The 288,358-nt window shown below is 44.6% G+C and overlaps 2 protein-coding genes across 6 annotated transcripts; one reads left to right on the forward strand and one right to left on the reverse strand.

Moving 5' to 3' along the window:
- The first annotated feature begins 9,849 nt into the window (after positions 1 to 9,849).
- elmo3 (engulfment and cell motility 3) lies at positions 9,850 to 171,564 on the forward strand. Of its 2 annotated transcripts, none has more exons than XM_073069708.1 (21): positions 9,850 to 10,068; positions 42,509 to 42,614; positions 49,947 to 49,987; positions 53,030 to 53,102; positions 81,776 to 81,826; positions 88,161 to 88,330; positions 94,811 to 94,910; positions 96,713 to 96,864; positions 102,862 to 102,940; positions 105,363 to 105,413; positions 108,681 to 108,803; positions 114,671 to 114,802; positions 117,500 to 117,604; positions 118,059 to 118,167; positions 122,171 to 122,307; positions 142,316 to 142,479; positions 143,611 to 143,723; positions 150,091 to 150,195; positions 151,739 to 151,821; positions 154,944 to 155,024; positions 167,519 to 171,564. In XM_073069708.1, exons 2-21 carry the CDS (start codon positions 42,537 to 42,539, stop codon positions 167,729 to 167,731), a joined length of 2,160 nt encoding a protein of 719 aa, XP_072925809.1. In that variant the 5' UTR covers positions 9,850 to 10,068; positions 42,509 to 42,536; the 3' UTR covers positions 167,732 to 171,564. The 2 variants fall into 2 exon arrangements, with proteins under 2 accessions (XP_072925809.1, XP_072925810.1); XM_073069709.1 differs by lacking the exon at positions 9,850 to 10,068 and adding an exon at positions 10,842 to 11,002.
- Positions 171,565 to 176,045: 4,481 nt separating this feature from the next.
- fbxl9 (F-box and leucine rich repeat protein) lies at positions 176,046 to 228,158 on the reverse strand. 4 transcript variants are annotated; one of them, XM_073069711.1, is made up of 8 exons: positions 228,112 to 228,158; positions 222,859 to 223,072; positions 216,981 to 217,082; positions 210,860 to 211,843; positions 203,528 to 203,743; positions 201,770 to 201,979; positions 185,830 to 186,047; positions 176,046 to 176,974 (listed from the first exon to the last, which is right to left on the reverse strand). In XM_073069711.1, the coding sequence occupies exons 2-8, from the start codon at positions 222,889 to 222,891 to the stop codon at positions 176,809 to 176,811; spliced, it is 1,929 nt and encodes a 642-aa protein (XP_072925812.1). In that variant the 5' UTR covers positions 222,892 to 223,072; positions 228,112 to 228,158; the 3' UTR covers positions 176,046 to 176,808. The 4 variants fall into 4 exon arrangements, with proteins under 4 accessions (XP_072925812.1, XP_072925813.1, XP_072925814.1 ...); XM_073069712.1 differs by lacking the exon at positions 228,112 to 228,158 and adding an exon at positions 227,941 to 228,024; XM_073069713.1 differs by lacking the exon at positions 222,859 to 223,072 and having other exon boundaries at positions 228,112 to 228,134.
- Positions 228,159 to 288,358: the final 60,200 nt, after the last annotated feature.

Below are 288,358 nucleotides of genomic sequence, written 5' to 3' on the forward strand. Positions count from 1 at the left end.
AGCTGGCTGGGTACAATCGATAGTCAATCATAAATTTTTTTGACATAATTGACAAATTAATCCAACTGTCCAGAATCTGAAAGTTGAGTCCTGATGGTCAGAATCCCAAGGCTGCTATTTCACTGGGGGAGTCGAAGTTTAAAGTTAGTAATTTGGCGAGAAAACTGGAGGCCAGAGATGGCTTGACCTGGTGTAGGGGACAGTGTTTGTGTATGGGGTGTGTGGGTGGTAGAGAAACAGGGCTTGCTTTGCTGTTGTTGTTTTGTGTTCTGCTGAGCATGGTGGGCATGCTACATTGGGGCCTAAATGTGTGGCAACACTTTTGAGCTGCCTCCAGCACATGGTTAAGTAGTGTTGGCTATTAAAGCATTTCACTGTGTGATTCAATGTTCACGTGACAAAGAAATGAATCTGAATCTGAGCTTCCAGAGGTGAAAACTCACGTCTGACCACTGCTCCCTGGCCTTTAGCATTATCATGGAAAAGGATAGAATCAGAGAGGACAGAAAAACTTTTAATTGGTGAAGGGCAAATTATGAAGCTAAAAGACTAGAACTTGCAGGTGTGAATTGGGATGATGTTTTTGCAGGGATATGTACTACGGACATGTGGTTGATGTTTAGGGACCTCTTGCAGGATGTTAGGGATAAATTTGTTCTGTTGAGGAAGATAAAAATTAGTAGGGTGAAGGAACCATGGGTGACAAGTGAGGTGGAAAATCTAGTCAGGTGGAAGAAGGCAGCATACATGAGGTTAAGGAAGGAAGGATCAGATGGGGCTATTGAGGAATATAGGGTAACAAGAAAGGAGCTTAAGAAGGGGGGCATGAGAAGGCGTTGGCGATTAGGGCGAGTAAGGAAAATCCCAAGGCATTCTTCAATTACGTGAAGAACAAAAGGATGACAGGAGTGATGGTAGGACAGATTAGAGATAAAGGTGGGAAGATGTGCCTGGAGGCTGTGGAAGTGAGCAAGGTCCTCAATGAATACTTCCCTTCGGTATTCACCAATGAGAGGGAACTTGATGACGATGAAGACAATATGAGTGAGGTTGAAGTTCTGGAGCATGTTGATATTAAGGGAGAAGAGGTGTTGGAGTTGTTAAAATACATTAGGATGGATAAGTCCCCGGGACCTGACGGAATATTCCCCAGGCTGCTCCACCAGGTGAGGGAAGAGATTGCTGAGCCTCTGGCTAGGATCTTTATGTCCTCGTTGTCCACGGGAATGATACCAGAGGATTGGAGGGAGGCGAATGTTGTTCTCTTGTTCAAAAAAGGTGGTAGGGATAGTCTGGGTAATTATAGACCAGTGAACCTTATGTCTGTGGTGGGAAAGCTGTTGGAAAAGATTCTTAGAGATAGGATCTACGGTCATTTAGAGAATCATGGTCTGATCAGGGACAGTCATCATGGCTTTGTGAAAGGCAGATTGTGTCTACCAAGCCTGATAGAGTTCTTTGAGGAGGTGACCAGGCATATAGATGAGGGTAGTACAGTGAATGTGATCTACATGGATTTTAGTAAGGCATTTGACAAGGTTCCACATGGTAGGCTTATTCAGAAAGTCAGAAGGCATGGGATCCAGGGAAGATTGGCCAGGTGGATTCAGAAAGCAGCGGGTCGTGGTGGAGGGAGTACATTCAGATTGGAGGGTTGTGACTTGTGGTGTCCCACAAGGATCGGTTCTTGGACCTCTACTTTTTGTGATTTTTATTAACGACCTGGATGTGGGAGTAGAAGGGTGGGTTGGCAAGTTTGCAGATGACCTAAAGGTTGGTGGTGTTGTGGATAGTGTAGAGGATTGTCAAAGATTGCAGAGAGACATTAATAGGATACAGAAGTGGGCTGAGAAGTGGCAGATGGAGTTCAACCCAGAGAAGTGTGAGGTGGTACACTTTGGAAGGACAAACTCCAAGGCAGAGTACAAAGTAAATGGCAGGATACTTGGTAGTGTGGAGGAGCAGAGGGATCTGGGGGGTACATGTCCACAGATCCCTGAAAGTTGCTTCACAGGTAGATACGATAGTTAAGAAAGCTTATGGGGTGTTAGCTTTCATAAATCAAGGGATAGAGTTTAAGAGTCGTGAGGTAATGATGTAGCTCTATAAAGCTCTGGTTAGGCCATACTTAGAGTACTGTGTCCAGTTCTGGTCACCTCACTGTAGGAAGGATGTGGAAGCATTGGAAAGGGTACAGAGGAGATTTACCAGGATGCTGCCTGGTTTTGAGAGTATGGATTATGATCAGAGATTAAGAGAGCTAGGGCTTTAATCTTTGGAGAGAAGGAGGATGAGAGGAGACATGATAGAGGTATACAAGATATTAAGAGGAATAGATAGAATGGACAGCCAGGGCACCACTGCTCAATACAGGAGGACATGGCTTTAAGTTAAGGTAAGGGGTGGGAAGTTCAAGGGGGATATTAGAGGAAGGTTTTTTACTCAGAGAGTGGTTGGTGCGCGGAATGCACTGCCTGAGTCAGTGGTGGAAGCAGATACAGTATACACCAAGAGACTACAAGACAGGTATATGAGGAATTTAAGGTGGGGAGTTATATGGGAGGCAGGACTTAAGGCCTGTACTGTGCTGTACTATTCTATGTTCTCTGCTCTAAAGCAGGCAGACTGAGGAGAAGATTAGTCACTTCACTTGTCAGGTGAACCCCCCCCCCCCCCCAAAGTAGTCATTGAAACACCTTGCATTTAAGGTATCAATATCGAAGCTAGCAAGGGCAAACATTATATATAACCATATAACAATTACAACATGGAAACAGGCCATCTCAGCCCTTCTAGTCCGTGCCAAACGCTTACTCTCACCTAGTCCCACCGACCTGCACTCAGCCCATAACCGTCCATTCCTTTCCTGTCCATATACCTATCCAATTTTACTTTAAATTACAATATCAAACCTGCCTCTACCACTTCTACTGGAAACTCGTTCCACACAGCTACCACTCTCTGAGTAAAGAAGTTCCCCTCGTGTTACCCCTAAACTTTTGCCCCCTAACTCTCAACTCATGTCCTCTTGTTTGAATCTTCCCTACTCTGAGTGGAAAAAGCCTATCAAATGTCAACTCTATCTATCCCCCTCATAATTTTAAATACCTCTATCAAGTCTCCCCTCAACCTTCTACACTCCAAAGAATAAAGACCTAACTTGTTCAACCTTTCTCTGTAACTTAGGTGCTGAACCCCAGGTAACATTCTAGTAAATCTCCTCTGTACTCTCTCTATTTTGTTGACATCTTTCCTATAATTCAGTGACCAGAACTGTACACAATACTCCAAATTTGGCCTTACCAATGCCTTCTACAATTTTAACATTACATCCCAACTCCTTTTCTTTCTTTTTACAATATTTTTATTCAGAAGAAAAAAAAAGATTTACAGAGTGCAACACATAGATACATCTCAACATAACTTGTGTACATTCATATATTGTAATAAAATTGATCAAAATGTTATAGCATAACACATAAAGGTATACCACTCTAATCAAAAATTTAAAGATAGGTCATACATCATAAAAGAATTTTTTTTATATATAAAAAAAAGTCAATCCCCTACCAACTACCAAAGAAAAAAGCTGATGGATGACAATGGATAATTAGGAAAAAAAAACATATTCACTTAAGAAGAGAAGATAAAAATATACGTAAAAGTCTGTGCACTGTTAAACTTTATAAATTGGAAAAGTAATTTAGGAAAGGTCCCCAAATATCATAAAAAGATTGTTTCGAATTTAAGACTGAGCAGCGGATCTTTTCCAAATTTAAATACGACATAACATCACGTAGCCATTGAAGATGTGTAGGAGGGGTAGACTCCTTCCATTTAAGCGAGATTGCTCTTCTTGCTAAAAGGGAGGTAAAAACTAAAACCTGTAGGTTAGAAATATTTAAAGTTACATCTTCATTTGCAATAATACCAAACAAGGCAGTAAGGGGATTTGGGTCAAATTGGACCCTAAAAGGTTGAGAGAAGGTATGAAATACTTCCCGCCAAAACTTTTCAATTGTAGGGCAAAACCAAAACATATGAATTAAAGAGGCATCAGCAGAGTTGCATTTATTACAAAGTGGAGAAACATTCGGGTAAAAACTGGACAGCTTCTGTTTAGAAATGTAAGCTCTATGAACCACTTTAAATTGTAGAAGAGAATGACGAGCACAGAAAGATGATTTATTAACCCGTTTAAGAATTTTATTCTATCTATCATCAGAAATCTGACAATTTAGGTCATCCTCCCAAGCTTTTTTTATTTTATCTAAAAAGTCTTGTCTAGAATCAATCAGCAAGTTACAGATACTGGTAATAGAACCATTAACAAAAGGTTTTAAATTTAAAAGATCGTCCAGTAAATTTTTATCAGGACCTATAGGAAAAACATCCCAACTCCTATACTCAATGTTCTGATTTTTAAAGGCCAGCATACCAAAAGCTTTCTTCACCACCCTATCCACGTGAGATTCCACCTTCAGGGAACTATGCAGCATTATTCCTAGATCACTCTGTTCTACTGCATTCTTCAATGCCCTACCATTTACTATGTATGTCCTATTTGGATTATTCCTACCAAAATGTAGCACCTCACACTTATCAGCATTAAACTCCATCTGCCATCTTTCAGCCCACTCTTCTAACTGGCCTAAATCTCTCTGCAAGATTTGAAAACCTACTTCATTATCCACAACGCCACCTATCTTCGTATGATCTGCATCCTTATTAATCCAATTTACCACCCCATCATCCAGATCATTAATGTACATGACAAACAATATTGGACTCAGTACAGATCCCTGAAGCAGACCACTAGTCTCTGGCCTCCAACCTGACAAACAGTTATCCACCACTACTCTCTGGCATCTCCCATCCAGCCACTGTTGAATCCATTTTACTACTTCAATATTAACACCCAAAGATTGAACCTTCCTAACTAACCTTCCGTGCGGAACCTTGTCAAAGGCTTTACTGAAGTCCATATAGACAACATCCACTACTTTACCCTCATCAACTTTCCTCGTAACCTCTTCAAAAAATTCAATTAGATTTGTCAAACATGACCTTCCACACACAAATCCATGTTGACTATTCCTAATCAGACCCTGTCTATCCAGATAATTTTATATACCATCTCTAAGAATACTTTCCATTAATTTACCCACCACTGACGTCAAACTTACAGGCCTATAATTGCTAGGTTTACTCTTAGAACCCTTTTTAAACAATGGAACAACATGAGCAATACACCAATCCTCCGGCACCAGCCCTGTTTCTAATGACATTTGAAATATTTCTGTCAGTGCCCCTGCTATTTCTACACTAACTTCCCTCAAGGTCCTAGGGAATATCTTGTCAGGACCTGGAGATTTATTCACTTTTATACTCCTTAAAAGTGCCAGCACTTCCTCCTCTTTAATCATCTATAACTTCCCTACTTATTTCCCTTACCTTACACAATTCAATATCCTTCTCCTTAGTGAATACTAAAGAAAAGAAATCGTTCAAAATCTCCCCCATCTCTCTTGGACACATAACTGTCCACTCTGATTCTCTAAGGGACCAATTTTATCCCTCACTATCCTTTTGCTATTAATATAACTGTAGAAACCCTTTGGATTTATTTTCACCTTACTTGCCAAAGCAACCTCGTATCTTCTTTTAGCTTTTCTAGTTTCTTTCTTAAGATTCTTTTTACGTTCTTTATATTCCTCGAACACCTCATTTACTCCACGCTGCCTATATTTATTGTAGATCTCTCTCTTTTTCCGAACCAAGTTTCCAATATCCTTTTAAAATCATGGCTCTCTCAAACTTTTAACTTTTCCTTTCAACCTAACAGGAACATAACGATTCTGTACCCTCAAGATTTCACCTTTAAATGACCTCCATTTCTCTATTACATCCTTCCCATAAAACAACTTGTTCCAATGCACTCCTTCTAAATCCTTTCATATCTTCTCAAAGTTAGCCTTTCTCCAATCAAAAATCTCAACCCTGGGTCCAGTCGTATCTTTCTCCATAATTATATTGAAACTAATGGCATTGTGATCACTGGACCTGAAGAGCTCCCCGACACATACCTCTGTCACCTGACCTATCTCATTCCCTAACAGGAGTTCCAACACTGCCCCTTCTCTATCATCTTAAATCATAGCACTGCGTTGTCCACTCTTAATCTTGGGTCAGGCAAGAGGTTGTGATCTCAGAAGTTAACCCTTTGCTGCAGCTCGTGGAGAAGGTTCCTCACAGCTCCAGTAAGCCAGGTTCAATCATGACCTCTGGTGTGTCTGTGCTGTCCGTATGAAGTCTGCGTGATCCAGAGTCATCTACATCCCAAAGACATACAGGTTAGTAGATAAAGTGGCCTCTAAAGTTGCCCCTGGTAGGAACTAGGGGTGGGGCCCAAGGGGATTATTAGGGATCAGGACTGCTCTGCAAACAAGATTAGATTGATGGGCCAAATTGTCCCTTAATTTGTATGGATATTTGTAAATTTGGAGAACATTACAACAGAGTCCCTGTGGCCCACAATATTGTGCCAATCTTTTAATCTGCTCCGAGATCAATCTAATCCTTCTCTCCTACATAGCCTTCTATTTTTCTATCATCCATGTGCCTATCAAAGAGTATCTTAAGTGCCCTTAATTTATCTCCCTCCATCATCACCCTTGGCAGGATGTTCCACACACTCATTACTCAGTATAAAAAAGACATTTACCTCTGACATCCTCGCTTATGCTCTCCTTAAATTGCCTTAAAATTATGTTCCTTTATATTAGCCATTCCTGCCCTGGTCATCCATGACCATCTTGTGCACCTCTATCAAATCACCTATCATCCTCCTTCACTCCAAAGAGAAAAGCCCTAGCTCACTCAGCCTATCCTTATAAGACATGCTCTGTAAATCCAGGTAGAATCCTACTAAATCTCCTCTGCACCCTCTCTAAAGCTTCCATGTCCTTTCTAAAATGAGGTGACCACAACGGAACACAATATTCCAAGTGTGGTCTAAACAGAGTTTTATAGAGCTGCAACATTACCTCACGGTTCTTGAAATCATTCCACAATTAATGAAGGCCAACACATCATACGCATTCTGAACAACCCTGTCAACTTGCTTGGCAACTCTAAGGGATCTACATAGACCCCACAATCTCTCTGATCCTCCACACTGCTAAGAATCCTGCCATTAACTCTGTATTCTACCTTCAAATTAACCTTCGAAAGTGAGTCACCACACTACTACAGATTGAAATCCATCTGCCACTTCTCAGCCCAGCTCTGCGTTCTATCAATGTCCCATAGTAACCTGTGACAACTTTCTACAGTATCCACATCATAGCCAACTTTCATGTCATCTGCAAACTTGCATACCCAACCTTTCACTCATTTATAAAAATCACAATGACCAGGAGTCCCAGAGCAGATCCCTGTGGAACATCACTAGTCACAATCTCCAAATAGAATGTGTTTCAACTACTACCACCCTCTGCCTTCTGAGAGCAAACCATTTCTGACTCAGTTTTAGCAGTTAATGAAAAGCAATTCAACATTGACTCAGTCCCTTCCTCCACAGTTGCTGCCTGACTTGTTGAGTATTTTCTGCTTTTAGTTCATGAAAATGTCTTAGCATCCAAGAGTAAGCTGCTTTTGAAGTTCAGTCTTTGCTGTAATGCAGGTACTGTAACTAGGAACAATAGATACAATTGTTCTCCTGAAAGTTGGAGACATGGGAATTAACTTTTGAAAGAAATATTTATTTGTGTTTGAAAGGAAGTGATTCCACTGGATTGCCCCAACTTCTGAGAAATTCCTTAAGAAATAACATTTGAATATTAGCTTTCACTTCTAGCTACATGTTGTGACATTTTACACATTCCTATTTAGTTCCATGGTGTCAGCATGTGCACTGTAGGGAGGAAGGAAATATTTCTCTGCAGAAATCTGAGCAGATTAGAAAATGCAAGTATTGAATTTTGAAAGTTCAGCCACAAAGTTCCCTAAAACCTGATAGAGTTCTCTTGGGTGTACTGTGCAGAGTATTCTGACTAGTTGCATTCCTGTCTGATATGAAGGTGCCAAAGTGCAGAATCAAAAGAGGCTTTCAAGATGGGTGCAAGACTTACCACCATCAATCCCACTTCGATCTGCAGTGCCTCAAGAAGTCAGTCTCCATCATGAAGGAGCCTCATCATCCAGGACATGCCCTCTTCTCATTATCACCAGGGTGGAAGTAGAGGAACCGGAAGTCCTGCACTGAGTGTTTTAGGATCAGTTTTTTCCCCTCTGCCATCAGATTTCTAAATGGTCCACAACCCACGAACACTAGCTTTCTGGTTCTTTTTATTGTAACTTGTTATAGTAATTTGTTAAGCCTGCACTGTACTGCTAAACTAAACAATATTTTTGTGACTTATGCCAGTGACAATAAACCTGATTCTGAAAATTGGCTGAATGAGAAGGTAGAATACCAGGAGGAATCCAACAAATGTGCACATACAGGGGTTCTATTCCTTAACCTTGCTATTAATGTCCCATGGGAGGAAGATGGTCCCGAGGTTTCTCGGGGATGGGTTTCCCAATCTGCTGTGCATCCAGTGCCTTCTTTCTGATAATCGGTTGTCCAAAGTGAAGCACAGTACTAACATCTAGTTGGGATTTTCTCATGAATCTCACTGCAATTCAATGCTATTTGTCCTCCTGTGTTTGTCACATCCCAACTGGGTCACATTCTCTCCCCCCTCCCCCGCAAGGCCTTCAGCGTGTGCCTGTAGGTAGAATCAGTTCAGTTATCCACGCTAGTTCAGGAGCCTGATGGTTGTAGGGTAATAACTGCTGGCGTGGGACCCAAGTACCTCTTATTTGATGGCAACAGTAAGAAGAGAGCATGGCCTGGAATGTGGGAGTTCTTGATGATGATGAATGGTGATGGGTGTTATCAAAATCTGACACCGCCCCATATAAGGAGACACAAGGAAAGATCAAAAATCTACCTGGCTATCATGAGTGGTGAAGATCATGCAATGTGGGTGACAGGGAACATTTGATTATGATAGGGAATAAAGAGGTGATGGGAACATACAACATGCATGTTGGGGAAACAATAGATTTCAGTAAAGTTCAAAGTAATCTTTATTATCTAAGTACAGTACACATTTCTCATCGTACACAACCCTGAGATTCTTTTTCCTGTGGGTATGCTCAGCAAATCGACAATAATAACTGTAACAGGATCAATGAAAGATCAACCAGAGTGCAGAAGACAAATTGTGCAAATGCAAATATAAATAAATAGCAATAAATAAAGAGAACATGAGATAAAAAAAGTCCTTAAAGTGAGATCGCAATGATGGGGCGAGTGAAGTGATCCCCTTTTGTTCAAGAGCCTGATGATCGAGGGGTAGTAACTGTTCTTGAACCTGGTAATGCGAGTCCTGAGGCTCTTGTCTCTTCGAGTTGATGGCATCAGTGAGATGAGAGTACGACCTGAGCGTTGGGGATCTCTGATGATGGATGCTGCTTTCTTGCGACAGCGTTTCATGTAGATGTGCTCAATGCTCAACTGGGCCAAACCCACCACTTTTTGTGGGATTTCCCATTCAAAGGTATCGGTGTTTCCATACCAGGCCGTGATTCTCCACTACTTGTCAAAGTTCTAAATGTCGTGCGGAGTCGGGAACATCAAGACGTGTGATGCGGAACATACTGTACGGGTACTGGGACATACACGATGGGCGAGAGCAGAGTTGTTGAAAATGAGGCGGACCAATCAACTCCAGTGAAGACCAGAAAGAGTGTCAGCATCGGTGGAAACTGCGGACTCAGCTTTAAGCTGAACGTGGTCAGCCCACGGAGCGGACTGTCGGCCCGGGCTGGTGAGACTGCCCGCCAGCCTCCGTGCAGCCGGTAGGAGGAGCTGGCGGGTGTTCATTTCTAACCCGGAAGCCGAGTCCCGGTCCCAGAGGACACGGTCCCCGCAACATCTGGGCTCCCAACGCCCGGGCTGTCTCCAAACTCTCTGTGGGATCCCGTTTTCTCCCGGTCCCCAAGGACTTCGCTCCGGTAAGAGGCGCTTTCCCGCCGGGATGGGAAGCTGGGCGAGGTGGATGAGTGGGTGTCGGAGGGGACAGACACGGCCTGGAGCTGGCTGGAGAGAGAGGGAGAGGCGGCCGGAGCGGGAGCCAGGATCCGGCGCTTAGCTCCTGTCACCCACCCCAGACCAATGGAAGTCAGAGGGAGACAGATACTGTCTGGCTGTGTAACAGAGCTGGGACACAGTACAAAGGCGGGGCACTTGTATATTGGACAATAATCTTAAAATCAGAACTCTGCACTATCCCTTGCGGCCTCTGCAACTTTTTGAAACTTTTCGAATACTTGAAACTTTTCTGTCTCCAGGAATGGTTCTCTTTCCGACCTGTGGCGGATTGACGAATTTGTAGTAGGGCTTCTTTGGCTGTGTTCTTATTGTGTTAATGCAGCTGAACCTGTCTGAGTGGGTGGGCTGGGATCGGACTGTGCCTGCAAGACCACCCGTCTCCTGGATCCCTGATCCCGGGGTGGGCAGTGAGCGGGACTCGAGAGGGTTGTAAGCTGCTTTGTCTTTGCAGTTTAACGGGTTTGGGAGCTGTTGAACCCACACGTCTCTTCGAAATGTGCCTCTGGACGGCTAACTCCCTCCTGACCTGTTCATTCTCTGTCCCGTCCCCTTTCTCCTTCCTCCCTTCCCCCACTCCCTCTCACCCTTCCTCTGCACTTCCCATTTTCTCCGCCCTTCTTTCACCCCCCATCCTCCCCTGTTCCCACTTCTCCCTCCTCTCCTCCCCCACCTCCGCTCGATCCTTCACCTCCCTTTTACCCCCCCTCCCCTTACCTGCAACACATGAGTTGGAAAGCGACAGGAGGCCGGGCTTGCCGGCTTCAGCCGGGGGTTCCCCTCCGTTTTACAGACTCTCGGGTAGATGCTGCCGTGGAAACGGGTACCTTGAAAATAAGGGTGAGTTTGGTGAAAATGAGGAAGTGGGAGCTAATGAAATCTGAGTGTGTGGGAAGTGGCTGGTTTCAGAGGGAGTCCTGCTTCTCTTCACAACTTGATCAAGTACAGTGATGAGGAATGAGTCATGGAGCCCAGTGCAGACTGTAATCTTCCTTTACCATCCAGAAACAGGCCTTTTGGATCAACTGGTCCATTCTGACCTAAGCTAATTATATTTGCCTGCGGCTGGTCCTTCTAAACGATTCTCATCCATGTACCTGGCCAGTGTCCTTTACATGGTGTTATTATACTTGCTGAGGCCACTTCCTCTGGCAGCTGGCTCCAACCTGCCTCTTCAGCGGGATAGGATACACCGTTGTAGATAGAGTGAATGCATCCAGGCATTTTTCCCCACAGGTTAGGTGAGACGAGAATGAGGGGCTGTGGTGAAAGGTGAAATATTGGAAAGGCATCTGAAGGAAACTTCTTCATTCAGAGGATGATGCAAGTGTGGAAGCGGTAGATGCAAGGTCAATTGTAACTTCTAAGAGAAGTGCCAACATGGATAACTGGGGTCTGGTGCAGGTAGAAAATCAGCTCCCTGCAGACTAGATGGGCCAATGGGCCTGTAATACTCTATGATCCTATCTCTCCTGATAACTTGCAGCAGTGTCCCAGTGAACCCAGGGAAAGGAAAGTGATCTGCAGACAGTCCAGAGCAGTACCAAGGGAGCTCAGCACCGTTGTAGGTGCTCTGTTTCAGTTGCATGTATTCAACAAATACATCAGATGCCACAGTTCTGAAATGGCATTGGTTAATGTTATCCTTCCTTTGGCTGCAAAGGGAAGGTTTAATTGGCCACTATTGTGTTCCCGTGTGCGAGTAGGCTGCAAAGTTGTTGACAGATGTTCAAAGTTGGTGCACTGTATAAAAACATTTCTGCTCAGTCTCAACAAATACTGCATAGCAACAAGCCCTTCGGACATCTAGTCTACGCTGAACTATTATTTTGCCTAGTCCCATCGACCTGCACCTGAACCACAGCCCTTGATAACCCTCTCATCCACGTACTTACCCAAATTTCTCTTAAATGTTGAAATGAAACCCACATCCACCACTTCCGCTGGCAGATCATTCCACACTCTCACCACCCTCTGAGTGAAGAAGTTCACCCTCACGTTCCCCATAAATATCTCACCTTTCATCCTTAAGCCATGACTTCGGGCTCTAGTCTACCATGATAGCTCCCATGACCCAGAGAGAGATGAGAAATAAGGGTCAAGACTGAGAGAGCCTTGATCAGTTGTTGCCCTGAAGGGTCAGTATTGTGATTCAGGTTCAGTGAGGTATGAATCTGGTACTTCAAAGCCCTGTATATGCCCTAAAGCAAGGCTTCTCTGTCCCGACTCAACCACAGCTCGAATTACAGTCCCGGTAGTGTATAAAAGGCTGAGTTCAGGATCCACCCAGGGTTGATATGAACATCACCGTGATGATATGATGATGTGATGATATGCTCACTCCGGTTGTTCTTGAGGCATTGCAGGTTGGCCACAGACTGCCTGTCTGCCGGCTGCAGAATTGGGTCATACATATCACCTGTAAACTAGTAGGCACATTGTGAGACAGTGGACTCCCCCAGCAGAACTGTCTTCCCTGTCCTTAGTTTCAGGACAGTAACCAAACAGAGCTTTTATTTAAATATTGCCTTTCACAACTTCACAAATTCCCAATGCATTGTGGTAGCTAGTTTGTGTGCAGAAAGATTATGATGGGCGAGAAACCTTCCGTTTAGAGACAGTGAAACAATAGTTGGCCAGGAAAGTGCATTTCTTCAAATGTAGCTGTGGGATCGATTACAAGATTAACTTTATTTGTCGCAAGCGCATCAAAACGTGCAGTGAAATGTGTCATTTTCCATCAAATCAAATCAGTGACGACTGTGCTGCGAAGCCCACAAGTGTCGCTGTGCCTCCAGTCCCAGTGTAGCAATCCCACAATTTTCTAACCCCAACTCGTACATCTTTGGAATGTGGGAGGCAACCGGAGCACCCAGAGAAAACCAACCTGTGTAATTCTATATAGGTGGTATTTGCTGAACATTAACCTTGAGTGGGTGAAGAGGTGCTTTCTTTGACTAGTGAGGCCCCTACTTCTGCTCTGGTGTTGATGCTGGTGACAAGTGGAGAAGTGTTCAATTTTGTGTTCAATATTGTGTTCAATTCTGGTCACCTCATTATGAGCTATGGAGAGGGTGCAGAGGAGATTTACCAGACTGTTGCCTGGTTTGGAGAACAAGTCATATGAAGCAAGGTTAGCAGAGCTGGGACTTTTCTCTTTGGAGTGTAGAAGAATGAGAGGGGACTTGATAGAGGTCTACAAGATTATGAGAGGCATAGATAGGGTGGATAGTCAGTACCTGTTTCCCAGGGCACCAAAAGCAAACACCAGAGGGCATATGTACAAAATTAAGGGAGGGAAATTTAGGGGAGACATCAGGGATAAGTTTTTTTACACAGAGGGTTGTGGGTGCCTGGAATGACTTGCCAGGGATGATGGTGGAGGCTAAAACATTTGGGGTATTTTAAGAGCCTCTTGGACAGGCACATGGATGAAAGAAAAATGGAGGGTTATAGGGTAGTGTGGGTTTAGTACTTTTTTTAAGGATTATATGGGTCGGCACAACATGGAGGGCTGAAGGGCTTGTACTGTGTTGTAGTGTTCTATGGTTCTAAGTGGCTTGATTTGTAGTGGAGTTACAAAGTGGTGGTTTCCCACAGCATTGTTCTCCTCTCCCCAGTGAGGCATTGGCTAAGTGTCCCATTTGTATGAATTGGAGCACTGGCTGCAGTTCTGGTTTGCAGGGTAGGACCTATTAGGTGATTCACCTCTTCTTAAAGCTCATATCCTCCAATCCTGTTAGCAACCTGGTAAATCTCTCCCAAGGAAGGATATGAAGGCTTTGGACAGGGTGCAGAGAGGAGATTTACCAGGTTGCTGACTGGATTGGAAGGTATGAGCTATAATGAGAGGTTAGACAAACCTGCATTTTTTTCCCTTTGGTGATTTGGAGAGACTTGATAGAAGTTTATAAAGTTATGAGAGGCAGAGATAAGGTGGACAGTCAGTCTTCTCCTCAGGGTGGAAATATCAAGTAAGGTTAGAGGGGGAAGTTTAAAGAAGGTGATTAAGGGTGAAAGGTGAACTATTTAAGGGAAACAACTTCACTCAGGATAGGAAGTGTGAAATGAGCTGCCATCGAAAGTGATGGATGGGAGTTCAATTTCAACATTAAAGAGAAGTTTGGATAAATCTGGAGAAGTCTGTTCACCTCACTACAGGAAGGATGTGGAAGCCATAGAAAGGGTGCAGAGGAGATTTACAAGGATGTTGCTTGGATTGGGGAGCATGCCTTATGAGAATAGGTTGAGTGAACTCGGCCTTTTCTCCTTGGAGTGACGGAGGATGAGAGGTGGCCTGATAGAGGTGTATAAGATGATGAGAGGCATTGATTGTGCGGATAGTCAGAGGCTTTTTCCAAGGGCTGAAATGACTGTCACAAGAGGACACAGGTTTAAGGTTCTGGGGAGTAGGTACAGAGCAGATGTCAGGGGTAAGTTTTTTACTCAGAGAGTGGTGAGTGCGTGGAATGGGCTGCTGGCAACGGTGGTGGAGGCGGATACGATAGGGTCTTTTAAGAGACTTTTGGATAGGTACGAGCTTAGAAAAATAGAGGGTTATAGGTAAACCTAGTAATTTCTAAGGTAGGGACATGTTCGGCACAACTTTGTGGGCCGAAGGGCCTGTACTGTGCTGTAGGTTTTCTATGTTTCTAAATACATGGGTGGGAGGGGTATGGAGCGCTATGGTCCAAGTGCAGATGGGACCGGGCAGAGTAATAATATGGCTCACACTAGATGGGCCGAAGGGCCTATTTTTATGGTGTGGCGCATGTACAAGCAAAAGTGATTTAATTTAATGTGGCATCACGTTCGACAGCTACATCGTGGGCCAAAGGGTCTGTACCTGTGTTGTACTGTGCGTGGTCCTCTGGAAGTTACTTAAATCTTGAAGATGACAAAAGTATTCCAAAGATTACGTTGGTTTTTACAAATATTAGATTTAGGTTTATTTATCACATGTGCATTGACATAGAGAGTGAAATGTGTTGTTTATGGTAAACGACCATCACAGCCAAGGATGTGCTGGGGGCTGCTCACAAGGGTCGGCACACGTTCTGGCACCAACAGAGCTGGCTGAACAACAGAGCATACTGAGCAGCCACTCATCCATCCACACAGTCTGCTAACCCCAGGAGAGATTGCCTTGTGGGTTCGCCGACAACTCACCCTGACTTCCTCAATAGACTTGTAGAGATTTGCGAATTGGGGCTTAACTTTTTGACTTTTAATCAACTGCCAGTCTCCGAACCGGACCTATACCACTATCCATTCCACTCTGTGTAACTGCCCCACTCTGTAGGGGTATTCCACTCGCCTACCACACTCTGTGTAAAGGACATTGGGAGAAATTCAGAGATTGTCCAGGAACAAAACCATTCAGCCATTTCATAGGATCTTACTCTGTGGAGGATGAATAGCATATTTTCTTGCTTATCACATTCCTTCTCTCAATCATTAACTTGTAAAGTGGTAAAGTACAATCTTAAGATGAAGCAATACATGTAGAACACCAATGGTATTCTGAAGCAATGGTGGATTGGATCACTGCCTTGATCAGGCAGTTATTGGCTTCATCAGGGGAGCAATTGCATCCTGAATCCTTCCTGTGTTGAAATGACTCATTGTAATTTGTGCTGGTCTGATTCATTGTTTTGTTATTTCTCACAACTGGAGGCCTCTGAACCTCCTGGTTTTTCTTCCTCCTTTGAAGCATTTCCCAATCACTGCCTCTTCCTGGCTAGCCTCTTTTTTTTAATACATGAGATTCTGCAGAGCAGTACACACAAAATGCTGGAGAAACTCGGCAGGTCAGACAACATCTATGGAAGGGAATAACCAGTTAACGATTCAGTCTGATTCCTGAATAGCTGCTGTCTGAGCTGCTGATTTCCTCTGGGGAGAGGGAATAGATTTAAAATGAGAGGGAGAAGATTTAAAAGGAAGTTGAGTGGTAATATTTGGAGAGGAAAGGTTCGGAGTGACATGTGCTAAATGCAGGGGAATGGGACCAGCTCGAGTAGAGATCCTGCTTGGTATGGAGTCATTGGTCTGGAGGGCCTACTCCTCTGCGTTTATCACTGTATGCAGTCACTTTTTGAAATGTGCCTGCTACAGACACCATAACCCTTCAGAATTTCCTATAGTTTGGCACTAAGCTCGCTGAGTGCTGCTTTCTGTGCTCCTTTCGACAGACCAGGGCCTAGTTCTCATGATCCCTTTCAATCACCAGAGACCTGGTTCTATTTGTCCTTTCAAAACCATCTGATCTGTTCAGTGCCAACCCTTTAAAACAGTCTGATTCGTTCTTCCCTAAAGCATCTCAGGTTGCCTGGAATACTCCCGTTGTAACTGGGTAACGTCCTTAACAATAGTGCATCAAAACTGAATTCATACAGAAACGTGTGGTAGTCCCAAAAATCTTCACCTCCCGCAGCACATAAGTCCCGAGAGTGCCAGATAAAGATTAAAAGATTAACTTTACTTGTCGCATGTATATTGAAACATACAGTGAAATGTATTGTTTGCATTGAATCAAATCAGCCAAGATTCTGCTGGGCAAGTGTCACCATGCTTCTGGTGCCAAGGTAGTGTGCCTACAACTCCCTGACCCTAAATTGTATGTCTTTGGAATGTGGGAGGACACCGGAGCTCCTGGAGGAAACCCACGTGGTCACAGGGAGAACATGCAAGCTCCTCATAGAAAGTGGCTGGAGTTAAATCGCGACTGGTAGTCAGCATTGTAAAGCGACGTGCTAACCACTACACTATCGCACCACCCCAGGTTAATGGAGACTTCGTGTAAGTTGTTTTACGTTGTCAATGCTGAGATTACTACTGGTCAGGACTCTGGCGTCTGCACTGCTTAGTGAACTGTTTTGTGCCCACTTGCAAGAGCAGGTGGAGCCTCGGTTGTTATTTGACTTGGGTGGGAACATCTTGTGAAGTGGCAGAAGGGTTGCATCTCCTTAAAGGTGGCTGCACAAGGTTACAGTATAGTAAAGGTGTGCAGCATACTTGTCTTAAACAAGAAAATCCAAGCAACACACACAAAATGCTGGAGGAACTCAGCAGGCCAGGCAGCATCTATGGAAAAGATATTTTGGGCCGAGACCCTTCCGCAAAACTGGAGAAAAATCCTCCTTATCTTTATTTCTCCAGCCCTGCGGAAGGGTCTTGGCCTGAAACATTGACTGTACATTTTTCCATTGACGCTGCCTGGCCTGCTGAGTTCCTCCAGCACTTTGTGAGCATTTTTGTCTTATTAGTTGAGGCATTCAGTTCAAGAGTCATGGAGTTAGTTGTAGATTTATAACCACATCTGGAGTACTGTATTTGGTTCTCATCGCTCCATTGTAGATATAGTGTGGATCTTGAGAGAGGGTGCGGCAGATCAAACTTGAAGGCAGATTACACGGTTAATGGCAGGATTCTTACCAGTGTAGTTAATGATTACATTGTGTAACATCTTTAAAAATAGCGCATTAGAACTGTGTTCAACAGAAATGTCCAGTGGACTGGAAAGCCTTTACGTCCTGTTACGCACCAGCAGCAGTAGATATGAAATTGAGTCAGGTTTCTATAAATGAACAACAAAATTTATTAACCTCTGCTCGAAAAACATTGAAAAGTAAACAAACGACTAACTTAAACAGAAGTTAACAGTGTTATGCATCTATAGTTATCAAACAGTTGAACTTAGAGATAATTCTTAACAATTCTTATTCAAGCACAGTCTTAAAGTGGTAGTTTAATAAGTCCATATGATTCATGAAGTAAGGGAGAGGAGAAGCTTCCTGAACCAGCTTTGGATCGATGCTCGAAGAAAGCCGAAACTGCTGATGCAGATCCCAGCCGCTAAATGCCTTTTCCAAAGAGATCCCGAAGAATAAGATTTCTTGAAGTAACTGACCTTTCGCTGGAGGTGGTCACCACACACCCGAGACCATGCAGGGGTTAACCAAAAGTGCTTGCCACACTTCACGTCAGTCACTTCGATACACACAGAACCATTCTTTGGGTTCACACGAAGCTGGTATTTCTTCATTCTCTCATGCTCATGAGAAACTCACAGGACAAGTAACACTTCCACGACATGGTAGCATAGTAGTTAGCACAACACTTTACAGTACCAGTGACCTGGGTTCATTTCCCATCGCTGCCTGTAAGGAGTTGGTATGTTTTCCCCGTGACTGTGTGAGTTTCCTTTGGGTGCTCCGGTTTCCTCCCACAGTCGAAAGACGTACTGGTTGTTAGGTTAATTGGTCATTGTAAATTGTCCTGTGATTAGGCTGGGGTAAAATCTGGGGCTTGCTGACCAGCACGCTTGAAGGGCCAGAAGGGCCTATTCCGTGCTGTATCTCAATAAATATTAAAATTTTAATAAATATTAAAAGTTCGTGTATTCTTTTATGTTTTATAAGTTCATTTGGCCCATTGATCTAGGCCAGTTACCAGAGAAGCAATCCAATCAGTCTGATTTTTCCCCTCCCCCCCCCCATTTCCCTGCTCCCCTGCAGCTGATTTTCCCTCAAAGTAACTTCTCTTTGCCATAAATCTACAGTGAGGAGTACTTCACAGTGGCCAATTAACCCCCCAATCCTGATGCCTTTGAGATGTGTGAGGAAGCAGGAGGAGCCGAGGATATCCACAAGGCCACAGAGAGAGCATGCAAACTCTGCACAGACAGCACCAGATATTGGGATTGAACTGGGGCTTCTGGAGAGTTGAGGCAGCAGCACCACCATTCTTTCCTCAGTTGATGTTGTTCCCGTTTCTTGAATATCAAATAATCAAGGTAAAGAAGTGAGATTTTGAGATTTTTTTCCCACGGTGTATTTTAGTTCTTGTTTTAATGCGGCACTTGGTGACTCTGAGTTTGAAGAGAAATTAGCAGGCAGTTCTGCTTTCTCTTATTTATGTACTTCCTCAGGGTGTGGGAGATCTGCTTTTCTGGCCTTCACCATTTGGTCCTAAACTTCTGAAATAGTCCAGTTGTGGGAAGTGCTCAGTTGAGATTCGTTCTCAAATCGGCCTGAGAAGTAACCTTGTCCCCTCCCTCCAGTCCAGAAGGCATCCCAAGCGTATTAGGATATCATAGAACTCTACAACACAGGAACAGGCCCTTCAGCCAATCTAGTCCATGCCAGCCTCGTCCCAAATACCTGCACCCAGACCTCAACCCTCCAAACAGTTGTGCAAGTTTCCAAGCTACTCTTAAGTGTTACAGTTTTTATAATTGATATTTAAAACTGAAGTTGAAATGTTCTTGATTAGTCAGGGCTTCAATAGGTTACGGTGAGAAGGCAGCAGAATGAGGTTGAGAGGGATCATAAATTAGCCATGATGAAATGTCAGAGTCGACTTGATGGGCCAAATGGCCTGACTTTGATTTTGATCTGAGCCCATGTTCAAGTTTGTCATTCATGTATATAACTAAATGAAACAAAGTTCCTCTGGGATCAAGGTGTACATGTGTTACCTGCATTATAAAAAAGAATATATTAACAGGTAATAAAAGATGCTGTAAATGGAGAAGCTGACCTACAGTGCTTATACAGCGTGTAGTTAAATATACACTAGTGTTACTGGCACTGTCAGAAGTAATGTGTACTGGGCGGTAGCAGTGTGTTCAGAAGTCTCACAGCCTGGGGGAAGGGGAAGATGCCGTTACCCAGCCTAACAGCCCTTGTTCTTGTACTGTGGTACCTTCTGCCTGATGGTAGGAGGTCAAAGAGATGGATCCTTGACAACGCTGAGGGCTCTGTGAAAGCAGCTCTTAAACATGGAACATAGAACAGTAGAGCACAGGAACAGGCCCTCCAGCCCACAATGTTGTGCTGAACCAATTAAATTAGTAATCAAGTGGCCAACCAAACTCTCTTCATGCACACTGTCCATATCCTTCCATTTCCCTCATATTCGTATGTCTGTCTGAATGTCCTTTGAGCTTTCGCCTCTTGCATTAAGTGCATCTGCTGGATGGTGGGGAGAGCGACTCTGATGTTTCTCTCAGCAGTTCTCATAATCTGTTGTAAGGTCTTGTGGACAGTTCCTATACCAGACAGTGATACTGGTCAGGACACTCTTGACAGTGTTCCGGCAGAAGGGGGTGGGGAGCCTCATTTTCCTCAGTCTCCTCAGGAAGTGGAGGTGCTGCTGTGCTTTCTCGACTCCAAGAAACTTGGTTCCCCTGACCCGGTCCATGGAGAAGCTGTTGACATGCAGTCAGGAGTGGTCCGCCTGTACCTTCCTGAAGTCCACAATAATCTCTTTAGTCTTGTACGTGTTGAGACTCTAGTCATTGTGTTTGCACCAGTCCACAAGCTGCTCTACCTCCTCCCTGTATGTTACTGATGAGGCCAACTCCCTCAGTGAACTTAGTGATGTGGTTAAAACCGAACCAAACAGTAGTCCTGCGTCAGCAGTGTGAACAGCGACGAGCTGAGAACACAGTCCTAATGGAGCTCCCCTAGAGCTCCTGACGGGCTGAGAACACAGCCCTGATGGAGCTCCCCTAGAGCTCCTGACGGGCTGAGAACACAGCCCTGATGGAGCTCCCCTAGAGCTCCTGACGGGCTGAGAACACAGCCCTGATGGAGCTCCCCTAGAGCTCCTGACGGGCTGAGAACACAGCCCTGATGGAGCTCCCCTAGAGCTCCTGACGGGCTGACAACACAGTCCTAATGGAGCTCCCCTAGAGCTCCTGACGGGCTGAGAACACAGCCCTGATGGAGCTCCCCTAGAGCGCCTGACGGGCTGAGAACACAGCCCTGATGGAGCTCCCCTAGAGCTCCTGACGGGCTGAGAACACAGCCCTGATGGAGCTCCCCTAGAGCTCCTGACGGGCTGAGAACACAGCCCTGATGGAGCTCCCCTAGAGCTCCTGACGGGCTGACAACACAGCCCTAATGAAGCTCCCCTAGAGCTCCTGACGGGCTGAGAACACAGCCCTGATGGAGCTCCCCTAGAGCTCCTGACGGGCTGAGAACACAGTCCTAATGGAGCTCCCCTAGAGCTCCTGACGGGCTGACAACACAGTCCTAATGGAGCTCCCCTAGACGTCCCTCCGTTCTACAACACTCCCCAAGGCCCGACCATTCGCTGTGTAAATCCTACCCCAGTTTGACTTGACTTCCCAAAGTGCAATACCTCACACTTGCTCAATTTGAAAGCTATTTGCCTTTTTTTGGCCCACTTATCCAGCTGCTCAAGGTCTTCCTATAAATCTTGATAAACTTCTATTGTAGAATCATTGCAATCTGTAAATTATATTGGAATCACACTGGCCACCTCAGCTCCGTCATCAGTCATTACCTTTCATTCAGCTCCTGTGGCACTTATTAAAGCCAAAGTAAATTTATTCTCAAAGGACCTGTGTAGCAGCATATGCTACCCTGAGCGCAAACACGAAAGAGGAAATCTGCAGATGCTGGAAACTCAAGCAACACACACAAAATGCTGGTGGAACGCAGCAGGCCAGGCAGCATCTATAGGAAGAAGTACAGTCAACGTTTCGGGCTGAAACGAAGGGTCTCAACCCAAAACGTCGACTGTACTTCCTATAGATGCTGCCTGGCCTGCTGCGTTCCACCTGCATTTTGTGTGTGTTCCCATGCTACCTTGAGATTCTTTTTCTTGTGGCATTCACAGGAAAATACAGAAATATAATAGAGTTTGTATAAAAAATTATATATAAAGAAAGACTGACAAACAACCAATGTGCAGGAATCAAGTCTCTCAGTCTCACTGAGACAACAGCCTGCTGTACTTCCAGTAGGTTTTATCTCCTCTTTCTAGAATGCTTGTTTCACCTCAGTCCTTTCTCCCCTCCCTGCTTGTCCCCCTATGTAACTCATCTTTGCATTCCTCTATTTCTGCCTTATGGACACTCTGTCTTGTTTCCTCCCAGTATTTCTTTGTTGCTCTGAACCTCCCATTGCGAGTCATACAGGCGAACAGCTGGGCGCAGGCTCTTTGGTCCGACGACTCCATGTTGGCCATTACGCATCCATTTACAACCAACCCCATTCCATTGCCCTTACATTCCTGAAACCTCACCCCAGATTTTGCCACTTATCCACACGCCAGAGGAAGTATACAGTGGTCGATCAAACCACGTCTTTGCAGGAAAGAGGCGGTAATGGGGAGAATGTGCAGATACCCACATAGACAACATGACGTCAGGATTGAATGTGCATCACTGGGTGGGGGTGTGTGTGTGTGAGATAGTTGAGCTGTGCCACACACTCTGCCCCTCCATCAACAATAACAAGACCTCAAAGGTGTGAGTCCAACTGGCCCTTCTAGCTTCACATCCGCACCCTTGCATTGGTTATGTCATCCATTGAAGGCCTTGACCCTTCACCCAGATACCCTTAAAGTGAGAAGGGGGAAGAGACACACACAAACATGGACAGCAGACTTTCAGACGATCTCTTCTCCCCCCCTCCCCCATGTTCCTCATTAAAATTCTGTCCCTTTCTCAGGGGTTTAAGCAGGCTGAGGTAGAAATTGGGTTGAGCATCTGGTATCAATGCAGACACTTGTTTTGATGACTCAGTTGGTTGTGGCCAAATTAACTTTGAGGGCAAAGCTATGTGTGAGCAGTCTCTGCAGCTTCCGTTCTTTAGCGAGCATGCCAGTTGTGGCTCACTGTGTTCCTGAGGTAGTAAAATAGCTTTCTCTGTGCCATCAGTGGGGTGGCTGGAGTTTTGATAATCAGGCCAAAATAAAAGTTATCTCTCTCTTGGCAGCTTATACAATTGCAATGACTAATACTGGTCAGTACTGGTCTGCTTTGTTCCCCCGTGTCCAGGTATTCTCCTGTTTTCTTCCTCGTGTACACGTCTGCAATCCCTGTCAGTGTCTATGCCACACTGATGGCAGAGAATGAGGATCCTAGAGTGATACAGTGCAGAAACAGGCTCATCCATGTGACAAAGTTGTTTACCCGAGCTAATCCCCTATGCCTGCATTTGGCCCATATCCCTCGAAGCTCATCCTCTCCATCCATGACAGCAAATGTCTGTGTTATCTGTGCTCCTCATGATTTTATAAACTTCTCCAAGGTCAGCCCTCAGCCTCCTGCACTCTAGGGCAAGCAGCCAGTTTCCAGTCTTTGCTCATAACTCAAGCTCTCCAATCCTAGTAATGTGGTCATGAATCTTTCCATCCTAACTATAGGATGGCATCGTATCTAAACAATACTCCAACTATGGTATCCCCAGTGACTTGTACTTGTGCTGTGGCTGCTGAAGGAAGGCATGCATGTTTTCAAGCTGTTCTACCTCCTGCTTGATGGGAGGAGAGAGAATGTCAGGAATGGCGGGATCTTCGATTATGTTAGCTACTTAAACAAGGCACTGAGAATTGTAGACAGAGTCCTTGGAGGGGAGGCTGGTTTCCATGACGTGCTGAGCTGCGTCCACAACTCTCTGCAGTTTCTTACAGTTATGTTCAGAGCAGTTGCAGTAACAAGACATGATGCATCCATGTAGGAATAAAAATCCATGTACCAATAAAAAATGGTCAGGGTCAAAAGGGAAAAGCCGAATTTCTTTCGTCTCCTGAGGAATAAGAGGCACTGGTGAGTTTTCTTGGTGATGGCATCAACGTGATTGGATCAGGACAGGCTATTGGTGGTGTTCTCTCCTAGGAATTGGAAGCTCTCGACCCTCATCACCGTTGATATAAACGGGGTGTGTGCAGACACCGTAGTAAATGAGTTTTGTTTTGCTGACATTGTTTTCTTCATTTCAGATTTCAGCATCTTCCCTATCAGTAATATTAAGCCAACTGGACTGTATTTTCCTATTTTCTCTCTTCCCCCTCTTTAATAGTCATCTTTCCTACCCTCCTGTACACAGGAACAATTCCAAAATCCATAGCTCCCTGGGAGATGATACAAAAGCATTCAGGATTTCCTAAGCCAGGTCTTTCAAAAAGTCTAGGATGTTGATCTTAATACCATGGGATTAAAACAAAACTGGAGGGAAGCATCTGTGGAGAAAAGGGGGTGACTTTTGGCTTAGGTGGGGATTCTGACTGCATCAGAATAGGGTCAATGGATTGTTCAGTGTTGCAGCTCCCAGTTCCTTTCACACTAGTTTTTGACTAATACCTCATTCCTCTAGTTCATTATTCTCACGTGATCCTTGATTCTTTCATACATCCAGCACGATGTGAACATCTTTCCTGTGAAGACAGATCCTAAGTAACTGTTTTATTCTTCCACTGTTTCCCATGATAATTTCTTCTCTCTGTCTGCAGGGACCCACACATCCTGACTAGTCTAATCTTTTTGATGTACCTACTCAATTCGAGTTGAGTTTATTATCATGTACCATGAGAACCTTCTAGCAATAATCATATTCCATCTTGCCTCTTTATCAGTACAAATTCAGATCCATTTGTTTATCACATGTACATTGAAACATACAGTGAAATGCATTGGTGGATTTGCAGACATCGGGCTTCAGCTACAGAGACTTGCAGACTCAGGCGTCCGTAGAGTTCCAGACTTCCGAGTGACCTTTGGGCTTCAGTGATGACGAGTGCGGTTACTGATTCAGGATTCCAAATTTTTGGCCTTGCTGACTCGCTGGTCACCAGTCCTTGTGCCTCCTGTCTGCATGGAATGAGTTCTACTGCTCCCAATCTTTAGTCCTGCTGCTGTTTCTGCCAATTTTATAAGCAATGCTATTCTGGCAACCCAGCTAGGCTAACTCAAAGATAAATCACTTGCTCGCTTCAGTTTATGCCTTCAATGATGATTTTTGCGGTAACTTGCACATTATTTCTTCACGTTGACATGTAGCCATGGTAACAGCACCAGTTGTAAGATCGGGGTTCAATTCCCACCACTGCCTGTAAGGTGCTTGTACGTTCTCCCTGTAACTGTGTGGGTTTCCTCTGGGTGCTTTGATTTCTTCCCACATGTACAAGTTAGGGTAATTAAATTGAAAGCATGCTTTGTTGGCACCAGAAGTATGGCAACACTTGCTGGCTGCCCCAGCACATCCTCGTCGATTTGATTTGACACAAGTGATACATTTCACTGTATGTTTTGATGTACATGTGATAAATAAAGCTTATCTTCAATTTTATTTTATAATCAAGGTCTAACCCAGTTGTTTAAGGACAAGTATAGACTGATCTGCAATATCACATCAGGAATTCAAATGTGAACACCTCTGTGGCTGCAGACAAAGTGGTTGATCTCGGCTCTTCCTGCTCCTATTCCTCAGTCAACCTCTCATTGCTATGGATGGAATTCCCACTTGCTTCACAAAGGCAACAGATTATACCAGTGCCTAAGAAGAATAATGTGAAGAATAATGACTATCACCTGGTAGCACTCACATCTACAGTGATGAAATACTTTGAGAGTGCACTGCAGATGCTGTGGTCAAATCAAGACGTACAAAAAAGCTGGATGAACTCAGCAGGCCGGACAGCATCCGTTGAAAGAAGCAGTCAACGTTTCGGGTTGAAGGGTCTCAACCCGAAATGTTGACTGCTTCTTTCAACAGATGCTGCCCGACCTGCTGAGTTCATCCAGCTTTTTTGTACGTCATGCTTTGAAAGTTGGTCATGATTAGACTGAACTTCTGCCTCAGCAAGAACCTGGACCCATCACAGTTTGCCTGTCACTACAATAGTCAATGACAGATATAATCTCAATGGCTCTTCACACGGCCTTAGACCACCTGGACAATACCAACACCTATGCCAGGATACTGTTGATCGACTATAGCTCAGTATTTAACAGTATTGGTTAGTAAATTTGTTGATGACACAGAGGTTGGGGTTTTGTGGATAGTGTGAGGGCTGTCGGAGGTTACAGCAGGACATTGAAAGCTGCAAAACTGGTCTGAGAAATGGCAAATGGAGTTCAACCCAGATAACTGTGAGGATCAGAGGAATCTTGGGGTCTGAGCCCATAGGACACTCAAAGCTGCTACGCAGGTTGACTCTGTGGTTAGGAAGGCCTTCATCAAGCATAGAATTAAGTTTAGGAGCCAAGATGTAATGCTGCAGCTATATGGGACCCTGATCAGACCCCACTTAGAATACTGTGCTCAGTTTGGATCGCCTCACTACAGGAAGGATGTGGAAACTATAGAAAGGGTGCAGAGGAGATTTACAAGAATGTTGCCTGGATTGGGGAGTATGCCTTTTGAGAATAGGTTGAGTGAACTTGGCCTTTTCTCCTTGGAGTGACAGAGAATGAGAGGTGACCTGATAGAGGTGTATAAGATGATGAGAGACATTGATCATGTGGATAGTCAGGGGCTTTTTCCCAGGGCTGAAATGGCTAACACAGGAGGGCACAGTTTTAGGATGCTTGGAAATAGGTACAGAGGGGATGTTTTGGGTTAGTTTTTTACATAGATCGTGGTGAGTGCTTGAAATGGGCTGCCGGCAGCGGTACTAGAGGCAGATACAATAGGGTCTTTTAAGAGACTCCTGGACAGGTACATGGAGCTTAGAAAAATAGAGGGCTCTGGGTAATTTCTAAAATACGTTCATGTTTGGCACAGCATTGTGGACTGAAGGGCCTGTATTTTACTGTAGGGTTTCTATGTTACCATCATTCCTACAATCCTGATTGAGAAGTTACAGAACCTGGGCTTCTGCAGTTGGATCCTAGTCTTCTTAACCAGAAGACTACAGTGTGTGCGGATCGGTGATAACATCTCCTTGCTGACTATCAACACTGGTGCACCTCGGGTGTGTGCTTAGCCCACTACTCTACTCTCTCTATAGGCATAGCTCAAATATCATCTGTAAATTTGTTGACGATACAACCATTGTTGGTAGAATCTGAGGTGGTGATGAGAGGGCATACAGGAGTGAGATATGCCAACTAGTGGAGTTGTGTCACAGCAACAACCTGGCACTCAATGTCAGTAAGACAAGAGAGCTGATTGTGGACTTCAGGAAGGGTAAGACAAAGGAACACATACCAATCCCCATAGAGGGATCAGAAATGGAGAGGGTGAGCAGTTTCAAATTCCTGGGTGTCAAGATCTCTGAGGATCTAACCTGGTCCCAACATATCGATGCAGTTATAAAGAAGGCAAGACAATGACTATCTTTCATTAGGAGTTTGAAGAGATTTTGTATGTCAACAAATACACTCAAAAACTTCTATAGATGTACCGTGGAGAGCATTCTGACAGAAAGAAGCTGCAGAAGGTTGTAGAATTAGTTAGCTCCATCTTGGGTACTAACCTACAAAGTACCCAGGACATCTTCAAGGAACGGTGTCTAAGAGAGGCAGTGTCCATTATTAAGGACCTCCAACACCCAGGGCATGCCCTTTTCTCATTGTTACCATCAGGTAGGAGGTACAGAAGCCTGAAGGCACACACTCAGTGATTCAGGAACAGCTTCTTCTCCTCTGCCATCCGATTTCTAAATGGACATTAGAACTTTTGAACACTACCTCACTTTTTAAATATATATTTCTGTTTCTTGCATGATATACTGTAATTGATTTATTATTATTTTTATTTTGTTTTTTCTTCTATATTATGTATTGCATTGTACTGCTGCTGCAAAGTTAACAAATTTCACGTCACATGCCGGTGATAATAAAGCTGATTCTGAACATCACTCACCTGTTTGTCCATAGCTCTTTCTGGGCACTTGCTGCACTTCAGTCCAGTGTCATACTTGCATCAGGGATTATGTGTCACATGTGGCATTTGGTTTGCAAGAACTCTGGGTGGTGAAAAGTGTAACGTGAACACAAGTCATGATGTTTCCTGGCTTTATTTCTCTCCCTCATTAACTTTTTTGAGGAATGGAAGCACATCACAAGTCTGTTTTATTTTGTGGGATTAGCAGCTTGGGTGTAGGGGTGATGGAGCTTGCTGTCAGGGACGATTCAGGGTTGCTAATCGTAAACACTGATCCTGTGAATGCTGGAATACACAAAAATGCAGAGGAACTCAGCTGGTCAGGCAGGGTCTATGGTGAGGAATAAACAAAGCCTGATGAAGGGACTCGGCCTAAAATGACTATTTATTCCCATTCATAGATGCTACCTGACCTGCTGGATTCCTCTAGCACTTTGTGTGTGTGTGTGTGTGTGTGTTGCTTAAGATTCAGGGCCTGTGTGGACAGCCCCCCCCCCCCCACCCCCAGTTAGAGCAGATTGGTAGCTGTATCAGCCAGCTGTGTTGTTCCTCACGAAGGGTCTCGGCCCAAAACGTCGACAGCGCTTCTCCCTATAGATGCTGCCTGGCCTGCTGTGTTCCACTAGCATTTTGTGTGTGTTGTTGTTTGAATTTCCAGCATCTGCAGATTTCCTCGTGTTGTTCCTCATCTACCTCACCCACTAATTGCACACCACGCATTCATCAATGTCTCTTTTTAAATAAATTTGTCAATAGTATTTAACCTTCTGACAATTTGAAATGCTCACTTCTCTCTGTTCCCTCCCCCTGCCCCTCCTTTCCTCTGTACATGCCCCACATTCTCCTCTTCACTACACCCCCCTCCCTTCATCCCAGACTTACTTCCCCCATGCTGCCTTCCCACACTTGCTCCTTTTCCCACTTCCACTCCAACCATTCTGTTACCCTCCCTGACCCTCGCACCCCCAATCCCTTCCCACTTCTTGTTTCCCTCCTAATTCTTCAAACTTTAATTTGCATTCACTCTTTGTCTTGTTATTTTATGTTCTCGCTATTTACTTGTATTCACATTTGCACTGTTTGTTGTTTTTTGCACTCTGGTTGATCTTTCATTGATCCTGTTATAGTTTCTATTCTATAGATTTGCTGAGTGTGCACACAGAAAAATGAATCTCAGAACTGTATATGGTGCACTTGATGTACTTTGATAATAAAACTTATTTTGATCTTTAAACTTCTTTTAATTCTTCCCCTCCCCCAACTCCCCAAGTTTTCTCCCCCTCCACCCTCCCCTTCCTCCCTCTCCTTTGGGTGTCTTTCTGTGTGTCACTCATACACTCTTCCTCTCTCCCTTTCCCTCTCTGTCTCTCCCTCTAATCATTTGTAATTAGACCTCCCTCCCACCCTCTGCCCACCATCCATAGTCGCTGGTAAACACCTTGTGAAGCGTGCTGGCTTTTCTGATGGGTTAACTATCAGAATGTATTGCTCTGGGTGGAGGTAGGAATGATTTGTCGGAATAGGATTAGACTTGTCTGTTCGTGGCACTCCCTTTACATTCCTGATTTATCTCAAACAGCAACCTCTGGCAGAGTCTCCCGCCAACTGTTCCTCGGTGTACTATCCCACAGGCCCTTTGACCCCAATCTCTGGTTTACAGACATCACCAGAATAAGCCGGGATGAGGGGAGCTGAGTGAAAACTACTGAACCTGTAGATGTCTATGTTTGCATGGATTAAAAGGTGCCCACAGCCCATCCTTCTCCTAACCAACAACTTTTCGCTCAGTTCCCTACATATATATCACCATCTACCGTGTATCATAGAGCACAGAAAAGGCCATTCATCCCATCTAATCTATGCTAAGATGTTATTCTGTCTAGTCCCATCAACCTGCACTTGGACCATCACCTCTATATCCCTCTCATCCATCTACTTATCCAAACTTCTCTTAAATGTTGTAATCAAATTCACATGCACCACTTCAGCTAGCAGCTCTTTCCACATTTGGTCCACCCTCCCTTCCATGACCTCTATACTTCTGTCTGCCTCAATAAAGCAGTTAGCATAATCAAAGACTCCACGCACCCCAGAGATTCTCTCTTGTCCCCTCCTCCTTCAGCCTAAGAGCGTGTACCACCAGGCTCAGGAGTAGCTTCTACCCCACTGTTAAATGGTTCCCTAGTATGATTAGTACGACTCTTGACCTCACAATCTGCCTCATTATGAGTTTGCACCATATTCTTCACCTGCACTGTACTTTCTCTGTAATTGTTACACTTTATTCTTAATTACTATTGCTTTACCTTGTTCTACCTCAATGCACTGTGTAATTACCTGATCTGTGTGAACAGAGTGCAAGAGCAGAGTGCACTGTAGTTCAGTTTTTGTGACAATAATGAACCAATTCTAATTCCAATCAAAGTGGGAGGTGAGAGCTCTGCTGCTCCAAGCAGAGGATATCTGATGCTAGTTCTTCATCTGTTCCTTCTCTGGAATGCTTCCATCTGCTCCTTGGCATTCCATGTTAGGACACGGAGAGAGACTTCCTGATTACCATTCCGGTGCTGGTGGCAGGTTGGCATAAGGACAAAGAAATAGGAGCAGGAGGAGGCCACTTGACCCCATCAAGTACTGCCCCACCATTCAACATGATCTCTGTTGGTCACCATTCCTCTTCTGTGCCAGTTCCTCATTACCCTCCATTCCTCAATCTTTCAAATATTATCAACCTTCACTTTAAACATGGAGTTGGACAGCACAAAAATAGGCCCTTCGGTCCACCACACCTCTGCTGACCATCATGCCCGTTTATATCTATTCCACCCACTTATCTGCATTAATTACGTGTCCCTCTTTGCGATGCTCATTCAAGTACCTGTGTCCGGGTCTCACCTGACTGTTGTTACTGTTCCTGCCTCCACCACATCATCTGGCAGTAGATTCCAGGTATCAATTACCTTTGGTATGAAAACATTTACCCCTCAGATCTCCTCTAATCATCCTCCCTCTTGTCTTACAACTACACCCTCCAGCTTAAGATACCTCTACCATGATAAGAATGGGGTGTCCAGGGAGGGGTAGCACCTTTGATGAAGCGTTGGTTGTGTCCGTTCTGGGGCAGGCCACTTATCTTTGTCCCTACCGGACACTCAATTCTCACCTGTGACAATGGCCACATACTGCTTTGACAGGTGGCCTGAGCCAGGTGAGGGTAGCCTATGGGCCTCGTAGTGAGACTGGGACAGCATCCAAAGTCAGCTCTGGTGAACTGGGCAGATGAGATCAACAGTGAGATCCAATGGTCAAGGAGGTGGTTCTACAACACTTCATGGAGAATGAAGGGCATGGCGAGGCACAGAAGAAGTCATGGCCATCGACTACAACCAGGGAACCCCCTAGCTGTGATGACAACTTGTACCACTGGACCTGGACTTCCGAGATCGAGAGAGTGGAACTGCCCCAGAGCATCAGCTTTTCCGCATGTTTCCTGTCATAGTCGATATGACTGACAAGCAGTCACCATGGGAAACAGATGCTGATTACCTACCCTATCTTGCAATGTTATACACATCTCTCATGCCTCCTTTGGTTCAGAGCACACAGACCCACCCTATCCGATCTCTTCTGATCAAGCTTTCCAATTCAGTTTGAATCCTTTCTGTGCCCTCTCCAGCTTAGCTTTCTATAATGTGGTGACCAGAACTGCATACAATGCAATGTGGCCCACAGAACATTCTGGAACAGGGCAAGTTCATAGGGTTGTTAAGAAGGCGTATGGTGTGTGTGGGGGTGGTGGTGGTCTGAGTTCAAGAGCCATGAGGTAATGTTGCAACACTGGTGGGACCACATTTGGAATATCGGGTTTGGTTCTGGTTGCCTCGTTATAGAGAGGGAGCAGATTTACCAAGATACTGGCTGAATTAGAGCGCATGTCTTAGAGGATAGGTTGAGCGAACTAAGGCTTTTCTCTTTGGAGCAATGGAGGATGAGAGGTAACTTGATGGAGGTGTACAGGATGATAAGCAACATAGATTGAGTGGATAACCAGAGGTTTTTTCCCCAAGGGGAAATGCCTGATAAGAGGGGGCATAATTTTAAAGAGATTGGATGGAAGTACAGGGGGATGCAGAGAGTAAGTTTTTTACACAAGGAGTTGTGTGAGTATGTGGAATGCACTGCCGGGGTGGTGGCAGAGACTGATAGATTAGGAGCAACTAGATAGGCACATGGATGATAGAAGAATGGAGGGTGATGTATGAGGGAAAAATTAGATTGATCTTGGGTTAGGTTATAAACTTGGCATGGCATTGTGGGCCAAAGGGCCTGTGCTGTGCTGTAATTCTATTCAAACTTTTATACTCAATGCATCAGCCAATAAAGGCAAGTGCACTCCTCAGTTTTAAGTGGCCAGCTCCTTATGCTTTATAATTATGTCTCCTTGTTTGTAACACTCTCCCTAGTAAGAACATCTCAACATCTACCTTGTCCTGACCTCTTAGAATAACCTCCACCTTACCTCCTCCCAATCATCTTCGGTGATGACATCCCATTTGCTTAGTTACCTGCTTTTTCTGGGGAGAATGGTGAAAATGGGTGTTGAGAGATTTCATGGAACAAGGGCTGCACCTTGATATTCTGTTGATATAGAATTATAGAAAACCTACAGCACACAGTGCTGTGCTGAACATGTACTTACTAGAAATTATCTAGGGTTACCCATAGACCTCTATTTTTCCAAGCTCCATGTACCTATCCAAGAGTCTCTTAAAAGACCCTTTTGTATCCGCCTCCACAAGCGTTGCCAGCAGCCCATTCCATGCACTCACCATTCTCTGCGTAAAAAAGAAAAACTTACCCCCGACATCTCTTCTGTACCTACTTTCAAGCACCTTAAAACTGTGCCCTCTCGTGTTAGCCATTTCAGCCCTGGGAAAAAGCCTCTGACTATCCACATGATCAATGCCTCTCATCATCTTATACATCTCTATCAGGTCACCTCTCATCCTCCATCGCTCCAAGGAGAAAAAGTCAAGTTCACTCAACCTATTCTCATAAGGCATGCTCCCCAATTCAGGCAACATCATGGCAATCTCCTGTACATCCTTTCTATAGTTTCCACATCCTTCCTGTAGTGAGGTGACCAGAACTGAGCACAGTACTCCATGTGGAGTCTGGCCAGGGTCCAATATAGCTGCAACATTACCTCTCGACTCTTAAATTCAATCCCACGATTGATGAAGGCTAATGCACCAAAGTTATAAGAGCAGAATTAAGCCATTTGGCCCATCGATTCTGTTCTGCCATTCAATCATGGCTGATTTTGTTTCTCTTGATCCCATTCTCTTGCCTTTTTCCCATAACCCTCAAACCCTTTACCAATGTAGGACTTATTAATGGCTGCTTTAAATACACCCAGTAACCTTGCCTCCACAACCCTCCATGACAATGAATTTCCAATTCACCACTCTCTGGCTGAAGAAATTTCTGCTCATCTCAGTTCTAAAGGGACTTCCCTATATTCTGAGCCTGTGCCCTTGGATCCTAGACTCCCCTACTAATGGACACATCTCCACATCCACTCTATCTAGGCCGTTCAGTATTCTGTAGGTTTCTATAAAACATAGAACAGTACAGCACAGGAATAGGCCCTTCGGCCCACAATGTTGTGCTGAACCAATTAAATTAGTAATCAAATGGCCAACCAAACTAATCTCGTCTGCCTTCACAATGTCCATATCCATTCCATTTTCCTTTCACATATATGTGCCTATCTAAACATCCCTTAAAAGTTCCTAATGTATCTGCCTCTGCCACTACCCCAGGCAGTGCATTCCAGGCACCCACCACTCCGTGTAAACAAATGCCCCTCATATCTTCTTCGAAATTACCCCTCTCACCTTAGATGCATGCCCTCTAGTATTAGACATTTTAACCCTTGGGGGAAAAAACATATTGTCTGTCTACTCTATCTATGCCTCTCATAACCTTATAAACCTCTACCAGATCTCCCCTCAGCCTCCAACACTCCAGAGAAGACTATCCAAATTTGTCCAACCTCTCATTACAACACGTGCCCTATAATCCAGGTAACATCCTGGTAAATCTCTTCTGTGCCCTCTCCAAGGTCTGAACATCCATCCTATAACAGGCTGACCAGAACTGGATGTAATACTTCAGGTGCAGCCTACCTAGAGTTTTATAAAGGTGCAACATAATTTCATGACTTTTGAACTCAATGCCTTGACTAAATAGGCAAGCGTGTCATATGTCTTAACTACTCCATCAACCTGTGTGGCCATTTTCAGGGAACTGTGAACTTGGACCCCAAGATCCCTCTACTCATCAACACTGTTAAGGATCTTGCCTTTAATAGTGTACTGTCACTTTGCATCTGACCTACCAAGGTGCAGCACTTCACAGTTGTCTCGGTTAAACTCTGTCTGCCATTTCTCTAACCATAGTTACAACTGATTTATATTCCACTGTATTCTTTGCCATTCTTCTGCACTTTCCACAGCACCACCAATCTTCGTATCATCAGCAAAAATATTAACCCACCCATCTACATTTTTCTCCAGGTTATTTATACACACAAACAGCAGAGGTCCCAGTATAGATTCCTGTAGAACATCATTAATGCCAGACCTCTGGTTAGAATAATTTCCTTCAACCACTACCTTCTGTCTCCCTTGGGCAAGCCATTTCTAAATCGAAATAGCCCATTCACTATGCATCCCGTGCATCTTAATCTTTTGGATGAGTCTCTCACAAGGAACCTTGTCAAACACGTTACTAAAATCTATGTAGACAATGGCATAGCACTACCTTCAATCACCGTGCCAAAAAACTCAATCAAGTTGGTAAGACATGACTTGCCCTGCACAAAGCCATGCGGGCTCTCCCTAATTAGGCCATGGTTTTCCAAATGCTCATAAATCCTATGTCTGTGAATTATCTCCATTAACTTCCTTACCACTGACATGAGTCACTGGTCTTTAGTTTCCAGATTATCCCTGGTTCTCTTCTTGAATAATAGAACATTAGTTAATAGTCAGTCCTTTGGGACTTCACCTGTGGCTGGAGAGGACCCAAAGATGTTGATCAAGGCTCCAGCCATCTCTTTTATACTTCTCTCAATAATCTGGGGTATATCCCATCAGGCCCTGGGGGACTTGTCCACCTTAGTGCTCTTAAAGAGTCCCAACACTACCTCCTCCTTTACTTTGAAATGCCCTGGCCTATTCATATGCTCAGCACTGATCTCCCAATCCTCTATATGCTTCTCCTTGGTAAACATTGACGTGAGCTACTCATCAAGTACCTCACCCACATCCTCTGCATTCAAGCAAATGTTCCTCCCTTTATCCTTGAGTGGTCCCACCCTCTCCCTAGTTATCTTGTTCGTGTATGTACAGAAAGCCTTGGGATTCTCTTTAATACTACTTGCCAAGGACTTTTAATGGGCCCTCTGGATTTTCCTAACTTCCTTCTTGAGTTCTTTTCTGGGTTCTTTTTAATCCTCAGGCATCTGTTCGATTCTAGCTTCCAAAGCTTTACATATTTTTCCTTTTTCTTCTTCACTAAATTCATCACCTTTCTGGATATCCAAGGTTCTCTTACCTTGCCATCTTTTCCTTCCTTCTGACCAGAACATACCCGTCCTGTAGTCTGTGCAGTTGCTCCCAATTAATTCTCCCTCATTTTTGCCTAACGCTCTCATAATTTGCTCTGTTCCCATTTAATACACTATCACAAGGTCATGCTTAAGCTTATCTATAACTATCATAAAACTTAAGGAGTTGTGGTCACAGTTCACCCACTGAAAGGTCAGTCACCTGGCCTAGCTCATTATTCAACACCAGGTTCAGTATTGCCCCTCCTCTTGTTGATTTAAGAAACCCTCCTGGATGCAGCTAACAAGTTCTGCCCTATATAAACCTCTAGCACTAAGAAAGTCCCTGTTTATATTAGGAAAGTTGAAGTTCCCCATGACAACAACTGTTTTGTTTTTGCTCCTTTCCTTAATCTGCCTGCGTACCTATTCCTCAGTACCTGGTAGTTATTGGGTGGACTGTAGTACAATCCCATCAGATGATTGCACCCTTCCTATTTTTGAGTTCTATCCATATAAATTCAGGGGACGAACTCTACCTTATGTCCTCCCTGGATGCACTCTTTCTCAGTAAGATCCCTCCTCATTCTTCTGAACTCCATTGAGTACAGAATCAGAGACATCGAACACTTGTCATGTTAAATCTTTCATTTCCAGGATCATCCTTGTAAGCCTTATCTGGACCCTCTCCAGAGCCAACACATCTTTCTTTAGATACCGGTTCCAAAATTGCTCACACTATTGGCCAATAAAGCCTCAGTGGTACCCACAGGGAGCTCAGCATCTATGGAAATGGATAAACAGTCGATGTCTTGGGCCGAGATCCCTTCAAGCCTCAGCAGTACTATATATCCTTACTTTTATGTTCTAGTCCTCTCAAAATGAATGCCAACATCATATTTTCCTTCCTTACCACTAACTTGATCTGCAAGTTAAATTAAAGGGAATCCTGAACTAGGATCTCAAGTCCCTTTGCACCTACAATTTATGAATTCTTTCCCCAGTTAGAAAATAACCTTTATTCTTTCTACCACAGTGCATAGTCTCTCAAATCTCTGTGCTGTATTCCACCTGCCACTTATTTGCACACGCTCCCATCCCGTCCAAGTCCTTCTGCAGACTCACTGCTTGTGCGACACTATGATGCTTTCCTGGTATCATCTGCAAATTGGCCTCAAGTGTCTGAGTATGAAATGATGTGACAGCTTTCGGTACACAACAGAGGTGTGAGTAAGATGCTGCAGAGTCAAGACTTTGAGGTTTTTGATAATGAGTTGCATTGCAATTATTGGAAACCTCAAACACTTAAAGGTAGCCAGTTTATAGGAGATAGAACATTGCGGCATAGAACAGTCACTTCAGCCCATGATGTTGTGCCATCCTTTTAACCTAATCTAAGATCAATCTAACCCTTCTCTCTGACATAATTCTTCATTTTGTTTTTCATCCATATGCCTATCTAAGAGCTTCTTAAATGCCCTTAATGTACCTACCTCTACCAGCACTCCAACATGTTCCATGCACCCAACACTGTGTGTGTGTGTTTGTTTTATTTATATATACACACACACACACACACACACACACACATATATATATATATATACATAAAAAATACACACACACACACACAAACTTGTCTCTGGCTGTCCACTCAATCTATGCCTCTTATCAACTTGTATACCTCTATCCATTCACCTCTCATCCTCCTTCCTCTAAAGAGAGAAGCCCTAGCTCGCTCAACCCATAAGACATGCTCTCGAATTCAGGCAGCATCCTGGTAAATCTCCTCTGCACCCTCTCAAAATCTTCCACATCCTTCCTATAATGAGGTGACCCGAATTGAACAGAATATTCCAAGTGTAGTCTGAACAGGGCTTATGGAGCTGCAATATTACCTCTTGAACTCAATCCCCGACTAGTGTGGTCAACACATGATGTGACAATGAGCTGCATTTTTCAACAAACTTTATCACAAAATGCATTTTGGGATATTGGAGCAAGGTCTTTCAAAATAGTAAAGGGAACGGTGTCTAGTGGTTGAATTAGTCTACCATGAGTCCCTGGCACTCATGCTGAAACAGTTCCAGATGCGGCCACAACACTGAGTAAGCTGTTCACTGAGACATGGAGCCAAGGTCCAGTGACCTGCAGGAGGTTTGGAAGGCTGCCAAAAAGCAAGTTATTTTCGTTGGTGCTACTGATGCAGGGATTGGTGCAGAAGAAAGGAAGTTGTACTAATTCTTTGTAAAAGACTGTAAAGTTTTTGCCAGTTTTAGTGAGGGCATCAAGGCTTTGGAGTGGGTACTGGCAATATTACTGAATGAAGGATTTCTGTAGAGCAAATGAAAATCTGAGGTTGTCGTTATTATCGAGGAAGTTAATGGGAGAGTTGCTTAAAGTCAGGAAGGTTCTGATGAACTTAGAAGAACTTAGGAGGGTCAGGGCATTGATTTTCCAGGCTTTTGAGGATGAGACAAAGGAACAAGTTTTTCCACACTGCAAGAGATATGGAAGTGGGATCAAAGCAGGTTTTGAACTGGGGACTGGGAAACTGTTTGCAGGAAACATATTTTCATGACCATTGGTAAACAAAAGTTCATACCATCTCAAAACTTTCTTCCCCCCAGGTGGCTAGTCTGATCAACCAATGTAGCTTTTTTTTATTATCAAAGTATATGTCACCATATGCTACTGATGCACCATCAATAACTCTCTGAGACGTGAGGCCAGATATCGGCTTCACCATGCTACATCCTGGAGACTGAGGGGCAGGGCTCAGGCCCCAATCGCCTTTATATACCGGGGTCTGTGGGAGGGGCCACAGGAGCAGTCAGCAGGGGGGGCGTGTCCAGACAGGTATATGTAGTTCACCACAGCTACCTTGAAATTCATTTTCTTACAAGCAGTTACAGGAAAATGAAGCAATACAATAGAATTTCTGAAAAACTATAAATGACAAGGACTGACAAACAACCACTGTGCAAAAGAAGACAAATGGTCCAAATAATAAATAAAAGTAAATAAATAATTGTGGAAACATGACTTGTAGAGTCTGTGAAAATGTTGAGGTGTGTAAATTTATCTACCCTCCTCTATCTATAACCCCCATCACTGCACTGTAAACACTTTAAACCACTTTTTATAATGTTGCTTACATTGTATAAAGAATAAAGTATTGAGTATTTATGCATATTTTATTCCATATCTATACCTCAACCCCATACTTGTTGTTTTGTTGCATGTCGTGTCCTGACTAACAGACAGCAGTATATTCCTAAGTCAAGGACACCTCTTTTACCCTTATTAGAGAAACAAGGAGAGAGAGGCTGTGGTGTGTCGAATTACTGGGTGAATGAGTAGTCTTTGGAGTACTGAGAGTCTCTGTCCTTATTGATGCTTTGCTTGAGTGCTCGGTCGGGGTGCCTGTGCGTTTTTGTTGGTGGTGGGGGGGTCATTTCTTTGCTGTTGCTTATGCATAGAAGGGGGAGCTGGGGGTAGGGCTTTGGGGGTTCTAACATTTACCTGTCATTCATTCTTTGGGGCACTCTGTTTTCGTGGATGTTTGCGAAGAAAAAAGAATTTCAGGATGTATATTGTATACATTTCTCTGACATTAAATTGAACCTATTTAAATGTATATGGCAAATAAAGTTGCTGCTTGGGAAGACAATGAAGTAGGACTAATGGGAATAGAGGCGTGAGTGGACTTCTTCTGTGGTGACTCTGACTGAGGGCTATTCACTCTCAACCGACTTCACTACTGACCAAACATAATTTCCCATTTCACCATATCCTTTCACCATGCATCCTTTCTCTCAAGGGACCAAATCTCATTTACAAACCTGTCTCCACAGCAACACTCTCCACTGCCCAGGCCTCTTCGATAGAGAGCTTTTGCCCCTCTCATGTCTTCTTACTGCTCAGTCTCAGTGGTGCATCTCATTTTCCCTGTCATTTTAGCCACAGTGGATTGTCTTCCTGGGTCATTCAAAGGGGGTTTGGTTGACTCTCCCCTTTTCCACAGAGAATATCATATATTTCCTCATCTTCCAGTTCTTACTTCCAAAACACCAGAACTGGTCTGAGTGATGTGGGTGACTGGGCAGTGAGCAGAATTGGTTATAGCATTGACTCACTCCCAACACTTTAATATATAATATCCCATATAGCACTGAGGGAACAATTCAAGGTCATTGAGGTGCACAACATGGAAAGAGGCCATTCGGGCCACTGAGGGCATGCTGACCATTGTTCCCATCCCAACTGATTTGTGCTGACCTCCGTTCCCATCCCATCTGGTCCATTCCAAGCACTGTTCCCATCCCAACTAGTCCGTGATGACCACCATTCCCATCCCAACTGGTCCATTGTGACCACTATTCCTGTCTAAACTTGCCTGCATTTGGTCCATATCACTCCAAGCATTTCCTATCCAAGTGTTATGATTGTATCTGCCTCAGCCACTTTCTCTGAGACCATTTCCGTTTACTGACTACCCTCCCAACCTACTCAATCTGTCTCCATAATTAATTCCCACAAGTCCAAGCAACATCCTCATCAATCTCCCCTGCACTCACCTTTTAAAGTTTCAAAGTACATTTATTATCAGCATATGTATCCAGTACATAACCTGCAATGTGTGCTTTTCACAGACATTCATGAAATAAACAAGCCCCGTAGAATGATAGAAACATCGAAGCTGTAAAGTCCCCCACTCCCTTCCCAGAAGCAGCAGCAGAAAGCATCGAGGAGTCTAAGCACCGAAGCACCAGAGTCTGTTGAACCAAAGCTCATCAAACTATAGTCCATTAGCTCTTTGGTATCTCAGTCAGGCTCTCTCTTTCCTGCGAGGGGGAGAGAGAGAGAGAGGTCACTCCTGCAACAATGAGAGTGGAGATCAGCAGCTGATTGCATTCTCTGTTTTATGCCCATCAACTCCCGTTTAATTTTTGAGCCACTTGTATGAATTAAGGGGCAATTTGCAGTTCTCAGTGCTGATGTGGGAGGAAACCAGAGTGCACAGTTGAAACCCACCCAGTCACAGAGAGAACGTACAGACTCTGTACAGACAGCACCTGAGGTCAGGATCGAATGTGTGTGACCCTGTAGTAATGAAGAAAGTGAAAAATTCCATAGAACCATAGAACATTACAGCACAGAAACAGGCCTTTTGGCCCTTCTTGGCTGTGCCGAACCATTTTTCTGCCTAGTCCCACTGACCTGCACCTGGGCCATATCCCTCCAAACCCCTCTCATCCATATACCTGTCCAAGTTTTTCTTAAATGTCAAAAGTGAGCCCACATTCACCACTCATTCCACACTCCCACCACTCTCTGCGTGAAGAAGCACCCCCATGTTCCCTTTAAACTTTCCCCCTTGACCCTTAACCCATGACCTCTGTTTTTTTCCTCCCCTGGCCTCAGTGGAAAAAGCCTGCTTGGATTCAATCTATCTATACCCATCATAATTTTATACACCTCTATCAAATCGCCCCTCATTCTCCTACGCTCCAGGGAATAAAGTCCTAACCTATTCAACCTTTCTCTGTAACTCAGTTTCTCAAGTCCCGTCAACATCCTTGTAAACCTTCTCTGCACTGTTTCAACCTTATTAATATCCTCCCTGTAATTAGGTGACCAAAACTGCACACAATACTCTAAATTCGGTCTCACCAATGTCTTATACAACCTCACCATTACATTCCAACTCTTATACTCAATACTTTGATTTATAAAGGCCAATGTACCAAAAGCTTTCTTTTCAACCCTATCTACTTGTGAAGCCACTTTTAGGGAATTATGTATCTGTACTCCCAGATCCCTCTGTTCTACTGCACTGCTCAGTGTCCTACCATTTACCTTGTATGTTCTACCTTGGTTTGACCTTCTGAAGTGCAATACCTCACACTTGTCTGCATTAAACTCCATCTGCCATTTTTCAGCCCATTCCTCCAACTGGTCCAAATCCCTCTGCAAGCTTTGAAAACCTTCCTCACTGTCCACTACACCTCCAGTCTTTGTATCATCAGCAAATTTGCTGATCCAATTTGCCACATTATCATCCAGATCATTGATATAGATGACAAATAACAATGGACCCAGCACTGATCCCTGTGGCACACCACTAGTCACAGGCCTCCACTCAGAGTAGCAATCCTCCACTATCACTCTCTGGCTTCTTCCATTGAGCCAATGTCTAATCCAGTTTACTACCTCTCCATGTATACCTAGTGACTGAATCTTCCTAACTAACCTCCCATGTGGGACCTTGTCAAAGGCCTTACAGAAGTCCATGTATACAATATCCACTGTCTTCCCTTCATCCACTTTCCTGGTAACTTCCTTGAAAAACTCTAATAGATCAGTTAAACATGACCTACCATGCACAAAGCCATGCTGACTTTTTCTAATAAGTCCCTGTCTATCCAAGTACTTGTAGATCCTATCTCTTAGTATTCCTTCCAATAACTTACCTACTACCGATGTCAAACTTACTGGCCTATAATTTCCCAGCTTACTTTTTGAGCCTTTTTTAAACAACGGAACTACATGAGCTATCCTCCAATCCTCTGGCACCTGACCCGTGGATATCGACATTTTAAATATTTCTGCCAGGGCCCCTGCAATTTCAACACTAGTCTCCTTCAAGGACCAAGGGAATACCCTGTCAGGTCCTGGAGATTTATCTACTCTGATTTGCCTCAAGACAGCAAGCACCTCCTCCTCTTTAATCTGTATAAGTTCCATGACCTCCCTACTTGTTTGCCTTGTTTCTATAGACTCCATTCCAATTTCCTTAGTAAATACAGATGCAAAAAACCCATTTAATATCTCTCCCATTTGGATTTTAGTGGACCAAAGGAAAGATTGAAGAGATAAACATAGGTGTCCCATTTTTCTTAGTTTTCTGTCTCAGGTTGTCATTGTTTCCATCATATTTCCTTGGGAACCACTTTGGACTCTGGCATCCATGGTTTTCTCCACAGTTGTCCGAATGTGTAGCTGTTGGAGGAAGGAGGGAATGTCCTTTGTTGTGAATTATTGTCTCCTTGCTCCTATTTTGTTTATGTTCTTCTTCAGTAAGGTGATTCTACAGACCAAAGCCAAGATGCCCCCTCCCAAAGATATTGTGAAGATTGCTGTGCAGATGCCCGGGGCTTACCCTCAGCTCATAGACCTTGACCAGGTAAGGTACTCAGTTGGAGTGTTTCACCCATGGTGGAAAATTTCCACATTTCTCCTCGGTTTCCTATGGCAGGAGGAGGAGGACAGCTCGAGTAGCTGGGCAACCTGTAGTCAAAGTCAGGTTTATTGTCATCTGCACAAGTACATGTATGGACAGGTAGAATGTAAAACTAACTTCCAGCAGCATCCTAGAGAATAGCGCTGGACGCACAACATTCACAAGGAAAACATAAATTTTCCATAATTTTTACAAGAAAGAACACAAGTAGAACCAAAAAATAAAATCTATTGCAGTGCAAAGTAGTCATAATGTTGTAATACTAGGTTGTGCAAGTTGGTTCAAGAGCTAACTGGCTGAAAGGAACTAGCTGCCTTTGAACTTGGTGGTGCAGGACTTCAGGCTGAGCTATAGTGTCAGGCTGGGTATATATAAAGCAGATGTTGATAGGTTCCTGATTAGTAAGGGCATCAAAGATTACGGGGAGAATTAGGTTGAGAGGGATAATATATCAGCCTTGATGGAATGGCGATACAGAGTAAATGGACCAAATGACCTAATTCTGCTCCCATGTCTTATGGTTCACAAACGAGGCTATTGTGAGGGGCAGGAGACTGGTCTAAATGGATACTATTGTCCACTGTCTTCTGAGCTGTACAACTGAATCTGAGTGTAAGGATGAAGTCACTCAGTCTTTAATTATGTCGCCTGGTGCTTAAAGCTTCTTAACAATCTACACAAAGCCAGATATTGTACTTTTCAAGACTGCAATCAATAAGACCCATGGATTACCAGTTAGACACTGAGCTGTACACAGCCATCCCAGAATTCACTATCTTCAAACCTCTTTCAATAAGGAAGCTTTAAATAATCTAAATCATCTGGGTTCAAATTTAAATTCAAGTGAAAAGTATTGAGTTTTTTAAATTTCTGGTTGTCTGGGAGTTCTTTTTGGATTGACCAGAATCCTTCTCGGGGTGTTTGTAGTTCTGATGTCTTGGGTGGGCCTACCCTGAAGATGCTCATGAGCTCAGAGATACCTAGAGTCTTGGATCTGACCACCTTTCCAGCTTTGCAAACATTGTAACATAATACAATTTTGCAAAACGATTCCTGAAACTTCAACCAAAGGAAATTTGAAAGTAAGCAAGCAAGTTCATAGCCAAAGTCGAGGTTATTGTCATCTGCGCAAGAACGTGTGTGCACAGGTGCAATGAAAATCTTGTGTAGCAGCATCACAGACCCATAGCATCAGATAATCAGCATTCACAAGAAAAGTATAACTTTAAACATAGATTATACACAACTTTGTCAAGAAAGGACACAAGTAGAACAAAAAGCAAAGTCTGTTGTCGATCAAAGTGTTCACAGTGCTGCTATATTAATGTACCTTTTGGGGTTTTTCCAGCTGGTTCAAGAACCAGGTGGTTGAAGGGAAGAAGCTGTTCTTGTACCTAGTGATGTGGGACTTTAGGCCTCTGTACCTCCTGCCCAATGGGAGCTGTGAGAAGATGGCATGGCCTGGATTCTGGGGATCTTTGATGATGGGTGTTACCTTCCTCAGTCAATGCCTCCTGTAGATGCTACCAATGGAGGGGTGGGACATATCCACCATATACTCTCTGTAGCTACGTGCATTCCTGTACATTTGAATTGCCTTACCAGACCATGTTGCAACTTGTCAAGGTTTCTTTTCTTTCTTTTTAAATCTTTTTATTAATTTTAAACAAGCATAAATGAAACATGAATACAGAGAGTTTGAGAGTACATAATTAATAGGTTAAGTATACATTCAAATAGATGATAATTCATATATAATAACCTCCCAAACTCATAGTAATTACGAAAAAAGGAGTAAATAAGAAAAAAAAATCCCCAAGAAAGAAAAGAAAAAAAAACCTAACCAACACAGGCCATTCCATTATGTCAAATATACACAGTAGCGTCAATAACACCATACCTCCATCCAAATAATTAAGGATAATAGAAGCAGGGTTTAGGAAAAGTCAGTTTAACTCATATGAAAATGTTGAATAAATGGTCTCCAAGTTTCTTCAAATTTAACTGAAGGATCAAAGACAACACTTCTAATTTTTTCTAAGCTCACCTGTCAAGGTTTCAACAGTACATCTGTAGATGTTAGAGTGTTTGATGACAAGATAAACCTCCTTAACCTCTAGGAAAGTGACAATGCTGATATACCTTCGTATAAATACTGCCCCTTTCAAGAGTTATCATTCACCAAGAAATAACAGAACTTACACCAGCATAAACTTAAAATGGAAGTATATTTACAAATATTTCAACTTTAACAAACAGTTAACAGAAGGGCCCATTACAGTTAAATTAGTCAATAATGTGCACATATACACTGGCGCTCATTGCTGGGTAGTAGGGTGCTTTGCATTAATTACTCACGGCGCAGAGACCATGTTTGGCATGAAAAACACCAGCCACATTTCGAACTTGCCTTGAAGTCCATTACGAATTGACTGGCTAACTCAGAAGTATTGGCACTTCCTTCATGGAACCATTCATCTACACAAAGAGTTTCTTACAACGGTGTCACTCCTTCGGGTGGGGTTCCACGGGCATTTTCCATTGTGCTCCTCTCTACACCTCACTTTTCCCCCAATTCCGGCAAAAGAGACTGCCCAAAAACCCACGTTCTCCTAGAAATTGGATGCCACCAAGCTCTCTCAAATGTTCCATGGCATCCCATTGGACAGAATGTTATCAGGACAAACCCGATTGGCTGAAACAACATACCTAAGCTAATCAAATGTCTCATTATCTTAACAGAAACAAAATAATGGACTATAAAATTTAATTAATAGAATGCACTGCATTTTACAAGAAGTCTGCAGAAAATAAAATAGCCATCAGCTTAACTGTAATAACACAATAAAACATTATCTTAACCAGGGTATTAGACTTGCATCCTTAGTTTTTCTGCGAGGTTAGGGAGATGTACTGTTGGAAGGATCTTGACTGGCTGCATTTTGTTCTGGTACAATGATTTTAATGCACAGGAATGTAAGAAGTTGTAGAGAGTAGTGGGTTCTGCCAGTGCACTATGCTCACATCCCTCCCCATCATCAATAGTATCTACAGGAAGCACTGCCTCAAGAGGCCCCACCATCCTTGCCATGCCATCTTCTCACAGGTCCCATCAGGCAGGAGGTACAGAAACCTGACGTCCCTCAATGCCAGGTTCAAGAATGATTGCTTCCAGTAGACCATACAGCTCCTGCATCAACAAGCACAGCCCTAATCACAATATAAATATCACAACAATATGACTACTGTCCTGATGAAGGGTCTCGGCCCGAAACGTCGACAGTGCTTCCCCTATAGATACTGCCTGGTCTGCTGCGTTCCACTAGCATTGTGTATGTGTTGGTTGTGTTAATATGACTACTTTCATCACTTTGCACTAAACTGGACATTTTTGTTCTATGTTCAATCGTGTGTATAACACTGGACAACAATTTTTTTCAAAAGTGTTGCTTCCTTGGTGTGGTTTTTTTTGTTTATGATAGACCACTTGAAGCTGAACATAAATATAATTTCAGACTACTTGTATCACAGGAATCTGGAGAAACAAGAAATGAACTTTTATTGAATATCACGTGTTTCATTGCATAATGATGTTGATACTTTGCAATAGTTCAACTAAGCTAAAATGTTTCGTTGATGATTTCCATTTGTACTCAGTGTCAGAGGCTTCTTGCTTAAATGTCCAACAATAATCAGTCAGCATTGATGGATTCCAGTTGCCCTGATACGGTTTCTCCATGACCACAATGTCCTGGTGAAACTTTTCATCATGCTTGTCATTGACAGTGCCAAGATTTAGAAAAGTAGAAACATAGACAGCCTAGAGCACAATACAGGCCCTTTGGCCCACAAAGCTGCGCCAAATATGTCCTTACTTTAGAAATTATCTAGGGTTACCAATAGCCCTCAATTTTTCCATAGCTCCACATACCTATCCAGGAGTCTCTTAGAAGACCCTATCATATTCGCCTCCACCACCATCGTTGGCAGCCCATTCCATGCATTCACCACCCTCTGCGTTTTTTTTAAAAAAAACCTTACCCCTTTCATCTCCTCTGTACTTCCTTTGTAGGGAAGAGGTCTAAATGGGAATGCAGAAAATGAATCTTCAGTGACATGTTGCACTTGATGATTTTATATGATTGAAACATGTTGTCAAGCAGCTGCATGTAATTTGGTGCTCTGTAGTTGCCAAAAAAAATTTCAGTGACATCCTTGATTACCTTCCATGTGATTTTCTCCAGTCCAACGAGAAGTTTTTTAAGTTGCCTGTCATTAGTAACCTGTTCGATTTGTGGACCAACACCCTTCCTTAATCTTGAGGCAACACAAGTGAATCTGCAGATGCCGGGCCGAAACATCGTCACTACCTCCTCCCATAGATGCTGTCTGGCCTGCTGAGTTCTGCCAGCATTTTGTGTTTTTATTTTTCCTTAATCTTGACATCAGTTATTTCTACTGGAATTATGCATTGAAATAACAATTATACGTGATTTCAAAATATAGAGTATGATGGGGAAATTTCATGGTGATTTTCATTATCAGCAGCCCAAAATCCATAAGATACACCCAGAAGTATTCAGGAAGCAAAATATTTGTTGTTCAGTGTAATTTATGGATCCTGATGAAGATTTTCAGCCTGAAACATCGACTGTTTAATCCTCTGCACAGATGCTGCCTGACCTGCTGAGTTCTTCAGCATTTTGTATGTGTTTCTCTGGATTTCCAGCATCTGCAGAATGTCTTGTGTATGTGTTTCAAGTGAATGCTGCTTATATGATGTCTTGTGCCTGTAAGGTATCTTTACATTTGATAATAAACTTGGCTTTATAGTGCTGTTCTGTGAAAGTGGTCTCACCACAAGAGTGACCTCTCAGTTCAGCCTCAAGCAACATGAAAAAGAGCAGCAAAGCAGAATTGGGCACAGGGTAGTTCCCCCAGTTTTTGTTACTATGTTTCGATGGAAGTTGTTCATTGTGTTTGGAGTCTAAAGGCTTGACAGTATTCCCCACGGCTCTTTCATGCTGTGTGTGTGTGCTGAGTTGGGGATTAGATCTGAGTTTCACAGGAATGTGAACCTTGATCTTTTCCTAAAGAAGAGGTTTGCAGGATACCAGTCTGAGAAGGTTGGGCCTCTTCCCTATTTTCCACAATTGTATTCCAGTGGCAATATTTCACAGGAGCTCAAAGGGATTTGTTATGTCACCAAAGACTCTAGCAAATTTCTATAGATGTACCAGGGAGAGTTTTCTGACTGGCTGCCTCACTGTTAGATATGGAGGGGTCAATCCACAGGATATGAAAAAACTGTGAAGGGTTACAAACTCAGCTAGCTCCAGCATGGGCACGAGCCTCCCCACCATAGGGCACATCTTCAAAAGGTGGTGCCTCAAAAAATCAGGGTCCATGATTAAGGATCTCCACCATCTGGGACATGCCCTCTTCTCACTGCTACCATCAGCTTCTTGCCCTCCGCAATCAAATTCCTGATCAGTCCATGAACACTACCTCAATATTTTGCTGTCATTCTGCTCTACTTATTTATCATTTTTAAATTTCTTATTGTAACTTTTCGGTAACTTTTTATGTTTCACACTGTACTGCTGTCACAAAACAACAAATGTCATGGCATATGTCAGCGATGATAAATGGTTCTGATTCTGAACCAGCCGAACCTCAGCTGGAGGTGTCAGCTGGGCTGAGCTCTGATGGCTTTTAAGCTCAATACCCAGGATATTGGATCTGAGTTTGTACCACTGCAAAGTCAAGTTGAAGTTCATTGTCAGAGGCACGTAAACTCAGAGTATAAATGCTATGAAAGTTTACACAACAGTGGCACAGTACAGTAAAAATGCAAGTTAACATAGACTTAAGTTAACATAAATTATACATGACTTAAATTAACATACACTACACACAATGTAATTCAGTAAATTGGTTTGTTATTGTCACATGTACAATGAAAAATGTTGTTTTGCATGTCATCCACACAGATCATTGTCAAATCAGTGCACTGAGGTCATACAGAGAAAAGCAATAACGGAACTCAGAATGAAGTGTTATGGAGACAGAGAGTGCAGTGCAGTGAGACAGTAGGGTGCAAGGCATAATAAGGTAGATAGTGAGATCAAGAGGCATATTGAGGGACTGTTCAATAGTCTTTAAACAGTGGGATAGAAGCTGTCCTTGAATCTGCTGGTATGTGTTTTCAATTTTCTGCATAAGATGAGGAGGGAGGGGAGAATATCTGCAGTGGGCGGAGGTTTTGATGGTGGCTGCTCTGCCAAAGCCGCAGGAAGTGCAGACAGAGTCCATGCAGGGGAGGCTGGTTCATGTGATCTGTGTGCACAGCTCTTTGCAGTTTGTGCAGAGCGATTGCCAAACCGAGCCTTGGTGTATCCGGGGAGGATGCTCCATATGCTGCGGCAACATGTCAAACAAGTCATGCTAGATTACTTACACTATAAAAACAGTGCGGGGTGGGGGGGGGTGTCCCTGATGATGGACCTTGAGGTGTGGGTCCTGTACTTGTTGAGGTGGCAGCATCGACAAGAGGGCATGGCCCTAATGGTTGGGGGAGAGTCCGTGATGATGCATCTTGCCTTCCTGCGACGTATCCTCTTGTAGACATCCTCAATAGTGGGAAGAGCTGTACCTGTGATAGAACTGGCCACGTCCATTATTCCTGTAGCCTTTTGTATTCCTCTGCACTGGGCATTCCTTACCAAGCCAGTCAGAGTGCTCTCCACTGTCCATCTCCACTGTCCATCTGTAGACCTTTGTTAGTCTTCGATGACATTCTGAACTCCTTAAGCTTGTAAGAAAGTAGAGATATTGGTGCACCTTCATGGCTGTATCTATGTGCTGAGCCAAGGTTGGGTCCTCTTGAGATGTTGTCCGTCAGGAGCTTGAAGCTGCTCACGTACTCCTCCTGAAGCAGATTCTTCAATGAGGACTGGCGCATATTCATGTTCTTGAAGTCCGCAATCAGTCCCTTGGTTTTGCTGACACTGAGTACAGGCATGTGAATAGGAGTCAGTTACTGCAAGTGGGGTGTATGAAAGAGGAGGTGGAGGCCTGCGGACAAAGTCTGTGAAGGGTGTTGGACTGTGAGCAAATAAAAGTAAAGGAAGTTGAGGCAAATTGAAGGAGTTCAAATACAGAGAAACATTTCCCTGCGACACAATTTTGTATGACTTGTGTGTTCTATCGTGTTCTTGCGTGTTCTATCTTGATGCTGACTAACAATTTTACTTTTCTCTTTGATCCCAACAGAAAAAGCCTCTATCAACAGTACTGAAGGAAGTCTGTGATGTGTAAGTACCTGCTGCCAGTGTTTTGAGTTCTGGGGAATATATAGCTAGCGGCACAGGATGCTAAAATAGGAATCTTTCAGTCAAAGACTATAAGACATGAGAGCAGAATTAGGCCATTCAGCCCATCGAGTCTGCTCTGCTGTTCCATCATGGTTAATCCTGGATCCTGGAAACCTCCTGAACCAGTGAGGTTGACGGACTAGTGATTATATTCCCTTTAGATGCTGTTTGTTCCTATCTAGAGATGCTGTCTGACCTGCTGAGTTCCTGCAGCATTTTTTGTGCGTTGCTATACATGTCCAGCATTAACAGAATCTTTAGTGTTTTGGATAATATTTCCAAGTCCAGGAAATATTACCAGCAGGTTCAGGAGTTGTTATCCTCCAACCATCGGGCTCCTGGACCAGCATGGATAACTTCTCTCACCTCAACACTGAATTATCCACAACCTATAGGCTCACGGTCAAGGCCTCTACATCTCCTGTTCTCAGTATTAATTATTTTTGTACTTGCACCGATTGCTTTTCTTTTGCTCATTGGTTGATTGTCTTTTCGTGTAGTTTTTACTTGATTCTATTGTATTTCTTTGTTCTACTGTGAACACCTTCAAGAAAGTTAATCTCAAGATAGTGTATGGTGACCTTAATATTGACTTGACTTTAAACTTCAGTCAGAATAGGTGTCTGACATGGAGCTGACCCTGTGATGATGACCCTTGTAAATGAAGCCCTTTTCCTTTCAGATGATAGAGGTTGCGGGTTTGGGAGGTGCTGTTGGGATAGCCCAGGTGTGTACATTTTGTAAGGGGTGCCCACTGCAGCTGTGTACAGGTGGTGTAGGGGGATGTACATTTAGTGTGGTGAATGGTGTGCCAATCAAGCTGGCTGCTTAATTAGTGCTGAGTTTCCTGAGAGTAATGGAACTCCATTTACTTAAGCAGTGCAGAGTATTCCAGAATTCTCCTGGCTGTGCCTCGTAGATGGTGGGAAGGATTTGCAGTGTCAAGAGTCCTTTACCTGCTCTTGTATCCATTGTGGTTTCCACTGATATTTTAGATCGGCTACTGGATGAGCAGATGGTAAAACCTTTGTAGTCCAGAAAAGAGGTGGCTCAGTAAGGGAGAGTTAAAGGCAGCAACTACATGGGAAATATCATCTCCAAGCCACTCAGCTGTTTGATTTGGAGATGCTTGACCCATTCCTTCAAAGTCAATGGGACTTTCTCAGATACTTGTGTGAAGGAACTTTGCTTGCCACCTATCAGCCCCAAAGGTTGTCATGCAGGCATGGGCTGCTTTGTTCACTGATGCAAATGGGATTGAGCATAGTGCAGTCCCCTGTGGGCATCCCTAACCCTGTCCGTACAATGCAGTGGAGCTTGTTGAGGAAGCAGCTGCTGGTTGGGGAGATCGGACTGCCCTGAGGACCCCTGCCTGTGAAGGCCTGGGCTGGAATGACTGCTTCCCCCCACCCCACCAACAACCACAACACCATCTTCTGCATGAGTAAACTCCCCCCTCAATTTCCACTGTCTCCACTTTAATGGGGCTGCTTGATGCCCCCTTTAGTGAAATATTTCCTTGATGCTGAAGGAAATTGCTCACACTGTATCTCGGCATTTTATTTCCACTAGCCATGTTTGAATCAAAATGCAGAGCTGGGTATTTCCGGTGAAATCTGAGCTGGATGTTGCTGAGTAGGTGATTGGAGATCAGCGACTAATCAGTAATGACAGGGAGATTTCCCATTTCTGATGTCAACAGTAGATTGATAGATACAGCAGTGTACTTTTACAGTAAGTACTGAGGAAATGCTCTGTCCCTTTGAATATTCTTTTTCCTATAACATTGAAAGCAGCCATTCATCTCATTGAGTCTATGATGGGAATATTTGCCTGTGAGCCATTCCCTCTCGTATACCTCATCATCTCCCCCAGTTAAACCTGAGGAGCCAATTAACCCACCAGCCTGCATGACTTTGGTTTATAGGAGGCAACCTACACAGTCACAGCAAACTCCACATAGACAGCATCGAGGCTCGGGTCACTGGAGGTTTGAGGCAGTGGCTTTGACAGATAGCAGCAGTCAGACCATGCTGTCACCAACACCAGTGCGAGGGCTACACCCAGTCTCTTCCTCACACCAAAGAGCAGGGTGGAGGGCCATGGAGCCATCATTCAGCTCCAGGCTTTGCTGAGCAGCACCACACAGGTGACCCCAACGACAAGCACACATTGAGCACGGTTCCCCTGAACTGATTTGCCTTCCTGTTCTGAGGGGAGGCAGTTTCCAGGTGAGTCTGAGGCAGTGAACACCATGGGCAACCTGGGCACCGTGTTGCTTTGGAAACATTGAAGTGTATGATAGCAACATTTGGAGCCACATTTGCTTGTACCTCTGCCCCTAGTCATCTGAATCGCCCAAACAATCCAGACTACCTGTCTCACCGAGCTCCCCCGGACTCTTTCCTGCAAACTCACTCCCTCCCCACTGTCCTGACAAACTCTCCCTCCTTCCCGTGGCTGTCCCATTAATCTCCTCCCTCCCCTACCTTCGCCATCAGTCCCATTAGCCTCCCACACCCCCCACCACCTGTCCCACCAGCCACTCTACCTGCTGCCTCTCCAATCAACCTACTCTCGGCTGCCCATCCCATCAACCTCAACATACTCCTCCTCCATGTGTGTCCCGTCAATACCCCCAATTGACCATGTGCCCCATCAACCTCTCGCCACCCCACCTCCGCCACACTCAGCCCTCTGACCCAGCCACGTTTGCACTGAGCAGCGTCAGCACTGAATAGCCTGTCTACATGGGACCTGCTTGGAGAGCTGGCTGAGGTCTGGGGCACTATCACTCTCTCCGCCATCCTGAACACTCTTTACTGACCCGCACTGGCCAAACACACATCGGGAAAACAGCCTGTGTTTGAGTTATCATTGATAATCCGCCCAGCCGTTAATAACCAGTTCACTGCAACCAACTGGTAGGTGAGGTTTGAAGGGATGAAATGTAATGCCGATTTCTTTGTCCGTCACGTCAAGGTGGAACAAGAATAATCCGGAGCAGTTCGCACTGCAGTACACGGATGGGATACAGAGCTACATCACAGAAACGGTGAGGGGCGATGGGTGAGACGGGAGGGGGGTTCAGATACATCACAGAAACGGTGAGGGGCGATGGGTGAGACGGCAGAGGGGTTCAGATACATCACAGAAACGGTGAGGGGCAATGGGAGAGACAGGAGGGGGGTTCAGATACATCACAGAAACAGTGAGGGGCGATGGGTGAGACGGGAGGTGGGGTTCAGATACATCACAGAAACGGTGAGGGGCACAGGGTGGGACGGGAGGTGGGGTTCAGATACATCACAGAAACGGTGAGGGGCGATGGGTGAGACGGGAGGGGGGGTTCAGATACATCACAGAAACGGTGAGGGGCGATGGGTGAGACGGGAGGGGGGTTCAGATACATCACAGAAACGGTGAGGGGCGATGGGTGAGACGGGAGGGGGGTTCAGATACTTAACAGAAACGGTGAGGGGCACTGGGTGAGACGGGAGGGGGGTTCAGATACATCACAGAAACGGTGAGGGTCACTGGGTGAGACGGGAGGTGGGGTTCAGATACATCACAGAAACGGTGAGGGGCACTGGGTGGGACGGGAGGTGGGGTTCAGATACATCACAGAAACGGTGAGGGGCGATGGGTGAGACGGGAGGGGGGTTCAGATACATCACAGAAACGGTGAGGGGCGATGGGTGAGACGGGAGGGGGGTTCAGATACTTAACAGAAACGGTGAGGGGCACTGGGTGAGACGGGAGGGGGGTTCAGATACATCACAGAAACGGTGAGGGTCACTGGGTGAGACGGGAAGGAGGTTCAGATACATCACAGAAACGGTGAGGGGCGATGGGTGAGATGGGAGGGGGGTTCAGATACATCACAGAAACGGTGAGGGGCACTGGGTGAGACGGGAGGGGGGATAACAGATGCATCACCGAAACGGTGAGGGGCGATGGGTGAGACAGGAGGGGGGGTTCAGATACATCACAGGAACAGTGAGGGGCATTGGGTGAGATGGGAGTGGGGTTCAGATACATCACAGAAACAGTGAGGGTTATTGGGTGAGATGGGAGGGTGGTTCAGATACATCACAGAAACAGTGAAGGGCATTGGGTGAGACGGGAGGGGGGTTCAGATACATCACAGAAACAGTGAGGGTTATTGGGTGAGATGGGAGGGTGGTTCAGATACATCACAGAAACAGTGAGGGGCGCTGGGTGAGACGGGAGGGGGGTTCAGATACATCACAGAAACGGTGAGGGGCGATGGGTGAGACGGGAGGGGGGTTCAGATACATCACAGAAACGGGGAGGGGCGATGAGTGAGACGGGAGGGGGGTTCAGATACATCACAGAAACAGTGAGGGGCGCTGGGTGAGACGGGAGGGGGGTTCAGATACATCACAGAAACGGTGAGGGGCGATGGGTGAGACGGGAGGGGGGTTCAGATACATCACAGAAACAGTGAGGGTTATTGGGTGAGATGGGAGGGTGGTTCAGATACATCACAGAAACAGTGAGGGTTATTGGGTGAGATGGGAGGGTGGTTCAGATACATCACAGAAACAGTGAGGGGCACTGGGTGAGACGGGAGGGGGGTTCAGATACATCACAGAAACGGTGAGGGGCGATGGGTGAGACGGGAGGGGGGTTCAGATACATCACAGAAACGGGAGGGGGCGATCAGTGAGACGGGAGGGGGGTTCAGATACATCACAGAAACAGTGAGGGGCGCTGGGTGAGACGGGAGGGGGGTTCAGATACATCACAGAAACGGTGAGGGGCGATGGGTGAGACGGGAGGGGGGTTCAGATACATCACAGAAACGGTGAGGGGCGATGGGTGAGACGGGAGGGGGGTTCAGATACATCACAGAAACGGTGAGGGGCGCTGGGTGAGACGGGAGGGGGGTTCAGATACATCACAGAAACGGTGAGGTGCGATGGGTGAGGCGGGAGGGGGGTACAGATACATCACAGAAACGGTGAGGGGCGATGAGTGAGACGGGAGGGGGGTTCAGATACATCACAGAAACGGTGAGGGGCGATGGGTGAGACGGGAGGGGGGTTCAGATACATCACAGAAACGGTGAGGGGCGATGGGTGAGACGGTAGGGGGATTCAGATACATCACAGAAACGGTGAGGGGCGATGGGTGAGACGGGAGGGGGTTTCAGATACATCACAGAAACGGTGAGGGGTGATGGGTGAGACGGGAGGGGGTTTCAGATACATCCAAGAAACGGTGAGGGGCGATGGGTGAGACGGGAGGGTTCATATACATCACAGAAACGGTAAGGGGCGATGGGTGAGACGGGAGGGGGTTTCAGATACATCACAGAAACGGTGAGGGGCGATGAGTGAGACGGGAGGGTTCATATACATCACAGAAACGGTAAGGGGCGATGGGTGAGACGGGAGGGGGTTTCAGATACATCACAGAAACGGTGAGGGGCGATGAGTGAGACGGGAGGGGGTTTCAGATACATCACAGAAACGGTGAGGGGCGATGGGTGAGACGGGAGGGGGTTTCAGATACATCACAGAAACGGTGAGGGGCACTGGGTGAGACGGGAGGGGGGTTCAGATACATCACAGAAACGTTGAGGGGCACTGGGTGAGACGGGAAGGAGGTTCAGATACATCATAGAAACGGTGAGGGGCGATGGGTGAGATGAGAGGGGGGTTCAGATACATCACAGAAACGGTGAGGGGCGATGGGTGAGATGGGAGGGGGGTTCAGATACATCACAGAAACGGTGAGGGGCAATGGGTGAGACGGGAGGGTTCATATACATCACAGAAACGGTAAGGGGCGATGGGTGAGACGGGAGGGGGTTTCAGATACATCACAGAAACGGTGAGGGGCGATGGGTGAGACGGGAGGGGGTTTCAGATACATCACAGAAACGGTGAGGGGCGATGGGTGAGACGGGAGGGGGGTTCAGATACATCACAGAAACGGTGAGGGGCAATGGGTGAGACGGGAGGGTTCATATACATCACAGAAACGGTAAGGGGCGATGGGTGAGACGGGAGGGGGTTTCAGATACATCCAAGAAACGGTGAGGGGCGTTGAGTGAGACGGGAGGAGGTTTCAGATACATCACAGAAACGGTGAGGGGCGATGGGTGAGACGGGAGGGGGGTTCAGATACATCACAGAAACGGTGAGGGGCAATGGGTGAGACGGGAGGGTTCATATACATCACAGAAACGGTAAGGGGCGATGGGTGAGATGGGAGGGGGTTAATATACATCACAGAAATGGTAAGGGGCGATGGGTGAGACGGGAGGGTTCATATACATCACAGAAACGGTAAGGGGCGATGGGTGAGACGGGAGGGTTCATATACATCACAGAAACGGTAAGGGGAGATGGGTGAGACGGGAGGGTTCATATACATCACAGAAACGGTAAGGGGCGATGGGTGAGACGGGAGGGGGGTTCAGATACATCACAGAAACGGTGAGGGGCAATGGGTGAGACGGGAGGTTTCATATACATCACAGAAACGGAAAGGGGCGATGGGTGAGACGGGAGGGTTCATATACATCACAGAAACGGTAAGGGGCGATGGGTGAGACGGGAGGGGGGTTCATATACATCACAGAAACGGTGAGGGGCGATGGGTGAGATGGGAGGGTTCATATACATCACAGAAACGGTAAGGGGCAATGGGTGAGACGGGAGGGGGGTTCAGATACATCACAGAAACGGTGAGGGTCACTGGGTGAGACGGGAAGGAGGTTCAGATACATCACAGAAACGGTGAGGGGCGATGGGTGAGATGGGAGGGGGGTTCAGATACATCACAGAAACGGTGAGGGGTGATGGGTGAGACGGGAGGGGGGTTCAGATACATCACAGAAACGGTGAGGGGCGATGGGTGAGACGGGAGGGGGTTTCAGATACATCACAGAAACGGTGAGGGGTGATGGGTGAGACGGGAGGGGGGTTCAGATACATCACAGAAACGGTGAGGGGCAATGGGTGAGACGGGAGGGGGGTTCAGATACATCACAGAAACGGTGAGGGGCAATGGGTGAGACGGGAGGGTTCATATACATCACAGAAACGGTAAGGGGCGATGGGTGAGATGGGAGGGGGTTCATATACATCACAGAAACGGTGAGGGGCGATGGGTGAGATGGGAGGGTTCATATACATCACAGAAACGGTAAGGGGCAATGGGTGAGACGGGAGGGGGGTTCAGATACATCACAGAAACAGTGAGGGCATTGGGTGAGATGGGAGGGGGGGTTCAGATACATCACAGAAACGGTGAGAGGCGCTGGGTGAGATGGGAGGGGGGGTTCAGATACATCACAGAAACGGTGAGGGGCGATGGATGAGACGGGAGAGGGGTTCAGATACATCACAGAAACAGTGAGGGGCGATGGGTGAGACGGGAGGGGGGATAACAGATGCATCACCGAAACGGTGAGGGGCGATGGGTGAGACGGGAGGGGGGTTCAGATACATCATAGAAACGGTGAGGGGCAATGGGTGAGACAGGAGGGGGGTTCAGATACATCACAGAAACAGTGAGGGGCGCTGGGTGAGACGGGAGGGGGGTTCAGATTCATCACAGAAACGGTGAGGGGCGATGGGTGAGACGGGAGGGGGGTTCAGATACATCACAGAAACGGTGAGGGGAGCTGGGTGAGACGGGAGGGGGGTTCAGATACATCACAGAAACGGTGAGGGGCGATGGGTGAGACGGGAGTGGGGTTCAGATACATCACAGAAACGGTGAGGGGCGATGAGTGAGACGGGAGGGGGGTTCAGATACATCACAGAAACGGTGAGGGGCGATGGGTGAGACGGGAGGGGGGTTCAGATACATCACAGAAACGGAGAGGGGCGAAGAGTGAGACGGGAGGGGGGTTCAGATACATCACAGAAAAGTTGAGGGGCGATGGGTGAGACGGGAGGGGGGTTCAGATACATCACAGAAACGGTGAGGGGCGATGGGTGAGACGGTAGGGGGGTTCAGATACATCACAGAAACTGTGAGGGGCGATGAGTGAGACGGGGGGGTTCAGATACATCACAGAAACGGGGAGAGGCGATGAATGAGACGGGAGGGGGGTTCAGATACATCACAGAAACGGTGAGGGGCGATGGGTGAGATGGGAGGGGGTTTCAGATACATCACAGAAACGGTGAGGGGCGATGGGTGAGACGGGAGGGGGGTTCAGATACATCACAGAAACGGTGAGGGGCGATGAGTGAGACGGGAGGGGGGTTCAGATACATCACAGAAACAGTGAGGGGCGAAGGGTGAGACGGGAGGGGGGTTCAGATACATCACAGAAACGGGGAGGGGCGATGAGTGAGACGGGAGGGGGGTTCAGATACATCACAGAAACAGTGAGGGGCGCTGGGTGAGACGGGAGGGGGGTTCAGATACATCACAGAAACGGTGAGGGGCGATGGGTGAGACGGGAGGGGGGTTCAGATACATCACAGAAACAGTGAGGGTTATTGGGTGAGATGGGAGGGTGGTTCAGATACATCACAGAAACAGTGAGGGTTATTGGGTGAGATGGGAGGGTGGTTCAGATACATCACAGAAACAGTGAGGGGCGCTGGGTGAGACGGGAGGGGGGTTCAGATACCTCACAGAAACGGTGAGGGGCGATGGGTGAGACGGGAGGGGGGTTCAGATACATCACAGAAACGGGGAGGGGCGATGAGTGAGACGGGAGGGGGGTTCAGATACATCACAGAAACAGTGAGGGGCACTGGGTGAGATGGGAGGTGGGGTTCAGATACATTACAGAAATGGTGAGGGGCACTGGGTGAGACGGGAGGGGGGTTCAGATACATCACAGAAACGGTGAGGGGCACTGGGTGAGACGGGAAGGAGGTTCAGATACATCACAGAAACGGTGAGGGGCGATGGGTGAGATGGGAGGGGGGTTCAGATACATCACAGAAACGGTGAGGGGCGATGGGTGAGATGGGAGAGGGGTTCAGATACATCACAGAAACGGTGAGGGGCGATGGGTGAGACGGGAGGGGGTTTCAGATACATCACAGAAACGGTGAGGGGTGATGGGTGAGACGGGAGGGGGGTTCAGATACATCACAGAAACGGTGAGGGGCAATGGGTGAGACGGGAGGGTTCATATACATCACAGAAACGGTAAGGGGCGATGGGTGAGACGGGAGGGGGTTTCAGATACATCACAGAAACGGTGAGGGGCGATGAGTGAGACGGGAGGGGGTTTCAGATACATCACAGAAACGGTGAGGGGCGATGGGTGAGACGGGAGGGGGTTTCAGATACATCACAGAAACGGTGAGGGGCGATGGGTGAGACGGGAGGGGGGTTCAGATACATCACAGAAACGTTGAGGGGCAATGGGTGAGACGGGAGGGTTCATATACATCACAGAAACGGTAAGGGGCGATGGGTGAGACGGGAGGAGGTTTCAGATACATCCAAGAAACGGTGAGGGGCGATGAGTGAGACGGGAGGAGGTTTCAGATACATCACAGAAACGGTGAGGGGCGATGGGTGAGACGGGAGGGGGGTTCAGATACATCACAGAAACGGTGAGGGGCAATGGGTGAGACGGGAGGGTTCATATACATCACAGAAACGGTAAGGGGCGATGGGTGAGACGGGAGGGGGTTCATATACATCACAGAAACGGTAAGGGGCGATGGGTGAGACGGGAGGGGGTTCATATACATCACAGAAACGGTAAGGGGCGATGGGTGAGACGGGAGGGTTCATATACATCACAGAAACGGTAAGGGGCGATGGGTGAGACGGGAGGGTTCATATACATCACAGAAACGGTAAGGGGCGATGGGTGAGACGGGAGGGTTCATATACATCACAGAAACGGTAAGGGGCGATGGGTGAGACGGGAGGGGGGTTCAGATACATCACAGAAACGGTGAGGGGCAATGGGTGAGACGGGAGGGTTCATATACATCACAGAAACGGTAAGGGGCGATGGGTGAAACAGGAGGGTTCATATACATCACAGAAACGGTAAGGGGCGATGGGTGAGACGGGAGGGGGGTTCATATACATCACAGAAACGGTGAGGGGCGATGGGTGAGATGGGAGGGTTCATATACATCACAGAAACGGTAAGGGGCGATGGGTGAGACGGTAGGGGGGTTCAGATACATCACAGAAACTGTGAGGGGCGATGAGTGAGACGGGGGGGTTCAGATACATCACAGAAACGGGGAGAGGCGATGAATGAGACGGGAGGGGGGTTCAGATACATCACAGAAACGGTGAGGGGCGATGGGTGAGATGGGAGGGGGTTTCAGATACATCACAGAAACGGTGAGGGGCGATGGGTGAGACGGGAGGGGGGTTCAGATACATCACAGAAACGGTGAGGGGCAATGAGTGAGACGGGAGGGGGGTTCAGATACATCACAGAAACAGTGAGGGGCGATGGGTGAGACGGGAGGGGGGTTCAGATACATCACAGAAACGGGGAGGGGCGATGAGTGAGACGGGAGGGGGGTTCAGATACATCACAGAAACAGTGAGGGGCGCTGGGTGAGACGGGAGGGGGGTTCAGATACATCACAGAAACGGTGAGGGGCGATGGGTGAGACGGGAGGGGGGTTCAGATACATCACAGAAACAGTGAGGGTTATTGGGTGAGATGGGAGGGTGGTTCAGATACATCACAGAAACAGTGAGGGTTATTGGGTGAGATGGGAGGGTGGTTCAGATACATCACAGAAACAGTGAGGGGCGCTGGGTGAGACGGGAGGGGATGTCAGATACATCACAGAAACGGTGAGGGGCGATGGGTGAGACGGGAGGGGGGTTCAGATACATCACAGAAACGGGTAGGGGCGATGAGTGAGACGGGAGGGGAGTTCAGATACATCACAGAAACAGTGAGGGGCGCTGGGTGAGACGGGAGGGGGGTTCAGATACATCACAGAAACGGTGAGGGGCGATGGGTGAGACGGGAGGGGGGTTCAGATACATCACAGAAACGGTGAGGGGCGATGGGTGAGACGGGAGGGGGGTTCAGATACATCACAGAAACGGTGAGGGGCGCTGGGTGAGACGTGAGGGGGGTTCAGATACATCACAGAAACGGTGAGGTGCGATGGGTGAGACGGGAGGGGGGTACAGATACATCACAGAAACGGTGAGGGGCGATGAGTGAGACGGGAGGGGGGTTCAGATACATCACAGAAACGGTGAGGGGCGATGGGTGAGACGGGAGGGGGGTTCAGATACATCACAGAAACGGTGAGGGGCGATGGGTGAGACGGTAGGGGGGTTCAGATACATCACAGAAACGGTGAGGGGCGATGGGTGAGACGGGAGGGGGGTTCAGATACATCACAGAAACGGTGAGGGGCGATGGGTGAGACGGTAGGGGGGTTCAGATACATCACAGAAACGGTGAGGGGCGATGAGTGAGATGGGGGGGTTCAGATACATCACAGAAACGGTGAGGGGCGATGAGTGAGACGGGAGGGGGGTTCAGATACATCACAGAAATGGTGAGGGGCGATGGGTGAGACGGGAGGGGGGTTCAGATACTTAACAGAAACGGTGAGGGGCACTGGGTGAGATGGGAGGTGGGGTTCAGATACATTACAGAAATGGTGAGGGGCACTGGGTGAGACGGGAGGGGGGTTCAGATACATCACAGAAACGGTGAGGGGCACTGGGTGAGACGGGAAGGAGGTTCAGATACATCACAGAAACGGTGAGGGGCGATGGGTGAGATGGGAGGGGGGTTCAGATACATCACAGAAACGGTGAGGGGCGATGGGTGAGATGGGAGGGGGGTTCAGATACATCACAGAAACGGTGAGGGGCGATGGGTGAGACGGGAGGGGGTTTCAGATACATCACAGAAACGGTGAGGGGTGATGGGTGAGACGGGAGGGGGTTCAGATACATCACAGAAACGGTGAGGGGCAATGGGTGAGACGGGAGGGTTCATATACATCACAGAAACGGTAAGGGGCTATGGGTGAGACGGGAGGGGGTTTCAGATACATCACAGAAACGGTGAGGGGCGATGAGTGAGACGGGAGGGGGTTTCAGATACATCACAGAAACGGTGAGGGGCGATGGGTGAGACGGGAGGGGGTTTCAGATACATCACAGAAACGGTGAGGGGCGATGGGTGAGACGGGAGGGGGGTTCAGATACATCACAGAAACGTTGAGGGGCAATGGGTGAGACGGGAGGGTTCATATACATCACAGAAACGGTAAGGGGCGATGGGTGAGACGGGAGGGGGTTTCAGATACATCCAAGAAACGGTGAGGGGCGATGAGTGAGACGGGAGGAGGTTTCAGATACATCACAGAAACGGTGAGGGGCGATGGGTGAGATGGGAGGGGGGTTCAGGTACATCACAGAAACGGTGAGGGGCAATGGGTGAGACGGGAGGGTTCATATACATCACAGAAACGGTAAGGGGCGATGGGTGAGACGGGAGGGGGTTCATATACATCACCGAAACGGTAAGGGGCGATGGGTGAGACGGGAGGGTTCATATACATCACAGAAACGGTAAGGGGCGATGGGTGAGACGGGAGGGTTCATATACATCACAGAAACGGTAAGGGGCGATGGGTGAGACGGGAGGGTTCATATACATCACAGAAACGGTAAGGGGCGATGGGTGAGACGGGAGGGGGGTTCAGATACATCACAGAAACGGTGAGGGGCAATGGGTGAGACGGGAGGGTTCATATACATCACAGAAACGGTAAGGGGCGATGGGTGAAACGGGAGGGTTCATATACATCACAGAAACGGTAAGGGGCGATGGGTGAGACGGGAGGGGGGTTCATATACATCACAGAAACGGTTAGGGGCGATGGGTGAGATGGGAGGGTTCATATACATCACAAAAACGGTAAGGGGCAATGGGTGAGACGGGAGGGGGGTTCAGATACATCACAGAAACGGTGAGGGTCACTGGGTGAGACGGGAAGGAGGTTCAGATACATCACAGAAACGGTGAGGGGCGATGGGTGAGATGGGAGTGGGGTTCAGATACATCACAGAAACGGTGAGGGGCGATGGGTGAGATGGGAGGGGGGTTCAGATACATCACAGAAACGGTGAGGGGCGATGGGTGAGACGGGAGGGGGTTTCAGATACATCACAGAAACGGTGAGGGGTGATGGGTGAGACGGGAGGGGGGTTCAGATACATCACAGAAACGGTGAGGGGCAATGGGTGAGACGGGAGGGTTCATATACATCACAGAAACGGTAAGGGGCGATGGGTGAAACAGGAGGGTTCATATACATCACAGAAACGGTAAGGGGCGATGGGTGAGACGGGAGGGGGGTTCATATACATCACAGAAACGGTGAGGGGCGATGGGTGAGATGGGAGGGTTCATATACATCACAGAAACGGTAAGGGGCGATGGGTGAGACGGTAGGGGGGTTCAGATACATCACAGAAACTGTGAGGGGCGATGAGTGAGACGGGGGGGTTCAGATACATCACAGAAACGGGGAGAGGCGATGAATGAGACGGGAGGGGGGTTCAGATACATCACAGAAACGGTGAGGGGCGATGGGTGAGATGGGAGGGGGTTTCAGATACATCACAGAAACGGTGAGGGGCGATGGGTGAGACGGGAGGGGGGTTCAGATACATCACAGAAACGGTGAGGGGCAATGAGTGAGACGGGAGGGGGGTTCAGATACATCACAGAAACAGTGAGGGGCGATGGGTGAGACGGGAGGGGGGTTCAGATACATCACAGAAACGGGGAGGGGCGATGAGTGAGACGGGAGGGGGGTTCAGATACATCACAGAAACAGTGAGGGGCGCTGGGTGAGACGGGAGGGGGGTTCAGATACATCACAGAAACGGTGAGGGGCGATGGGTGAGACGGGAGGGGGGTTCAGATACATCACAGAAACAGTGAGGGTTATTGGGTGAGATGGGAGGGTGGTTCAGATACATCACAGAAACAGTGAGGGTTATTGGGTGAGATGGGAGGGTGGTTCAGATACATCACAGAAACAGTGAGGGGCGCTGGGTGAGACGGGAGGGGATGTCAGATACATCACAGAAACGGTGAGGGGCGATGGGTGAGACGGGAGGGGGGTTCAGATACATCACAGAAACGGGTAGGGGCGATGAGTGAGACGGGAGGGGAGTTCAGATACATCACAGAAACAGTGAGGGGCGCTGGGTGAGACGGGAGGGGGGTTCAGATACATCACAGAAACGGTGAGGGGCGATGGGTGAGACGGGAGGGGGGTTCAGATACATCACAGAAACGGTGAGGGGCGATGGGTGAGACGGGAGGGGGGTTCAGATACATCACAGAAACGGTGAGGGGCGCTGGGTGAGACGTGAGGGGGGTTCAGATACATCACAGAAACGGTGAGGTGCGATGGGTGAGACGGGAGGGGGGTACAGATACATCACAGAAACGGTGAGGGGCGATGAGTGAGACGGGAGGGGGGTTCAGATACATCACAGAAACGGTGAGGGGCGATGGGTGAGACGGGAGGGGGGTTCAGATACATCACAGAAACGGTGAGGGGCGATGGGTGAGACGGTAGGGGGGTTCAGATACATCACAGAAACGGTGAGGGGCGATGGGTGAGACGGGAGGGGGGTTCAGATACATCACAGAAACGGTGAGGGGCGATGGGTGAGACGGTAGGGGGGTTCAGATACATCACAGAAACGTTGAGGGGCAATGGGTGAGACGGGAGGGTTCATATACATCACAGAAACGGTAAGGGGCGATGGGTGAGACGGGAGGGGGTTTCAGATACATCCAAGAAACGGTGAGGGGCGATGAGTGAGACGGGAGGAGGTTTCAGATACATCACAGAAACGGTGAGGGGCGATGGGTGAGATGGGAGGGGGGTTCAGGTACATCACAGAAACGGTGAGGGGCAATGGGTGAGACGGGAGGGTTCATATACATCACAGAAACGGTAAGGGGCGATGGGTGAGACGGGAGGGGGTTCATATACATCACCGAAACGGTAAGGGGCGATGGGTGAGACGGGAGGGTTCATATACATCACAGAAACGGTAAGGGGCGATGGGTGAGACGGGAGGGTTCATATACATCACAGAAACGGTAAGGGGCGATGGGTGAGACGGGAGGGTTCATATACATCACAGAAACGGTAAGGGGCGATGGGTGAGACGGGAGGGGGGTTCAGATACATCACAGAAACGGTGAGGGGCAATGGGTGAGACGGGAGGGTTCATATACATCACAGAAACGGTAAGGGGCGATGGGTGAAACGGGAGGGTTCATATACATCACAGAAACGGTAAGGGGCGATGGGTGAGACGGGAGGGGGGTTCATATACATCACAGAAACGGTTAGGGGCGATGGGTGAGATGGGAGGGTTCATATACATCACAAAAACGGTAAGGGGCAATGGGTGAGACGGGAGGGGGGTTCAGATACATCACAGAAACGGTGAGGGTCACTGGGTGAGACGGGAAGGAGGTTCAGATACATCACAGAAACGGTGAGGGGCGATGGGTGAGATGGGAGTGGGGTTCAGATACATCACAGAAACGGTGAGGGGCGATGGGTGAGATGGGAGGGGGGTTCAGATACATCACAGAAACGGTGAGGGGCGATGGGTGAGACGGGAGGGGGTTTCAGATACATCACAGAAACGGTGAGGGGTGATGGGTGAGACGGGAGGGGGGTTCAGATACATCACAGAAACGGTGAGGGGCAATGGGTGAGACGGGAGGGTTCATATACATCACAGAAACGGTAAGGGGCGATGGGTGAGACGGGAGGGGGTTTCAGATACATCACAGAAACGGTGAGGGGCGATGAGTGAGACGGGAGGGGGTTTCAGATACATCACAGAAACGGTGAGGGGCGATGGGTGAGACGGGAGGGGGTTTCAGATACATCACAGAAACGGTGAGGGGCGATGGGTGAGACGGGAGGGGGGTTCAGATACATCACAGAAACGGTGAGGGGCAATGGGTGAGACGGGAGGGTTCATATACATCACAGAAACGGTAAGGGGCGATGGGTGAGACGGGAGGGGGTTTCAGATACATCACAGAAACGGTGAGGGGCGATGAGTGAGACGGGAGGGGGTTTCAGATACATCACAGAAACGGTGAGGGGCGATGGGTGAGACGGGAGGGGGGTTCAGATACATCACAGAAACGGTGAGGGGCAATGGGTGAGACGGGAGGGTTCATATACATCACAGAAACGGTAAGGGGCGATGGGTGAGATGGGAGGGGGTTCATATATATCACAGAAACGGTGAGGGGCGATGGGTGAGATGGGAGGGTTCATATACATCACAGAAACGGTAAGGGGCAATGGGTGAGACGGGAGGGGGATTCATATACATCACAGAAACGGTGAGGGCATTGGGTGAGATGGGAGGGGGGGTTCAGATACATCACAGAAACGGTGAGGGGCGCTGCGTGAGATGGGAGGGGGGGTTCAGATACATCACAGAAACGGTGAGGGGCGATGGCTGAGACGGGAGAGGGGTTCAGATACATCACAGAAACAGTGAGGGGCGATGGGTGAGACGGGAGGGGGTATAACAGATGCATCACCGAAACGGTGAGGGGCGATGGCTGAGACGGGAGGGGGGTTCAGATACATCACAGAAACGGTGAGGGGCGATGAGTGAGACGGGAGGGGGGTTCAGATACATCACAGAAACAGTGAGGGGCGCTGGGTGAGACGGGAGGGGGGTTCAGATACATCACAGAAACGGTGAGGGGCGCTGGGTGAGACGGGAGGGGGGTTCAGATACATCACAGAAACGGTGAGGGGCGATGGGTGAGACGGGAGGGGGGTTCAGATACATCACAGAAACGGTGAGGGGCGCTGGGTGAGACGGGAGGGGGGTTCAGATACATCACAGAAACGGTGAGGGGCGATGGGTGAGACGGGAGGGGGGTTCAGATACATCACAGAAACGGTGAGGGGCGATGAGTGAGACGGGAGGGGGGTTCAGATACATCACAGAAACGGTGAGGGGTGATGGGTGAGACGGGGGGGGGTTCAGATACATCACAGAAACGGAGAGGGGCGTTGAGTGAGACGGGAGGGGGGTTCAGATACATCACAGAAAAGGTGAGGGGCGATGGGTGAGACGGGAGGGGGGTTCAGATACATCACAGAAACGGTGAGGGGCAATGGGTGAGACGGTAGGGGGGTTCAGATACATCACAGAAACTGTGAGGGGCGATGAGTGAGACGGGGGGGTTCAGATACATCACAGAAACGGGGAGAGGCGATGAATGAGACGGGAGGGGGGTTCAGATACATCGCAGAAACGGTGAGGGGCGATGGGTGAGACGGGAGGGGGTTTCAGATACATCACAGAAACGGTGAGGGGCGATGGGTGAGACGGGAGGGGGGTTCAGATACATCACAGAAACGGTGAGGGGCAATGGGTGAGACAGGAGGGGGGTTCAGATACATCACAGAAACGGTGAGGGGCGATGAGTGAGACGGGAGGGGGTTTCAGATACATCACAGAAACGGTGAGGGGCGATGGGTGAGACGGGAGGGGGGTTCAGATACATCAAAGAAACGGTGAGGGGCAATGGGTGAGACGGGAGGGTTCATATACATCACAGAAACGGTAAGGGGCGATGGGTGAGACGGGAGGGGGTTTCAGATACATCACAGAAACGGTGAGGGGCGATGGGTGAGACGGGAGGGGGGTTCAGATACATCACAGAAACGGTGAGGGGCGCTGGGTGAGACGGGAGGGGGGTTCAGATACATCACAGAAACGGTGAGGGGCGATGGGTGAGACGGGAGGGGGGTTCAGATACATCACAGAAACGGTGAGGGGCGATGAGTGAGACGGGAGGGGGGTTCAGATACATCACAGAAACGGTGAGGGGTGATGGGTGAGACGGGGGGGGGTTCAGATACATCACAGAAACGGAGAGGGGCGATGAGTGAGACGGGAGGGGGGTTCAGATACATCACAGAAAAGGTGAGGGGCGATGGGTGAGACGGGAGGGGGGTTCAGATACATCACAGAAACGGTGAGGGGCAATGGGTGAGACGGTAGGGGGGTTCAGATACATCACAGAAACTGTGAGGGGCGATGAGTGAGACGGGGGGGTTCAGATACATCACAGAAACGGGGAGAGGCGATGAATGAGACGGGAGGGGGGTTCAGATACATCACAGAAACGGGGAGAGGCGATGAATGAGACGGGAGGGGGGTTCAGATACATCGCAGAAACGGTGAGGGGCGATGGGTGAGACGGGAGGGGGTTTCAGATACATCACAGAAACGGTGAGGGGCGATGGGTGAGACGGGAGGGGGGTTCAGATACATCACAGAAACGGTGAGGGGCAATGGGTGAGACGGGAGGGGGGTTCAGATACATCACAGAAACGGTGAGGGGCGATGAGTGAGACGGGAGGGGGTTTCAGATACATCACAGAAACGGTGAGGGGCGATGGGTGAGACGGGAGGGGGGTTCAGATACATCAAAGAAACGGTGAGGGGCAATGGGTGAGACGGGAGGGTTCATATACATCACAGAAACGGTAAGGGGCGATGGGTGAGACGGGAGGGGGTTTCAGATACATCACAGAAACGGTGAGGGGCAATGGGTGAGACGGGAGGGTTCATATACATCACAGAAACGGTAAGGGGCGATGGGTGAGACGGGAGGGGGTTTCAGATACATCACAGAAACGGTGAGGGGCAATGGGTGAGACGGGAGGGTTTATATACATCTAAGAAACGGTAAGGGGCGATTGGTGAGACGGGAGGGGGTTTCAGATACATCACAGAAACGGTGAGGGGCGATGGGTGAGACGGGAGGGTTCATATACATCACAGAAACGGTAAGGGGCAATGGGTTAGACGGGAGGGGGGTTCAGATACATCACAGAAACAGTGAGGGGCATTGTGTGAGATGGGAGGGGGGGTTCAGATACATCACAGAAACGGTGAGGGGCGCTGGGTGAGACGGGAGGGGGGTTCAGATACATCACAGAAACGGTGAGGGGCGATGAGTGAGACGGGGGGGTTCAGATACATCACAGAAACGGTGAGGGGCAATGAGTGAGACGGGAGGGGGGTTCAGATACATCACAGAAACGGTGAGGGGCGATGGGTGAGACGGGAGGGGGTTTCAGATACATCACAGAAACGGTGAGGGGCGATGGGTGAGACGGGAGGGGGGTTCAGATACATCACAGAAACGGTGAGGGGCGATGGGTGAGACGGGAGGGGGGTTCAGATACATCACAGAAACGGTGAGGGGCGATGGGTGAGACGGGAGGGGGGTTCAGAATAATCACAGAAACGGTGATGGGCGATGGGTGAGACGGGAGGGGGGTTTCAGATACATCACAGAAACGGTAAGGGGCGATGGGTGAGACGGGAGAGGGTTCATATACATCACAGAAACGGTAAGGGGCGATGGGTGAGACGGGAGGGGGATCATATACATCACAGAAACGGTGAGGGGCGATGGGTGAGTTGGGAGGTTTCATATACATCACAGAAACGGTAAGGGGCGATGGGTGAGACGGGAGGGGGTTCATATACATCACAGAAACGGTAAGGGGCGATGGGTGAGACGGGAGGGGGATCATATACATCACAGAAACGGTGAGGGGCGATGGGTGAGATGGGAGGGTTCATATACATCACAGAAGGTAAGGGGCGATGGGTGAGACGGGAGGGGGTTCATATACATCACAGAAACGGTGAGGGGCGATGGGTGAGACGGGAGGTGGGTTCAGATACAGCACAGAAACGGTAAGGGGCGATGGGTGAGACGGGAGGGGGTTCATATACATCACAGAAACGGTGAGGGGCGATGGGTGAGACGGGAGGGTTCATATACATCACAGAAACGGTAAGGGGCAATGGGTGAGACGGGAGGGGGATTCATATACATCACAGAAACGGTGAGGGGCGATGGGTGAGACGGGAGGGGGGTTCAGATACATCACAGAAACGGTGAGGGGCGATGGCTGAGACGGGAGAGGGGTTCAGATACATCACAGAAACAGTGAGGGGCGATGGGTGAGACGGGAGGGGGTATAACAGATGCATCACCGAAACGGTGAGGGGCGATGGCTGAGACGGGAGGGGGGTTCAGATACATCACAGAAACGGTGAGGGGCGATGAGTGAGACGGGAGGGGGGTTCAGATACATCACAGAAACAGTGAGGGGCGCTGGGTGAGACGGGAGGGGGGTTCAGATACATCACAGAAACGGTGAGGGGCGCTGGGTGAGACGGGAGGGGGGTTCAGATACATCACAGAAACGGTGAGGGGCGATGGGTGAGACGGGAGGGGGGTTCAGATACATCACAGAAACGGTGAGGGGCGCTGGGTGAGACGGGAGGGGGGTTCAGATACATCACAGAAACGGTGAGGGGCGATGGGTGAGACGGGAGGGGGGTTCAGATACATCACAGAAACGGTGAGGGGCGATGAGTGAGACGGGAGGGGGGTTCAGATACATCACAGAAACGGTGAGGGGTGATGGGTGAGACGGGGGGGGGTTCAGATACATCACAGAAACGGAGAGGGGCGTTGAGTGAGACGGGAGGGGGGTTCAGATACATCACAGAAAAGGTGAGGGGCGATGGGTGAGACGGGAGGGGGGTTCAGATACATCACAGAAACGGTGAGGGGCAATGGGTGAGACGGTAGGGGGGTTCAGATACATCACAGAAACTGTGAGGGGCGATGAGTGAGACGGGGGGGTTCAGATACATCACAGAAACGGGGAGAGGCGATGAATGAGACGGGAGGGGGGTTCAGATACATCGCAGAAACGGTGAGGGGCGATGGGTGAGACGGGAGGGGGTTTCAGATACATCACAGAAACGGTGAGGGGCGATGGGTGAGACGGGAGGGGGGTTCAGATACATCACAGAAACGGTGAGGGGCAATGGGTGAGACAGGAGGGGGGTTCAGATACATCACAGAAACGGTGAGGGGCGATGAGTGAGACGGGAGGGGGTTTCAGATACATCACAGAAACGGTGAGGGGCGATGGGTGAGACGGGAGGGGGGTTCAGATACATCAAAGAAACGGTGAGGGGCAATGGGTGAGACGGGAGGGTTCATATACATCACAGAAACGGTAAGGGGCGATGGGTGAGACGGGAGGGGGTTTCAGATACATCACAGAAACGGTGAGGGGCGATGGGTGAGACGGGAGGGGGGTTCAGATACATCACAGAAACGGTGAGGGGCGCTGGGTGAGACGGGAGGGGGGTTCAGATACATCACAGAAACGGTGAGGGGCGATGGGTGAGACGGGAGGGGGGTTCAGATACATCACAGAAACGGTGAGGGGCGATGAGTGAGACGGGAGGGGGGTTCAGATACATCACAGAAACGGTGAGGGGTGATGGGTGAGACGGGGGGGGGTTCAGATACATCACAGAAACGGAGAGGGGCGATGAGTGAGACGGGAGGGGGGTTCAGATACATCACAGAAAAGGTGAGGGGCGATGGGTGAGACGGGAGGGGGGTTCAGATACATCACAGAAACGGTGAGGGGCAATGGGTGAGACGGTAGGGGGGTTCAGATACATCACAGAAACTGTGAGGGGCGATGAGTGAGACGGGGGGGTTCAGATACATCACAGAAACGGGGAGAGGCGATGAATGAGACGGGAGGGGGGTTCAGATACATCACAGAAACGGGGAGAGGCGATGAATGAGACGGGAGGGGGGTTCAGATACATCGCAGAAACGGTGAGGGGCGATGGGTGAGACGGGAGGGGGTTTCAGATACATCACAGAAACGGTGAGGGGCGATGGGTGAGACGGGAGGGGGGTTCAGATACATCACAGAAACGGTGAGGGGCAATGGGTGAGACGGGAGGGGGGTTCAGATACATCACAGAAACGGTGAGGGGCGATGAGTGAGACGGGAGGGGGTTTCAGATACATCACAGAAACGGTGAGGGGCGATGGGTGAGACGGGAGGGGGGTTCAGATACATCAAAGAAACGGTGAGGGGCAATGGGTGAGACGGGAGGGTTCATATACATCACAGAAACGGTAAGGGGCGATGGGTGAGACGGGAGGGGGTTTCAGATACATCACAGAAACGGTGAGGGGCAATGGGTGAGACGGGAGGGTTCATATACATCACAGAAACGGTAAGGGGCGATGGGTGAGACGGGAGGGGGTTTCAGATACATCACAGAAACGGTGAGGGGCAATGGGTGAGACGGGAGGGTTTATATACATCTAAGAAACGGTAAGGGGCGATTGGTGAGACGGGAGGGGGTTTCAGATACATCACAGAAACGGTGAGGGGCGATGGGTGAGACGGGAGGGTTCATATACATCACAGAAACGGTAAGGGGCAATGGGTTAGACGGGAGGGGGGTTCAGATACATCACAGAAACAGTGAGGGGCATTGTGTGAGATGGGAGGGGGGGTTCAGATACATCACAGAAACGGTGAGGGGCGCTGGGTGAGACGGGAGGGGGGTTCAGATACATCACAGAAACGGTGAGGGGCGATGAGTGAGACGGGGGGGTTCAGATACATCACAGAAACGGTGAGGGGCAATGAGTGAGACGGGAGGGGGGTTCAGATACATCACAGAAACGGTGAGGGGCGATGGGTGAGACGGGAGGGGGTTTCAGATACATCACAGAAACGGTGAGGGGCGATGGGTGAGACGGGAGGGGGGTTCAGATACATCACAGAAACGGTGAGGGGCGATGGGTGAGACGGGAGGGGGGTTCAGATACATCACAGAAACGGTGAGGGGCGATGGGTGAGACGGGAGGGGGGTTCAGAATAATCACAGAAACGGTGATGGGCGATGGGTGAGACGGGAGGGGGGTTTCAGATACATCACAGAAACGGTAAGGGGCGATGGGTGAGACGGGAGAGGGTTCATATACATCACAGAAACGGTAAGGGGCGATGGGTGAGACGGGAGGGGGATCATATACATCACAGAAACGGTGAGGGGCGATGGGTGAGTTGGGAGGTTTCATATACATCACAGAAACGGTAAGGGGCGATGGGTGAGACGGGAGGGGGTTCATATACATCACAGAAACGGTAAGGGGCGATGGGTGAGACGGGAGGGGGATCATATACATCACAGAAACGGTGAGGGGCGATGGGTGAGATGGGAGGGTTCATATACATCACAGAAGGTAAGGGGCGATGGGTGAGACGGGAGGGGGTTCATATACATCACAGAAACGGTGAGGGGCGATGGGTGAGACGGGAGGTGGGTTCAGATACAGCACAGAAACGGTAAGGGGCGATGGGTGAGACGGGAGGGGGTTCATATACATCACAGAAACGGTGAGGGGCGATGGGTGAGACGGGAGGGTTCATATACATCACAGAAACGGTAAGGGGCAATGGGTGAGACGGGAGGGGGATTCATATACATCACAGAAACGGTGAGGGGCGATGGGTGAGACGGGAGGGGGGTTCAGATACATCACAGAAACGGTGAGGGGCGATGGGTGAGATGGGAGGGGGGTTCAGATACATCACAGAAATGGTGAGGGGCGATGGGTGAGACGGGAGGGGGGTTCAGATACATCACAGAAACGGTGAGGGGCGCTGGGTGAGACGGGAGGGGGGTTCAGATACATCACAGAAACGGTGAGGGGCGATGGGTGAGACGGGAGGGGGGTTCAGATACATCACAGAAACGGTGAGGGGCGATGGGTGAGACGGGAGGGGGGTTCAGATACATCACAGAAACGGTGAGGGGCGATGGTTGAGACGGGAGGGGGGTTCAGATACATCACAGAAACGGTGAGGGGCATTGGGTGAGATGGGAGGGGGGGTTCAGATACATCACAGAAACGGGGAGGGGCGATGAGTGAGACGGGAGGGGGGTTCAGATACATCACAGAAACGGTGAGGGGCACTGGGTGGGACGGGAGGGGGGTTCAGATAAATCACAGAAACGGTGAGGGGCGATGGGTGAGACGGGAGGGGGGTTCAGATACATCACAGAAATGGTGAGGGGCGATGAGTGAGACGGGGGGTTCAGATACATCACAGAAACGGTGAGGGGCGATGAGTGAGACGGGAGGGGGGTTCAGATACATCACAGAAACGGTGAGGGGCGATGAGTGAGACGGGAGGGGGGTTCAGATACATCACAGAAACGGTGAGGGGCGATGAGTGAGACGGGGGGGTTCAGATACATCACAGAAACGGTGAGGGGCGATGAGTGAGACGGGAGGGGGGTTCAGATACATCACAGAAACGGTGAGGGGCACTGGGTGAGACGGGAGGGGGGTTTCAGATACATCACAGAAACGGTGAGGGGCGATGAGTGAGACGGGAGGGGGGTTCAGATACATCACAGAAACGGTGAGGGGCGATGGGTTAGACGGGAGGGGGTTTCAGATACATCACAGAAACGGTGAGGGGCGATGGGTGAGACGGGAGGGGGGTTCAGATACATCACAGAAACGGTAAGGGGCGATGGGTGAGACGGGAGGGGGTTCATATACATCACAGAAACGGTGAGGGGCGATGGGTGAGACGGGAGGGTTCATATACATCACAGAAACGGTAAGGGGCGATGGGTGAGACGGGAGGGGGGTTCATATACATCACAGAAACGGTGAGGGGCGATGGGTGAGACGGGAGGGGGGTTCAGATACATCACAGAAACGGTGAGGGGCGATGGGTGAGACGGGAGGGGGGTTCATATACATCACAGAAACGGTGAGGGACGATGGGTGAGACGGGAGGGGGGTTCAGATACATCACAGAAACGGTGAGGGGCGATGGGTGAGACAGGAGGGGGGTTTCAGATACATCACAGAAACAGTGAGGGGCGATGGGTGAGATGGGAGGGGGGGTTCAGATACATCACAGGAACAGTGAGCGGCAATGGGTGAGACGGGAGGGGGGTTCAGATACATCACAGAAACGGTGAGGGGCGATGGGTGAGATTGGAGGGGGGTTCAGATACGTCACAGAAACGGTGAGTGGCACTGGGTGGGACAGGAGGTGGGGTTCAGATACATCACAGAAACCGTGAGGGGCGATGGGTGAGACGGGAGGGGGGTTCAGATACGTCACAGAAACGGTGAGGGGTGATGGGTGAGATGGGAGGGGGGGTTCAGATACATCACAGAAACGGTGAGGGGTGATGGATGAGACGGGAGGGTTCATATACATCACAGAAATGGTAAGGGGCGATGGGTGAGACGGGAGGGGGTTCATATACATCACAGAAACGGTGAGGGGCACTGGGTGAGACGGGAGGGGGGTTCAGATACATCACAGAAACGGTGAGAGGCGATGGGTGGGACGGGAGGGGGGTTCAGATACATCACAGAATCGGTGAGGGGCACTGGGTGAGACGGGAGGGGGGTTCAGATACATCACAGAAACAGTGAGGGGCGATGGGTGAGATGGGGGGGTTCAGATACATCACTGAAACGGTGAGGGGCGATGGGTGAGACGGGAGGGGGGTTCAGATACATCACAGAAACAGTGAGGGGCACTGGAGGGGTGAGGGAAGGGGTTGTGTGTGGGTTTTATGGTGGTCGGGAGCTTGTCAGAGTCCTTTCCCCTTCACCCTTAGTCAGAGGGGTAGGTGTGTTCTGGATGTCAGGCATTAGTCTCAGTGAGCAAAGTGTATCTCTTTGGAGATATTGAAGTGAATGACTGCAACTACGGTTCTGAAACGAGGCACGACCTTTTGTACCAGTGCCCTCAGGTCACCTGTAGCACTTCTCCCTGTCCATTTATCCACCCCAACACTACCTGTCCTTGCAACCTCCAGGAGTCCTCCCATGTCCTAGTAATCTCTCCCCCCCCCCCCCAGTGCCCCCACCAACTGCCTTATCAAACTCACCACTCCCATAGCCTTCATCTGCTGCCTGTCCCAGCAACCTCCTTATAGTCTTGATATGATTTATTTGAACCTTGGTTTCAGCTCAGTCAATTTCAGTGAGTCCAGTTCTTCTTCCATCTTACCTGCTAGTTCCTCATTGCAGGTGATCAGGAATGCATTTATTACCCAGTTGGGAGAAGATCCTCTAATCGCTCTGTCACGTCTTTATGCAGCTCACACTAGTGGGCACAGTGAACTTGAAGATCATCATCTGGTATTCTTCCTTTCTTTTCCAATTCAGAGAGGCTCGGACATTGGAAAAGCTTGCAATGGCTAATGTTGCACTTAAATTGGGTTAACTTGGACAGAAATGTGGACATGACCAATTTGACTCTAAGATTCACATAATTTCCTTGCAATTGAAGACTAATTTCATTAAACTTTGCAAATAATTCTGTCAAATAAGTAATGTCATGCCTAATATTCTTGTTGCTTAGTGAATGAAGCTTTCAAGTCTTCAAAGAATGTTGGTGAGTGGAATGTCCTCTTTGAAAAATTGCTCAACAATCTGAAATATTGACTGCCCCCTTAATTTCTGTTTCTAGTCCACTTGTGACTATCAACTCTTGAACCATGCTTTCATCTTTTATGAAGTGAGCATAACTAAGAAGAAAAGTTTCATTGCCTGGCAACGTTGACTCATCCAACTGCAGAGCAAATTCTGTTGTGCTAAGCATGTTGCACAATGTATCTTCCACATTCTCAGACATTTCATCTGTTCATCTTTGAAAACAGTTGTCACTGAGCAGAATAATTGTAATTATTTGGTGTTGTGACTAATGCAAAACTGTACTCAGAACCTCCCTTACTGCTGGCAGAATCAGTTCTTCTCCATTTGGGGCTTTCCAGGTTCAGCAATGAGCAATGCAGCATGCATCCCATTGCTATTTTGTTAAGTACACGCGTTTTGAAGTGTTTTCAGTTTCTGAAAGTTTCCACAAAGTAACTGAAAATTAGCCAAGTTCTTGTTTGCTTTATCAGAGTGTATTCTCTTCAAATGTTCAAGAGATCTGGATGGTTTCATTGCCTCATTTGAAAAACATTTTCACACAACAGACCATTGGCTGCTGTTGGTTGCTTGGTGCTGATATAAATCCCTATTTCAGATACTCCACACTTTACTGTCTATACTTCATTTTTATTTGGTTTACTTCTGCCAGTCTCATTATGGATTCACGTCTATGGTCAATCATTTTTTGTTAATATAGGGGAAAGTATGACATCATCATAGCTCACGGGAAAACCTGACTCTCGTCCTGAAGGTACAAAGTGGGGCAGCGATATTGTGTTTGGGCTGTACCCTAGAAAACTGCAGTCAAGGCCATTCAAAAGGACAGATTTTGAAATTTACCCCATTGATCAGTGTACGGTAACTCACAGCAACTGTATCACTGTGTGATTAGAGTATAGGGATCATACTAGCTAACTGCTCTACAATAGTGACTGGCAATAATAGGGGAGGCAGGCCTGGAAATAACACAATGTCTTCAGATTTCTCATGATATGTATGTCCAATTCAGAAATGCCACATTACTTTTCAATGATGATAACATGCTTCCAGCTAAGTTTAAGAGAACGGTGGGTTAGCAAGAGATGAGGCGATTACATGATCATTGTAATCAATTATGAGGCACTGAGGATAAAATATTTATAATAAATAATTTTTTTAAATAAGCATGTCATCATCTCATCATCAGCGATCACTCATTGCTTTATAGACCAGAAGCTTAGTGTTCGTCTTGATATCCCGATCTTTCAAGTCAAGTCAAGTCAACTTTTATTGTCATTTCGACCATAACTGCTGGTACAGTGCATAGTAAAAATGAGACAATGTTTTTCAGGACCATGGTTCACATGACACAGTACAAAAACTAGACTGAACTACGTAATAAAAAAAACAGAGAAAGCTATACTAGACTACAGACCTACACTGGACTGCATAAAGTGCACAAAAACAGTGCAGACATTACAATAAATAATAAACAGGACAGTAGGGCAAGGTGTCAGTCCAGGCTTCGGGTATTGAGGAGTCTGATAGCTTGGGGGAAGAAACTGTTATATAGTCTGGTCGTAAGAGCCCGAATGCTTCGGAGCCTTTTCCCAGACATAGAAACATAGAAAATAGGTACAGGAGTAGGCCATTCGGCCCTTTGAGCCTGCACCGCCATTCAGTATGATCATGGCTGATCATCCAACTCAGAACCCTGTACCTGCTTTCTCTCCATACCCCCGATCCCTTTAGTCACAAGGGCCATATCTAACTTCCTCTTAAATATAGCCAATGAACCGGCATCAACTGTTTCCTGTGGCAGAGAATTCCACAGATTCACCACTCTCTGTGTGAAGAAGTTTTTCCTCATCTAGGTCCTCTGTGACCCCTCGTTCTGGACTTCCCCAACATCGGAAACAATCTTCCTGCATCTAGCCTGTCCAATCCCTTTAGAATTTTTTACGTTTCAATAAGATCCCCCCTCAATCTTCTAACGACTCTTCAGACGGCAGGAGGGAGAAGGGATTGTATGAGGGGTGCGTGGGGTCCTTCATAATGCTGTTTCCTTTGCAGATGCAGCGTGAGGTGTAAATATCCGTGATGGCGGGAAGAGAGACCCCGATGGTCTTCTCAGCTGTCCTCACTATCCGCTGCAGGATCTTGTGATCCGAGATGGTGCAATTTCCGAACCAGGCAGTAATGCAGTTGCTCAGGATGCTCTCAATACAACCCCTGTAGAATGTGATGAGGATGGGGGGTGGGAGATGGACTTTCCTCAGCCTTCGCAAAAAGTAGAGACGCTGCTGGGCTTTCTTTGCTATGGAGCTGGTGTTGAGGGACCAGGTGAGATGCTCCGTCAGGTGAACACCAAGAAATTTGGTACTCTTTACAATCTCTACTGAGGAGCCGTCGATGTTCAGCGGGGTGTGGTTGCTCCGTGCCCTCCTGAAGTCAACAACCATCTCTTTTGTTTTGTTCACATTCAGAGACAGTTTGTTGGCTCTGCACCAGTCCGTTAGCCGCTGCACCTCCTTTCTGTAAGCTGACTCGTCGTTCTTGCTGATGAGCCCCACCACGGTGGTGTCATCGGCGAACTTGATGATATGGTTCGAGCTGTGTGTTGCAGCACAGTCATGAGTTAGCAGAGTGAACAGCAGTGGACTGAGCACACAACCCTGGGGAGCCCCCGTGCTCAGTGTGGTGGTGTTGGAGATGCTGCTCCCGATCCGGACTGACTGAGATCTCCCAGTCAGGAAGTCTAGGATCCAGTTGCAGAGGGAGGTGTTCAGGCCCAATAGGCTCAGCTTTCCAATCAGTTTCTGAGGGATGATTGTGTTGAATGCTGAACTGAAGTCTATGAACAGCATCCGAACGTATGTGTCTTTTTTGTCCAGGTGGGTTAGGGCCAGGTGGAGGGTGGTGGCAATGGTGTCATCTGTTGAGCGGTTGGGACAGTACGCAAACTGCAGGGGGTCCAGTGAGGGAGGCAGCAGGGTCTTCATATGCCTCATGACAAGCCACTCGAAACACTTCATGATGATGGATGTAAGTGCAACAGGACGGTAGTCATTTAGGCAGAACACTGAAGACTTCTTCGGCACGGGGACGATGGTGGCGGCCTTGAAGCACGTTGGAATGGTGGCGCTGCTCAGGGAGATGTTGAAGATGTCAGTGAGAACATCTGCTAGCTGGTCTGCACATCCTCTGAGCACTCTACCAGGGATGTTGTCTGGTCCAGCAGCCTTCCGTGGGTTGACCCTGCACAGGATTCTTCTCACGTCGGCCACGGAGAGACACAGCACCTGGTCATTCGCAGGAGAGGTGGACTTCCTCGCTGCCACATCATTTTCTGCCTCAAACCGGGCGTAGAAGTTATTCACCGCATTTGGGAGGGAGGCATCACTTGCACAGTCAGGTGATGTTATCTTGTAATTGGTGATGTCCTGGATGCCCTTCCACATGCGCCGCGTGTCGCCGCTGTCCTGGAAGTAACTGGATTCGCTGGGCATGTGCACGCTTTGCCCCTCTGATGGCTCGGGACAGTTTGGCCCTTGCTGTTGTTAAAGCTGCCTTGTCGCCTGCTCTGAAGGCGGAGTCACGGGACCTCAGTAGCGCACACACCTCTGCGGTCATCCATGGCTTCTGGCTGGCACGTATAGTGATGGTCTTGGACAGAGTAACATCATCAATGCACTTGCTGATGTAGCTGGTCACCGATGCTGTGTACTCCTCTAAGTTGGTAGTGTCGCCATCGGTTGCAGCCTCCCTGAACATGTGCCAGTCAGTGTTCTCAAAGCAGTCTTGAAGAGCAGAGATGGCTCCTGCTGGCCAGGTTTTCACCTGCTTCTGAACTGGTCTGGAGTGCCTGACGAGTGGTCTATATGCTGGGATTAGCATAACAGAGATGTGGTCTGAGGTGGGGGCGGGAATGTTTGTGTAAACCAGGTCCAATGCGTTCTCCCCCCTTGTTGCAAAGTCCACATACTGATGGAATTTGGGGAGCACTGACTTAAGGTTTGCGTGGTTAAAATCACCGGCAACAATAAACAGACCATCAGGATGTGCGTTCTGCAGTTCGCTAAAGACCCTCTTTCTCAGCCTGGCAAAAGCTCCACTCACACAGGCTATTTTGCAATTTATTTCAAGGTCAATGTTGGCTCTTGAAGAAAGAAGGCTGCCAAGATTGCCTCACTTTAGAAAAGATGTGGAAGCATTAGAGAGGGTGCAGAGGAGATTTACCAGGATACTGCCTGGATTAGAGAGCTTGTCTTGTGAAGATAGGTTGAGTGAGCTAAGGCTTTTCTCTTTGGGGTGAAGGAGGGTGAGGGGTGACTTCATAGACATGTACAAGATAAGAGACTTCAATAGAGTGGGCAAACAGAGACTTTTTCCCAGGATGGAGATGACTAATATCAGGGAGCATAATTTGATGGTGACTGGAGGGAGGTGTCAGGCGTAAGTTTTTACAGAGTGCAGGATGTGTGGAATGCCTTGTGTGGGGTGGTGGTAGAAGCAGATACATTAGAGGCATATAAGAAACACTTAGATGGACGCATGGATGATAGAAGAATAGAGTTCGATTGGTCTTAGGGTAGGTTAGGTTGGCAGGCTCAATTATTCAGGGTAAGAGTGAACAAGAAGGGTTTTTGCAGAACCTGCATGAATTGGAGGTGTGAAAAGAACCAGCTCACAGAGATATAATTGAGTAAAGATTGGGAAAGGGTAGTGTAGCAGTTAGCACAACGCTTTACAACACACCAACTGTAAGAACAAGTTTCAATTCCCACTGCTGTCTGTATGTTCTCCCCACGACTGTGTGTGCTTCGTCTGGGTGCCCTGGTATCCTCCCGCATTCCAAACATGTACATTCAGGGCTAGTGAGCTGTAGGCCTGCCGTGTTAGTGCCAGAAGCATGGTAACACTTCAGGGCTGCCCCAGCACATCCCTGATGCTAGTGACACATTTCACTGCGTGTTTCAGTGTACACGTGACAAATAAAGCTAATGTTTTAAATCTTTAAACTGAATTTTGGGGGCTGTACGTAGGGAGTTAAAGGGTGGAGAGCCATGTTCGATCCTGACCTCCGGTGCTGTCTGTTTGCATGCTCTCCATATGACTGCGTATGTTTCCCCCTACTGCTCTGGGTTCCTCCCACATCCCACATCTTGCCCCCCCCCCCCCAAACTCTCTGCCTCTGCCGGACCCTCTCCTCCCTCCCCTCCGGATCCTCTCCTCACCCCCCCGGCCCCTCTCCCCTCCCCGGACCCTCACTTCCCCCCCCCACCGATCCTCTCCTTCCCTCCCACCCCATCTGCAACTCACTCTCCATTTTCTCATTACAGAATCGCCATGAAATTAAGAATGGCAGCATTCTGCGCCTGGCAACGGCTCCGGTAAGTCCCTCCCCAGCTGAGTACCAGCAGACCTGCTCCTGTTACCAAATTCAGGTGTCCACAAACTTTCCCCAGTTCAGTCAGCCGGATCTTCCCAGTCAGGAAGTTTGGGATAGAAGCATAACAATTTTCAAGCCGACCCCATGGATCCGTCTCGGCATTTCAGATGAAGAAGGAAACTCCACCCTGGCTTCCCTACTCCACCTACGGCAGGTGCCTGTGTACCCTTCTCATTTTGTGGCTGCCAACACACTGACCCATAGGAGTCAACTGCCTCTGGTACACTCTGTCTGTCCTTCTGAGTTGGGTTTTGATGACAGGTCATTTGTTTGTGATGTCCCGATGAAATGTCAACTCTTTATTCATTTCCATAGATGCTGCCTGACCTGCTGAGTTCCTCCAGCGGGGGGGAGGGGTGTGTGTGGCTCTAGTTGTGGGGATCGTGCTGATCCTCTGAGAGCATCGGAACTGGGTCATTACTGTTGTGTGCAGCAAGATATGGTGAAAGGATGCATGCTGCTTACACAGTGCAGTGAGCTGTAACAAGGGAAAACACGAACAATACAGAATAAAGTGTAACAGCTACAGGGAAAGTGCAGTCCAGGTAAATAGTAAAACAAGGCAGATTATCAAGTCAAGAGTCCATCTTGTACTTGGGAAACATTTACTCTAACGGGGTAGAAGCAGTCCTTGAGCTGAGTGCTACGTGCCACGTGCCTTTGGGCTTTGAATTGTACTCGGGAGAGGGGAGAAGAGGGAATGTCTGTGGAGGGTGTGTCTTTGATAATGCTGGAGGCAGTGAGATAGATACAAGGAGGGCAGGCTCCACTGTGATGTGTTGAGCCCACTCTGCTAACAGAGACGAAGCCGTGGATAACTGAGGCTGGCCATCTCCCTTGGGGATCCCTCTCCAACCGTTCCAATCTGTTGCCCTTCATTGGCTGCATCATGTTAGCCAGTGCTGGTTTTTGTCTTCACTTCCAGGGCTCAGGCTTTTCCTACCCCTGTCTCCCCTCCATAAGAGCAGAAGACATTGGAGCAGGATTAGGCACATCAGCCCGTCGTGTCTGCTCTACCATTCCGTCATGCAGGTTTATTATCCCTCTCAACCCCATTCTCCCCAGAACCTTTGACACCATCACGAATCAAGAGCCTATCAATCTGCACTTCAAGTATATCCAATGACTTGGTCTCCACAGCTGTCTTTAGGAATGAATTCCATAGATTCACCATCCTCTGGCTAAAGAAATTCCTCCTCATCTCTGCTCTAAAGGGACATATTTTGTTCTGAGGCTGTGCCTGCTGAATCTAGACTCCCTCACCATTGGAAACATCCTCTCTGCGACCACTCTATCCAGGCCTTTCAATATCTGATGGGTTTCAATCAGATCCTCTTTCACTCTTCTAAACTCCAGCAAGTACAGGCTCAGAGCCATCAAAAGCTCCTCGTACCTTTCAATCCTAAGACCATTCTCATGGAACTTCTTTCGATCCTCTCCAATGCGAGCACATCCAAGGGACCAAAACTGCTCACAACACTCCAAGTGCAGTCTGACCAATGACTTATAAAGCTGCTGCATTACATCCTTGCTTTTATATTCTAGTCCTCTCAAGATGAATGCTAACATTGACTAACCTTTAGGAAATCCTGTATTAAGCGATTAAATAGTTTCTGACATGGACTAGATGGGCTGAAGGGCCTGTTTCTGTGCTGTACTTCTCTATGACTCCCAAGTCCCTTTACATTTCTGATTTCTGAATTTGCTTCTCCAGTTCCAGAGATCAGAAATGCTTCATTTCAGCATTCTTCACATTCTTCCCTGTAATTACTCCACCTTCAGGGAGAGGGGGTTGGGGTGGGCCTTTTCTGCAGCTCTGATATTCTCTCCTCACTCCTCCAAGTTATTCCTCAAAACCCACCTCAATCAGAATCAGATTATCACCTGATGTATGATATGTTTTTGCCCAAGACAAAATTAAATAGTGCACCAGAGGAATAGTGTTCATGGGCTCTTCAGAAGTCTGATGGCAGAGGGGAAGACATGGAGTGTGGTCTTTAGGTTAATGAACCTCCTCCCCGATGGTAGTAATGAGAAGAGGGCACGTCTCGTACGGTAACTGACTTTAATGATGGATATCGCCTTCTTGAAGATGTCCTCCGTGGCAGGGAGTGTGTTATCCGTGGTGTTGCTGGTTGAGTCTACAACCTCTGCAGCCTCTTTCAATTCTGTGCATTGGAGTCCCCATACCAGGCAGACTCCATAACACGCAACCAGTCAGAAAGTCCTCCATCGTGCATTTGCAAAAGTCTTTGATGCCGTATCAAATATATATGCATGTATGAGTGTGTGTATACAGGTGTGTGTGTGTATGTGTACCGGTCTATTTAATTATATGCATGTATGAGTGTGTGTATACAGGTGTGTGTGTGTATGTGTACCGGTCTATTTAATTATATGCATGTATGAGTGTGTGTATACAGGTGTGTGTGTATGTGTACAGGTCTATTTAATTATATGCACGTATGTGTGTGTGTATACGGGTGTGTGTATATGTGTATACAGGTCTATATTGAAGTATGTGTGTGTATGAGTGTATATACAGATATGTGTGCACACACACACATGCATTTGCAGACCTGTGTGTCCGGGCCCACCTGTGTATGTGCTGTAAGTTTGTGTCTATGCAAGCATGTGCATTTTTGGTGTAGGCATGTATGCTCCTTTCTAGAAAGTGTTATGGTACTATGAAAACAAAAACTTTACACCATCTTAAAATTTCTTCTCCCAGGCAGTTAATCTCATCAACCATTCTAGTTAGCCTCCCCCTCCCACCCCCTCCATGCATTACCTCAGTCATGGCACTTTAAACCTCTTTTTATAATGCTATTACATTGTAAATATATGCCGGTATTTATTTATGCACATCTTATTCCATATCTGCCCTTTAGCCTCTAACTTGGTGAGAGGGCGAGAGGGAGGGGAGAGACACGATATGTATGTAGGCCCAAGGTAAGAAGGGTGAGTTTTTTGTACAGAGAGTGATGGGTTTATAGAACACGCTGCCCAGAGGAAGTGGTAGAGGCGGGCATGACTACAGCATTTAAAAGACATTTGGACAGGTATGTAGATTGGAAAGGTTTAGAATTTTAAAGGGATGTGGGGCAAATAAGGCTATCCTGGTCAAGTGGATGAGTTGGGCCAAGTGCCCTGTTTCTGTGCTGCATAAAGCAACACAAATAAATGGTGGAGGAACTCAGCAGGCCTGGCAGCATCTATGGAAAAGAGTTAACAGTCCAAGTTTCAGGCCGAGACCCTTCATCAGGACTGAAAAGAAAGGTTCTGTATAACTCTATGACTCTGACTCTAGAATTATTTTGTGTTTCTCATTACCTCTCTCTCCTCACATTTTGGTCATGTGAATGCTAGCACAGTGTAGTCTATAAGGTTAAGCTGATCTGTAAAAGTACATGCTGTGCAAAGAATCTGTCAAGCACCAGCTCAGAGCGAGGTCCCAGTAGTCTCGAGTGCGGCCCCTGGTGTACATCAGAAGTACTGCAGCGGTCCCAATTGGCAGGAAAAATCCCTTTTTATCATTATTATGCTTTTGATCATTGTGGTAGATTTATTGTCCATCTCTAAAGGGCAGGTCGAAAATGCTAAAAGGTTACTGCAGAAGGAAATATTAAACAATGAGATAAAACTCTGCAGAAAAGACAAAAATGAAAATGAAATGTTCCAATGAAAAAATGTTTTGAAGTATTTGTATTTTCTAAAGCACAAACGTCTGTGTTTTTTGATGTGCTTTGCAATAGAAATTTAAAACCCTGACTGATGTTGCGGGTGGGATATTGGGAGAGATTATTTTCTGCGTTATGGTTCGTCAGGACATTGAGTACGCTGATCAGCAGCTCCCAGCTCCCAGCGGCAGAACTTGTTGAAGGGGGACCACTTAACTACTGGAAGGATAAATTGAAAGGGCTAGGGAAATGAGGGGGGGGGGGGGGGGGGGGGGTGTGTGTGTGTGTGTGTGTGTGTGTGTGTGTGTGTGTGTGTGTGTGTGTGTGTGTGTGTGTGTGTGTGTGTGTGTGTGTGTGTGTGTGTGTGTGTGTGTGTGTGTGTGTGTGTGTGTGTGTGTGTGTGTGTGTGTTTTCTCCAGCCAAAAAGATATGTCAAGAGTTGGTCAATGGCTCCCTTGTCCTCCTTTACCATTCCATAAGATCATAGCCACTCTGTAAACTCAGCATCATTTTCCTGTTCTAACTCCTTATCACTCGATTCCCCGCAATCTCCTAGATAGATAATTCCAAAGAATCATTGTACCTTGAAATTTAACCATGGATGATCAGCCATATTTAAATTCCAATATAGTAAATAGTTATTGCTGTGGGACTCACATTTTTAGAAGTATGACCAGGTCCTACCACTGAAAGAGCTTTGAAGCTATACACGACCGTCTGCACTCTCCTGAAGCAGGCTTGTCTGCTCCTGATGGATTTGCAGGGTTTAGGAATCTCACTGGTTCATTCACAGGGTGTGGATGTCACAGGAAATAGCATCATTTATTGTTAACCCTGATTGATTAAGGGCAGGAGACTGGGTGGAAATGAATGGCTAAAAGATTATCAGGAAAGGTAAAATTTAAAGATGCAATAAATCTCATCAGAAATACAGGTTGTAAGAGTTCCTATTGAATTTTAGAGAAGTTTCAAGTTATGAAGATGACTGTTAGTTGTATAGAAAGTGAGTCTGTAGGAAATAAGCTGGCAGATGAATAAAATGAGTATCTTGCATCTTTGTTTTAAACCATGGAAGATGAAAACACCTCAGAAATACTTGTCCATTGGGAATGTTATTATTTGCATATTTTGTCTTTTGCATGATTGTCTTTGTTATTTAGTTTCTCAAATTCTATTGTTCCTTTATTTTCCTGTAAATGTCTCCAAGAAAATGAATCTCAAGGTAGTACATGACATACGAGTACATACTTCAATAATATATTTACTTTGAACTTTGAATTGGGAGTGAGGGAGGAAGAAACTCTGGGAAAATTACTAAAAATGCCAGGGTCGCTGTACAGTGCAAATTATTAAAGTGTATACAAGCAAGTCTCTGAGACCTTATAGAAACAATTGGTGAGATACTGGGTAAGTCGGTTTTAATTTTCCTAAATCATCTAGATTTTGGGGAAAGTTCAATGAAATTGGGAAATATTAAATGTAATTCCTTTATCCAAAAAAATTGAGGGAGGCAGAAAGCAAGTACCCATGGGCCAGCTGGCTTGACCATCTGTCAGTGAGAAAATGTTAGATGTTATGGCTGTGAAATTAGAAAAATTCAAGGTCAAAGTCAGTGCGATTTTGTGAAAGGGGAATGACATTTGAAGAATTTGAAAGAACTCTAATAAAGAATCATGTGTTGTGTATAAAGAGGATCCTGTGAATGCGCTAAGATTTGCAGAGAAGTGTCGATAAAAGTTATTATGGAAAGTGAAAACAAGTGCTGCAGCAAGTAACCAAGTAGTGTGGTGAAACACTGGCTCAATAACTGGGAACGAGGTACGCAGGTCCACTGGGAGGATCTAGAACTGTGAGCTTCTGAGGATCCTCGTGACTGCATATACAATAATGTATATTGCAGTGCAAATTGATGCAAAAGCAGTGAGGTAATGCTGAGTGATGGTGAGACCACACCTCCAGTAATGGCCTCTTGTTCAAGGAAGGATGGTGAGGGAGGGGTCTGCACAGGGGCTTTTGCCAGAGTGAGGTCATGGAGATCTGGAATTAGTGGAGTGCAGAGATCTCCAAGGGTTTGGGTGCTGGAGGGGATTACAGGAAAAGTGAGGATGAATCCAGTGGAGTATTCGAAAACAAGGTTAAGATTGTATTCCAGCAATCACTTAAAGTCATGTGATGTGCAAACAGTCCCTGCAACCATTAATCCAACACGATTCCTATTTTATTCCCCTCAATTCCCCCCAGACTCTTATTAGGGCAATTTACAGTGTCCAAGTAACCTCCTACCCAGATGTCCTTGGGATGTGGGAGGAAATCCACACAGACAGCAGCTGAGGTCAGAACTGAATCTAGGTTGCTAGCATTGTGAGGCACTGGTTTGGCCCCATGTGCTGTTCTGCCTTCATTGAGACAGAACAAGCAAGGAAGCCAATGCAGGCGAGCAAGCACAAGGTTGGTGGGTGAGTAACCCCCTGCAAGCCATTCAAATAAATCTCGGATCTACCTTCCCCAGACCAAATTTCTATTTCTACAGCCTCCTTGTTGTTCAGCAGTGTCTCTACTCCTCTGACTACTGGCTTGTCTCCTTTCTGGTTCCAGAGCCGAGAGGCAGAGAATCTCTACACCGGCATCCAGAGTGGAAACTACGACGTTCGCTTTGAGTCGCTGAAGGGGCTGGCTGTTCTCTCCAAGGACATCACCTTTGCCCAGGAGTTCATTAGTAGGGATGGGATCGCTGTGCTGGTCCGCATTGTGGAGAACGGCAATGAGTGAGTAGATGACTGGCCGATGCACACTCAATCCATACCCTGAAGCTTTCTGTCCGATACCCGGACACCCAGCACTGGGAGCCTTGGGCATTGAAACTCCAATAACGTTGACCCTGAGGTCCCAAGAGGTGAAGGTCTCGCTGCCCACAAACAGATACCCCAAAGACAAGGCACCAACTGGCCCTAATAAAATCACAGCCAGTTCACTGATCCCAACATAACTTTCACCCTAAGGCTCTGAAATTTGCTAACCTGTCCCCAACAAGCAATAAGACTAAACATAATCCGAAACATAGGGGCAAACTTTACAATAACTTAGATGATCCACTTCAGCATAGTGGTCACAACCTCCAAAACCAGTTTACTCAAGAATCAAGTGTAGCACAGTAGTGTAGTGGTTAGCATAAAGCTTTTTGGTGCTGGTGACGAGGGTTCAATCCCCCCCCGCTGCCTGGAAGGAGTTTGTGTGTTTTCCCTGTGACCGCGTACGATTCCCTCGGGTGCTCTGGTTTCTTCCTACAGTCCAAAGATGTACCAGTTAATTGGACATTGTAGATTGTCCTGTCATAGGATTAAATTGTGGAATTGTGGCTCAAAGGGCCTATTCCACACTGTATCTCAATAAATAAACAAACTTTACTTGCCATATACTTCTATATGTATTAGAATTTGCTGTGATGTTGAAGCAATGTGCAACAAAACAACAGTCAACAATTACAAGGACAAAGAATTACTTTTAAAAAAACCTGAAGGTTAAAGTACAGATTTGGAATAAAATGTCTATAAATACATAAATACTCGCATGCATTTACAAAGTTAACGTCATTATAAAAAGTGTTTTAAAGTGTCTATGGTGCAGTGCAGTGATGAGATAATAGAGGGAGGTGGGAGGTTGATGAGAATAGTTGATCAGACTAACTGCCTGAAGAAACTTTAAAGATGGTATAAAGTTCTTGTTTTAGTAGCCCTACAGTGCTTTCCAGACAGCAGCTTTTGGAAAAGGCAGTTTACAGAATGGACAGTGTCCACAATGATTTATTACCTAGAAACATAGAAAACTTACAGCACAATATAGGTCCTTCGGCCCACAATGCTGTGCCAAACATGTACTTACTTTAGAAATTATCTCAGGTTACCCATAGCCCTCTATTATTCTAAGCTCCATGTACCTATCCAGGAGTCTCTTAAAAGACCCTATCGTATCCGCCACCATCACCGTTGCTGGCAGACCATTCCACCCACTCACCACTCTCTGAGTAAAAAAAACTTTCCCCTGACATCTCCTCTGTACCTACTTCCAAGCACCTTAAAACTCTGCCCTCTTGTGTTAGCCATTTCAGCCCTGGGAAAAACCCTCTGACTATCCACACAATCAATTCCTGTCATCATCTTATACACCTCTATCAGGTCACCTCTCATCCTCCATTGCTCCAAGGGAAAAAGGCCAAGTCCACTCAACCTATTCTCGTAAGGCATGCTCCCCAATCCAGGCAACATCCTTGTAAATCTCCTCTGCACCCTTTCTATGGCTTCCACATCCTTCCTGTAGTGAGGCGACCAGAACTGAGCAGAGTACTCCAAGTGGGGTCTGACCAGGGTCCTATATAGCTGCAACATTACCTCTTGGCTCTTAAACTCAATCCCATGGTTGATGAAAGTCAGTGCACCGTATGCATTCTTAACCAGAGTCAACCTGCACAGCAGCTTTGAGCGTCCTATGGACTCGGACCCCAAGATCCTTCTGATCCTCCACACTGCGAAGAGTCTTACCATTAATACTATATTCTGCCATCATATTTGACCTACTAAAATGAACCATCTCACACTTAACTGGGTTGAACTCTATCTGCCACTTCTCAGCCCAGTTTTGCATCCTATTGATGTCCCGCTGTAACCTCTGACAGCCCTCCACACTATCCACAACCTTTGTGTCATCAGAAAATTTACTAACCCATCCCTCCACTTCCTCATCCAGGTCTTTTATAAAAAATCATGAAGGGGTCCCAGAACAGATCCATGAGACACACCACTAGTCACCAACTTCCATTCAGAATATGACCTGTCTACAACCACTCTTTGCCTTCCGTAGGCAAGCTAATTCTGGATCCACAAAGCAAGGTCCCCTTGGATCCCATGCCTCCTTACTTTCTCAATAAGCCTTGCATGGGTTACCTTATCAATTGCTATGTTGAAATCCATATATACTACATCTACTGCTCTATCTTCATCAACGGGTTTAGTCATATCCTCAAAAAATTCAATCAAGCTTGTAAGGCACAACCTGCCTTTTACAAAGCCATGCTGACTATTCCTAATAATATTATACCTCTCCCAATGTTATTAAATCCTGCCTCTCAGGATCTTTTCCATCAACTGAAGTAAGACTGACTGGTCTATAATTTCCTGGACTATCTCTACTCACTTTCTTCAATAAGGGAACAACAGCTGCAACCCTCCAGTCCTTCGGACCCTCTCCCATCCCCATTGATGATGCAAGGATCATCGCCAGAGGCTCAGCAATCTCCTCACTCACCTCCCACAGTAGTCTGGGGTATATCTCATCTGGTCCCAGTGTCTTATCCAACTTGATGCTTTCCAAAAGCTCCAGCACAACCTCTTTCTTAATGTCTATACATTCAAGCTTTTCAGTCCACTGTAAGTCATCCCAACAATCACCAAAGTCTTTTTCCGTAGTAAATACTGAAGCAAAGCATTCAATAAGTATCTCTGCTATCTCCTTCGGTTCCATACACTCTTTTCCACTGTCACACTTGATTGGTCCTATTCTCTCACATCTTATCCGCTTGCTCTTCACAGACTTGTAGAATGCCTTGGAGTTTTCCTTAATCCTGCTCACCAAGGTCTTCTCATGGCCCATTCTAGCTCTCTTAATTTCATTCTTAAACTCCTTCCTGCTAGCCTTATAATTTTCTAAATCTCTATCATTACCTAGTTTTTTGAATCTTTCATAAGCTTTTCTTTTCTTCTTGACTCAATTTTCAACTGTACTGCTGAAGAGCTTCATCTTGAAATGTCAGCTGTACTCTTTTTCCATTGATGCTGCCTGGCCTGCTGAGTTCCTCCAGCATTTTGTGTGTGTTGCTTGGATTTCCAGCATCCACAGATTTTCTCTTGATAGCTTTTTCTTGAATGTTTGGCTGTTTATGAGCCAAATTGCCAGCTAGGTGGAAGGTATGCAAGGAGTCAGCCAGTTTCGAGCCGGGGACCACTCGCCCTGAAGTCCTGTGGGGAAGCCACAACACCCTGGTCGGCCAATTCTAGTGAAACATGTTAAAAGGAATTCATGAAATCTTCGTCACCTTTTTTTTTGTCCTGGACACATACATGTCTTGCAGTGATGACTTTATTAGCTGACCTGACAGTTCACTGTAGTTTTTATATATTGTGAGAGGATGCCGCACCAAACCAGACAGTAATGGCTGATGCTCTTGATGATGGCAGTGTGGAACTGCACCAGTAGGTTCTGAGGAATTTTACCAACTCTGCATGAAGTACATCCTCTGTGACAGAGTTGTAATTCTCCTACATGATGTCCTGTGAAATAACAATGTCCAGGAAGCTGAATATTGAAACAATGCTAATGTTGATAATGAGTGGCTGGAGAGGAGACCATTTCTCCTTGAGGCAACATGTATTTCCCCCTCCAAATTTGTAAACATGACTGCTGCTTCAGCTGGTTTTTTTTTGAAGAGACCAATGTTTAGCCTGATCTCTCTGGTGTACATAAATGTGAGTGGAAGTGAGTGAAGACATGGATCAGGTCAATGTGGCTCAAGGCTGACCCTTATACAATCGAGTTTTATCTACTACCAGCATGGAAGAGAAGATGAAAAGAAGGCATGTTTATACAGCGCTGGGTGCAACCATCCATCCCTGTGTTAACTGTGCTGGAGTTGGGGGACAGTCTATGTGAGTGGGGGTGGGGGAGCAATGGGGCTTACTTTGCTGTAGTTGTTTCTTTGTGTGTTGTGGTCTGTGTTCTTCTGCTGGCTACAGTGGACAGACTAGGTTGCTGCGGCGACGCTTGCGGACTGCCCCCAGTTGTCTTGGTTGTAACACAGACAAAATATTTCACTATATGCTAACATGTGCACAAGATAAATGAACCTGAACATGATCGTCCTAGCAATGAATGTTCTGCACTGGTAAGGAACAGGTGATAAACGGATCAGGAGCCATGTTGAATATTGGGCGCAGGTGTGAAACATTTCTGACCTCACGGCGATGACTAGCGGGTTATGAGCTGCATCATTTATGATCTTATTGAGTTGGAATTGGAAATGGTTTGTTGTTGCTTTATTACCGAGATGCAGTAAAAAGCATGTCGTTTTTACTGTTCATACAGATCAAATAATTGCACAGTGCATCGAGGACTGAGGGCACAGCCTCAGAATTCAAGGACGTCCCTTTAGAAAACAGATGAGGAGGAATTTCTGTAGCCGGGGTTGGTGAATCTGGAGGCAAAGTCATTTACAAGCAGATGTTGATAGGTACTTGATTAGTAAGGGTATCAAAGGTCATCAGGTATATTTAAGGCAGAGGTTGATAGATTCTTCATTGGTCAGGAAATGGGTGGAGCGGAAAATTGGATCAGCCATGATGAAATGGCGGAGCAAACTCAGTGGGCCAAATGATCTGGTTCTGCTCCTATATCTTATGGTCTGATGCTTACGAGGAGAAAGAAGGCAGGAGAATGGGGTTAAGAGGGATAATAAATCAGCCATGATGGAATGGCAGAGCAGACTCAATGGGGCAAATAGCCAAATTCTGTTCCTGTGTCCTTTGGTGTACATGCTAAAGCAGTAACAGAATGCAGCATAAAGTGTAACAGCAATGGAGTGCACTGCAGGGAGACAGTCAGCTGCAAGATCATAACCAGATGCAGTTTCTTAGCAAAACGTACTCAGTGGTGTAGTCATACCGCACAGAACTAGATCCTTCAGCCAAACTCATCCACACCCACCAAGTTGTCTACCTGAGCTCATCCGTTGGCTCGTATCACTCTGTATAACTGTCGAAATGTCTTTGTTATTGTATTTGCAACCACCACTTCCTCTGGCAGCTTTTTCACCTTCAGTTCAAAATAAATGTATTATCAAAGAACATGTCACCATTTACTACTCTGAGATTCATTTTCTTGTGGGCATTCACAGTAGATGCAAATAAATATATTGGTGGTCGCTCATCGTATTGGATGATGACAGAGGAAACCTGTGCAGGAGAGTTTTTAAAGTGGAAAAACTTCCATTCTCTCACCCTCAGAGGTCTGGGTCCAGTGGTACGATCAAACTTCACAAACAGACCTCTTCCTTGGTAACAGTGGATGACCACGACATCTTCTGTGCCTCGTTATGCTCTTCACTCTCCATGGAGCGTTGCAGTTTCGCCTTCCTGGCCATTGGATCTCACTGTAGATCTCATCCACCCTGTCCACCAGATCTGACTTCAAATGCTAGGACAGGCAAGTCCCTATCTCATGGGGTATGAGGCCTCACCTGGTTTAGCCTGCCTGTCGAAGCGGTGTTACTGCTGTCCCAAGCAAACAGCTACTTGGAGTCACAGGTGAGAGCTGAGTCTCCAGTGGGGACTAAAAGCAGTCGCAATATTACTAAAACTGTAGTGTTCAGGGATGTTGGCCAGCAGGTTTAGGAAAGAGCTGTGAGCTGCCCCGGAATGGACGTGACAAGCCCCTTCGCCGGAGGTGATACCCCTCCCTATCACCCCATACACCACTACAGAATTAGTGAACAACTACACTCAAACAAAGAGAAAAAACGTTGCCCTCGGGTCCCTTCTAAATCTTCTCCCCTCTCCCCTTAAATCTATGCCCTCTAGTTTTCATCTCCCCTACCCTAGGGAAAACACTGTCACCATTCATTTTATCCATGATTTTATAAACCTCTATTACTTAGGGGTGGGGGGGGTGGGGAGTCCCATCTATCCCATCTCTTCCTATCACTCAAGCCTTCCAGTCCCAGTAACTACATTGTGAATCCTTTCTGACATCCTTCCTGTAGCTATGTGATCAGAACTGTGCACGGTAACCACTGCCTCACGTCTTCAGTATCCCAGGTTGAATCCTGACCCTGAACACTGTCTGCGTGGAGTTTGCACGTTCTTGCTGTGACTTCATGGATATTGTCCAGATGCTCCAGTTCCTCCCACATTCCCAAAGCTTTGTGGATTGGGAGGTGAAATGATGCCAGATGTTGCCCCCATTGTGTGTGTGTGTGTGGTAGAATCTGGGGGAGAGCTGGGGTTCATGAAAATGTGATATTAATGTATGGTGAGTATAAGTAAGTCTTTGATCGGTGTAGGCTCGGTGGGCTGAGGGCCTGTTCCTGTGATGCATTCCAGTCTTCCAAGGACCCTCCACTCCTTCTACCCCTTCATCATTTGCTCACATGCACATGCAGCAGTTTTCAAAGAGGTTCTCTGATGTCTTCCTGTGTCTTTCAGCACTGGTGAGAGCTTGGCCCACACTCTGAACGCATTCATAGAGTTAATGGAACACGGCGTCGTCTCCTGGGAAACACTCACCCCCGTTTTCATTAAGAAGGTAACCACCCGGTTTAAAAGCCAAAGAACTGCAGATGGTGGAAGTCTGAAATAAAAATAGAAAAAAAACTAGAAACACTCAGCAAGCCATTCAAAATCAAAGTTGAGATTATTGTCATCTGCACAAGTCTGTGTGCGCACAGGCATAATGAGAAACTTGCAGCAGCTGCAGAGGCAAATAACACACCCTAAACACGATTTCCATCATCTGCAGGATCGCCGAACATTCACAAGGAAAACACATAAATTATACACAAATTTTATAAGAAAGAAAACAAAAAGAGGTCTATTTTAGTGCAAAGTGATCAAAGCAGTCGCAATATTACTAAAACTGTAGTGTTCAGGGATGTTGGCCAGCAGGTTTAGGAAAGATTCACATTTATTTGTCACACGCACATTGAAGCAGAGTGAAATATGTCATTTGCATGAACAACGCATACAACCTAAGGATGTGCTGGGGGCAGCCCACAAATGTTGCATTCTGGTGCCAAAGTGACATTCCCACAATGCTCAGCAGGACAACACAGAATAGAGTGAGCAACAACAGCAAAACAAGCCGTGTTCCTTCCTCCCTCCCGCCCACACACATATATAGATCTCTAACCCCAGAACAGTCTTCAGTCTCCAGCCTCCAACCTCCAGCGGACTCAGGCCTGCAGACACAACCTCAATGCATTCATAAAAATTCACAGACTATGCTCCAGCCAACGGACCTCAACTTCCAGACCCCATTTCAAATCTGGGGCCTTGTTCCCAGGACACACTGATCAGCAAACACTAGGCCTCTGACTTGGAACTCATCAGTGAACTGAATGGTTAACGGGAAGTAGTATTGTGATCCTGGTGGGAGCCTGGCAGCATTGGTGGAGAGAAACAGAATTAATGTTTCCAGTCACCCAGCTTCCTGTGAGATGTGGGTGTCACTGGGTTCTGTTGCCTCTAGTCACTTGGCCTCTGGGACCACACTTCATTAGGTTAGGTGTTGGATGTCAGATGAGTGATTGAGCAGTGCCATTCCTCATGGTATACATACAGAGATCCACTTTATACAGTGGATAACCCCTGGTCATCTCTCTACCTGATCTGACGATAAGGTATTATAATACTGTCTTTGCTGAGTAGGAGGTCCTCACTCTGAACTGTGGACTTCCTTGCCCTGGATAGATTAGAACACGTACAGAGTGTGGTAATGTGAGGTGATGGGGTGGCATCATATTCCCAAAGGGCAAATGGAGAACATAGGTTTAATTAGTCAGGGAGTACCCAAGACAAAAGCTATCCCCTTGCCAAATGTGGAGGGTGGTCAGGGTTAGAGGTTAGTGTCTTGAGTATCATTCAGATCTGACTGTCAGCCACAGCACTACAGTGATGTGTTCTGTCTGGTTCTGCAAGCATGGCAGTCAGTGGGGAAAATGGACTGTGCCCATGGTTCAGTAAGGGGCTCTGTGGAGCATGATGACCGAGGAAGGAAAGAATGACCTCAGTATTGGCGGGAAGATGACCTCCGCAGCTGAGGAAGCTAGACAGACGGTCCTGCATCGTCCCTGGGCTGGAATTATTTGGTGGGTCAGTGGTGGGGGAACTATACACCCAGTATTTAAACTGTGCCGTTTCTACCTTTGGAGAATTTGGTGCTGAAATCTGAAGGAGCTGCAGCTCAGGTATTCTAGTTTCACAGGAAGAAGAATATAATAATTCTTATAGCTGAAGTAAAAAAGATTGAACAACCAGTGTGGGGGTGGGGGAGCACTGCTGCATGTAACCTTTCACCTTTAGCCACTGACCTTACTTGTACCTGTTTAGATTGCAGGCTTTGTGAACAAGTCTGCCATGGACGCATCAATCCAGCAGTTGTCCCTGGCCTGCCTGGAGAGTATGGTGCTCAGCAGCAGTTACCTGTTCCAGCTGGTGAAGAACGAGGTGACCCTGGACAGGCTGATCTCGCACCTACAAGTGTAAGTGGCAGTCATAACAAATCAGCGGTCTGCCCACTCCCGGAAACTCCACATTGCTTCCCAAGCAGGAGATGACTGACTCTGGCACAAGATCCAGTTTCCTGGCAATGGCAAGGACAGCTATGGATGGGGGCCTTCCAGCTATTGGCCATGGTAGTTGCTGGTTCTGTAGCAATGGTGGTAGTTCTGCAATAAGCTTTTGGAAATGGCTGTCAGGTACTTTATTAGCTGCAGAGGAGAGAAAAATATAGAATGTAGGGCAGGACAGTACAGGAACAAGCCCTTCAGCCCACCATGATGTGCTGTCTAATTAAGCTATGAATTAGAGCAACGCACACAAAACTGGAGGAACTCAGCAGGCCAGGCGGTATCTATGGAGGGGAGTAAACAGTCAACATTTCAGATTGAGACCACTTTGGCACGAAACATCAACTGTATGTTTCCCTCCATAGATGCTGCCTGACTTGCCGAGTTCCTCCAACATTTTGTGCGTGAATGTGTGTTGCTCTGAATTTCCAGCATCAGCCTAACATCTTGTGTTTAAACTAGTAGCCTAATGCCTTTCTAAACTAATTCCTTCTGCCAACACAATCCCTCCATTCTTTGCACATTCCTCTGCCTATCTAAAAGCTTCTTAAAAACCTGTATTGTACTTGCCTTCACTATGTGCACAGCAGAACAATCCTAGTACCCAACACTTTCTCTGTTTGAAAACAAACATGCCCTAAATACCTCTTAGAACTTAAATATACCCTAAATGAACACCCTCTAGGGGCTTCCCTTCCTCCACCATCAACTCTGCTCTCAAACGCACCTCTCCCATTTTATGCACATCTGCTCTCACCCCATCCTCCTGCCACCCCACTCGGGATAGGGTTCCCCTTGTCCTCACCTACCACCCCACCAGCCTCCGTATCCAACATATAATTCTCTGTAACTTCCGCCATCTCCAATGAGATCCCACCACCAAGCACATCTTTCCCTCCTCCCCACTTTCTGCTTTCCACAGGGATCACTCCGTAAGCGACTCCCTTGTCCATTCGTTCCCTCATCCCTTCCCACCAATCTCCCTCCTGGCACTTAACCTTGTAAGCGGAACAAGTGCTATACCTGCCCTTACACTTCCTCCCTCACCACCATTCAGGGCCCCAGACAGTCCTTCCAGGTGAGGCGACACTTCACCTGTGAGTCAGCTGGTGTGGTATACTGTGTTTGGTGCTCCCTGTGTGGCCTTTTATTATATTGGTGAGACCCGACACAGACTGGGAGACCGGTTCGCTGAACACCTACGCTCTGTCCGCCAGAGAAAGCAGGATCTCCCAGTGGCCACACATTTTAATTCCATGTGTCATTCCCATTCTGATATGTCTATCCATGGCCTCCTCTACTGTCAAGATGAAGCCACACTCAGGTTGGAGGAACAACACCTTATATTCCGTCTGGGTAGCCTCCAACCTGATGGCATGAACATTGATTTCTCTAACTTCTGTTAATGCCCCACCTCCCTTTCTTACCCCATCCCTTATTTATTTATTATCCCCCCTTTTGTTTTCTCTTTTTTCTCTCTCTGCCCCTCTCACAATCTTGCCTGCTCTTCATCTCCCTCTGCTGCTCCCCTCCCCCTTTCTTTCTCCCATTATCCCATATAACCAGATAACAGTTACAGCATGGAAACAGGCCATCTCAGCCCTTCTAGTCCATGCTGACGCTTACACTCACCTAGTCCCACCGGCCTGCACTCAGCCCATAACCCTCCATTCCTTTCCTGTCTATATACCTATCCAATTTTACTTTAAATGACAATACCGAACCTGCCTCAACCACTTCTACTGGAAGCTCATTCCACACAGCTACCACTCTCAGAGTAAAGAAATTCCCCCTTATGTTACCCTTAAACTTTTGCCCCCTAACTCTCAAATCATGTCCTCTTGTTTGAATCTCCCCTACTCTCAATGGAAAAAGCCTCTCCATGTCAACTCTATCTATCCCCCTCATAATTTTAAATACCTCTATCAAGTCCCCCCTCAATCTTCTATGCTCCTAAGAATAAAGACCTAACTTGTTCAACCTTTCCCTTTAACTTAGGTGCTGAAACCCAGGTAACATTCTAGTAAATCTTCTTTGTGATCTCTCTATTTTGTTGACATCTTTCCTATAATTCGGTGACCAGAACTGTACACAATACTCCAAATTCGGCCTTACCAATGCCTCGTACAATTTTATCATTACATCTCAACTCCTATACTCAATGCTCTGATTTATAAAGGCCAGCATACCAAAAAGCTTTCTTCACCACCCTATCCACCTTCAGAGAACCATACACTATTATTCCTAGATCACTCTGTTCTACTGCATTCTTCAATGCCCTACCATTTACCATGTATGTCCTATTTGGATTATTCCTACCAAAACATAGCAACTCACACTTATCAGCATTAAACTCCATCTGCCATCTTTCAGCCCACTCTTCTAACTGGCCTAAATCTCTCTGCAAGCTTTGAAAACCTACTTCATTATCCACAACGCCTCCTACCTTAGTATCATCTGCATACTTACTAATCCAATTTACCACCCCATCATCCAGATCATTAATGTATATGACAAACAATGTTGTTTGGACCCAATACAGATCCCAGAGGCACCCCACTAGTCACTGGCCTCCAACCTGACAAACAGTTATCCACCACTATTCTCTGGCATCTCCCATCTAGCCACTGTTGAATCCATTTTACTACTTCAATATTAATGCCTAATGATTGAACCTTCCTAACTAACCTTCCATGCAGAACCTTGTCAAAGGCCTTACTAAAGTCCATTTAGACAACATCCACTGCTTTACCCTCATCAGCTTTCCTCGTAAACTCTTCAAAAAATTTAGTAAGATTTGTCAAACATGACCTTCCACGCACAAATCCATGCTGACTATTCCTAATCAGACCCTGTCTATCCAGATAATTATATATACCATCTCTAAGAATACTTTCCATTAATTTACCCACCACTGATGTCAAACTGACAGGTCTATATTTGCTAGGTTTACTCTTAGAACACTTTTTAAACAATGGAACCACATGAGCAATATGCCAATCCTCCCCGTTTCTAATGACATTTGAAATATTTCTGTCAGAGCCCCTGCTATTTCTACACCAACTTCCTTCAAGGTCCTAGGGAATATCCTGTTAGGACCTGGAGATTTATCCGCTTTTATATTCCTTAAAAGCACCAGTACTTCCTCCTCTTTAAGGGGCCAATTTGATCCCTCACTATCCTTTTGCTATTAATATAACTGTAGAAACCCTTTGGATTTATTTTCACCTTACTTGCCAAAGCAACCTCGTATCTTCTTTTAGCTTTTCTAATTTCTTTCTTAAGATTCTTTTTACATTCTTTATATTTCTCGAGCACCTCATTTACTCCACGCTGCCTATATTTATTGAAGATCTCTCTCTTTTTCTGAACCAAATTTCCAATATCTCTTGAAAACCATGGCTTTCTCAAACTTTTAACCTTTCCTTTCAACCTAACAGGAACATAAAGATATGGTATCCTCAAAATTTCACCTTTAAATGACCTCCATTTCTCTATTACATCCTTCCCATAGAACAAATTGTCCCAATCCACTCCTTCTAAATCCTTTCACATCTCCTCAAAGTTAGCCTTTCTCCAATCAAAAATCTCAACCCTGGGTCCAGTCCTATCCTTCTCCATAATTATATTGAAACTAATGGTATTGTGATCACTGGACCCGAAGTGCTCCCCAACACATACCTCTGTCACCTGACCTATTTCATTCCCTAACAGAAGATCCAACACTGCCCCTTCTCTAGTTAGTACCTCTATGTATTGCTACAGAAAACTATCCTGCAGACATTTTACAAACTCCAAACCATCCAGCCCTTTTACAGAATGGGCTTCCCAGTCTATGTGTGGAAAATTAAAATCTCCCACAATCACAACCTTGTGCTTACCATGATCCTTTCCCTTCTCCAGCTCTGTATCCCTTTTGCCAATCAACTTTCCAGCTCTTAGCTTTATCCCTCCCCCTCCTGTCTTCTATCATTTCGCATTTCCCCCTCCCCCTCCCACTTTCAAATCTCTTACTATCTTTTCTTTCAGTTAGTCCTGACGAAGGGTCTTGGCCCGAAACATCAACTGGACTTCTTCCTATAGATGCTGCCTGGCCTGCTGCGTTTTGTGTGTGTTGCCCTCCAGTAGTGGACATTTCCTGGGAGAAAAGGATACCTGCTGTCTACTCAGCCTTTTCTTGTAACACCTGTCCTCTAATCCGGGCAGCATCCTCTCCAAAGCATGTCCTTCCTGTTACAGGGGTGACCAGAATTCAATGCAGTTCTCCAGGTGTGGCCTAACCAGACTTTTGTAAAGCTGCAGCTTAACTTTCTGACTCTTGAACTCAGTGCCTCGACCAATAAAGGCAAGCACGTCGTACATCACATTTACCCCCCCCCCCTCAACTTGTGCAGCCTCTTCTGGGGGGCCTGCCTTCAACCCAGAGAAAGAAGGCCATAGCACTGGTAAGGTCAACAAGGTGTGCTCGATCTGAGGATTGTCTGAATAAACATCTTTGGATGACCACTCTCCTTCCAAAGCTCCTGCAGCCTTATTGTGTTCCGGAGTCAGCCTTACCCCTCAGCTGAGGGGCTCCCAGTGATGCTCCTGAAGGTGAAGATCACTCCCTCCTTCCATAACCTGACGGCCCTCCTCTTTCCCTGTCTCCCATGGTCCACTCTCCTCACCTAACAAATTCCTTCTTCTTTCACCCTTTTCCACCTATCACCTCCTAGCTCACTTCATCCCCTCCCCCACCCACTCACCATCCCCCCTCACCGGGTCGCACCTATCACTTGGAGCTTGTATCCTGTCCCCTCTTCCCCCCCCCCCCCCCCAGCTTATTCTTACTCAGGCTTCTTCCTCTTCCTTTCCAATCCTGACAAAGGGCCTCATCCTGAAATGTTCCTCTCCATAGATGCAGCCCAACCTGCTGAGTTCCCCCAGTGTTTTGTGTGTCTGGCTCTGGATTTCCAGCATCTGTAGAATCTCTTGTATTTATAAAAAAGAACTCCTTTCTCTCTTCCTGTTACATTGCATAGTATTGTGCAGTAGTCCTCATTCACACCATGTTCTCTTTAATGGACCATGCTCTACCCGATTGTCGTCTGGATGTGCTGCTTTAATCATTTACCAGCACAAGTACTGGAGGCTGAGTTTTTTTTCCTCTTTCCATTTCTCTGTCCTTCCTGTGCATTGATCTGAGAACCACCTTATCCAGCTTCCACCTGGAATTACTCTGAGCTGTGAGTTCTGGAAGAGATTTCTCAGGGAGCAGGAGAGAAGCCCCTGTAATTCTGGGACTCTGCTTCCCAGACACTGATTAAAAGAATTAATGTTGAGACCAGTTGAGTCATTTTTAGATCAGGGTGGGCTTCATCTCAGCCTCCAACTCACCGTGGGTAGTTTACACAATTCAGAAATGAATCACTTGCCATGACTGGGAATCAGAATCTACATGCTCAAGCCATATCCCACCAGGATTGCAAGATGTTATGTGTCTCCAGGACTGTAGATGGCAGTGCAATCCACTTTAGTGCATACGGCCCTCCAGTCCAAGGCTATGCTGAATATATCTCACCTGCCTTCATTAATTCCACATCACTCTACGCTTTGCTCATTCAGTATCCGACCAGCTGCCTCTTAACAGTTGTTACTGTTCCCACCTCCTCTGGAGGATCCTTCAAGACACCATCTCCTTAGTGTGGAAAAATGTATTCATTTGGATCCCCTTTAAACTTCCTCCCTCATGTTTAAACCTATGTCCAATAGTTTTAGACATGCTGAAGCTTGCTTGCAGTAGTCGATGAGGTTTGCTGTCTCCATGCCTTGGGTGTCTGCTTGCTGAGTGCTGGTCTTGTCTCTCCACTCTTTAACGGAGAGCTCAGCTCTGCTCCCTAGCTGAGAGCCATCTTCTCTTTCTCCTTGCAGAACGAACCAGATGATCCAGACTAAGGCAATGGCACTGATCATAGCCCTGCTCCTGAGCTCCAACGAGGAAGAGAGGAAGGTACTATTTTAATCTGTCATGTTGGAAATGGCTCTGAACAACAGGACACGATGTCACTCATGGGCTCGGTGGTACGAGTGTGGACTAGCTCTGCACTGCAACCAATGTCAATCTGGTGTGCTGGCTTTGCTTGGGAAACCTTTACACTACAACAATGTGCAAAAGTTCATGAAAAGCTTTTGTTTGCATTCCATCTAGACACATCAAACCATATATAAACATATTGAGGTAGTACAAAAGGAAAAAGAAACATAATGGAGAATAGAGAATAGTATTACAGAGATTGTGTAAGACAAACGAAGTACAAGGGACACAATGAGGTAGATTGGGAGACAAAGAATTCATATGTTCAGCCCATTCAAAGTTTGATAACAGCAGGATAGAAGCTGTCCTTCAGTCTGGTAGTACATTCTTTTAAACTTTTGTAACTTCTGCCCAGTGGAAGGGTGTTGCAGGGAATTAGGTAAACGGGTCAGAAGATACCAACTGTGGGTACATTTTTAACCGTTTATCAATGTAACAAAACCAAACACTAAAACATTCAAGCTATATAGATACTTATCTAAGTGTGTGCAGCACACTATCAAAGTTTCTGTGATACATAGTCTGTGGTGACCCAGAGAAAGCGAAATTCACAGATGTGCTACATTTATACGCTAGTGGTACTTTGATACCAGAAATAGCCAATGGAAGGGCTGCAGCATTCTTCAAACAGACTAATCGATAACTAACACAGCAGCAGTGGCTTTTGACTTGCAGATAGTGTTAACCTTTCACACTATAGAGGGGGTGAGGAGTTATCAGCAGGACGGGAGGCTGGTTTTTGTCTTCACAACTCTCTATAGTTCCTTATGGTTTTGGGCGGTGCAGCTGCCGGACCATGGTGTGATGCAGCCGGATAGGATGTTTTCTGTGGTGCATCAATAAAGATTGGTGAGGGTCATCAGGGTCATGCTGAATTTCCATGGCCTTCTGAGGAAGTAGAGGGTTGGTTTGCATTCTTGGTGATAGAGCCCATGTGGCTGGATCGGAACAACTTGTTGATGTTTACACGCAGGAACTTGGAAGTTCCCTCTACCTGAGCTTCTTTGGCACAGATACCAACCTATACTCTGTCCTACTTCCTGAAGTCAATGACCATCTCTGTTGTTCTGTTTAGGGAGCAGTTGCTGTCTTGACTCCATGCCACTAGGCTTTCTATCTTCATCCCCTATTCAGACTGCTGCACCATCTTCTTCACATCCATCATGATCCCCCAATGATTTAGATTTCGATTCAGATTCATTTATCACATGTGCATCAAAACATACAGTGAAATTTCCATTAGCAACCAATACAAACTAAGGGTGTGTTGGGTGCAACCCACAAGTGTCACTATACGTTCCGGTGTCAGCATACACAATCTCAGCAGAACAGCACAGAATACAACAAGTAACAATACAAGGCACTTGCCTTCTTCTGACTCACCCACTCACACAGATAGTCCTCCAATTCCAGGACAGGCTTCTGGGTCACCAGATTCTGGGCTTTGGCCATCCCACCATTGAGTGGCCGAAGCCTAGAGACTGGTGACCCGGAGGCCTGACTCCCATCATTCTTCAGACTTTGATCTTTGGTGTTAAGCCCTGGAAGAGCCAAAGACAGGACTCTCAACTCCATGCTCACACACTGAGCACACCCACCTTCTTGATTGATCCCAGGACCCAACGACCTGGGACAGCCTGACATTCATTGATGTCCTTCATCGCCCATCTGGGTTGCCGGCCTTTGAGTGTAGAGCGGAGGCCTGACTTCCCACCCCTCTCTCTAAGCCCTAATCTGACTCTTAACTCCTCTCTGCCCCAAAAACCATCCTTTAGAACTTAAAAAGCAATGAAATCTGAGCCACAATCTTGACAGAGTCTGGGCCACAGCTGGGCACCATCTTGATAGAACTCCATCTTGACGGGAATTGCTCGTTGAAAAGTAGCGTTAAAGTTTGTTACCAAAGGGGTGTGTTATCAGATAGTCCCTTCGGAGATCGGGGCATAGGTGGAGTTGGGAGTAAGAGTCATTGTATGGTCTCAGATGGGAAGGAAGAGAGAAGCTGATCACACTCCCTGCCCAGCCACCTTGCTGAGCCATATGTATGGGCATGGTGGCTATTGGATGTCAGCACTATCCTGCCTTGTGTGGATCACTACTGAGAACAACTACCTGACTTCCAGTAGGAAAAGTAACGCTGGAGAGGTATGAAGGTACAGCAGAGGATGTGGAGTAACTGTAATTAATATTTGTTTGAAATTTATCTGTTATCCGTGCAGTATTAATAGTTTAATTCTTAACTTACCCAGACAATTCAAGTTATCTTTCAGCAATTTACCTTATGTTATCATTGGGCAGACCCTGAGCATTGTGAATTATTTTTCCTTCATTCTTTCAGGAAACAATGGAGTTTCTCAATAAAAGAAATCTGAGGCAATATGTTTTCAAGGTAAGGCACTTGACTTCATCAAAAATTGGCCAGCAGTTAGGAGATGTGGGATTGAATAAGTTCTAGTGAGAAAAGATGGGAATTGGAGGCACCCCGAGAGGGGTGGCGGGGGGGTTGGACAGCCCCTGAGAGGGGTGGCGGGGGTTGGGCGGGCCCCCGAGAGGGGTGGCGGGGTTAGACATGCTAATAGAGGAGTGATTGGGAACAAGTGCAGAGAGACAGAGGGATGTAAAATGAGGGTAGAAGCAAGAAGTAGTAAGGTGAAAAGTAAAAGTGGCAGGCAGGCAAATCTAGTGCAAAAAGCAAAATGAGCCACTTTTCAACATAATTTTATAAGGGCTAAGCGTGTTGTAAAAACAAGCCTGAAGGATTTGTGTGTCAATGCAAGGAGTATTCGTAACAAGGTGGATGAATTGAATGTGCAGATAGTTATTAATGAATATGATATAGTTGGGATCACAGAGACATGGCTCCAGGGTGACCAAGGATGGGAGCTCAAAATCCAGGGATATTCAATATTCAGGAGGGATAGACAGGAAAGAAAAGGAGGTGGGGTAGCATTGCTGGTTAGAGAGGAGATTAACGCAATAGAAAGGAAGGACATTAGCCTGGAGGATGTGGAATCAATATGGGTAGAGCTGCATAACACTAAGGGGCAGAAAACGCTGGTGGGAGTTGTGTACAGGCCACCTAACAGTAGTACTGAGGTTGGGGATGGCATTAAACAGGAAATTAGAAATGCGTGCAATAAAGGAACAGTAGTTATAATGGGTGACTTCAATCTATGTATAGATTGGGTGAACCAAATTGGTAAGGGTGCTAAGGAAGAGGATTTCTTGGAATGTATGCGAGATGGTTTTCTGAACCAACATGTCGAGGAACCAACTAGAGAGCAGGCCATTTTAGATTGTGTATTGAGCAATGAGGAAGGGTTAGTTAGCAATCTTGTCGTGCGAGGCCCCTTGGGTAAGAGTGACCATAATATGGTGGAATTCTTCATTAAGATGGAGAGTGACATAGTTAATTCAGAAACAAAGGTTCTGAACTTAAAGAAGGGTAACTTTGAAGGTATGAGACGTGAATTAGCTAAGATAGACTAGTAAATAATACTTAAAGGGTTGACGGTGGATATGCAATGGCAAGCATTTAAAGATCGCATGGATGAACTACAACAATTGTTCATCCCAGTTTGGCAAAAGAATAAACCAGGGAAGGTAGTGCACCCATGGCTGACAAGGGAAGTTAGGGATAGTATCAAGTCCAAAGAAGAAACATATAAATTAGCAAAAAAAAAAGCAGCACACCTGAGGACTGGGAGAAATTCAGAGACCAGCAGAGGAGGACAAAGGGCTTAATTAGGAAAGGGAAAAAAGATTATGAGAGAAAGGTGGCAGGGAACATAAAAACTGACTTTAAAAGCTTTTATAAATACGTGAAAAGAAAAAGATTGGTCAAGACAAATGTAGGTCCTTTACAGTCAGAAACAGGTGAATTGATCATAGGGAACAAAGACATGGCAGACCAATTGAATAACTACTTTGGTTCTGTCTTCACTAAGGAGGACATAAATAATCTTCCGGAAATAGTAAGGGACCAAGGGTCTAGTGAGATGGAGGAACTGAGGGAAATACATGTTAGTAGGGAAGTGGTGTTAGGTAAATTGAAGGGATTAAAGGCAGATAAATCCCCAGGGCCAATTAGTCTGCATCCCAGAGTGCTTAAGGAAGTAGCCCAAGAAATAGTGGATGCATTAGTGATAATTTTTCAAAACTCCTTAGATTCTGGATTAGTTCCTGAGGATTGAAGGGTGGCTAATGTAACCCCACTTTTTAAAAAAGGAGGGAGAGAGAAACCGGGGAATTATAGACTGGTTAGTCTGACATTGGTGGTGGGGAAAATGCTAGAGTCGGTTATCAAAGATGTGATAACAGCACATTTGGAAAGAGGTGAAATCATCGGACAAAGTCAGCATGGATTTGTGAAAGGAAAATCATGTCTGACGAATCTTACAGAATTTTTTGAAGATATAACTAGTAGAGTGGATAGGGGAGAGCCAGTGGATGTGGTATATTTAGATTTTTAAAAGGCTTTTGACAAGGTCCCACACAAGAGATTAGTGTGCAAACTTAAAGCACATGATATTGGGGGTATGGTATTGATGTGGATAGAGAATTGGTTGGCAGACAGGAAGCAAAGAGTGGGAGTAAATGGGACCTTTTCAGAATGGCAGGCAGTGACTAGTGGGGTACCGCAAGGCTCAGTGCTGGGACCCCAGTTGTTTACAATATATATTAATGATTTAGACGAGGGAATTAAATGCAGCATCTCCAAGTTTGCGGATGATACGAAGCTGGGCGGCGGTGTTAGCTGTGAGGAGGATGCTAAGAGGATGCAGGGTGACTTGGATAGGTTAGGTGAGTGGGCAAATTCATGGCAGATGCAATTTAATGTGGATAAATGTGAGGTTATCCACTTTGGTTGCAAGAACAGGAAAACAGATTATTATCTGAACAGTGGCTGATTAGGAAAAGGGGAGATGCAACGAGACCTGGGTGTCATTGAAGGTGGGCATGCAGGTACAACAGGTGGTGAAAAAGGCGAATGGTATGTTGGCATTCATAGCAAAAGGATTTGAGTACAGGAGCAGGGAGGTTCTACTGCAGTTGTACAAGGCCTTGGTGAGACCGCACCTAGAATATTTTGTGCAGTTTTGGTCCCCTAATCTGAGGAAAGGCATTCTTGCCATAGAGGGAGTACAGAGAATGTTCACCAGATTGATTCCTGGGATGGCAGGACTTTCATATGAAGAAAGACTGGATCGACTAGGCTTATACTCACTGGAATTTAGAAGATTGAGGGGGGATCTTATTGAAACGTATAAAATTCTAAAGGGATTGGACAGGCTAGATGCAGGAAGATTGTTTCCGATGTTGGGGAAGTCCAGAACGAGGGGTCACAGTTTAAGGATAAAGGGGAAGCCTTTTAGGACCGAGATTAGGAAAAACTTCTTCACACAAAGAGTGGTGAATCTGTGGAATTCTCTGCCACAGGAAACAGTTGAGGCCGGTTCATTGGCTATATTTAAGAGGAAGTTAGATATGGTCCTTGTGGCTAAAAGGATCAGGGGGTTTGGAGAGAAAGCAGGTACAGGGTTCTGAGTTGGATGATCAGCCATGATCATACTGAATGGCAGTGCAGGCTCAAAGGGCCGAATGGCCTACTCCTGCACCTATTTTCTATGTTTCTATTTGCTATGTTTGTTTCTAGAACATTATCCTGAGTTCTTCCACAATGAGAGATGAGATGGCCCACTACCTGTATGTCCTGCAGTCTGTTTCCCTCAACCTCTTGGAGCCCAGGATGAGAATTCCAATGGACCCCTACAATCAGGTAAACCAGTACCTTCCTGGGACTGAGAAGCTAGTGACTGAGATGAAGATCTCTTGGCTGTGGTGTGAAAGTCGCAGGATGGTGTTTGCAGAAAGGGCACAAGCCATTCAACCCCACGGATTTATGACACGGACACTTGTCACTGCCCGTAGCCTTAGCCCCATCAGCTTATTCACAGTTTCATCGAGATAAGCAGCATGGAGCATGGAAGTAAGTCCTTCAGCCCATACACCTTTCCATCTGAATGTCTTTAAGCATTGTAATTGCACCTCCCTTTACCACTTCTGGTGGCTTGTTCCATGTAGGCACCAAGTGACTTGTGGAGAAACTTGCCCCTTGCCCTTGCCTTAAACCTGGCCTCCTTCCCCTCCAGTTTTAGACACCCCTACCCTCAGACAATCACTGGAACTATCTGTGACCCTAATAATTTTATAACTCATTAAGCTCAGATTCAGATTTATTTATCACATGTTCAGTGAAACGTAGTGAAATGCGTCATTACGTTAGCAGGGATGTGCTGGGGGCTGCTCGATAGTGTCACCACACACTCTGGCTCACCTTGTGACCTCCTTAACTCTGTGGAAAACACCCCCTACCTATCCAGCCTCCCCTGTTAACTCAAATCATCTAGTTCAGTCAGCATTACTGTAAACCCTCTCTAGCTTAACCACATTTGCCCTCTAGTGTATTGACCAGAAATGCAGAGTTACCCCAAGTGCAGCCTAACTGGAGACTTGTACAAATATTTCCACTTCCTTTTCTTTGACTGACTGATTTGCTTCCCATCCTGTAGTGTGCGCTGTTTGCATCGTCCACTCATTGATCACATCTCACAGTCTCCTCGCATTTTGGATAAATTTTGTGCCTGTCAAAGACACAATGTAAACTCTCAACAGCAAAGACTGATTTGCAAAGCATAGACTGAGGAAGGTTAGTGAAGGTAGTCAGAGTTGTTATCAGCAAGTGAATTGTGATGGATGTTTGTCTGAATGCACTTGGAGTAGAGTGATCAGTGCGAAAACTATTGGCAGGTTAATGGTGGAAGTGTGTGTCAGTGAGAAGTGGCTTGGGATTGGTGACCTGCAAGGCTCAGCTCAGTCTGCACCAACATGGCTTCACTTGCAAACTTGCTCTCTGGAGCAGCAGTCAGTGCACCCCTCTTTATGAGGGTGTATACCCCTCATAAAGGGTATGTAAATATGGAATAACAGAGTGCCATGTGGGTGGCGAGAAGTGTGGAAATGTGAAAACCGTAATAGAAACATTTGTGAAGGACTGAGAGTCATTGAATGGTTTATTGTATATAATTTTATTTTTAAATAAAGTATATTTTGTTTAAACAAAAGCAGTCAGTGCAGTGATGGCCAGTTGGAGTTTGGTTCTCACCACTCTGTAAGGAGTTTGTATGTTCTCGCTGTAACTGCGTGGATTTCCTCCAGGTGCTCCAGTTTCACTCCAAGTTCCAAAGATGCACGGGTTAGGGTTAATAAATTGTGGGAATGTCACGTTGGTGGCAGAAGCGCTGCAACATTTGTGGGCTGCCCTGGCACAATCCTTGCTGAATGGATGTAATGCAAAGGACCCATCCAAGTTCAACTTTATTGTTCTGGGCATACTTACTCAGGGTACAAATTCCATGATAACTAGCCTTCTGCAGTAGTAGCACAGTACATTACAAACATGTCGAGCGTAAACGATACCTAACTCACATGACAAAATAAACCTAATAATAGTGCATCCGTTATAAGTATCACAAATGGCATAGTCACAGAGGGTGAGGGGGCTGTTTTTCTACTGTGACTTCTTGTGTATCTGCTTTCTGTCACTGATCTCTCCTGTCATTGGTGTTTCTGTGTCAATTTGTAAATTGACTCCATTACCCCAAATGGGTCACGTGCATCTCCCAGTGGCAGGACTGTGTTCGGGGCATGGAGAGGTCATGCTAAGGTATCCGGGTGCTCATTGTTTCCCACTGATCAATGAAAGTTCTGTGGCAAACCCAGAGATTTCCTAAGCACCTGGGGAAAACTGTCTGAGTTCCTTCTCCACAGTTCTGTATGGAAGAGATTTCCTCTAATCTTTTCTGCCAGTACTTTCTCACCTCATAACTTCTTATTCACCCAATCCAGACTTCTTTTTGTATATGAGAGCTCAAGAAAATAGAAGCAGGTGTAGGCCACTCAGCCCTTCGAGCCTGTCCCAGTACAAACATGGCTGATCTTTTCTCATTCTGTTCTCAGCCAGTCCCTATCAGTTCCGTGATCTTTCAAAAATGTCATCCTCTGGTCAATCGATCAGAGGTCTGGAGGTGGTTGTCCAAAGACCGAAGCCCAGAGAGAGGAACGGGGCTTGTTTTGTTGCTTGTGTTCTGTTTTATCATGTTCTGTGTTGTTCTGCCATGCAACGTGTGCATTGCTATGTTGGTGCTCGAATGTGTGGTGACTCTTGGACTGCTCTCAGAACATCCTTAGGTGTGTTAGTTGTTAATGCGATCGACACATTTCACTGTATGTTTTGATGTACATTTTTAAGATAATTGGCAAAAGAGCAAGAGAGAAGAGATGTGGAGAACTCTTTATAAGAGCACAGGGTTGCTTTATTTGGAAGTTGTAATCATAGAGTTGTACTGCACAGAAATAGGCCTCTCTGCCCACCACGTGTATACTAACCACTTTATCGATCTACTCTATTCCCATTCGCCCTTATTAGGATTGTATTTGACTATGGCTTGCCTAATGAAGTGTCTGCCGTAAACACAATAGCTGATCTGATTTCACTTCCACAAGCTTCCAGGGCAGTGAATACCACAGATTCACCAACCTCTGAGATGAGGTTCTATGTAAACGTGTTCATTATTCATTAACTCTTCCTTTACGCTCTTCTCTTCCCAGCCATGCCCCTCATCCTTCATGCCTAAAGCACTCCTCTTCTATAGCCCCTTCGCCCATCTGTGGTGCTGTCATGTCCTAGCTTGCTTTCCTCCAGGATGTTCCATTGACTTCCAGTCTGATTTGCCACAATGTAGTTCTAAGCCATGTCACTAGTTGGCTCTGTCTGTAGTCTGACTCCCAACCCGAGCCTGTGTGCAGTCCACGGTGTCTACCAGCCAGTTCATGGAATGGACTTTTGCAAGGGAAAGCCCATCGAATAATGCTTCTTTAAACTGTCCAGTTTGCCCCAATTCATTCACAAGCTCTAGTCATCTATCTAAATCTATCTACGTTCCTCCGTAAGTTGTTATTAAATTGGCTTCCACTGCCTTTTCAGTCAGTACATTCTCATGAGAGGGGTGTCAGAGACAAGAGGTCATAAGTGAGAGGAAAGAGTTTTGAAGGAGATCTGAGGGGAAGATTGTTTTTATTACACAGGACAGTTGATATCAAAGGAGCATGCTGCCAGAGGAGATGGTGGAATCAGAAAGAGCTATTGTGTTTAAAGCAGTTAGACAGACACTTCATTAGGCAAGGCGTAGACAAATATGATCCTAATAAGGGCGAACGGGATTAGAACCATAGAACATTACAGCACAGAAACAGGCCTTTTGGCCCTTCTTGGCTGTGCTGAACCATTTTTCTGCCTAGTCCCACTGACCTGCACCTGGCCCATATCCCTCCATACACCTCTCATCCATGTACCTGTCCAAGTTTTTCTTAAATGTTAAAAGTGAGCCCGCATTTACCACTTCATCTGGCAGCTCATTCCACACTCCCACCACTCTCTGTGTGAAGAAGCCCCACCCCAATGTTCCCTTTAAACTTTTCCCCCTTCACCCTTAACCCATGTCCTCTGTTTTTTGTTCTCCCCTAGCCTCAGTGGAAAAAGCCTGCTTGCATTCACTCTATCTATACCCATCATAATTTTATACACCTCTATCAAATCTCCCCTCATTCTTCTGCACTCCGGGGAATAAAGTCCTAACCTATTCAATCTTTCTCTGTAACTCAGTTTCTCAAGTCCTGGCAACATCCTTGTAAACCTTCTCTGCACTCTTTCAACCTTATTAATATCCTTCCTGTAATTTGGTGAGCAAAACTGCACACAATACTCCAAATTTGGCCTCACCAATGTCTTATACAGCCTCACCATAACATTCCAACTCTTATATTCAGTACTTTGATTTATAAAGGACAATGTACCAAAAGCTCTCTTTACGACCCTATCTAACTGTGATGTTACTTTTAGGGAATTTTGTATCTGTATTCCTAGATCCCTCTGTTCTACTGCACTCCTCAGTGTCCTACCATTTACCTTGTATGTTCTACCTTGGTTTCTCCTTCTAAAGTGCAATACCTCACATTTGTCTGTATTAAAATCCATCTGCCATTTTTCAGCCCATTTTTCCAGCTGGTCCAGATCCCTCTGCAAGCTTTGAAAACCTTCCTCACTGTCTACTACACCTCCAATCTTTGTATCATCAGCAATTTACCACATTATCATCCAGATCATTGATATAGATGACAAATAACAATGGACCCAGCACTGATCCCTGTGGCACACCACTAGTCACAGGCCTCCACTCAAAGAAGCAATCTTCCACTACCACTCTCTGACTTCTCCCATTGAGCCAATGTCTAATCCAATTTACTACCTCACCATGTATACCTAGTGACTGAATCTTCCTAACTAACCTCCCATGCGGGACCTTGTCAAAGGCCTTACTGAAGTCCATGTAGACAACATCCGTTGCCTTCCCTTCATCAACTTTCCTGGTAACTTCCTCAAAAAACTCTTAATAGATTGGTTAAACATAACCTACCACGCACAAGGCTGTGTTGACTCTCCCTAGTAAGTCCCTGTCTATCTAAATACTTGTAGATCCTATCTTTTAGTACTCCTTCCAATAATTTACCTACTACCAACGTCAAACTTACTGGCCTATAATTTCCCGGATTACTTTTAGAGCCTTTTTTAAACAACGGAACAACATGAGCTATCCTCCAATCCTCCGGCACCTCACTTGTAGATACCGACATTTTAAATATATCTGCCAGGGCCCCTGCAATTTCAACACTAGTCTCCTTCAAGGTCCGAGGGAATACCTTGTCAGGTCCTGGGGATTTATCTACTCTGATTTGCCTCAAGATAGCAAGCACCTCCTCCTCTTCAATCTGTATAGGTTCCATGACCTCACTACTTGTTTGCCTTATTTCCATTGACTCCTTGTCAGTTTCTTTAGTAAGTACAGACTCAAAAAAACCCATTTAAGATCTCCCCCATTTCTTTTGGTTCCATGCATAGCCGACCACTCTGATTAAAGTGGTTTGATAGAGTAGATCGATAAAGTGATTGGTATAGACGTAGTGGGCCAAGGGGCCTATTTCTGTGTTGTACAACTTTATGATTATGACTCCCAAATAAAGCAACCCTGTGCTCTTATAAAGAGTTCTCCACATCTCTTCTCTCTTGTTCTTTTGCCAATTATCTTAAAAATGTACATCAAGTGAAATTGCATGGCAAAAGGCCCTTCGGCCCACCATGTCTGGGTTGATCAACCAGTCATTTCCACCATTCCTACACTCGTCCCACATTCCCATCAAACCCCCCTCTCCCCACCCCAGATTTTATCATTGGCCTACATACGATGGGAGTTTTCAAAGACCTTCTCTCAGAGAAGTTGGAAATCAAACATTTTAAGTTGTAGAGAAAGGGGAGAGATGAAGTGAACTCCTTGAACAAGGTCCTTTTATGTAAGAGTTTCAATGGCATAAGCAGGCAATTTTTAAAATTTATAAAAAGTTAGTTGATTCCAAGTGCAAGATGTCCAACTCTGTCGCTGCATTAGTGCTGACTCCTCAGCCACATCAGTCTGAAATTCACAGAGGTCTGCCCTGACTTTTTAAAAGAACTTCTCATTTATTCCCTTGCAGGAGCAGAGGGATATGATACACAGTCTGCGCCAAACAGCCTTTGAGTCCGACGCAGACACATCGTCTGGGAACTTCAACACGGACCGGAGAAAATCTTTGTACGCCAGGGAGTTCAAGAGGCTCGGCTTCCCTGTGAGTTGACACAGGCTCCTGTGCCTTTTGGTCGGTTATATATTGTCTCCCAATTATTGTCCTAACAAACACTCTGAGGCACTTTCAGAAAGTGTCATTTTAGGCCATTCACTTTTGGGTTTAGTGTAAATAAATCTGCCATAACACACATACACAATGCTAGAAGAACTCAGCCAGTCAGACAGCATCTATTGAGAGGAATAAACAGTCAATGTTTTGGAGCAAGTCCCTTCAATCAGGCCCCAGACTCTACCAGCCACTTCCTTCTTCATCTGCATGTATAGTGGTGGCCCCCAGTCACATCCACCCCAAAATATATTGCAGCAAAGAGAGATAAAGGCATCTAATCACTGAGAGGGTCCAATCTGCCTCGAGGCTGGTTAGAAAGTCTTGTTTATTTTGCGTATTTAAAAAAACTAGTTCCATTTTATAAAACAAGTAGATGCTTAGGCAGTGAATTATTATCAATAATTTTTTTCATAGATGTTACCATTTTAAATTGTGTTGAGTGTTGAGCTATCCATTTGTGTCACTTCTACGTTCCTGTGACCCACTCCTGTAGTCAAGAGAATTGTAAAGCACAGAAGCAGGTCTGCCTCACTGAGCACCCATCTACACACACAAAACGCTGGAGGAACTCAGAAAACCAGGCGGTATCTATGGAAAAGAGTGCACAGTTGACATTTCAGCCAGAGACCCTTCATCAGGACAGGAAAGAAAGAGGAGGTCAGAGTAAGAAAATGGTGGGGGGAGTGGGGGAAGAAGAAAAAGGTGAGAGGTGATCGGTGAAACCTGAAGAGGGAGAGGTGTGAAGTAAAGAGCTAGGGACTCAATTAGTGAAAGAGAGAAACGGCTGCGGAAGACAGAATCTGATAGGAGACCATGGAAGAAAGGGAAGCGGAGGAGCACCAGAGGGAGGTTATGGGCAGATAAGAGAGGGGAATGGTGAAAATGGGGGGGGGGGGGCGGGGGGGGGGGGTGGAATTACCAGAACTTCAAGTTGTTTATGCCATCAGGTTAGAGGCTACTCAGATGAAATATAAAGTTTTGTTCCTTCAACCTGAGTGTGCCCTCCAATTACGACAGTAGAGGAAGCCATGGACTGGCAAGTTGCAATGGGAATGGGAAATAGAATTGAAATGGTTGGCTACCAGGAGATCCCCACCTCCACTATCAACGCTACCCTCAGCTGCATCTCTTCCATTTCCCGCATGTCTGCCTTCACTGCATCCTCCCACTACCCCACCAGGGATAGGGTTCCTCTTGCCCTCACTTCCCACATCAGTAACCTCTGCATCCAGCACATAATTCTCCGTAACTTCCACCATCTCCAACAGGACTCCATCACCAAGGTTGTCTTTCCCTCGCCCCCACTTTCATCTTTTCGCAGGGATTGCTCCCTACGCGAGTCCCTTGTCCATTCGTCGCACCCCACTGATCTCCCTCCTGGCACTTATCCTTGCAAGCGGAACAAGTGCCACACCTGCCCCTACATGTCCTCCCTCACTACCATTCACAGCCACAACTGTTCTTCTAGGTGAGGCGACACTTCACCTGTGAGTCTGTTGTGGTCAGCTACCATTTTGGGTGCTCCTGGTGTGGCTTTCTGTATATCAGTGAGATCCATCATAGATTGGGAGACCGCTTCACTGAGCACCTTCGCATCTTGTATTCTGTCTGGGTAGCCTCCAAACTGATATCATGAACATAGAGTTCTTGAACTTCTGGCAATTGCCTCCCCCCCCACTCCCCTCACCATCCCATTCCCATTTCCCTTTCTCACTCTATCTTCTTACCTACCTATCACCTCCCTCTGTTGCTCCTCCCCTTCCCTTTTTTCCATGGTCTTCTACCCTCTCTTATCAGATTCCCCCTTCTCCAGTCCTTTATCTCTTTTACCTATCAACTTCCCAGCTCTTTACTGCACCCCTTCCTCTCTCCTTGTTTCACCTATCACCTACCGCCTTGTACTTCTTCCTCCCCTCCCTCCACTTTCTTGCTCTAACTTCTCATCATTTTTTCCAGTCATGATGAAGGGTCTTGGCCCAAAATGTCAACTTTTCTTTGGATACTGCCTGGCCTGCTGAGTTCCTCCAACATTTTGTTTGTGTTGCTTGGATTTCCAGCCTCTGTGGATTTTCTCGTATTTGTGCTAAACATCTACCCGAAGCATGTTTACCACCATAGTCTTCTATGCCTTGACAATTCGGTTACCTATCAAGATATTTCTCAGATCTCTGCCTCCACCACTCTATCAGGCAATGCATTCCTTTCTACCACCTTCTGGGTGAAAGTATTCTTCCTTGTACCCCTTCTAAGTCACATTCTCCTTACTTTACCTAATAAAGTGGCCACTGAGTGTATATGTCCATGGTCTTCTATTCCTGTAGCCCACTCACTTCAAGGTTTGATATATTGTGCATTCACAGATGCTCTTCTGCACACGACTGTTGTAACACGAGTTTATTTGAGTTACTTTCACCTCCCTGTCAGCATAAACCAGTCTGGCCATTCTCCTCTGACCTCCTTCATTAACCTGGTGGCCATCTTCTGCTCATCACAAAAGCCAGAACTCATCAGTCCCCTGCCTCTGGCCATTGTTTATCAGTTCTTTGCTGTCAGCAATATACAACTGCAAACAGAGGTTCATTGGAAAGTCCTAGATTCCTGACAGTAACTGTTGCCTTTCCCCTCTAGAACAATGCCAATCCCTCACTAGACTTCAGCCGAACTCCTCCTGGACTCCTGCCTCTAGATAACATGATCTACTTTGCTTCCCACCATTCTGACGCCTACAATCGGGTAAGTTGGCAACATCTGACCGAATTCTCCAAAATCACTGACTTCAATGCATGTCTGCAGAAATGCTGGTTGGGGTCACAATCGCTTCTGGCTTGGTCCCATTTTCCTTCACTCCCCTCTTCGCAAGCAGGCATTCTCACCTGAGAGAGGCTGCACTCTTCCACCCAGCTTATTGGTTAGTACTGTCCTGTTTTCTGACCAGGTCCAGTAGATGTGCTTCTTGCTGCTAATGACAACCAAACCTTCTTGGCAGAGTCGCAACCTAACAGTTTCAGGACCAGACCAGGTCTCAGTAACTAATCTTTCTTTCTCTCCATCTCCTGCTCCCCTTCTCACTCCACCCTCCTCTCCCCACTCCTCCCTCCCCACTCCACCCTCCCCTCCCCCTCCACCCTCCACACTTCAACCTCCCTTCAACCCCCTCCATCCCACTGCTCTCTCTCCCAATTAACAGTTTGTTCTGGAGAACAGCAGCCGAGAAGACAAGCACGAGTGTCCCTTTGGTCGTGGGAGTATTCAGCTCACCAGCATTCTCTGTGAGATACTGAAGATTGGAGACCCACGTGAGTTTATTCAGCCTCCTTTGTTGCTGTCTGTTATCTGATTTTAAAAGAACAGTCTTGTTCCTATGGAAACTATGGAATACGACCTCTGTGAGGCTGTCATCCTCCTTGAACCTGACTGGTAATGCTCAGAAATGTCACCAAGCTCCATCCTGATTAACTATTGGTTGGCTTCTCTCTGGATTACTGATCTGGTTGCCATGTTAACTGCAAACTCTGTAAGTCTGATTCATCCATCCTTGTGTACTCCTTGAACCAAGTAATGAGTTGATCAGTTACTGCACTGAAAATTGCCCTGGAACGTCACACCTCTCTCACAAAGGGAGATTGATGTGGTTATTTGATGTCATCCAGGCCAGCCCCAGTACATCACTGCAGACATTCCCTAGGGCAGTGTCAGCTGATTCATCAGGTCCAAAGTGATGATGATTGCACAAGGTTCAGTTCCTTTTGTAGATCTTTAGCAAACAATGCCTGTACGCAACATGACCTAGACAACGTTGAGATGTGGGTTATGTATAGTGTGTGCCAGGCAGTGGCCATCTCCAACAAGAGTTGTTATTAATCTAATCTGTAACCATCCACCCCTGGCCTTTCAACTGGAGTCCCAACCATCTGCATCCTGGTGATCACCACTAACCAGAAACTCAACGAGACCAGCCACGTGAATACTATGACTATAAAATCAGGCCGGGGATGGGTACTCGCTGCAGTTTGTAACTTAACCCGGCACCCCAAAGCCTTTCCACCTTCCTTCCATCAGACAAGTGATACGAAGCTCTTCTGCCCGGTTGAGTACAGCTTCAACCATTCACCAGAAACTCGATGCCATCCAAGAAAAAGCAGCCTGCTTAAATGACACCCCAGCCATTGCATGACCTCCCATTCCAACCCCACAAACACTTATTCCCTCCGCCTCAGTGTGTCATGTACAAAATGCACTGCAGGTGCTCACCTCAGCTATTACTACAGCACCTCCCAAACCTGACAACTTCTACCAGCGTGGAGGACAAGGACAGCAGAAGCACACGATTGCCCACCACTGGCAGGTTCCAAGCCACACACCATTGTTCTTCATCATCGCCGGGTCGGAATCCTGGAACCCCCTTCCCCACCAGCACTCTGGGAGCACTTCTCAGTTCGAGAAGGCAGGGTAGTCAGTAAGCATTGAACATAGAACATTACAGCACAGTTCAGGCCCTTCCTGCAGATAAATCTAACCCTTCCCTCCTACATAGCCCTGCATTTTGTTATTATCCCTGTGTCTATGTAAGTTTCTTAAAGGTCCCTACTGTGTCTGCCTCTACTACCACCCCTAGCAGAGCATTCCACATACCCATACTTTTTGGTTTAAAAAAAAATCTTGGCTCTGACATTCCACCGTCCCAACCCACCGACTAGACTGTCCACCATAAAATTATGCCACCTCATATTAGCCTTTTCTGTCCTGGGGAAAATGTCTCTGGCTGGCCACTCAATCTATGCATCTTATCATCTTTTACATCTTGATGCAGTGGGGGAGAGGTGAATGCAAAATATTCCAAGTGTGGGTGGTTCCAATGACGTCATCGTTGAGAATGGCAGCTTAAGTCACTAGCTCCTCCGGAAAAACGCGTATTAAGCCCCGTTATTCCATCAAATATAATATTTTTCGAAAAATATTTGAACTGAAAAGAGGGGCAAGAATGGGGAAAAGGAACAGAAATTAAAAAAGCGACACTGCAGAGCCTGCGTCCGAGAGGAGTGCAGCGAGCGGCTCTCCGACCCGACCGCGTGCGAGCGAGTCGGGCGCTGGGCCTCGTTCAGGCGAGGCGGCGAATATCTTCGAAATCCTGAAAGAAATAATGGAGGTCCAGAAAGAAATAAAGCAGCAGCTCCGGGATATTAAGGCAGAGCTCGCCAGCGTTAATCAAAAAATAGCGGTGGCAGAGACTCGAATCGAGAAAATGGAAGATCACATTCAAAACATGGAACGGATACTGAGTAAGACAATAAAAATATTACATCACCAAGAAGATAAACTGCTTGACCTGGAGGGAAGATCATGGCGGAAAAATATCAGAATCTACAACGTTCCCGGAGGAGCGGAGGGCTCGTCTATGACGGAGTTTGTCGAAAAGCTACTGCGGGACGCGCTGGATATTCCCTCGGTTATGAAGCTGGAAATCGAGAGGACGCACTGCGCGCTGGTTCCGAAACCTACCCAGGACAGAAAGCCACACTCTATAATAATTAAATTCCTTTGGTACAGATTCTACAAAGGGCCTGGGGTAAGAAGAGAGTGTTTTGCGATGATAAATTAATATATTTCAACCAAGATTACCCCCCCCCCCCCCACAGTCCTGCAGAAACACAAAGAATACTCTGAAGTAAAGCGAGTACTAAAGCAAAATAAGATTAGATTTCAAACTCCGTACCCTGCTAAACTTCAAGTGTTTTATGACAATGGGATGCGGTTGTACCAGACGGTGGAATAGGCGACTACAGACATGAAAGCCAGAGGTTTGCCCGTCAGTGTCACCAAAATGAGGGAAAGCCTGACTGAGGAACTGTCCCGCTCCGCTTGGGAAATAGTGTGAGAATCGAGAAGGCAGGAGACGGGAGGAGGCCGAGAGAAATATATCAGGAAAGACAGGGAGTTTCCCAAAGACAGTCCTCACCCCCTTCAGAAGAGCCATAAGGTTTAGCTAACTTTAAAAATGTTGAGAAGCTAAATGAAAGCAAAAGTACACGGTGATATACCTATCTCGAGAAATACTTATTATAATGTGGATTTTATATTACTTAGTTGTTATTCTTTATTCGCTCACTTACTCCTTTTTCCCCATCAAAATGAGAATATGTATATATATATTGCCATTTATGTTATTAGCTGCGTTTCTTGGTTCTTATTTGTTCAGGGAGTAGATCGATTAAGTTTTATTCTAATTTCAATGGTACATTGACAGATAAATACAGATGGCTAAGGACAAGGTAAAATTCATTTCTTTTAATTTCAATGGGCTATTAAATCCAATCAAACGTAAGAGAATTTTATCAAATTTGGAACAATTTGATTCATACTGGGGAAAATAGTTTAACTAAATAATGCCTCATAGGCCTGACTTTATTCTCACAAATCAATGAATCTGTTGTAAAAACAAAAGATCACTCCCTACTTGTACATAGTTCTTCCCTTTTGCTTGTTTTTTCTCTCCACTCTTTTCTATAAGTGTGTACGTCAGATAAATACTTTGTGGAGATTTGTGATATATATGATTATATGATATATAGGTACAATGTCTGAAACACATCTTATGGAAATGTTTGTTTGATGATGAGCTTCAATAAAAAAATAAATTACAAAAAAAAATTCCAAGTGTGGTCTAACCAGGGTTTTATAAAGCTGCAACATTACCTTGTGGCTCTTGAATTAATTCCCCTGACTTATGAAGACCAATATGCCATAAATCTTCTTAGCCCTATCAAATCCGTTCCTCCACATTTTGTACCCTGCAGAAGCCATTTACATCATTATTGGTCAGTTGTATCCCTACCATCTCCAATATGGAGTTTATTAAATGCAGGCTCTGTAACAGAGTTAGATCTTGATTCTAAAGGCTTTCATTCCTCACTGAGGATTTGAACTCTGAAGTGAGGATAAATGTGTTTAATTGAATTTGGATTGAAACTTAAACCATTGTGATCTGAACACTTCCCCGGCCCAACAGCCTCTCACACTCCACCTTCCTGGTTTGGCTTGCTACATGGAGCAGGCTTCCATAACTACAAGACCTGTGTTCTGACCATCAGGATACCTAGAGCTTGATCATCACTTAAACAAGCATAACTGTTCATTCTCATACCTTACAAATATTCCCACTGACACCTCCCAACTCTACCTCCCTTGCAGAACTTCGGGACGATTCTCAGTGACAGCATGTGACCTCTGTGTGTGTGTGTGTGTGTGTGTGTATGTATGGTTATGATATCTTCCCATAGCATCTTGTACTCTCCTCCGCAGCATCGGAAACAGGGCAGGACTTCTACCCCATGTTCTTTGCCCAGGACAGGGTTTTCGAAGAGTTCTTCTGTATTTGCATCCAGCTGCTGAACAAGACCTGGAAGGAGATGCGGGCCACCCAAGAAGATTTTGATAAGGTAACCCATCCAACTATCTAAGAAGGACAGAGGAAGATAGGGCTAGTGGCCTCCATCTGCATTCTCCTGATGTGTTATTGAATGGAGGGGAGTGGCTTTGGATGGTCATGTGATGACTCCCAGGCAACATGCACAGAAACACTACATACGAGGCTTCCTGTTCCTCAGGAGTCCAAACCACGGGTTTTTAGAGAAAACTAACTATATCCTGCGAGTTCACCTGGATTCCCGGAAATCTAGTTCGGCAGAAGGTGCTGCTGAGATGGGCTGACAATTTTACAAATGGTATGTGATCACAATGAACAGGGGAATAATTGAATGTGCTCATATTTGTCCCTCTGTGCTACAATATTGGGTAACTGGTGGGGAAAAAATCTGAGAATCAGTGGTTCCCCATGCTTTTTGCTTTGAGCTACTTTTGCTTGTTTCATTGGTCATAATGAAGGGTCTCGGCTTGAAATGTCGGCTCTTCATTCCATTCCATAGATGCTGGCTAATGCGCTAAGTACCTCCAACATTTTATGTGTGTGGCTCTGGATTTCCAGCATCTGCAGAATCTCTTGTGTTTATGATTTTGCCATGGCCTAGTGGATAAGGCATTGGACTAGTAATCTGAAGGTCACTGGTCTGAGCCTCAGCTGAGGCGGCGTGTTTGTGTCCTTGAGCAAGGCACTTAATAACACATTGCTCTGCGACGACACTGATGCCAAGCTGCTTGGGTCTTAGTGCCCTTCCCTTGGACAACATCGGTGGCGTGAAGAGTTGAAGGCCTGCAGCTTGGGCAACTGCCGGACTCCCATACAACCCTGCCCAGGCCTGCACCCTGGAAACCTTCCAAGGCGCAAATCCATGGTCTCATGAGACTAACGGATGCCTATCTCTTCCTCCTCCACTTCATTCCTCTCCCCTCAACATCTCCTTTATCCTCTTTCACTCTATAGGCACAATAGGCTGTCCCCGTAACCATGAACACCTGCCAATGAGCTTGTTGATCAGCCAGCTGGCCAGCAGTGTTCAGATCGCTGTTGGCACAGTCTTCCCCGTGCAAAGGATAAGTCAGCAACCAGCTGTGCTGTGGAAAATGGGATAATTCTGCTCCTGTGCGCAGAATGGAGAAACGAGACTGCAGTTGCTAGAATCGGGAACAACATACAGATCTGCTGCAAGAGCTCAGTTGAAGTCTACGATCTAATGGCAGAGATTTTGAGTTTACCCATTTTAGCTAACCCTTTATTTTCTCCTACTCGAGCCTTCCCCCCACCCCCTGATCTTCCTCCAGTCCTCCCATCTTTGTCTCCTTTTGCTTACACCCTCCAGTTTCCCTTCATCTGGTTTCCCCCCCCCCCCTCCCCAGGTTCCATTCACCCACAACAAACACAGAGTTCACTCACAGGTTCCCTGCCTACACCACCCCCTCCCAATCTGGTTCTGGTTTCATCTGTCGTTCATCTCTCCCCTATTGCTTCAAGATGTACAAGATAATAAAAGGCACAGATCGACTGGACAGCTGGAAACTTTTTCCTAGGGTGGAAATGGTTAATATGAGGAGGTATAATTTTCAGGTGATTGGTGGAAAGTATGATGGGGATGTGAAAGGTAAGTTTTTATACAAACAGTGTAAACGTGGAACGTGGTGGTAGAGGCCGATACATTGGGAATATTTCAGGAACTCTTAGGCACGTGAATGGAGGGCTATGAAGTGTTACACTGATGTTGGAGTCGGTTAAAAGGTTGGCTGAACCTGTACTAGGAAACAGAACATAGAAGATTACCACATAGTACAGGTTTATAATTGCCAGGGTTATCCCTGCTCACTTTCTTGAGCATTTTCTGCACTTCAGTGTTCCATGTTCTGTGTTTCTGATTCTAACCTCCTTATCAAAGTCCCACACCAGTAGCTCTTTGTGTTCCTGCTTATCTGCCTTCATCCTCTGTCTCTACTGTGTGCACTCACATCCCTCACCTGCTTTTCCCTCTTCTTTCCTCTTCCCTCTCTCACTATGCCTTTATCTATCATTCAGCAGCCACAGCTGATCCCCTTCTCCCTTCCCCTACCTGCCTGCCATCTTACACCCACCTCAGTCCTTCTTCACCACTCCTCTTTATACTGGTCATCTCTTCTCTGCACACTTAGACTCCCCACAAGACAAAACGAGGCAATTCCTCCTTCCATTAACCCACCCCTCCCCCAAATATATGTGTGTGTATATACACACACACACACACACACACACACACACACACACACACACACACACACACACACACACACACACACACACACACACACACACACACACACACACACCTTTGATCCACTGAGTTTTCCCAGCAGACTGGTTTGTTGCTAGTGCTGATACCATCACATGGCAGGATCAATCCTGCCCATGCCCTGGTGCTTTCTGACCATGCTGTGTTGTAATCCAGGCCCTATTGGTTTATATTTTCATAAACCTTAGTTACAGATAATTAAACAGATTTTTAAATGGCTTTGCTTCTATTCTGATAGACAGTAGGCTCTATTGGCTTCAAGCCATGCAAATAGCTGATGAAGGTTCCAGTGACAGAGGATGGATAGGCCCAGGTTTGATTGGACAATTCCAGAACCTATTGTGCTGGGGATGTGCTTGTATCAGCATAGCCTGTGTTTTTGAGAGTCACTGCAGAGAAATTAATAAACTGCCTCCCGGAATGGTTTTATTTTAATCTCTTTTGACCTGCTGTGCTGGTGCAGTTACTGATGCACTGTAGTGCTTGATCTGTCTGGTTGGTGGAGAAGGTGGCAGACACTGCGCTGAACATGTCCTCTCCAGTCACTCACCGAGCAGCAAACATTACTCGAGCTGCAACTCCTGGCGAAAGTAGCAAGGTAAGGGGCAGAGAGGGGCAGCCCGGTCCATCACGCAGACCTGCCTCCATTGACTCATTCTATACTTTAGACTGCCTCGGGAAAGCAGGCAACATAATCACCCCACTTCCCTCTTCCATTAGGCAGAAGATAGAAAAGCTTGAAAGCATATACCACCAGGCTCAAGGACAGCTTCTATCCAGCTGTTCTTGGACTGCAATTGGAGTATTGTGAGCAGGTCTGGGCCCCTTATCTAAGAAAGGATGTGTTGGAGAGGGTCTAAATGAAGTTCGCGAGAATGATCCTGGGAATGAAAGAGATAGCATGTGAGGAGCGTTTGATGGCTCTGGGCTGTATTTGTTGGAGATTAGAAGAATAACGAGGGATTTCATTAAAAGCTATCGAATATTGAAAGGCCTAAATAGAATGGATATGGAGAGGATGCTTCCTATAGTGGGAAGTCTAGGACTAGAGGGCATAGCCTCAGAATAGAAGGATGCCCCTTTAGAACAGAGATGAGGAGGAATTTCTTTAGCCAGAGGGTGGTGAATCTATGAAATGCTCCAGATTCAGCTGTGGAGGCCAAGTCATTGGGTATATTTAAAACAGAGAGTAATAGTTTCTTGATTAGTAAGGGCATCAAAGGTTACAGGGAGAAGACAGGAAAATGGAGTTAAGAGGGATCATCCATGCCATGATGGAGTGTCAGAGCAGACTTGATGGGCAAAATGGCCTAATGCTGCTCCTAAGTCTTATAGTTATCAAATTCCTGAACAGTCCTCTCGTACAGTAAAGATGAACAGTTGTTCTCCCGGTATACCTTATTATGTTCCCTGCACTTATTTGTCTTTATTAGGCTTCCTTCCTCTCCAACCCTTGACCTTTCCCACCTACCTGACTTCACCTATCACCTCCCAACTACCCCCCTTCCCCTCCCCCCACCTTTTCATTCTGTCATCTGCCCTCTTCCTTTCCAGTCCTTGGCCCAAAATGTCAACTTGTTTATTCCTTTCCTGACCTGCTGAATTCCTCCAGTTATTTTATGTGTCTACCTGCACTGCCCTTTCCCTGTAACTGTGACACTATATTTTGCATTTTTTTTCACCTTTTGTTGTACCTCAATGTATTTATGTATAGCATGATCTGACAGGAAGGCAGGCAAGTTAACACATTTCACTGTATCTCAATACAGATTAAAATAATAAGACATAGGAGCTGAATTAGGCCAGTTGGCCCATTGAGTCTACTCCACTAGTTCATCATGGCTAATCCATTTTCCCTCTTGGCTCCAATTTCCTGCCTTCTCTCCTTATCTCTTCATGCCCTGACTAATCAAGAATCTATCAACCTCTCTCTTAAATGTACCCAATGACAGCCTCCACAGCCCCCTGTAGCAATGAATTGCACAGATTCATCACTCTCTGGCTCAAGAAGTTCCTCTTCATCTCCATTCTAAAAGGATACCCCTCTGTTCTGAGGTTGTATCCTCTGGTCTTAGACTCCCTCACCATAGGAAACATCCTCTCCACATCCACTCTGTCGATGCCTTTCAACATTCGACAAGCTTCAATGAGATCCCCCGCTCATTCTTCTGAATTCCAGTGAGTATGGGCCCAGAGCCATCAAACACTCTTCATATGACAAGCCTTTCGATCCTGGAATCATTTTCGTGAATCTCCTTTGAACCCTGCTAATAACCTGATTCCAGCTGCATTGATGCAGGTATTAAGTGGCTGGTGGTAAAAACTGATCTGCTTCAAAGATAATACAGGAATAGTCTTTCAGATTCCTTTGGATCCCAATATCCCACTCCAGAATTTCAAGCTTCACTCCTGAATGGTAATTTAGTGTCTGGAATCGTGCACCCATCACCCCAGATTGTAGTGTGAGTGAGGCCCTGTTTCAGCTGTTCACCTCTCCTATGGATCTCCCTAGACATGTCTGTTTCTCTCCAACTCCAAGTGGATTTGGATGCACCCTGTTTATGTTATTCAATGTGCTAACAGAAAGGATGGTGGACATCTGTGGCATTGCTTATGGTTAGTGTGCGAGCTGGGGTAAGCTTAATGTGTCGAATAGTTCAGGTACAACTGTGACTGATTCTACTTGTGCTGCCCTTTTAAGGATATTACTCATTTGGAGAAATTATATAAATCAATCCTGGGGTTTAGTGGAAGCTAACCATGTCCATGATGGAATGATAAAGCAGACTCAATGGGCCAGATGGCCAAATTTTGCTCCTACTATATGTTTTATGTTCAAGTTACTGTTGGCAAATGCTTCCCCAGGTTCACAGCTGTTGGATATGCCACATGCTATTTCTGCATGTAAACAGTGGATCCATTGTTGTATATTGGTTATAAAATGAAAGAAGCCTACAATATGAGTCTGTATTGTTCTAAGAACAAACACACAAGAAATTCTGCAGATCCAGAGCAACACACACAAAATGCTGGAGGAACTTAGCAGGTCAGGCAGCATCTATGGACAGGAATAAACAGTCAATATTTCAGCTCAAGACTACTCCACAGGACTTGTGAAGAATAGTCTTGGCTGAAACAGCGACCGTTCATTCCCCTCCATAGATGCAGCCTGACCTGATGAGTCCCTCCAGCACTTTGTATGTTTATCTAAGAACGATGCAGCATTCGCACTCCTTTGCAGAGTCCTGCACATCCTTTCCTTTCACATGCTGCTCCAATTCCCTATCAAAACGCTGCAATGAAACTTAACTCCTTCGCTTCCTAGCTGTGCTTTCTGAACCAGAGCTATTCAGTGTGTAAAGAAAATGTTTTTCCTCCTACTAATGTTAGCTTTTGGCCAATCATCTTCACTCTAAATCCTCTGGTTCTTGGCTCCTTCGTCCTTCTGTCAATGGGAAGAATCTGTCTGTAGCCCTCATAATTTTTAGTCTGTTATCTGATCCCCTCCGAACCTTCTCTGCATAGGACAATAACACTAGTCTCATCAGTCTATTCAATAACTAAAGTCCTTTATTCCATGAATCATTTGATCAATCACTTCTATGCCCTGGCTGTTCTTTCCTCAATGTATTATAAAGATTGTAATGTCTGGAGTGACATAGAGAGCTGGGCAACACGGGAAATGGCTCTGCAATTAATATATCTCATCTTTCACAATCTCAGAATGCACCGCCCCCCCCCCCCCCCCCCGGAATGCATTATAGCCAATCAGTTAATTCAACTTGGAAGGCAGGAAGTTTAGCAGCTGCTTTGTACTCAGCAAACTCCCCAAGAAACAAGGTAGTGCTGGTTGAGGAGTACTTATTGACCACAGGACATCCCTGGCTCCTTTTTGGAACTGAGCTGTGGGGCAGTGGTTTGAACCCTCATCCTGAAGGTGGTGCCTCTGACAGTGCAGTGCTCCTGTGGGAGAAGATTGGGTGACAGGCAGGAGGCCAAGAGTGGGAATAAAGGGGCCTTTTCTGGTTGGCTGCCAGTGGCTAATGGTGTTCTGCAGGGATCAATGTTCGCATCATAGGCCAATAATTTGGATGACAAAATTGGGTTTTGTGTTAACATTTGCAGATGATATGAAGATAGGTGGAAGGGAAAGTAGTGTTGGGAAGCAGAGTGTCTGTAGAAGGACTTGGATAGATTGGGAGAATAGGTGAAGAAGTGGGAGATGGAATATATTGTTGGGATATGTATGGTCATGCACTTTGGTAGAAAGAATAAGGCACAGCCTTTTCTAAATGGGGAGAAAATTGAGAAATCAGCGGTGCAGAGGGACTTCAGAGATCTCATGCAGGATTCTCTAAAGGTTAACTTGCAGGTTGAGTTGGTAAGGAAGGCAAGTACAATTTTAGCATTCATTTTGAGAAGACTGGAATATAAAAACAAGGATGTAATGCTGAAGCTTTATAAGACATTTGTCAGACTGCTATGTAGAGTATTGTAAGCAGTTCTGGGCTCCTTGAAAGGATGTGCTGGCATTACAGAGGGTCCAGAAGAGGTTCACTAGAATGATCCTGAGAATGAAAGGGTTAATGTATGAGGAGTGCTTGATGGCACTGGGCCAGTACTCGCAGGAGTTTGGAAGAACCAAGGGTGATCTCATTGAAATCTATTGAATATTGAAAGTCCTGGATAGAGTAGATCTGAAGAGGGTGTTTCCTATAGTGGGTGAGTCCAGCACCAGAGGGCACAGCCTCAGAATAGAAGGATGTCCCTTTAGAGCAGAGATGAGGAGAAATTTCTTTAGCCAGAGGGTGGTGAATCTGTGAAATTCATTGCCACAAATGGCTGTGGAGGCTGCCATCGGGTACATTTAAAGTGGAAGTTGATAGGTTCTTGATTAGCGAGGATGGCAAAGATTACAGGGAGAAAGCAGGAGAATGGGGTTGAAACGGGTAATAAATCAGTCATGGTGGAGTGGCAGAGCAGACTCATTGGGCCGAATGCTGCTCTTGTGTCAAATGGGCCTTCAGAATGCACTGGAGAGTGTAGACTCTGCACTCTGGAGTGGGGCTTGAATATCGATGTAGGGCAGAGTCTCCTGCTGAATCCAAGCTGACTAAGCCACTGCTTCCCTGTTGGATGAACTCACATTGAGGTGATTTAAGAGGACTTTGTTGAATGCCACTTGACTGTGCTGGGTCAAGTGGTGTGGAGAATCACTGTTGGGTGCGTTGGTTTCTAATCTCCAACTGATGGCATGAACATTGATTTCTCCAACTTCTAGAAATCTGTCCCTCTTCCCCCTTCTTTCTTTTAACATTCCATATTCTGACTCCCTCTCACCTCTTATCATCTCCTCACCTGCCCATCACCAGCTCTGGTGATCTGCCTCCTTCCCCTTCCCCATGGTCTGTTCTCCTCCCCTTTCAGATTCTTCCTTCTTCAGCCCTTCACCTCTTCCACCTATCATCCCCCCCCCCCGCTTCTTATTTCATCCCCACCTCACCTCATCTTAAATATCAACTGCCAGCCTTCCTCTCCCCCCACCTTCTTGTTCTGGCTTCTTCACCCTTCCTTTCCAGTCCTGATGAAGAGTGTTTTCCCAAGTTGTTGACTGTTTATTCCCTCCGAAAATGCTGCCAGACCTGGAGTTCCTCCGGCATTTGTGAGTGTTGCTCTGGATTTCCAGCATCTGCAGAATCCCTTGTGTGTCAGGAATGTTTGCTGCCTGAGGTTGTGAAACTTTCATCACTAGAATTTTCCTTTGACCTTCAGATGTTGCCACTACCAAGCAGTCTGATACACAATGGGTTAAAGTTAATCCCACGTCAAATAACATCAATTAAGAGGCAGCAGCTGCTCAGAACAGAAGGGGGCAGATGAGCATGTTAAAAAGGTTAATAGCTTGTGGCCTGCCACTGAGGCTTCCCACACAATGCAAGGCAGGTACCTTCCTGCATACAACCCCTTTACGGAAGCACATCAAGTGAGCAGGTGCAGATTTTATAGTGGGTCCTCTGGTGAGCTGGCTTCTGTGTTTCCCTCTGTCCTTGTGGAATGGCCCAGTAGATCAGTGTTTAGCTTTTTCTGAGCCTACCCTGGAGTAGATTTCTGAAGAGCTTCCTTCTGTCTGGTAAAGGGGAGTTGCTGGGGTGACTGAAAGTTTGGTCTGGGGACCTCCAACCTCGCAGGTGCACTGATTGTGAAGATGCTGGAAACTGGGTAAGAAACTCTTCAGGTAGGACACTGTTTGCTTTCAATTTCTCTCTGAAAGCACTGCAGGACACCCAAATCTGATCAGAGTTTTAATGTGCAGGATACTAACAACTTGGTGGCTGATTTTTGTTATCAATATCAGTTGGAAAGGTAGGGTGGAACTTATTTCAGATGAAAACATGAGAGACTGTACATGGTGGAATCTGGAGCACAGATGTCCCACAGGAATAACAGGTCGAGCAGCATCCATCCCAAAAAGTGAACAATTCCTTTCCTCCCACAGATGCTAGTAGACTCACTGAGTTCCTCCGGCAGATTGTTACTTAAAACAGAAATGCTTTCATGAAACAAGATCCACTTATGTTATCCTAAGCAGCACATGAGGTTTTCTGTACAGAATGTTTTGGAGCTCAGACACAGTGCATGTCCCCTGAATGTTGAACAGTGGGTGAAGTGCCATCTCCATGTGTTATGGAACTTGTACCAAATGAATTAAGATGTGGATCAGAAATAGAGCACTACTGCGTAAAAGGTCCATTCATTTTGTCCATGCCAAGCCCCATCAACCTACACTTGGACCCTAGCACTCCCATCCATGTACTTATCCAAATTTCCCTTAAATGTTGAAATCAAACCCACGTCCACTATTTATGCTGGCAGATCATTCCACACGCTCACCACCCTCTGATTGAAGTTCCCACTCATGTCCCTATTAAATATTTCATCTTTCACCCATAACCTATGACCTTCAGTTGTAGTCTCACCCAACCTCAGTGGAATAAGCCTGCTTGCATTTACCCTGTCTATACCCTCATCAGTTTGTATAGCTCTCTCAAATCTCCCCTCATTCTCCTACGCTCTAGGGAATGAAGTCCAAACTTATTCAACCTTTCCCTATAACTCAGGTTCTCAAATCCCGTCAACATCCTTGTTCACAGTTCAAAGTTCAAAGTAAGTTTATTATCAAAGTGCATATATGTCACCATATACAACCCTGAGATTCATTTTCTTTCAATAACTCAAATAACCATAATAGAGTCAATGAAAGACTGCACTAACAGGGTGGACAGCCAGTGTGCAAAAGACATCAAACTAAGCAAATATAAAAAGAAATAAATTAGTATAATAATAAATAAATAAGCAATAAATAGCGAAAATATGAGAGTCCTTGAAAGTGAGTTCATGGGTTAAAGATGGCATTGGAGCTGTGCTTATCCGTACAGTCACAAGTATAAAATGAGTAGAGCAGGGGCTAAGCCTGTATATTTTATCTGTACTCTTTTGAACTTTTTAATATCTTTCTATTAGGTAGTTGACCATAACTGGAATAAATACTTCAAATTAGGCCTCACCAGCATTTTACACAACTTCACCATAACATGATCTCTTTAAACTGGGCGATGCACAGAATGTAATGGATTGTCTACACCTGATGTTAAACCTGTGAATCTTCAGGCAGGTGTATGGGATGGTCTCCAACTCTCTCACACCAAGTAAAGAGCTGATAATCACAGAGTGGTACAGCATGAAACAGCCCAACGTGTCCATACCATTCATCCACCATCTATGCCATTCCTGTTTACCTACATTAGACCCATGTCCCATGCTGTGCCTAATTGAGTGTCTCAATGCCTCTTAAATGTAATATAACCATATAACAATTACAGCATGGAAACAGGCCATCTCAGACCTTCTAGTCCATGCCAAACACTTATTCTCACCTAGTCCCACCTACCTGCACTCAGCCCATAACCCTCCATTCCTTTCCTATCCATATACTTATCCAATTTTTTTAAGTGACAAAAATTGATTGTATTGTATCATTGTACAATGATTGTATCAGATTCCACCAGTTTCTCTCACAGCACATTTCAGATATCAATCACCCTCTATGTGTAAAAGAAGAACTTGCCCCTAACATTACCCTTAAATCTACTTAAAACCATGCTCCCTTGTTTTTGACGCTGGAAGAAGATTCTATCTATCCTGTTCATGCATTTCACGATCTTATACTTTTCTATGAGGTCACCACTCAGTGTCTTTTGCTTCAGGGTAAACAAGCCCAGCCTGTCAGTCCAAGACTAGCTTCCCCCAAGCCAAACAATATCCTGGTGAACCCTCTCCAAATTTCCTGAGTGACCTTATAAACTATGATCAGAGGGACATGTACAAGTGGGCTCGATCACCAGTTTCTCATTTGAGCTAAATTGCCTGAGGGTAAGGCATTGGATGACATCTCTATCCATTGTTCACTCCTCCCCCATAAAAGCTAATCACTTCCTATGGAAAAAGTTGGACAATTTCGACTTGCATCCACAGTGTTTGATGTGTCTAGGCCTGTATTGGTTGGAGTTTAGAAAAATGAGTGGAGATCACACAGAGAGTGGTGAGTGCGTGGAATGCACTGCTGGCAGTGGTAGTGGAAGCAGATACAATAACCTCTTCGACAGGTACATGAAACTAAGAAAATTAGAGGACTATGCACTAGGGTAATTCTAGGCAGTTTCTAGAGTAGATTACATGGTCGGCACAACATTGTGGACCAAAGGGTCTGTAATGTGCTGTAGATTTCTATGTTCTATCTCATTAAAGCATAACACATATCTAACTAGAGTGCATGTGAAGAGGAAGGAGTCTAGAACCAGAGGCAACATACTCAAGTCCCCTTAGAACAAAGATGAGGTGGAATTTCTTTAGCCAGAGAGTGGTGAATCTGCAGAATTTATTGCCGTAGACAGCTGTGGAGGCCAAGTCATTGGGTATATTTAAAGTAGAGGTTGATAGGTTCTTGATTAGTAAAACCATCAAAGTTTATGTGGCGAAGACGGGGTGGGGAATGAGAGGGAAAGTTCAGCCATGATTGTTTGGCAGAGCAGACTTGATGAGTTGAATAGCCTAATACCTCTCCAATGTATCGTGGTCATAAATGAATGAGAATGATTGATTGAAACATATAAGATGCAGAGTGATTGTTGAGAGCATATTTTCACAACGGATCACTCTTTAAAAATAAAATGTGGCCCATTTATCATAGATGAAGTGATCTTTTTCTGAGGGTGGTAATTCCTTTGAAACTTTTTTCAAAGGGTGCTAAAGGAGGGTACTTTGAATATTTTTAAGGTAGAGAGAGAGATAGATTCTTGATAAGTAAGAAGATGTTATGAATGTTAGGTAGGAATGTAGTTTTCAGATAGTCAGATCAGCTGAGAACAGGTTTGAAGGGCTCAGCTACTAATTCATGAGTTTGTGATTTGCTTTTAAGGTCAAACACATAGAAAATGTATAACAAGAGGTTCTTTAAATGTTACAGTGATATTTGACAATATTATTTCTGGTAAATATCAGTTAATCTGTACTTACAAACTGAGTGTGATGTTCGCTTTACACCCTGTGTGTGATGCTTGCTTTTTTTTTAGTAATTTATTTTTTTATTGAAGTTCATCATCAAACAAACATTTCCATAAGATGTATCTTAGATACTGTACATATATATCATATAGTCATATTTGCCACAAATCTCCACATAATATTTATCTGAGGTATACACTTATAGAAAAGAGGAAAAAAAGAACAAGCAAAAGGAGAAAACTATGTACAAGTAGGAAGTGATTTTTTTTTACAACATATTCATTGATTTGTGAGAATAAAATCAGGCCTATGAGGTGTTATGTAGTTAAACCAATCTTCCCAGTATGAATCAAATTGTTCCAGCTTATGATTAACTTATGATCATCTCCATTTTGCAAATGTCCATTGTAATTTCCATCCGTGCCTTTAAAGTTGGGCTCTCCTGTGATAACCATTTCCTGGTAAGAGTCTTTTTACCAGCCACCAGCAGTATATACATTAAATATTTATCTTTTTTCAACCATTCTTGAGGTAAATATCCAAAATATATGGTCTTACTTTCTAAGGGTATTTCACATTTAAAAATGTGTAATGTACTTGCCTTGGTTACATTCTTGTAGGGCATTGTGTATCCCACTCCAATAGTCTTTGATAACGGGGCAATCCCAGAAAATATGATAATGGTTTGCATTTTGATTTCCACAATTTCTCCAGCAGACAGGCAGGTTACTATCATAATAGGATTTCTGAGAGGGTGTAATAAAATATCTTATCAAGTTTTTCCATCCAAACTCCCTCCATTTCTGTGAACTGGTACACTGGGATTGCCCCATTATCAAAGACTATTGGAGTGGGATACACAATGCCCTACAAGACATTTTTAAATGTGAAATACCCTTAGAAAGTAAGACCATATATTTTGGGTATTTACCTCAAGAATGGTTGAAAAGAGATAAATATTTAATATTAATACCTCCATATTATTGTCCATTCTACCTTGGATATAATTATCCCTCCTTCCTTCTCCCATTTTGTTTTAATGTATGAAGTCGAATGTGTTTTAAGATTTAACAAACCCTTATACACGCTTGAAATGATTCTACTACCATTATCGTGATTATATGCTTTTCTAAATAGCTCTATCAAACATGTACTTGCCTTGGTTACATTTTTAACAGTCGTATTAACATACTGTCACATCTGCAAATACCAATAAAAGTCTTGTTTTTCTAATAAGTGTTTCTCTTTAAGCATTTCCAAACTGAATGGTGTTCCTTCTCTCATTATATTTCAACTTTCATTATATTTCAAAGAACTGTTATTCCTTTAGCTGTTCAGTCCTTGAATCTAGCATCCAGTTTATTCGGCATAAAATCCGAGTCATATGCACACCATTTAAGAATTGCAATATCTCCCTCTAGTTTATATTCTTTTATAATAGTTTTACATTTTTAAGAGTTCATTTCACCCATGGGTTATCAATAGTATTTACGTAACTTTGTAGGTTGTTATCAGCCACAATTGCCAATATGGGGATGGAAAGTATCCTCTCTTCAATATTTTTCCATTGAGCATCATATGATGGGTTGCAGCAGCATATCACAACTCTCAACTGTGCTGCAAAATAATAATCTCTAAGAGAGGATAGGCCCCATCCCCATTTTCCTTGGCTAATTGCAAAGTTTTGAGATGAACTCTAGGTCCTTGCCATGTATATCTTGGAACATAGAAAATCTACAGCATGATACAAGCCCTTAAGCCCACAGGGTTGTGCCGAACATGTCCCTACATGAAATTACTGGGCTTACCTATAGCCTTCTATTTTTCTAAGCTCCATGTACCTATCTAAAAGTCTGTTAAAAGACTCTATCATATCTGCCTCCACCACCTTTTCTGGCAGCCCATTCCATGCACTCACCACTCTCTGAGTAAAAAACTTACCCCTGACATCTCCTCTGTACCTACTCCTTAGCAGCTTAAACCTGTGTCCTCTTGTTGCAACTATTTCAGCCCTGGGAAAAAGCCTCTGATTATCCACATGATCAACACCTCTCAACATCATATACACCTCTATCAGGTCACCTCTCATCCTCTGTTGCTCTAAGGAGAAAAGGCCGAGTTCACTCAACCAGTCCTCATAAGACATGCTCCCCAATCCAGGCAACATCCTTGTAAATCTCCTCTGCACCCTTTCTACGGCTTCCACATCCTTCCTGTAGTGAGGCGACCAAAACTGAGCAGAGTACTCCAAGTGGGGTCTGACCAGGGTCCTATATAGCTGCAACATTACCTCTCGGCTCCTAAATTCAATTCCATGATTGATGAAGGCCAACACTGTACGCCTTCTTAACCACTGAGTCGACCTGTGCAGCTGTTTTGAGCGTCCTATGGACTCGGACCCCAAGATCCCTCTAATCCTCCACACTGCCAAGAGTCTTTTCATTAATACTATATTCTGCCATCATATTTGACCTACCAAAATGAACCACTTCACACTTATCTGGGTTGAACTCTATCTGCCACTTCTTAGCTCAGTTTTGCATCCTATCAATGTTCTGCTGTAACCTCTGACAGCCCTCCATACTATCCACAACGCCTCCAACCTTAGTGTCATCAGCAAACTTACTAACCCATCCCTCCACTTCCTCGTCTAGGTCATTTATAAACGTTATGAAGGGTAAGGGTCCCAGAACAGATCCCTGAGGCTCTCCACTGGTGACCGACCTCCATGCAGAATGTGACCTGTCTACAACCACTCTTTGCCTTCTGTGGGCAAGCCAGTTCTCGATCCACAAAGCAATGTCCCCTTGGATCCCATGCCTCCTTACTTTCTCAATAAGCCTGGCATGAAATCCACATACACTACATCTACTGCTCTTCCTTCATCAATATGTTTAGTCACATCCTCAAAAAATTCAATCAGGCTCGTAAGGCACGACCTGCCCTTGACAAAGCCATGATGACTATTCCTTGATAATATTTTGTTCCATTCATTGAATTGATTTTGGTTAATCTCTATTGGTAGGGTCTGAAAGAGATATAATAGTCTGGCCAATATATTCATTTTAATGGATTCAATCCTTGAACTAAGACTAAAAAAAAGGAATTAGGTTCCATCTTGTTATATCTTCCTTAATTTTTTAGTATATAGGTGGATAATTGTATTCTGATAATTTTGCTAAATCTTTTGGCATAAGGATACCCAACTATTTGAAAGACTCTGATTGCCATGCCCAGGGATATCTACTTTCAATATCTCTTGGTGGGCTGTAGTTAAATGAGAGTAATTGGGTTTTATCTGTGTTGATCTTGTATCCTGATAATTGACCATATTGTTCAAAGGATTGCATCAATTTAGGAAAAGACTATGTTGGTTGCCCTAAGTAGATCAAAATGTCATCCACGTAACAGGCCAATTTATGCTCTTGTCCCTTTAATAGTAATTCCCCTGATATCTTCATTTTGTCTAATGTATTGAGCTAATGGTTCCAGACATAATGCGAAGAGTAGCGGTGACCATGCACAACCCTATCTCATGCCCCTTTCTAGGGTAAAACTATTTGATAAATATCCATTGATTTTAATCCTAGCAGTAAGATTGTCATATAGTGCCTGTATAGTTTTAATAATTGTGTCATGTAAACCAAATCTATGTAAAACTCTGTAAAGAAAATTCCAATTAACCGAATCGAATGCCTTTTCAGCGTCCACACTAATCACTCTAGCTTCAATTTTATTTTCTTGTATATGATCCGTAATGTGAAATGTCCTTTGTATATAGTCTTGTGTTCGGCATTGTTGTATAAAAACTGTCTTATCATTACGTATCAGTATGGGTAGAAACTCTTCTAATCATTTGGCCATGATGGAGGTAAATAATTAATAATCTACGTTAAGAACAGATACTGGTCTAAATGACCCACATTCCATTTTATCCTTGCCTTCTTTCAGTATAGCTGAGATTATCACCTCCTTCCAACTGGGTGGCATTTGCACCTCTTTTAGAGCCCAGTTCAGTGTGGGGAGTAAAACAGGAATTAACTCATTTTTAAATTCTTTGTACCACTCTGCCATATACCCATCTGATCCTGGTGACTTGCTTAATTTAAGCCAACTAATTGCAGCTTTTAGTTCAGCTTCAGTTATGTCAGCAGTCATCGTTCTATTTTGTTCTTCGCTTAAAGTGGGTAACTCTAGAGAATTCAGGAAGGTGTCAATTTGGGTTATGCTCCCCCCTGGAACTTTGGAATATAGAGTTTAGTAAAACACTTCAAAAGCTTCTTGAATTTCACTTAGCTTTTTTTTATCACTTTTGTTCTTGGATTGCTAATTCTATGAATTGTATTTTCTGCTATCTTTTTTTCAGTTTCCACGCCAGTACTTTCATAGATTTAGATCCACTTTCATAGTGTCTCTTTTTCAGAAACATTAAATTTTTCCTGATTTCGTGTAGCCAAACTATTAATTTAATTCCTAATTTTTAAAATTTCCTCTAATGTTGTGTCAAACTCGATTTGTGTTTTTTTTCTAGATCCTTCAGCTTATTTTTTGTAATTCTTCTAATGTTTTATTCCTTTTTTTTCTTGTATGAAAATACCGCTATAATTTCGCTCTTAAGACAACCTTCAGAGTATCCCATAGAATGGGAGGTGAAACCTCTCCATTACCATTGAATTCTAAGTAAAGACCAATTTCTTTTTTAATTTGTTCCTTAAAATAGGGATCATTGAGTAGTCTTGAATTTAGTTTCCAAATAGTATTCTTTGATTGTAGGTCAAAATCAACATATAACATATAACCATATAACAATTACAGCATGGAAACAGGCCACCTCGGCCCTTCTAGTCCGTGCCGATGCTTACACTCACCTAGTCCCACTGGCCCGCACTCAGCCCATAACCCTCCATTCCTTTCCTGGCCATATACCTATCCAATTTTACTTTAAATGACAATACCGAACCTGCCTCTACCACTTCTACTGGAAGCTCATTCCACACAGAAAATGATTTACTGGGATGCAACCTATTCAAAAGTCAACAGATAAATATATAGGTGCATGGTCACTTACATCTATTGTCCCAATTCCACAGGAATTTATTTTGTCTTTATCTTTTCCAAATGTTATGAAATAGTCTATTCTCGTATATAAAGAGTGGAGGGCAGAATAATGAGTGTAATCCCTTCTGTTGGGGAAAAGGTCCCTCTATATATCAATTAAACCAACATCCTTCTTATGTAAGGATTTTGTTTCATAGGTTTTTCTATTGGAAGAGTCTAACTTTGGTTGTAATTGTAAATGTATGTCTCCCCCACATATCAAGAGACCTTCTGTTTCCGTTACCATAATATTAGTAATTTACTGGAAGAAACTAGTATCACTTCCTGGGGGTGCCTATATATTCAAAAGAGTAACTGAATTTCTGTCTATATTCCCCCATACCAGAATATATCTGCCCTCCTTATCTCCCATTTTGAATACTTTTTCAAAATTTAGCTGTGATGTTTGCTTTATAGTTACTGTAAATCTGAGTTCAGGCTCAAAAGGATGAAGGGTTTTCATGTGTTGAAATACAGTGTGAAGGGTATATGTTTCTGTTGCAAGGCATAAGACTGAACACCCTCCCAACTTTCCTCTGCTCAACCCCCTCCTCTCCCCCCTCACCCTCTACCCCCCTCTATTCCCCTTCCCACTCTTCCAGTTGAATGTCAGTGTTGCTGTTAAATGTGAGTGAAAGTGTGGTACTAATGTTAATTGAATGTTTCAGTAAGCTATAGCATTTTGCCGCAATTTCAGCTGGAGGAGGAGAAACATCAGCAGCTGGTTCAACAGGAACAGCTAACAGCCTGCAATAAATGATAGGCCCAACAGTGAGCACCAAATGATTTACTGGGATGCAACCTATTCAAAAGTCAAACAACAAACAGCACAAATGCCCGTTGCCATCTCAACCATGAGGTCATTTCCTTTAAAACGATTGATTGATAGGCAATAGCCTTTTAGATTTGTGACAAACATTGAAACATCCTAATGAAGGGGAGAGACTGTAATCCTAGAAAAGTGACTGGTTATCTAATGCGGGATTTAAAATTATGAAGTGATTTATTATAGATGGGTGAGGGAGATACTTTAACTTAAGCAGGTCAATAATGGGGAATATCTACAGCTAATAAATGCAATTAGTGATGCAATTTTATAATATTTACTCACTGTGCAGGGAATTTAGATCAACGGTAACAATTCCTGCACTGCAAGATCCTACAAATAGCAGTTGGGAGGGTTTGCAATTCCAGCCTACTTTTAGTAATTTGAATGTTGGCCAGGTTGCCTTAAGAAATCCATGCAGACTAGGATGCCAATTAGAACACAAGGGTGGTATCCAGAGGGGTGTGTTAATGATCTGAGTTAGAGCTGAAAAATGCTGGGATAAGGAATGGTTGCCTTGAAGATGTCACTAGTGTCATAAAAACCTAATCTGTATCCTTGCCATCCTGTGTATCTCCAGGCTTCAAGAGGGTGATTAACAGCTTTTTAAGTCACTGAGATGTTTTGCTTTGATACAGAAACTCAGGCTACTGGTGAGAAAGGTCCTCTCTGTCACATCCTTCATGCACAGCTGGAGTCTCAATATCTCCACATGCTGATCTCACTGTGGTGCAGACAAGATGGTAGTGCAGCTTCTCAGGGTGCAGGTTTGTCCAAAAAACAAAGGTCTGGGGAGGGATCCAAACGACCTTTGCTGAAGTTTGTCCCATGTGTAACACCAGACTCTGTGGTCTGCATGGACACAAGCTGAGATGAACTGAAGATCACCATCTTGGTGAAAGAAGCACGTTTGTCTGCTCAAGACTTGATGGTCTCCAGGTGTACTGTCTGCCATTGAACTGGCATGTTCCAAGCTGTAGGAGTATGTGTTGAGGCACACACTGAAGCTCGGTGTAGCCAACACAAAGATTCTGTGGGGGAAAGGCCACGATGTAGGGTTTCCATAAAATTGTACTGATACATCTCTGAAACAAGCCCTTTAACCAACCTGCAGACTGACCACTACCCAGCTGTCTTCACTAATCCTATACTCAATCCATTTCATTCTCATCCACTCCAACCAGACCCCACCACTCATCCACATGTTAGGGCAATGTACAGTGGCCAATTAACCTATCATCTGATGTGAGAGCGAGCCCGTACAGTCACAGGGAGAATGTGTAAGCTCCACAGAGACAGCTCCAAGAGTCAGGACTGAAGCTAGGTCACTGTAGCTGTGAGCCGGTGGCCATGCCAGCACTCCCATTGGCATCGGCTGCTCCTGGACCCTCAGACCCGGCGTGGATAAAATATTGGAGAATATAATTGTTTATATATATAAACAATATATATTTATTATATAACAATTATATATTTGTTAATATATATAAATATCATGAATGAGTGTTAGACACAGAGAATGCAGACACTATAATATCATTGTATAATTGTATAAGATCGATTTGGGGGGAAAACTCATTTGAAAGTACCACCAGTTTGTTAGGATATAAATGCCAGTAATGCCAGCATATCCTGATTCATATTTTGATTGACTCTTTTTAACTAGTGGGACCAGAGCATATTTTAAGAGGATAGGTTGAGTGAGGTTGACTTTTCCCTTTGGAATGAAGGAGGATTAGAGGTGACTTGATAAAGGTGTACAAGATGATAAGAGACACAGATTGAATGGTTAGCCAGAGACTTTTTCCCAAGGCAGAAAAAGTTAATGCAAGAGGGAATAATTTTAAAGTGATCAGAGGAAAGTGTAGGTAGGATGTCAGAGGTAAGTTTTTTTTACACAGTGAGTGGAACTGCCAGAGTTGGTGGTAGGGGCAGATACATTAGGGGTATTTAATAAGCACATGGATGATAGAAAAGTTGAGGGCGATGTGGGAGGGCAGGTTAGATTGATCTTGGAGTAGGTTAAAAGGTCGGGACAGCATCATTAACTGAAGGACCTGTACTGTGCTGTAATTATCTATGTTTTACTTTGAGTTGTGTCTTAACATGTTTAAAAAGCCACAATTGGAGGAATAATAAGGTGCATCTGATCTGAACGGTGACCCCCTTCCAGCACAATAGCTCCTTGACACTGAAGAGTGCAAAACTCCATGTGGATCAGAGACTAAAAGATCTCTCTGTCATCTGTTCCAGGTTATGCAGGTGGTACGGGAGCAGATCACACGGACACTGGCGACCAAACCCACCTCCCTCGAGCTGTTTCGCAACAAGGTCAATGCCCTGAACTACAGTGAAATACTCAAATTACGGCAGACAGAGAGGATGCATCAGGAGGAGACTCTGGCACCACCAGTCCTGTAAGAGTTTAACACGGCCTTGTTGACTGTGACATGAAGTGGAAATGAGATGAGCAAAGATTTGAGATGTTTCAAGAACATACCTAAGCCTTTCTATCTTCCAGGTATCAGTGACCTTGTCAGCTGGCAAAAGATGAGGTGGACTGGGTTCTTTCTTATTTTGCTGGGTCCCACAGTTAAAATTCAACATGTTTTAAACATTGTCCTGAATTACCGATCTTGGTTTTGGAGAAGAAGCATCACTCTCACTGTCATGAAGTGATTACTTCTGATGTGCACATGGATTTCATTAAGATGAAGCTCTAATACTGCCTAAATTGTTTATCTTCAACTTCCAATTTGCTCATCACCATGTTCTTTCCTATCTCTGTAATCTCTTCAGGTCCAATAAGCATTCCAGATTTCTGCACTCCTCCATTTCTGGCAGGGTTTTCCAATCTTTCTTATGCCAGGGACCCTGACTGTTAATGGGGGGGGGAATCTTTGGACCCCAAGATGGGAATCCTTGGACTATTGGTTTATTGTCGATCACTCCCCCATTGTGCTTTCAGCTGCCAAAGCTCTGAGCTGTGGAATTCCCTCCCAAACTTCTCCTCTCAAAAACCCATTGAAAACATTAGAACCTATTTCAATGACCACCTGCCCTAATATTTGCAAGATTCCTGGTGCTAATGATAGACAAGAAGTGGTTTGTAAAAGCTGGAGAGATTCCAACTCATAATTTCCCTCAACTCCTTCAAATTCTACACCCACTTGGGCTGTTCGTGCTCTCGAATGATAGCAGTGAACAGAAGGTCCTGGTGTATTGGGATTGTAAAATGAAATGAATAGGACAATATTGGTCTATTGGGTCCATTCTTTATATTCAGATTGAATGGGCAGAGATTTGGCCCTTTGTACAATGGGAGTGAATGTGGACTACTGGAGCTTACAGTGCATTGAAATAGAGGAAAGAGCTTGAACCATTAGTAATGCGAATGAAGAGGCATTTTGGAAGAGGATTCTGATGGTATCAGTGTATACATGCATTATATCGGAAGTATGTGCCTCTGTGTGTGCAGTTTGTGTACATGCACAGTTGAATACATACCTATGTCTGCCTGTATAACACACATCTCTTCGGTTGCACAGGGAGCTGAGAGAGAGATTGAAACCAGAGCTGATGGAATTGATCAAACAGCAGCGCCTCAATCGTCTGTGTGACGGGACACTCTTCCGCAAGATCAGCAGCCGCCGGCGCCAAGGTACGCTCTCAAAGACTTGAGGCTGGTTCCTCCACTGCCTCTCACCTCTTTAAGACAATTATCCCGGGAGTGAAGGGGTTAATGTATGAGCTATGTTTGATGGCTCTGGGCCAATTCTTGCTAGAGCTTAGAAGAATGAGGGGAGATCTCATTGAAACCTATTGAATTTAGAAAGACCTAGACAGCGACTTGGTCCACTTCTAACACCTCCGTCCCCTTTCTCAATCTCTCTGCTTCCATTTCTGGAGACAAACTGTTGAACGACATCTTTTATAAGCCTACTGATTCCCACGGTTATCTCAAACTTACCTCTTCCATCCTGTGTCCTGTAAAAATGCTGTTCCCTTTTCTCAGTTTAATCATCTCCACCGCATCTGTTCCCAGGATGGAGCTTTCCTTTCCAAGACATCAGAGATTTCCTTTTTCAAAGATCGGTGTTTCTCTTCCACCACTATTGATGCTGCCCTCACCTGCATTGCCTCCATTTCCCAAACATCTGCACTCATCCCATCTTCCCTCCGACTTAACAGGGATAGAGTTCCTCTTGTCCTTACCTACCACCCATGAGCCTCCAGAAAACACATCATAACCCCGATTTCCACAGGGATCACTCCCTCCATCATTCCTTTGTCCATTCATCCCTCCCCACTAATCTCCCTCCTGGCACTTACCCCACCTAAGCAGCCAAAGTGCTACACCTGCCCATTCGCCTCCTCCCTCACCTCAATTCAGGACCTCAAACAATCCTCCCAGGTGAGGCAGCACTTCAGCTGTGAATCTGCTGGGATCATCTATTGCTTCCGGTGCTCCTGATGTGGCCTCCTCTGCAATGGGTGAGGTCTATCATAAATAAGGGGACTGCTTCACTGAGCACCTTCACTCTATCTGCCAAAAGCGGAACTTTCCAGTGGCCAGATATTTTAATTCCTGTTCCCATTCCCATTCCAACATGTCAGTCCACGGCCTCCTCTTGTGCCACAATGAAGCCGCCCCCAAGGTGGAGGAGCAACATCTTGTATTCTGTCTTGGTAGCCTCCAACCCGATAGCATGAATATCGGTTTTGCCTTCCAGTAAAAAAAATTCTGCCCCCCTCCCCTCTTCTTCCATCCCCACTCTGTCCCCTTATCTCCTCTCACCTGCCTATCACCTTCCCCTGGGTCCCCTCTTCCTTCACTTTCTCCTACAGTCCACTCTCCTCTCCTATCAGATCCTTCCCCTCCAGTCCTTCACCTATCACCTTCCAGCTATCCATCTTCCCCTCCCCCTCCTTTTTATTTTGGCATCCTTCCCCCTTCCTTTCCAGTCCTGAAGAAGGATCTCAACCTGAAATGTCAACTGTTTATTCATTTCCATAAATGCTGCCTGAACTGCTGAGCTCCTCCAGTATCTTGTGTGTGTTGCTTTGGAATTCCAGCATCTGCAGACTTACTTGTGTTTAGATAGAGTGAACTTGGATAGGATGTTTCTTATAGTGGGGGAGTCCAGGACCAAAAATAGAAGTATGTCCCTTTAGAACCGAGAAGAGAAGGAATTTTTTTAGCCAGAGGGTGGTGAATCTGGAATTCGTTGCCACAGATGGCTATGGAGGCCAAGTCATTGGGTATATTTAAAACATTAAAGGTTATGGAGAGGATGGGATGAAAGGGATAATAAATCAACCATGATGGAATGCGGAGCAGATTTGAATGGCTTAATTTTGTCTCTTATGGTCTTGCTCTTGTGAAGGAGCTGGTTCTTGATGTACAGTGTTTTCTGATGCATTTTCCAATGTAACGCCCACTGTAAAATGTAATGTAGGGTTGTTCATGTATCAGGGCAGCCATGGGCCCAGAGCTATGACCTTTAATCCCATCACATGAGCTGGGCAAACTGAATTCAAGGAACTGAGTAGATCTGAATGAAAGTTTAGCCAAAAATTTAGTCGTAGTTACAGTAATGTGAATCTACAGGAAATTCCCATCCAGTTCACAACCATCCTAAGAGGACACGGCATGCTTGCGTGAAAGTTGACAATTCGGGTCAAGACCCTTCCTGATTCCAGTGAAGGATCTCAGCCTGAATGAGCAACTCTTTATTAATCTCCATTGATGCTGCCTGACCTACAGTGTTCCTCCAGCAGTTAGTGTGTGTTGCTCTGTGTGATTTCCAGCATCTGCAGAATCTAGTGTGTTAATGATTTGCAGTAACTCGAGTTGGGATAACAGAATGGTGCACAGATTGAAATATAATTTGAGGTCATGCAAAGAGAAATGCTGAAATGATAATAAAGGAATAACCAACAGAGGTAGAGTTCAGACTCGGAGAACATGGCAGCATCCCTGGGAAAGCGGTGATTGCTTCTGTTGAGGGTGTTTTTGTATGCTGATCTACCTGCATTTCAAAGCCTGGTTCTTGCCTTCACTGTGCTGGTAAGGGTTGGGGGACTGGTTGTGAATGTGCAGCAAGTGTTTCACTTTAAGGATGCACCCCCACTGTGTGATTTTACATCTTGCCTGGTTAATGGTTTGGGTTAAAGGTCAGATGGATAGCCTTCTGCAAAAGACTTGAGGTAAAACTGATGGAGTAATTTGCAGAGAGGAAGTATATTGTCCCCCCAGGGGGAGGGGGAGGAGGTTTATAGCCCTGTCCTGCTTCCGCTATTGGCAGTTTATTGCTGTGAAATTACCCAGCATGAATTCCTGGAGTACAGCTAATACTTGGCTGTAACCAACCCCTCCCCCTCCCTAAGTGATGAGAGTGACTTTGAGATTAGAATCAATATTATTAAATTGGAAGTGGAGGCTGACTCTTTGAAAGCTGCAGTGCCTCATTAGAAGTGGATTTGATTTTCATTCTAGTGATAATATGCTTGGATTTAATTGGAATTGCCAACCTTTTTGCAAGCAAGCTGTAAGTTAGGCCCTTTGATCCTAGCCTGCAGAAACTGCCTCCACCCCACAGCCTGCTTTATTCCAGGAGAATAGTGGATGACGAACTTTGACCTATTAGTATTGGGTGGTACAGTGGAACAGCTAGAGGTGGTGCTGTCTTGTAGCTTTGACAGTCGGGGTTCGACTCTGGCCTCAGGTACTGTCTGAGTTAATCATGAGATTCTGCAGAAGCTGGAAATCTAGAGCAGCACAAATAAAATGCGGGAGGAACTTCTCTGGACAGAAACAAGCATTTGATGTTTTGGGCTGACCTGCTGAAGGGTCTTGGCTGGAAATGCCAACTGTTCCAGGACCTTTTACTTTACTTACTTTTTTGTCACCAAACAATTGATACTAGAGTGTACAATCATCACAGCGATATTTGATTCTGCGCTTTGCGCTCCCTGAAGTACAAACCAAAGTAAAATTCAAATTATAAATCATAATTAGAAAACAGAAAAGGGAAAGTCAGGTCCGGATATTTGGAAGGTACGGCCCAGATCCGGGTCAGGATCCGTTCAGCAGTCTTATCACAGTTGGAAAGAAGCTGTTCCCAAATCTGGCCGTACGAATCTTCAAGCTCCTGAACCTTCTCCCGGAGGGAAGAGGGACATAAAGTGTGTTGGCTGGGTGGGTCATGTCCTTGATTATCCTGGCAGCACTGCCCCAACAGCATGCGATGTAAAGTGAGTCCAAGGATGGAAGATTGGTTTGTGTGATGTGCTGGGCTATGTTCACGATCTTCTGCAGCTTCTTCCGGTCTTGGACAGGACAACTTCCATGCCAGGTTATGATGCACCCTAGAAGAATGCATTCTACGATGCATCTATAAAAATTAGTGAGGGTTCCTGCAGCACTTTATGTCTGTTTTAAGATTTCCCCATGACTGCATGGGCTTCCTTAGTTTCTCTGTATTAATACCTCAAGCTGGTATGGGGGGATCACAGTTCAGTGTTTGTCTTTGGACAAGATTACTCAGAAACCCCACCTCAGAGGTTTTAACATTTCTTGAAGAGCTGAACATTTTGAGCTTGCCTTCTGTGAATGAGGAGGAGTCAGGTTATTGGCCTCCTGTAGGTTATCACTAGCAAATCTAGTGTACTCAGAGAGTGAATGGAATGTAGAGCTCACCTTCTCAAGGTGAGTGGCTGAGTGATGTATCCACAGACACAGAGAATTAGAAGATGCACAACTGGGGTTAGATGAAGGAGCACTGCAGGTAACATAAGCATCAGGAACTGGATACCAAGCAGTGGTAAATTCTCTGCGCAAGCTGGATGGAATGGCAACAAAGCTTTTCACTGTAACTTGGAATATTTAATTTATTTATAGATACAGCACAGTACAGTCTTTCCAGCCCAACACACCCACAATTACACCCATGTGACCAATTAACATGCTAACTCATACAAGAAAAAAAATCTGTAGATGCTGGAAACCCAAGCAAAACACGCGCGCGCACACGCACGCATACACGGATGCTGGAAATTCAAGCAACACACTCAAAATGCTGGTGGAATGCAGCAGGCCAGGCAGCATCTATAGGAAGAAGTACAGTCGACATTTCAGGCCGAGACCCTTAAACCCTGCCCCCCATATAACCCTCCACCTTAAATTCCTCCATGTACCTGTCTAGTAGTCTCTTAAATTTCACTAGTGTATCTGCCTCCACCACTGACTCAAGCAGTGCATTCCACGCACCAACCACTCTCTGAGTAAAAAAACCTTCCTCTAATATCCCCCTTGAACTTTTCTCCCCTTACCTTAAAGCCATGTCCTCTTGTATTGAGCAGTGGTGCCCTGGGGAAGAGGCGCTGGCTGTCCACTCTGTCTATTCCTCTTAATATCTTGTATACTTCTATTATGTCTCCTCTCATCCTCCTCCTCTCCAGAGAGTAAAGCCCTAGCTCCCTTAATCTCTGAGATGCATACTCTCTAAACCAGGCAGCATCCTGGTAAATCTCCTCTGTACCCTTTCCAATGCTTTCACATCCTTCCTATAGTGAGGCGACCAGAACTGGACACAGTACTCCAAGTGTGACCTAACCAGCGTTTTATAGAGCTGCATCACTACCCCGTGACTCTTAAACTCTATTCCTCGACTTATGAAAGCTAACACCCTATAAGCTTTCTTAACTACCCTATCTACCTGTGAGGCAACTTTCAGGGATCTGTGGACACGTACCCCCAGATCCCTCTGCTCCTTCACACTCCCAAGTATCCTGCCATTTACTTTGTACTCTGCCTTGGAGTTTGTTCTTCCAAAGTGTACCACCTCACACTTCTCCGGCTTGAACTACATCTGCCACTTCTCAGCCCACTTCTGCATCCTATCAATGTCTCTCTGCAATCTTCGACAATCCTCAACACTATCCACAACACCACCCTTTGTGTCGTCTGCAAACTTGCCAACCCACCCTTCTGCCCCCACATCCATGTCATTAATACAAATCACGAAAAGTAGAGGTCCCAGAACCGATCCTTGTGGGACACCACTAGTCACAACTCTCCAATCCGAATGTACTCCCTCCACCACAACCCTCTGGTTTCTGCAGGCAAGCCAATTCTGAATCCACCTGGCCAAACTTCCCTGGATCCCATGCCTTCTGACTAACTGAAAGAAAAGATAGTAAGAGGTTTGAAAGTGGGAGGGGGAAATCTGAAATGATAAGAGAAGACAGGAGAGGGAGGGATGAAGCTAAGAGCTGGAAAGTTGATTGGCAAGAGGGATACACAGCTGGAGAAGGGGAAGGATCATGGGATGGGAGGCCTATGGAGAAAGAACGGGTGAGAGGAGCACCAGAGGGAGATGGAGAACAGGCAAGGAGTGATTGTGAGAGGGGCAGAGAGAGGAAAAAAAGGAGAGGAAAAAAGGGGGGATAAATAAATAAGGGATGGGATAAGAAGGGGAGGAGGGGCATTAACGGAAGTTAGAGAAATCAATGTTCATGCCATCAGGTTGGAGGCTACCCAGGCGGAATATCAGGTGTTGTTCCTCCAACCTGAGTGTGGTTTCATCTTGATGGTAGAGGAGGCCATGGATAGGCATATCAGAATGGGACATGGAATTAAAATGTGTGGCCACTGGGAGATCCTGCTTTCTCTGGCAGACAGAGCGTAGGTAATACACACACGTATATGTTGGAGGTACTCAGCAGGCTGCTGAGTTCTTCCAGCATTTTGTGTGTGTAACATACCAACCCATACATCTTTGGAATGTGGGCAGAAACTGGAGCATGGAAAGGAAACCACGTGGATAACATTACAAACTCCTTACAGATAATGGTGGGAAATGAAGCCGCAGTTCCTGGCACTATCCACTAGACCACCGTGTTGTGTAAACAATTCAGTGCCTGTCAACTTGAATAGCAAACAGCTTACCATAGTTTCTCCAGCGGAGATGAAGGGCTAGACCGAGGTGTGGAGGGTTAATCTTTCCCTTCTGTTTAATCTGCAGACAAGCTGTGGTACTGTCGCCTGTCACCCAACCACAAGGTCCTTCACTATGGAGACGTGGAAGAAGGAGTGGAGAACCCTGCCATCGAGTACCTGCAGGAGAAGAGTGCGTACCACTCTGGAATATTCCAGAAGCAGACACAGCCCTTCATTCTAGCCCTGATGTGTAAAAGTGCAGTTTTAGTGGTGAAGCACAGTCAGAATGGACTACGTGGGGTGATCCATCCATGTAGCACGAATGCGGTTTTGGGGAAATTGCTGGGTACAGGGAGAAATAAATAGAAAGGTATATTGATGGAAGTGGATAAGGTAAAATGAAGCCCTTAAACCAGCACTGAGCAGAAGACTTGATCTCTTTTGTTTCCACAGTAAGTTTTATGTAAGTCTTTGAAGGTGATTGTCTTGTATGAAAGATGCAGTCATCTCCCTCCAAAGTATCTCACAGCTACTGACCAGCCCCTCATCTCATGCCCACTACATTAATTTAAAAATTTAAAAACAATTGTTATCCTACAACTATCAGGCTCCTGAACCAGTGAGGATAACTTCACTCCCTTCAACTGATTCAACAAACTATAGACTAACTTTCAAAGACTCTACAATTCATGATCTCAGTATTATTTAATTCTTTTATTTGCACAATTTGCCTTTTGCACATTGGATGGTCGTCAATTTGTTTATGTATAGTTTTTTCATAAATTCTTTTGTATTTCTTTATTTTTCTGTAAATGCCTGCAAAAAAGAATCTACAGGTAGTATATGGTAACATACACATCCTTTGATGATAAATTTACTTAGACTTTCAGGTTGTTTACATGACATGGGTGTGCACATAGCACAATACAAGGCTCTTCGGCAAGGAAACCAAGAGCAAAAACCTTCCCAAAAAATCATCCAGAAACATGTACAACTAGTGTCAATGGAGCCTTGCCCTAATATTCACTCCATAATGTTGTTTCCCCTCTCCAAGAGATGACAAACATAATTACTTGAGCACTGTTTCCCTCAGGTTACTATTCAGAAGTGAGAGGTGACAAGAACTTGAGAAAGGGTATAGGGAGAATGATTCCTCTTTTGGGAGGAAGCAGAAGTAGATTTTACTGCTTAAAAATATTGAGGCACCCATTTAAGGTGGAGATGAAGGGTACTCACAGCTCCCTTTTACAAAGGTCAGAGGAGGCAGTTTCTTTGAATATTTTCAAGCTACAAATAGATAATCAGGGTGTAAAAGGTTAACAGAAGTAGTTGAGAACACAGAGTTGTGATAAAATTGTGATCTTATTGACAAAGAAGCTTGGTGACCTACTCCTGTTTCTAGTTTGTAAATAAGCATCTTTTGGCTTGGCAGACTGTGAACTGGAACATATTGCCTTCAAGTAGATTGAACAGTAACCTTAAAAAAGAGAATTGGATAAACATTTAAAGGAAAAGGAATGATGGCAGAATTAATTGGATTTTTTCACCGTAGCAGATGAGTCCTGTCAGACCTGCCCTGCTCTGGAACTCCATGATTTGAGCTTCATTCAGTCTTGAGGCCAGGTTGCCCAGAGGTCTGCATCTATTGGTCTGAGAGGGTGTCAGATAGTGTTACTTAGGGTAAATTTTGAGCTGCATCACAACCTGACTGAACTCTTTTGCCATTCCTCTAGTTCCTGTGGCAGACATTAAAGCCCTGGTGACTGGGAAAGACTGCCCCCACATGAAGGAGAAGAGCACGATGAAACAGAATCGGGTGAGTCCAGCCTGTGGCGTGCAGAGCCAGCCAACCCTGAGGGAGTCTGTCCTGCCACCCTCACAATTACCAGGACACTATGTGTAAACATCCCTGGGAATAAGTGGTGAGCTACCCACAGCTCTAGTTAGATGATATTCCTGGGCCTCAAAACAGTTCCAGTTTTGATGTCAGAACAGGCAGGTATTGGGGTCTACAAGTCTGTAAGAGAATTGGCAAAATAAAACTTTTATTTAGAAAGGGAGACAGCAAAGAGGAAACCATAGGACAATTACCCCAACAATTAAACTTGGAAAAATGTTGAAAACTATTCTTTCTATGAGATCTTGGACAATAAGACCATGAGACGTAGGAGCAAAATTAGGACATTTGGCACGTTGAGTCTGTCCCATCATTTTATCTTGGCTGCCTTCTTCCCTTAACCTCAGTAATCAAATATCTATCAAACTCTGCTTTAAATATACCCAAAGACTTGTCCTCCACAGCCCTCTGTGGCAATGAATTCCACAGATACGCCATCCGCTGGCTAAAGAAATTCTTCCTCTTTTTTTTGTTCTAAGGGAATGTCCTTCTATTTTGTGGCTGTGCCCTCTGGTCCTAGACTATCCCACTTTTAGAAGTGTCCACTCTATCCAGTCCTTTAAACATTTAGTAGGTTTACACCACACTTTTGCACCGCAACATTTAGTAGGTTTACTCACTTTACACCGCACGCTGTCGGAGCAGTGCTGCCAGGATAATCAAGGATACGACCCACCCAGCCAACACACTTTTTGTCCCTCTTCCCTCCGGGAGAAGTGCAGAATCAAATATCGCTGTGATGATTGTACGCTCTAGTATCAATTGTTTGGTGACAATAAAGTAAAGTTTCAATGAGATCCCCTCCCCCCACCTTGCTTGTTAAAGAAGTTCTAGCAGGACTTTATAGAAAATTTTAATTGAAGTACACTGCTACCTCATTTAGAGGTTAGAATGTTGTTGTATTCAAAGGTTCCTTTTTACTATCTAAGTACATATGCAATATACAACTCTGAGATTCATCTTCTCCAGATAGCCATGAAACAAAGAAAACCTTGGAAGTCATTGAAAGAAAGACATCAATCCCACCCTCCTCTGCACAAAAAAAATAAACAAAACTGGCAAACCCCAAACCCTCAACCCCCTTCCTTGCACAAAATTAACAGGTTGCCCAGAAAATGGCAGCTAAAACATCAAACCCCAAACCCTCTGTGACACTGGAATGGAGGGTTGGACAGAATGGGGTAGTATCCACCAGAGTTTAGCTGAGTGAGAAGGGAGTTTGTTAAACTGAGGTGCGAAGGCCTTGAGAAGGTCTGGACAAGATCAATGCAGACAGGATGTTTCCTCTTATGGAAGAATCTAAAACTAGGGGAAAGGTCAACCTGGTTAAACATCATCATGGGGCTCTCTGACTAATCCTGTCTAAAGACAACTTGCAGCTCCCATTTAAGGTAGTAAAGAGATTTTTTTTGTTCTCTCAGGGCATCATGAGGCTTTGGAAGAGAATGGTAAATGAAAAGTCTATGAACATTGATAAGGGATTGAAAAGTTACTGTGAATAAACAGGAATGCAGCATTGAGGTTACATTTAGATCAGCCATGATTTTATTGAATATCAGGACAAACCAGATGATTCTTATTCCTAATTCATAGGGAATTGTTCTGCAGGCTTGGGGCCGTTCATAGTCATGGTCTGATGAATTAGAATCAGCAAAAAACAAACTGCGTTCAGAAATTCAGTTGGCTGAGCAGCATCTGATACAGAGTCTCAACCAAAGAAATCGGTACTTCCTTTCCTCTCACAGATGATGCTTGACCCATTGAGTTCTTCTAGCAGTTTGTTTCTTGTTGCAGAATCTAGCATCTGCAGTGACTTCTGTCTTTGAATTAGAATCTCCTTTGCCCACCTTTGGCTTCACACCACAGTCCACACTTAGTTTGAGGTGTCCTTTAGAGAATTAGACTCAGGTGACTCCCTCTTTAAAGTCTCAATAATGACAAGCATTTGTAGTGCACCTTTGATGTGGAGAAAGAGCTCAGCTTTAACGCCACTTTTAAAATCTGACACCATGCCTCACAGGCAAATATTAGAACATGTGACTAAAACTCAATCAAGGAGATAAGCTTCAATAAGTAACACAAAGAATAACACAGGAAGAATGAGTTTGGCGGCGGGGAAAATTCCAGAGCTTGGACTCTTGCGGCTGAAGGAGAAATTAAAATGGGTTTAGACTGGAATAGTATACAGTGTGCTCCAAGCAGTGCAGAATGGACAGCCATTCATTGTAGTGAAGAATTACTTCTTAAAGTCACATACTCCAAAGTGACAATGGTGGTAAAAAATTTAGAAACCTAATGTTCATGAAATCAAGTAATTGCTTAATTAAAATAAACTAAATTGAAAAAATAATTATCCACAAATATTTCCATCTTTACAGTACACTTCAAAAATGAGTTCTACGTCTGTGAAGCATTTTGGGAATTCCTGACCAGGAAAGGCAAACCTGTCATTTGTCTGGATTGTAGATGATAGAATAGAAACATAGAAAACCTACAACACAATACAGGCCCTTCGGCCCACAAAGTTGTGCCGAACATGTTCTTACCTTAGAAATTACTAGGGTTACCCATAGTCCTCTATTTTTCTAAACTCCATGTACCTATCCAAAAGTCTCTTAAAAGACTTCTGGAGCAATACACAAAGGAGCTGGAGGAACTCTATGGACCCTCTGTGGAGGGAGATGGACAGTCAATGTTTTGGGTCTTGAGACCAGACACTTCAATTATCCATCTCCCTCCACGGATGCTGCATGACCTACTGAATTCCTCCAGCTCCTCCAAGTGTTGCATTTACTGCTTATCTTGCAGCTCCTGAGATATCCACCAGGGTGAGCAAGAACCACAGTAGCTAACTTATGGTTGAGGGAGCAGGTTGTGTCATGACAACACTCAATTCTTCACTGCAGGCTTTGTTTTAGACCCTTATTGTCACCATTGAAATGCACTCCTCTTTGTAAATTCAATCTTGTTGAATGGTGGAGCAGTTGCAAATGATCCTATGGCCTACTTTTGCTCTTAATTTTTATGTTCTCTGTTCTTAGGAGGTGTTGGATCTAGCCTTCTCCATCCTGTATGATGCAGAGGACTACTCACTGAACTTCATTGCTCCTAGCAAATATGATGTGAGTCTTGATTATGATGGAAGGTTGCCCTCATTGGGAAGAGAGAATACAGGAAGTAATTGCTGTAGTCTCTGAGTATGAGCCTGATGCTTGAAAGGGTTAGGGAAAGGGAAAGGGTTTAACATCATTAAACGTGAGACACATGCTCCAGGTAACTAATGTGTAACAACCAGTGAAGAACATCAAAAGAACATAAAACCTAATAACTTTGGGGAAGATAGAGGCAACAATGGCAGCTTGTGTTTATTCAGTACTTTCACCTTTGTAAACCATTCCAAACTGTCTTGTCAGGCAAGATTGAAATAAGTGCCAATATTCAGATGAAAGAAATTTCTGCCCCTCCAATACTGACAGATTAGTGAGTCAAAACATGGCAGATGAAATGTGAGATATTCTTGTAGAAGGAATGAAGAAAGATTTGATTGTAAGAGGGGTGTGGATAAGCTCATGTTTTTGTAGCTTAGAGGATGTTGTGATAATGCTGTTTCTTAAGAAAAAACTTTGAGTGAATCAATAACGGAGCAAAAAAGCAATCATCTGTTGATTGGACTTTATTACCACATTGACTGGGCTTCAACTCGAGCAGGGCTTCCCAACCTGGTGTCCACGGACCAGGTAAGGTAAGGCTCCATGGCATGAAAAAAGTTGGGAACCCCAGATTTAGAACATTGTACCCTGTTTATTTCTGAGCACGTATGCAGCCAACAATGTCAAAAGAAGTTTTTAAGGAATAAAGAAATAAAATGGACGATCTTAAAATTCAGCTACAGATTGGCAAGTATGACATTGTGGCCATCTCTGAAACTTGGTTAAAGGATGGCTGCCATTGGGAGCAGAACGTCCAAGGATATACTGTGTATTGGAAAGATAGGTTAATTGGCAGAGGGGTTGGTGTGGTTCTGTGTATAAGAGGTAATATTAAATCATTGGAAAGAGATGACATAGGATTAGAGGTGTAGAGTCTCTATGGGTTGAGTTAAGAAATAGCAAGGGTAAAAGGACCCTAATGGCAGTTGTATACAGGCCTCCAAACAGCAGCCGGGGTGTGGATTACAAATTACAGCAGGAGATAGAAAAGGTGTATCAGAAAGACAATGTTATGATAATTGTTGGGAATTTCAATATGAAAGTGGATTGGGGAAAACCAGGCCAGTACTGGACCTCAAGAGAGAGAATTTGTAGAATGTCTAAGGGATGGCTTTTTAGAACAGCTTGTTGAGCCCACTAGGGCTGTGCTGGATTGGGTGTTGTGCAGTAATCTAGAGGTGATAAGAGAGCTTAAGGTTAAGGAACCTTGGGGAACAGTGATCATAATATGATTGAGTTCACTTTGAAATTTGAGAGGGGAAGAAATAAAATCTAATGTGTCAGTATTTCAGTGGAATAAAGGAAATTACAAAGGCGTGAGAGGGGAACTGGCTGAAGTTGACTGGAAAGGCACATTTGCAGAAAGGACAGCACAGCAGCAATGTCTGGAGTTTCTGCGAAAAATGAGGGAAGTGCAAGACAGATATATTCCAAATAAGAAATTTTCAACGGGAAGAAGGACACTACCATGGCTGACAAGTGAAGTCAGAACCAAAGTAAAAGCAAAAGAGAGACCATACAAGGAAGCCAGAGATAGTGGGAAGACAGAGGATTGGGGAGATTTTAAACACTTGCAGAAAGAAACTAAGAAGGTCATTCAGAAGGAAAAGTTGAATTATGAGAAGAAGCTGGCGACTAATATCAAAGAAGATACTAAAAGCTTTTTTAAGTATGAAGGGTAAAAGAGAGTCGAGGGTAGATATAGGACCAATACAAAATGATGTTGGAGATGTTGTAATGAGGGATGTAGAGATGGCAGAGGAACTGAATACATATTTTGCATCAGTCTTCACAGTGGAAGACATCTGCAGTATACTGGCGATTCAAGAGTGTCAGGGAAGTGAGGTTTGTGTAGTGAAAATTACAACTGAGAAGGTGCTCAGGAAGCTTAATAATCTGAGGGTGGATAAATCTCCTGGATCTGATGGAATGCACCCTTGGGTTCTGAAAGAAGTAGCTGGAGAGATTGTGGAGGCGTTAATGATGATCTTTCAAAAATCGATAGATTCTGGCATTGTACCAGATGGCTAGAAAATTACAAATGTTACTTCGCTATTTAAGAAGGGTGGGAGGCAGCAGAAAGGAAACTATAGACCTGTTAGCCTGACATCAGTGGTGGGAAAATTGTTGGAATCGATTGTTAGGGTTGAGATTACGGATTACCTGGAGGCACATAACAAGATAGGCCAAAGCCAGCATGGTTTCCTGAAAGGAAGATCCTGCCTGACAAACCTACTGCAATTCTTTGAGGAAATTACAAGTAGGGTAGACAAAGGAGATGCAGTAGATGTGGTGTACTTGGATTTTCAGAAGGCCTTTGACAAGGTGCCGCACATGAGGCTGCTTAGCAAGGTAAGAGCCCATGGAATTACACGGAAGTTACTAGCATGGGTGGAGCATTGGCTGGTCAGCAGAAAACAGAGAGTGGGAATAAAGGGATCCTATTCTGGCTGGCTGCCAGTTACCAGTGGAATTCCACAGGGTTGGTGTTGGGGCTGTTGTTTTTTATGATGTATGTCAATGATTTGGACTACGGTATTAAGGGATTTGTGGCTAAATTTGCCGATGATACAAAGATAGGTGGAGGAGCGGGTAGTTTTGAGGAAACAGAGAACCTGCAGAGAGACTTAGATAGTTTAGGGGAATGGGCAAAGAAGTGGCAAATGAAATACAATGTTGGAAAGTGTATGGTCATGCACTTTGGTGGAAGAAATAAACAGGCAGACTATTATTTAGATGGGGAGAGAATTCAAAATGCAGAGATGCTAAGGGACTTGGGAGTCCTTATGCAAGATACCCTAAAGATTAGCCTGCAGGTTGAGTTGGTTGTGAAGAAGGCGAATGCAATGTTGGCATTCATTTCTAGAGGTATAGAATATAAGAGCAGGGATGTGATGTTGAGCTTTATAAGGCACTTGTGAGATCACACTTGGAGTATTGTGTACAGTTTTGGGCTCCTTATTTTAGAAAGGATAAGCTGACATTGAAGAGGGTTCTGAGAAGATTCACGAGAATGATTCCAGGAATGACAGGGTTATTGTATGAGGAATGTCTGGCAGCTCTTGGGCTGTATTCCTTGGAGTTCAGGAGAATGAGGGTGGATCTAATAGAAACATTCCAAATATTAAAAGGCCTGAACAGATTAGATATGGCAAAGTTATTTCCCATGGTAGGGGATTCTAGGACAAGAGGCCACAACTTCAGGATTGAAGGACGTCCTTTTAAAACTGAGATGCAGAGAAATTACTTTAGTCAGAGGGTGGTAAATCTGTGGAATTTGTTGCTTTGAGCAGTTGTGGAGGCCAAGTGATTGGGTGCATTTAAGGCAGAGATAGATAGGTTCTTGATTAGCCAGGGCATCAACGGGTATGGAGTGAAAGCAGGGGAGTGGGGATGACTGGTTGAAGTGGATCAGCCCATGATTGAATGGCGGAGCAGACTCGATGGCCCAAAACCTTATGGTCTTATGGAAGCTCTTCCTGGAGAAAGACAGGTGAAGAAATTTTGCCAATTCCAGTGTTTAGGGTCATGGTGGCTGCTTATAAAGGTGCGATAAAATCTGGGTGTTTTCCAGGCTACAATCTGAGAGATGTAGATATCTAAGTGTTGTGTGGACCTGGAACCAGGGAAAGAATGATGGAATCTGAAGGCAAAGATGGGAATTATAAAATGATTCTGCTTAACTAGATACTGTTGTCTGTCAACAAGTGTGTGGGATGCAGCTGAAGTGACTGAGGTGCAAGTTTGGAAACAGGAGCAGAGTTTTGGATGACTTAAGTTTATGGAGGATAGAATGAGGGATGTTACCATGGGCACATTGGAATGGCCATGTTTAAATTGCACAGTCATGGTTGAAGGTTCTATCTATAGATGACAATAGACTGGAGCACAATCAACAATTTAGAGAGGCAAAGAAATCATTCCTGCTATGGAATCACTTTGTGATATAGAGCTCATTTGACCATAAGACATAGAAGCAGAATTAGGCCATTCAGCCCATCAAATCTGTTCCACCATTCCATCATTTGGGAGAAAAGATGTCACCGGGTTTGGAACAGTCTGCTTCGGCCAAGTGACAAATGAGTTGTGATGTATTGGACCACATACAGATTACCAAATAGAAGGTATTGGTAGCTTTAGAGTACTTAAGGCTGTGTGGCTGAGCACAGCTCCAGTGCCATATTTACCTCTGCTGATGACACCACTGTTATAGCTGAATCAAAGATGATGACAAATTAGCATGGTGGAAGGAGATTGAAAATCTGGCTGAGTGGTGTCACATCAACAACCTCTTACTCAATGTCAGCAAGACATTGATTCCAGTATAAGAATGCACTGGTAAAGCACAGTGACTTGCTGCTATGAACAAAGCTATGAATTACTGTATTAATCATATTTTTCCAGATGTGATCACTGCAATCAATAACCTGTAACTTCCCTTTTGAAGATAAGCTTCTGAACTGCTTGTATGACCTGGTATTTTTGCGGTGGACATTGAAGACTCGAAGTTGCGACATGATAGGTATAGGCCAAATCGAGGCAGCAGGGCCCGGGGCCTGACAATGTTTGACCATTGCCAAACTGGTTCAGGAACAGTTTTTACCCCTCAACCATCAGGCTCTTGAACCAAAGGTGGTAACTTCACTCAGCTTCATTTGCCTGATCATTGAAATGTTTCCACAACCTATGGACTCACTTTCAAGGACTCTTCATCTCATGCCCTCAATATTTTTTGCTTAATTATTATTATTAATACTTTTTCTCAGCTCAAACTGGTAAAACCTGAGGTATGGGCCTAGCCACATCCGCTCATTTCTCAATAGCTAGGAACTTTCGGACTATTCTAGTGGTGTTTAGTATTGTGGCTTTCTGAAGATTTACAGAGATACTGCTGTGTAGCCCTAATTGTTTAATGCTATGTGTAGTGCCTTGGGATGACACCATTAGTAGATATTACTATCGGGACAGTGTATATCTTGTTCATGTTCCAAAGTCTTGGAATTTCCTCTTTTAATTCAGCATATTTCACGTGTTTTCACTTTTTGATTTCCGTAAGTTATGTGTGTTTGGAATGGCTATATCTATTAAGTAAGCTGTTCTTGCTTGTTTATCCTGTGTTATTATTTGCAGATGGTTATTATGGATTGTCCCATCTGTAATAACTGATTATTCATAATATAATTTGTGGTATTCTGACTCTAAAACAGGATCAGGCTTGTGTTTATAATAAGGTGTGATTTCATTTATGAGTTTGTATTTTAAAGGAAGATTTTGGTGAATGATATTTACCACTTGATTTTACATGTGTAAGTAGTCAAATTGTGTTAAACTACTATAGAATCCTGTAATGTATTGGATTGTTTTTTCTTGGAATTTTCTACATTTATCATTTTGAATTTGTTGGTCTTTTATTATGTACTTTTGATACTTTTTGTGTTAACCACCTGGTCCTGCATTCCCATAAGGAACCTTTCTGTATCTGGGAGCCAAGCGTTCAACGCTTCCAACTATCAACATCTAGTCTGCTCAGATTGTGGGAATGTCTTCCAGGGAGGGTCATGCTCTTCAGTTGGTTAATTTTTTTCTTCAGTAGTGATAATGTCTTCATTTTTCGGGGTTGTGCTCTCATTTAAGTTTAATGGTGTACACTTCTTAGCAGAATTGCTTGCGTGGAGTGCTGATTCCTGTTTTCATTAATGGAAGTATATCCTTAGAAGTTTTATCTGTTATTCCTCTTCCCCTTCTGTCCTAGGTAGTGTTAATCTAAATGTATTTGAATGTTTTCTGAAATTTTTCATTTCAGTTCTTATATTTCTTTATAACTTTTCCAGATCCATTACAGATCAAGATATTACATCAAAACAATACATTAATATTAATATAGGTATAGCGAAAGTGTTTATTGCTGCCAAAAGAATACATTAATGTAGGTTATGATGATTATTATTATTATTATTATTATTATTTCTTTTATTTGCACATTTTGTTGTCTTTTGCACCACACTGGTTGCCCTGTTGGTGCAGTCTTACATTGATTCTATTATGGTTATTGAATTTATTGAGTATACCCACAAGAAAATGTATCTCAGGGTTGTATTGGTAACATATATGTACTTTGATAATAAATTTACTTTGAACTTTGAACATTAAGACAGCTAAATTCTTAGGGCCTAACCAAATATATTGTCTAACATTGTGGGAAGCTAGTGAAAAAAATATGAAGGCCCATTACTTGCAAGTTACTTGCTTGTTTTGGGGTGCAGTTCTGGAAGACTGGATGGTGGCTAATTTTGTGTCTATTATTTAAGGGCAGCAAAGACAAGCCAGGGAACTATAGACAAATGAGCCTGATATCAGTGGCAGATAAATTACTGGAGGGGATTCTGAGAGACAGGATCTAGCTGCACTTGGAATGACAAGGTCTGATTTGGGATAGTTAGCACAGTTTTGTACATGGGAAATGGTGTCTGACAAATGTATTTAAGAGTTATTCAGAGGTAATCAAGAGGATAGATGACAGGTACTGGACATTGTCTACATGGATGTTAGCAAGGTAAGTGACACGGTCTCACATGGTAGACTAATCTGGAAGAGTGGCTAAATGGATTCATAATTGGTTCAATTGTAGGAAACTGAGGGTGATGATGGAAGGTTGCTTTACACTTATAAATAATTGTTCCTTAACATTGTTATTGCTGGGGATGGTAATGGGGATAGGCTCCCACTACCTATTAAATGGTGTGCACCCCAAATAGCCTCTGATAACCAAGTCCAGCTCTTGGCTTTCATGTGTGGCTTAGCTACTAAGCCTGGTGGAACCATTTCACCTGACAGAAGGAGGAAAGACAGGTTACTAGTGCCTTAAAACCAGTCACCTTGGGAAGTTGGGCTCATCAGTTATGATTGGCAGCTCGTCTAGGAGAAGGAAAACTGATCTCAAACCTCTGCTGCCTTGCAGCTATGCCCACTCATGAGGAAGGCTTCAGAAGTAAACCCCAAGGGAAAAATCCAGGGCTGGAGTCCTAAGGCAGTCCTACATTGTTCAATGCTGACTGGCAACTCCTGCAACACTACTAGTGCAAAACTGTATTGGTCTCTGCCGTTCCTTTGGGTTCATCAGATGCATGAAGAGGGGGAGCTTGCTGCATGGGCTACTGCTTTGTCCGTATTGTACTGCCCAAGCTTATCTACACAGCTACAATGCAACATCCATGGTTGACCCTGACCAGCGGAGGCCTCATTCACTGTAGATGGGAAAGTAGAAACCATGCTTAGTGAGTTAGCGGATGATACTAAAATAGCTGGTATCCTAGAAAGTAAAGAAAGTTATCGAAGACACTATAGGGTTTTCTTGATCGGCTTGTTAAGTGGCCCGAGGATTGGCAAATGGCAAGGGTTTGCATTTTGGGAAATGAAACCAGGGTAGAAAATATGCAGTGAATCACAGTGTTATGGAACAGAGGGACCTGAAAGTTACTGCTAGAATGTTTATCGTGATGGCCTTCATCGGTCAGGGCACTGAGTGTAAGTGTTGAAACAATTGTACAGAATATTGGTGAAGCTACGCTTGGAATACTGTGTACAGTTTTTTTCAGCCTGTTATAGGAAAGATGTCATTAAACTGGAAAGAGTGCAAAGACGCTTTACAAAAATGTTGCCTTGATATGAGAGTGTTTGGGCAGGCTAGGACTTTATTCATTGCAATGTAGGTGTACTGGCCTCTGGAGGCACAGTTTATATTGTATGCAGTTTGTTTTGTATGAACATCGTTTCCTGTACATAAGCTGTTTTTTATGTCAATTCCTGTGTGGGTTGTCCGTGTTTTTTTGAAGTACACAGTGCAAAGACATCTATGTCCATCCTCTCTTTATTTGCCTTGAAACAGCAATATCTGTGAGTCTTAAGTTTTGTAAATATCAGTAAACATTTTATAGATTAATTTTGAAGGAAAAATATTTATCGTTATTTGGAGGCTACATTAAGTGTGCTCAGGAAAGAGTGTGAAGCTGAGGCTGCCTCAGCAGAGGTGAAGGTGTACGAAGCAGCAGCTGACTTAGATGGTAGTGAGTCTACAACCGGGTTCAGTCATGCTTTGCCATCACAACAGCCAATGCAGCTTACTAAAGAATATGTCCACACACACTTTGACTATGAAAAAGACAGTGCTCTAGCTCCACATGGAGAAGATTCCCATACCACGCAGCCAACAATGTCTTTCACATTGTCCAGGTATTGACGGTCAACATCTCCAGCAGCAAAGACCTACAACATCCCTTTCTGCAGTTTCATCATAGCAAAGACTTCAGTTAAGAGTTGCTACTAATGCCAACCCTATCTACACAGGTATGGACAGAGTGAACTTCCATCCATCCCTGGACACACATTTACCAAAACAGTCTCCACAATGCCCTCATTCTGGAGCCACAGGTGCACGAGATTTGTCCTGGTATCCAGCTCATTGAAACCTCGTCACAAAAGGACCAAATGGGTTCAACAACCAGCTGTAAATTATCTGTCCTGGAAGTCAAGCTTTCATAATACCGTGGATGGGCTAAGTCCTAAGCCTAGTGAAGAGTTAAACCTTCTCTGTAAGCAGCTTGGTGGGGAGTTGCTGCAACAAGGGCAGTGTGTATCAGTAATCCAGCAATGGATTTGTAAATACGGTAGTAGAGGCTATGACCTCCAGAGGAATCGAAGAATCTCTCTTCAGCAGACTCGACAACTTTCCAAAATTCTCACAGAAAGAACCACAGAGCTTGCAGATCTGTTATTGGAACTGCAAGCCACAAAACAACAAGTGTTACCTATCAGGACTGAGTTTCTTGGACACAGCAGGAGGAATAAACCCTATAGAGGAAAAGCAACCAAACAATATGCCAAATCAGTGGATAACTGGAGGGTTCAAGAATAAAACGGCGCACTGTCAACCATTTTTATTCTTTGTGGAATTTGTCTGCCGCTGTGCAGAAATGTGAAAAGACCCCAGTTTTATGCTCTCAGCTTCTGGCAATACCTCATTCAAAGAGAGATCTTCAATAAAAGCATAAAATACCTAAAACTCCTATCACGGTCATCATGAAGCATCATAGACAATGCCTGTGCCTGCTCCATAAAAAACCTCACTCCCTAAGGAAATGTGGCAGCTTCAGAGAAAACCTGCTGGCAGACTGGTGACACTTTCTAAAGGAGCACTCAATATGTTTCATATATTGTGCTTCAACAGAAAACCAAGCAAAAGACTAAAGCTATCATACACTGCACTGAGTGCAACAGTGATCATCAGCACATATCAGCAGTTCATTCAGGGACAGCACCCTGGGCTACTACTGGTTCCAGAGCACGGTGGGGAGCCAGCTGAGCATCCATCAGAGGTAGCTACTTCCTCCTGCACACAGGTATGTAGGAAAGGCTTCCAAGACAAATCCTACTCCAACATATGTCTGGCCAACATCTATCGGAAAGGACATCCTGAGCAAAAACTAAAGGCATACAGTATGTAACATTAAATGATCAGAACAACGTGTCATTGGCAAAATCACAATACATTCGGTGCTCAAGGTGCTGTTTCCCTGAACACACTAAAGACATGATCTAGAACATCAGAAGTTGCCGGGAGATGAGCAGTGAATTTGTTGCAGAATCAATAAGAGGGGAAGTCTGCTTACCCTTGCTAACCCTCATTGAGTGGAACCATATTCCCTACAACAGGGATAAAATTCCAACTCCTGAAGCTCCATTCACATCTCAAGGTCATAGCTGAGAAGAATCCCCCTCTGGACTCGCCTGCTGAGATTCTCCTGTTGCTTGGCAGATGCACATAAGGTACGTGAACAGTGCAATGGTCAGTGCAATGCACCTTATGCCCAACATCTGGACCTGGGTTGGGTCATAGTGGGAAAAGTCTGTCCCAGTGGTGCTCATCAGCTCACTGTCAACACATTTAAGGCAAATATCCTGGAGAATGGGGCCCAAACCATTTCAAACCCTGTGACAGTAGAATCTGTATGAAAGACAATATTGCAGGTAAGTGAACCAAGTGTTCTTACATACCTTTGCACAACCAGATTGAAGTGTCTGCAGTCACTCGGAAGATGATTATGACCTTCCATCAAAGATGCTGTCTTCCTTCGAATCATGAACAAAGAGTTTACCAAAGACGAGTCAAACAATTGAGTAGCTTCCCTTCCATTCCACTCTACAACAACTCCTACGAAATAACAGAGACCAGTTGACTCGTCCCTCAGTCGCACATTGAAAAGGAAACCATTATGCTGCGTTAGCACCTCAAGCAGATCCCAACAAAGAAAACTAATATTTGCCCATCTTTGGTGTTTACCACTCCCAGAAACCTGCACAAAATATGCATGAATTGTCTTTGATTCAAGTGCTCAGGTCAAAGGCATAACACTGAACAATGTTCTCTCGTGGGGTCTGTTCTGGGCTCTCATGTGCTGCAGAACAGAGTCCGTTGCAGTGATCATTGAGACTACCTCACATTCTTGTGGTTTCGTGACCACCAAATTGACAATGAGATTCTGGAGTATCAAATGGGAGTTCATGTATTTGGTAACTGTCCATCACCAGCTGTGGCAATCTATGGCCTTAAGAGGACAGAGAGAAGGAATTTGGGACTGAAGTACAGAGGTACATAGAAAGGCATTTCTATGTTAATGATCGTCTTAAATCAATTTCTCGTGCAGAAGAAGCAGTCAGCGTGCAGTCCAATCTCGGAACTCATAAGGTCGCAAACAACAGTGTGCAAAATTTCCCATCTGAAGATTGGGACAAAGTCTACAGAATCTTGATCTTGGACAGAACCTTCCTCCATTGCAGTGTAGTCCCATCCCTGGATGGAACCTCATTACCAACACCCATACTTTCAACGACCTTGTGTGTGTGTGTTACCTTGGTTAACACCAATTGCAAGAATAATCAACAGTATTAGTATATTCAGGCATGCAACAATTCGTTTTGAATTTAATACGTATTTACTTAACTTTCTGCAGTTTCACAAGTAAGGTCTCATTTAAAAATCTCTTTTTCACTCAGAGGACCATAAGAGTGTGGAACGAGCTGCTAGCACAAGAGTTGCATGCCAGCTCAATCCAACACTTAAGAAAAGTTTCGATAGGTATATGGATAGTAGGGGTATGGAGAGCATACCCAGGTGAGGTCAATAGGAGATGGGCTGAAAGGCTTGTTTTCGTTCTGTACTTTTCTATGACTCTATGGTTATAAAAATCCTGAAGGAAGCTTCTGTCTCGGGTGATATCTGAGAAGGTGTTTAACTCGCTGCATAGCTTTGTTACATATGCATTGCAAGGGCAATAGAGCAGGAATTGAGGGGTGACGTTATAGAGATGTATAAAATCATGAAGGTAAATGCACATTCAGCCTTCTTCCCCAGGGAAAATGGAGTAAAAACGAGAATGTATAGATGTAAGATAAAAGGGAAAGATTTAAAAGGATCCTGAGGGACAACTTTTTCACACAGATGAGTAGTTGAAGCAGGTACAATAATGTCATTTAAAAGATGTTTGGATAAGGATATCAATCAGAAAGGTTTAGAGGAATATGGGATGAGCTTAAGTCGATACCTTGGTCAGCATGGACAGTGGGCCAAAGGACCCATTTCTGTGCTGTATACTGACAGAAGGGTGAAGTGGGCCAAAAAGTGGCATGTGAATCTTGAAGAGCTGCATTACAAAACCTGTTTATATAAACACGCTAGAAAAGGAGAGCTATGGATTTAAGTTCACAAACAACTCTGTAGGTGGGAGGAGCTGTTAAAAGGAAGGCAGAGTTTTGGCTTGATAGATCAAATACAAAACAGGAAATTGATGGTAGATCATCCTGTAATGGCTAAGCTTCAGTTAGAGCAACATACAATGTTCCATTTCTTCTGGACGTCACCAAGCAGGAAGGATGTCTAGGCCATGCACAGGGTTATGGAGGAGTTCTACTAGAAAGCTGTTGTGACCTTTGATTACATGGAAATAATGTGCAAGGTTGAATGGTTAATTGATGTAGATACCAAAACATTTTTTAAAATTCAAAACAGGAAATTTGGTACAGTTTACCAAGGCTGAACCCATGTGACTGAAGTTTCAGAGGCACTGTACTTTACCTCTCCCCTTGTCCTTTGATATCAAAAACTTCTTCTGGTCACAGTCTAGCCCTCCAAATGAAGAATATCTCAGTTCCTAATTTTCATGGATATCTAATTGCAGGGGGGAAGCCAATGAGAAAATTCTCAAACAGCCATCAAAAGCTTCTTCCTGAACATATATTAATCTCAGAATTAGTTTACGTTAAGCCCTATTTTGTTCAGAAATGCCTCTTACATGTTCTTTATTGATAACTTTTTTTGGTAATGATGTTTTATTTCTATCCCTGTCTCTATCCAGTTCTGTCTCTGGACTGATGGCTTGAATGTTCTGCTGGGCAAAGAACTGAACAGCGAGCAGACCAAGAGCGAGCTGGAAATCCTGCTGTCCATGGAGATCAAACTGCGTCTTTTGGACCTGGAGAACATCTCTATCCCAGATGTTGCTCCCCCAATCCCCAGTGTGCCCAGTAATTACAACTTCTGCTATGACTTCAGCCATACTGACCACTGAAGGCATCAGAATGGCTTCACATTAACACATGCTGGCACTTCCTCACTGTTATCATGATGGGAGATGGTGGAAGATTGTAGAATTGAAATGGGTTTTATATGATGCATGTACAGAAAGAGTTTTATACCCAGACAGTGATTCAAAATTATTTTTCTGTGCAATATTGGAAAAGGTACCTGCAATAAAAGGCAACGCTCCTTGTCTGAGCAGGCAATGGCTATTGCAATAAGCAACCCATTGCATTCAGGCCAGCAGAACTGGGTGATCCTTGGAGAAAGGGGGAAAGGAGTAAAATATTCTGTAAAATTGTGACACGCAGAAAATACTTAGCTGTCTGATGTCTGCTGTGGAGAGCAAAAAAGGATTGTTCAGTTAGATGACTTCAAACTCAAAAATGATCATCAGCTTGCAATGATAACCTTGTGTTTTTCACACCACTATTGTTGTACGAGTTGGAAGAGAGGTTGGACACAGAATGGTTTGCTGATCCCAAATAATTTGATTACTGGTGGGGTGGGGGTAGTTAAATGGGCAAAAGTTTGTTATCTGTGAATTTGATAATTAAACTATGATCTCAGGTGGATGATAGTGCTGGAGGAATGCAGCAGTTGGTTGATCTCATTGGATGCTGTGATGCTGATTAGTTTTGTGTTATGTGAGGTACTGCGATAGACAGCCAGATTTCAGTTATTTCCTTTCCAACAAGAAAACATAACACAACATTTCAAAACGTGCAACTAGGCTTTGTTAAATTAATTACTATTGATCGAGGTCTGCATTTGTTGGTCATGTGTTTGGGCTTAACCAATTCTGGCAGAAGTCAGGGCTGAGGGGTGGGGTACTGGAACAGCAGTGAGGGTCCTTGGGTAAAGAGGATGAAAAAGGTTGTAAAGTTCTCAGAGTGAAATGTAAACAAAGTGTTGGAAATACTTAACAGCCAGGCAGCATCTGTGGAAAGAGAAACAGAGTTAATGTTTCAGGACCTGAAACATTGACTCTGTTGCTCCATCTACAGTTGCTGCCTGACCTGCTGAATATTTCTAGCAATTTAAACTTCATCTTTTGATTTCTAGCTTTTGCTGTATTTAACTAGAATTTACCAAAAGAAAAAAGCCCGGTCAAAATCTGCAAGGAAGTGTTTATTTTCACGTTGATTTTAAGCTGGTTTCAACACTTATGCTAAAATCTGTCAGGAGTTGGGTGTTTACTGCTGTGCTGCAACTCTAATATTAATGACAGACTTACAGAATTAATTCAGCAGTGTATCTCTAATGTAGAAAGAGCTTTTAAATCTGTCCATTCTTGTCCCAGAATCAATGGTGCTGAGGACATGGGTCTGCTGTAGGATGGGTGTAGTCTGCTCTGAGGCATAACTTGGGCCAAGATTTCTAAAAAGCTTTACTGTAACTGCACTGAGCTGCAAGTAGATTATTCAGATGTTCAAACCAGGAAACCTTGGGCTTTATTCTAGGTTTTGTGGTCTTTTTGCTGGACAAGCACTGGCTTGTGCATGGGCACCATGGTAGTTTAGCAGTTAGCGGAACACTATTACAGCTCGGGGTGTTTTGGAGTTCAATTCCGGTGCCGTTCTGTAAGGAGTCTCTGTATGTCCTTCCTGTGGAATGTGTGGGCTTCCTTCAGATCCTTCAGTTTCCTCCTACAGTCCAAAGACATACCAGGTAGGTCAATTGGTCATTGTAAATGTCCTCAGATTATGTTAGGGTTAATTGGGTTTGACGGAGTGGCGTGGCTCGAAGGACCGAAAAGGTCTACTCCACGCTATATTGCTAAATAAATAAATATACAATCAAAAGCTCCAGCTAGTTTCATTCTCCAGTTAACTTCGGAGAAGGAAGGGTGTCTGCTTTTGAACTGTGAACCTTAGTGATCTCTATTGGACGTGTGTGTGTGTGTGTGTGTGTGTGTGTGTATACGTACGTATGTACATACATACGTACAAGGGATATTGGGTGATAATTCATTTCCTATGTCCTTCTGTTGTTGAACAGCCAACCAAAAGACTATTTTCAAAGGATGCTAGATAGCTGTCTGTTAAAATTTTGCTTTAGAAACAGCAAGAGATTTGCAAGTACAAACTGTTTTGTTCAAGGGACAAAAATAGAGGACTTAGAAAACTTCAAAACGTGCAGAGCTTGTAATTTTTAAATCAAAGCCATGCATATGATCTCTTCATGTTGTTGTTAATCATGTATGTGAAATGACTAATCCAAGCAATGATGTCTACCACCCATGGGAACATAAGGACAGATATCTGACCTGCTTCTATCTTTCATTTAAGGCACTTATCTATAACTATTTGTTCCACATCCCTTGATTTACTTACTTGTCAGTTTCATTCTTGATGGCTCTAGTTATTCCTTAAATTGTTCCACATCCTTGTGAAAATTTCAAGTTGTGGCTAAAATTCTTTTTGTGGGAAGAATAGTGGAGTGGAAATAATGCTCCCCCCATTTTCCCTCCAAAAGGTCCAGCTCTAATTTCAGTTATGCAGCCATCTTGATTCCTAATTCAAGTTTCTCTCTAGCTAGACCATCAAATCCTTAAGATGTTTGAAATACCTCAGTCAGTGCATGTTCTTTTCTGGGGAATATAAGCTGTCTACAAGACTGACTGTAGATCCTACTTTAACTATGGTGAAACTATCGCTGCTCTCTTTTAGGGAAACACCTCTGACGTGTGAAGGGTAAAATGTAGAACTAATATTGGACATACTGTAGGGCTCTCACTGATTAGCAGGAGTGATGTATAAAGAAACATGTATCTCAGTAGCATCTTTGCTGATCTCAGCATGTCTCAAAGGTACTATACAAAACTGTGTCCACACTGTTGTGATGTAGGAAATACATCAGCTAAGCCTACAGCCAGCAGTGTGGTAAATAATCAGGCTGTTGTTTTAGTAACATTGTTAGAAGAAAGTCACTGGAGAACTCTATAATGTAATGGGATCTCTAACTTTATCTCTGGTACTCTCTCATTACACAGTATGTCAAACAAAACCATGCACCCAAATCTATGGCATTTGATACAAAGAAGGTTTCTTGGTTATAGGCTACGTTAGCCTACATAAGTATTCATTAACAATACTATGCAGGTAGTTACAAACTGTGGATGTAACATGACAAACTTGAGCCATATGTCAAACACGGTGTGAAATGCAATTCCGTGGCATTACACTGTCATTTCCTAGAGTAGAACTGACTACCTGTAGGACCAGTGGGATGTGTCAAAGTTTGGTGTCCCAATGCTCAGAGTCCACCAGGAACAAAATAGAAACCTCACATTTGGTTTCTGCACCTTGGCATTATTTCAGTGATCAAACAGCCTGCAAAGTTCTCTTCCTAGGTTCTGTGGGTGAGAATATAAAGCAGCACCTGTAGCCTGAGAATCTCTATCATAGCGAGGGTTAGGGCTCTCAGGAAAGTGACTACAGGAATAGAATTAAGTTCAGAATGAAGAAGCTACACCCTAGCTCAGTAGTGTGCTGCAGTATCAGTGATGGGAGTCTGCTCAGTGCTGATTCCAGCTTTTGGTTGCCATTGGTTCCAGCTGCTATAAATCACAGGGGTGCTGACAATCTGTGTTCAGCCAGACATACACTGGATCAAACTTGAGTACTGCTATTGACTCATTAATTTATTTACAACACTATTGCTTTGGGGTTTGTGCTATTTTTGACTGTATGTGTATATAAAGTCTCAACATGTTTTGTAAAAAAAAATCATTTTTTCTGCTACTGAAAATCAATAGATATTCTATGGCATTAACCAACTAGTCTTGTTTTCAATTTCAAAATAAAATCCATTGCTCTACTATGACTCTGTTCTGTACTTCATCACTGTGGACTTCCTGGAGGTGATGTTTTCCTATAGATTATGGTCCCTACTGTTCTGTAGCCTGTCTTTGTGTTTGAAAGAGGGGGCTGCCCACACAATATAACAGCTTGCATTATTAAATAGGACACTCCTGCTCATGCAGTAGGCACTTACATTGCCTCTGGTTCATCTAGTATGGACCCCACAGGCCTTCTCTCTGCATCACAATCTACAAACAACCCCAAAGGAAATTTAAGCACTGCTGCCTTCACTACCAAAGGATACTGCTGTAGCATTGAAAATGAGGCAGCCATTTTGCACACTACAATCTCCTACAAAGGGCAAAGCCAATATTGACCAGATAACCAAAATATGGACCTGCACATCCTTCTATAGCTTTCAAATTAACAACTGCTCAGAGCACAGAGGGGAACATAGACAATGACATTGTAAGTGGAAAACTGCCAGATTTAACTTGCTTGATTTGGGATCTCAGTGGACTGTCCCTACCTTGAATCTGTCAAATGATAACACTAATCTATATATGCATACAGCCACTGGTGTTTTTCTCCCCATCACAGGCTGACATGCTTTAAGTAGGAGAAAACAAAGAACTCAAACTGACCAATGGCTATAAGAGTGGAATTTTAAAGACAAAACAACCCTGATGGATCTGGAGGAAGGAATGTGCATCACGTAACTACAGGGTGCTTTTGCATCACATCTAGACAGTGTGAGATGCCCTCATCCACGTAAAATGATACACAAACTCAGTGGGTTTTATCCATGGTCATACATCTCTCAGCAAAGGGCAGGGTTTTGAAAGCAGAAATCCCAGATTATTTTGTTTACCCTAATGCAGTGGCTAATTGGTGCCACAACAAAAATCAACTAATACAGAGAATCAAACCCTTAGGTCCAATTCATCCATACTGACCAAGTTGACTAAGTGAGATAGTCACATTTGCCCAAGTTTGACCCATGTACATATAAATTTTTCAGATAAGAAAATGTCTAAATATCTTTTAAACATTGTAATTGTACCCACATTTACCACTTCCTCTGGCAGCTTGTTCCATATACCCACCACCCTCCATTTTAAAAACTTGCCCCTCTGGTCCCCTTTAAATCTTTCTCCTTTCACTTTAAACCAATGCCTTCTAGTTTTAGATTCCTCTATCCTGTGACCATTCACTATATCTATGCCCCTCATGATTTTATGTATCTCTATTAAAGCCACCTTTCAGTCTCCTGCACTGAGGGGGAGCATCAGGCCTATTCTGGTTTTCTTAAAACTCAAGCTGTCTAGTCCTACTAAAAGATTCACAAGGATCTTAGAGTAACAGTCACAGAAACAGACCCTTTGGCCCATCTAGTCCATCCTGAACTATCAGCCTAGTCCCATTGACCCAGACCATAGCTCTCCATACCCCTCCCATCTCGACTTAAATGTCGAAATAGAACCCATTTTCTGCACCCTTTACAATTTAATGACACCATTTCTAGAGCTGAGTGTCCAGAACTGCACCTAATACACAGTGTGGTCTCAGCAATGTCTTATACAATGTAACAATGTCCTAACTCTTGTACTCAGTGCCCTGATTGATGAATGCAAGAGAGCCTAAGGCTGCCTTTACTACTTTTCCACACGAGCTCCCTGAAAGTGGCAACAATACACTTGTACCCCTTGGTGTATTTTTTTTACAGCATTTTCCAGGGTCCTGCTGTTTATTGTGCAAGTTCTACACTGGTTTAACATGCCAAAATGCAACACTTTGTGCTTGTCATAGTTAAAAATCAATCTCCAAATTCTTGGCCCATTTTCCCAATTGATCTAGGTCCTATTGTGGAGCCATAAACTTACTAAACATGCCAGCTATATTTTCATCCAAATTGTTAATATAGATGACATATAACACTGGACCCATCAAAAATCTCTATGACGTACCCATAGTTGAATGCTACCAATATGAAAAACTCACCATTCCCAACATCTGACTCAATCACCAAGCCAATTTTGGATCTGAATTGCCAACACACCATTGGCCCCATCTGATTAACCTTCTGGACTGCATCAAGTAGGACTGTGCCTATGTGGACATCAGCAAGACATTTGAGTATGTCTACAACACTGCCCTCATCAATCCTCTTCATCACTGTGATGTAGCAGTTAAGCGCAACGCTGTTACATCTTGGGCATTAGAGATGGGAGTTCAATTCTTAACGTCTCCTGTAAGGGGTCTGTACATCTTCCCTATGAAATGCATGGGTTTTCTCCCAGTGCTCCAGTTTCCTCCCACAGTCAAAAGATGTGCCAGTTAATTGGTCATTATAAATTGTTCCACGATTGGGCTAGGGTTAAATTGGAGGTTGCTGTATGGCACAGCCAGAAGGGCTTACTCTGTGCTGTATCTCTAAATAAGATTAAAAAATTTAAAAAGTCAATCAAATTCATAAGACACCATATCCCATGCACAAAGCATTGTTGACTATCCCTAATCATTTTATGCCTTTTCAGGTAGACCACCAACCAAACTGACGTCCTTGCAGCCCTCAAATGAAGGCACAACATTAGCCACAGTTCAGGAATCATAGAACAATTCAGTTCTAAAATCAGAATGGAAAAATACTCAGGCTGCAGCTGTGGAGAGGGAGACAGAGTTGGCATTCATTGTTTCTATCTCCACAGATGATTCCTGACCTTTTGTTCTAGCATTCCATTTTTATATTAGATTTCCAAAATCTGGAGAATTTTGTCCTTGGATTATGATTTAGTTATAGACTGTTTAACTGAACTACCGAGGATACAGCATTCTGCTTCCCCAAGTTTAAAAAAAAAAATTATTTTGGGGCCTTAAGCATTTTTAGCAAGGGTGACATCCCCTTCTGCCATTACGAAGTAATGTAGTACCCATGGCTGGAGAGTTTCAGAGTACTGAGCCAACATCAATGAAAAAACAGCATTATGTCATGTCCAAATCAGCATAGTTACTTGTCTTGAGGGAAGTGATCATTTTCCCATGCATTTGCCACCCTAGCCCTTCTATATATAACCATATAACAATTACAGCACGGAAACAGGCCATCTTGGTCCTTCTAGTCCGTGTCGAACACTTACTCTCACCTAGTCCCATTGGCCCGCACTCAGCCCATTACCCTCCATTCCTTTCCTGTCCATATACCTATCCAATTTTACTTTAAATGACAATACCGAACCTGCCTCTACCACTTCTACTGGAAGCTCATTCCAAACAGCTACCACTCACTGAGTAAAGAAATTCCTCCTCATGTTACCCTTAAACTTTTGCCCCCTAACTCTCAAATCATGTCCTCTTGTTTGAATGTCCCCTACTCTCAATGTAAACAGCCTATCAATGTCAACTCGATCTATCCCCCTCATAATTTTAAAAACCTCAATCAAGTCCCCCCTCAACCTTCTACGTTCCAAAGAATAAAGACCTAACTTGTTCAACCTTTCCCTGTAACTTAGGTGCTGAAACCCAGGTAACATTCTAGTAAATCTTCTCTTTACTCCCTCTCTTTTGTTGACATCTTTCCTATAATTCGGTGACCAGAACTGTATACAATATTCCAAATTCAGCCTTACAATAGCCTTGTACAATTTTAACATTACATCCCAACTCCTATACTCAATGCTCTGATTTATAAAGGCCAGCATACCAAAAGCTTTCTTCACCACCCTATCCACATGAGATTCCACCTGCAGGGAACTATGCACCATTATTCCTAGATCACTCTGTCCTACTGCATTCCTCAGTGCCCTACTATTTACCATGTATGTCCTATTTGGATTATTCCTACCAAAATGTTGCACCTCACACTTATCAGCATTAAACTCCATCTGCCATTGTTCAGCTCACTCTTCTAACTGGCCTAAATCTCTCTGCAAGCTTTGAAAACCTACTTCATTATCCACAACGCCACCTATCTTAGTATCATCTGCATACTTACTAATCCAATTTACCACCCCATCATCCAGATCATTAATGTATATGACAAACAACATTGGACCTAATACAGATCCCTGAGGCACACCACTAGTCACCGGCCTCCAACCTGACAAACAGTTATCCACCACTACTCTTTGGCATCTCGCATCTAGCCACTGTTGAATCCATTTCACTACTTCAATATTAATACCTAACGATTGAACCTCCTAACTAACCTTCCGTGCGGAACCTTGTCAAAGGCCTTACTGAAGTCCATATAGACAACATCCACTGCTTTACCCTCGTCAACTTTCCTCGTAACCTCTTCAAAAAATTCAATAAGATTTTGGAATCTAGCTCATGGAATTTTGTTGTTCTGCTACCAATGATCAAGTTTGGAGTTGGTGACAAATGCAGGTTTCTGGGAAGCTGCCATTTGATGTTTGTAAATGTGTCTAAACCGCCATTAAATAAGCTAAGAAGCTATCACAAATCACTTTAGATTATGAGCTTTATTTTAAACAGTACAGGCTTAATATGTGATGCTATTTAAAACAAACCATCCCAGCTTTGAGTTCACTTGCCAGCAACTAATATTTCTAAAAATCTGCATTAATTTTCTACTACAATTAATTTGACAAGTTGCAACTTTTTTAATAGGTTACATTCTTATTGTACAGTAACAATTTACCAGTGACCTGAAAATGCAAATATAAATTTTAAAAGATGCAAGACACTGAATAGGACACAAGTTTTACACATAATAAAAACCAACAGTTGTAATTAGAGAACAACTGAATTTAAAGCCCTCTCTCAAAACCAACTCCTGAAAGTCCTATTGCCCTCCAGTACTTCCCTTCAGTGCCATTTTGAGCTTAATCAAATAGTGAACGGACTTACAAGTCTTAAGTGCAGCACCATGAAAATTACATTTCATTATCCAACAACATGCGTCTAACTGGATAACAATCGGGAACTTTGGCTAAATATCCCCATGTCCTATATGCCGGGGCAATTGCAATATTCAACCTGGCAGAGGGTCTAAATTATTTAAAATATTTATCATCCACATAAACTTCCTTCTACCTTTCCTCATCTCCCCACAATAATATGTTAAACCTTGACTCCATGAGAATAACCAAGAGTTGAAGGCTGGTCCTTGCATTACAGAAAGTCAAGTCAAATCATGCTAACCAACCACAGTGCTTTCTCAGAGTTTGGAAGCCAGATTTTGGCTTCTTGAGATAACAGATCTATCCAATTCTTCTTTAAACTCTCTATCCTGTCTTTTTCACTAAGACAGGGACAGATCAGCTTCACCCAGGCACCTTGCTTGGATATTGGTGAGAGTGGGGTGAAGCAGTTGGAGTCGTTTGATGTCTGCAATAGTCAGCCCACCGCACATGGAGACATCCAAACTTTTCAGCCATTTGCACTCATTCAAGAGGACTTCCAGCAACCTACGGGCAGAAGCAGGGGGAATAACAACAACAATCACTAAATCTGATTCAACCTTACAGTAAAGATGTAATTTTGTTCAACAGATCAAGACAATAATTATTGATCACAAGAAACTTCTCCTTCCCAGTCTCACATAATCAATGTATTTTCCCAATCCTTTCTGTCTCCTTTGCATTTTGAACTGCACCCAAGGCCACCTCCATCAATTAATTAATAAGACCATAAGATACAGGAGCAGAATTAGGCTATTCGGCCCATCAGATCTGCTTCAGCATTCCTTCATGGCTGATTTATTATCCCTTTGAACCATGTTCTCCTGCCTTCTCCCCATAACCTGACTAATCAAGAATGTATCAATCTCTACTTTAAATATACTCAATAACTTGGCCTCCACAGCCGTCTGTAGCAATCAGTTCCACAGATTCACCACCCTCTGGCTATAAATACTCCTCCTCATCTCTGTTCTAAATGGATGTCCCTCTAGTCTAAGGCTGTGCCCTCTGGTCTTAGATTCACCAACTATAGAAAGCATCCTCCCCATATGCACTCTATTGAGGCCTTTCAATATTCAATAGATTTCAATGAGATCTGCCCTCATTCTTCTAAACTCCAGCGAGTATAGGCCCAGAGCCATCAGATGTGCCTCATGCATTAACCTTTTCATTTCTGGAATCACTCTCGGGAACTTCCTCTGGACCCTCTCCAATACAGCACATCTTTTCTTAGATAGGGGGTCCAAAACTGCTCACAATATTTCAATGCAGTCTGACCAATGCCTTATAAAGTCTCAAATGAATTACATCCTTGTTCTCATATTCTAGTCCTCTTGAAATGAATGCTAATATTGTATTTGCCTTCCTTATCACCAATTCAACCTGCAAGTTAGCCTTTAGGGAATCCTGCTCAAGAACTCCCAAGTCCCTTTGCATCTCTGATTTCTGAATTTTCTCCCTGGTCAGAAAATAGTCTATGCCTTTATTCCTTCTACCAAAGTGCATGACCATACAATTCCTAACACTATATTCCAATTGCTACTTCTTTGCCCATTTTCCCAATCTGTCCAAGTCCTTCTGCAGGTTTACTGCTTCCTTAACACTACCTGCCCCCCTGTCTATCTTCATATCATCCACAATCGTGGGCACAAAACCATCCAGTCAGTCAATGTGAAAAGAAGTGGTTCCAAACCGATCTCTGTGGAACACCACTAGTCACAGGAAGCTAACACAACTTCTATCCATGCTAGTATCTTTCCTATGTCATGTTAAGCTACCTTATGTGCAGCATCTTGACAAAGGACTTCTGAAATTGCAAGTACACAATATTCAGTTATTCTCCTTTGTTTATCCTGCCTATTCTAATGGGATTTATCAGGCAAGATTTCCCCTTAAGGAAACCATCCTGACTTCAGCCTATTTTATCATGTGCTTCCAAGTATACTGAAACCTCATCCTTAATAATAGATTTCAGCAGCTTTCCAATCACTGAAGTCAGGCTAAATGGCCTATAATTTCCTTTCTTCTACCTCCTTTCCTTCTTAAAGAGTGAAGTGACATTTGCAATTTTCCAGTCCTTCAAAACCATTCCAGAATCTAGAGATTCTTGAAAGATCATTACTAATGCCTGTATAATCTTTTCAGCTACCTTATATAAGTCACCTGGTCCGGATGGACTATACCCCAGCGTATAGTCCATCTGGACCAGATGACTTATATAACTTAACACCTTTCAGCTTCCCAAGCACCTTCTCCTTAGTAATAACATCTATACTCATTTCTGCCCCCTGACATTCTCAAATTTTGCTAGTGTCTTCCACAGTGAAGATTGACGTAAAATACTTATTAAGTTCGTCCACCCTTTGTCCCCCATTATAACCACTCCAGAGTCATTTTCCAGCAGTCCAGCATCCCTTCTCACCTCTCTTTTACTCTTTGTATATCTGAAAATAACTTCTAGTAACGTCTTTAATATTACTGGCTAGTTTCTCTTTGTATTCCATCTTTTCCTTCTTTATGACTTTTTTAGTTAAGACGTACAAAAAAGCTGGACGAACTCAGCAGGTCAGGCAACATCCGTTGAAAGAAGCAGTCAACGTTTTGTGTCGAGACCCTTCGTCAGGACTAAAGAAGGAGGGGGCAGGGGCCCTATAAAGAAGGTTGGGGGAGGGGGAGGGTGTAGCTATGGGCACTCGCATGGGCCCTAGCTATGCCTGCCTCTTTGTGGGTTATGTGGAACAGTCTATGCTCCAAATCTATACTGGGTACTGCTCCCCAACTTTTCCTTCGATACATTGATGACTACATTGGTGCTGCTTCCTGCACCCATGCTGAGCTCGTCAATTTCATTGATTTTGCCTCTAACTTTCACCCAGCCCTCAAATTCACTTGGTCCATCTCGGACACTTCTCTCCCCTTTCTCGATCTCTCGGTCTCCATCTCTGGAGATAGACTGTCCACTGACATCTTCTATAAACCCACTGACTCCCATAACTACCTCTTCCCACCCTGCCAAATGCAAAAATTCTATTCCCAATTCCCAGTTCCTCCGTCTCCGCCGCATCTGCTCCAAGGATAAGGCTTTCCATTCCAGGACATTCCACATGTCCTCTTTCTTTAAGAATCGTGGTTTCCCTTCTGCCGTCATCAATGATGCCCTCACCCACACCTCCATTTCCCGCACTTCAGCCCTCACCCCATCCTCCCGTCACCACAACAGGGACCATGTCCCATGTCCCCCTTGTCCTCACCTATCACCCCACCAGCCTCCATTCCAGCATATTATCCTCCGCAACTTCCGCCACCTTCAACAGGACCCCACCACTAAGGACATCTTTCCCTCTCTACCCCTCTCTGCTTTTCACAGATCGTTCCCTCCGCGACTGCCTGGTCCACACGTCCCTCCCCACAGATCTCCCACCTGGCACTTAACCCTGCAAGCATAAGTGCTACACCTGTCCCTACACCTCATCTTTTACCACCATTCAGGGCCCCAAACAGTACTTCCAGGTGAGGCAACACTTCACTTATGAGTCTTTTGGGGTAATCTATTGCATCCGGTGCTCCCGGTGCGGCCTCCTCTACGTTGGCGAGACCCAATGCAGATTGGGGGACCGCTTCGTCGAGCACCTCTGCTCCGTCCGCCACAACAGACAGGATCTCCCGGTTGCCACTCATTTCAACTCTCCTTCACATTCCCATTCGGATATGTCCATACATGGCCTCCTCTACTGCCATGATGAGGCCAAACTTCGGTTGGAGGAACAACATCTCATATACCGTCTGGGTAGTCTCCAGTCCCTTGGTATGAACATCGAATTCTCCAACTTCCAGTAATTCCCTCCCTCTCCCTTCCCCCATCCCACCTTCACTCTGTCTCCTCTTCTAGCTGCCTATCACCTCTCATGACTCTGCCTTCTTCTACTACCCATAGTGCTTTCCCCTTAGATTCCTTCTTCACCTCTCCTGCCTATCCCCTCCCTGCTTCCCCTCCCCGACCCCTTGATCTTTCCTCTGATTGGTTTTCCACCCTCCCCCCACCTTCTTTATAGGGCCCCTGCCCCCTCCTTCTTTAGTCCTGACGAAGGGTCTCGACCCGAAACGCTGACTGCTTCTTTCAACGGATGCTGCCCAACCTGCTGAGTTCATGCTTTTTTATACATCTTGATTTGACCACAGCAGCTGCAGTGTACTTTGTGTTGACTTTTTTAGTTGACTTCTGTTGGTTTTTAAAAACTTACCAATCCTCTAAGATTCAACTAATTTTTGGACTTACTTTTCCCTTGTCAGTCATGGTCACCTCATCATCCATTTAGAATACTTCTTCATTTTTGGGATGAATCTATCCTTTCGAATTGGCTCCAGAAACTGCAGCCAATGCTGTTCTGCTGTCATGCTTCCTAATGTCTCCTTCCAATCAACTTTGGCCAGCTCCACTCTCATGCCTTTATAGTGCCCTTTACTCCACTGTAATACTGATGATATATATGACTTTATCTTCTCCCTCTTCAAAGGCAGGGTGAATTCTATCATATTATGATCACTGTCTCCTAAGTGTTCCTTCACCTGAAGCTCCCTAATCAAAACTGGTTAATTACACAACAACCAACCCAGGATTGACTTTCTCCTTGTGGGCTCAACCACAAGCTCCTCTAAAAAGCCATGTTGTAGGCATTCCACAAATCTCCTCTCTTGGGATCCAGCACCAACCTGATTTTCCAAATCTACCTGCGTATTGAAATTCCCCATGACAATTCCAACATTGCATTTTTTACATGTCACTTCTATCTCCAGTTGTACTTTATATCCCATATCCAGGCTCATGCGAAAGCAAAATTTGCATTCTTGCCATCCTGTGTAAAAATGTGAGTTCCTTGAACTCCTTACTAATACACACAAATGGAAACAAGAAGATAAAGAACTTTGATTTAGGGCCACACAATAGCGTAGCATTAGTGGAACACTTTATAGCAGCCAGTTGTAAGATCAGGGTTTGATTCTCACCACTGTCTGTAAGGAGTTTATACATTCTCCACATGATCAAGTGGGTTTCCTCTGGGTGATTCAGTTTCCTCCCATATTGGAAAGACGAGTAGTTAGACTTAGTAAGTTGTGGACATGCCATGTTGCTGCCAGAAGCAACCCAGCACAATTCTCGTTGATTTGATATGACACAAACATACATATGCTTCAACATACATGTGACAAATAAAGCTACCGTAGATTCCGGACTACAGAGCGCACCTGATTTTTAGCCGCTGGCACTAATTTTAGAAATAAAATCATTTTTTTAAATGTAAAGGCCGCACCGGATTTTAGGCCGCACCGGATTTTCGGCCGCAGGTGTCCCACGTTGTAATATGAGATATTTACACAGAAAGATATTACACGTGAGGATTTTTTTAACTTTTAATTAAATCCATATGGTAACAAAAACAAATACATATTGCAAATGCTTTTTTTCGAACCGTGCCCGTACGCGGCTACTTTTAAATATACGTTGCGTATACTTCTTTACTGAACAACATTCCAATATCTCCTAACGACTGGTAAAAAATATATATACTGCAGCCTACCAGGAAAAGTTATTGATACCTTTAACTTAAAAGCAGAGTTCGCTCGGATCCAAAGCCGCTCGCGTAATGCCGCTCCCCCCCTCCTTTCCGTTTCATCGCAAACGGCATTTAAAAGCAGATTTCGCTCAGATCCAAAGCCGCTCCGCCGCTCGACCCCCTCCGTCCCGTTTCATCGCAAACGGCATTTTCCCACAAGACGCCGCGAAACCGGGTGTGTCGTCATAGCATCCCGCGATGTAGTACAGAAAACAAATATAGTTTAAACTAAGAGGGTAGGTAGCACAATGCTTCGAGTGTTTTCCATGTTGATGAGGGTGAGTACAAATGACTGATTTACAATAATTTAATTGTGAAAGTGCGCTTGATTTATCGTACAATTTCATTGGACCTCTGTGAACTACTCATCAATTTTATTGGTCTACTGTTACGAGGCAAAATGTTTACGAGGCGGCATGAAAAAAAATAATGCATTAGCCGCTCCGGATTATTGGCCGCAAAGTTCAAAGCTGTTCAAAATGTGGGAAAAAAGTAGCGGCTTAAAATCCGGAATCTACGGTAATCTCTATCTCTTTAATTGCACCACCACACCCAGCAAAGTTTTACTGAAAGCAAAGTACTTTGCAGAGAAGCACCCAGTGAACAGTTACAAATAGATAATCCCTGCAATGGTGCTGCTGATGAGGCAGTGCTGATCAGGACACCAGAGCTCTTGTAATATCAATCATTATGACATTGTAGCCATTACTGAAACTTGGCTACAGGAGGGGCAGGACTGGCAGCTTAATGTTCTAGGGTTCCAATGTTTCAGACGTGATAGAGGCAGAGGGATGAAGGGTGGGGGGGGAGGGGGTGGCTTTGCCAGTCAGGGAAAATGTTACAGCAGTGCTCAGGCAGGACAGATGAGAGGGCTTGTTTACCGAGGCCATATGGGTGGAGCTGAGAAACAGGAAAAGTATGACCACATTAATGGGGTTGTATTATAGACCACCCAATAGTCAGCGAGAATTGGAAGAGCAGAGAGATAGCAGACAACTGCAGGAAACATAAAATTGTGATAGTAGGGGATTTTAATTTTCCACGTATTGATTGGGACTCCCATACTGTTAAAGGTCTAGACAGGTTAGAGTTTGTAAAATGAGTTCAGGAAAGTTTTCTAAATCAATATATAGAGGTACTGACTAGAGAGGATGCAATATTAGATCTCCTATTAGGAAATGAGTTAGGACAGGTGACGGAAGTGTGTGTAGGGGAACACTTTGGTTCCAGTGATCATAACATCATTAGTTTCAACTTGATCATGGATAAAGATAAATCTGGTCCTCGGGTTGAGGTTCTAAACTGGAAAAAGGCCAAGGTTGAAGAAATGAGAAAAGATCTAAAAAGCGTGGATTGGGACAGGTTGTTCTCCGGCAAGAATGTCATTGGTAAGTGGGAGGCCTTCAAAGGAGAAATTTGTATGCAGAGATTGTATGTTCCTGTCAGCATTAAAGGCAAAGTGAATACGAATAAGGAACCTTGGTTCTCTAGAGATATTGGAATTCTGATAAAGAAGAAGAGAGAGATCAATGACATGTATAGGAAACAGGAAGCAAATAAGGCACTTGAGGAGTATAAAAAGTGCAAAAAAACTTAACAGACAAATCAGGAGGACTAAAAGACATGAGGTAGCTTTCGCAGTCAAGGTGATGAATAATCCAAAGAGCTTCTACAGGTACATTAAGAACAAAAGGGTAGTAAGGGATAAAATTGGTCCCCTTGAAGATCAGAGTGGTCGGCTATATATGGAACCAAAAGAAATGGGGGAGATCTTCAATGAGTTTTTTGCGCCTGTATTTACTAAGGAAACTGGCATTGAGTCAGTGGGAAAAAGGCAAACAAGAGTGAGGTAATGGAACCTGTACAGATTGAAGAGGAGGAGGTGCTTGCTATCTTGAGGCAAATCAGAGTAGATAAATCCCCAGGACCTGACAGGGTATTCCCTTGGACCTTGAAGGAGACTAGTGTTGAAATTGCAGGGGCCCTGGCAGATCTATTTAAATATGTCGGTATCTATGGGTGAGGTGCTGGAGGATTGGAGGATAGCTCATGTTGTTCCGTTGTATAAAAAAGGCTCTAAAAGTAATCCGGGAAATTATAGGCTGGTAAGTTTGACCTCGGTGGTAGGTAAATTATTACAAGGAGTACAAAGAGATAGGATCTACAAGTATTTAGATAGACAGGGACTTATTAGGGAGAGTCAACACGGCTTTGTGCATGGTAGGTCATATTTAACAAATCTATTAGAGTTTTTCGAGGAGGTTATGAGGAAAGTGGATGAAGGGAAGGCAGAGGATGTTGTCTACATGGACTTCAGTAAGGCCTTTGACAAGGTCCCGCATGGGAGGTTAGTTAGGAAGATTCAGTCGCTAGGTATACATGGAGAGGTAGTAAATTGGATTAGACATTAGCTCAATGGAAGAAGTCAGAGAGTGGTAGTGGAGGATTGCTTCTCTGAGTGGAGGCCTGTGACTAGTGGTGTGCCACAGGGATCAGTGCTGGGTCCATTGTTATTTGTCATCTATATCAATGATCTGGATGATAATGTGGTAAACTGGATCAGCAAATTTGCTGATGATACAAAGATTGGAGGTGTAGTGGACAGTGAGGAAGGTTTTCAAAGCTTGCACAGGGATTTGGACCAGTTGGAAAAATGGGCTGAAAAATGGCAGATGGATTTTAATACAGACAAGTGTGAGGTATTGCACTTTAGAAGGACAAGCCAAGCTAGAACATACAAGGTAAATGGTAGGGCACTGAGGAGTGCAGTAGAACAGAGGGATCTGGGAATACAGATACAAAATTCCCTAAAGGGTAGTAAAGGGTATATAGGGTAGTAAAGAGAGCTGTTAGTACATTGGCCTTTATAAATCAAAGTATTGAGTATAAGAGTTGGAATGTTATGGTGAGGTTGTATAAGGCATTGGTGAGGCCGAATTTAGAGTATTGTGTGCAGTTTTGATCACCAAATTACAGGAAGGATATTAATAAGGTTGAAAGAGTGGAGAGAAGGCTTACAAGGATGTTGCCGGGACTTGAGAAACTGAGTTACAGAGAAAGGTTGAGTAGGTTAGGACTTTATTCCCTGGAGTGTAGAAGAATGAGGGGAGATTTGATAGAGATATATAAAATTATGATGGGTATAGATAGAGTGAATGCAAGCAGGCTTTTTCCACTGAGGCTAGGGGAGAACAAAAAACAGAGGACATGGGTTAAGGGTGAAGGGGGAAAAGTTTAAAGGGAACATTGGGGTGGGGCTTCTTCACACAGAGAGTGGTGGGAGTGTGGAATGAGCTGCCAGATGAAGTGGTAAATGCGGGCTCACTTTTAACATTTAAGAAAAACTTGGACAGGTACATGGATGAGAGGTGTATAGGGGGATATGGGCCAGGTGCAGATCAGTGGGGCTAGGCAGAAAAATGGTTCAGCACAGCCAAGAAGAGCCAAAAGGCCTGTTTCTCTGCTGTAATGTTCTATGGTTCTATCTGTTTATTAAAGAGTTTAATGCTCGGTGCAAATGACACCATCTCCACTACTACTTCATTACTGGGTGGAAATATCAGCCAAGATTCTGTACTTGAGTGGGACTTGAACACAAAACTTTCAGCTTCTATAATCGTTATGCTATCATGGGCCATGCTAATTACTCCACTTAATATTCTAATACTTGGTCACCATTGAGATAACGTTCTTATTCCAAGCAGAATGCAATAAATTTGTGAACATGATCAGTACAGATATGGCACTTACTGGACAGTGATCTTATCAAGGCAGGAGATGTCGAGGTGGCTCAGCCTCTTCAGGTGGCTGACAGCACCAATGAAGCCCTGGTCAGTTAGCTGGCTACAGTGGCTGAGGGAAAGTTGCTCCAAGCTACGGCAGTGTGTCGCAATGGATATGATGCTCTCATCTGTTATCTCACGTACCATGCTCAGTGACAGGGTCCTCAGTTCCGCAAAGCGGATTTCCTACAACAGTAATTCAAACACAAGTAACATGCAGGCACAGACCAATTTCTGTCCTTTATATAAAAGGTTACCAATTCACTGCCCTTCCGTGATATTTCTTTGTGTTTATTTACAACATCTTAAAATGTTTCAGATTACGGATTAATTCATTGATCTTACACTACATACAGAACATTAATAAAGCCATATTCAAAATACATCCACCAATAAACCAAAAGAGATAAGCATGTAAGAGATAAGACACCAAGCAGAAATAAATCTAAACCCAGAGTAGTCTGAAATCTTGAGAGATCTGTGAGTTCTGTCCATTTCTGCCATTTGCAACAAATATTGCAAATGTCACTCCACTCCACCATGACAGCATTGGTAGAAGTGACCACCGCACAGTATTTGTGGAGACAAAATCCCATCTCCACATTGAAAAAACCCTCCACTGTGTTGTATGGCACTATCACCATGCTAAATGGGATACTTCGAACAGATCTAGCAGTCCAAGGCTGGGCATCTATGAGGCACTGTGGGCCATCAGCAGCAGCAGAACTGTACTCAACCACAATCTGTAACCTCATGGTCCAGCATATCCCCCACTCTAACATTACCTGGTTCAATGAAGAGTGCAGGAGGGCATGCCGAGAACATCACCAGGCATACCTCAATATGAGGTGTCACCCTGATTAAGCCACAATACAGGACTACTTGCATGCCAAACACCATAAGCAGCCAGTAATAGGCAAAGCTCAGCGGTCCCACAACCAACAGATCAGATCAGGTCTATGCACTGTAGCCCTGCCTCATTCAGCCATGAATAGTGGTGGACAATCAAGCAATTCAGTAGAGGAGGAGGCTCCACAAATATCCCCATCCTTCATGATAGAGGTGCCAGCACACCTATGCATTAGGCTGACGCGTTTGCAACAATCATCAGTCAGAAGTGCCGAGTAGATGTTTCAGCTTGGCCTCCTCCAGAAGTCCCCAACATCCTAGATGTCAGTATGCAGCCAATCCAATTCACTCCATGTGACAGCAAGAAACAGCTGAAAGCACTGGATACTGCAAATGAAGTGGATCTAGACAAAATCCTGATAATAGTCCTGAAGACTTGCGCTCCAGAATTTGCTACACCACTAGCCAAGCTGTTTCAATACAGCTACAACACTGGCATCTACCTGGCAATGTGGAAAATTGCCCAGGTATGTCCTGTACACAAAAAACAGGACAATTACTGCCCTATCAGCCTACACTTAATCATCAGCAGAGTAATGGAAGTGGTAATCAACAGTGCTATAACCTGCTTACGGATGCCCAGTTTGGGTTCCGTTAAGGCCACTCAGCTCCTGAACTCATCATCTCCTTGGTCCAAACATGGACCAAAGAGCTAAATACCAGAGCTGAGGTGAGAGTGATAGCCCTCGACATCAAGGCAACATTTGACCAAGTATGGCATCAAGGTGCCCTAGCTAAAATGGAGTCAATGGGAATTAGGGGGAAACCCCTCTGCTGGTTGGAATCATACCTGACACAAAGGAAGGTGGTTGGAGGTCAATCATCTCATCCTCAGGACATCACTGCAGGAGATCCTCAGAGAAGTGTCCTAGGACCAACCAACTTTAGCTGCTTCATCAATGACCTTCCTTCTGTCATAAGGTTAGAAGTGGAGATGTTCGCAGATGGCTGCACAATGTTCTGCACCATTTGTGAATCCTCAGATAGTGAAGCAGTTCATAATCAAAAGCAGCAGGGCCTGAACAATTTCCAGGCTTGGGCTGACAGGTGGCAAGAAACATTCGAGCCACACAAGTGCCAGGCAATGACCATCTCCAACAAAAGAGGTTCTAACCATTGTCCCTTGACATTCGACTGCATCACCACCACTAAATCCCATACTATCAACATCCTGGAGGTTTCTGTTGACAGGCAACTGAACTGGTCTTGCCATATAAACACCGTGACTACCAGAGCAGGTCACAGGTTAGGAATTCTGCAATGTGTAACTTACCTCCTGACTCCCCAAAGCCTGTCCACCATCTGCAAGGCTCAGGTCAGGAGTGTAATAGAACACTTGCCACTTGATGGATGAATGCAGCTCCATCAACACTCAAGAAGCTTGACACATTTCAGTACAAGGTAGCCAACCTGATTGGTACCCTTTCCACAAGCACCCAATACCTCCACCATCGACGAACAGTTGCAGCACTGTGTACTATCTACAAGATGCACTGCAACCACACACCAAAATTCCTAAGGCAGCACCTTCCAGACCCATGACCACTACAGTCTAGAAGGATGAGAACAGCAGGTATCTGTGAACACCAACACAAAGTACACTGCAGATGCTGGGGTCAAAGCAACGTATAACAAGCTGGAGGAACTCAGCAGGTCAGGCAGTATCCGTGGAAATGAGCAGTCAACGTTTCGGGCCGAGACCTTTCTGAGAACACCACCACTTGGAAATCCCCCTCCAATTCATTTGGATGGTTCCTTCATTGTCGCTGGGTCAAAATCATGGAAATCCCTCCCTAACAGCACTGTGGGTGTACTTACACCTCAGGGACTGTAGCAGTTCGTGAAGGCAGCCCATCACCACCTTCGCAAGGGCAACTAAGGATTGGCAATAAATGCTGGCTTAACTGGTGATGCCCACATCCCATAAATGAATACATTTATTAAAAACTCTTCAAAAGGGAGAGAGGCAGAAGAAAAGAAATTATAGGCCGGTTGGTCTTACCTCAGTGGCTGAGAAGATGTTGGAGATGATTGTTAAAGATCAGGTTTCGGCTTTTTTTTCATTGTGCGTTATTGTGTGTAGCTTGTGCCCTCGCACTGTTTTGGATTGTGGGCCCTGTGTGTCTTTTGATATGGTTAACATGGGTGCTGCTGTTGGAGGCCACCCTGTGAGGTTTATTTCTTGGAATGTAAAGGGACTCAATGGTTCTGTTAAAAGAGCTAAAGTTTTCTCTCATCTGAAACAATTAAAAGCAGATATACTATTTCTACAAGAGACACATTTAAGAGTGGAAGACCATAATAGACTCCATAAAGCATGGATTAGTCAGGTTTTTCATTCCAGATTTAATAGTGTGGCCAGGGGGGTGGCAATATTAAGCACCAAAAGAATGCAGTTTACACCATCTTATGTAATCAGTGACCCTATTGGTCACTTTATTATAGTCTCTGGATCTCTTTTTCAGATACCTGTCATTTTGGTAAATGCTTATGCCCCTAATTGGAATGACGTCCACTTTGCAAATAATGTTTTGTCATCAATACCTAACCTGAATACACACCAGTTAATCTTTTCAGGAGATTTGAACTGTGCTATTGACCCACTGCTTGATAGGTCTAGCTCTGTGGGAACATCTTCTGGTATGGCAAAGGCCTTCTCCATGTTTATTCAATAAAATGGTTATATGGATCCATGGAGATTTTTGAATCCATCGGTTAGGCAATTCTCTTTTTTTCCCTCATGTTCACCACTCCTATTCCAGGCTAGACTATTTCTTTATAGATAGCTCCTTGATACCAGTGATTAGAAAAATTGAGTACACTGCTATAGTTATATCTGATCACTCACCCGTGAAACTAGACCTATGTTTTCCTTTAAACATTAGAGAATAGCCTCTGTGGAGACATAATCCCCTTGTGCTTTCCAATGAGAAATCTTGTAGTTATATATCGGCTAACATTAACACATTCTTCGAGTCTAACAAAACTGAGTCAGTATCGTACTCTTTACTTTGGGAAACTTTAAAAGCTTACTTGAGGGGTCAAATAATATAGTATACTTCACATGCCAATAAAAAGCGTAGGAAGGAAATGCAAGTGTTATCGCAATCTATTTTGGACCTGGATAGGCAATATTCTGAGGCACCCACTGCAGAATTATATAAAAGCCGGGCTGATTTGCAAGTGAAGTATAATCTTCGATCTACAAACCTATCAGAACAATTAATGTTTAAGACACGTGGCCTCTATTATGAATATGGTAACATGGCGAGCTCATCAGGTGAAGCGTCAATCTGCATCACAACTTATTCCCCAGATAGGAGACATGAACCAAAACTTGACAAGCAATCCAAAAGAGATTAATAACATCTTTGCATACCTCTCTGTATACCTCAGAGTTCTCCTCAGATATAACAAATATGGAATGTTTTTTAGATAATTTAGGAATATCAACTCTTGAACCAGAGGAGGTGGAGAATTTAGATCGGGCTCTTGGGCAGGAAGAGACTAATAATGCCATTATGGCTATGCATAGTGGTAAGACCCCAGGTCCTGATGGTTATCCAATGGAATTTTATTAGAAATTTAAGGATAAGCTCATACCAGTCCTTCCAGAAGTGTTTCAGGAATCTTTGGAGAATGGTTCCTTACCCCCTACTGTTTCACAGGCATCTATTTCACTTCTTCTTAAAAAGGACAAGTGAACTTGGGAGTCCTTGTGCAGGATTCTGAACGGTTAACTTGCAGGTTGAGTCGGTAATGAGAAAGGCTTATATGATGTTAGCATTCAGTTCAAGAGGACTAGAATATAAAAAGAGGATGTAATGGAGAGGCTTTATAAGGCACTGGTGAGGCCAAGCTTTGAGCAGTTTTTGGGTCCCTTATCTAAGAAAGGACGTGCTTACTTTGGAGAGGGTTCAAAGGAGGTTCACGAAAATGATTCTGGGAATGAAAAGCTTATCATATGAGGAGTGCTTGATGGCTCTTGGCCTGTACTCACCAGAATTTAGAAGAATGAGAGGGGAATCTCATTGAAACCTATTGAATGTTGAAAGGCCTCGATAAAGTGGATGTGGAGAGAACATTTCTTATAATGAGGGAGTACAGGACCAAAGGGCACAACCTTAGAATTGAGAGTGTCCATTTAGAACAGAGATGAAGAAGAACTTCCTTAACCAGTGGGTGAAGAATCTGTGGAATTCTTTGCCACAGGTGGCTGTGAAGGACAGGTCATTGCATATATTTAAGGCGGTGGTTGATAGATTCTTGATAAGTCAGGACATGAAATGTTACGAGGAAAAGGCAGGAGAATGGGGATGAGAGGTAAATGGTGACATTCAAATGGTGAAGTGGACTCTATTGGTTGAATGGCCTAATTATGCTCCCCTATATCATATGGCCTTATCTTGTGATCTGAACTACTTACTGGATAATGAAAGAAATTACCGTAGATTCTGGACTACAGAGCGCACCTGATTATAAGCCGCAGGCTCTAATTTTAGAAAGAAAATCAATTTTGTACTTGTACAAGCCGCACCGGATTTTAAGCCGCAGGTGTCCCACGTTGTAATATGAGATATTTACACAGAAAGATATTACATGTGAGGATTTTTTAACTTTTAATTAAATCCGTATGGTAACATAAACAAATACATATTGCAAATGCTTTTTTTCGAACCGTGCCTGTAACACGGCTACTTTTAAATATACATACGTATCGGTAACACACAAATTACGTTGCGTATACTTTTTTACTGAACAGTGCACGAACAACATTCCAATATCTAACGACTGGTAAAAAAATATATACTGCAGCCTACCAGGAAAAGTTATTGATCGCCTTTAACTTAAAAGCTGCATCATATGTTTGCAGCGTTCTCGCGCGGGTCTAATGCGCTCGCCCCCTCCTTTCCGTTTATCGCAAACCGGTATTTTCCCCACAAGACGCGGCGAAACCGGATGTGACGTCATAGCATCCCGGGATGTAGTACAGAAAACAAATATACTTAAAACACTTCTAACTTTAACTAGAAAATACTAACAAATGAATTACTAAGCGAAAATATTATAAACTAAATAACTGCCATAAAGGCAGCACAATGCTTTTCTTCGAGTGTTTTCCATGTTGATGAGGGTGAGTACAAATGACTGATTTACAATAATTTAATTGTGAAAGTGCACTTGATTTATCGTACAATTTCATTGGACCTCTGTGAACTACTCATCAATTTTATTGGTCTACTGTTACGAGGCAAAATGTTTTTGGTGGCATGAAAAAAAAAACATGCATTAGCCGCACCGTAGTAAAGGCCGCAGTGTTCAAAGCTGTTCAAAGCGTGGGAAAAAAGTAGCGGCTTATAATCCGGAATCTACGGTAGGTTCAATAAAAACAGCATTATCCTCCTTTAACAGTAGGGGCAGACAACTACAGAACTCTGCTGCAAATTTTCAGATCTACTTACCCAGTCCATCAATGATTGCTTTAGTTGATCATCATAAACAACATAAAATTAGTAGTAGCTTTGTCATTTAATTCAATTAATCTAACAGGAGAAAATGGACTCTTTGCAGAATACACAACATGCTGGAGGAACTCAGCAGTCAGGTAGCATCTGTGGAAACGAGCAGTCAACGTTTCAGGCCGAGACCTTTCATCAGGACTGAAGAGGGCCCTATAAAGAAGGTGGAGGGAGGGTGGGAAGGAGAAGGCTGGTAGGTGCCAGGTGAAAAACCAGTAAGGGAAAAGATCAAGGGGCGGGGGAGGGGATAGATAGATAGATAGATAGATACTTTATTCATCCCCATGGGGAAATTCAACTTTTTTTCCAATGTCCCATACACTTGTTGTAGCAAAAATAGGCAGGAAAGGTGAAGAAGGAATGTAAGGGGAAAGCACTATGGGTAATAGAAGGAGGCGGAACCATGAGGGAGGTGATCGGCAGCTGGAGGAGGAGGCAGAGTGAAACTGGGATGGGGGAAGGGTGGGAGAGGGAATTACCGGATGTTGGAGAATTCAACTTTCATGCCAAGGGGCTGGAGACTACCCAGATGGTATATGAGGTGTTGCTCCTCCAACCTGAGTTTGGCTTCATCACAGCAGTACAGGAGGCCATGTATGGACATATCAGAATGGGAATGTGAAGCAGAGTTGAAGTGGGTGGCAACTGGGAGATCCTGTCTGTTGTAGTGGACAGAGTCGAGGTGCTTGACAAAGCGGTCCCTCAATCTGCATCAGGTCTCACCGATGTAGAGGACGCCACACCGGGAGTACCAGATGCAACAGATGACACTAACAGACTCACAAGTGAAGTGTTGCCTCACCTGGAAGGACTGTTTTGGGCCCTGAATGATGGTAAGAGATGAGGTGTAGGAACAGGTGTACCACTTACGCTTCCACGGATAAGTGCTAGGTGGGAGAGCTGTGGAGAGGGACGTGTGGACCAGGGAGTCACCGAGGGAACGATCCCTGCGGAAAGTGAAGAGGGGTAGAGAGGGAAAGATGTGCTTAGTGGTGGGGTCCTGTTGAAGGTGGCGGAAGTTGTGGAGGATAATGTGCTGGATCCGGAGGCTGGTGGGGTGGTAGGTGAGGACAAAGGGAACTGTGTTCCTGTTGTGTTGATGGGAAGATGGGGCAAGGGCCGAACTGTTCGTTTCCATGGATGCTGCCCAACCTGCTGAGTTCCTCCAGTGTGTTGTGCATGTTGTTTTGACCCCAGCATCTGCAGAGTTTGTGGTTAGGACTCTTTGCTGCGATTGCTGTAGTTAGACTTCGCCTAGAGGACAGTTCTCTGTGTCCATTTCAAGAACATCACAACCAGGACGGAGTATGACTCTTTTTCCCTTTCTCTAAAGTTGTAATAAACCTGCTTCACTACCAAGTCCTCTCCCGGTCAGAAATGAAATGGCCAACAATAGGTGACAAAGGAATGTGTTGGTGAGCACTTTGGGTCCAGTGATCACAATGCCATTAGTTTCAATATAATCATGGAAAAGAATAGGTCTGGACCCAGGGTTGAGATTTTTGATTGGAGAAAGGCTAACTTTGAGGAGATGTGAAAGGATTTAGAAGGAGTGGATTGGGACAATTTGTTTCATGGGAAGGGTGTAATAGAGAAATGGAGGTCATTTAAAGGTGAAATTTTGAGGGTACAGAATCTTTATGTTCCTGTTAGGTTAAAAGGAAAGGTTAAAAGTTTGAGAAAGCCATGGTTTTCAAGAGATATTGGAAACTTGGTTTGGAAAAAGAGAGAGATCTACAATAAATATAGGCAGCATGGAGTAAATGAGGTGCTCGAGGAATATAAAGAATGTAAAAAGAATCTTAAGAAAGAAATTAGAAAAGCTAAAAGATATTAGGTTGCTTTGGCAAGTAAGGTGAAAATAAATCCAAAGGGTTTCTACAGTTATATTAATAGCAAAAGGATAGTGAGGGATAAAATTGGTCCCTTAGAGAATCAGAGTGGACAGCTATGTGTGGAGCCGAAAGAGATGGGGGAGATTTTGAACAATTTCTTTTCTCTGGTACTCACTAAGCAGAAGGATATTGTGTAAGGTAAGGGAAACAAGTAGGGTAGTTATGGAAACTATGATGATTAAAGAAGAGGAAGTGCTGGCACTTTTAAAGAATATAAAAAAGGATAAGTCTCCGGGTCCTGACAGGATATTCCCTAGGACCTTGAGGGAAGTTAGTGTAGATATAGCAGGGGCTCTGACAGAAATACCTCATTAGAAAGGGGATTGTGCCAGAGGATTGGCGTATTGCTCATGTGGTTCCATTGTTTAAAAAGGGTTCTAAGAGTAAGCCTAGCAATTATCGGCCTGTAAGTTTGATGTCAGTGGTGGGTAAATTAATGGAAAGTTGACAAGGGTAAAGCAGAGGATGTTGTCTATAAGGACTTCTGTAAGGCCTTTGACAAGGTTCAGCAGGGAAGGTTAGTTAGGAAGGTTCAATCGTTAGGTATTAATATTGAAGTAGTAAAATGGATTCAACAGTGGCTGGATGGGAGATGCCAAAGAGTAGTGGTGGATAACTGTTTGTCAGGTTGGAGGCCGGTGACTAGTGGTGTGCCTCAGGCATCTGTACTGGGTCCAATGTTGTTTGTCATATACATTAATGATCTGGATGATGGGGTGGTAAATTGGATTAGTAAGTATGCAGATGATACTAAGATAGGTGGCATTGTGGATAATGAAGTAGGTTTTCAAAGCTTGCAGAGAGATTTAGGCCAGTTAGAAGAGTGGGCTGAAAGATGGTAGATGGAGTTTAATGCTGATAAGTGTGAGGTGCTACATTTTGGTAAGACTGATCAAAATAGGACATACTTGGTAAATGGTAGGGCATTGAGGAATGCAGTAGAACAGAGTGATCTAGGAATAATGGTGCATAGTTCCCTGAAGGTGGAATCTCATGTGGATAGGGTGGTGAAGAAAGCTTTTGGTATGCTGGCCTTTATAAATCAGAACATTGAGTATAGGAGTTAGGATGTAATGTTAAAATTGTACAAGGCATTGGTAAGGCCAAATTTGGAGTATTGTGTACAGTTCTGGTCACCAAATTATAGGAAAGATGTCAACAAAATAGAGAGAGTACAGAGGAGATTTACTAGAATGTTACCTGGGTTTCAGTACCTCAGTTACAGAGAAAGGTTGAACAAGTTAGGTCTTTATTTTTTGGAGCGTAGAAGGTTGAGGGGGGACTTGATAGAGGGATTTAAAATTATGAGGGGGATAGATAGAGTTGATATGGATAGGCTTTTTCCACTGAGAGTAGGGGAGATTCAAACAAGAGGACATGAGTTGAGAGGGGGCAAAAGTTTAGGGGTAACATGAGAGGGAACTTCTTTACTCAGAGAGTGGTAGCTGTGTGGAACGAGCTTCCAGTAGAAGTTGTAGAGGCAGGTTTGATATTGTCATTTTATTAAAAAATTGGATAGGTATATGGGCAGAAAAGGAATGGAGGGTTATGGGCTGAGTGCAGATCGGTGGGATTAGGTGAGAGTAAGCGTTCGGCACGAACTAGAAGCGCCGAGATGGCCTGTTTCAGTGCTGTAATTGTTATATGGCTATATGGTAATTGAGTAGGCTTGAGTAGGAAATTTCAGATTTAAGTAGGCTAATAGCTGGGGTACTTTGCCCAGGTCTAAGCATCAAGGCATAAGATGTATTTCAAGTCTTACAAAGAGCACAAGAAAGATTTTTCTTCTTACTTATTCAGTCATGGAGATGCAATGCCTACACTCATTATCCATAACTAACAAGAGGAAGCTAAGAATCAACCACATTGGTGGATTAGGAGTTATATGGAGTCAACCAAGTAGAATGGAGAATTATCCTTCCTTCAAGTGACCCATTTAGCTTTGTTGTTCCTTTTTCAGGTGGCATTTTTGCCGTTTTTGTAGCATTTGTCTGTTTTTTACGAGGCAAATTATTAGCTTGATGCTCAACCCAGCACAGACAGAAAGTTGGCAAGGAGACAGCTGGATTCAAAAATTGGGACCACTTGCCTTGAAGTCCAGTGGTGCTACCACTGCACCATCAGCCGGTAATGTGGCTTTCTTAAACTCTAGAAACTAAGTTCAGTAACAAATATTATACTACTGCATCCATCATGACAAGGATGTGGAGAAACTATAAAAACTTGGTTGTTCTCCCTAGCACAGAGACTAGGTGGTACCTCAAACCTATGAAAGAGATTTTAATAGATTAGATGGAAATAAATCATCTTCCCTGTTCAGAGAGTCAATGGAAGATTTTGATGAAAAGATAATTAGAAAAGCAAATGGGGGGGATGCGGAATGGAAGCTTTATTTTTTTTAAATAACACAGCGAGTTGTAACAATCGAGAATGTATTGCCTGAAAGAAAAAGTGTAGATAGGCTCAATTATTTTAAAAATAGACGTTATATATAAAGTGACTAGCAATGATTTGTAGGGTTGGAGGAAAAGATTAGGAGATCACAATTAAATGAAAAACTTTTTCAAAGGGGTGGCACACAACAATGCCATTAATGGACTTCTGTATAATTATATTCTCCAAGTCTATCCCAGCAGGCACTTAACAAAGGTAAAACTATGGAAATTCACAATCCAATTGCTCAGAAGTCCTGATGGTATAAACTTGGAACATCAAAGCCCCTTTTTCCCCATTCTCCTTTTAAACTCATTAGGGCTCTGTTTCCCCACAGCCTTTTAAAATTCACTGGGGGCTCTGTTTTCCCACTTTCCCTTTGAACTCACCAAAGGCTCTGTTTCCAACTCTCCCCTTAAACTCACTGGTCCTAATTCCTGCTTTCGTTTAAACTCATTGTGCCCCTATTTCCCACTCTCCCTTTAAACTGACCAAGTTATGTTTGGCATGCTCCCTTTAAACATAAAAACATAGAAAACCTAGAGCACAATACAGGCCCTTCAGCCCACAAGGTTGTGCCAAACAAGTCCGTACCCTAGAAATTACTAGTCTTACCTTTAGCCCTCTATTTTATTAAGTTCCATGCACCTATCCAAAAGTCACTTAAAAGACCCTATCATATCTGCCTCCGCCACCTTTGCCGGCAGCTCATTCCACATACTTGCCACTCTCTACATATAAAACGTACCCCTGACATCTCCTCTGTACCTACTCCCCAGCACCTTAAACCTGTGTCCTCTTGTGGCAACCATTTCAGGAAAAAGTCTCTGACTATCCACACGATCAACACCTCTCAACATCTTCCACACCTCTATCAAATCACCTCTCATCCTCCGTCGCTCCAAGGAGAAAAGGCCGAGTTCACCCAACTTGTTTTCATAAGACATGCTCCCCAATCCACACAACATACTTGTAAATCTCCTCTGCACCCTTTCTATGGCTTCCACATCCTTCCTGTAGTGAGGCAACCTGAACTGAGCATAGTACTCCAAGTGGGGTCTGACCAGGGTCCTATATAGCTGCAACATTACCACTTAGCTCCTAAATTCAATTCCACAACTGATGAAGACCAATACACTGTATACCTTCTTAACCACTGAGTCAACCTGTGCAGCTGCTTTGAGTGTCCTATGGACTCGGACCCCAAGATCCCTCTGATCCTCCACACTACCAAGAGTCTTACCATTGATACTATATTCTGCCATCATATTTGACCTACCAAATGAACCACTTCACACTTATCTGAGTTGAACTCCATCCGCCGCTTCTCAGCCCAGTTTTGCATCCTATCAATGTCCCACGGTAAACTCTAACAGCCCTCCACTCTATCCACAACACCTCCAACCTTAGTGTCATCAGCAAACTTACTAACCCATCCCTCCACTTCCTCATCCAGGTCATTTATAAAAATCACGAAGAGTAAGGGTCCCAGAACAGATCCCCGAGGCACTCCACTGGTGACCGACCTCCATGCAGAATATGACCTGTCTACAACCACTCTTTGCCTTCTGTGGGCAAGCCAGTTCTCGATCCACAAAGCAATGTCCCCTTGGATCCCATTATTTTCTCAATAAGCCTTGCATGGGGTACCTTATCAAATGCCTTGCTGAAATCCATATACACTACATCTACTGCTCTTCCTTCATCAATATGTTTAGTCACATCCTCAAAAAATTCAATCAGGCTCATAAGGCACGACCTGCCCTTGACAAAGCCGTGCTGACTATTCCTAATCATATTATACCTCTCCAAATGTTCATAAATCCTGCCTCTCAGGATCTTCTCCATCAACTTACCAACCACTGAGGTAAGACTCACTGGTCTATAATTTCCTGGGCTATCTCTACTCCCTTTCTCGAATAAAGGAACAACATTCGCAACCCTCCAATCCTCTGGAACCTCTCCCGTCCCTATTGATGATGCAAAGATCATCACCAGAGGCTCAGCAATCTCCTCCCTCGCCTCCCACAGTAGCCTGGGGTACATTTCATTCGGGCCCGGCGACTTATCCAACTTGATGCTTTCCAAAAGCTCCAGTACATCCTCTTTCTTAATATCTACATGCTCAAGCTTTTCAATCTGCTGCAAGTCATCACCATCATCACCAAGAGCCTTTTTCATAGTGATTACTGAAGTAAAGTATTCATTAAGTATCTCTGCTATTTCCTCCGGTTCCATACACTGTCATATTTGATAGGTCCTATTCTTTCACGTCTTATCCTCCTGCTCTTCACACACTTGTAGAATGCCTTGGGGTTTTCCTTAATCCTGCCCGCCAAGGTGTTCTCATGGCCCCTTCTGGCTCTCCTAATTTCCTTCTTAAGCTCCTTCCTGTTAGCCTTATAATCTTCTAGATCTCTAACATTACCTAGCTCTCTGAACCTTTTGTAAGCTTTTCTTCTTGAATAGATTTATTACCACCTTTATTCACCACGGTTCCTGCACCCTACCATAACTTCCCTTTCTCATTGGAATGTACCTACGCAGAACTTCACACAAATATTCCCTGAACATTTGCCACATTTCTTCCGTAGTTTTCCCTGAGAACATGCTTCCAATTTAAGTTTCCAATTCCCTGCCTGATAGCTTCATAATTCCCCTTACTCCAATAAATGTGTTTCTAACTTGCCTGTTCCTATCTCTCTCCAATGCTATGGTAAAGGAGATAGAATTATGATCACTATCTCCAAAATGCTCTCCCACTGAGAGATCTGACACCTGACCAGGTTCATTTCCCAATACCAAATCAAGTACAGCCTCTCTTCTTGTAGGCTTATCTACATATTGTGTCAAGAAACCTTCCTGGACACACCTAACAAACTCCACTCCATCTAAACCCCTTAGTCTAGGGAGATGCCAATCTATATTTGGGAAAATAAAATCTCCCATCACGACAACTCTGTTATTTTTACACCTTTCCAGGATCTGTTTCTCTATCTGTTCCTCGATATCCGTGTTACTATTGGGCAGCCTATAAAAAACACCCAGTAAAGTTATTGACACCTTCTTGTTCCTAATCTCCACCCACAGAGTGAATAATGCCCTATTCATAATGCAGTCTTATGCCCTTTCAGAAGCCAACCAGGCAATGGTTAAGCTATGACCTGGAGGGTCTCTGTTGGTTCCACTGAGTGACACTGTACATAGACAATCCCTCCATGACGTCCACCTTTTCTGCAGCCGTGACACTATCTCTGATCAACAGTGACACACCCCCACCTCTTTTGCCTCTCTCCCTGTCCTTTCTGAAATATCTAAACCTGGAACTTTAAGTAACCATTCCTGTCCCTGAGCCATCCAAGTCTCTGTAATGGCCACCACATCATATCTGCAAGTACTGATCCACGCTTTCAGCTCATCCACTTTGTTCACAACATTCCTTGCATTAAAATACATACATTTCAAACCTTTGGTTTGAGCGCGTCCCTTCTCTATCACCTGCCTATCCTCCCTCACATGCTGTCTACTATCTTTCTCTATTTGAGAGCCAGACGCCTCTTCCACGGTCTCTTCAGTTTGGAACCTGAGAACGTTTCTATCACAAACAAACCTTTGATTTCTGTCTACACAAGCAGTCCTCGCATGACCTTTATCCTCCTCCACCTCACCATCTGCTCTAACACTCTGGTTCCCCTCCCCCTGCATATCTAGTTTAAACCTCCCAGAACAGCACTAGCTAACCTACCCGCAAGGATGTTAGTCCCCTTCCAGTTCAGGTGCAAACCATCTTGTTGGAATAGGTCCCATCTTCCCTGGAACAAAGCCCAATTGTCCAGAAACATGAAGCCCTCCTTCCTGCACCATCTCCTTAGCCACGTATTTAGCTTCCTCATTAGCACGTGGCACGGGGAGCAATCCTGAGATTACAACCCTGAGGTCCTGTCCTTCAGCTTTGCACCTAACTCCCTAAACTCTCTTTGCAGGACCTCCTCCTTCTTCCTATCCACATCATTGCTCCCTACATGGACGACATCAGTCTGCTCACCCTCCTTCCTGAGAATACCAAGAACTCAATCCAAGATATCACAGACCCTGGCGCCAGGGAGGCAACAGATCATCCAAGATCTCTCCCACAGAACCTCTTATCTGTCCCCCTAACTATTGAATCCCCTATCACTACTACTCTCCTCTTTTCCCTCCTTCCTTTCTGAGCTGAGGGTCCAGTCTCAGTGCCAGAGACGCGACCACTACAACTTGTCCCTGGTAGGTCGTCACCACCAACAGTATCCAAAACGGTATACTTATTGTTGATGGGAACGGCCACAGGGGTGCTCTGCTCTTCCTGTCTATTCCCCTTCCCTCTCCTGACAGTCACCCAGCTACCTGCCTCCTGACTTTTAGGGGTGACCATCTCCCTGAAATTCCTGTCTATTTCTGCCTCTGCCTCATGAATGATCCAAAGTTCATCCAGCTCCAGCTCGGTTTGTCAAGAGCTGCAGCTGGATGATTGTGTTGTCCCTGACTTCCCACATTCTGCATACGGAGCACTCGACTGCCCTAACTGCTGCCTCCATTACTCCTAAATTAATTAAAGGAACTTATCCAGCCTTACCTCACTTGCAGCAAGCTCATCTTCAGCCTCCGCTCGCCGAAGCCTCTTGAGCCAAAGCTTCAAAGTTCCACTCCTACCCTGAGCCACTCACACCACTGGCCGCTCCTCTTCAGTTACCCATCCTTTTATTTGTCCCTGTCAATTATCTCATGAGCCCTTCGCTCCTCCTCTTCCTGCAGCAACGGTTTCTCGATCAAACCTACTCGGCTCACTAAAAATATGTTAAGCTGCAGTGTAGCAATAAAACAAACTAACTAAAAGTGAGTTGGTGATTTACTTTTTTTAAAATTATTATTAGTATTTCTTCTATATTAAGTATTGCATTGAACTGCTGCTGCTAAGTTAACAAATTTCATGATAAACCTGATTCTGATTCTAAAAGGATTAATATCATATTGTCTGGCGATCTGCCAGTGCAGCACTACCAAAGTCCAGAAGGTACCAGACTATTAGGGTTTTACTGTAAGATATATATTTTAATCAGCTGTTTCCATTCTTAAGTACACAGGCTATGTGTCTCAGCAATGCCCTGTGCAGTACCTTCATTATGCTGGTATCTGTTAGCTTGGTACATGCAAACAGACTGAGCTCCTTGAGATGTGTTAATGCACTAAGCGAAGCTTGCTTGTTCCCCTTGGAGGTCTCAGTATAAGATTCAGTTATGACTTGGGGCTTTTTGTCACAATCCTTGGGAGAAGCAAGAAATCTCATATTACTGAAGTTCCTACTGAGCTCTGGTTCATCATCACCCTGAAAGATGGGCAAAAAATACACGTCAGATACATTCTTTAAATCTTGTTCAAATAGCACATTTAAACTGCATGATACAAACAACAGGTTTACTTTGTGCCATACTCATCAACAGGTTTCACTCACATCACTCCAATCTGTTGACACTCATGCACTTGCTTTCCTATTAAATGGACAACTGCTGTTCATCTCAACCACATCTTGTGATTCAAAGCTGCCTATTCTAACCACTATTAATACTAAAAATCACATATCAACACAGGACCATAATCCTTCAACAAATCAAGACAAATTCAGAAAGAGCAAATCTACAGCAGATTACACCTAAAATGTTGAGCTACTTGTTATAATATGTAGATTATAACACTAAATTGTTATAATACTAACAAGTAGGTTAATACAGATTATAATAAGTAAGTTGCCAATACACTAATACAATGTCAGACTATAAATTGTTTAGATTGCAGAATTGTGTATTACAATCTTTGTGCTATTAGCATCATGTAAAGATATTTGTAATCATGCTAATTTTATGGTGCACAATGGGATTAAGTATATTAAGGTTCAACATTTGTATGAAAAAAGTGGATTATCAAACTACTCAATGCTTGTGCTAAAATATATCTGGTTTGCTTTCAATGTCAACTAAAGCTTTCCACATCAGGACAGCAGGGTGGTTTAGCCAGTAAAGCTGCTGCCTCACAGCTCTAGACACCTCAATTCAATTGATGTTGGTGTGGAGTTTGCATAATTTTACTGTGACTGCATGGATTTCCTTCTGGTCCTCCCATATCCCATAGAGGTGTGAGTTGGTGGGTTAATTGGCGACTATAAACCCTAATATATATGTGGTATCTGGAATTAACTGATAAAATGTGCAGAGAGTTTTAAAAAATGGGATGAAAGTAGGATTACTGTAAATTGGTGACTGATGGTTGGCACAGTCAGTGGGCAGAAGTACTTGTTTCCATGCTAAACATCACCGTGACTTATTCATGCCTTTTCACCTCAGGCAAGTGGAGAACACATTCAGAGGGAACTTGAAAGAGGGATTGAAATTAGACCATCCACAAAACAATAACAAAAGGCTCAATATGGTAGCATTGTAGTTAGTGCGATGCTATTACAGACTGGGCCATTCCAGAGTTTGGAGTTCTGTAAGGAGTCTCTGTACATCCTCCCTGTAGGATACATAGGTTTCTCAGAGTCCTCAGTTTCTTCCCACAGTCCAAAGATGTACTGGGTAGGTTAACTGGTCATTGTAAATTGTCCCTTGATTAGGTTAGGATTAATTGGGTTTGTCATGAGGGAGTTGCTGGGCAGTGTGGCATGGCCTATTCTGCGCTGTATTGCCAAATAAGATAAATACAATAATAAATAATACTCTGAATCTCAAGCAAAGGGACAAGAGGACATTTTTTACAAGAGGCAACCACCAGTTTTCACTCCATCTGATAACTGTACAGATCTTTCAAAGTTCTTGCAGAAACACAGAATCTTGAATCAAGTGACCAGAAGTAGGTGGATAAACAACTCTAAACCAGTCACCTTACAGTGTAGCTGACTGTCATCATTGGCTGTGACCATTCCAAGCAGACCCCAGTCCGTGATCTCCTTACACCAACCGAGTCGCAACACGGTTAAACCCCTGAGCTGATTAGCAATGTAGTGGACACCGATATCAGTGATGTACACACAGGATGTGAGGTCCAACTCTCGCAGATTCCTGCCCAGGAACTTTGCCATTGAGAACACACAGCTATCCTATAAAATTTAAACCAATATAAAATTGAGAAAAATTACATACTTCATGGCTAATTTGGAATTTGATTACAAATTAGTTCTACCATTTACAAGAATTGAAAAACTTATTAAAAGAGAAACCAAAACTGAAAAGTACTCTGCAGGTCAGTAAGTATATGTAGAAATCTTTGTAAGAATCAAGTCTATTCTAATATCCATTCTGAAACATTGACCATTTCTCTTTCCACAAATGCTGTTGACCTGTTGAATTTTTCCAACATTTTCTGCTTTGGCTTCCAATGATCAGAAACTGAAATCTTTAATTAATTTCAATTTAACAAGAACCCATTTCTAAAATAGAATCACATGGTATCATATTTTAATCTGAGTGGTCAATCCTTGTTGTTTATTGTCATAGCAACACAGGGATGGGGAGAAGAAAAGAAAAACAATAGTTAGGTATATACAGGTGGGTAACAATCCTCAGATTCCCTACCAATGGGAGTATCTGCCAAATTATCACCCGGTCAAGAACTGCATCTGCCTTCAGGAATCAACTTTATTTGCCATATACATGTATTACAAGTTTGCTGTGGTGTGTTGAAATGACTTTCAATAAAAAACAAAATTCAACAATTATAAAGAATAAAAATTATATAAAATAAAGTAACAAGTATATAGAAAATATGCATAAATGAAAAAAACTAGTGTGTATTTACAATTTAAACAGCATTATAAAAAGTGGTTTAAAGTGTAGTTCACTGACTGAGGTAAGAGGTAGAGGGGGTGGGGGTCTAACTAAAGTGGATGATCAGATTAAATGCCTGGGTGAAGATGGTGTGATATTTTTATTTTAATAGTCCCAATAGTGCTTTCCAGAAGGGTGCTTTTGTAAAAGGCAGTTTGTTGGGTGGGTAGTGTTTGTTCTGCTTTTTTCATACCTGCTTCTTTGTCCAGGACACATACAAGTCCTGCAGTAATGGTAGACTTCAGTCAATGACTGTTCTGGCCTCTGGAGGTAAAGTTCTTTTTGTATGACCATCACTCCTATATGTAAGCTGTTTTATTTTATATCATTTCCTGTGTAGGTTTATTTGGATTTAATTTTGATATATACACAGTGGAAAGACAGCCAATCTCCATCGCCTATTTATTTGTCCTTGAATTCACAAATACGATTTCATTAAAAATCCTGAAGGAAGTTTCCATCTCGTGTGATTTTTGAGAAGATGTTTAACACAGTATAGTTTTGCATATCCCACTGCAAAAGCAGAAGAGTGAAAAGATAACTCATCTTCAAAGGCATCACCCGTGGATTGGAGATTGTCTGAATGCCGTAAACGACAATGCCAGTTTCCAACAAAGACCTGGGAGTCAGGTCGAATGCAACACACCGATCATGTTGATGTGACATTGGAATGAATCCATGATTAGTATAGCTGCAGCACAAGCCCACAGCTAGTGAGAGTAGCTTATGCTAAACGTGAAGTTGATACGCAAACGTACAAAACTCACATAGACTTGGAGAGAGTATGGAAAGAGGCTACATTAGGTGTGCTCAAAGAAGAGTGTGAAGCTGAGGCTGCCTTAGCAGAGGCAAAAGTGTATGAAGCAGCAGCTGACTTAGACAGTGGCAAGTCTACAACCAGAATCCATCATGCTTTGCCATCACAAAAGACAATGCAGCTTACGAAAGAATATGTCCATACGGATTTTGGCTATAAAAGAGACAGTGCTCCAGCTCTATATGGAGAAGCTGGCCACAGCACACAGCCAACATACCTTCCACATCGCCCAGATACTGGCAGTCAAACTCTATAACAGCAAAGACCCAAAACACCCTTTTCTGCTATTTCAGCACAGTAAGAATTTCTGTTCAGTTGCTACTACAGAGTCTGAACTTCCATCCATCCCAGGACCAACATTTGGCAAATTAGTGTTCACAATGTCCTCATTGTGGCTACCAGTAAGCAAACAGATCTCAAGATTGTATACTTTATACATTCTTTGACAATAAATGTACTTTAAATTCAAGAGCCGCAGGTGCATTTGACTCAGTTTGATATCTAGTTCGTCAAAACCTACTCACAGCAGGACTAAAAGTGTTGGACAACCTGTCTGCCAATTATCTGTCCTGGAAGTCAAGCTTTTGCAATGCCGTGAATGGACTAAGTCTCAAACATAGTGAAGAGCCAGACCTTCTCTCCTTCTCTGTAAGTAGAGTTACGAGAGTTCACATTAATAATCCATTTACAGGTTTACAAATGCTCTGGCAGAGGCTGGACAAGTGCTATGGTTCTTCAGACGCAATCAAAGAATCTCTCTTCAGCAGACTTGATAACTTTCCAAAGCTCTAACACAAAGAACTGCGGAAATTACTGGAGATTGTAATCTGTTGTCGGAACTGTAAGCCACAAAAAAAACGAGGGTTACCTACCAGGACCGAGTTTCTTGGACACAGCAAAAGGAATAACCCCTATAGCAGAGAAGCAAACGAACAATATACAAGAACTGTGGAAACTGAAGGGTCCAAGTATAAAACAAAGTATCATGCCTTCTATCCACCATTTTCATTCTTTGTGGATTTTGTCTGTTGCCACATAGAAATGTGAAATGACCCTAGTTTTATGCTTTCAACTTCCAGTTACACATCATTTAGAGAGTTCTCCAGCAGCATGGAAAACCAAAACCCCTATCACAATCAATGAAATTGAAGTGGAAAATTCCATCATGAACCCAGCCAGACAATGCCCAGTCCATAAGAAACCTCACCCCTGAAGGAAAATTCAGAGAAAACATGCTTGCAAATCAAAGAAGCTTTCTAAAAGAGCACTCAATAGATTTCAAATGTTGTGTATTAACAGCACACCAAGCAAAAGGCTATGAAGCTATCATGCACTGCACTGAGTGCAACAGTGATCATCAGCACATATCAGCAGTTCATTTAGGGACAGCACCTTGGGCTACTACTGGTTCCAGAGCACGGTGGGGAGCCAGCTGAGCATCCATCAGAGGTAGCTACTTCCTCCTGCACACAGGTATGTAGGAAACGCTTCCAAGACAAATCCTGTTCTAGAATATGTCTGGTCAACATCTATCGGAAAGGACATCCTGAGCAAAAACTAAAGGCATACAGTATGTAACATTAAATGATCAGAACAACACGTCATTGGCAAAATCACAATACATTCGGTGCTCAAGGTGCTGTTTCCCTGAACACATTAAAGACATGATCTAGAACATCAGAAGTTGCCAGAAGATGAGCAGTGAATTTGTTGCAGAATCAAGAAGAGGGGAAGTCTGCTTACCCTTGCTAACCCTCATTGAGTGCAACCATATTCCCTACAACAGGGATAAAATACCAACTCCTGAAGCTCCATGTGGCCATTCACATCTCAAGGCCATAGCTGAGAAGAATCCCCCTCTGGACTCACCTGCTGAGATTCTTCTTTTACTTGGTAGAGACACCAACCATGCATTTAAGGTGCGTGAACAACACAATGACCAACACAATGCACCTTATGTCCAACAACTGGACCTGAGTTGTGCCATAGTGGGAGAAGTCTGTCTTGATGATACTCATCGGTCCACAGTCAACACATTTAAGATTAATGTCCTAGAGTTTGTCACACTGCTGGCAGACATTCAACGGAAATTTCACAGCTTCCTAGTGAGAGAGGATGATCAAGACTACCCTGGATTCTTGTGCCTTCATGCCCACCAACTGGACAATGAGATTCTGGAATACATTATGAGAGTTCATGTATTTGGTAACTGCCCCTCGCCAACTGTAGCAATCTATGCCTTAAGGAGCTTCACTTTTTGTATGTAATCTTAAATCATTTCCTGTGCAGGTTATTTTGGATTTCAATGAAGCATGTGGTGGAAAGACATCCATCTCATGCCTCTGTTTATTTGCCCTTGAAACAGCAATATATTTTCACAAGTAAAATCTCAATTAAAAACCCTGAAGGAAGCCTCCGTCTTGGGTGACTGGTGAAAAGGTATTTAACTCACTGCATAGCTTTGTATATCCGTACTACGAGGGCAGTAGAATGACCTGTTCTACTGACCTGACAGTTCACTGTAATTTCGTATACTGAAGCTGCAGTACATCAGACAGTGATGTATGTCTGATGTGAGGATGCTCTTGATGATGGCAATGTAGAACTGTACCAATATGGTGTGAGGAAGATGAAATTTTACCATCTGCAGCAAGAGTACACCATCTGCCAAGCCTTTTTGTTAATGAAGGAGATATGGTCTTCCCACGATACCCTGTGAATTAGTAATGGCCAGGAAGCTGAATGTTGAGACGGTGCTAAATGTAGAGGTGTTGATGATGAGACTGATTGCTGATGATGATGTTGTTGGTTGTTCACAGGACAATCCAGCATGGGCAGCAGGCATCTCAGTATCATTCCAAAGCAAGTCATTGATTTAAATCAACAGCAAGGTCCAGAGGGCTAGTAGTGCCTGAGGAGTTACTTGTAACTACAGCTTTAGGTTCCTGTCATATAGAACTGTCATAGAGTTCTAGATTGAATAAACTTTTATAGCAAAAATCAAAAAAAAGATGGAGGATTGGCATTACCAAACTTTAGATTTTACTATTGGGCAATTAATATTTGTTATATTACTTTTTGGATCTACGGTACAGATAATCAAGATTGTCCTTCATGGTTCGACTTGGAGAAGAGCTCGGTAAGGAGGTCTTTTTTGGCTTCCTTACTGGGAGCTCCTCTTCCTTTTTTGTTTTCTAGGATTGGTAGACAAGATTTTAGTCCCATTGTTAGACATACATTAAAATTGGTTTCAATTTTGCAGATTTTTTGATCTGAATAACTTTGTTCTCTCTCATAATATCCATCTTAACTATTTTTTAAACTATCAATTCTGGATAAGGAAACTAAGGGAATAAAAACTTTTTTAGATTTGTTTGTAGAGAACTGTTTAATGTCTTTTTCGCAGCTAGTGGATAAATATGATATATCTAACGCACAATTTTTTTAGATATTTACAAGTTAGGAATATTTTATGAGATTTTTACCGAACTATCCATTTGCCCATTTACCAAATACGATAGATGTTATTTTTCAGCTTAAACCATCTCAAAAAGGATTGGTAGCCATTATATATAAACGGCTTATGAATTTACGAACGATGTCTAATGATAAGGTTAAACGTGCTTGAGAATTGGAACTTCAGGAGTCACTTTCAGATGATCGATGGAATAAAATTTATCATTTAGTCAACAATTCATCCATTTGCGCTCATCACTCCTTGATTCAGTTCAAGGTAGTGCACGGGGTGCATATGTCAAAAGATAAACTAGCACATATTTTTTCTAATATAAATCCCACCTGTGATAGATGTAATGCTGAGGTGGCTACCTTAACTCATATGTTTTGGTCTTGTATAAAGTTAAATAATTTTTGGAGAGATGTTTTTAGAACGTTATCCAAAGTCATAGGTTTGGACCTACAACCTAATTCACTTACGGCAATTTTTGGGATCACTCCGAAGAAAGCAGGAAATGTTTCTGCTTCCGCTCAACCTATTATAGCTTTTTCAACTTTACTGGCTAGGAGAGCTATTTTGTTGTATTGGAAAGATCCTAATCCACCCACTATTTTTTTTTTGGCTCTCCTCCATTGTGTCGTGTTTAAGCTTGGAGAAAATTAGAAGTCGGACGTTTGATACATCTTTTGAATTTGAGCAAAGCTGGCGACCTTTCATTCAATATTTTCATATGATTTAAATTTTCTTTTTTTTTCCCACTTTTTTAGGTAATCTTTTTTCTTCTTCTCTGTGACTTTTCAGATTTGACCGGAAGGATTTTTCCCCTTTATTTTTGTAATTATATCCTCAAATGGAATGCCCAGTCTTTTTTTTTTGTTTTAGGTTAGTTTAGTGGGATTTTTTTTCTTTTTCTTAATAATGGCAATTTTTGATCTTTTTTTTGAACTGTTAAGAGGAGTTGTGGATATTGAGGAGCTCCATATTATACTAAATATGATCTTGACAGTGTACACTCCTTTTTTGTTGTTTGTACTTCCATTGGAATATGTACTTGATATAACTTCTCTATTTGTATTTGTCTTTATATATTTTAAAATCAATAAAAAAAGATTAAAAATTAAAATGAAATGAGCTTTAGGAAGGAAGAAATACTACTGTGAATGAAGTACTCAAAACTGGAAATAGTATCAACCCAACAGTAAGCCTAACTATTTATGTACATACACCTCTTTCACTGCTATTAAAGAATAGTTAAGGAACTGTCTTGTATCACACTGAAGTCTTTGGTGCTGAAGCCAAGAGGTGGGGTTTACAGGAAATTACAGGAGCATCCTGCCAGTTCTGGATTGGGAGTAATCAAAATAGAAGATGCTGGAAACACTCAGTAGGTCAGGCATTATCTATATTAGGAGAAATTGAGTTAACATTTCAGGTCAAAGACCCTTCAGCCAAACCGAAAAGCAGAGAAAGTGGGTTAGAGGGAAGATATCTTGAGAAAATTATAATACTAATTAGTAAAAGAATGGGAGTTGTAGATTCTTTTATATTAACAAATCCACAGTTAATTGTGATCATCCGCAATGTGTTACCTGACAGGGTGGAGTGGACAAGCTCAGTAATTTTTTTTAAGAAATTGCTTATATGCTGCTTGGAAGACAGTGGCCTGGCATTCAATGGTGAGATGATGGTCGAGTGAGAAGTACAAGAAGGTATCTGAGAGCTTCTGAAATTTTCCCATTTCCTTACTCATTCTAACCCACTTCATTCTGAACCTACAGCACTCCACTGACCAATCAGAAATTGTCATCCAACCACCACTATCAGCAGGTGACAACAATCCTGGGCGAGTAAAGGGAGTGAAAAACTGACATGGTCAACATGGCATCAGAAAATAGCACTGAACAGACCAAGAGAGGATTGGAAGGCAGAAAGAAAGAGGTTCCAGTTGGCAGCTTGAAGAAAAGCCACCAGTCACATGACTTTTGATGGGTTTTAGCACTCAGCTGTGGAGGAACTGGTCTCAGTTCAACTGCTCTAAGTTTCACCTTTCTAACTGGAAATTGCAACTAAAATACATAACTTATTTTAGCATAAGTACAGTTAACAGACACTTACTTTCACCATGGTGCAATAGCTGAGATTGAGCTTCACTAGTTTTGACACAGCCTCTGGCGACGCTAGTCCCTTAACCAGGTCGCAGCCACTGACTTGGTAACACTCGGAGATATCGAGGGCTTGCAGGGTTGGGATTGTGGACAGATCCTTCAACATACAGTCCGTAATATGACTGATCCTGCCCAGGGACAGATACTCCAGGCACCGCAGGCTTGAAGCTATGGCCAGAACAGATTTACCAGTCAGCTCAGTACAGCCAGTAAGATCCAGCGCAGTGAGTCCTGGTTGGTATGCACAAATGGCAGAGACCGCTTCATTTGTGATGTCTTTACAGTGCTGAAGTACCAGCCCTCCTAGGCAAAGTCCAGAAATTTGAACCACTGACAACACGGCTTTGCTTGTAATTGTGGTACGACTAAGATTTAAGACCTTCAGCATGGCTGCTTGTCTATTTATAAAATGAAGAACATTTCTCAGTGAGAGCACAGTAGTAGAATTGAACATGTTCATTCCACAGTAGGGATCAAACTCAAAAGTGATATGGCAGCTGGCAAGAGATAGTTCTCGGAGATTAGGCATGCAGTCAGTAAGTCGGTTGAAGCTCAGGTCTGAGAGGTACCATAGATTGGAGAGGTTGAGTTTCTGGAGATTCACCAAGGCTTTAGCCATCCTTGCTTTGTTCTCATCTTTGGATAGTAATGTGCCACTCAGGAAAAGGCAGTTGCAGCCGCTGATGTCAAGCCTTCTCAGATTATGGCAAGATGAGATCAGGGTCTCAAAAGAAGTCTCGGTGATGTAACAGCCCCGCAGGGACAGGTCTTCCAGATATGCAGTTAGGTAGACCACAATACTCTGAATGACCATCTTTGAAATGGGTGCCCCATCGAGATTACTCAAAGCCACACATGGACACTGTCTCCGAACTAAACTTCTAATGGACTCCAGGAACTTGGATGATGCTTGAAGATTGTAAATGACATTTTTCTGTATAGAAATAAACATTGGTGCAGTAAATAATACCTTATAATCAGAGAAATGTAGTCACCACTTTAATGCAAGAAATGAAACAGATAACTTACGCACAGGAAAAACACATTAAGTATAATACAATGAAGAAATCTTCCTCAGTACTACATTGATCTTTCAAACTAGATTATCTAACACTGGTTTTTCAAGTTAAGGCCAAGTGACTCAACCAGCTGGATCTCAGGTTTAATCTAGCATTTATTTTTAAAGAAATAAAAATCATAACTAGCTTGCCTGCCCAAATGTGGTCTACCTCACACATGGCTACAATAGCAGAAGGTAACTGGAAACTACAGAATTGTACCACAATGCACCATGAGCACCTTCACGGTTGGGGGAATAAATACAAAAGCAAAAATCTTTCTACAGCTTGTCAGAACTGTTTTACTCAACAGATATCGGCTTCTCTCGCTCAATTGATTCCAGTTCTACAAGTCCATTTCTCAGTCAAGGACTATCCACTGGACTGAGTTATTGTGATTGATTTAGGAATAGATTGTATTCCTACAAAAGAAATGTAGGCAAAAGGGATCCTTAATCAGCATGGACCAGTTGGCTTGAAGTGCCTGTTTCCTAGCCATATGACCCTATTGCCCTACATAAACATTTGTGCTACTTACAAGCCAGCAGAATGTCATGGTTCCAGTTCTCCAGTCAGCTTCCAAAATTTGGTACCCACATTACAAGCCAAAGAATACTGCTTTGGGTTTGTTTGACAGTAATTGTTAACAGAAAGTTACAAAGCCTATTTAAAGATCCATGGGAATTTACATAAAGTGTAAAAGAGAGGTGAGAGTGGATATCAAACCACTGAAAAATGATGCTGGAAAGGCAGTAGTGAGGAACAAGGAAATGGAGGATGAACTGAATAAGTATTTTGCCTCAGTCTTCACTGTGGAAGACACTAGCAGTATGGTGAAAGTTCCAGGAGTCAGGGGTCATGAAGTGTGTGAAGTCACCATTACTAGAGACAAGGTTCTTGGGTTCTAAATGGAGAGAAAATACAAAAACCTGAGGCACAATGGGACTTGACAGTCATTGTGCATGATTCCCTAAAAGTTAATTTGCAGGTTGAGTCTGTGGTGAGGAAGGCAAATGTGATCTTAGCATTCATTTCAACAGGACTAGAATATAAAACAAAGGATGTAATGTAGAGACTTTATAAAGCACTGGTGAGCCCTCACTTGGAGTATTCTGAGCAATTTTGGGCACCTTATCTTAGAAACGATAGGCTGAAACTAGAGAGAGTTCAAAGAAGATTTGCGTAAATGATTCCAGGATTGAATGGCTTGTCATATGAAGAGCATTTGATGGTTCTGGGCCTGTATTCACTAGAATTCAGAAGAATGAGGGGTGACATAATTGAAACCTATCGAATGGTGAAAGGCCTTGATAGAGTGGATGTGGAAAGGGTGTTTCCTATGATGAGAGAGTCTAAGACCAAAGGATACAGCTTCAGAATAGATGGCCGTCCTCTTTGAATGGAGATAATGAGGAATTTATTTAGACAGAGAGTGATGAATCTGTGGAATTCTTTGCCACAGACAGCTGTGGAAGCCAAGTCTTTATGTGTATATATAAGGCAGTTAATAGATTCTTGACTGATCAGTGCATGGAAGGATACAGGGAGAAAGGAGATTGGAGCTGAGAGGAAAATTGAATCAACCATGATGAAATGGCAGAGCACACTCAAATGAACCAAATGGCCCAATTCTGCTCCTTTATCTTGAGAATTGAATTGAATTGACTTTATTTCTTACATCCTTCACATACATAAGGAGTAAAAATCTTTACGTTACATCTCCATCTGAATGTGCAATATATAATAATTTGTAATAAATAGTATGTACAACAGGGCAGTCAGTATAGCATAGAAATACAATTGTATCAACATGAATTAATCTGATGGGTTGGTGGAAGAAGCTGTACCAGAACCTGTTGGTCCTGGCTTTAATACTGCAGTACAGCTGTTACAGTTTGTGATTGGGGTGACTCAGGTCCCCAATGATCCTTTGGGCCCATTTTATGCACCTGTCTCTGTAAACGTCCTGAATAGTGGGAAGTTCACATTTACAGATGTTCTAGGTGGTCTACACCACTCTGCAGAGTCCTGCGATTGAGGGAAGTACAGTTCTCATACCAGGCAGAGATGCAGCTAGTCAGGATGCTCTCAATTGTGCCCATGTAGAAAGTCCTTAGGATTTTGGGACTCGTGCCAAAATTCTTCAACCATCTGAGGTGAAAGAGGTGCTTTTATCATCACACAGCCAATGTTGGTGATGTGTATACTGAGGAACTTAAAGCTGTTAATCCTCTCAACCCCAGATCCATTGATGTCAATAGGGGTTAACCTATCTCCATTCCTCCTGTAGTCTACAATCAGCTCCTTTGTTTTTACAACATTGAGGGAGAGCTTGTTTCCTTGACATCACTATGTCAGGGTGATTACTTCTTCTCTGTAGGCTGCCACGTTATTATTTGAGGTAAAGCTAATCAATGTAATATCATCTACAAATTTAATTAGCAGATTGGAGCTGTGGGTGGCAACACAGTCATGGGTATATAGAGAGTAAAGGAGGGGGTTAAAACACAGCCCTGAGGGGCTCCTGTATTGAGGGTTAGAGGGGCAGAGGTGAGGGAGCCCACTCTTATCACCTGCCAACAAACTGACAATAAGTCCAAGATCCAGCTGCACAAGGCAGGATGAAGGCCAAGGTCTCTGAGCTTCTTGTCAAACCTGGAAGGATTTATGGTTGTTGAAAGCTGAACTGTAGTCCAAGAACAACATTCTTACATAAGCAAACACGAGGAAATCTGCAGATGCTGGAAATTCAAGCAACACACACAAAATGCTGGTGGAACGCAGCAGGCCAGGCAGCATCTATAGGAAGAAGCACAGTCAACATTTCGGGCCGAGACCCTTCATCAGGACCAACTGAAAGAAAAGATAGTAAAAGATTTGAAAGTAGGAGGGGGAGGGGTGAAGCTAAGAGGTGAAAAGGTGATTTGCAAAAGGTATACAGAGCTGGAGAAGGGAAAGGATCATGGGATGGGAGGCCTAGGGAGAAAGAAAGGGGAAGGAGAGCACCAGAGGGAGATGGGAGAACAGGCAAGGAGTGATTGTGAGAGGGTCAAAGAGAGAAAAAAAGGGGGGAATAAATAAGGGATGGGGTAAGAAGGGGAGAAGGGGCATTAAACGGAAGTTAGGGAAATCAATGTTCATGCCATCAGGTTGGAGGCTACCCAGACGGAATATAAGGTGTTGTTCTTCCAACCTGAGTGTGGCTTCATCTTGACAGTAGAGGAGGCCATGGATAGACTATCAGAATGGGAATGGGACGTGGAATTAAAATGTGTAGCCACTGAGAGATCCTGCTTTTTCTGGCGGACAGAGCATAGGTGTTCAGCAAAACAGTCTTCCAGTCTGCTTCGGGTCTCACCAATATATAAAAGACCATACCGGGAGCACCGGAAGCAGTATACCACACCAGCCGACTCACGGGTGAAGTGTCGCCTCACCTGGAAGGACTGTCTGGGGCCCTGAATGGTGGTGAGGGAGGAAGTGTAAGAGCAGGTGTAGCACTTGTTCCACTTATAAGGATAAGTGCCAGGAGGCAGATTAGTGGGAAGGGATGGGGGGGACATAAGCATCCTTCTTCTCCAGGTGTGTAAGGACAGTGTGTAGAGCTGCGGCTACTGTGTCATCTGTCAATCAGTTGTGTCAGTAGGCAAATTGCAGGAGGTCCATTGTCGGTGGTAGCATGCTGCAGATGTAGTCCTTGACCAGCCTCTTAAAAGCATTTGCTTATTAATGTGGTGAGTGCAACAGGACATTAGTCGTTCAGACATGTTACTTTGGTCTTTTTAAGTACAGGGACAATGGTGGATGTTTTGAAGCAGGAGGGTACTCTACACTGGGAGAGGGAGAGATTAAAAATGTCTGTAAACACACCTGCCAGTTGTGCCGCACACATTCTGAGTACCCGCCCTGGGATGCCATCCAGTCCCATAGCCTTGCGACTGACCACTCATTGGAAACAACTCAATGATCAATCTCAGATGATCAAGGTGCAGGTCGCTTCAGCGGCTGTCCTCAGGGGCTCAGTATTGGCAACATCAGCGTAATAAAGATTTAGCTCAGCTGAGACAGAGGCAGAACCATGTGCTTAGTTTTGAAGTCTGTGATGGTGTGCAGACCTTGCCATAAACTGCGTGTATCATTGGTGGAGAGTTGTGTCCTGATCTTGTCCCTGTATTGTCGTTTTGATATCTGATGTGACTGTCAACTTCTTGAACAAAAAATACAAAGGAAATTGCAGAAATTAGCAGTACACTGTAAAGTTGGCACAGAGCTCGCTTATGGAATCATCAATATCTGAGTATTTGAATACTCAGGAAGCTTTCTGAGTTGGCACAGTCTCTGTATCTCAATCATATAGTTCTAAACTACACAAATAAAAAACCGGTTTCAAATTTGAGATCCAACTTGTTCAGAACATGATAACCAAGCTAAGTGTACCTGAACAAGCCACTCAAACCTCATCAGAACCTATTACACAGCCAACTTAACCCACCCTAATTCACTGATATCCCAATTTCACTTTCAATCCCTCTTATACCTGAGATATGCACAACTTTTAATTCTTCCTCAATTGGGATATCCTTGATCTCACGCTGTCTGCACCACTCCAGATGTACCAGTCGTTTTGGATGCTTCCCACTCTCTCTTGAGAGCACTTCTTTCAGACTGCATCTCGCTAAGTGCACTATTCTCATTCTCTGCTTGGCTTCTGCTAGTAGCCTTAGCCAAGCTGTAAGCAATGCTATTTCAGTGTTGAATGATCTGAGATTTGGAGAAGGAACAGTTGAGCATTACAATCACATGCAGAATAGGGACAGAAATCAATAAATCAGTTGGCACTCACACTCCTAATTGGCACCTAAAGACAATGTGTGAAGATGGAGCCGATCTCAGCCCATCATGCCTAAGAGATGTCAAACCAACTCTTAAATAGAAAACTCTTAAAGATAATATGTGAATGGCTGCCACGCAAGAAGCAGGAATCCAGAACCAGAGGTTCTGAAACTAACTTACCTGTAGACTACGATCCAGGGAGGCAGCATACCAGGCTCTGCTCACCAGCGATGCCTCCTTTCTGTCTGATGAGGACAGAAAGCTCAGGATGTAGCAGATCATCTGACAAAAGAGATTGCAGCCATCATCAATAGTGCCAGATTTACTAGTCCTAGAATGATAAATCTATTTTAAAACTCAACACCACACCCAATGTCTATTAGCACATACTCCAAATCAAAATAACATTTCATTTCATGCCATGATCTTAAGAGGTCAATAGATTACTCCTTCAAGTAACAGAACATAGAAATCCACAGCACATTACAGGCCCTTCAGCCCACAATGTTGTGCCAACCATGTAATCTACTCTGGAAACTGCCTAGAATTTCCTTAGTGCATAGCCCTCTATTTTTCTAAACTCCATGTATCTATTCATGAGGCTCTTATAAGACACTATTGTATCCACTTCCACCACCACCGCCGGCAACGCATTCCTCACAACCACCACTCTCTGTGTGGAAAAACTTACCCCGACATCCCCTCAGTACTTATTTCCATGCACCTTAAAACTATGCTCCCTCGTGTTAGCCATTTCAGCCCTGAGAAAAAGCCTCTGGCTATCCACACAAACAATGCCCCTCATCATCTTATACAACTCTATCAGGTCACCTCTCATCCTCCGTCGCTCCAAGGAGAAAAGGCCAAATTCACTCAACCTATTCTCATTAGGTACACCCTCCAATCCAGGCAACATCCTTGTAAATCTCCTCTGCACTCTCTCTATAGTATCCACATCCTTCCTGTAGTGAGGTGACCAAAACTGAACACAGTACTCCAAGTGGAATCTGTCCAAGGTCTTATACAGCTGTAACATTACTTCCCGGCTCTTGAACTCAGTCCCACGGTTGATGAATGCCAACACACCATACACCTTCTTAACAACACTGTTTACCTACGCAGCAGTTTTGAGTGTCCTATGGACATGGATCCCAAGATCTCTCAGGTTCTCCACACTGCTAAGAGTATAATATAATTAATATTATATTCTTTCTTCAAATTTGACCTACCAAAATGAACCACTTCATACTTAACTGGATCGAAATCAATTTGCCATTTCTTAGCCCATTTCTATATCCTATTGCTGTCCCGCTGTGACCTCTGACAACCTTCCAAACTATCCACAACACCCCCAACCTTTGTGTCATCAGCAAACTTACTAACCCACCCTTTTACTTCTTCATCTAGGTCATTTATAAAAATCACAAAGAGGTGGAGTCCCAGAACAAATCCCTGCGGAACACTACTGGTCACTGACCTCCATGTAAAATACAAACCATCTACAACCACCCCTCGCCTTCTGTGGGCAAGCCAATTCTGGATCCACAAAGCAAGGTCTCCTTGGATCCCATGCTTCCATACTTTCTGAAGGAGCCTTGCAATATGGAACCTTATCAAATGCCTTACTGAAATCCATATACACTACAACCACTACTCTACCTTCATCAATGTGTTTTGTTACATCCTCAAAGAATTCAATCTGCCCTTGACAAAGCCATGCTGACTATTGCTAATCAGATTATGTCTCTCCAAATGCTCATTAATCCTGCCTCTCAAGGTCTTCTCCTACAACTTGCCCACCACTGAAGTCAGACTCACTGGTCTATAATTTCCTGGGTTATCTCTACTCCCTTTCTTGAAAAACAGAACAACATTTGCAACCCTCCAATCTTCCGGTACTTCTCTCATCTCTATTGATGACACAAAGATCATCACAAGAGGCTCAGCAATCTCCTCTCTTGCTTTACACAGTAGGCTGGGGTATATCTCGTCCCGTCCCAGTGACTTATCTAAACACTTTTCAAAAATTCCAGCGCATCCTCTTTCCTAATGTCATTATGCTCAAGTGTTTCAGTCCACTGTAAGTCATCTCCGCAACTGCCAAGGTCCTTTTCCCTGGTGAATACTGAAGCAAAGAATTCATTAAATACCTTCATTACCTCCTCCGACTTCATGCATACATTTCCACTATCGCACCTGACTGGTCCTATTCTCACACAGCTCATCTTCTTGCTCTTCACATACTTGTAGTATGCCTTGGGGTTTTCCTTAGTCCTGCTCACCGAGGCCTTCTCATGGCCCCTTCTGGCTCTCCTAATTCCATTCTCAAGCTCCTTCCTAGCAACCTTGTAATTTTCTGTTAGAGCTCTAACAGTACATAGTTTCTTGAACCTTTTGTAAGCTTTCCTTTTTATTCTTAACTAAATTTTCTACATCCTTTGTACTCCATGGTTCTTTAACCCTATCATCCTTTCCCTACCTTAACAGAACTTACCTATGCAAAACTCCATGCAAATGTTCCCTGAACATTTTCCATATTTCTATCGTGCATTTCCCTAAGAACATTGCTCCCAAATTTATGCTTCCAAGTTCCTGCCTAATACCATCATATTTACCCCTACCCCAATTAAAAGTTTTCCCAAATTGTCTGCTCCTATCCCTCTCTAGTGCTATGGTGAAGGAGATAGGGCTGTGGTCGCTAACTCCAAAATGCTCTCCCACTGAGAGATCTGACACCTAAACAAGTTCATTTCCCAATACCAGATCAGTACAGCCTCTCCTTTTGTAGACTTATCTACATATTGTGTCAGGAAACCTTCCTGAACATACCTAACAAATTTCCACCCCATCTAAACCCCTTGCACTAAGGAGATGCCAATCAATATTAGGAAAGTTAAAATCTCCCATCAAAACAACCCCTTTATTATTGCTCCATTCCAGAATCTGCTTCCCTATCTGCTCCTCGATGTCCCTGTTACTATTAGGGAGGTCTATAAAAAAAACACCTAGTAGAATTATTGTCCCTTTCCCGTTTCTGACTTCCATCCACACTGACTCAGTAATCCATCCCTCCATTACATCCTCCTTTTCTGCAGCTGTGACACTATCCCTAATTAGCAATGCCACGTTCCCGTCTCTTTTGCCTCCCTCTCTGTTCTTTTTGAAACATATGTCTTCACTATCCAGCTGACCTCTTCTGGAAAGAGCACCCATGCAGTTAATTGGAGATACAAGCTCAAGCACAGCACAATCCCTTTGGATGACACTATAGTGAGATCTCACTTTCAATATCTGGCAAAATCTGTCACCAATCACACGATAGCTCAGTGTAGACACTTTAGAAGTCAGAAAACAGAAATTAAGAAAATGAACGGGACCTTTTTGTGAAGATGTGACTCACAACTTAGTTATTTCCTCTAGTATGCAAGAGGAAAGGTCCACTGACAGGTGATCCTTCTCTTCCTCTTTTAGTCTGTTTTCCATTTCTCAACTGTAACCTTACTGGTCTACTTAATAGATACCATTTAAAAGTAAAATATTTACCGGGTGACAGAGAAAGAGCTGGGTAGAAGCCACTAATACTGACACAATGGGCTCTCCTGCTATGCTGTTATCAATATAAAATTCAGACTGCTCCTTACATTCTAGCAGTGATAATTTCCTAACCCATTTTATGTTGAGAAAGTAAACATGTGCAGGGTATTTTAGGGGTCATTCAACAAACTGGTTTATATCCTGCACCACGTGAATGATCCCCCTGTTATTTATATCAGTTTTCTTTTATCACAATCACTCTGAAAACATGGCACTTAAAATCATTTCATAAAGCCTGGTACAGTATACTTATTCGGCCCTATCGTAGTTAAACAGGTAAAGTGGCAAGTATCACTGATTGAAGGGAAAAATAACGAGTGTTCCTGCTCTGTACCTCAATCCAGTCACTCCTGATGGAACAGTAAAATCAGTATCAAGTGCAGAAGTGGGCGAGGGTTATCAAATATCCTGCAGCTTAAACAGTCCGTTAGATTAGAGCATTCTTTTTCTTTAAGTACCAAAGTTCAAAAATCTAGACTGACATTTCAATTCAGTTCTGATGGGAGTGCTACACTGTTGAATGCAGTCCTGGTGGAATGCAGGAAGTCAAAGACCAAGATTTCCCAGTTAATGGATGTTTTGACATTTTGAGTGTACTGCAGACAGTAAATACTTCTGTGAGATTTCTGGGAGAAGTAAAGCCCCACTGTCGCTACTCTTCACCCTCCTCGCACAAGGAGAATGAATCTGTCCAACCCACTTTCCCACCATAGATGTGCCAACTTTCTTGTTCCAATACATCAAGGGAGCAGGAAACTGCAGCAAATGTGAAGGACTGCTTTGGGATCAGGACAAGCAAATGGGATAAAGTCACAATGAGGACTGACAGAAAGAGAACCATTGTCTTTGATGCTTGCAGTGCAAGGAAACCATGGCTGCATGGAGAATGCAGGATAGTCAAGATGTGCCATGACCACAGAAAACCTGGGCATCAAGTCAGAGTACCTCAGCATGGAATGGCCTGATTTGTCTGTGATACCAAGTGATTCCATATCCCTCTAAACCCCTCCTGTCGGCTACTTACCCAAGTGCGTTTTGAATGTTGTTATCGTATCTGCTTCAAACACTTCCTCTAGCAGCTCATTCATATATTCACCACCCTCTGCATGAAGTTGTTGTCCTCCTGTTCCCTTTTAAATCTATCTATCTCACTCCTGCATGCCTTTTCATCACTACCTGAGATTCTGGAACAACAGCGGTGTCATTAGCAAATTTATAGAAAACATTTGTGCTGTGCCTAACCACACAATCATGAGTGTGGAAAGAGTAAAGAGGGTCACCCTATAGGGTCACCTCTCAGCTTCCCACATTCCAAAGAATAAAGACCTAGATTGCCCAACCTCTCCCTGTAACTCAGGCCCTCGAATCCTGGCCACAACCTTGTGAAACACTCTGGTTTCCTCAGCTGCATAAATCTAGGGAAGACTATCTCTGGCCCCACCAAACGTGTGAGATTGAGGTGTGAATCCATCCCAAAACCCCGTCTGTGTGGATGCTTGTCATTTGCTACCTTGTTACAAATTAATGCCACGAAATAACAGACAGTACACTGCATACAATTAAAAGTATATTTATGAATCTTAACTGAAGGGTTAGTAAAGAATAACAGAAAGAAAAGGGTCCATTCTAATTAAACAGTCAAATTTGCACAAGTTGGAGCTCATCTTGAACTTCTTTGTCACTCACACGCTGGGCCCTCAGTCAATGTTTACACCACCTTCTGAATGTCGCTCGCAATCCATCTCAAACAAACAGGTCTCCCACTGGATCGTATGCTACGACCAGTTTTCCCCAGTGTCTTCCCTCTTTATCTCCTCTCAAACAAAAGCCAAAGACCAACCTTGGTGGTGTCCCTCACCAAGAAAAACCTCCCACTAATTGAATGAGGCCTATTCAACATCATCCTTTATCTTCAACAATAATCCACACATGCTGAAAGCAGAACAAACAGCTCTTACAGAGCTGCTCAATGAAATACCTACGGCATAACAGTAAAGATGTGAACCCGGGCAATAAATTTGTAAATCTTCTCTGCACTCATTCAAGTTTATCCTATAATAGTGTGACCAAAGCTACTTACACTACTTCTACTGTACGTGGTGGCTCAAACTGGGTATATTTGAAGTAGAGGTTGATAGGTTCTTGATTAGTAAGGGTGTCAAAGGCTACTGGGAGAAGGCAGGAGAATGGGGTTAAGAGTGATAATAAATCAGCCAGAGTAGACTCAATGGGCCAAATGGCCTAATTCTGCTCCTATGTCTTATGGTCTTATGGAAATGCTTGGGGAAAAAAATGAAAGTATAAATCACCAAGAAAAGTGCTGCAGATTTACAGGACTTGGTGCCAGGTAGTATACAAGCATCAGACTCTGCATGAGCTCATTTACGGACAGCACGGGCAGGAGGCAGGTTGGAATAACTGGATCCAGAGATACCCATTTAAAAAAACAGTAAAATTCCCCTACCTCTACAGGTAAATCAGGGGCTTCAGCCTCCATGGTTCCTTGAAGTCTATTGTGTTTATAGCATTTTCCTCATAGTCTACTATAAAACACACTGTTAATTAGTCTACAAGCTGGACAACATAGCTGCTTTGCCTTGTTTGGCACAGGTTCTGAAACTTCTTCAAATGATTGCCAGCCATCTTGCTTGTGTGTTGGTCCCAATGTACTCTAACAACTGGAGAAAAAAAAACGTCAGCCTTAAACTATTGTCATGTGTTCTTCAACATTTCAAATCAAGTCAATCCCTGATCTGTACTTGGCTGCACTGAACCCTAGCATTAATCCAGATCAAAACAACAGTAACTAGGAAATAAAATCAGTATTTACGAACTTGGGTAGGTTTTCTTCCCTATTGTTTAGATGAAACTTATATGGAAATTTCAAACACAGAAAAATAATGATCTAATCCCGTCAATGCTTTGTAGGAAATAACTTCCAGGAAATTCTTTTTTAGTAACAGCATGACAGAAACCAGTGAATTCCTTTGATTAACCTGCTTCTTCAGACTCTATTTAGTCATATATTTTTCAACATAACTGCTAAATGTTCAAATTTGCTACATTTCTATCTGTTTCACAGCAGAAAGCCTCTTTACAAACATTTCTTTTTCCCCTTCTCTCTCACAGTACATCCAGCATCCTCACCGTTCTAAAGGTTATAACACCACATTTCTAAAATAGTTATTCTGACATCTACTCATTATATTGCTGTTTTAACAACACTAATCTTTCCACACTTGGCTATGATCTACTGCTCATCACTCTCCTGTCACTCAGGAGCAGCCTGTCCAGATCCAACTTTACAGCGCAGTTATTTCCCTTCTCAATACGAGAAAGACAAGATTTTTGAAGGGAGTTTTCCTGCTTTCTCATTCCATGTTGGTTCGGTGCATCACTCCAATAATATTGTCTCATCCTCTCTTGACCACTTTGATTATATTTCCCCCTCAACCCTTATTTCTACTTCACTAACCCACAATATCTATTATCTGTTATTGTTTGACTTTGTATGGCTTCAATGCACTGTCATAATGCATTGATATGTGTGGATAGTATGCAAGGCATGTCCTTCACTACAGAACATAGAACATTACAGCACAGTACAGGCCCTTTAGCCCATGATGTTGTGCCGACCTTTTAACCTACTCTGAGATCAATCCATTTTTCCCTCCATTTTTCTATCAGCCATGTGTCTACCTAGAGTTTCTTAAATGTCCCTAAATGTCTCTACTACCACTCCTGACAGGGCATTCCATGCACTCACCACTCTCTGTGTAAAGAAATATACCTCTGACAACCCCATATGCTTTCTTCCAATGATACCCCTCATAGTAGCCATTTCCTATGACAATCTTCTGCACTATCCACAACTCCCCCAACCTTCATGTCATCAACAAACTTACTAACCCACCATTCAGCTTCCTCATCCAAGTCACTTATAAAGATCTCAAAGAACAGGGGATCCCAGAACAGATCTCTGCAGAACACCACTGGTCACTGAACTCCAGGTAAAATGCTCTCCATTTACAAACACCCTCTGCCCTCTAAGGGCAAGCCAATTCTAAGTCCACACTGGATCCCATGCCTCCTGACTTTCTGAATGAGCCAACAATTGGGAATCTTAACAAACATCTTACTTAAGTCCATGTACTCATCACTGCTCCACCTTCATTGAAATGCATTGTCTCATGCTCAAGGAATTCAATCAGACTCATGAGGCATGACCTACCCCTCACAAAGCCATGCTATCCCTCATCAGACTATACTTTTCCAAATGCTCTTTAATCCTATCTGTAAGAATCTTTCCAAAAATTTGTCCACCACTGAAGTAAATCTCATTGGCCTATAATTTCCCGGGTTAACAATGCTCCCTTTCTTGAACAAAGAAACAACATTTGCCATCCTTCTTAATCACCTGGTACTATTCCTGTGGCCAGTGCAGATGCAAAGATCATCACCAAAAGTGCAGCAATTTCTTTCCTTGCTTACCATAGTATATCCAGTGCCCAGGGACTAATGTTTTCAAAAGTTTGTCAGCTTGTTTTTCACTGTTCTCACAAATGTCAAAGTCCTTCTCACTGATATTCCCTTACCTCACTTAACAAATTCTGCACCATTTAAACTTTTGTACTAAGGAGGTGCCAATCAGTATTAGGGAAGTTGAAAACAACTATGATTTTTGCACCTTTCCAAAATCTGCCGCCTGATCTATTCCTTTTTTTCTCTGTTGCAATTGTATGGTGTATAGAATACTCTCAATAGAGTGGCTGCTGCCACTCACATTTCTTACTTACACTCACACTGAGTCAGCCATGATGTCCTCCCTTTCTGCAACTGTGAGACAATTCCTGATTAGCAATGCCATTCCTCCATCTCTTCCTTCAAACATCTGAAGTCTGATATTTCCAGCAGCCATTCCTATCTCAGTGACAGCCAAATCGCCATAATGGCACATCATAGTTCCACATGCTCATCATCCTGAACTTCTGAATTAAAATGGACACACTTCAGCCTATCTCACTGACTGCAGTTTTTCCCTATCCATCTTCACAGCCTCTGACTTATCATTCTGGTTCACATCTCTCTGCCAAACTAGTTTAAACTCTCAACAGCTTTAGCAAATCTGCCCACGAGGATATTGGTCTCCCTCAAGTTCAGGTGTAACCCATCCTTTTTGTACAGGTCATACCAGAATGATCCACAAATCTGAAATGCTGCCCATTGCTCCAATTCCTTAGCCACTCATTCATCTTCCTACTCATTCTATTCTTAACCTCACTGGCATGTGGCACGGGCAGAAATCCAGAGATTACTACCTTTGTGGTCTTGCTTTTTGGCTACATACCTAGCTCCCTATATTCCCTCTTCAGGACATCATCCCCTTACCTACCTATGACATTAATACCATTATGTACTGTAAATTCTGGCTGCTCACCCTCCCCCTTTAGTCAACTATGGAAACAATCTGAGATGTCCCTGACCCCAGCACCTGGGTGGCAACTACCATCCCAGTGTCTCTTTCACATCCACAGAATCGCTTGTCTGCTCGTCTTACTAATGGATTCCCTATCACTACTGCACTCCTTTTCCCCACCCTTCCTTTTGGAGTCACAAAATCAGACTCAGTGCCAGAGACCTGGTCACTGCAGCTTTTCCCTGGTTGGTCGTTCCACCTCTCACCCCAAAGTGGCTTCTTTTTTCCAGTCCTGACAAAGGGTCTCAGCCCAAAACATCGAATGTATACACCTTTCCATAGATGCTGCCTGGCCTGCTGAGTTCTTCCAGCAATTTGGGTGTATTAAACCAAAGCAGTATATCTGTTATTAAAGGGAATGGCCACAGGGGAACATTGGGAACATTGCACTGTCTATCTATTCCCTTTCCCTCTCCTGACAGTCACCCAGCTACCTGCCTCCTGCAACTTAGAAGTAATTACCTCCCTGTAGCTCCCATCTATCACCTATTTCAATATTCTCCCATACTAACCGAAGTTCATCCACTGCAACTCCAGTTCCCTAAAACTGCCTTAAGAAGCTGGACTAGATATTTCACACAGATGTTGTTAACAGGAACTCTGGAGGTATCCCATAACCCCCACATCTGACATGTAGAACACACCACTAAGCCTGCAACCATTCTCCTTATCTAGCTAGACACTAAGAGACAAAGAAAGAAATAAGATTAACAAAGTTCAAAGTAGATTTAGTAAGGCACATATGTACCTCAAATTTGTACATATGTACAAAATGTATAATGTACATTTATACATATGTACAAAGTACATATATGTCACCAAATACAACCCTGAGATTCATTTTCTTGTGGGCATTCACAGTAAATACAAGAAACACAATTCAAACAATGAAAGACCACATCCAAAAGAATGGCAAGTCAGCATCTGTTCCCGCTGAAGCCTCTTGAGCCAAAGACTCACCCTCCACTCGCACAATGACCACTCCCATATGTATTTTGGTACATGTGCTCCAGTTTACCACAAAATCCATGAGTCTCAGTCCTACTATTTCAAATTGGTTGGTTCTCCTGCCCCAGGATATTTAACTATCTATGTTAATTTATATGTATGGATATACCAGATCTCTTCCTGTACCTAAATCAGATTAGTCCCTCCCTTCCCCTGACTATGGCCAAACCTCCTCCTCTCCTATTAAATGTAGCCCCCACCTTCTTCTGAGGTTTGATGGCGGTTGGCAAATAGTTTTATGGTGCATTACCACCACCTTCTTAACTGATGTGTGGGTTAGGACACCTATAGATTTATATTTGTATCAAACTTTATTAAAAAAAACATCTGATTTCTTAAAGAACTGAGCTCATATTTAAAGCAATCCTCCTGTGATCCTGTCTGCAAAATATTGCTATTGTTCAATTGTATTTTAACAATCAGCCATCCCCTCCCCTGATTATATCTTAAACACCTCAACCATTTCTTGTTGATTACAATACTCACACCTCCCATTACTGTATTTCTTCATTAAAAACATGGACTATTTAACCCTGTGTGCCCAAAACCTCAATCGCAATATCACTTTCCCCCTCCTAATCTTTCCTGCATTCGACCATCCCATTTCTTTCTGAATATTATAAAGATGTTTTCCTGTTTTTCATTTCTCTTCTACTGTAATTTATTTGAATGCCCACATCTGCTTTCTAGTTGCCTGCTATGCTAATTAATCTATAAGGAGAAGCCCTGTCGACGTTTCGGGCCGAGACCCTTCGGCCTGAAACGCCGACAGTGCTTCTCCTTATAGATGCGGCCTGGCCTGCTGTGTTCCACCAGCATTTTGTGTTTGTTGTTTGAATTTCCAGCATCTGCAGATTTCCTCGTGTTTGCCCTTTCTACAATTACCGATTCTTGAAGCATCTGCGTATATTTGTAAATATCCATAATTATTATTTACATAACATTCAACTACATCTTGATTTAAAATCTATTCTTCTGTCTCCTTTCAAATAATTTAAGATCCATCTCCGGTGCTTCACACAGCTATGGAGGCATCACAGGAAAAGGCACTGTAGCACTCACTGCCTTACTAATTTCTGTCCTTTCTGCTTTTCCATACAAAAGTTCTGCTTTTCTTTCTTTCCTTTTCCTTAGCTCCATAGAGCTAAAAACTGTTTAGTTGGATGATTTTTAACCTGCCCTTGTTGGAACTTTAGACAAACTGTGTTTTCGGTTCCAGAGGTGCGCCCTCACCTCTGCCTGCGTACCGTAACCAAGGCGACGTCACGTGGTGTGACCTCGGCGCTCTGCATGCGGGGAACAGGTGTCCCACTGCGCCTGCGCTCCGGAGCGGCCAGAGCGCCTCCCGACTTGAAGCGCATGCGCATATAGGAACAGCGGGACGGCCGCGGGCGTTGCTAAACGGGCGCGTGCGCACTAGTGACAGACCGCCTCTGGGTAATGGATTTGAGAGGGGGGGGGGGGGTTGGTTGTAAAGAGTTATTGATCTGTCAGACCCAGAGATGGAGCATTGCTGTGTTTCTATATAACGAAAATGCTGTGAAACTGAAGCTCAAAGTAGAAAAGTCGAGTTTATTGTTATATGTATAAGTACATCTATGTACAGGTGTAGTCACCAGCACATAACTTTAGAAAACTCTTCGATCGATGTTCAGCATCTATGAATCATATTCAATATTTCAGAACTTGTAGAAGTGAGTTTTCATTTGCATCTAAAGTCTTGTTTCTGCAGCCTTTTTTCTCTCTTCATCGCCTTAATTGTGTAATTTGTGTATAATTTATATATCCTGCGCTGTCTGTCTCACTATGTGCCTGTGATGTTGCTGCACTAACAATAAATACAATTTGACCCATCATGAACAATGTTAATGGTGAAGAGAAGGAGGTCAGAGCAGTGAAAGCGGGAAAGGGGGTGACAGTGCAGGCGAAGCAAGATGGTAATGAGTAAAAAAAAATTGGGTCTGGAGGAGGTTTAGACTGGAGCCACAGAATCGTTATCTGAATTCTTTTAACCAAGTGTTGAGTCCAGAAGACAGGACTGCCCGTAGTAGAACGATGTGGAGATGTTCCTTAAGCTTCATTAAAGGAGATCTAAGATAGAGTGTGACAGGGATGGAGAATTAAAGTGATATGGAGACCATTACATATTTTAGGTAACATTCTGTAAAACATTGTCTGGGTCTTATGGAAGTTTATCTTTGACGTTTGACAGAGAACGGCGCCTTCATGCTCTAGTCATAGTCATAGAGTAATGCATCATGGGAACAGACCCTTCAGCCTAACTGATCCGTGTTGACCTACTGGTCCCAGTTATCTGTGTCTGGTCCATACCCCTTCAAGCCCCTCCCTCCATGTACCGATTCAAATGCCTCTGTTTGATGATTCAATGAATGGTTGAGATTGGGGATCAAGTTTGTGAATTTGGGCTACAGCAGAGAAGGAGGGTACACCCAGGCTGAGATAGAGTCCCTCATATGATGGGCGTAGCTCTGACACTTTGGCAGTAAGGTTGTTCTACAGGATTTTCATAGTGTCCCAAAAGATGAACAACACATGGTGGAAGAAATTGTCAGGCTGGACAACACTTGTGAAAAGTGAAGTAGCAGAATAAGAGTAAGGAACAGATGGGAAGCTCTGTGACAGGGTAAAACATTAAAACCTCCCCACCAAGAGCAGTGAACAGTGGTAAGCATCCTATTTGGTTGCATCACAGCTTGGTATGGCAACTGCTCTGCATTATTTGTGAGAGGTGTGGACGCAGCTCAGCACATCACGGAAAGTAGTCTCCCCTCCGTAGAGTCTGCCTGCTTGAGTAAAGCAGTCAAAGTCCCTAGACACCCTGCACATTCTCTCTTCTCTTCCACCAGGCAGAAGATACAAAGACCTGAAAGCATGTACCACAAGGCTCAAGGACAGCTTCTCCTCCACTGTTATAAGATTTAAATGGTTCTCTGGTATGATTAGACAGAGCCTTGACTTCACAATCTAACTTATCTTGCACTTTATTGTTTACCTGCACTGCACTCTTGAACTTTTCACCTTTCACCCATAACCCATGACCTCTAGTTGTAGTCCCAATCAACCTCTGTGGAAAAAGCCTGTTCACATTTACCCTATCTACACCCCTCATTATTTTGTATACCGCTATCAAATCTCTTTTCAGTCTTCTACGTTCCATAGAATAAATCCTAACCTATTAAATCATATGACTCAGGTCCTCCAGTTCTAGCAACATCCGTGTAAATTTTCTCTATACTCTTTCAACCTTACTTACATCTTTCCTGTAGGTGGGTGACCAAACCTGCATACATTACTCCAAATTAGGCCTCACCAATGTTTTTTACAACTTCAACATAACATCCCATCTACTGTACTTAGTATTTTGATTTGTGAAGGCCAAGGTACCAAAAACTTTCTTTATGACCCTATCTATCTATGACATCACTTTCAATGAATTATGGACCTGTATTCCTAGATCCCTTTGTTCTACAGCACTCCTCAGTGCCATACTGTTCACTGGGTAAGATCCACCCTCATTGGTCCTGCCAAAGTGCCACACCTCGCACTTGCCTGTGTTAAATTCCATCTGTCATTTTTCAGTCCCTTATTCCAACAGATCTATATTCCTTTGCAAGCTCTGATAGTCTTCCTCCCTGACCACTACACCCCCAAACTTGGTGTCATCCATAAATTTGCTGATTCAGTTAACCACATTACCATCCAGATCACTGATATAGATGGCAAACAACAATGGACCCAACACCATTGGGGCACTACACTAGTTACAGGCCTCCAGTCAGAGAGGTGGTTTTTTTTTTGTGTTTTGAGTAGTGGCCAATCAGTGATTGGAAGCATTAGAAGCCATAGTTCACTCAGGTTCGCCGATTGACTACATAAGGCATCAACTTGCGGCAGTTTGGTGTTTTGAGCAACGATCAGGATTGATTGCCAAGAACAAATTAAAATGAGGCGAGGCAAGTTGGGCCATTGTTGGAGGGGACAGTGTTAGAGTGGGGATTTTGAGGCTTTAGCTCTTTGACACTTCATCAAGGAGAGGCTTCAGTGAGAGAAAGCAAAAAACTATGTTTTTCCTTATATTTGCTCAGAACAGTAGAGATGCCAAGCAGCACACTGGATTGCTCCTTTTGTGGAATGTGGGAAGGCAGGGAGACCGCCAGTGTCCCTGACTATTACAACTGCAAGAAGTGCATTCAGCTGCAGCTTCTAACAAACCATATTAAGGAATTGGAGCTGGAGTTGGATGAACTCCGGATCATTCAGGAGGCTGAGGGGGGGACATATAGAGAGTATCACCCAAGGTGCAGGACACAGGGAACTGGATGGCAGCGAGGAAGAGGAAAGGAGTTAAATAGGCAGTGCAGATTACCCCTGTGGCCATCCCTCTCAACAACAGGTATGCCACTCTGGATACTTTTGAGTGGGTGATGACCTAGCAGAGGATAGTCACAGCAGTTAGGTCACTGACACTGAGTCTCGCACTCTAACCCAGAAGAGAATGGGGCGGGGGGGGGGGGAGGAAGGAGCGAGCTGTGGTGATAGGGGATCAGCAAAGATCAGGCAAGTGTGAATTGGGACATGCTGTTTTCTGGCAAAGGTGTACTTGGTAAGTGGGAGGCCTTCAAAAGTGAAATTTTGAGAGTACAAAGCTTCTATGTGCCTGTCAGAATAGAAGGTAAAGATAACAGGTTTAAGGAACCTTGGTTTTCAAGTGAGAGTAAGGACCTTGTTAAGAAAAAGAAGGTGGTGTATAGCAGGTATAGGCAGGTAAGAACAAATGAGGTACTTATAAAGTATAAGAAATACAAGAGGACACTTATGACTAAAATAAGGTGGGCTAAAAGAAAGCATGAGTTTGCCCTAGCAGACAAGGTGAAGGAGAATCCTAAGGGATTCTTTGGTTAAGAGCAAAAGGATTGCAAGGGACAAAACTGGTCCTCTGAAAGATCGGAATGATAATCCATGTATGGAGCCAAAAGAGATGGGGGAGATCTTAAATGGATTTTTTGCATCTGTATTTACTCAGGAGAAGGGCTCAGACTATGAATGTGAGGCAAAGCAGCATTGACTTCATGGACCCTGTACAAATTACAGAGGTGGAGGTGTTTGCTGTCTGTAGGCAAATTAGGGTGGATAAATCCCCAGGGCATGTCACGATGTTCTCTAGGACCCTGTAGGAGGCAAGTGCAAAATTTGTAGGGGCCCTAATGGAGATATTTAAATTGTTCTTAGTGCCAGATGAGGATTGGAGGATAGCAAACATTGTTAAAGAAAGGCTCTGAAAATAAACCAGGAAGTTATAGGCCGGTGAGCCTGACATCAATAGTGGGAACATTATTAAAAGTTATTCTGAGGGACCGGATATATGAGTATTCGGATAGACATGGACTGATCAGGGTTAGTCAGTATGGCTTTGTGCATGGAAGGTCGTATCTAACCAATCTTAAAGAGTTTTTTAAAGAAGTTACCAGGAAAGTTGATGAAAGCAAGACAGTGGATATTGTCTACATGGACTTTAGCAAGGCATTTGAAAAGATCTCACATGGGAGGTTAGCCAAAGTTCAATTGCTCAGCATTAAAGATGAAGTAGTAAATTGGATTAGACATTGGCTTTATGGGAGAAGCCAGAGAGTGGTAGTAGACTCACCCTTATCAAACCAATGTAGCTTTCTATATTTTTCAATCATCCGTGTGACTTATCGAAGTTTCTTAAATATCCCTAATAGATCTGCTTCTACCACCACCCCAGCAGGGTGTTCCATGCACCCACCACTCTCGTGTAACATATTTACCTCTGATATCCCCCTGTATTTTTTCCCAATCACCTTAAAATTATGCTCCCTTGTATTATCCATTTATACCTTGGTGAAATAAATCTCGCTATCCACTCCATCCAGGAGCATAAAACATAGAACATCTGGCACAGTACAGGTCTTTCAGCCCATGTTGTTGTGCTGACCTTTTAACTAACTCTAAGATCAACCTTTCCTTTCACATAGCCCTCCATTTTCCTATCATTCTTGCCTAAATGATAAAGTGAGTTTTAAATGACAGCTCTGTGCAAATATAAATATTACTATGAACATGTTATAGATGTTAATTCAGAAAGAAACCACAATTTGCCCATTCCCAGGGAGTGAGCAGTGAAGAGAAGGCCAGAACTCATAGCTAACCTACTTTTGCCCTGTAGAAACTGGAGGCAGAAGTAAAGAAAAGGCAGTCTGGTTTGTGAGAGGGCAGGAGCCTAGGAGCTGACCAAGGAGTTTCTCACTCGTCAGCACAGCCTGAGAGAGTGCTGGTAAGCAACCACTCACTTCCTTCAGGGTATGTTTAGAGGGTAACCCTCGCACATTGATTCACACCAACATATTTATCATCACACTCAAACTCACACCCTACATGTTCTCTCATGTATACACTCTGACACATGTACTCACCCTCATGCACAAGTACTCATCCTAAGTAGCATTTGTGCTCTCACACTTTCACCCTTGTACTCATAAGCACATGCATTTACTCACACCCACTCATGAATTTACACACTTTTTCTCACACACAGCAACTCAGCTGACCAGGCAAACTCACTCTTACAATAGAGCAACACATACAAAGCTGGAGGAACACAACAGGTCAGGCAGCATCTATGGAGGAGAATAAACCGTCGACATTGCTTCAGGTCCAGACCCTTCATCAGGACTGGAAAGTTTGGGGGGGAGGAGTACAAGTCAGCTGGTGATGTGAGACTAGGTGAGGGGGAAGGTGGTTGAGTGGGGGAGGGAGGTGAAGTAAAAAGCTGGTGATAATGTGGAAAAGGTAAAGGGTTGAAGAAAGAATCTGATAGAAGAAGAGAGTGGATCATAGGAGAAAGGGAAAGATAAGACAAGGAGGCGTGATAGACAGGTAGAGAAAGGGGAAAGAGTATGAGAGGAGCCAGAACAAGGAATGGTGAAAGAGAGAGGGGTGGGTAGAGAAATTACTGGAAGTTGAAGAAATCAGTGTTCATCCTGTCAGGTTGTAGGCTACCCAGAGAAATCACTTATTGTCTTATGGTCTATGGAATATAAAATGTTGCTCCTCCAACCTGAGAGTAACCTCATTAAAGAAGACCATAGACCAATATGTTGGAATGGGAATGGGAAGTAGAATTAAAATGGGTAGCCACTGGGAAATCCTGCCTGTTGTAGCGGATGGAGCAAAGATGTTCTAAGAAGCAGACCCCAATCTACATAACATCTCACCAATATAGAGGAGGTGACCCTGACAGACTTGTAGGTAAAGTGTTGTTGCACCTGGAAGGACTGTTTGGGATCCTGAATGGTGGTGAGGGAGGAGGTGAAGGGGGTAGCACTTGTCATGCTTGCAGGGATAAATACCAAGAGGAAGATCAGTGGACACGGGAGACATGTAGAGTGTTACTCTTACACTAATATACAAACATTTCCACACACTCATCACAGACACACCAACCATATTCACACATGCAAATTCATGCTCACAAACCTACACTTACTTTTTCTGACATACTCAGACAAAAATGTACAGCAGGGGCGTCAAACTCATTTTAGGTCACGGGCCGGATTAAGCAAAATGCAGCTTCATGCGGGCCGGATCAGTCGGACGCGTGCGAACGCAGCTTTCGTTGCCTCCGTTTTTTCAGCCTGCTCTCGTGTGTCTCAGTCTCTGCTATAACTACAAAGTGTTTCACTTTACAAATTCCGTTTCTTATGAAGAAGACTGCCGAGCAAGACTGCCGAATAAACACTAAAAACCCTGAAAACCTGGTACCTGAATAAACTCAGCATTAGCCATATCATACGCCATAGGCACTTCGATTACTGGGGCCAGCTTTAATAGTAATTAGATATTATCTCGCGGGCCAAAGATAATTCCACCGTGGTCCAGATTTGGCCCACGGGCCTTGAGTTTGACATATATGATGTACAGCAACACTTACATTAATTCACACATACACATTCACACTCCCACAAGCATACTCTTTAGACTCACCGGAACATAGACAAAACACGCTCTCTCACTCAGACGCACAGCCAGCAAGCAAGAAGGATACTGTGGTTCTTTCCTCAATGTTGCTTCCTCCTGAGTAGTTTCAAGATTTATTTAGAGCATATCATCTGATTGATAACTTTACCATTCAGTTTTCACTGCCCCTTCATATATCATCCAAAAGAACAGACTTCTCATGGAGATATCTCTGTGAATAACAAATCTTCTGCTCTCTCTGCAGTGCAGAACCAGCTTGTCGATTTTTCCCTCCAGGAAACTAAAACCAATTGTAGGCTTTCTCCAATACCTACCCTTCAGTGTCATCTTACAGCCAGGGATTTAAATTTGGTTCAGTATAGTTCATAAACACCTGCCAATCAGCTCCCCTTTGGTAGCCTTCTCCTTCCCTTTCTACCATTGTCCACTCACCTCTCTTTCTTCTTCAGCCCTTTATCTCTTCCAACTATCACCTTCCAGTTTCTCACTTCATTCCCTCCTCCAACACCTGCCCACCCACCTTCCCCCTCACCTGGTTTCACCTCTCATCCAACAGTTTGTACTCTTTCCCTGTCCCCCACCTTATTTGCATGGAATAGGCCCTTCATGCCCTTTGAGCCACGCCACCTAGCAACCCCCAATTTAACCCTAATCAGGACAATTTACAATGACCAATTAACCTACCAACCGGTACATCTTTGGACTGTGTGAGGAAACTGGAGTACCCAGAGGAAACCCACGTGGTCTCCAGGAGAACATACAAACTCCTCACAGGCAGCGTCAGGATTTGGACCCCGGTCATGGAACTGTGAAGTGTTGTCTTAACCACTGTGCTGCTGTGCCCTTCTTCTGGCTTCTTCCCACTTCCTTTCCAGCAATGACGAAGGGTCTCAGCCCGAAACATAGACTCTCCATAGAGTCTACTTATTCCCTTCCATAGATGCTGCCTGATCTGCTGAGTTCCTCCAGCATCTCGTGTGTGTTGCTTCAGTATAGTTTAGTTGTTTGCATTCACCTACATTACATTCCGATCAAGCAATACACAATTTATGTGCTTATTGTATAAATAAAATACAGGTTGTTGCATTAAGTACAGTACTAATTGATTTCTTAAAATGCTAACTGAATTGTTATGTTTCTGCATGTGGGTCCAATTTTAAAACAAAATTGGAGCTGAGAAAGGTTAATGCAGGGTAGGTGTACCTTTATTAAGCATCTGCAGCCATTCAAAGAACAATTAGAAAAGCCGAGTGTTATTTGACAGTGGGAGGAAAGCTGGTCAATCATTCAGTGATGTATGTAAATACTGTATAAGGAACTAGCAGTTTGAAAGTTGTAACCCATTGCTGACCATCCTTGCTGCCATTCCCAGGCCTGGCCAGTTGATGACACTGTTGCCTACTAGGCTTGATCTAAAGTGGAACTTCCCTAAAAATCTTCAATCCATGCAGAAAATACTAGAAACATTCATGAGAATAGAAAACATCTGTAGTGTTTTTTTAAAATTTCTATGCAAAACTACCTTTTAAATAGAAAAAATATTTAAAACCTATTCACAAACAAGAGAAAATCTGCAGATCTGCAGAAAATCTATGCAACACATAGAAAATGCTGGAGGAATTCAGCAGTCCAGGCAGCATCTATGGAAAAGAGTACAATCAATGTTTCGGGGGCAAGACACTTCAGAAGGACTGCTATTTGTCTGTCCATGTCATCATTAAAGCCAAACACCATTGTCCTTATCTATTTATATTGCAGCTTTAGCATTGTAAAATGTCCCAAAGCATCTCACAAGTAATTAACCAAACAGTGTGACACAGAGGACCAGGGCTATAGCTAAGGTCCAACTACATGTGGAAACTCCATGTTTGGATTGAAAATCTGGCTATTTAGACAATTTAATACATTTAAAACAAATATAAAAGGAGGCATTCATCATTAAGGTCCCCTATCAACCAGGACATGCCTTTTTTTCATTGCTACCATCAGAAAGGAGCTACAGGAGCCTGAAGGTGCACACTCAATGATTCAGGAACTGCTTCTTCCCCTCTGCTATCCAATTTCGGAATGGACATTGAACCCTCGCTACTTTTTTTGCAACACACACAAAATGCTGGAGAAACTCAACAGGCCAGGCAGCATCTACGGAAAAGTGTACAGTCAACGGTTTGGGTCAAGACCCTTCAGCAAGCCTGGAAATAAAAGCTGAGGAGTAGATTTAAAAGGTGGGGGGAGGGTGAAACCTGAAGGGGGAGGGATGAAGTAAAGAGCTGAGATTAGTGAAAGAAACAGAAGGCCATGGAAGGAAGAAAAGGGAGAGGAGCAGCAGAGGGAGGTCAATGGTGGGCAAGGAGATAAGGTGAGAGAGGGAAAAGGAAATGGGAAATGGAGGGGGGGGGGTGGGTGTTATTACCAGAAGTTCAAGAAATTGATGTTCGTACCCAGATGGAAGATAAGGTGTTGTTCCTCCAACCTAAGAGTGATGAGGCAACATGAATGAATCTGCAGATGCTGGAAATAAATAAAAACACATAATGCTGGCAGAACTCAGCAGGCCAGACAGCATCTATGGGAGGAGGTAGTGATGACGTTTCGGGCCAAACCCTTCATCAGGAGGTTTGTGGATTAGACTCTGTGGTTCACGTTCTGATGCCTTCCCGATTTCTGGTTACTCCTTTTTGTTGCTATTTTATGCTGTTTTTATCAGGACAGACTGGCTCTGCAGCCTGCAGTCAACGAAAACGATGCAGCGCTGGACTGGACTGAACTGAGGTGAGACTGGCTCTGTGGCTTGTGGTCAATGGAAACGATGCAGCGCTGGACTGAACTGAACTGAGGTGAGACTGGCTCTGTGGCTTGCAGTCAATGGAAACGATGCAGTGCTGGACTGAACTGAACTGAGGTGAGACTGGCTTTGTGGCTTGCAGTCAATGGAAATGATGCAGCGCTGGACTGGACTGAACTGAGGTGAGACTGGCTCTGTGGCTTGCGGTCAATGGAAACGATGCAGCGCTGGACTGAACTGAGGTGAGACTGGCTCTGTGGCTTGCAGTCAATGGAAACGATGCGGCGCTGGACTGGACTGAACTGAGGTGAGACTGGCTCTGTGGCTTGCAGTCAATGGAAACGATGCAGCGCTGGACTGAACTGAGGTGAGACTGGCTCTGTGGCTTGCAGTCAATGGAAACGATGCGGTGTGGACTGGACTGAACTGAGGTGAGACTGGCTCTGTGGCTTGCGGTCAATGGAAACGATGCGGCGCTGGACTGAACTGAGGTGAGACTGGCTCTGTGGCTTGCAGTCAATGGAAACGATGCGGCGCTGGACTGGACTGAACTGAGGTGAGACTGGCTCTGTGGCTTGCGGTCAATGGAAACGATGCAGCGCTGGACTGAACTGAGGTGAGACTGGCTCTGTGGCTTGCAGTCAATGGAAACGATGCAGCGCTGGACTGAACTGAGGTGAGACTGGCTCTGTGGCTTGCGGTCAATGGAAACGATGCGGCGCTGGACTGAACTGAACTGAGGTGAGACTGGCTCTGTGGCTTGCAGTCAATGGAAACGATGCAGCGCTGGACTGAACTGAACTGAGGTGAGACTGGCTCTGTGGCTTGCGGTCAATGGAAACGATGCGGCGCTGGACTGAACTGAGGTGAGACTGGCTCTGTGGCTTGCGGTCAATGGAAACGATGCGGCGCTGGACTGAACTGAACTGAGGTGAGACTGGCTCTGTGGCTTGCAGTCAATGGAAACGATGCAGCGCTGGACTGAACTGAGGTGAGACTGGCTTTGTGGCTTGCAGTCAATGGAAACGATGCAGCGCTGGACTGAACTGAGGTGAGACTGGCTCTGTGGCTTGCGGTCAATGGAAACGATGCGGCGCTGGACTGAACTGAGGTGAGACTGGCTCTGTGGCTTGCAGTCAATGGAAACAATGCGGCGCTGGACTGAACTGAGGTGAGACTGGCTCTGTGGCTTGCGGTCAATGGAAACGATGCGGCGCTGGACTGAACTGAGGTGAGACTGGCTCTGTGGCTTGCAGTCAATGGAAACGATGCGGCGCTGGACTGGACTGAACTGAGGTGAGACTGGCTCTGTGGCTTGCAGTCAATGGAAACGATGCGGCGCTGGACTGGACTGAACTGAGGTGAGACTGGCTCTGTGGCTTGCAGTCAATGGAAACGATGCAGCGCTGGACTGAACTGAGGTGAGACTGGCTCTGTGGCTTGTAGTCAATGGAAACGATGCGGATGCGGTGTGGACTGGACTGAACTGAGGTGAGACTGGCTCTGTGGCTTGCAGTCAATGGAAACGATGCGGTGCTGGACTGGACTGAACTGAGGTGAGACTGGCTCTGTGGCTTGCAGTCAATGGAAACGATGCGGCGCTGGACTGGACTGAACTGAGGTGAGACTGGCTCTGTGGCTTGTAGTCAATGGAAACGATGCGGCGCTGGACTGAACTGAGGTGAGACTGGCTCTGTGGCTTGCAGTCAATGGAAACGATGCGGCGCTGGACTGAACTGAGGTGAGACTGGCTCTGTGGCTTGCGGTCAATGGAAACGATGCGGCGCTGGACTGAACTGAGGTGAGACTGGCTCTGTGGCTTGCAGTCAATGGAAACGATGCGGCGCTGGACTGGACTGAACTGAGGTGAGACTGGCTCTGTGGCTTGCAGTCAATGGAAACGATGCGGCGCTGGACTGGACTGAACTGAGGTGAGACTGGCTCTGTGGCTTGCAGTCAATGGAAACGATGCGGCGCTGGACTGGACTGAACTGAGGTGAGACTGGCTCTGTGGCTTGCAGTCAATGGAAACGATGCGGCGCTGGACTGGACTGAACTGAGGTGAGACTGGCTCTGTGGCTTGCAGTCAATGGAAACGATGCGGCGCTGGACTGGACTGAACTGAGGTGAGACTGGCTCTGTGGCTTGTAGTCAATGGAAACGATGCGGATGCGGTGTGGACTGGACTGAACTGAGGTGAGACTGGCTCTGTGGCTTGCAGTCAATGGAAACGATGCGGTGCTGGACTGGACTGAACTGAGGTGAGACTGGCTCTGTGGCTTGCAGTCAATGGAAACGATGCGGATGCGGTGTGGACTGGACTGAACTGAGGTGAGACTGGCTCTGTGGCTTGCAGTCAATGGAAACGATGCGGCGCTGGACTGAACTGAGGTGAGACTGGCTCTGTGGTTTGTAGTCAATGGAAACGATGCAGCGCTGGACTGGACTGAACTGAGGTGAGACTGGCTCTGTGGCTTGCAGTCAACGAAAACGATGCAGCGCTGGACTGAACTGAACTGAGGTGAGACTGGCTCTGTGGTTTGCAGTCAACGAAAACGATGCAGCGCTGGACTGGACTTAACTGAGCTGAACTGAATATTCCTCGGCTGTTCAATAACTTGTGGTTTGATGTTTTATATTCTGTATTTTTCACTCATTTGACGAGCTATTAGCATTGTTCATGGCTCTCCGTGGGAAGACAAATCTCAGGGTCATATACAAGGTGTATTGCATACATAATTTGATACTAAATGTACTTTGAATCTTCGATTGTTTCAAGGACTGAGTGATGAATAGACGTAGCTATTCTTGAACCTGCTGGTCTGGGACTTCAGGCTTCTGTACCTCCTACCTGATTATAACCATGAGAAATAGCATGGCCAAGATAGTGGGGATCTTTGACTATGGATGTTGCCTTCTTGAGGCAGCACCTCCTGTAGATACTACCAGTGGTGGGGAGGGACATGCCAATAACATCCATTCTTCTCTGTGGCACCTTATGATCCAGAACAGTCAAAATGCTGTACCAGAAAATGTTGCAACCAGCCAGGACACTTTCAATCGATCATCTATAGCAGTTTGTCAGTTGATGCAATGTAAAGGTGGTTAATGTCTCCTCTGCCTAGGACATCTACAAATGGTGGTGGGGAGGGGAGGAGGTGTGCGGAGCTGAGTCTCAGAATAAGAGGCCAACCAATCAGGACAGAGATAAAAAGAAATTTCTTCAACCAGTCAGCCACTGGATCCTGGCTGGTGAGTTTATTCAAGAGAAAGGTCAAGTTATTTTAGTACATCAAGGTCAGAAGATCTGATTAGCACATACATTTAAGGTAAGAAGGGGTAAGTTCAAATGAGGTGTGCGAGGTAAGTTTATTTACATACAGAGCAGTATGTGCCTATAACACCCTGCTAAACGTTGTGCTGGAGGCAGATACAATACAGATATTTAAGAGGCTCTTAGACAGATACACTTATGTACAAAAAATGAAGGATATGAACATTGAGTAGCAGATGGGATTAGTTTAGTTCAGCATTTAATTACCTCACATAGAACAATATAGCATAGAAACCCTCTTGATTCACAGTGTCTATGCCAACCATGAGGCTAACCTAAGCTAAACCTATTGCCAGCACATGATCCATATCGCTACATTTCCTGAAGCTCATGTTCTGTTTCAATGCTTCTTAAACATCACTATAATGTCTGCTCAGCTACCTTCCCTGACAGTGTATTCAAGACACCTATCATTCTCAATGCGAAGTAAATTTGCCCCTTCTCACCTTAAAGCCCCAAGTATTTAACATTCCTACCCAGTGAGCAAGATAGATAGATAGATAAATAGATAGATACTTTATTCATCCCCATGGGGAAATTCAACCTTTTTCCAATGTCCCATACACTTGTTGTAGCAAAACTAATTACATACAATACTTAACTCAGTAAAAAATATGATATGCATCTAAATCACTATCTCAAAAAGCATTAATAATAGCTTTTAAAAAGTTCTTAAGTCCTGGCGGTAGAATTGTAAAGCCTAATGGCATTGGGGAGTATTGACCTCTTCATCCTGTCTGAGGAGCATTGCATCGACAGTAACCTGTCGCTGAAACTGCTTCTCTGTCTCTGGATGGTGCTATGTAGAGGATGTTCAGAGTTATCCATAATTGACCGTAGCCTACTCAGCGCCCTTCGCTCAGCTACCGATGTTAAACTCTCCAGTACTTTGCCCACGACAGAGCCCGCCTTCCTTACCAGCTTATTAAGACGTGAGGCGTCCCTCTTCTTAATGCTTCCTCCCCAACACGCCACCACAAAGAAGAGGGCGCTCTCCACAACTGACCTATAGAACATCTTCAGCATCTCACTACAGACATTGAATGACGCCAACCTTCTTAGGAAGTACAGTCGACTCTGTGCCTTCCTGCACAAGGCATCTGTGTTGGCAGTCCAGTCTAGCTTCTCGTCTAACTGTAGACTGCGAATCTACCCTATCGATGCCTCCCAATTATATAAACTTCTATCTTAGGTACTGAAAGAGATTCTGCAGATGCTGGGAACCGTGAGCTATAAGCCAATGAAGCAGAATCAGGCCACTCGGCCCAGCGAGTCTGCTCCACCATTCCATCATGGCTGATTTATTATCCCTCGCAACCCCATTCTTCTGCCTTCTCCGTATAACCTTTGGCACCCTGACTAACCAAGAACCTATCAACCTCCATTAAAGAAATTCATTCTTGTCTCTGTTCTAAATGGATGCCCCTCTATTCTGGTCCTAGACTCCCCCACTATAGGGCACAAATAAATAAATATTACTGAAAACATGAGTTGTAGGCTCCAGGAAAGTAAGACCACAGGTTGTGGAATTAGTTCGGTGTTGAGACAAATGATCAGCTTTGACTGCATGGAATGGTAGAACAATCACAAGGGGTCACATGCTTATCTCAATTCTGTACTTTATGTTTTTAATGTACATTCTTAATGTTCCGGAGTGGCAGCTTTGGAAGCCTTTGATTCAGAGGTAAGAATACCGTGGATGATGCCAAAGCTCAGGGGTTTCCACAGACCCCTTGGTTACTGATAAAGTTCTGTGGCATAAAAGAGGTTGGGAATTCCTGCGGCATAGCTGATTGATGTGGAAAGAAGGATAGGAGGTATTTGTTAATGATTGAACTGCCAAGGACAGTCACTCCACTGGGTCAGGGCAGCAGTGAATACTCTCAGGTCATTGCATGTTTTAAACCCTTGCTTGGCGGTGTTTGCTAGTTACAGGAGGAGGCCACTCAGCCCCATCAAGCCCTGTCCTACCATTCAACGTGATCATGACTGGTCTATGCAAGCCTCAACTCCTCTTTTGTGCCAGTTCCCAATAACCCTCCATTCCTCAAATATTTACCTCCAGCTCCCTTTTGGGACAGCATAGCAGTTAGTGTAAAGCTGTTACAGCACCAGCAACCTGGGTTAAATTTGCACCGCTGTCCGTAAGGAGTTTGTACCTCCCCATGACTGGGTGGGTGTCTCCTGCATTACAAAGATGTAGGAGTTAGTAAGCTAGTTGGTAACATGGATGTAATTGCGCTTGTGGACTAGACAGGCCTATTTTCATGCTGGATCTCTAAATAAATAAATTAAATATATGTAATGATTCAACCTCCAGCACCCTTGAAGGCAAAGATCGACCATCCTCTTGAGCACCTGTACTGGAGGGGTGCGTGACTCAAGACAACAAGTTGGTTGTGAGAAACAAAGATATTTAATGAATGTTGTATTTAAAGAACGGATGTGGCACAGACTGAGACCATCTGATCTAGCAAGTGTACGCTGGATCTTAGTAGACCAATACTATCCATTTTCCTCTTGGCCCTGTACATGACTCTGTCAGCACCTTTCTCAAGATTGATTCTTATCCACTATCCCTGCAGTCTGTGAGTTTTATGTCCAAATCACTCTGAGCTACCCAATAAAATACTTTCCTCATCTCCCTATTGCACCTTTCACCCACAATTTTAAAGGTATGCTCCTTGGTTCATAATTTAAAATAATTAAATTATTTTAGCCTGGTTCATCACTGGTGTAACACTCCACGAAAGGTTTCACTGCTAATGTAATGGTTTTCCTGTAGAAGCACTGTTAGTGTAATGGTTCTTCTGTAGCAGCAGTGTTTAGGTTATGACCAGAGATAACAGGAGCTTTGAAATGTGCTTTGTCCAATGAAGGGAGTGTTTTTTCTTGCTGTGTGCCTGTGACTGAGGTGATCTGGGTCTTTTGTTCAGTAGAAGATGAAGAGAGATGGTGCCAGAAAGGAGAGACTGTAGTCACCAGTAAGGAGTGGACTTTGAGTGTGGCCGGGAGTCGACGAAGCCCAGGGAAATTGATGGAGGACCAACGGAAGAGAAACCGTGATCTCCAACTTATGCATGTTAGACTGTTTCATTAAAATGGGCCCTTTTAAAACAGATCCTGGAAATGTGTAATAATAACAGAGTTGTCGTGAAGGGAGATTTTAATTTCCCAAATATCGATTGGCATCTCCCTAGAGCAAAGGGTTTAGATGGGGTAAAGTTTGTTAGGTGTGTTCAGGAAGGTGTCTTGGCACAATATGTAGATAAGCCTACAAGAGGAGAGGCTGTACTTGATTTGGTATTGGGAAATGAACCTAGTCAGGTGTCAGATCTCTCAGTGGGAGAGCTTTTTGGAGATAGTGATCATAATTCTATCTCCTTTACAATAGCATTGGAGAGAGATAGGAACAGACAAGTTAGAAAAGCGTTTAATTGGAGTAAGCAGAATTATGAGGCTATCAGGCAGGAAATTGGAAGCTTAAATTGGAAACAGATGTTCTCAAGGAAAAGTACGGAAGAAATGTGGCAAATGTTCAGGGGATAATTGTGTGGAGATCTGCATAGATGTACAAAGGCTGTAATAAATCTAGTCAAGAAGAAAAAAGATTCAGAGAGCTAGGTAATGTTAGAGATCTAGAAGATTATAAGGCTAATAGGAAGGAGCTTAAGAAGGAAGTTAGGAGAGCCAGAAGAGGCCATGAGAATACCTTGGCTGGCAGGATTAAGGAAAACCCCAAGGCATTCTACAAGCATGTGAAGAGCAAGGAGTTAAGATGTGAAAGAATAGGACCTATCAAGTGTGACAATGGGAAAGTATGTATGGAACCGGAGGAAATAGCAGAGGTACTTAATGAATACTTTACTTTAGTATTCACTATAGAAAAGGATCTTGGTGATTGTAGTGATGACTTGCAGCAGACTGAAAAGCTTGAGCATGTAGATATTAAGAAAGAGGATGTGCTGGAGCTTTTGGAAAGCATCAAGTTGGATAAGTCACCAGGACTGGATGAGATGTACCCCAGGCTACCGTGGGAGGCGAAGAAGGAGATTGCCGAGCCTCTGGCGATGATCTTTGCATCATCAATGGGGACGGGAGAGGTCCCGGAGAATTGGAGGATTGCGGATGTTGTTCCTTTGTTCAAGAAAGGGAGTAGAGATAGCCCAGGAAATTATAGACCAGTGAGTCTTACCTCAGTGATTGGTAAGTTGATGGAGAAGATCCTGAGAGGCAGTATTTATGAACATTTGGAGAGGTATAATATGATTAGGAATAGCAGCATGGCTTTGTCAAGGGCAGGTCGTGCCTTACGAGCCTGATTGAATTTTTTGAGGATGTGACTAAACACATTGATGAAGGAAGAGCAGTAGATGTAGTGTATATGGATTTCAGCAAGGCATTTGATAAGGTACCCCATGAAAGGCTTATTGAGAAAGTAAGGAGGCATGGGATCCAAGGGGACGTTGCTTTGTGGATTGAGAACTGGCTTGCCCACAGACAGCAAAGAGTGGTTGTAGATGGGTCATATTCTGCATGGAGGTCGGTCACTAGTGAAGTGCCTCAGAGATATGTTCTGGGACCCTTACTCTTCGTGATTTTTTGAATGACCTGGATGAGAAAGTGGAGGGATGGGTTAGTAAGTTTGCTGATGACACTAAGGTTGGAGGTGTTGTGAATGGTGTGGAGGGCTGGCAGAGGTTACAGTGAGACATTGATAGGATGCAAAACTGGGCTGAGAAGTGGCAGATGGAGTTCAACTCAGATAAGTGTGAAGTGGTTCATTTTGGTAGGTCAAATATGAAGGCAGAATGGTAAGACTCTTGGCAGTGTGGAGGATCAGAGGGATCTTGGGGTCCAAGTCCATAGGACGCTCAAAGCAGCTGCGCAGGTTGTCTCTTTAGTTAAGAAGGCGTATGGTGTATCGGCCTTCATCAATCGTGGAATTGAATTTAGGAGCCGAGAGGTAATGTTGCAGCTATATAGGACCCTGGTCAGACCCCACTTGGAGGACTGTGCTCAGTTCTGGTCGCCTCACTACAGGAAGGATGTAGAAGCCATAGAAAGGGTGCAGAGATTTACAAGGATGTTGCCTGGATTCGGGAGTGTGCCTTATGAGAATAGTTTGATTGAACTTGACCTTTTCTCCTTGGAGTGACAGGGGATGAGAGGTGTATAAGATGATGAGAGGCATTGATCATGTGGATAGTCAGAGGCTTTTTCCCAGGGTTGAAATGCTTGCCACAAGAGGACATAGGTTTAAGGTTCTGGGGAGTAGGTACAGAGGAGATATCAGGGGTAAGTTTTTTACTCAGAGAGTGGTGAGTGCGTTTAATGGGCTGCCAGCAACAATGGTGGAGGCGAATACGATAGGGTCTTTTAAGAGACTTTTGGATAGGTACATGGAGCTTAGAAAAATAGAGGGCTATAGGTAAGCCTAGTAATTTCTAAGGTAGGGACATGTTCAGCACAACTTTGTGGGCCGAAGGGCCTGCATTGAGCTGCAGGTTTTCTATGTTTCTATCTTTTTCTTTTTGTTTTACTTTACTAACTCTTTAGTCAAATTAAGAATTATAAAGCTAAATCATTCAATTGCATATGGTGTACTGTCTGTTATTTCATGGTACTGATTTGTAACAGGGTAACACATCACACTGCATCCACACAAACAGGAGGTTTTAAATCTCAATGTCACACGTTTGGCGGGGCCAGAAATGATCTTCCCTAGACTTACACAGCCGACAGAGCCTGAGGGTTACACAGGCTTGCACATCCTTCCAACCAATCCATCTTCACGGTGCATTCCCTCAGGGAGGATAACAGGACACCTGCCACACTGGCCATTCCATTTTCTCTCTTCTACCTTCAGGGAGAAGATAAAGGAGCTTGAAAGCCTGAGCAACCAGACTTAAGAAAAGCACTGTTGTCAGGTTTCTGAACCAGTCATCTCTTTCACACCCCATCTTGTTGGTGCTGCCGCATTCCTGAACTCTTAATTTGACTTCTCTTTGTTGTTCTATTATTGTCTTTTTGTAATACTTCACACTGCACTGCTAATGTTCTGTTGTATTATGCTTGTCACCTGTACTTATTGTTTGTTTCAAGATGGTGCCAAGCTGGTGACTCCGTCCAGGTTTTGTCGTTTTTATTGGTTGTTTCCATTTAGGTTCGAGGACAGAGAAGGGAGTTAGAGGTCAGGTTAGGGTTTAGGGGTAGGGATATGGGAATTAGAGGTCAGGCTGGAGTCTCGGCCTCTGTTCTGCGTTCAAAGGCTAGCAACACGACCTGAGACATCCATGGACCCGGACAAGGACTGGTATACCCCCACCAAGATCAATGAATTGTCCCGGGTTCTGGAGTCGGAATTCCATATGGGCAAGGGGATGAGGTCTGATGACCCCCACGAATCGCAAGTCTGGGTTATCAGGTCAACGCTGAGAGCGAAAACTAAAAGTCATGATTTTACCTGCTTCTATCAAATCTCCTCTCAACCCTGCTTGCTCCAAGGAGAACAAGCCCCACTTTTGCAGTCTAACCCTGGAACAGTGGACTCTCCTCTAGTTAGGCCACTCTAGTCAGGCCACACTTGGAGTACTGTGTCCAGTTCTGGTCACCTCAGTATAGGAAGGATGTGGAAGCATTGGAAAGGGTACAGAGGAGATTTACCAGGATGCTGCCTGGTTTAGAGAGTATGGATTATGATCAGAGATTAAGGGAGCTAGGGCTTTACTCTTTGGAGAGAAGGAGGATGAGAGGAGACATGATAGAGGTGTACAAGATATTAAGAGGAATAGACAGAGTGGACAGCTAGTGCCTCTTCCCCAGGGCACCACTGCTCAGTACAAGAGGACATGGCTTTAAGGTAAGGGGAGGGAAGTTCAAGGGGGATATTAGAGGAAGGTTTTTCACTCAGAGAGTGGTTGGTGCGTGGAATGCACTGCCTGAGTCAGTGGTGGAGGCAGATACACTAGTGAAGTTTAAGAGACTACTAGACAGGTATATGGAGAAATTTAAGGTGGGGGGTTATATGGGAGGCAGGGTTAGAGGGTCGGCACAACATTGTGGGCTGAAGGGCCTGTAATATGCTGTACTATTCTATGTTCTATGTCCTCCTGGAACCTTTTTGCCTCATAATTTCTCTCTGAGTTTTTCCCAAAGCATGAGCGCCACAAGTCCCTACAAATCTTTTGGTTAGTGTGGCCACTTCCTTCCTTCCTAGTTTGCAATCCATCCAAAGCAGGTGGTTAGACCTTAAGATTGCAAACATTCCTTTTTTGATTTTGCAGATGCTGGAAATCCTGAGTAACCAGAAAAGTTACTAAACTGAGCAAGCAAGGATGAATTAGCAGGAATAGATCTCTCAGGGTCGGATATGTATAGTAACAAATCATCAGCATATAATGATAACTTATATGTCCCCTCCCCATGAGTAATACCCAAAATATTAGGTGATTCACGAATGGCTATAGCCAAAGGTTCCAAAGCAATGTCAAATAGTAAAGGACTTAAAGGACAGCCTTGCCTTGTACCACGGAATAACTGAAAAAAAGGAGATCTTTGATTATTGGTAAAGACCGAAGCCAAGGGTTTATAGTATATTAATTTAATCCATGATATAAATTTTGAACTAAAATTAAAATGCTGTGTTGTATTAAATAAATATGGCCATTCAACTCTATCAAATGCTTTTTCAGCATCTAAGGAAATGACACATTCTGGTATTTTGGGTGAAGGAGTATAAATAATATTAATTAATTTTCTAATGTTAAAAGATGAATAGCGATTTTTAATAAATCCAGTCTGATCTTCAGAAATAATTCGAGGTAATATATTTTCTAATCTAGTAGCCAAAAATTTTACTAAAAATCTTAAAATCTGTATTCAGCAAGGATATAGGCCAATAGGATGCACATTCAATAGGGTCTTTATCTTTTTTAAGAATTAAAGAAATAGAGGCTTCATAAAAAGATTGTGGCAATCTGCCTATAATTAACACATCTTTAAAAATTTTACAAAGCCAAGGAGAAAGTATAGAGGAAAAGGATTTAAAAAATTCTACAGTATAACCATCTGGACCAGAAGCTTTACCGGAATTCATTGAAAAAATAGCCTTTTTGATTTCAGTTTCCGTAATAGGTGTATCTAGGAATACACTATCCTCTACTGTTAATTTTGGAATATTCAATTTCCTTAAAAATTCTAATTTTAATAAGAGCGAATTATTTCCATTAAATATGCAAGTTCCAATTTATAAACATTTACCATTTAAAGTTGTTACAGATTATTTTACTTATTTGGGTATTAAAATTACTAAAAAAACAAAGATTTATTTAAAGTTAATTTTTTACCTTTAATTGACCAAATTAAGCAACTTGCTACCAGGTGGTCTCCATTATCTTTGTCATTGGTTGGTCGAATTAATGCTATTAAGATGATGGTATTACCCAAATTCTTATATTTATTTCAAGCATTACCAATTTTTATTCCTAAATCTTTTTTTGATATTATTGACTCCAAAATATCTTCTTATCTGTGGCAGAATAAAAATCCTAGACTAGGCAAAAAATATTTACAGAAGCCTAAGAAGGAGGGTGGTTTGGCTTTGCCAAACTTGAGATTTTACTATTGGGCAGTTAATATACGATATTTAATATTTTGGACACAAGAATCGACTATAGCTGCTTGCCCACAATGGGTAAATTTGGAATGTAAATCTGTACAAGACTTTTCATTGTTTTCAATTTTAGGATTTTCACTTCCTTTTTCTTTATCTAAATTGAATAAACAAATAACTAATCCTGTAGTCAAATATACGTTGCGAATTTGGTTTCAATTTCGTAAATTTTTTGGTTTGAATAAGTTCATTTTATCAAGCCCTATAATATCTAACTTTTTTTTTCAGCCCTCTTTTATGGATCAAGCTTTTCTTTTATGGAAAACAAAAGGTATAACATGTTTTCGTGATTTGTTTTTGGATGATAGCTTTATGTCCTTTGAACAGCTATCTAATAAATATAATTTACCTAAAACTCATGTTTTTAGATATTTGCAAGTTAGAAATTTTTTGTATAATGAGTTACAGTCTTTTCCGAAACTATGTCCATTGGACATTACAGAAAGAATTTTAGCTCTGAATCCTTGTCAAAAAGGTTTAGTAGCTGCCATTTATAATATGATCATGAAAATACAGCCAGAAGTATCAGAAAAAATTAAGAAGGAATGGAAAAAAGAACTTCATTGTCTTATATCCACTGAGCAGTGGGAGAAAATTTTACTATTAGTCAATTCGTCTTCTGTTTGTGTTAAACATCCCCTAATACAATTTAAGGTTGTACATAGAGCTCATATGTCTAAGGATAAACTTGCTCTATTTTATTCTTATGTTAATCCAACCTGTGACAGATATCATTCTGATGTTGCTTCATTGACCCATATATTTTGGTCTTGCCCTTGTTTGCAAAATTATTGGAAAGATATTTTCAGTATTATTTCAATAGTTCTGAATATCAATTTCCAACCGCATCCTATTACTGCAATTTTCGGTTTACCAATGGTGGATAATAGTCGTTTATCCTCCTCATCTCGACGAATGATTGCATTTGTTACATTAATGGCTAGAAGATCTATTTTATTGAATTGGAAAGAAATTAATCCTCCAACTATATTTCAGTGGTTTTCTCAAACTATCTCTTGTTTGAGCTTAGAAAAAATTAGAAGTGTTGTTTTTGATCCTTCAGTTAAATTTGAAGAAACTTGGAGACCATTTATTCAACATTTTCATATGAGTTAAATTGTCTTTTCCTAAACCTCACTTTTATTATCCTTAATTATTTGGATGGAGGTTCGGAGTTATTGGCACTACTGTATATAACCATATAACCATATAACAATCACAGCACGGAAACAGGCCATTCCGGCCCTCCTAGTCCGTGCCGAACTCTTAATCTCACCTAGTCCCACCTACCCGCACTCAGCCCATAACCCTCCACTCCTTTCCTGTCTATATACCTATCCAATTTTACCTTAAATGACACAACTGAACTGGCCTCTACTACTTCTACAGGAAGCTCATTCCACACAGCTATCACTCTCTGAGTAAAGAAATAGCTCCTCGTGTTTCCCTTAAACTTTTGCCCCCTAACTCTCAAATCATGTCCTCTCGTTTGAATCTCCCCTACTCTCAATGGAAACAGCCTATTCACGTCAACTCTATCTATCCCTCTCAACATTTTAAATACCTCGATCAAATCCCCCCTCAACCTTCTACGCTCCAATGAATAGAGACCTAACTTGTTCAACCTTTCTCTGTAACTTAAGTGCTGAAACCCAGGTAACATCCTAGTAAATCGTCTCTGCACTCTCTCTAATTTATTGATATCTTTCCTATAATTCGGTGACCAGAACTGTACACAATATTCCAAATTTGGCCTTACCAATGCCTTGTACAATTTTAACATTACATCCCAACTTCTGTACTCAATGCTCTGATTTATAAAGGCCAGCGTTCCAAAAGCCTTCTTCACCACCCTATCTACATGAGACTCCACCTTCAGGGAACTATGCACTGTTATTCCGAGATCTCTCTGTTCCACTGCATTCCTCAATGCCCTACCATTTACCCTGTATGTTCTATTTGGATTATTCCTGCCAAAATGTAGAACCTCACACTTCTCAGCATTAAACTCCATCTGCCAACGTTCAGCCCATTCTTCTAACCGGCATAAATCTCCCTGCAAGCTTTGAAAACCCACCTCATTATCCACAACACCTCCTACCTTAGTATCATCGGCATACTTACTAATCCAATTTACCACCCCATCATCCAGATCATTTATGTATATTACAAACAACATTGGGCCCAAAACAGATCCCTGAGGCACCCCGCTAGTCACCGGCCTCCATCCCGATAAACAATTATCCACCACTACTCTCTGGCATCTCCCATCTAGCCACTGTTGAATCCATTTTATTACTCCAGCATTAATACCTAACGACTGAACCTTCTTAACTAACCTTCCATGTGGAACTTTGTCAAAGGCCTTGCTGAAGTCCATATAGACTACATCCACTGCCTTACCCTCGTCAACATTCCTCGTAACTACTTCAAAAAATTCAATAAGGTTTGTCAAACATGACCTTCCACGCACAAATCCATGCTGGCTACTCCTAATCAGATCCTGTCTATCCAGATAATTATAAATACTATCTCTAAGAATACTTTCCATTAATTTACCCACCACTGATGTCAAACTGACAGGTCTATAATTGCCAGGCTTACTTCTAGAACCCTTTTTAAACAATGGAACCACATGAGCAATATGCCAATCCTCCGGCACAATCCCCGTTTCTAATGACATCTGAAAGATCTCCATCAGAGCTCCTGCTATCTCTACACAAACTTCCCTCAAGGTCCTGGGGAATATCCGGTCAGGACCCGGAGATTTATCCACTTTTAAATTTCTTAAAAGCGCCAGTACTTCCACCTCTTTAATTGTCATAGGTTCCATAACTTCCTTACTTGTTTCCCACACCTTACACCATTCAATATCCTTCTCCTTAGTGAATACCGAAGAGAAGAAATCGTTCAAAATCTCTCCCATCTCCCTCGGCTCCACACATAGCTGACCACCCTGATTCTCTAAGGGACCAATTTTATCCCTCACTATCCTCTTGCTTTTAATATAACTGTAGAAGCCTTTCGGATTTACTTCCACCTTATTTGCCAAACCAAACTCGTAACTTCTTTTAGCTTTTCTAATCTCTTTCTTAAGTTTCCTTTTACATTCTTTATATTCCTCGAGCAATTCCTTTACTCCATGCTGCCTATATCTATTGTAGACATCCCTCTTTTTTCGAACCAAGTTTCTAATATCCCTTGAAAACCATGGCGCTTTCAAACCTTTAACCTTTCCTTTCAACCGAACAGGAACATAAGGATTCTGTACCCTCATAATTTCACCCTTAAATGACCTCCATTTCTTTATTACATCCTTCCCATAAAACAACTTGACCCAATCCACTCTCTCTAAATCCCTGCGCATCTCCTCAAAGTTAGCATTTCTCCAATCAAAAATCTCAACTCTAGGTCCAGTCCTGTCCTTCTCCATAATTATATTGAAGCTAATGCTATTGTGATCACTGGACCCGAAGTGCTCCCCAACACATACATCTGTCAGCTGACCTATCGCATTCCCTAACAGGAGATCCAACACTGCCCCATCTCTAGTCGGTACTTCTATGTATTGTTGCAAAAAGCTATCCTGCACACATTTCACAAACTCTAAACCATCCAGCCCTTTTACAGAATGAGCTTCCCAATCTATGTGTGGAAAATTAAAATCTCCCACAATCACCACCTTGTGTTTACTACAAATATCTGCTATCTCCTTACACATTTGCTCTTCCAACTCACGCTCCCCATTATGTGGCCTATAATACACTCCTATCAGTGTTACTACACCTTTCCCATTCCTCAATTCCACCCAAATAGCCTCCCTAGAGGAGCTCTGTACTCTATCCTTCCAAAGCACCACCATAAGATTTTCTCGGACAAGCAATGCAACACCTCCCCCTTGGCCCCTCCTACTCTATCACACCTGAAGCAACTAAATCCAGGAATATTTAGTTGCCAATCACACCCTTCCTGCAACCATGTTTCACTAATAGCTACAACATCATAATTCCAGGTATCAATCCACACTTTAAGCTCATCCACCTTTCTTACAATGCTCCTAGCATTAAAATAGATACATATCTATTTGTATATATAGTATACAAATATACTATATAGTATAGTATATATTTGTATACAGATATATAGTATATATCTGACATTATGCAATGGCCCATGTTGGTTAGTGTTTTTTTCCTTCTTTTTTGGGTTTTTTTTTTCTTTTTATTTCTTTTGTTCATAAATAATATGAGTTTGGGAGGTTATATATATTGATTATTATATATTTGAATGTCTACTTTAACTATTAACTATGTACTCTCAAACTCTTTGTATTCATGTTTCATTTATGTTTGCTTAAAATTAATAAAAAGATTTAAAAAGAAAAGGAAATCCTGAGTAACACATACAAAATGCTGCAGGAACTCAGCAGGTCAGGCAGTATCCATAGGAAGGAATAAACAGTCAACATTTTGGGCCAACACCCTCCATCAGGACTTCATCAATGTTCCTCATGTGGAGCTTTACACAATGGAGTCAGTTTGCAACCAACTTCCTGATGAACCTATTCCAATTTGAGGTCTTTCCACTCCTACCTCCATGTCTGTAGGTCAGAGAGGTATGGGATGGTTAACAGCTCCGGCATGACTGCCATGTGCCAGCAGTTCTGTACAGCCAGAGGTGGCATCTTCCACAAGAACATGGTACTGTTCACCCAAAGTCTGAGGCAGTCATCCCCAACATTCATGCCTTAGTCATCATCAGCAAAATGGATTTTGGAATATTGCTGGAGGCTGCCACCTGTGATTGCAGAGTCATGATGAGTCACTTGAGAACTGCTGTCTAAACCTGAACTGTACTGATTGCTGGCCCCTAACCAAGGGAAGCAATGACTCTAAATGATACTCTGCTTCACTACTTTTTCCAGAATCACTTATTAATGTAAGAACCAATATATAAATGATGTGTCTTGGTTTACCCGAAGGGATGATGCACCATCCTAACTAGTTTGTAATCCATTCAAAGCAGAATTTGCAGGAATGTGGTGAGTAAACTGTTTCCTGTCACCTACCTACAGGAAAGATATCAATAAAATTGAAAGAGTACACAGTAAATTTACAAAGATGTTACTAGGAGAGTTAAAGGTAGATTTGGAGAAGAAGGAATCTGATAGGAGAGGAGAATGGACCATAGAAGAAAGGGAAGAAAGAGGGGCACTGGGTGCAGGGGAGAATGATAGGGAGCTGAGAAAAAAAAATGAAGAGGCCAGAGTGGGGAAAGGAAAAGGAAGGGAAAAGAAAGAAAAAAAGAAGAAAAAAATTACTGGAAGGAGAAATCATCGAGCTAACTAGACGGAATATGAGTTGTTGCTCCTCCACCCTGAGAGAAGACTCATCTTGGCACAAGAGGAATGAGAATGGGAATGGGAATTGGAATTAAAATGTTAGGCCACTGGAAAATTACGCTTTTGGCGGATGGAGCAGAGGTCCTTAACAAAGCGGTCCCCCAGCCTCACCAATGTAGATGAGGCTGCATGAGGAGCTTCAGATACAATAGACAACCACAGCAGATTCCTGACAGTCACCCAGCTGCCTGCTTCCTGCACTGTTGTGGTGACTACCTCCCTGTAGCTCTTATCTATCGCCTCTTCATCCTCTTGTTTGAGCAGATGCTATTCTAGCTTCTACTCCAGTTCATAAATATGCTCTCTTTGGAGCTATACTCAGATACACTTCTTACAGATGTAGCAATCAGGAATACTGGAGTTCTCCCAGATTTTGCACATCAACATTGACCTGGGATCCATTCTCACTACTCTAGCTAGACTCTAATAGACAAGGAAGAGAAACATGACAGAGACCTCAACCTAGCCTCCACCTCTTTTCACCAAGTCTCTTGAGCCAAGTCACCAGAGAAAACTACTGGTATGTATGAAGCAGACTCTTTATTCAACAGAACAAGGTATAGCAGGCAATATATTGACGCCCTTTCTGACGAAAGGTATTCCTATGCACAGCACTATACACATTTTATATGCTAAAGATCAAAGAAAATTCAGGACAGTTCAAACAAATCCTATTTACAATATCCTCCTAAACTACACATGTAAGAGTTTAAAATATCTTGATCTTCCCAACATCACACCCAAAATAAGTGTTAATTACTGTCTATCCATGCAATGGGAAGTTGATTGGATTCATGCATATGTAGTCAATCAGTTATGTGCCTATTTCCTGGTCTGTTTGGTTTGTGATTGAAGGCTTTTAGGAACCTATTTTTCAGAACTGCATTTTAAATTAAATCTACAATTTGAAGGTTGGTGGCTAAAGTTATTTGCTAAATGTGCTAAACCCAAAAATCGCTCTATCACCATTCACACTATGGCCACTCCCACAGTGACCACTCCACTCAAGACTGACTTCTTTTTGTTGGCCCTTGACAACTGCATGATAAACCCAACTATCTCAAGCCAGACGAAAAGTCCCAACTTTTTAACTCAGAAAAGCGGCATTCACAAGAAAAGCCTAAATTATACAGGAAAGAACATTAAGAACATAATTAGAACAAAAAGGAAAGTTCGTGTTAGTGTAAAGAGATAAAAATGTATTGCTAAACTGTAGTACCGGTAATTAGTTTGGTTCAGGAACCGAATGGTTGAAGGAAATTAACTGCACTTGAACCTGGTGGTGTGGGACTTCATGCTTCTGTCTCTCTTGCTCAATGATCGCTGCACGAAGGGCTGCACAAAGGTGGCATAGCCTGAATGGTGGGGAAATTTGATGATAGATCTTGTCCTGTAGATACTACTGATGTTAGGGAGGTACCCTATGTGCCAATGATGTTTTTGGCTGAGTCCACACTCAGCAGAGGTGAGCTCAACTTCCACTAGATTGGCTTCAGTTGCCAGCCAAGCTCCACAAGTGGGCAGCTCCACTCCAGACTCACTGTGACACAGCATTCCACTCTGTCTCACCACAGAGTACATGTTTAATAAACCATGTTGTCTCTCAAGGAGTGAACACATAATACTGAAGTTGTATTATAAACATACTGCAGTCAGTGTGCAGGCTCTTCGAAGAAGGAAATTCAATCAGAAAATCTGAGGTCAGTGTGCAGGAACCACACCCAGACAGTCTGAGACTGGGATCTGTCCAAAGAATCTTCCATTGAGGCATTGTACATGAACCAGATGATCCCAGGGTTAATGAGAGTCAGAAAGCAGTGTAGACTGCGAACAGCAGCATAATGTCTTGCAAACAGGAGTCACAAGAGACTGCAGATAATGGAGTCTGGAGCTACACACAAAATGATGGAGGAACTCGGTGGAGCAAGCAGGATCAATGGAGGAAAATGGACAATTAACATAAACGCTGGCGTAAAGTTAATGACACCTCCAAGAGGCCCACAACCTTGTCATTGGGTTTGAAGGCTTGTGTGCCTCAATGACCCAGAGAGCTATGTTGGCTGGAGTCAGGGCTTTAGGTTTTGGCTAGTTAGGCTCACCCATGCCAAACAGGTCAAAGGGTAGAGGTCAGACTAAGAGTGGTCCTCCAAGCTCAGGAGTTCAGCTCAGGGCTAACAACAACTCTGACTGGTAAAACAAAATCATTACAGAAACAGTGATGAAGAATCCTTCTACACCTGAGTGTAACGGTATTCCTGAGTTGCATGACTGACTGTAGTGAAAAGTTGGTAGCAATGAGAAAAAGCCATGTCCTGGGTGATGGGGGTCCTTAATGATACTGCCTTTTTGAGGCATCGCCTTGACACTGGAGTGGCTAGTGCCCATAATAGAGCTGGCTGAGTTTGCAACCCTCTGTAGCTTTTTCCAATCCTGTGCAATTAGCCTTTCATACCAGACAGTGGAAAAACAATTTGAATGTTCTCCAGTCTTCCAGCAAGATGGCTTGATGTTTAACATTCACTCATGCTGTTCACATTGTGTTATTCACTCATTTTTTGCCGTTTGCATGACGGTTCTTTTTCACGCATTGGGCGTCTGGTGTTTTCTTTGAATGGGTTCCATGGTGTTTCTCTGTTTCATGGCTGTCTGCAAATCTCAGGGTTGTCCACTACAAACATACTTTGATAACAAATGTACTTTGAATCTATGTAGTATATCAGTGTTCATGGGTTCATGGACCATTCAGAAATCTGAAGGCAGCACAGTCTTGGGCAGAAGATACAAAAAAACTGAAAGCATGCTCTTCTGGACTCAAGGACAACTTCTATCCTACTGCTGTAAGGCTATTGAAGAGCCCCCTAATACGATAAGATAAACTCTTGACCTTACTATGTACCAGTACCTCATTAGGCCTTGCATCTTATTGTCTGTAACTGTAGTACTGCACTTTCTCTGTAACTGTAGTAGTTTATTCTCCATTCTGTGATTGTTTTCCTTGCATTACCATACCTAACATTGTAAAGAAGCAATGCTTTTCACAGCCCCTCTGTATATGTGCCAATAATAAGCAATTTACCTACTCAGGTTCCAAAAGTCAAGTTGAATTTTTATCACATCCATAATTATTTGGAGCAGCACTACAGTAAAACCACTGAGATGATCACTCCCTCCCCCCATTTGTGACATTTACCAGGAGCATGCAGACAAACAGCCCGAAGCATAATCAGATCGGCTAGCACGAGAGGGCACAGGTTTAAGGCGCCGGGGAGTAGGTACAGAGGAGATGTCAGGGGTAAGTTTTTTACACAGGAAGTGGTGAGTGTGTGGAATGGGCTGCCAGCGAAGGTGGTGGAGGCGGATAAGGTAGGGTCTTTTAAGAGACTCCTGGACAGGTATATGGTGCTCAGAAAAATAGAGGGCTATGGGTAACCTAGGTAATTTCTAAGGTAAGGACAGGTTCGGCACAGTTTTGTGGGCCGAAGGGCCTGTATTGTGCTGTAGGTTATCTATGTTTCTGTCACCTTTTTGACCCATTGCCGTCAGGAAGGAGGTACAGAAGCATCAGGATTAAGACTGTCAGACTGGGTAACAGCTTCTCTCAGGCTTCCCTTGTGCCTTCTCACTGTTACCATCAGGAAGGAGGTACAGGAGCCCGAAGGCACGCACTCAGCAATTCAGGAACAGCTTCTTCCTCTCAGTCATCCAATGTCTCAATGAACATTGAACCCATGAATACTACCTCAATACTTCTTTTTATTTCTGTTTTTGCACTACTTATTTTATTTTAACTTAACTATTTAACATACATACAGTATATATACTTACTGTAATTCAGTTTTTTCTACATTCATCATGTATTATGTTGTACTGCTGCCTCATAGTTAACATACTTCACAACATATGCTGGTGCTATTACACCCGATTCTGTGAGTTTAATGAACACCCTACCACCATTGAGATCTAATCACTATGACAGTGAGCTGTTTACTGTTTATAGTTTACCTGTGCTGAAGACTTCACATGAATTTTGAATTATAACTTATTAACTTATTTATGGTAATATTTTGGTTGTGCTCTGTGTGATATATGCGTTGTTGATGCACTGTGGTTCGGAGGAATGTTGTTTCATTTGGTTGTATATTTGTTCAATCAGATGACAATAAAATTAAATTTTAACTTGTAATTGAGCATAGCATCAATAACACAGCATTCGCAAGAAAAAATAAATTGAGCATAAATTATACAACAAAGGAACACAATTAGAACAATACATTGCAGTAGAAAGTGTCCTGGTAACCTCCTCTGCTGTTTCATTTTTGGCTGCCCAGATCTCAGTTCATCCAGTGTTCCCAAATCCCTGCCTAGTGCCGGATTCTACCAGCGCATTAGCCCTGTGAGACAGGTTGCCAGTGATGTCAGTGAATTACCTTCAAAGTAACCTCAGCAGCTTGCAATACTTCGGATGACATCAATAGCCCACAGACCAGTCCGTATGCACGCTCTTGGTATCAAGTAGATCCCTGGCAGTCTGCTAGCTCACGATTAGGAATACTAGACTCTGGGCAAGTACAACTCTTCACTGTCTGTCTGGAATAATTTATTTCTAATGACTCCCAACCACATTACACATTGTGAAATGTTGACTTTAACAGTGATCCGATGCTGTCAGTGCAGGCTGGGTTGGTTCAGGCCCAAGTTAAATGTGTGGTTTCTCTGGTCTCTCTCACAGCCTTTCCTCTGATCGTTGAGAATGCTTTCATGGGAAGCTGGAAAAGGCAGCTTGAAAATTGAAAAATGAACTGCAGATGATGGAACTCAGAAATAGAGACAGAAATTCCAGAAAATCTCAGCAGTGTCTGTGGAAAGAGAAATAGTTAATGTTTTTCAGGACTGAATCTCTTCGTCAAAACTGCAGGATGGGCAGTGAAAGGAATGGACACTAGAAATACATTTTTAAAATCCACACTTAAAGAGGGAAGAACAGACAGAAGAAATCAGCCTACGAAAAGAGTACAGTCGATGTTTCGGGTCAAAACCCTTCGGAGATACAAGGCTGAAGAGTAGATTTAAAAGGTGGAGGAAGGGAGAGAGAAACACAAGGTGATAGGTAAAACCTGGAGGGGGATGGGATGAAGAAAAGAGCCGGGAAGTTGATTGGTGAAAGAGACAGAAAGCCTTGGAAGACAGAAAAGGGGGGAGGAGCACCAAAAGGAGGCAATGGGCAGGGAAGGAGACAAGGTGAGAGAGGGAAAAGGGGCTGGGAAATGGTGAAGGGGGGTTGGGGGGCATTATCGGAAGTTTGAGAAACCGATGTTCATGCCATCAGGTTGGAGGCTACCCACACAGAATATAAAGTGTTGTTCCTCTAGCCGGAGTGTGGCCTCATCACGACAGTGGAGGAGGCCTGGATAGACATATAGGAATGGGAATCAGGAATTAAAATGGATGGCCACCAGGAGATCCCACTTTTTCAGGTGGACAGAAGGTAGGTGCTTCCCGGTCTCCTAATCTACGTCAGTCTCACCGATATACAGGAGGCTGCTCCGGGAACACCAAACACAGTATATGACCCCAACAAACAGACTCACAGGTAAAGTGTCACCTCACCTGGGAGGACTGTTTAAGGCCCTGGGTGGTAGTGAGGGAAGATGTATAGGGGCAGGTGTGGCTTATCCGCTTGCAAGGATAAGTGCCAGGAGGAAGATTAATGGGGAGGGACAAATGGACAAGGGAGTCGATCACTGCAGAAAGCAGAAAGTGAGGTGGGGGGGAAGGGAGGGAAAGATGTGCTTGGTGGTGGGATCTCACTGGAGATGGCAAAAGTTTCGAAGAATTATTGTCTTCACCACCAGATTTTACCAACAGTTTCCAGATTTGCTTTCAAGCTTCTCAACTTGGCATCTTTCACTCCCCCACTGCTTTCTGCTTTCCACAGGGGTCACTCCCTACTCAACTCCCTTGTTCATTTGTTGAGCACCTACGCTCTGTCTGCCTGAAAAAGTGGGATCTCCCATTTTAATTCCCCTTCCCATTCCTATTCCGATATGTCCATCCATGGTTGAGACCCTTTATCAGGACTGGAAAGGAAGGGAAAAGACTCTGGAATAAGAAGGTGGGGTGGGGGGGGGAGGGGGAAGGAGTACAAGCTGACAGGTGAGACCTGGTGAGGGAGGGTGATGCAGGGAGGGGAAAGGTTTAAAAAGGTATCTAATAGGAGAGGTGATAGATAGATAGATAGATAGATACTTTATTCATCCCCATGGGGAAATTCAACTTTTTTTCCAATGTCCCATACACTTGTTGTAGCAAAACTAATTACATACAATACTTAACTCAGTAAAAAATATGATATGCATCTAAATCACTATCTCAAAAAGCATTAATAATAGCTTTTAAAAAGTTCTTAAGTCCTGGCGGTAGAATTGTAAAGCCTAATGGCATTGGGGAGTATTGACCTCTTCATCCTGTCTGAGGAGCATTGCATCGATAGTGGACCATGGGAGAAAGCGAAGGAGAAGGGGCATCAGAGGTAGGTGATATCACTCCACTCCTTAGAAGGGAGGGATAGAAAAGACAGAAAATTATAGGCCAGTTAGCCTGACTTCAATGGGTGGGAAGATGATGGAATCCATTATTAAGGATGAGGTTTTGGGATACTTGGAGGCACATGAAGATTGGTTGACTGGCAGGAGGCAGAGAGTGGGGATAAAGGGGGTATTTTCTGTTTGGTTACCGATGACTAGTTGGTGTTGGGACTTCCTCTTGTCAATGTCAATGATTTGGATGATGGAATTGATGGCTTTGTTGTCAAGTTTGCAGATGATACAAAGATAGGTGAAGGGACAGGTAGTGTTGTGGAAGCCTTCCCACTCCTCCTGCTTGAAGTCCACAATCAATTCCTTGGTCTTACTGAAGTTGAGTCCAAGTTTGTTGTTGTGACACCACTCAACCAGCTGGTCTACCTCACTCCTGTACCCCTCCTTGTCACCATCTGAAATTCTGCCAACAATAGTGTCATTGGCAAATTTGTAGATGGTGTTTGAGCTGTGCCTAGCCACACAGCCACGGGCATAGGGAAAGTAGAGCAGTGAGGTGCACCAGTGATGATTGTCAGTGAGGATGAGATGGTATTTTTGATATACACTGACTGTGGTCTCCCAGGAAGGTCAATAATCCAGTTGCAGAGGGAGATATGCTTAATTAGCCTATTAATCTAATTTGCATGTGCATGAATCAGGTCCCTCCACAACAATGGTTGTAGAAGCAGATATGATACAGGCATTTAGTCATATTCATGTGCTTATTTAAACACCTCTATCATACTGTATGTGCCTCCACAACCACTCCTGTCAGGGCATTCCAGGCACCCATCACTCACTGTGTAAAAAATCTGTCACACACAGCTCCTTTCAACTTTCCCCTCTCATCTTAAATGCTTACCCTCTAGTTTTACGTACAAGCCATCTCCCTGAGCTGTTGAGTTCCTGCAGTATTTTGTGTATTGCTCTTATGTTTGGAAGGCTCTATTGAAAATGATCTGTCTGGATGGCATGCAAAACAAAGCTTTTCACTGTATCTCCATGAAAATAATATTCCAATTACCAATGCCAGTGTAAAATACCACCCCACCCTGAGCACTATCTAAGACCAGAGCACATTGCTCAAACCACAGTGAACCAGGAGTAGACTAAGATCCATTAGAGAAATGTAGAATTCTGTGACGGACATTTCCCAATGAAATATATCTGCTATGGAATTTAGAATTTAGAATTATTCCTCCAGGCAGTTAATCTGATCAACCCTTCTATTCAGCCCCCCACCCACCTCTACCTATTACCCCCACCTTTCAATGTACTGCAGTGCAATCTCTTTAAACCATTTATGTATTTATGCAAATTTTATTCCAAATCTATTTTTTTATTTAATTCTTTATTCCTTATCATGTTGGATGTTGTTGTTTTTGTTGCATGTCGTGCCCTGACCAACACACCACAGCAAATTTTGATACATGTAAATGCATTTGGCAAATAAAGTTGATCCTTAATCCTTACAGTCCCTGGATCGGAAACTCTCCAGCAGAAAGGAGGAGTGAGTTAGCATTCAGAGCAATGAAACAGGGACAGTCCATGACACATTTGCTCACAGTGATTGGACACTCAAAAAAGAGGCAAGGAGATAACCAAACAGATCGTTGTTAAGTCCAAAAGGAAAACAAACAAAAGGTGAAAAACTGAGACCGACTGGCTCTGAGAACCAGGAACAAAAACCAGAATAACACACACAAAATGCTGGAGGAACTCAGCATTTCAGGCAGGATCTATGGAGAGTTGACAGTCCCTTCATCAGGGCTGGAAAGGAAGGGGAAAGAAAGGTGGGGGGAGCAGAAGAAGTTCAAGCTGGCAAACCGCAATGAGAAGCCAGCTGTGTAAGTGGGGGAGGGAATGAAGTAAGAAGCTGGAGAGTGATGGGTGGAAGAGGTAAAGGGCTGAAGAAGAGGTAATAAGATAGGAGAGGATAGTAGACCATGGAATTAAGGGAAGGAGGAGGGCACAATAGGGAGGTGATATACAGGTGGGAGAGCAGCCAATGGGAAATGAAAATAGACAGAATGGGGAGTGGAAGAAATGAGCAGAAGTTAGAGAAATCAATTTACAAACCATAAGGTGGAAGTTACCTAGATGTAATATGAGGTGTTGCTCCTTCAACCTGAACAGTGGGAGAGAAAAGTTCATAAAGATGATCAATATCAGTTAGAAAAAAAGCTGCAATTATGTGAGGAAAAAGTTGGGAGCCGGGACCAAAGACCATGAGGATCAGGAGTGCACCCAAAATTAATGTTAGCAAAATAACAGTAATTCAAAAAATAATGGCAGCAAATCCCACAGCGGATTGTTTCCATGTCAGGGATATCGGGATGAGGCTGAGAAGATGACAACCCCCCCCCCCCCCCCCCCCACTACCACCATTCTTCCAGATGTCTCTACATTTGGGAAAAGTTCTCCTGGGTTAGAAACCTTCCCATGTCACGATCTAAGAAAGGTGGACGAGGAATCCAAAAAATTGTAGCTTAATTAGTTTAGCAACTATTCTTTGGAAATTACTAGATGCTATAATTATGGACAGAGCAATTGAAATCAGTGAAGGCATGGATTTGTAAAGGTCAGCTCAGATCCAACAATCCCGAATGAATACATTAAAGGAAGTGACTAATGCAATAGTGTTTAATTATTGGTGGAGTGTTGGTTTAAGTTGGAATACATGGTACTGAAAACATTATTAGTCTGGTCAACAGACTGGCTTAGTATCAGAAGCCAGGGGAGAGCAGGATAGTGAGCAGCAACTCAAATTTCCAGGTGGCGAGCATTGGTGATGCTGGGGTTAAAATAGTCACAGTGTTCAAAAGTAACACATAAAGTCATAGAGCAGTACAGCACAGAAACAGGCCCTTTGGCCCATCTAGTCTATGCCAAACGATGATTCTGCCCAGTCCCATAGACTTGTACCTGGACCATACCCTCCACCCCCATAATCATCCATATAGAAACATAGAAAACCTACAGCACAATAAAGTTGGCCCACAAAATTGTGTCAAACATGTCTCTACCTTAGAACTTACAAGGCTTACTTATAGCCCTCTATTTCACTAAGCTCCACGTACCTATCTAAAAGCCTCTTAAAAGACCCTATTGTATCCGCCTCCACCAGCAGCCCATTCCACGCACTCACCATTCTCTGAGTAAAAAACTTACCCCTGACATCTCCTCTGTACCTACTCCCCAACTCTTTAAACCTGTGTCCTCTTGTGGTAACCATTTCAGCTCTGGGAAAAGCCTCTGATGATCCACACAATCAATGCCTCTCATCTTCTTGAACACTTCTGTCAGGTCACCTCTCATCCTCCTTCGCTCCAAGGAGAAAAGGCTGAGTTCACTCAACCCATTCTCATAAGGCATGCTTCCCAATCTAGGCAACATCCTTGTAAATTTCCTCTGCACCCTTTCTATGGCTTCCACATCCTTCTTGTAGTAAGGTGACCAGAACTGAGCACAGTACTCCAAGTGGGGTCTGACCAGGGTCCTATATAGCTGCAACATTACCTCATGGCTCCATGATTGATGAAGGCCAATACACCTTACACCTTCTTAACCACAGAGTCAACCTGCGCAGCTGCTTTGAGCGTCCTATGGAATCGGACCCCAAGATCCCACTGATCCTCCACACTGCCAAGAGTTTTACCATTAATACTATATTCTGTCATCAAAATGAACCACTTCACACTTATCTGGGTTGAAATCCATCTGCCACTTCTCAGCCCAGTTTTGCATCTTATCAATGTCCCACTGTAACCTCTGACAGCCCTCCACACTATCCACAACACCTCCAACCTTAGTGTCATCAGCAAACTTACTAACACATCCCTCCTCTGCCTCATCCAGGTCATTTATGAAAATCACAAAGAGTAGGTGGTCCCAGAACAGATCCCTGAGTCCAACCTCCATGCAGAATATGACCCATCTACAACCACTCTTTGCCTTCTGTGGGCAATCCAGTTCTAGATCCACAAAGCAATGTCTCCTTGGATCCCATGCCTCCTTACTTTCTCAATAAGCCTTGCATGGGGTACCTTATCAAATGTCTTGCTGAAATCCATATACAGTACATCCACTGCTCTACCTTCACCAATGTGTTTAGTCACATCCTCAAAAAATTCAATCAGGTTCGTAAGGCACAATATACAAACGTTTGTACTTATCCAAATTTCTCTTAAATATTGAAGTCAATCCTTCATCCACCACTTCTACTGGCAGCTTGTTCCAAGCTTTCACCAATTTCTAAGTAAAGACATTACCCTTCAGGTACCTGTTAAACTTCTACCTTTTGCCCTTAACCCATGACCCATGAGTTGTATAGTCTCACTCAACCTCAGTGCAAAACACCTGCTTGCCTTTACCCTATCTATACTCTTCATAATTTTGTATATTTCTATCAAATCTTCCCTCATTCTCCTACACCTGAGGGAATAAAGTCTATTCAGCCTATCCCTGTAACTCAAGTCCTGGCAACATCCTTGTAGATTTTCTCTGTACTCTTTCACTCTTATTGATATATTGTGAAACTTGTTGTACACACATGTGCACAAACCCTTGCATAGATTCACCTTATACCTACATACACCCATGCAGATTCCCACACTCAATACATCTCACATAAACAGAACATACCTGCATATCAGTTGACACATATTGTATAAACAAGTAAACATACACTCAGTGGCCACTTCTTTAGCTACACCTTTACACTTGCTTGTTAACACAAATATCTCATCAGCCAATCATGTAGCACCATTCAATGCATAAAAGCAAGCATAGAATGGATTCCAGATTTTAGTCATTGTTCAGAGCAAATATCAGTATGGGGAAAAAATGTGATCTAAGTGACTTTGAGTGTGGAATGATTGTGCCAGACGGGGTGATTTCAATATCTCAGAAACTGCTGATCTCCTGGGATTCTCATGCACAACAGTCTCTAGAGTTTACAAAGAATGGTGTAAGAAACGAGAAAAAAAAGCATGCAATGAGCAGCAGTTCATGAGCGAGGTCAGAGGAGAATGGCCAGACTGGTTCAAGCCAACAGGAAGGGGGCAGTAACTCAAGTAAATACATGTTACGACAGTGGTGTATAGAAGAGCATCTCTGAATGCACAGCACTTTGAAACTTGAAGTGGATGGGCTACAGCAGCAGAAGACCATGGACATACGCTCAGTGGCCACTTTGTTATGTGCAGGAGGTAATGAGTAATGTGTCCACTGAGTGTATGCAGATACATGCAAGTACGAGTATTCAGACCACCTGAACATGTGTATCCATGTCAACACAGTCACATAAGTTTGGACACAATGCATAGACATGGATTTCAGAAGCAAACTGTGTCAGAATCTTCTTGACACAGCCTCCAATTGGCTGGAGGATTCATCAAGCAAATCTTAATGACCCTCCAGACATTATCCTCAGAAACAAATGATCAGTTTGTCAGACTGCTGTATCACTGGTCCTTTGCTTTCTATTGGTCTTGTGGATGATATCACAGAACCTGACCTAGTCACTCCAGTGGAGGTCACCATTAGGCTGTTGACCTGTCACCTCAGAGGTCACCACCAAAGCAAACAGCCCTCTGTGACAGTGACTGCATCTTATCTGATGCCATCCTGACTTAGATGGTTGGTTCAGTTGAAGAACTAACAGGGGTTGAGGGTTAGGTTCACAACTAAAGTTTCAACACAACTTCCAATCTGAAGGTCATGACCTTCAACCATTTAAAAGAGTTTTGCCGCACAGCCTTAGGGGAAAGCTGTTGTATCTCCCTCCACACACCCTGATATTCAATAGCATTATATTAGCTGAATCAATGTTCTGGGAGGTTACCATTGATCATTAACTGGAGTAGGCACGTGGCCACAATGTGGCTACAAAAACAGCTCAGAGACTAGGCATTCTGTGGTGAGTAACACCCCAAATCCTCTCCACTCTCTCCAAGGGTCTAGTCAGGAGTGTGATGGCATACTCTCCATTCAGCTTCAACACACTCAGGTTTTTAGTCATAGAACACTACAGAACAGAAACAGGCCCTTTGGTCCATCTAGTCTGTGCCAAACTATTATTTATTTGTCACATCTACATCAAAACACATACAGAGAAATGCATTGTCTGCAGCAAATCAAATCTGTGAAAATTGTGCTGGGCAGCCCACAAATTTCACCACACTTCTGACACTAACATTGCATGCCCACAACTCAGTAAGCCTAATCCGTACATCTTTGGAACGTGGAAAAAACCTGGAGCACCAGGAGGAAACCAGAAGCTATAGGGAGAACGTACAAACTCCTTACAGAGAGCAGCAAAAATTGAATCCCGATTTTATGCTGGCAATGTAAAGACTGCAATGCCGCTCTGTACATGCCCCTTGCACTACCATGGACTTGTCTCTGATTATTGCTTAGTTCGTTTTTTGCACAAAGATCTTACACAGTCCTCTTTTTACCACTGTATGGTATAAGATTAGGTATAAATTATGTATTCTCTGTGTTGTCTGTTATGTTTTTGTGACTTTGTCAAAATTTCCACGCAAGTTGATAAAGTGGTTAAGAAGGCACATGGAGTGTGGGCCTTCATCAGTCAGGGAATTAAGAGCTGCAAGGTAATGTTACAGCGCTATAAAACCAGGATTAAACCATATTTAGAATATTGTGTTTGGTTCTGGTCACCTCATTACAGGAAGGACATAGAAGCTTTAGAGAGGGTGCAGGGGAGATTGAGCAGAATTCTGGCTAGATTGGAGAACATGTCTTATGAGGATAGGTTGAGTGAGCTAAGGGCTTTCTCTTGGAGTGAAGGAGGATGAGAGGTGATTTTACAGAAGTGTACATGATGATAAGAGGCATACATCAAGATGATAGCCAGAGACTTTTTCCCAGGCAGAAATGGAGAATGCAGTATAAGGAGCAAAACTATAAGGAAAATGTAGAGGGGATGTCAGGGGTACATTCTTTACACAGAGAGTGGTGGATGCATTGACTGCCTTGGCAGGGTTGATGGTAAAGGCAGAAACAAAAGGGACATTTAAGGAACTCTTAGATAGGCACATGGATGGTAGAAAAGTGGAGGTTATGTAGGAAGAAAGGGTTAGATTTATCTTACAGTATGTTAAAAGGTTGTCACAAAATAGTGGACCAAAGGGCCTGTCTGTGCTATAATGTTTTATGTTCTATGTTTGATGTTCCTGCAAGCAAGTTTCTCATTGTACCTATGTAAGGTAACATCATACCATACCTGTGCACGTGACAAAGGTAACATTGTATTGTACCTGTACACGTGACAAAGGTAACATCGTATCGTATCTGTACACGTGACAAAGGTAACATCGTACCATATCTGTGCACGTGGCAAAGGAAACATTGTACTGTACTTGTGCACATGACAAAGATATCATCGATTTGTACCTGTGCACACGACAAAGGTAACATCGTATCGTACCTGTGCACAAAACAAAGGTAACGTCATACTATACCTGTACATGTGACAAAGGTAACATCGTACCATAACACTACATGTGACAAAGGTAACATTGTATCTTACCTGTGCACATGTCAAAGGTAACATCATACTGTAGTCGCGCACAACGCGCTACTAAAGAAACACACGGAAGCAGAAGGAGCTGAACTCAGAATGCCTTTATTGATTCAAAATTGCGCACTTAAATCTCCCCTCCCATGGGCCCCTGCGACCCACAGGGCGGACGTGACGTCAGACTGTCCCCGGAAGATCCGCCCCGAGCAAGTAGTTCCAAAAGCGCTATTGCATGTCTGCCCACAGCTCCCAATGGTGGTTCGAGTCCCGCGTGTGCGGGTCGCCACACCCCCCCCCCCACCCCCCAGAAACGTCCGTCGGGGGAGTGGAGCCCCCGGTTTGTGTGGCCGGCCTTGCCGGCATGGTGCAGGTCCCCTCACTGGTTGCTCAATGCTCAAGTGCGTCGGTTTGAGATGGTCCACTGTAAAAGTCTCTTCCCGGCCACCCACCTCCGCGACACACGTTGTGCCAGATCACCCTGAACGGTCCCTAGTACGGCCGCTGTAGAGGTGACCTGTGCATGCCCTGCAAATATAAACATACTCACAGTCTCGGAGGTCTTTAGGGGTGAAGGATGGCGTGGGACCATGCCTGGAGGTTGGGACCGGTGCCAGGGTCCCTACCTTGTCCAGCAGCCTCGTTAGCACCGCAGCTGGAGTTTCTTCCGAACCTCGGGCCTCTGGTACGAACTGGCCCGGGACCGTCAGGGGGGCACCGTAGACCACCTCCGCCAAGGAGGTGCCCAGATCCTCCTTGGGGGCCGTGCGGATGCCCAGTAGGACCCAGGGAAGGTCATCTGTCCAGTTGGGGCCACTGAGGCACGCCTTCAGGGCTGACTTGAGATACCGGTGGAATCACTCTACCAAACCATTGGACTGGGGATGGTACACTGTGGGGTGATGCAGCTGGGTGCCCAGGAGCTGTGCCAGTGCTGTCCACAAACCAGATGTGAACTGCTCCCCTCTGTCGGAGGTGATATCCATTGGGAGGCCGAACCTGGCGATCCAGTTTGCAATGAGCGTCCTGGCGCAGGACTCAGTGGACGTGTCTGCCAGTGATATGGCTTCTGGCCATCTGGTGAACCTGTCTACCATGCTAAAGATATACCTGGTGCCCTGGGAGACTGGCAGGGGGCCGACGATGTCCACGTAGATGTGCTGGAACCTCCTTTGCGTCGGCTGGAACTGCTGGAGGGGAGCCTTCCCCTGTCGCTGGACTTTGGCGGTCTGGCAGTGTACACAGGTCCTGGCCCAGTGTCCGACCTGTTTGCGCAAACCGTGCCAGACGAATCTGTCCACTACCAGTTTGATGGATGCCCAGATGGACGGGTGGGCCGGGTCGTGCAGCGTGTCGAACACCCGGACGGATGGGTGGGCCGGGTCGTGCAGCGTGTCGAACACCCGGACGGACGGGTGGGCCGGGTCGTGCAGCGTGTCGAACACCCGGATGGACGGGTGGGCCGGGTCGTGCAGCGTGTCGAGCACCCGGATGGACGGGTGGGCCAGGTCGTGCAGTGTGTCGAATACCCGGATGGACGGGTGGGCCGGGTCGTGTCGAACACCCGGATGGACGGGTGGACCAGGCCATGCAGCGTGTCGAGCACCCGGATGGACGGGTGGGCCAGGCCGTGCAGCGTGTCGAGCACCCGGATGGACGGGTGGGCCAGGCCGTGCAGCGTGTTGAACACCCGGATGGACGGGTGGGCCGGATCGTGCAGCCTGTCGAACACCTGGATGGACGGGTGGGCCAGGTCGTGCAGCGTGTCGAACACCCGGATGGACGGATGGGCCAGGTCGTGCAGCGTGCCGAACACCCGGATGGACGGGTGGGCCAGGTCGTGTCGAGCACCTGGATGGACGGGTGGGCCAGGTCGTGCAGCGTGTCGAACACCCGGATGGACGGATGGGCCAGGTCGTGCAGCGTGCCGAACACCCGGATGGACGGGTGGGCCAGGTCGTGTCGAGCACCCGGATGGACGGGTGGGCCAGGTCGTGCAGTGTGTCGAACACCCGGATGGACGGGTGGGCCGGGTTGTGCAGTGTGTCAAACACCCGGATGGATGGGTGGGCCGGGTCGTGCAGTGTGTCGAACACCCCGCGCCTCCACGCTGCTGGTACCACGGGTCGGGGTTTGCCGGTAGACACGTCGCACAGGAGTCGATCTGCTGCCGGGCCGATGGAGACGTCCTCCAAGCAGAGCTCCGACACGGTGGTGCGGTAAGCCGGAATCTCGGTGTCCGACCATTGTGCTTCCACCAGTGCTGCGTAGTCTATTCCTGAGGACGATATGCCTACTGAGTGGAGGCAGGGGCGAAACTGTGTCGGCGACGACGTTGTTCTTCCCTGCAATGTGGCGGACGTCCGTGGTGAATTCTGAAATAAAGGACAGGTACCTCTGCTGCCGAGCCGACCATGGGTCCGATACCTTGGCCAGTGCAAAGGTGAGGGGCTTGTGGTTTGTATACACGGTGAACTCCCTTCCCTCGAGGAGGTACCGGAAATGCCGGACAGCCAGGTAGAGCGCTAGCAACTCACTGTCGAAAGCGCTGTACTTCACCTCTGGTCACCACTGGTCCTCGAAGAGCTGCTCCAGGACTCCGCCGACCGCTGTGTCGGTAGCGTCGACTGTGAGTGCCGTGGGTACATCGACTCTCAGGTGCACTAGGAGGGCCGCTTTCACCCGCGCCTCCTTAGCCTGCTCGAACACCTCTGTGGACTCCGCGTCCCATGCTACTTCTTTGGCCTTGCTGGCCATCAGGCTGAACAAGCGTCTCATGATGCGTGCTGCCGCCTGCATGAACCGATGATAAAAGTTGACCATCCCTACAAACTCCTGCAGGCCCTTGACCGTGCTGGGCTTGGGGAACTGACGGACGGCCTGGACCTTGTCTGATAGGGGAACTGCACCATGTTGGTCGACTCCGTGGCCCAAGAAGTCGATCTCCGTCAGCCCAAACTGGTACTTTGCCAGATTGATTGCCAGTCCGTGGTCGCTCAGGCGTTGACAGAGCTGGCACAAATGTGCCACATGCTCTTGGTGCGAACTGCTGGCCACCAGGATATCGTCCAAGTAAATGAAAACGAAATCCAGGCCGCATCCCACTGAGTCCATGAGCCTTTGGAAAGTTTGGGCTGCATTCTTGAGACCGAAAGGCATCCTCAGGAATTCGAACAAGTTGAACGGGGTAATGAGGGCTGTCTTGGGCATGTCATTGGGGTGCACTGGGATCTGATGGTATCCCCTGACCAGGGCAACTTTCGAGAAGATGGTCGCTCCGTGCAGGTTCACCGTGAAGTCCTGGATGTGGGGTACCAGGTATCTGTCGGTGGTTGTGGCGTCGTTGAGCCTTCTGTAGTCTCCACAGGGCCTCCATCCTCCTGTGGACTTGGGCACCATGTGCAGCGGGGATGCCCACGGGCTGTCTGAGTGGCATACGATTCCCATCTCTTCCATCTTACGGAACTCCTCATTGGTGAGGTGGAGCTTGTCGGGTGGGGAGCCTGCGAGCTCGGGTGTGCAGCAGCAGTCCTTGCTTGGGGTCGGCTGTGGAGAACTGCGGGGTGACTATGGAGGGGAATTCCACCAACACCCTGTTGAATTTGTTACCCAAGAGGGTCACGGGATCCAGGTGGAGGGCTGGTAGCTTGGCTTCTCCAAGCTGGAAAGTCTGGAACATCTCGGCATGGACCAAACACCAGCCTTTTAGGTCGACCAGGAGGCAGTTGGTTCGTAGGAAATCTGCCCCTAGTAGTGGCTGTGACACCGCTGCCAACGTGAAAGTCCAAGTGAAACGGCTGGACCCGAAATGCAGTGAGATAGTTCGCGGGCCGTACGTCCAAATACTGGTGCCATTTGCAGCGGTGAGTTCAGGGCCTGGGACTGCATTACAAGTGTCCATGTTCGGGGGGCGGGGGGGAATACGCTGACTTCGACCCCATTGTCTACCAGGAAGTGCTGGTCCCAGAGGTACAGGAGGCTGTCTCAGTGGCCAGCCGTCATAGCCATTAGCGATGGCTGGCCCCAGCATTTCCCGGAAAAGCACATGGTGGACGGCAGCGGCGCGGGCCTGAGCCTCATCTTTGGTGATAGAAACACCATTGTTCCGAACTTTTCGTCTTTTTCCCCCATGGGTCTCAACGGCTTTGGTTGCGGGGCCTGGGCTTTGGGGCACACGATCATGGCTAGGCCAATGGATGCTGCTCCACGTTGCTTGCTCTGCCAAAGGACATCTGCTTTAGCCGCGACCCTGCATGTGTCGCTGAAATCCTCACTCATGAGGAGGAGGCAAATGTCTGCTGGCATTTGCTCGAGGAACAACTGTTCAAATAAAAGGCACAGCTTATGGCCGTCCATGAGCACCAGCATATCATTCATGAGCTCGGACAGCATGCGGTCGCGCAGGCTGTCCATGTGTAGGAGCTGCGCGGCGGGAGAGTCCGAAGGTATGGATCAGGAGTGCCTTAAGCTAAGTGTACCTGTCCTCCATTGGTGGCTGGCGTAGGAAGTCGATGATCCGGCCTGCTGTCTCCTGGTCGAGCGTGCTGACCACATAGTAGTGCCGCATGGCGTCGGCTGTAATGTCTCTGATATTGAACTGGGCCTCAGCCTGCTCGAACCAAACGTGGGGCTGAGTGGCCCAAAAAGTCGAGAGCTTCAGAGAGACCGTGCTGTGCAAGTTGCTCGAAATCATAGCTGGTCACTGGGTCGTCAGCTCCAGATGTTGTCTGGAATGTCGGGGTCACCAATGTAGTCAGGCGCAACGCGCTACTATAGAAACACACGGAGGCAGAGGGAGCTGAACTCAGAATGCCTTTACTGATTCAAGATTGCGTGCTTAAATCTCCCCTCTCATGGGCCCCTGCAACCCGCGGGGCCGACGTGACATCAGGCTATCCCCGGAAGGTCCGCCCTGAGCGGGTAGTTCCAAACGTGCTACCATGTGTCTGCCCGTGGCTCCCGATGGCAGTTCAAGTCCCGCGTGTGCAGGCGCCACACCACCATACCTGTACACGTGACAAAGGTAACATTGTACTATACCTATGACAATATACACTTGATGAAGTTCAAGACCATGCAGGACAGAGCAGTCTGCTTAATAGGCCACTCATTCATTCCACCACCGACACACAGTACTAGCAGTTTGTACCGTCTATGGAATGCATTGCGGTAACTCAGCCAGACTCCTTAGACAGCACCTTCCAACCCACCACCTCTCCCAGCTGGAAGGACAAGGGGAACAAAAGACTAAGAGTCTACTAGACAGGTATATGGAGGAATTTAAGGTGGAGGGTTATATGGAAGACATGGTTTAAGGGTCAGCACAACATTGTGGGCCGAATGGCCTGTACTGTGCTGTATTGTTCTATGCTCTATTAAAAGCACAGGGAACGCCACCAGCTGGAAGTTGTTCTCCAAGTCACACACCATCCTGACCTTGAAATTTAGCACCATTCCTTCTCCATCACTGGGTCAAAATCATGGAATTCCCTCCCTAACAGCACTGTGTGTATACCTACACCTCAGGGACTGCAGTGGTTCAAGAAGGCAGCTCATCACCACCTTCTCCAGGGCATTTGCGGACGAGCAACTAAATGGTGCATGGGCCTGTGAAGCTCACACCCCTTGAGTGATTATAAAACCAGCCACACTGAACACGGTACATAGTCATAGAGCATTACACCATGGGAACAGGCCCTTTAGCCCATCTAGTCAATGTTAAACTATTATTCTGCCACTCCCCTGGGTGCTGCAGTAGGATCAGCTAGCTCAGGTAGATAAGCTGCTAGTCATCTACCTGTGGCCCAGTGGGGGAGGCTGAACATGTCCGTGTGTTGGTCTGTTGACTCTTCTCATCTGTTAGTTTGTCACAATCCAAGCTTGTGGTTGTATAGAATGGAATTGCACAGCATGGACTCAGGCCCTGCAGCCCGGGCTCTGAACCCACATCAGTTTCTGTCAAATGGATGACCCCTTAGACTACATCAAAGCGGCTTGTAGGTGGCAGAGTGGTGCAGCAGGTCGAGCCGGGCTCTGTCCTGACCTCTGGCATTGTCAGTGTGGAGTTTGCATGTAGTCCCTGTGACAATGTGGGTTTCTCCCCAGGTGCTCCGGTTTTCTCCCACGTCTCAAGGCCGTGAAGGCTGGAAGGTTGCCCCTGTTGTGTAGGTGAGAGCCTGGGGAAGATCGGTGGGAATAAAATGGGATTTGTATAGAAATAGTCTAAATGGAACAACATGGATTCAATGGGCTGGAGAGCCTGTCTCTACACTCCAGTGTTGAAGTCAGATAATTGTACAATCACTGGGCCAATCGAGTCCATCCTAGCTCTCTGTAGAACAATCATTGTCCCACTCCCTGTACCCCTGCCTGTGTAGATTTGGGTCGTAATGCTTTAAGTGCCAGCTGTATGACTGGGGTTCAAATCCCATCACTGCCTGTTCTGAATGGGCGCCCTGCAATCCTCAAGTCATATCCTCTTGTGCTAGACTCCTCCACCATGGGAAACAACTTTGCCACATCCACTCTGTCCATGCCTTGAGGAGTACAGTCCAAGAGCAGTCAAATGTTCCTCATATGTTAACCCTCTCATTCCCGGAATCATTCTTGTGAATCTTCTGTGTGGCATTTGAATGTTCTCCCACATCCTTACCTTTGCAAGTCACTTATAGTTGGGGTAAGGACAGACTCCCAAATGCAGAGTGAGTTCTCCACCTCAGGGGGCAGCTGAAAGAGGAAGGTGCTCAAGTGTGTTCAAAACCACTCAATTGACTACTGACTCTGAGGGGAATATAGGGATAGTCCTCTTTTTGGAAAGACTATGGAGGCTGAATGGGACATCAATAGGATGTAGAACTGGACTAAGAAGTGGCAGATAGAGTTCAACCCAAATAAGTGTGAAGTGGTTCATTTGGGAGGTTTAATATGAAGACAGAATGTAGTATTAATGGTAAGACTCTTGGCAGTGTGGAGGATCAGAGAGATCTTGGGGTCCATGTCCATAGGACACTCAAATCCCCTGCGCAAGCTGACAGTGTTGTTAAGAAAGCATATGATGTGTTGGCATTCATCAACTGTAGGACTGAGTTCAAGAGCTGACAGGTAATGTTACAGCTGTATAAGACCTTGGAGTACTGTGTTCAATTCTGGTCACCTCACTACAGGGAGGATGTGAATACTATAGAGAGAGCGCAGAGGATATTTACAAGGATATTGTCTGGATTGGGGAGCATGCCTTATGAGAATAGGTTGAGTGAACTTGGCCTTTTCTCTTTGGAGTGACAGAGGATGAGAGGTGACCTGAAAGAGGTGTATAAAATGATGAGAGGCATTAATCGTGTGGATAGCCGGATGCTTTTTCCCAGGGCTGAAATAGCTAGCATGAGGGGCATAGTTTTAAGGTGCTTGGAAGTAAATACAGAAGAGATATCAGAGTTAAGTTTTTCACACAGAGAGTGGTGAATGCGTGGAATGCACTGCCGGTGGTGGTGGTTGAAGTAGATACAGTAGGGTCTTTTAAGAGCCTCTTAGATAGGTACATAGACCTTAGAATCTATGCAGTAGGGTAATTCTAGGCAGTTTCTAGAGTAGGTTACACAGTTGGCACAATATTGTGGGCCGAAGGGCCTGTTATGTGCTTAGATTTCTATGATTCTATGTATGTTCTATGTTCTATTTCCTTCATTCTGACATTAGCCCACTGTGGAAGTTGATGCCCAATGTCTGTGAATCTGACATTGTGAAGGCAGCCTATCCTGGGGTTGGAGGACTGTGTGTGTGCATGGGCGGGTGGGAGGGAGGAACGAGACTTGTTTTGCTGCTGTTGTCTTGTTGTTTGTTGTGCTCTGTGTTGTTTTGCTGAGCATTGTGGGTCTGCTGCCTTGGCAACTCTTGCGAGATGTCCCCAGTACATCCTTAGATTGTGTTGGTTGCTAATACAAATCAACCATTTCACTCTATATTACGGTATACACGTGATAAATAAATGAATCTGATCTATATCTAATCCTGATTTTCTGATATTCTGATACAAACAGGAGATGGCAGGGATTTCCCCCACAGCAACCTACCACCTTGTACTTCTTCCTCCCCCACCTTCTCACTCTGATATCTCATCTCTTTTATCCAGTCCTGATGAAGGGTCTTGGCCCGAAATGTCGACTATACTCTTTTCTATAGATGCTGCCTGGCTTGCTGAGTTCCTACAGCAGTTTGTGTGTGTTACTTTGATTTCCAGCATCTGCAGATTTTCTCTTGTTTGAGGGTGGGAGGGTTATCACTTCCTTTTCCATAATGACCATACTGACACAATCATTGAGTTAAGAGAAGTTTCATACGTCGTGATCGGCCATCAACAATTTCCTCCCCCTGCTTTTAATATCAGGAGAGGAAGTTTGGCCATTTATTATTTTTACCATTATTTTTGATTCTACCAAATTTGGTTAGTTCTATCCCTTGACCTATTTTCAGTTTTCAGTGGATCTCTGGTATTTTGTCCTCAGTCATTTCTGTGAAGTCTTACACAATGCAGCTATATACTAAACTGGCACTTTCCTGATTTCATCCCCTTTCCCTTAATTGTTTTATAAAAATCTTTACTCTTGTCCTTGTTCTCAAAGGTTTTTCTCATATTCCTTTCTTTTTAACCATTTGTACTGCTTGACTAGTAACCCATTGCCTTCCAGACTGTTGGGTCTTTACTAGTCCTCATCACTTAATAAATTCTTCCTTCTCTTCATTAATCTCGAACTTCCCCAATAGAGCCCTTGTCCTTTTAGGATTTTCCCAGTATTCTTACCCGTCCTTATACACTTGGGAAGAACACACAGAGAAGAGATGGACTGGGCATCATGGAATTATCAATTAAGTCAAGAGTATTTCTAATGTAAAATAAATGCTGCAGTTTATTTAAAATTAAACATCCTGCAATTAAATACCAGGTTTTGGAGAATTTTGATCAGAACTGTAGGAATGATTGTGTTAAATGCTGAGCTGTATTAAATAAACAGCAGCTTGATCTAGTTGTTTAGGCAACCCAAGGCCTTGTAGAGAGCCAATGAGATTGTATCTGCTGTAGACCAATTACAGTGGGTCCATGTCCTTGCTTAGGCAGGAGTTGATTCTAGCCATAAACAACCTCTCAAAGCACTTCATCACCATAGATATGAGTGCTACTGAATGACAGTCATTAACACAGCTGACGCTGCCCTCCTTAGGCACTGGTATGATTGTTGCCCTTTTGTAGCAGTTGGGAACTTCCAACTGTAACAATGAGAGCTAAAATGTCTTTGTACATACCCACCAGTAGGTCGGCACAGGCTTTCAGAGACCTACCAGCTGTCACCTTGTGAGGGTTCTCCCTCTTGAAAGAGATTCTGACATCGGCCACAGAGACAGAGATGACTGGGTCACCAGATGCTGCAGGGATCTTCATAACTGTAGTTTTATTCTCCTTTTCATAGCAAGCAAAAAGGTATTGAATTCATCTGGAAGTGAAGCATCCCTGTTATTCATGATATTTGGTTTCACTTTGTAGGAAGTTATGGCCTGCAAACCCTGCCAAAGTTGACATGCACCCAATTTCGCCTCTAACCTCAATCGGAATAGTCGTTTTGCTCTTGATATAACTCTCCATAAGTCATCCCCGGTTTTGTTGTATAGACTTGGATCACCAGACTTGAATGCCACAGATCTAGCTCTCAGTAGACTATGAATCTCTTGGTTCATCCACGGCTTTTGATTTTGGTACGTATGGTACATTGTTGTAGGCACACACACATCCATACAGGTTTTAATGAAGTCAATGACAATTGTGGCATATTCATTCAGACTCAAAGATAAATCCCTGAATGCTGTCCCGTCCACCACCTCAAAGCAGTCCTGTAAGAGCTCCTCCACCTCCCTTGTCCATACCTTCTTGGTCCTCTCTACTAGCCCTGACACACCTAGAAAACAGGGACACTTATGTCAGAATGATGCTTCTGGATTTCAGTCCGGCATTCAAAGCTATTGTTCCACAGATCTTGGTGAACAAACTCCTGCTCCTCAGTCTAAGTACAACATTGTGCAAATGCGTGTTGGACTTCCTAACCAGCAAACCTGTATCCAAACAGAGGATACACAATCCCTCTGTTCTCCCCATCATCCTCATCATGATGAGGATCATCATGGTGCCGATCATCATCCCCACCCAGGACTATGTTCATACACATGAACAGCCAGACACCCTAGTAATCACATTGTCATTTGCCAGTGATGGGGCTCATCACCAACAACAATGTGATGCCTACAGAAAGGAAATGGAAGAGCTCAAAGCCTGGTGCCAGGTAAGCATCCTCTTTCTCAATGTCAACAAGACAAAGGAGATGGTTATTGACCACCAGAACTCACATCCCCTGTGGTGGCTGCAATTACCAGCCGCACCATCAACCGGGCATACTAAAGTATCCTGTAGCCAATCATCCTCCTGATAATCTGGTAAAGGACTGAGCTGTTGCATTACACCAGCCTAAGTAGATGGGGCTGGATAATGGTTTGTGCCATTCTGCTACAGCCAGAGGGGTGTTCTCTGGAGCTGCTTCATTTATGCCGTATCTTTTTAAGGAGAGGAATGTTTTCTCTCCCCTGCAATTTACTATGGACTGGCCAGCATTGAATATAAACCTGCAGTCAGGAGATGAGTAGTGTCTCTTGGTTTGAGGAGTATTTACTATGTTATTGTAACCAAGTTCTGTTTTGTTTAGCTTATTCAGGTTTGGATTCTAGAACAGTTCTGTTGAGTTTGTAAACATTTTGGGTGATAAAACCCCTATTTTTTTCACCTTTACCTGCTCTCCCAATTTTATGCTTACCCTGGTCCTTCACACCCCTCTTTAAATCAATGGCACAGCAGTGGAAACTGTGAGCACTTTCAAACTCCTGGCAGTGCACATCTTGCACAGCCTCTCATGATCCCAGAACACATCCTACACAATCAAAAAAGCTCACCTACACCTCTACTTTCTGAGGAGCTGAGAGAGCAGGTTTATGCTCACCACTGTCCACAGATGTGCAGTGGAGAGCATCCTAACATGCTAACCATGCATGGTACAGAAACTGCACTAGGGCAGAATGGAAGGCTCTACAATGAGTTGTCAAAACTGCCCAACTCATCTACCACCATCAAGGAAGATGCCAGAAAAAGGCCAAGAATATCATAAAGGGTCCCACTCATGCTGCTCATGGACTGTTTGTCCCACTCCTATCAGGTAGCATCCAGATCAAAATCAGAATGAGAATCAGGTTTAACATCACGGGCTCCCTCAACTCCAACCCTCAACACAGGAGCCCCTCAGGGCTGCGTACTGAGTCCCCTCCTTTACTTCCTGTACACCCACTCACAGCTCTAATCTGCTAATTAAATTTGCTGTTGACACTGCATTGATTGGCCTTATCTCAAACAATAATGAGGTAGCCTACAGGGAAGAAGTCATCTGTCTGACACAGTGGTGTCAAGAAAACAACCTCTCCCTCAATGTTGCAAAAACAAAGGAGCTGGTTGTGGATTACAGGAGGAATGGAAACAAGTTAACCCCTATTGACATCAATGGATCTGGGATTGAGAGGGTAAACAGCTTTAAATTCCTCAGTATACATATCACCAACATTGACTGTGTGATGATAAAAGCACCTCTTTCACCTCAGATGGTTGAAGAATTTTGGCACAAGTTCCAAAATCCTAAGGACTTTCTACATGGGCACAATTGAGAGCATCCTGACTAGCTGCATCTCTGCTTGGTATGAGAACTGTACTTCCCTCAGTCGCAGGTTCCTCAGCATCCACATCACCGAGGACCTCACGTGGTCTGTACACACCAGCTGTGTGGTGAAAAAGGCACAACAGCACCTCTTTCACCTCAGAAGGTTGAGGAAGTTTGGTATGGGCCTCCAAATCCTAAGAACTTTTCACAGGGGCACAATTGAGAGCATCCTGACTGGCTGCATCACTGCCTGGTATGGGAACTGTACTTCCCTCAATCGCAGGACTCTGCCCAGCGCATCTGTAGTTGCGGACTTCCCATGATTCAGGACATTTACAAGGACAGGTGTGTAAAAAGAATCATTGGGGACCCGAGTCACCCCAACCACGATCTATTCCAGCTGCTACCATCTGGGAAACGGTACTGCAGCATAAAAGCCAGGACCAACAGGTTCCAGGACAGCTTCTTCCACCAGGCCATCAGACTGATGAACTCACGCTGATTTGAGTGTACTCTATGTTACATTGACTGTTCTATTTATTATAAATTATCATAAATTACTATGATTGCACATTGCACATTTAGATGGAGACATAATGTAAAGATTTTTACACCTCATGTATGTGAAGGATATAAGAAATAAAGTCAATTAGATAGATAGATAGATAGATACTTTATTCATCCCCATGGGGAAATTCAACTTTTTTTCCAATGTCCCATACACTTGTTGTAGCAAAACTAATTACATACAATACTTAACTCAGTAAAAAATATGATATGCATCTAAATCACTATCTCAAAAAGCATTAATAATAGCTTTTAAAAAGTTCTTAAGTCCTGGCGGTAGAATTGTAAAGCCTAATGGCATTGGGGAGTATTGACCTCTTCATCCTGTCTGAGGAGCATTCAATTCATATATCATGAAATTTGTTGTTTTGTGGCACCAGTACATTGCAATTCATAACCAAGTGGCTCAAAAGATTCCATTTAATATTAGAGAATGAAACCCTTGGGCAGGACCCTCTTGTTTGTAATAAATAACGTACTCACCTCAATGCTGAACTGATTCCAGAAACTATAGACTCACTTTCAAGAATTCTACAAATCATGTTCCCAGTATTACTTCTTTATTACAAACAAGAGAGTTCTGCTGAAGGGTTTTGGCCTGAAACATTGACTGTATTTTTTTCCATAGATACTCCCTGGCCTGCTGAGTTCCTCCAGCATTTTCACACACTCCCACAGACACACTTCCTCTTCTTCTGGCTATCCATCCCATAGGATGATGCTGGTTCCTTCTAGTCAGTTAGTGGGGTTTGATATGTGAGTACCCCTCCTCAGAAAGGAACAGTGTGTGAGTGAACGGATTTTAGGTGAGTAGGGGGTTGCACAGGTCCAGACCCACGCCCTCGACATCCCCTCCCGGATCCAGTGGCATGGTGGGGTCCAAGTCGGCTGGGGGAAGTTCTGTTGCAGTGAATGGCCAGATCAAGCTTCGATGCGAGGGATGCCCTTTCCCCGCTTCACGACACATGTTTGCTAGATGGCCATTGACCCTACAAGAGGGTTCATCTGCCCTTTGACAGGTCTTGTTTTTCATTCTGCAGTGTCTAGCCACCCTCCTCACCAGGCAAGTTTGGGGGGTTGGAGCTGGTTTAGTCGCTGACCACCCGACCATGCGACAGGTAGTACTGGGTTACATGGTTACATGGTACTCAGACGAGTGACACACACACACTGACACACATATACACAGACATACCCACACACACACTGACACACACAGAGATACGCAGGCGCACACACACACACTCTGACACACATATACACACACACACACACACACACACACACACACACACACACACACACACACACACACACACACACACACACACACACACACACACACACACACACTCCTTGATGGTGGGTGGGCTGGTGCCGGTGATGTGCTAGGCAGTTTTGACTACCCGTTGCAGAGCTATCCTGTCCGCCGCAGTGCAGTTTCTGTACCATGCAGTGATGCAGCATATTAGGATGCTCTCTACTGAACATTGGTAAAATTACTTGAGTATGGGTGTACAAAGTCCTGCTCTCTCAGCCTTCTCAGAATGTAAAGGTATTGGTGAACTCTCTTGACTGTGTAGGATGTGTTCTAGAACCAAGAGAAGTTGTGTATGATGTGCACTCCCAGGCATTTGAAATCGCTCACAGTTTCTGCTGTGGTGCACCCCTGGTTTAGATAAATCAAATGACCACCAGAAAATGATAACTTGCTTTACAGCCTCCACCTTTGCTGGCAGATTGGTACCAATCCACCATCTGCTGACTGGGCAACTGTTTAATTATTATTCTCACTAATTTGCCTTTAATCCATTAATTTACCAGGAGAAGATAATAAATATTGATATATGCAATACACATAAAATGCTACAGGAACTCAGCAGGCCAGGCAGCATCTATGGAAAATAGTATAGTTCACATTTCAGGCCGAGACCCTTCATCAGACTGATACTCTTTTCCTAGATGCTGCCTGGCCTGCTGAGTTCCTCCAACATTTTGTGTGTGTTGCTTAGATTTCCAGCATCTGCAGATTTTCTCTTGTTTATGAAATATTTATATATTCTTGCTTACCCTTGCCCCGTGGTTCCATGTCATACCAATGAAAATCTGGTGTGAGCTTGCCTGCCAAAAAGGCAAGAGATTCTGTAGATACTGGAAATCTTGAGTAACACACACAAAGTACTGGAGGAACTCAGCAGATCAGGCAGCATCTTTGGAGGGGAGTAAGCCATCAATGCTTCAGGCTGAGATCCTTCATCAAGACTAGAAAAGAAAGGGGCAGAAGCCAGAATAAGAAGGTGGGGGAGGGGAAGGAGTACAAGGTGGCAGGTGATAAGTGAAAACAGGAGAGTGGTGGGGAGAATGAAGTAATAAGCTGAGAGGTAATAGGTAGAAATGGTAAATGGCTGAAGAAGGTAGAATCTGACAGGAGAAGAGAGAGAATGATGGGAGAAAGGGAAAGTGGAGAGGCAATAATGGCTGGTGATGTGCAGCTGAGGAGAAGGGAATGGGTAAAAGGGAAGCCAGAAAAAGGAAAGGAAAGAGAGTGTGTGTGTAAGAGAGAGAGAGAGAGTAGAAGTGGAAGGGAGGTACATGTGGTAAACTATGTATACCTGTCTGGACACGCCCCTCTGCTGACTGCTTCTGTGGCTCCTCCCACAGACCCCTGTATAAAGGCGGTTGGAGGCACTGCTCCCCCCTCAGTCTCCGAGATGTCGTGCTCAGTTTTGCTGCTAATAAAAGCCTATCGTTTGCCTCCCGTCTCTGAGAGTTATTGATGGCACATCAATTTTATTAGCAGCAATTTTAAAACATGGAGAGCATCTTACGACCAGACAGATTGGATCTCGACCCACAATCCCAGGAAGCCTGCGACGCTTTCAAACTCCGGCTTGCATGCTTCGAATCGTACCTGGAGGAGATTCATGCGACCGACCCTGCCACAAAGCGCAGGGTTCTCCTCTCCAGAGTCGGTGCAAGGGTCTACTCCATAATCAGAGACCAAACGGACTACCGGGGTGCGATGGATGCCCTCAAAAGGCAATACGGCGGCCGGTGAATACCGTCTACACAAGACATCGCTTAGTGACACGGTGGCAGCGGGCTGGAGAGTCAAGCGCTGAGTTTGTCCGGGCCCTACAGACACTCGTGCGGGTCTGCAACTGCGGGGGACTGACGGCGGAACAGCATGCTGAGCTGCTAGTAAGAGACGCCTTCGTTACGGGGATCAGGTCAGTGTACGTGTGCCAGCGGCTGCTGGAACATGCCGATCTTACCTTACATTCAGCGATTGAGCTGGCCGACACGCTGGAGGCCGCTCTGCACAACGCTGACACTGTCCAGGCGCGCGATCTCCCGCCAGCCCTGTGGACGCCACAGACCCCGCAGCTCACCGGTGAATCGACCTCGGCTGCTGCCAGTCGCGAGTCCGTGAAGTCCTCGCAACCCGCCGACGAATCGACCACGGCTGCTGCCATTCGCAAGTCCGTGCAGTGTTACTTCTACAGACTCGAAAAGCACCCACTGAAAATGCTGCCCTGCCCAAGAAACTACCTGCTCCAGCTGCAGAAAGAAGGGCCACTTCGCCAAGGCTTGTAAGTCCAAACCACAAGCGGGGTCGAGCAGCGCTGCGTGCGAGGCATGAGGGTCGCCATCTTGGTTGCCACCATCTTGCCTGCCCGCCTCATGTGAGGCATGGGGCGGCCATCTTTGTCGGTGCCACCTCGCCTCGCCTCCGACCCACGGGTGCTTACCAGGCACCATGATGGCGATTCAACTCTGGCCTCCATGACCCTCGACCAAAGTGCTCCACACCAGCTTGCAAGGTCAATGATGGACATCCTGGTGGAGGGGCACAGGACTAGCTGCCTGTTTGACACGGGCAGCACTGAGAGTTTTATTCACCTGGACACAGTGCAACGCTGCGGACTCGTGACACGGTCGGTAAGCCAGAAGGTCACCATGGCTTCTGGATCACATTCCACAGACATCCGGGGGGGTTGTGTAGTGACATTGGTGGTGCAGGGCACAGAATATCAGGACTTTGCGTTACTGGTCATACCTCAACTGTGTGCACCTGTGCTATTGGGGCTCGACTTCCAGAGCCACCTGAAAAGTGTGACAATGGAGTATGACGAGCCCCTCCCACCAATCACTGTCAGAAATCCTCAGTTTTGTGGGACTTCGTCATATATCCCGCTACTGACCACACACACACACACCGACCCACACATCCCACCCAGCACCATGCCTATAGCCATGCTACACCATGCTACAGACACCACTTGCAGCCTCTCCACCCTCAAGATCCCTCCCCCACTGCTGTTCGCCAACCTGACCCCCGACTGTAAACCTGTGGCAACTGAAAGCAGCAGGTACAGTGCGGGGGACAGGGCCTTCATTAAGTCGGAGGTGCAGCGGCTGCTCAGGGAGGGGATCATTGAGCCAAGCACAAGTCCTTGGAGGGCCTAGGTGGTCGTTGTTTGGACCGGGCAGAAAAATAGGATGGTCGTGGACTATAGCCAGACCATCAATAGGTTCATGCAGCTTGACGCGTACCCCCTACCCCGCATCGCGGATGTGGTCAATCAGATAGCTCAGTACAAGGTGTACTCGACCATAGATCTGAAATCCGCTCACCATCCGCCCGGAGGACCGCTCCTACACCGCCTTCGAGGCGGGCAGCAGGCTCTATCACTTCCTGCACGTCCCCTTCGGTGTCATGAATGGTGTCTCTGACTTCCAGAGGGAAATAGACCGGATGGTGGACCAGTGCCAATTGAAGGCCACGTTCCCATATCTGGATAACATCACCATCCGCGGTCACGACTGGCAGGATCACGACACCAACCTCCAACGATTTTTCCAAGCGGCCAAAGCTCTTAACCTTACCTATAACAGGGACAAGTGTGTGTTCGGAGCCACCCGACTTGCTATCCTTGGGTATGTCGTGGAGAATGGGGTCATTGGCCCTGACCCTGACCGTATGTGGCCCCTGTTGGAACTCCCTCTTCCCACCACCCTCAAAGCCCTCAGACGGTGCCTGGGCTTCTTTTCCTATTACGCTCAATGGGTCCCTGATTACGCAGACAAGGCCCGCCCCGAGTCAAGTCCACAGCATTTCTCCTCTCAGCCGAGGCCCACGCGGCCTTCAGCTGCATTAAAGGGGACATTGCCAAAGCAACAATGCATGCGGTGGACGAGACCATTCCCTTCCAAGTAGAGAGTGACGCCTCCGACTTCGCGCTGGCTGCTACCCTCAATCAGGCAGGAAGGCTGGTAGCGTTCTTCTTTCGTACCCTTCAAGGCCCTGAAATTCGGCAGTCCGCGGTGGAGAAAGAAGCCCAGGCCATATTAGGCACTGGAGGCACTATCTCGCCGGCAAAAGGTTCACCTTGCTGACCGACCAGCGCTCAGTTGCATTCATGTTCAGCAACCAACAGCGGGGCAAAATCCAAAATGATAAAATTTTGAGGTGGAGAATAGAACTCTCCACTTACAACTATGACATCCTGTACCGACCTGGAAGGCTCAATGAGCCCCCTGATGCCCTATCCCGGGGAACGTGTGCCAGCGTGCAGCTCGACCGGCTATACACCCTCCATGCAGATCTTTGCCACCAGGGGATCACCCGGCTTTTCCACCGTGAAAGCCCGGAACCTGCCTTACTCCCTCGAGGAGATCAGGACGATGACCAGAGACTGTCAAGTCTGCACTGAGTGCAAATCGTACTTCTACTGTCCTGAAAAGGCACAATTTATCAAGGCCACTCGCCCCTTTGAGCGACTGAGTGTCGACTTTAAGGGCCCCCTTCCCTCCACCGACCGCAATGTCTAACTTTCTCAACATAATCGACGAGTACTCGCGGTTCCCCTTTGCCATCCCCTGCCCTGATACCACTGCCACGTCTGTCATAAAAGCCCTGCGCCAGCTCTTCACTCTGTTTGGATATCCACAGTGATAGAGGGTCCTCCTTTATGAGTGACGAGCTGAGCCAGTACCTGCTGGCTAGGGGTATTGCTACCAGTCGGACCATGAGCTATAATCCCCGGGGGAATGGACAGGTGGAGAGGGAGAATGCCACTGTGTGGAAGGCCACACTCTTAGCCCTTAGGTCAAAGGGATTGCCGGTCTCTCGCTGGCAGGAGGTCCTCCCCGAGGTGCTCCACTCAATCTGCTCCCTGTTATGCACGTCCACCAATGCCACCCCTCATGAGTGCCTCTTTTCTTTTCCCAGGAAGTCTGCAACTGGGACCACCCTACCGGCTTGGCTGACGTCCCCAGGGCCAGTGCTGCTCTGGAAACATGCGAGGAGCAATAAATACTCCCCGATGGTCGAGAGGATTCACCTACTTCATGCGAACCCCCAGTATGCCTACGTGGTCTTACCTGATGGGCGGGAGGACACAGTCTCCGTCCGCAACCTGGCGTCCGCAGGAGCACCAGACCCCTACCCCGAACACTCCATGATGACTATGAAACCCGTGCCCACCAATGTATATACCCACGAGACACTGCGCACACCAAGCCCTACACAGACTCCTCACGACACTCCCATACCAGGCGCCACGCACACGCATGAGGGATTACTGACGCCTAATGGGCTGACACCTCAAGTCAGGCCGGAACCAGCACAACCACCGTCACCAGTGCAATCACCACCGGCACTGGTGCAATCACCACCGGTGCTACGTAGATCGCAGTGACAGACTCGACCACCTGATAGACTTAACCTGTAAATATACTTGTAAGAAACTTCACCCCGTGGGGACCCTCTTTTAAAACAAAGGGTGGGGGGGTGAATGTGGTAAACTATGTATACCTGTCTGGACACGCCCTTCCA

This window comes from Hemitrygon akajei, chromosome 17, assembly GCF_048418815.1.
Source record: "Hemitrygon akajei chromosome 17, sHemAka1.3, whole genome shotgun sequence".
NCBI lineage: Eukaryota > Metazoa > Chordata > Chondrichthyes > Myliobatiformes > Dasyatidae > Hemitrygon > Hemitrygon akajei.

What these genes read in the sequence shown, in the direction of transcription:
- elmo3 (XM_073069708.1), top strand. Translation starts at nt 42,537, where the DNA reads ATGCCCCCTCCCAAAGATATTGTGAAGATTGCTGTGCAGATGCCCGGG. An exon ending in TGAGGCAATATGTTTTCAAG is followed by an intron (nt 105,414 to 108,680) that starts GTAAGGCACTTG and finishes GTTTGTTTCTAG; the next exon opens with AACATTATCCTGAGTTCTTC. An exon ending in ACTCTGGCACCACCAGTCCT is followed by an intron (nt 142,480 to 143,610) that starts GTAAGAGTTTAA and finishes TCGGTTGCACAG; the next exon opens with GGAGCTGAGAGAGAGATTGA.
- fbxl9 (XM_073069711.1), bottom strand. Translation starts at nt 222,891, where the DNA reads ATGGAGGCTGAAGCCCCTGATTTACCTGTAGAG. An exon ending in CAGATACCAGCATAATGAAG is followed by an intron (nt 186,048 to 201,769) that starts GTACTGCACAGG and finishes TTACTGTTGTAG; the next exon opens with GAAATCCGCTTTGCGGAACT. An exon ending in CTTGATAAGATCACTGTCCA is followed by an intron (nt 176,975 to 185,829) that starts GTAAGTGCCATA and finishes TTCTGCCCGTAG; the next exon opens with GTTGCTGGAAGTCCTCTTGA.